Here is a 220,553-nt window from a genome sequence, read left to right as displayed (position 1 = left end):
GAATCTGCGGAAAAATTCCTGAATAAAAAAATGCAGTCGATCCCGCTTATAACATTCCAACTTACAATTTTCTACCGCTTCGTACGACTTATTTTCGTGGTATCAACATTAAGTAATTCTCGTGAAGATTTTTCCTGTTTAAAGCGTTTCTTCACTTACAACGTTTTCTCATGACAATTTTTTGAAAAACGTTATAAGCGGGATCCACTGTAAAAACAAATTCTGAATGATTTGACGACTTGCAAAATGGAGTAAAATTCAAGTTATGAGGGAAATTTCAATAGAAAAAAACAAATATGTGAGATATTGTAGGGGTGAAATGGGATATTGTGTAAAACTGTAATTTTAAAAATTGTGAGTGAAATATAAGTATAATTATGCATGAAACTTGAAGACGACAGAAATTTCAATGAAAATTATATGTGGAATTGTGACTAAAAAAATTATGAGTATGAAATTATAATACAAATTATATACATATATGCATGTGAAATTTCAATTTAAAAAAATCACGATTAAAATTTCAATTAAAAAAAAATCACGATTAAAATTTCAATTAAAAAAAAAATTACGATTAAAATTTCAATTAAAAAAAAATCACGATTAAAATTTCAATTAAAAAAAAATCACGATTAAAATTTCAATTAAAAATTATGCAAGGGCCGCTGGGTTGCACAACCGTACGACCACAGGAGGCGCCGCTCTAAGAGGACGCCAAATCAGAGGTGAGAGAGCGAAAAAATATTTATACTGATCAAGAGAAAAATTAGGGAAAACGATTTCTGTCAGCTCTCTAAGAGGGGCAATAAATCCGAGGTGAAGAGCAGGGCCGTTTTGAGAGCATCTTGGTACTCCCACCCCAATGCAGAGCAGTAACTAGATACCTTTTGAGCCGGGACAAGCTTACATTTCTGTGCCTCCGTGTAATGTGGAAGGAGCAGTTAAAAGGTGGATTCGGCTTCCCCACTAATCTAGCACCCGGGTACCGCACCCGCCTACTCCCCCTCCCCTTTGTTGCGGCCGTTCTCCATCTGACTAAAAATTTAGGCCTACCTCTTGCCTACGCCTACTATTAAAAAATGTAACATCTAATTTTCATGAGACTTCCTCTGAGGGACCTCACGAACACCCCCCCCCCCTCGGGGACGTTCCCGGGTAGGCCCGTGCGTAAGACTGCACTGGTGAATAGGCAAATAATAATAAGGAAAAAGATTTCGTGTCCCCTCCAAAAGGCGCACCATATCCAAGGTGAAAGAGGGAATATTTAAAAAAAAACAAAAAAGAAGAAAATGATCTCTGTCCACTCTAGGAGGGGCGCCGAAATCGTGAAGCAAGAGCAAAAAAAAGTTTATTGACTGCAAAAAAAATTAGGGAAAATTGTTTCTGTTCGCTTAGGAGGGGCACCAAATCCGAGGTGCAAGGGTGAAATTTTAAAGAACGACGCAAAAAATTTGGGGAAATGATTTCTGTCCGCTGTAAGGGGAGGGGGGGGGGAGACAAAACCGAGGTGGAAGAATGGAAAAAAAATTAAAGAACCACAAAAAATGAAGGAAAACGATTTCTGTCTGTTCTTAGGAAAGGCATCAAATCCGAAGTGAAAAAGTCGAAAAAAATTAGGGAAATGATTTTTTGAGGGGCGAAAAATCCGTGATGAGAGATAGAGCAAAATAAAGAAAATCTTATTATTCAAAGAAAAGTTAGAGAAAATGGATTCACTCCGCTCTAGGAGAAAGTCCACATCTCTCCGAGGTGAGAAGGCGAGAAAAAGAATTTTAAATTACCAAAGAAAGAGAAATTTAAAGAAAATTATTTCAATCCTTTCGAGGATGGGCGCCAAATCCGAGGTGGAAGAGCTAAAAAAAATTAATATCGATCAAAAGGAAGAAAAATTGAGTAAAATGATTTCTATCAGCTCAAGAAGGGTAACAAATCCGAGGTGAACAGCAGGGCCGTATTGACAGCAATCCTGGGACCCCCCCCCCCCCCAATCCAGGGACGCAATTAGAACTTTTTGAGCCGGGTCAAGCTCGCATTTCTACGCCCCCGTGTAATGTAGAAGGAGCAGTTAAAAGGGTGCATCCGACTCCCTCACTAGTCCAGCGCCCGGGCACCAGACCCACCTACTCCCCCCCCCCTCGCCTAGTTGCGGCCCGGGTCTATCGGGCTAAAAATTCCGCAAAGCTTTTGCAAATTTTATTATCTCATTCTCACGAGGCCTCTACATCTGAGATCCTCCGGGGATCGCCTCATAAGACTGCACTGGTTAGCAATTAAAATAACAATAATAATAAGGAAAATAATTCCGTCCCCTCTCCAACAGGTGCACCCAGTCCGAGGTGAAAGAGCAAAAAAAGAAAAACGTAAAAAAATAAAAATATATGTAACAAGCAAAAGGGTGGGGGAGAAAGAGTGGCCAACGCGTTCTTACTTCTTAGAGGGGACGGTGTGGGACATGGGAAGAAACCAGTTCTAACAATCACAGAAGGCCTTTTAACAAGATACAGCTCATTTGAATTTCCACGGTTCATTTGTAGCCAATAGAAGCAGGCAACACAAGTGAAAAAAGAAGCGATTCACGGCTCATTTTCGACCAATTACAGGAGGCGTTTTAACGGGCAACGGTTCACTTTCATTTCTGCGGCTCACGGCTCTTCACGGTTCATTTGTAGCTAATAGGAGCAGGCAACACAAACGAAAAAAGAAGCGATTCACGGGTCATTTCTGACCAATTACAAGAAGCGTTTCAACGGGAAACGGTTCACTTTCATTTCTGCGGCTCTCGGCTTGTCACGGTTCGTTTGTAGCCAATAGGAGTCGGCAATATGAGCCGTCTGCCGTCACGGTTCTTTTCACAACGTTTTCAAAAGCCTGCTTGTTCTTGGTAGTTTCTTGTATGCGATGGAAGTGTAAGAGCCGCGGTTCTTTTTTCAAGAACCGAGGCTCACTCACTCTTTGAAAAGAGCCGCTCTTCTAGACGGTTCATGAGCGGATCGCCCATCACTAGTCAAAGCTGTTTCAAGTTTCAGTTACGGTCAAAGCTGCATTAACTTACAAGCGGCTTTGGTTACGGTCGTTCGGATCATTACCATTATGGAGATATATAGAGCACGTGTTTGGTCTTTCATTTCTTTCGTCCTAGAGCCCTAAATAGGCATAGTGGACGTTAATCTGTATTTGCTTGGTTCTAATCCGTCATTCTGACATTTGGTATATCTCTTGCGCTATTGAACTTTGTTTATGTATTTACTGTGTGAATATATATTAAGTTTTATTTTTTTACCATGTTTATCAATATTAAAGTTTTTTTCCCACTGGGAATGAGGGTTTATCAGCTCATCGGAAATATTACTTTTGTTTGAATAATTTCACGCAAGATCCGCTAGCAGGCCTCATTATATATTTGGTGTTGGCCTTCCTAAAATCTTGCTACAGGAAAAATCTGGTGGAGTTTGAGGGATAGTTCTCATTGTTGAACTTTCATCTTAGGTACCACCGTACAAATGTTGCATGCTCATGAATGTGTACAATGACTTTCTCGTTGCTATGCGAAAGTGTAACGTGTATACTCGTGAACTTTTAAATGCAACATGCTTATAAAAATTCTTTTTTTTTACTTAACAGCTTATGTTGGGAAAAAAACAGGAATGCCTGTTTTTAATTTTTGTGTACTGCCTGCAAGATCCGCTAGCAGGCCTCAACATTCCAATAATTGTGTTGTTAGCCTTCCTGAAATCTTGCTACAGAAAAATCTGGTGGAGTTTGAGGGATAGTTCTCATTGTTGAACTTTCATCTTAGGTACCACCGTACAAATATTGCATGCTCATGAATGTGTACAATGACTTTCTCGTTGCTATGCGAAAGTGTAACATGTATACTCGTGAACTTTCAAATGCAACATGCTTATAAAAATTCTTTTTTTTGCTTAGCAGCTTATGTTGGAAAAAAACAGGAATGCCAGTTTTTAATTTTTGTGTACTGCCTGCAAGATCCGCTAGCAGGCCTCAACATTCCAATAATTGTGTTATTAGCCTTCCTGAAATCTTGCTACAGGAAAAATCTGGTGGAGTTTGAGGGATAGTTCTCATTGTTGAACTTTCATCTTAGGTACCACCGTACAAATGTTGCATGCTCATGAATGTGTACAATGACTTTCACGTTGCTATGCGAAAGTGTAACGTGTATACTCGTGAACTTTCAAATGCAACATGCTTATAAAAATTCTTTTTTTTGCTTAACAGCTTATGTTGGAAAAAAACAGGAATGCCTGTTTTTAATTTTTGTGTACTGCCTGCAAGATCCGCTAGCAGGCCTCAACATTCCAATAATTGTGTTGTTAGCCTTCCTGAAATCTTGCTACAGGAAAAATCTGGTGGAGTTTGAGGGATAGTTCTCATTGTTGAACTTTCATCTTAGGTACCACCGTACAAATGTTGCATGCTCATGAATGTGTACAATGACTTTCACGTTGCTATGCGAAAGTGTAACGTGTATACTCGTGAACTTTCAAATGCAACATGCTTATAAAAATTCTTTTTTTTGCTTAACAGCTTATGTTGGAAAAAAACAGGAATGCCAGTTTTTAATTTTTGTGTACTGCCTGCAAGATCCGCTAGCAGGCCTCAACATTCCAATAATTGTGTTGTTAGCCTTCCTGAAATCTTGCTACAGGAAAAATCTGGTGGAGTTTGAGGGATAGTTCTCATTGTTGAACTTTCATCTTAGGTACCACCGTACAAATGTTGCATGCTCATGAATGTGTACAATGACTTTCACGTTGCTATGCGAAAGTGTAACGTGTATACTCGTGAACTTTCAAATGCAACATGCTTATAAAAATTCTTTTTTTTGCTTAACAGCTTATGTTGGAAAAAAACAGGAATGCCTGTTTTTAATTTTTGTGTACTGCTTGCAAGATCCGCTAGCAGGCCTCAACATTCCAATAATTGTGTTGTTAGCCTTCCTGAAATCTTGCTACAGGAAAAATCTGGTGGAGTTTGAGGGATAGTTCTCATTGTTGAACTTTCATCTTAGGTACCACCGTACAAATGTTGCATGCTCATGAATGTGTACAATGACTTTCACGTTGCTATGCGAAAGTGTAACGTGTATACTCGTGAACTTTCAAATGCAACATGCTTATAAAAATTCTTTTTTTTGCTTAGCAGCTTATGTTGGAAAAAAACAGGAATGCCAGTTTTTAATTTTTGTGTACTGCCTGCAAGATCCGCTAGCAGGCCTCAACATTCCAATAATTGTGTTGTTAGCCTTCCTGAAATCTTGCTACAGGAAAAATCTGGTGGAGTTTGAGGGATAGTTCTCATTGTTGAACTTTCATCTTAGGTACCACCGTACAAATGTTGCATGCTCATGAATGTGTACAATGACTTTCACGTTGCTATGCGAAAGTGTAACGTGTATACTCGTGAACTTTCAAATGCAACATGCTTATAAAAATTCTTTTTTTTGCTTAGCAGCTTATGTTGGAAAAAAACAGGAATGCCAGTTTTTAATTTTTGTGTACTGCCTGCAAGATCCGCTAGCAGGCCTCAACATTCCAATAATTGTGTTGTTAGCCTTCCTGAAATCTTGCTACAGGAAAAATCTGGTGGAGTTTGAGGGATAGTTCTCATTGTTGAACTTTCATCTTAGGTACCACCGTACAAATGTTGCATGCTCATGAATGTGTACAATGACTTTCACGTTGCTATGCGAAAGTGTAACGTGTATACTCGTGAACTTTCAAATGCAACATGCTTATAAAAATTCTTTTTTTTGCTTAGCAGCTTATGTTGGAAAAAAACAGGAATGCCAGTTTTTAATTTTTGTGTACTGCCTGCAAGATCCGCTAGCAGGCCTCAACATTCCAATAATTGTGTTGTTAGCCTTCCTGAAATCTTGCTACAGGAAAAATCTGGTGGAGTTTGAGGGATAGTTCTCATTGTTGAACTTTCATCTTAGGTACCACCGTACAAATGTTGCATGCTCATGAATGTGTACAATGACTTTCACGTTGCTATGCGAAAGTGTAACGTGTATACTCGTGAACTTTCAAATGCAACATGCTTATAAAAATTCTTTTTTTTGCTTAACAGCTTATGTTGGAAAAAAACAGGAATGCCTGTTTTTAATTTTTGTGTACTGCCTGCAAGATCCGCTAGCAGGCCTCAACATTCCAATAATTGTGTTGTTAGCCTTCCTGAAATCTTGCTACAGGAAAAATCTGGTGGAGTTTGAGGGATAGTTCTCATTGTTGAACTTTCATCTTAGGTACCACCGTACAAATGTTGCATGCTCATGAATGTGTACAATGACTTTCACGTTGCTATGCGAAAGTGTAACGTGTATACTCGTGAACTTTCAAATGCAACATGCTTATAAAAATTCTTTTTTTTGCTTAGCAGCTTATGTTGGAAAAAAACAGGAATGCCAGTTTTTAATTTTTGTGTACTGCCTGCAAGATCCGCTAGCAGGCCTCAACATTCCAATAATTGTGTTGTTAGCCTTCCTGAAATCTTGCTACAGGAAAAATCTGGTGGAGTTTGAGGGATAGTTCTCATTGTTGAACTTTCATCTTAGGTACCACCGTACAAATGTTGCATGCTCATGAATGTGTACAATGACTTTCACGTTGCTATGCGAAAGTGTAACGTGTATACTCGTGAACTTTCAAATGCAACATGCTTATAAAAATTCTTTTTTTTGCTTAACAGCTTATGTTGGAAAAAAACAGGAATGCCTGTTTTTAATTTTTGTGTACTGCTTGCAAGATCCGCTAGCAGGCCTCAACATTCCAATAATTGTGTTGTTAGCCTTCCTGAAATCTTGCTACAGGAAAAATCTGGTGGAGTTTGAGGGATAGTTCTCATTGTTGAACTTTCATCTTAGGTACCACCGTACAAATGTTGCATGCTCATGAATGTGTACAATGACTTTCACGTTGCTATGCGAAAGTGTAACGTGTATACTCGTGAACTTTCAAATGCTACATGCTTATAAAAATTCATTTTATAAAAATTCAAAATATTAAATATTAAGTTTTCCATGATAACATTCTAATATGGCTAATGTGTTTATTTATGAACCTACAAACACATAATGTGTTTTATGTATTAAAAAAATACAATCTTTTACGCAACTTATTAAATGGTTTCTTAATCCGCATTATAACCACAACAGGAGGATCACCAAACGTTCTAGAAATTGCCACCTATTTTCAAGATTTTTTCAATTGTGTGAGCAGATAATTTTTTTTTTTCTCCTCAACACAAAATAATAAATAAGGAAGGGGGGGGGGAGAGGATGGAACTATAGTTTTGTTATTTTATAATCCTATACTACCATGAAGGAAAAGGAAAACCGCCCTTTTTGGTCCCTTCCATTATCAGACTTTGAACAAAAGCTGGCAGTTGTCCCAAAGCAGAATGTTTTACATTGTTCTGCAACAAGTCCTCAACTGACTGGAAATGTTCTGCGATGAAAATACCAATAATAGTGTTTTCTGTACTTTTCTTAAAATACTTCCAGAATGTTCCATAACATACGTTGCATATTTCGGCGTATTCTGCTTTGAGCGGCAGTTAATTGATAGAAGGGAGGACATGCTACTTGGCAAAAGCTAGCTCTCTGTACAGAGCTAGCTGGGCTGCTAAGGTTTTAAGAAGACAAGGTATTTTGTGATCGCTGCTGTAAGGGGTTGACAACACTTGTGTCAAATTATTTTTATGCAGCTGTCTGCAAGATCTGCTAGCGGGCTTCAATATTCCATACGTTTTATTGTTAACCTTCCTAAAATTTTGCTGCAGAAAATTTGGAGTTTGAGAGATAGCTCTCATTATTGAACTTTAATCTTAGGTGATAGGTACCAGCATACAAATGTTGCATATTCATGAATTTTCCAAAAGACTTCCACATACCATGGCCATTCAAAAATTTATTTTTTACTTTGAATTTGCAAACATAGTGTGTGTTTAAAAACTTGATTTTTTTTTTTTTTACTCAATGGCTCATAAGACAAATATAGCTCTCCAAGCATAAGATGAGACTGAACTACCTCGTGTCATTCCGGATGATTCTATATTTTTTTTAAAAGAAGCCAAACATGAAAGCTCAGTTACTGATGAGCGATTGTTGATGCGTGGTCACTTTATTTGAAAAGAATAGAATCACATCTCCAATGTGTGGCATAGCCAGGTTGTATCTCATGCTTGGAGGACTATAATATTATGTATAGTGCCTGCACGATCTGCTCACAGGCCTTCATTATATTTTATGCGGGCCTTCCTAAAATCTTGCTACAAGAAATTTGGTGGAACTTTGAAGTTATTGAACTTTTGTCTTACATTGTACCATCATACAAATGTTGAACATTCATGGATTTTTCATAATACACTTTCCCATGGCTATTCAAAATTGTGTGTGTATTCTTGAACTTGCAAACATTATGAGCCTATATGTTAAAAATTCGCATTTCTTTTACTCGACAGTGTTTGGCAAATCAATTTAATTATGTTCACTGAATGCAAGATCTGCTAGCGGGCCTCAATATTCCTTACATTTTATTGTTGGCCTTCCTAAAATCTTGCTACAAGAAATCTGGTGGAGTTTGAGAGAGTTCTTATTATTGAACTTTTGTCTTAGGTACCATTATACAAATGTTTAATATTCTATGAATTTTCCACAATGAATTTCGGGAATTTAGAAGCATAATATATATTTAAAAACTTGATTTTTTTTTACTCAATAGCTCAGGAGGCAAACAGCATATTTGAGAGGTGAAAAAAATTAGAATTTTTTGTGCGTTCATTCATAATGTAACTAAAATATCTTTGCAACTGTCTGTGGAAGATTAATGGGATGTCTGATCCCGTTAACTCCTATCCAAATGTGGCTGTAGAAAAGTCATAGTGTGATTGCATTTCACAAAATATACAGGACGTCCTGGAACTCCACATACAAACTTGGAGGGGAGGCATTACATAGGAGTCGTAGTCACACAGGCAAGCATGTTTGGAAGTGCCACCTTCAAGGAAAAGTAATAAGAGGGGCATAAAGATACACTAAGGACTATACAGAAAGCACTGTAAAGCTCTTTATTACCCAAAAGAGTACAACAATAATGACAAACATCACAGAAGGTGGCCAAAATTTTATCCATTGATGCATTTTGACATTTGTGCTGCATGGATTGCCAAACATTTTCAAATATACCAGCATTTCTTGTATCGTAGCAGCGACGATGGTGATTCATGCCACCAAGTCCCTGTCTAAATCTACTAGTGTTTTGTAAACAATGGCCTTCAAGGCACCCCAGGGGAAAAAAATCAAGGAGATAAATCGGGTAATCTGGAGGTCTTATGCAGTGCCACCTATCCATTTCTGACCATGATTTCCTTATGTGATTGCGATTCTTAAGAATGCTCTGTGCCCTCTCACTTCAAGTTTGTACATGGAATTCCGGGACACCCTGTAGAAACAGATTTTGTTATGGCATGTAATGAATATGAATAAAAATCTTAATTTTTTATGAGTTCCTTAATGGTGTTAGAATTATTTCTTTATCATTTGTACAAGTACCAAGTCTCTTTCCCCTTGAGATTTAATGAGGCTTTTTGAATAGATGTCATAATCATCATGCCCAGGATGATCCCCCACAAAAATCAATGTTGGAATGCGGAAATTTGGTGGGGTTTTCTGCCTCACATCAATAATTTTAAAAATAGAATTGAATTCTCGATTTTCAAAATATTGAGTTTTCTTACAGAAACGAAGCTCAGAAAATTAAATATAAAATAATTAACCGGACCCTACTTTTGAGTTGGATATTCATACAATAACATTTATTTGAACTTTTTATATCTTCTCAAGCACGAAAATTATAATTTTCTCTATTATCTTAATATCCAACTGCATCAATTCATATAATTTAGGATGTTCTCAAATTAATTGTGGGCCCATAAAAATTTCCCAGCTTTAATCGAGCAGTGTTTGAAGCAAAAACAGGCAGATCAATAACTTCAAAAAAAAAAAAAAAAATCATATCTAGCGCCCATCAAAAGAAAAAACTATTCATTTCTAAGTTTCTTTTATTTCAATTTGTGTCTGTCAAGAGTCACGCAGGAAGTCGCCTGTATGTCCAAAGAGGGAAATATCGTGATCCAAAAAGCTTCGCATGAAGATTTATTTTCATTTGTATATAAAATTATAGTTGAATTTTAATAAAAAAAGTTTCTTCTAAAAAATTAATTCAATCGCAAAAAAATATCTATTCAAACTACAGGTATAAGACTTGTCCTGGATGTAAAAAATTGTAAAATAATTGAGAATATTTTTCTTTTAAATAAATTACAAAATTACTAGAGTGGAAACCTCATTAAGTCATCATATTATCGAGAAATTAAGATGTCTAAGTGAAAATTATATTCAAAACAAAACTTGAATCACAATGAAATTTATGGATAAAAAAAGCTTTCGGTATATTCATCATGGCTAAATATGTTGGTACATATTAATAATATATATTAGTAATTCTTAATTTAGACTAATCTCTCTGAGGAACTGCTCGAATATAGTTAGCTTCTCTCTACAACAGAACTATTGCATCAACAAGAACCATTTTAAATCCACTGCTGGATGAAGGTCTTTAAATTTTTCCATAATGCTCTGTCTGGTTTAGCCATCCAGTTGACACTCCAGCCACTTTTCTGATCTCGTCGATCCATCTTGCGTGGTGACACCTTCTCTGACTTCAACACCACTGGGTACCAATCTAGAATACTTGTTGTCTTGTCTTCTTGCCATATATATGTCCAGCCCATATCAATTTTAGACGTTTAATTCTTTCCATGATGTCACCTTATATACCTTTGTGTGGTTCTTTATCCTAGTAATTCGTTTTGTCTCTTCCCCCCTTGTGATGTCTAGCATACATCTTTCCATGCTCCTTTGCGTTGTCTGTAGCCTTTGTGTAGTCTTACTTGTAAGTGTCCATGTTTCAGCTCCATAAGTCAGTGCTGGTAACACACACTGGTTAAACACTTTTCTTTTCAGGCATGATTCTCTTCAGAATCACAGTTTGCCGAAAGTGCTCCATCCAATCCCGATCCTTCTGTTTATTTCATTGATGATTCCGTTGTCCATGGTAATTTCTTGTCCCTGGTATAAATAGCTTTCTTCTACTTCAATGTCTGTGTTGTTGAGCAAGATTATCCTCTTCAATGCAAAGGGGTTGCACATAACTTTAGTCTTTTGCAGATTCATTTCCAAACCCGCCTGAATACTTGCCTTCGCCAGTTTCTTGTATCATTTCTTCTAGTTCGTCTGGATTACTACTGATGATAAATAACAATGTCGTCTGCAAAACGCAAATGGTTGAGAAAAATTCTCCATTTATTTTAATTCCTTTCTCATCCCAATCCAGTTTTCTGAATACTTCTAAAACAGAGTTTTGGTGAGATAGTATCACCGTGTTTGACTCCTTTTCCCAAATGAATTGTTGCAGTTGCTTTGTCATATTTTCTTGATATCGATTGATAAGTCTTCTCAAGTAGATGTGAAGACAGTCAAACGCTTTTTCAAAATCAATGGAGGCCATACGCAATGGTAATTAATATTCCTTGTATCTTTCTCTAGAGTTCCCTGATTGTTTGGATGTGAGCCATTGTACTAAATCCACTTTGAAAGCCTGCTTGTTCTTTTGATTGGCTTTCGTCTAATATAGATTCAAGCCTATATGTCAGCACTTTGGTGAAGATTTTATAAATTACTGATAAGAGACTGATTGGTCAATAATTCTTGATATTTTATTTTTCACTTTTTTTGTAAAGAACTACATTGCGTTATCTTCAGGCACACTTGATTGTCTCACAAATTCCGGTGTGCCTGAAGACAATTACATACACGTGGCATTTAATTTCAGTGCTTTGAATTCTTCATCAGTAGATTATGATACTATTTTGAGGTAATCTTGAATACAGGGCTTGTGCAGAAATCAGGTCCAGCTCGAAGTCCATAAAGTTTCAAGAATTGTGTTTCTTAGTAGGCAAATTCCTCGGAGTAACTTTTGTTACTTGAGCTGTTCCGTTTGGTACTAAAGGCTTTTTTATGGTCACTTTTAAACATATGGCAATGCTCTGTTATCAAGCTTTTTTTTTAAAGGAAGTCAGAGAAATCAATTTTCTCTCAAACTTTTCCATAGTGATGTATGAAAAGGAGGTTTTATGAAGGCTGGGAGACAAAACTGAAGAAAAATGACTAGCAGCTTATTAGGGTGACAACGAGGAATTACTGTAATTATCTTTGTTATGAAATATAATTGGCTTTTTATTGCCCGAAACATTAAAAACAGTTTTTGGCATAACCATCTCGTAATGAAAACTCAAATTGACTCCCAATGCATCAAGGAATCAAAAATTTTATGGATATTTCGCTGAGATGAACTCTGAAAGAAAAGTTATCTTGTCTCGACTGAGAATCGAACTCTGCACCTTTTGCAATCCGGGCAAGTATGATATTATACACACCTTGTGGGAACATGACTCGGCCTGCCTTATTTCACACATTATGGTGTGAGGAGCAGTCTCCCTTATAACTCTGATTGCAAGAGGTGTACCTGGGTTCGATTAACAGTGGAGACCAGGTGACTTTTCTTTAAACGCTCACCTCTGCATAATGTTCAGAAAATGTCTAATTCTGTAAACAGTTAACATCAAATTGTGGATAAATTTGCTATATAATAAATCTTTCATATAATTTAATTAACAAAAAGATGACTATTTCGAAAAGTAAAAACAAGTTTTAATGACAAATATAAATGCATTGCCACAAATGATTGTATGCTGAATCCTTTGATAAAAATTGTCAGGTTGCGGGATCATCATTTTGTTCGCTGGTCATATACTCATCTTCAAGATTTCTCACGAAGCTATCTTTCTTGTCTCTTTTCGAAGTCTTTTTTTCTGTACTTTTCCTTAGGTGTAAACAAAAATTAAATACATTGACATTCATTCACGGATAGTTTCAGAAGTAGACGAAAAGACTTACTAATAAATATGGCTGGGATTTTTATGGCCTAAAGATGACATCGTTGCTGATAGATTAAAAAAACTGGATTTCAAATTTCTTAATTAATCAGCAACAACGTTTCATGTTTAGATCACAAAAAACCGAGCCCTGCTAATAAATGACTAGGGAAGGGAGGAATAGTTATTTGGCCGAATACCAAATATGAATTATCTTAAAATTCATTGAAATTATAACTAAATTACAGTTTTTGATTGAAAATAAGATTATGGGTGATATTGAATTTTAATTGTGCCATTTATTATTTAAATAAATATAAAAGAATGTAACTGAAAGATTTTTATCGCTAATCTGACCTGACAATCAAATTTAATACAATGGCATATTGTACTTTAATATCTTGGCTAATGAAGATAATTCATTCTGTAATCAAGTTTGTATAGTTGTCCCTGTCTATTTGTGATTTGGTCAGCTTATTTGGAAGGAACATTGGAGTTCCTCATATCAGTGTGTTTCAAAGTGGGAAAAAAAATTTCCCGGAAACCTGAAAAGAACAAAAGGTTGAATTTTCCAAAACGTAGGAGGACATGTCTTCCTAAAAGAGGACGATTGGTAACCCTAGATGTACGCAGGGCCACAGGTGGGTCTCGTGCCCTGGGCGCTAGACCAGAGGGGGTACAAATTTCATTCTGAAACCTCCTTTAACATTACAAGGGGCGTCAAAATGCGAGCTTGCCCCCGGTTACAAAGCATCTAGTTGTGGCCCTGGATGTACGTGCTGCCATCTGTTTTTTGAACTATGAGTGAAGCGGAATGAATGACCCAGTTTGCTTTCCAATCAGCATTTCATTTTCACTGCATAGAAATATCTTACAAACATAGTGAATGTGGCAAACAATGATGTTACCATACGTATACATGAACAACTGCACTAGTTGTAGCAGCTAAACTATGTTACTCTCAAAGGTATGTTGGACAGTACCATTTCTCAAGCGTGTCAAATCAGGGGTGGATTATCACAGGGGTCTTCTTCCGTCTTTGTTTTTCTTACCCCTCTCTTATCTCAGGGCAGTGACTAAGATTTTTTCGAAGAGGGCAAACCATGGGTGACAGAGTTGACTAATATGAATGACATTAGTCAATTCATGCTGCATACAAAAAGTTCACTTTCACACTCTCTAAGCTAGACTTTTGGTCACTCACATGCTCGTCAATGCCCAGCACCTGGCTGTAAAGAAACACCAATCTAGACCACTCGCTAGGTCACCTATATGCTTGCACACCCCCTTGAAATAAATCACTTTGTCTCACATTGACCTAGTTCCTCAACCTATAGAAGGCTCTTTTGGTTAGTCACATCACAGTGGTGGTTGACTGAAGTCTGTTTCCTGTGGTTTCCGACTTGGAGGTATGAACATGAGCTGATCTCCCCATGTTGAAAAGACTTCATGTTAAGTTCATGACACATACATGCATAGCTTTCAGCACAGCATAAGTCTTCTTCTACCACCTGCTACAATCTTTTCATTGAGACAGAGCAGCAGGCCATTATGTGGTTAGGAGGAGGTTAGTCACATGCTTTTACTCTCTCTAAGGTGGCTAACTCACTGACCTGGTGGATTTGTGGTTTCGTCGCCCTTATTCCATTCTACTTTTCTTTACCACCCATTCCTCTAATTTTTTGCCGCCCTGGTCTATAGCTGCTAAGTCTCCCCCCCCCCCCCATCCCCCAAATATATCTCTGACTGCAAAGTAAAACTAAAAGTAAACCTGTTTTTGAACATACTTTCTTTTTATGGCCGATTTGCTTGACACTCCTATCAGTATTTCCTTGAGAAGATCTGGCCTGTCGTTTAGTTCCTCATACCCACCATTTTGTGCAAAAATCTCCGGATTCTTACATATGAATCTCACAGCTTTATGTTTCAGTTTCAAAGCTGAAAAACTGTCTGCAAGAAGCAATAAATCCATTGCATTTGATTCGTTCAATGTCGACACCAAATATGATTCGCAGTCTCCTTTAAGTGAGTCAATGCTGTACTTGAATGATAAGTGCATTAGTTCTTTGGCCGATTTCAGCCCGAGTTCCAAGCTTCCTGATCCATTCGCATATGCCAAAAATTGGCAAACAGCAACTGAGCTGAATTCAGTCATCTGAATTTGAGCCCTTTTCCTCAGTTCTGTCACACTGCTGCGTTCGAGTATATCACAGATGACTGGTGAAATTTCTGACAATTTACTTACATTAGCGATCAACTTGACATCTTTTGTCTCGAGGATGACTGAACCGTCAGTGGCGATTTGTTGATCTTCAGAGGCGAGATCTGTTTCGGAAGAAATGTTCTCAATATCACCAAAAAACATACCTGAGTCGATTGAACCCTCTGGAGTTTCCGATATTATAACAACTTCTAAAGAAGAATTCTCTGGACGAAGACGAATCTCTTGGAGACGGTGAACAAGACTTTCCTTCACGCTCGCACAATATTTTTCTCTAAATACTTTAATTCCATCTATCGTATTTACGATTAAAATCAGTTTCAGCAGCACCTTTTCCATTAGGCTCGATTTCAACTCAAATTCTAAGGATATAGAAAAAGTATCAGGATCTGCGTTCCTTTCGTTACGAACTGATGTTGTCAAATGCCATTTGTTCGAGGCATCACCAGGTTGGTAATAATGCTTCATACACCTGACACTGTGCTGTTCTTTTTCAGAGGATATGCTATAATTGTAAACACAGCTTTCCCAAGAAGAAATACAGTCTCGGTGATGAGGAGGAACCCAGCGACTGTTACCATCACAGGAACTATCTGGAAGATTCATCGTAAACTCTGTGTCTTCATTTTCTTCTTTGATGCGGATGTCTGATATTGGCATCTCATTTACAGAACTCTCTTGCGAGCAAGATGCTACAATAAGGACATCATCGTCATCCGAATTGACCAAATTAACAATCGAGTTATTGCTGGTGATACTTTGATTGTGCTCATCATTATCGAATGTGTCCGACATGATTATCACATTCAGTGAAATATTGCCGCTCTCTTTCGGGATGCTTCTCAATTGACACGTGTGCTGCTCAAGGACTCTATAACAGCGTTTGATCTCAAAGTTTTGCAAAGTCTTTCCTTGTCCCGTGCTGATGTTGAACAAAAATTTGACGAATGCCACTCTCCTCGGGCTCGAACATAACTTTGTTTCGACAGATAAGACCACGTAATCCCCACAACTCGACACTTTTCCCGTAACATCCCATTTACACAAAGCAGACAAAGTTTGTTTTCTGGGTTTGAGGCAGGGTTTCTCTTCTGTGCACGCAATGTCGTAAGCGAACGAGAACTTTTCCCAAATGTGATCGTAATTGCTGAAAGATTGAAGCATCTCTCGTCTCAAGGTATCGCACTGTTCGGTATGTGTCTGTGACTCTCCATCACAAGGATGGACTAGATTACCGTCTGCATCAATTTCTGGCTTGACATCCACATCACAACTTTGATGCAGTGGGACTCGGGAATTTGACTGAATTTCTCGTACGGTTTTCATCAGGTCAACCAGTCCTGTTCTATCAGCTGTCTCTGATACGACAGTGATGTTTAGCACCATCCTGTCGGAGGAATGGAATTGAACATTGTTGATGTGGTACTCCATTTGCCTTCCGGCGTGGACGCAGCACTTCCTCCCGCGCCTCATCACTACCTCATCCCCGTTCACAGTGCTGAGGTTGTAGAAGAATTTCACAAAGACGCATCTCCTGGGACTGGAGAAGAGTTCGGAATATATCACAAATTTCCATTTTTTTTCTTTCTTTCTCCGTTTTAAAATTGCACCTCTCACAAATATCTTCCATGTTGGATTACTCGGCTGCTCATCATCGTCTCGCACAGCAAAAACTTTCAAAAACTTACTCGATGGAATAACGTTGAAGAAAAACACATGTTTTTGCCAACCTGTGATTAAGTACCTGTCGATAGCTGGATCCGAACTCTCTTCATCCATCATTTTGAGCACCTGATGGAGGAAAAATGAAGCAAGTTGGGCACAGAGTTGAACTCGACTTTGTACCAACCTAGGGTTTTAAGGTGAGAAAAATAACACAAAGTTAGTGCATCACATTGTTTTGGGTGAGAAATAATTTGATGTAGCAAAGAAGACACAAATCAACAAAAAATATTAGATATTAACAGCATACTGCATACATGCTCAACCTGTACCCTGTGGGCCAGATGCGGCCCTCGGAGTCATCTGACGTGGCATGGGACCCAAAACTAATTTTATAAAAATGAACTAAGTGGCACATCCACAGATATAGTAACTTTAAGTGACCCACTGCACAGTTCCAGACCAATCGAGTGGCCAGCGGCACAGTTCTAAAGCACTTAAGTGACCCACATTGCAGTTACACTACACTTATGTGGCCTGCGGCACATATCAGGTAATCTTACCTCATAACCATACTACTTTGTGTTTTTTTTTGTCTTCGCGAATTTTCTTCAAGTTTATGCTTTCTCCTTAGTGTTAAATATTTTCTTAAGTTTAACTAGTCCAAAACGGCCCTAATAGGGGTATGTTTTGGATTTGTGAAAAGTGAGGAAGAAAGTGAAAGATCTCGTCTGAGGCGGGAACCTGAAAAACCATGCCTAAGTCTCATAGTAAAAAGGGTGAGGAGAAAAAGATTAGTCAAAACTTGGACAAGTCTATAGAGGGAAAAAAAATCTGTGTGAGAATCTCGTTCGATAGAAGCGAAACTTCTAGTATTGACGTAACTAAATTCCCCTCAATTGACTTTAATTTTAATTATTTAAAATTGAATTTATATAATGTAAATTCGATTGAATGCATTCAATCAACTGAATTCAATTTCATTGAATCAATTGCATTGAATAATCTCATAGTAAATCCCATGTGTGGCAGATATGGTCACTAAACATTTCTGATAGTAATCAACGTTGGCCGTAATTCAAAGGAGTGGGGACATTTTATCGGGACCGAAGTCTAGTACAAGAGTGAAGAGTAAGAAAAAAAGGTGAAAGAAAGAGAAAAAATTGCAACAGATGCGGCGAGCAGGAATCAAACCTGTGATGTCCGAATTGCGAGTTCTATGCTCTCTGGGAACCATTCAAATATTACGTCAGCAGATTTTTAACCATTTTTGACCACCTCTCCCCCTTGTCAGCAAAATTTTGTTAGCTCTGCCCTCTACCTCCTAATGCACATTGGGATTGGAGAGGACGGGCACGAGCCCTCCCCTCCCCCAGACAATCAAAAATTTATTCTTTGATGCAAAAAATAATTTTTAAAAAGTATCGGAAGAAAATATGTTATGTTATTCTAATAAATTGCAGTTAATTTCAATGCTATTTGAAGGCTAAAAACTCAAAATTTCTCTTTAAGAAATTTATTGCAACCTCCTTCTCTTTCAGCCATTGAGCTCAACCCATGGCCAGCAGAGATTGCTTAAGTAGCTTGTGGCACAATTCCAGAGCATTTAAGCCAACCGTGGAACATTTTCAGATCACTCAAGCAGACGTGCAGCACATTGACAGATCACTTGAGTGACTCGCAGCACAGTTCCGGAATACTTAAGCAGTCTACAGCACATTACACACACTGCCATGAGTCACTTTAGTGATCCAAGATATTCACAGATCACTTGTGTGAATCACGGCACATTTCCAAATCTCTTAAGTGACCTGCAGCGTTGTTCCAGATAACTTAATTGGCCCACCAGACATTTTCAAACTAGTGAAGTCGCCTACACTCTGCTAAAGGTTGAGCATCCCTGATATACCGTACGAGTTACCACCATATATACAGGTTGGACTCCACCTAATCTGAAAAATGAAAGGATGGGTGATAGACAAGCCCAAGTGGAGCGTTAAACATAGCACCCTGTCCTATTTCCCGCTGTTTTCAATTTACGGTAGATAGAAGAAAAATTTGTCGCATATGAAAAACCTGAATTCATGAAACCAACATGTAAACTAAGCACATATTTCGAAAAAACAAAAGATCCTATACAGCAGTGGTTCTCAATCTTTGGAAGACTGCGGGGCACAGTGAATCTCTTTTGTGTTAGTGAAAGGGTTGGTCATACACACAACTAACGAGAAATGATTGGGAAAAATTAAACTGTGAATCATTCACGGTGCGGCGTGACTTCTGTCAGGACCCAGTGGTTGAGAAACACTGTTATAAAATGACACTATTTCCATCAAGATATTTGGATTTAATGTGGGAAATACAAGCGCTGAATTATTGCCAAAGTGTAAAATTGAACTGTCGCCAATATCTGGAATCACAGATTCTGCACTCTAGATACTAACAATGAAATTTACTAAAAACTTTACATTTCACCAGCTTTCGAAAGAGCCTACAATAAACCACACCAGTGTTCTAGAGTTGGAATAATTGCCCTTTTGTTTGCGATACATCACTGAAATCAGCGATTACAGATTTTGCACAAAGAAATCATATAAAGTGACACCATTTCTATTAGGATAATCACACTTAATGATGAGCTACAAGCGCTGACATAGTGGCAAAGTGCAAAATCAAATTGTCAGCGAAATTCACTGTCTACTTCGAAGAATGCAGATTTCAGCGATACTTCGTAAACACAAGGCTAAATTTCTCCTGAACTAGAACACCAATATGGTTTATTGTGGGCTTCTTCAAAAGATAATGGAATAAACAAGCTATTGGTGAAGTTGACTGATTGTAGCTGCAGGGGTATTTGCAGAATCGGCAGTTATAGATTTTGATGGCAATTTGATTTTGCCCTTTGCCTATCTCTCTCAGCGCTTGTAGCTCACCATTAAATCTAGATATTCTGATGGAAATAGTAGAACAGTTATAGTATAATCCTTTTTTTTCTTTGCCGACTACCTATCTAGCCTGTTGGTGCTTATCTTCCTGGTCATGATAATGAGCCATTTTCTTCCTTTGGCGTTTATATTTTGCATTTATTATTCCTTCGGCTTCTGGGTTGCTATTTAATTTTTTGCTATTGGTTATCGTCAGAAGGTGTGACATTATCTTTACAGTTCGCTATAGGCATTTAGAGTCCATTAGTTTACAGGCACATTTTGAAGGGTTTTTTTATCATTATGCATTGTATCGTATATACCTTGGAACAGCTATAGTATAATCAAACCTGTTTCAGTCTTGCACCTTCTCGTCATGATTTTTCTCGCCATAGAAAAAATCAGCACATCGCCCAAAGTTGTTATACATGCATACACACTATAGCTGTTCTAAAATGATATAATCTTATAGGATTTTTTCTGCTCTTTCAAAATATGTGCTTCGTTTGTGCATACGTCATTCACGAACTTCGCAAATGTACATGGGTTTTTTTTTTTTTAGAATTGACGCATATCCCTTCTATCCATCATAACTCCATCACTTGAAAACTGTTAAAGATAGGAGAGAAAGTGAAGTTTATCCTGTATATATGTTACTACTACTATTTAACCGAACATGCACCTCGTACACATTCCTCTACGGAATCTCTAATGAATCGGCACATGCCGGAATGTGTGTTCTGAGTGTGTGCTTGGCCATAAGGTATTTATGTTGTTGAGTTGTGCTTGTTTAGTGTTCATGCCGCCATCTGGCTTCCATTTTCTGAAGCAAAGATGAAAATGCTTAGATTTTCATGTTTTGTCAGTATCATGTTGTAGACGTGCCCGCTCTCTGCGGAAAGACTTTTTCAAATAGGAGACTGGCTCACTATATATGTTACTGCCAAAGTTTAAAATTGGGCAATTTGCGAATCGGTCAGTTTTGTCGAAAATTAAAACCAGACCAGCATGGAATTTTTGGCCGATTCCCATCCTATATAGGGACAACTGTCGGCATACGAACTGGCCAGAAAGGCCTCTTGAAGAGTGAAGAAAGAAAGAAATGAAAGTGTAAAAAAGTGAAGTGCATGTATGTGATGGAAAAAGAAAAAAAAAGAGAAGACATATCCTGACAAATCGATTTTGTAAGTTAAGCCAAAGCACTCAATGTCGCCTCAACAATCAACATTCCTCCTTTAGAACAAAACCACAGGCACCAGTCAGCAGCCACATCTCAATCAGGTTGGAAAGAAAGAGGGGAAAAACACTACACAGGTATCGTAGTGCAAAAAACTCCTTTAGTTAGATGTTACTCAAATAAACTAGTCATACACCATAGTATGATAATCAAAAATTTACACATGAAAATTTACAAAAAATATTAAAATATACGACAAGATATGAGTTCTATTCAGTAAGTGCTCAATGAAAAATAAGAGAAAATCACTATATACAAGGGAAAAAAATCAACAACCATTCATAGGGTGTCAAATTGAGCAGAGAAATTCACCAAATCCGTTATAAACAACAGTGGAATTAGTAAGATGCAAAAATAGAAGAAAAGAAATGAAAACAGATTATGTACAAGTATTTACATCAATTCTAGAAAGATTATTGAACAATTACAATAATTACAGGAGAGTCAACCGCAGTGCCCACATTGTCAAAGTCCATTGACCATTGCTCATGCTTTTACTTGTTCGCATCATCGTCATCATTTTACGACCACTTTTGGTCAGAATCATCTCCCACTTCATGACATTTTATCTGACCATTGCGATGCATCTCGCATTTTTAAATTCATCAAGGCCACACAATTTCACAGCACTTTTTATCATGGACAGTTTTAGTTTTTTTGACATGACCAAAGAACAATTTTTATATTATCATTTGTTTTGGTGCAGTTTGACCAAATTGGTCCTTGCGCCAACGAATTTAAAATCCAATCCAAATGGAAAATTTTTTGAGGTCGAACTTCAATATTTCCACAACAGTTGAGTACCATAATCTACAACGTCTCTCAGATGTTGCAAATTAAATTGGCCAATGTCCAAAATTCCAGGCTTTTGCCAACCAGTTCACAAAGTAGCTAGAGATTCCAGGCCAATGTCCGAAAAGGCATGATTCAGGGTCATCGCCAATTGGCATACTTTTTTATGATAGTTATGTACACGTTAGCTATGGTATAACCATCACATCAAAGTTACGATATGGTAACCTTTTTTTTTCCGTTGAAAATTTCACTGGGAAAGCGTTTTGCCTATATTACTAGATAAATAATTTTTTCCTCCAAAATTTCTTTTTTTTCCCCTCTCGTTACATGGAGCTAACTTATTCCAGTTACTACATATAGCCATGTATCACACGTTGGCGATGGAAAAAATATATTTGGCACCCACTGGACCTTCTTACGACAGCCCATCGAACTTTGGCCAGGGATCTCCAGCCATTTCACGAATGGTCTTTGGCAGTACATATATACACACGTGCGTTAAATTATTTAACTAAATGTACAAAAAAATAAAATCGCAATGAAATTAAAATCACAACATAAACAAAACAAATGCGTGCAAAAATCACGTAAATACTAACCGGATCTTGTCCGGATTATACACAAATGGACACGGTGATACAAAAACGCACGTGCACGTTTGTTTATGGACGACCTTGACCACTACATTTGGTTTACAGCAGTTTCATTAAAAAAAAAAACCAAAGTTCCTTCTTTTCAGTATCAAGCAGATCATCAATTTTTGATTAGTTAGCGTCACGAATATGAGAGATTCCTTATTAACAACAAAACTGAGACAAATAGATGAAAATTCAACAAATTTCATCAATTTTCAAAAGGTATTGAAGTAAAACGTGATTTATGGTCAGGTATTTTTTTTCTTCAATCATGTTTTAGGAGAAGCTGGCAACAAAATACTTCACCAAGGAGGGATATTTAAAAACGTGACAGAAAATGTACATACGTGAATTTATTTCAGCTAGATAAAAATGTGTGTACACTCGTGGCTTTGATTCAGCATTGAAGAACTTTATTACAGGTGATCATATTCATTAATTCCAATATATCAATTTCATATGTGATAATTTTTTATGACCCCGTCCCCCCCTAAATTTTTCCGCCACGGCAAGTCCCCTTTGATTTCCCCTCCCCCTTTTTGAGTTCTGGTCCTGGTGGCGGGGGCTCAATGTTTTATAATTGGCCCCCTCAAAGCCCCTTTTCTCGTGATAGCATGAACAGGGGGCAGTTGGTGGCACTTTTCATTTATGCTACATTTTACTACAAGTGTGCTAATATGGCTGCATTTGAGGCACCAAAGCGGAGATATGAGGGGTTTTGTGCACCCCCCCCCCCATAGCATCATTGAGGGAGTCATTATGTATATGATATGCAGTAACCTCATAATGATAACCTGATGAATAATATAATATAATGATATGATGAATAATATAATGATAATATGAACCTCATAACGGACAATTAAAAAAATGGTAATAATAAAGGATACTGGTAAGTATTTTTGTTAGGATTTTGTGTAAACGTGGATGCTCTGGTAGGCCCATATGTTAAGACTGTATTTGTGGTCGGAAAAACTGCATCAGTTTATGTTAGGTCAAAATATGCAATCTAGATCCATGTCAAAGCACACCGGGATAAGGTTGGGGAGGGCTACCATTTTTTAATGCTTATAAATAATAACCCGAGAGACACTTATCATCCGTGCTGTTCAAGGAGAAAAGGAAAACTTTGGTACCAGTCCCAAAGCTTCAGTGTGCCCAACCCCTCGGGGTAATGCGCTTATATCCCCATGCGACAAAGCCTGGGTCATGTCTAGCCCTACAGTTCCAAAGCTTCAGTGTGCCCAACCCCTCGGGGTAATGCGCTTATATCCCCATGGGACAAAGCCTGGGTCATGTCTAGCCCTACAGTCCCAAAGCTTCAGTGTGCCCAACCCCTCGGGGTAATGCGCTTATATCCCCATGGGACAAAGCCTGGGTCATGTCTAGCCCTACAGTCCCAAAGCTTCAGTGTGCCCAACCCCTCGGGGTAATGCGCTTATATCCCCATGGGACAAAGCCTGGGTCATGTCTAGCCCTACAGTCCCAAAGCTTCAGTGTGCCCAACCCCTCGGGGTAATGCGCTTATATCCCCATGGGACAAAGCCTGGGTCATGTCTAGCCCTACAGTCCCAAAGCTTCAGTGTGCCCAACCCCTCGGGGTAATGCGCTTATATCCCCATGGGACAAAGCCTGGGTCATGTCTAGCCCTACAGTCCCAAAGCTTCAGTGTGCCCAACCCCTCGGGGTAATGCGCTTATATCCCCATGGGACAAAGCCTGGGTCAAGTCCCAAAACTTGATTCTTGAACAAGCATCGTTTTCTCTTCGTGTGACAAGGAGTGGGGAGAACCATTCACTGAGATTCGGGTTACAGTATTTTACACTCGCGATTGCATTGCATTTATAAAAAGTTTATTTTCCAAAAATAAATATATATAAAAAATTATCACAAAAACATAAAATACTTTCATTTTATTCCAAGAACAGTAATTTTTCTTTCGAAATAAACGGGCGATGGGTGGTTTTCGCTCCCCAAATAAGGAATTCGTTATACATTTTACGATTGATTGAACTCAATTTTAAATTTACTTATGAAAAATGTACTCTCATGAAAAAAGTTGCAAATCTCTCTCCACTGCAGATGGTCGTATTAAATATAGCTGTGGAAGAAAAACATGAACGAGATGAGGTATGAATTATTAAATTCTCGCAACTGTTGACTCTGTCATAATTGGTGCATATTTGACTACAAAGTTTACATAAAAATGAACCCCCCCCCCCTTCTTACTCATTACACGCAGAAACCTTATCCAGCTCAAGTACAGTGCGACAAATAGTAACACAAGGAAGTACATGCCGGTAATTGGTCAGATGAAAGGGAAAATATTTTTCCCTGTATTTTGATGTCACATGATCTCAAGCATAATTCTCAAAGGGGTTGTAACCAAAATTTATTGAACGATCACTGAGAACCGATCCGTATTATTTATAAGATTATTTTTTATAAGCATTAGAACAGTGGTTCTCAACTGGGGGCCATATGGCCCCAAGGGAGCCCCAGGATATTCCAGGGGGGCCATAGAGAAAAATATCACAAAAGGGGAGCCATGGCTGCTGATAATGGAGCCACAAAGAAATTTATAAAAAGAGTGCATAAAAAAATTTAATTGCATAGAAATTCAAACAAAATGCATAGAAATATTTTTTTTCACAATTTTTCTCCTATTTAAGTAACATTAACATAAAGATTTGATTGATTTTTCAACACCGCGGGATATTTCAATACCGAGCATCAGGATCCGAGTAGTTGAAAGATGAAATTTAGCACTTGAAGTATCAAAAATTTCAAGTGTTTCACGAAAACAAGCACAAGGACATTTTTGTGTGTGTTCATCCAATTTTTCATAAGTAGGGCTCTGATTTTTACGACCTAAAGATGAAACATCGTTGCTAATAAGTTATTAGCAACTACGTTTCTTCTTTAGGTCATAAAAATCAGAGCCCTTGTCATAAGCTTGTGTTATCAATAATTATAAGATTTAGAGATGAATGTATATATGCATACAGTGTTCACGTTAATGACAATGATTGATAGTGACATTTATTTGAAGACAACCACCCAAAAAACTGCGTTAAATGCGGATAAAACGGTTTTGTTGGCATCAGGAGAGACAGGACTACACTTTGTAATTTGGTTTTTGAGCACACGATGTCCGTATAAAAAGTTAACATTTTTATTTTAATAACTATACATGTACAACCCTTTGCAACATGAACGACATATCTGTGTACTACACGTTATTTGGATATTTTTTATAACTGAAAGTATTCCTGTAGGGTGAACGGTTTGCCAGTAAAATACCATACGTCTTGTTACCTACTACTAAATCAGACATGCAACTCATCCACATTCGCCTGCGAGAGAAAGGCCACATTATGAACCAAAAAAGCCACTTGGAGTTAGCTTGTCATCCAACGAGACATAAGATTTTCACGATGAATGTAAATCTCACCGTATCGAAATTATAATCAAAAAACCAATAATTTTTTTATTCGAAATCTGATCATTTATAATTTCTGATTGATTTGAAATCCGATTTATCTTCAAGCGCAAGGGGTCATTCAAGTATTAAGTCAGCAAATTTTTAGTCATTTTTGACTCTCTTGTCAGCAAAATTTCGTCAGTAGCTTAGAATATTTCACATCTTCAAAAAAGGTGGTTGGTGACGTAAGCAACCTTCAAACCCCCCCCCCTTCCCCCTTGTCATCAAAAGTTAGCAAATCAATCCCCCCCCCCCCCCCCCGCTGACACAATACTTGAATGACCCCAAAGTTGGCATTGATTGAAAATAATTTATTATATTTTTTCTGTGTTTTTTGTTATTTTCATAAATTAAAATCCAACACATATTTATACTTCAAACAATATTTGAATAATTGTGTTTTAATTAGAAAATGGGGGTAGGAAATTAATGTGTTCACAAGGGGGCCACAGGAATGAGAAATTGTTGAAAGGGGGGGCCCATGGGTAAAAAAAGTTTGAGAACCACTGCATTAGAAGATGGTAGACCCCCAGGCTTCTTGAATTGTCTCAAATCTGGCCAAAAAACAACTTTTCTTTATTTTTGAACCATAAGTCAAACTAAGTAAAATTTTTAGTAAAAATTTTTACGTAACTTTTTCTCTATCGTATTAGATTTCAATGTGTTCACTTGATTGTCTTTGGGCTCGGAACATCAAGGTTGTGAATAATGGGAATTTGAAGCTTGCTAGGCAAGAAGGAATACTGGGCAATTACAGCCAGGCTGAAGTATATTACCAAGGCGTGATCCAAGACATAAACAGACTACTACGAATTTCCAATGGATCAAGCAAAAAAGCATGGCAGGAAGTAAAATTTTAAAAATAATCACGTTTTGATAGTCACTGTACGTGTTCTTGAACTGTATCCGATTTGATCGTTGTTTTCATTCGTAGATGCAACTGAAGGTCAACGAGGAGTATAAAGCTGTTAAAGAACTGCGTAGCATCAATGCTGGTATAGAGAAAGAGTTTTACAGAGTCAACAGTGCCAAAATTCTGGATATCAGAATGGCAACTGGCACTAGAAGGAAACCTTCAAGAAGATCTGTAGACCCGGCAGTTTGGTCGCCACCACCACCGCTTGAACCATTGTGAGTTCTCGCACCTTGGCCAACTTAACATCAATGAAAAAACTAATTGGTTATCCAATCTTATTGGTTATATATCTCTTGGTTATCTAAAATTTCAAGACACACATGCTCAACCCATGGCCAAATGTGGCCCTAGGAGTCATCTGATTTAGCTCGTGACCTCAGATTCAATTTTGTAAAAATGAACTAAATTATTCCCAGATTACTGAAATGACCCACGGTGCAGTTACACATCACCGAAATGACCCGTTGCATATTAACAGATCATTTGAGTAATTAACACTATTCCTGGATAACTTGAGTGACCCACGGCTCATTCATTCAGCATTTCGGTGACTTGCGGCATATTCCCTGATCGCTTCAGCGGCACATTTTGATCACTCAAGTGACCTGCTCTTCAGTTCCAGATCTTTGTCTATGGTAATAGGAGACTAGAGTTGTGCTCGGCATAGGCGGCGATAGACTTGAAAGTCTGGGGAAGGTTGGGGGCATGATGTCAATTCATATATACGCAAATGCATTAAATCAATTGGCCTTTGACGCTGGGGGAAAGGGGCATTGCCCTATCCCCCGTATCTCCGCCCATGGTGCTCGGTTTGAAAGAGAATATCATTCGAGCGACTCGTAGCGCATTTACAGACCACCAAAGTAACCTATAGCCCTGTTCCAAGTCAATTAAGTGGCCTGTGACACGTTTTCAAATCAACGAAGTGGCCTACATCAGCGGTGCGCAAACCTTGGGTTGCGACCCCACCAGATTCTCGAAAATAAAAACTTCCAAATAAAAAATTAATTTTTATTTAAAAATGTCAGAACTAAAGAATGCCTTTATTCAGCTGAGCTAATTACCATGCATCATAAAGTGTGATTTTATCAAAATCTTCTTGTGCAATAATCAATATATCAGCTCCGCCATGCCAGAATCACGAATGTGCAATGTCCTTGCAAAAAAAGTACGAGGGAGGATCGCCCGATTTCAAAATTGTATGTTTCTTAAAAATTAAAAAAACAGAATGAAAAGTGATATGTGAATATACGGGGAGAAATGTGCCTACGTTTTATGAAAATATTTTTTTGGTGGTCGATTTCAAGTGTAGAAGAATCATTTTGCAATCGGACGATTCTTTCTTAATTACCCTGTATACGAAAATCAAGGGCCATACACTTCTATCTTGCACAAGGGACACCAAGTACATCAAAATAAAACAAAGTAAATATTTACGATATATTAAAAAAAATTGAATATCTTTGGAAGTCAGTATCGCCTAATTAAAGCCGGGTTTTCCTAAGAGTCTAATTTCTGCAGCGTGAAAACGCTGATCGGTTAAAAACCTTCAAAACAAAAAAATTCAAGTTTTCTGACCAATCAGCGTTTTTACGTTGCTCACGGCGCAGAAACTCTACTCCTAGGGAAAACCCGGCTTAAAGCCGAAAAGGGCTTTCGGGACAGCGCATTTACTAACAAAAAAAAAATCTATCCCGGAAAACCGGGACATATGGTCACTCTATGTAAAGATCGCTGATAAAAAAATTTTTTTTTTTTGGCCAAAAGGGGGGTTGCTCTTCAAAAAGTTTGCGCACCACTGTCCTACATCACTCAAGTGCGTAAGAAGAAAGGGGGAGCGCTCTAAAGCAGTGTTTTCTAAAAGTTGGACATATCTTGTGATTCCTTGTGTAAGGCCGGTATTACACTATAAAAGTTTGATAAAATCCCTTTCATTAAACAATAAAAATCCAACCAATAAAGCTGTTACATTCCAGCAAATGCAACCAATAATCTTATTGGTTGAATTTCTCAAGTTTTATAAAATAATTTTTATCGAAGTTTAAAAAGTTTTGTAAAAGTGCTTGTATAAAACTTGAAGAGTACAACAAATAAGCTGATCGGTTACATTCGAGCCAATGCAACCGATCAGTTTATTAGTTGTATTTTTCAAGTTTTATAAAAGCACTTATAAAATTACATTCCCACAAGCCAAATTATCGCTCAAAAACAAAATTATTCTGTGTAAAACAATTCTTAGACCCACCTTATTATATGCTTCTCCTGCATGGTCTCATTCATGTAAAATGAATACCATACAGACCATGCAAAACAAGATACTCAGATTTGCAAAAGCGCAACGGTTTACTAGAGGAATCAGTATTAGGAATGATTTGGGTATTCCTCATATATTTGACTATGTTAAGAACATAAAGATCAATTTGACAGAATGAAAGAATCTACATATCAACATCTAAAAGATATTTTGGACTATGATACACAAGCGTTGAGGAAATACAGGCGGCCTCAACAAATTTTTCATTTGGATTGGAATTCGTTATAAACTGCATATTTCCCTTTGTAAATAGTTTAAATATGGCATATTTTGGACTCATCTTTTTTTTTTGCATTTATTATGAAGATTGTTTTATAACTTTCTGTGGGTTTTTCATATTTACATATTCCTAACGGAACTCTATGAATATAGTTGATTTTTTCCTCTTGTAAATATTTTTGATTAAATGAGCACTTTACTGAATGGAACACATTCTAATTTTGGTTATTATTTTCATATAATTGCATATTTAACTTGGATCAACAAGTTTGAAATGAACATAGTACATTGAATTATTGTTTTCCGTGGTGAAATAGTGGCATTTTTCCATAGTGTGTGTGCTCAAATAGTTTGAATTCTGATCTGAACCGCTCATACTTAAGTGTTGAAAGGTATAGCACATATCCGGGAAATTTTTTCAACTGTTTTAATTTCGTATGTGAGGTTTTTGCTCTGCGACAATGTTTTCTGCGACAAATGCAGTGTTTTTTCACCTGTGAACTGAACTGTTTGAGTGGTGTTTTTTGGTGATTGTGGCCGTATGCTCTGATAATCTTGTATCCTGGATGTGGCTGTGTTGGTTGTGGTGGCAATAACTCCCTGGCATAATTTTGTTTAGCCTGTCTGATGTTTTTTGACCATTTTTCTTCTCTCGTTATATATTCTCATTCTTTCTCTTTCATAAGGCCTTCATGGCCAATTCGTATGCCGACAGTCGTCCTGGCTTGGATGGGAATCGACTCTACATTCTATTCTGGTCTGAATAAAAGCACTTTCACAAAAATTATATACAGTGTAATCTCGGCCTAACATGATTAAATCGTAATATGTTTGTATTGTGTTAAATCAATTTCTATAGCGATCTCGTTCAGACAAATCCAATGTAAATACGTCATCAGGTTTGTGTGAGGACAAAATCTAAATAGTTTTGATAATTAGTATGTTAAAACTTTTTTTTTTAATAGGTTCAGGACAAATTGTAGTAAGAGGTTCAAGGCAAAGTCTTCGAATGTGAAGAAAACCAAACACATCTCTAATGGTTTAGTTGGAGGGAAAAAGCGACATATCGGCCGACCTTCGTCTGACTCTAGCATTGAAGAAAGACACAGAATTATCAAAAAAGCTCTACCAAAACGAGACGTGAGTGATCTCGACAATTTGCTGTGCAGTCATGAAAATCTTATTTTCCGTATATTCATAAGTATAGCTGTATTTTAAATTAATGCATTTATTAGCATAAACCTTTCAGCAACTTTTTTCCACCGCCCCTAAAAAATTTAACTGCAATTTAATTTTTTAACACTAGTGTATATATATCGTGTGCAACGGGCATATTTATAGTGGGGGGGGGGGGTGTTGGTGGGCTTAGCGGGCTAGTTAGGAGGGGCGGCAAATTTTACGAATGATTAGGAAAAATAGAATGGGAAGGGTGGCAAAATTGTGTAGCCACAATCTGTAAAGCCAAGAATCCGCCTAGGCTATTGAGTGACCAGGACAGTGTGTATAAGCATGCGAGTGACCAGGACAGTGTGTATAAGCATGCGAGTGACCAGGACAGTGTGTATAAGCATGCGAGTGACCAGGACAGTGTGTATAAGCATGCGAGTGACCAGGACAGTGTGTATAAGCATGCGAGTGACCAGGACAGTGTGTATAAGCATGCGAGTGACCAGGACAGTGTGTATAAGCATGCGAGTGACCAGGACAGTGTGTATAAGCATGCGAGTGACCAGGACAGTGTGTATAAGCATGCGAGTGACCAGGACAGTGTGTATAAGCATGCGAGTGACCAGGACAGTGTGTATAAGCATGCGAGTGACCAGGACAGTGTGTATAAGCATGCGAGTGACCAGGACAGTGTGTATAAGCATGCGAGTGACCAGGACAGTGTGTATAAGCATGCGAGTGACCAGGACAGTGTGTATAAGCAACACCATCGACAGCTGAAGACGTCCGCGCGAAGCTCGTGACATCACTGAAGGTTATCTCACCTATAGTCGTTGGATATAGCAGGTTGACGCATGCGTCATCTTTACCCTTTTTTGTAAGGCCAGTAAATGACCTAAAGAGGAATCTAGAGCATGTGCAAGCACGAGAATGGCCGAAAGTAACCTAGAGGGAGCAAGGGAATCAGGTAAGTGAGAGACCAAAAGAGGGGAGCAGGAGCAGTGCCGTCTTAACGCATGGGCCCACTCGGGCACGGCCCGGGGGTCTCAGAAGAGGGGCCTCAGAAAAATGAGATCCGGGTGAAATTTTCTAGAATTTGCAAGGAAGGGCCTCAGAAAAACCACTTGGCCCGGGGACCCATGATGCTCTTAAGACGGCCCTGACCTAGAGAGTCAATAGGGAGAGACCTAGGGAGCGGGTCATTGAGCAACCAAAAGAGACCTAGAGAGTGAGACCATATCAGTAGTGACCATGATTGCGAAAGACAGTGCGCAAGCATGCGAGTGATCCAGAGAGCGTAGGAGCAGGTCGGTAAATGATCTAAAGAGGAATCTAGAGCATGTGCAAACATGAGAATGACAAAAAAAAAGTAACCTAAAGAGCAAAGGATAAGGCCAGTGAACGACTGAAAAAGACTTAGAGAATGTATCGGCATTGGAGTGGCCTAGAGTGTGTAAGCGGGAGTGACCGAAAGAGTGACGTAAAGAGTGTAATGGGGCAAATGTAATAACAGCATGGCCCCACATCCTGGAGCCCCTAGGCTGGGATCTTTTGCGGGCCCCTTCTGCAGTTAATTTATAGCGTGAAAAAGCAAAAAATAAGAACTGTCACGGGCCCCAGAGCTAGAGCCCCTGTCAGGCCCCTCCCCTTTGGGGGGGGCCATGGGAAGTGGGCATAAGCAACCTAGATAGCGGAGGGTTAGTGACCAAGAGAAAGCCGGTATTAAATTATAAAAGTTTGATAAATTCCCTTTTTATAAACTTAAAAAATTCAGCCAATATAAGCTTATCGGTTTGCATTTGCTCGAATGTAACCTTTGAGCTTTATTGGTTGGATTTTTAAGTTTTTATAAAAGGGATTTTTATCAAACTTTTATTGTGTAATACCGCCCTTAGAGACACAAGCGTATTTACAGGGGCTGTACCCTAGGGGCAGCAAATTCGAGGAATGAATAAGAAAATTTGACTATAGAATGGAAGGTCGCAAGGATCAGGAATATAGCCTGAGAGGAAGAGAAAAGGGAGTGTTGATTGATTGATCGATCGATCGATCATAAATCTGCCTCTTGTTCCAATGTGTCCGGTTGATGCTACACCCTAAAGAGGGTAAAAAAATGCGATCTCTTGGAAAATTCCTTTAATTCTTCATAGTAAATTGTTTTTTCTTTACTAGTTAGCGTTATAATTCCAAGCTTTCTTCCTCATGATACTGGTGTCTTCTGAAACTAACGAAGAATCCCATTTTGATTGTTAGCTTGAAGGCTTGATTTTTTCTTGGTTTATTTTCAGAAAGACTTCCTTCCAAAATTCGATCTTAAAGGTTACGACTCTTCCTTGATCGATATTATCCAACGTGACATCCTCCAGAGGAATTTGAACATCAGCTGGAGCAATATTGCTGCCCTGAGAGAAGCCAAACTTGTATTGAAAGAGGCTGTCGTCTTACCGCTGTTGATGCCGGATTTCTTCCAAGGCATACGCAGTCCATGGAAAGTGGGTTCCCCCAACTCCGCGCACTTCAAAACGCATTTTCGCAATATTTTATCATTTTCTTTAATTCTTCAGATGCTCATATCGTGCTATTGTTGATTCATGTATTTCCTGATTTAGTGTCGTCGTAATTTGCAGGGCGTATTGCTCGTAGGACCTCCGGGGACGGGGAAAACTATGTTGGCCAAGGCTGTCGCTACCGAATGCAACACTACGTTCTTCAACATTTGCTCTTCCACGTTGACCTCGAAATACAGAGGAGAATCTGAAACATTGGTTAGGTTGCTGTTTGAAATGGTAACTCGTCTGCATTCGCTAGTGTCTGCTTTATTATACGTAGGTCGTTCTGAAAGTTCCGGGACACAAAAAATTAGCGATTGATACAAACTGTTTTCCAGTTCCATCTACTCGAATTACAGTGAAACCCCTCACAACGGACAGATGCGGTCACCCTTCTTTTACGGCCAAATAATAAAACTATGCATTTCAAACCCCTGATTAACGGTCACCCCTCTGTTACGAAATTTTTTTTTTTTGTCCCACCGCTGTCCGCAAATGAGGGGTTTTATTGTACTTTTTTAGTCTGATTTTCATTACCCGTTAACTCAGAATTTTAAAGCACTAAACAAATTTTTTATAAACCTAAAGTGGAATCTGTATATGGTGGATATGGGGTCATTCAAGTATTACGTCAGCATCGATGGGGGAGGGGGTTACCGATTTGCTGACTTTTGATGACAAGAGGGGAGGGGGGTTTGGATGATGCTTGCGTCATAACCCGACACTTTATGAAATATTCTTAATGGCATCTTATTCGGCTGAATATTTGCTGACGCAATACTTGAACGACCCCCTATGATACCAGTGGCGTCGGAGTGCAGTGGTTTGTAGCATGGAGTGGAGCACTCCCAAAATTAATTTAAGAATTAAACATTTTATTTAAAAAAAAATTCTGATTTTCGAATATTATTGAACAAGGAAAAAATTGCTTCTTTCTTCCCTTAATGGGTTTTGGGGAAAACTCGGCTCCTTGTTTTGCATTGATTTCCTCAAATTCGTTTTTTCACGTCCTGTGAATTTGAGAGATCTACGAATTAAAACGGCATTTAAATTGATGCCATTAATGCATGCTCGTGTTGATGCGAACATTTTGATGTTGCAGGCTCGATTTTATGCACCAAGCACTGTCTTCATAGATGAAATCGATTCTCTTTGTTCGAAGCGAGGTCTTGAATCGGAACACGAGGCCAGTCGTAGGGTGAAATCAGAACTTCTCATTCAAATGGAAGGTAATTCATTTTATTCCATGTAGGCTACGCCAATGATTATGGTTGCTTAGAATGAACGCACACTTGAATACTCCTGTATTTTACAGGATATTACTTATTCTTTATTAATAATAGTCTCCCCCCGATCGGCCGCCGTGGTGGCCGAGTGGTTAGAGTGACGGACTCGCGTTGCAAGGACCCGGGTTCGAACCCCGAAGTGTTCGGCCAGTTTGTTTTCTATGGTTCCCAACTTCGAGGCACGAATGCGAGCCGATTTCCCCATTAGTCTCGCCACAGAGCAACAGGCCTACAACAGTACAAATATTCAAAAACATCACACTTCACTCAGAATTTGTAATATAACCCCAAAAACTTCACACACACTACGTATATAGGACTCGGACTGTTAGATACACATACTCTCACATCCGACCAAACTCAATCGGTAGTAAATTACCCATGGCGATAGACCGGACTTTTGCGCCTTTTGAAAGTCTCTTCGAATGCATCACCACCTTCTGTGACGTTGACTTGTTATTCTAGTTAAAATAGTATAATTACGCTGGGTAACCAACCTCCTGCCCTCGAAACCAGCTGAGTGCCCTGATTCTTGGATACATTTCGATATTTTGCAGTACTCTTCTCTTCTCCCGTTTTTAATTTTTTTTGTTAGGTATCGTCAGTGAGGATTTGAATCGCCAAGTAATGGTTTTGGCTGCAACAAATCATCCTTGGGACCTTGACGAATCACTAAGAAGAAGACTGGAAAAACGAATATATATCCCGTTACCAGACGGTAAGCTTCTCATCTTGTCTTTGAGGTGATTTTTTTTTTTTTTTTTTTGTCTTCGATTATAACGTGATGTGATCAATTTCCGTAAACCATAGATACCATATTTATGTCAAGTTCGCACACGCATGTGTATTGAAATGGAGATACTTGTCAGTAGCAGGTAGGACAAACGAGGTGATATAGAGCTAGCTCTACATTATATTTTGTCACCAGAGATAATGTATTCATAACATTAGACTATATTAATGTTCAACCTTTTTTACAACTGTGAACCCACAAAAAATACATGGATAACAAATAATTTACAGACTAGCAAAAGAAAATAAATCTGGGAAGTAATTAGTGAACCAGCAAAAATAAATGGGAGAAATAATTTGCGAATTGGAGAAATTACATAAACGGGAGAAAAATAATTTACGGGTTGGTAAAAATACATAAACGGGAGAGAAATAATTTGTGGGCCGGAAATAATTTCATAAAAAGGAAAACTTTCTAATCACTTGACGATCAAGGACGTAATATTGCGTCCAAACACCAGTGTAATAAATTCAAAAGGTTTTCTTTGCTTTCTCCTGATCACCGCGAAGCATTGTTGCAACCCTACGAAAAAAAATAGTTTTTACCTCCGTGATATATCCTTCTACTATATACATCTAAAAGCGAAAGAGAACTGATAGGTGAGGGTAAAAAGAGAAATCTACTTCGTACCTACTCTATTTGTATTACAGATAAGAGGGGGGGGGGGGGAGACAAGAGTGTGTATAATAGATAAGTATATATATGCAAGGATGACGTCTCTTCGCTACCATACTTATGTATTACATTGTTTTCTTTTTTTTCTTTCTTTCCTTTTTCTAACATGGTTAGGTTAAGACAAGGTTACCATATTTATCACCGACCGATTCGTTGGAGATCACATAAATGGAAGAAATAATGTGAGGACTGGCAAAAAAATGAATCTAAAATTATGTATCGGCTGCATGAACTGGGCGAAATGTTTCTCGGATCAGCAGTTGAAGAACACTGCTCTATATTACCTCCACCATGCTCTATATTATCTACCCTATATCTTGATGTACTCCACGAAGCATTACCCTGTACCAGAAGGTGGGGTTAGCGGGAACAGTATATTTTTGATCTTGTTAAATGCAGGCTTCTTGCAACTCATTGCGAGAAGATTCTAAATGTTGTAGAGCTACTCATATACCATTTGAATTTTCTCAAGTGACATCCTAAATTAACACGTACTTACCCCCCCCCCCCTCCCTCCGTTACAATCTAATAAGCTGGCTGGTTCCCTGTTACCGGAATGCGTTGCGTACCGGTTTTTCCTTGATGTTGGTTATTTCACCCATATTATATTTATGTATTTGCGGTCCGCTTTTGACACAGTAACTCGTGGAAAGCCCATAGTTCAAACGGCTTCAATGTTCTGACGGCGATTCGAATTCACAGGGATCTCGTCTCTTGCCGATTCTGCGCTCGACTATTATTCAGACCACCACCTAGTCTATAATAATTACCCTGTTGTAATAACTTTGTTTATACTGTTGACATCAAACATCACAATAAATCGCTGAAAAATATTTTTTCTTGGTTTGTGGGAATAAAGCAGAACCTCTCGATAAAGGGCACCCACATGGGACCAAAATCTTTGTCTGGTTGTAACGGGCAGTGTCCGCTATTGGTGAGGTGCAATATACAGTATAACCTCGTTTATACTGCTTACATATTTATACGATGTTTGGCTTCGGTCGCAATTGGTCCCTATGTGTTACTGTGGGTAAAAGTGATACATCGGTGGTTATGCATAATCACCAATCGTCTCGATAAAGAAAGTTTGATTAAATTTCACTTCATTTTCATCACTTTTATCGGCGGTTATGCACGATTCCCAAATAAAGTTGGAAAGTCTGATCAAAATATAGCAAAATTTATAACCGTTCTTCTCTTCATTAAAACAATTATATTTACATGTTGACTTTCTTCACACGTATCAACATGTGCAAGCAAAACCAACATTACCATTCGGACCATGGCCCCCACATCCTGGAGCAGAGCCTCCAGAGTAAGAGAGTGCCCGTTAGCGGGCAGTATCCGTTAAGACAGGTTCTCGGCTGTATCTTTATACGGGGCCGCAAGTAGGGGGAGCAGGCTGGTCTCGTGCCCCGGGCGCTGGATCAGAGGGGGCGCAAATTTTATTCTCAAACCTTTCCTTCAAAAATACAAGGGGGTGCCAAAATGCGCACTTGTCCCGGGTAACCAAACATCTAGTTGCGGTCCCGTCTATATCCAGATTTCGCCACACAGTCTGTCGCCATCCTTGTCATGGTAGATCTCTCTCTCTCAACAGCTTATGAGTGTGCAATCTTGTAATGAAAAAATTGGTTTTTTTCCTCCCTAGTGAAGGCCAGAGAGGAGATCCTGAAGTTGAACCTCAGAGAAGTTAGAGTTGCTGGAGACGTTGATTATCTCAACATTTCCATCAGCCTTCATGGCTATTCTGGAGCAGATATAAAAACTGTATGCAGGTAAGAATTTTTTTTTTCCTTTCTTGGGGCGCAGTGGACCGCGCCGGCGGGGCCTTGTCGCTAGTGACGGAGGGGGACAGGGCCGTCATTTCAACTTTTTCCAGAGGGGGGGGGGGGCAAAGCACACGTACTCTATGTATGTGTATATATATACCATTTTTAGTGCATTTTCGGATGCCGGGGGGGAGGCAACAATGACGGGCCTGGAGATGGAGTCGCACTCGCGATGTCGCCCCGACTTTGTCGAGCGGTGATGTGCCCGGGGATTGGAGGATTGCATGTGGGGGTGTGATTGTGCTGCTTGGGGGTTCACGGGTGTGCTTTCCTGGCCGGCTTGCTGGTTTGAGTTTTGTCCGCCACGATCAATGAGCTTATATCGCAAGAGCGACTGAGCCTTGTCGTGCTCGGTTCTAAACTAAACATTTTCCTTGTCTTGAGACTGGGCTCGAGAAAGGAGGAAATGCGAGCTGTGATCTTTCCTATGGAAATATGTTAATGCTATAAAAAATATAATTCATTTCACGTACTTAATTCGGTAGATATAAATAAGTATAGGATAGACCAGACATGCACCTCGTCCATGTCTGGAACTTCTAACGAATTGGTACATGTTGGAATGTGTGCGCGTGCGTAGTGAACCTCCCGTGAAGTTTGTTTCTGTGTAATGTTATGTGTAGTGCTGCCATCAATTTTTCTAACTATGCATGAAGTGTCATGATCGAATAATATACCGTTGTGGGCATGTTACTCTCTGCGGCGAGACTTTTTAACAGGGAGATCAGCTCACATTTGTGCCTCGAAGTCGGGAACCACAGAAAACCAACTTCAGCCGACCACCACTGTGGCGACGGTGGGGTTTGAACCCAGGTCATCGCGATGCGAGTCCTTCACCATGACCACTTGACCACTACAGCGGCTATGCTGATTCACTGCATCCAGTGGTGTGGTTCCCAACTTCAAGGCGCGAATGCGAGTCGATCTCCCCGTTAAAAAGTCTCACCACAGAGAGCAATAGACCTACGAAGAGCACAAATGTAATTCAATCATAACACATCACTCACTTCCCTTCTGAAATATAGATGGCAGCACTGAAAAATCAAAACACTATATGTACTCACTGTTAGGTTACACACACACAGTTACACCTCCGGCACAACTCACTGGGTAGTAAATCGCTCATAAATGGTGATAGACCTGAGTAGTGCTCGGTTTGAAAGAAATAAAGTGGTTAGTCACTTATTAACTGTGTGTTGGAAAGACTGCATAACATTCATCTTTAGAAAAATCAATGAGCTCTTTGCTGTAGCCAGAAATTTTTTTCGAAGTGGGGTAAACTGATGTTTCATGAATGGGGAGACGGGAGGGTTTGAACCCGGGTCCTCGCGACACGAGTCCGTCATTATGACCACTCCACCACAGCGGCTATAGGATAGACCATTGGTTCCCGACCTTTTTCCATCCCGCACTCCCCAGAGCAGTGTCCCTTACCTGCCCGCATCCCCCTTGGATAATGTTTTTTATCTGTTAGAAAATTATTTGCTTTTTGCTGTAATAGATTTCATAGAAATTAATTATTGGATAATTAATGTATTCTTTTACTTATTGTTTAATGTATTTTCGGCTATATATGGCTAACATTCAATTTTGGCTTCATTTTTTTAAAAAAAGAATTCGAAAACGAAACTAAAAAAATAAGTTACCATATTTAAAAGCATTTTTTGAGATTTGTAAAAAAGCTTCATTAAATAGTTCTTATTGGTTCCAGCCGCAACAACTATAAATCAATGTACCTCTGGCACTTTGGCATAATAACATATTTTGTTGTATTCTTCACAAAATTGGGGTTGGAGGTCACGGGCCAAATCAGAGGACTCGGATGACACAGAAGCAACCCGCGGCGTACCTATGGTATGCCCGCATTTAGTCGGCGTACCATGGGTTGAGCGTGTAATACACTTATCCCGGTTGAGAAACATTGAATTAGTTAAATTAGATTGTATATTGTCTCAAGTTTTCGCATCGGTTTTTCTGTACTAAAATGTAAAGAAGTTATTTAGGATTTATAAAACCCATGAATGATGAGTAAACTTATATATGTAGGGATGCGGCAATGATGGCGATGAGGCGTAAAATTTCTGGTATGAACCTCGACGTGGTCAGATGCATTCCCAGGCACGAGATCGACTTGCCAATCACTCATTCGGATCTCGCGGAAGCGGTCAGGAGAAACAGCAAGTCTGTCAGCGAAGCCGAAGTAAAAAAATATGAGAAATGGGTCGATGAATTCGGATCCAAATAAGAACCCTGATGGTAAGTAAGTAAATTTCGGGTCTCTCCCTATTGTTATCGAAACGACGCCTGTTATCACCTCTTTAGGCTCGGTAATTTTTCTTGAACCGCTAAAAGCTTTATTTTTTTTTTGACATTAGTCCGTTATTTCATTTCTGATTGTATAAAGTAGTCTATACTGTCACAGATGGGGCCGTTCAAGTATTACGTCAGAAGATTTTTAGCCATTTTTGAACCCCCCTCCCGTTGTAAGCAAAATTTCGTTAGCTCTGCCCCCTACCTTCTAACGCATATTGGGATCAGATGTACGTGCGGAGGAGGCGCATAGGGGAACTCATGCCCCCCCCCCCTTTTATGATCGAACTTTATTTTCTTTATGCAATAAATGTTTAAAAAATATGCGGGTATTTCCTTCCGAAATTTTTATTATAATCAATTTCTGTTCATTTCAATGCTATTTTGTAAAAATAAACTATACTGAAAGCATGTTTACAGATCGGTTAAGTGACCCGCGACACAGTTCCAGAACATTGGAGCTGTCCGTGGCCCATTTTAGAGACCTCTTGAGTGACATGTGGCACAGTTTCAGAGCACTTAAGTGCCCCCCCCCCCCAGTGCAGTTCTACATCACCCGAGTTACCCGCAGCATTCCCGGATTATTTAAGTGATCTGTGGCATAATTACGGATCGCTTGAGTGACGCGTGGCACAGTTTCAGAGTACTTGAGCGGCCAGCGACACATTTCCAGATCACTTGACTGATACGCGGAACATTTAGAGATCACTAAAGTGGCTCTATAGAGGAGACTTATCTATAGGGAGAATTCAGGTTAGAGTTATAGTTCAGGTGCCCAACTAGCGAAAGGTTTTTCCCGTTCCCAATAAACATGCCATCATATCTCCATAAAGGGTGGTTGATGACGTAAGCATCATCAACCCCCCTCCCCTTTTCAGCAATTTCGAAATACCCCCCCCCCCCCCATCAATGCTGACGTAATACTTAAATGACCCCATAGATATGATTTTTTTTAGAGTAGATTTTTAGTCTATCGTCTCGTAATTTTGAGCTATATGCCGTGTAAAACTTTACATTACAAGTAACTCTGTTTAAGAGCAGAGGCTAATCGATGGTTTTCAGTCAACACCACACTAAAAACATTTCTGATACATCCAGAGAAAAGGATGTTTTTGAAAATTGTATTTTTTGCATTTTGATGGGATCTTTTTTCTTTTTGCAGGTGCATCGAGATTTGATCTAGACGGCCCCATCCACATCATTACTATTCAGCTCTGAAGCTATAAAATTATAACAAAATTTACTATTTTGTAAGTTTTTCAATTTTGTAATGTATTTTAGGCATTAAATAAATTTTATACTTCCAGTTTTTTTGTCACCTTGTGAGGAATTGATAACGTTTCTTGAACGCTTAAAAAATGTGCCGTCTTGATGAATGGGCCCACCCGGCACGGCTCAGGGGGCTTAAAGAGGAGGGCTCACGAAAATGAAATCTGATAGAAATTTCCAAGAGTATAAGCACTTAAATTCGTTGCCAAGCATTTTTAGCCAGGCCAAAACTCGCTAAAAACTCACTTGGCCGGGACCCATGATTCTCATGAAGACGGCCCTGACTGTTCTGCCTTACTATTTTGAAATTCTTCCACTTTCCTTCTTTTGGGGGGGGAAAAAAGGTCTACTATATACCTAGAGCAGAGTTCAGACCCGCTGTGCTACACGCATGTCCTCCCCGCCAAATCCTAGAACAGGGCTCCTCTCTGCGTATTGCATTTCATGTCACGCATTTGTATATAGCTCACATTTATACAGGGTGCATAGCAAACGGGAGGGGCGGGGGTGGCATTTTAATGGCGAACCTTCGATCCTAGAGGTACACTTCCAATTAGAAAAAGTATCCAAAAAAAAACGTGTCGTACTCAGATATCATTCATGTTTAAAGGGGTTGTGTAGTTATTAAAATAAATGAACTTTTTATACAGTCCCCGTGCGTTGGACTCGAAATAAAGTGTTCCGGACTCTACCAAAAAGTTGTGCTGGAAGAGATCTCGGAACTGGAGAAGCCCAGTTCTGGCATTTATTCAGTCCCCGTATGCCCCAAAACCCAATTAGAAAGCTGTTGCCCTGTCTCTCCCGATACCAACAAATAAAAAATTCCATGTTTCTAAATGCAATTATTCACCGAGATATTCGAAAATTGGGATATATATATCTGCATTTAACCTGTTAACGCCGGTTGGTAAGAAAATTTGCCATTCTAAATTTCAAGATTTTTTTTGGCCAATAAATGGAAGTGGTTCCACTCATTATTTTGTTTTTAAAAAAATCGATGTCGTCGTTAGTGGGCTAACGCCGTTTTTTTCCAAATTTCCCGTTTTTCAAATTCGAATATCTCAGTGAGCATGCACTTAGAAACTTTTTTTACCTTAAAAGAACAACCCAAAAGAATATAAGAACGAGATAACACACACATGCATACGAACAGTTAATTATTACTGATGGAATTATGATTAGAAATTAAGTTGATGATGGTTAACTAGTACATTAAAAACGGGCTTTTACTGTTTCGTGATTAACTAATTATTAAATTATAATTATTTTAAATATATAACCAGTGAACGCTTAATTTGGTTGGAGTTAAATATAAATTTTAAACATCTGTTAGTTTTTTTTATAGCTTAAAGTATTCGAATTAGTGTAGTCACATAATTACCAATCATAAAAAAATGAATGACAAGCGACCGCTCGTTCAGTCACGGCCGACTCGGTTCAAGGCAAGGGACCGTTCTAGTATTACGTAACAAATTTTTCAGCCATTTTTGACCCCCAGCAAAATTTCTAGAGCATTTAAGTAACCCGCGACACATTTCCAGAGCACTCGAAGGATCCGTGAAACATTTAGAGATCACTAAAGTAGCGCTGTAGGGGACTTATCAATAGGGAGAATGTTAATTCAGGTGCCCTATAACTATCGAAAGGTTTTTTTCGTGTTTGGCTCACCGAATAAGATGCCATTAAGAATATTTCATATTTTCATAAAGGGTACAAATACAACGCCACAACAGACAAAATGCCCAACGAGGTGGCACGACGCATTTGACTCCTCCAGAAGCAGTCGGCTAGTCACGCCCGACGTAAAGCGCTGTCGAGAGGTGTATTGAGCTCTGTAGGAAAACAGTCATGCTGCTTTTCTTACTGGTGAGTGGACGGCGTGTCGCGCTGGGCGAATCACGTTGGGCGCGGCACAGGAAACCTGCTCCTAGGAAAAGCCGGGTTTTAAGCCGGTTCAAATGCGTAGTGCGCCGTGGTTTTGCCGATATTCTCTTCACTCTTGTGTGTTTTATTTCCCTTCCCTTCAAACCGGAGCATGCAGACGACAGAGTAGCTGATGCCAAAGCCATATACTATTAAGCCAATATATTATTATACTGATATAGCCGACCTGATGTGATGCGCCCCGCTAGGAAAACATTAACGAGCAGCGTGATTATGTAACACGTTTCTGCCGACGAGAAATTATACATTTCGGTTCACGCGGCGCAAAACACCTATTCCTAGGAAAACCCGGCTTAAAGCTGGGTTTTCCTAGGAGTAGAACTTTTGCGCCGTGTGCAGCGTGAAAACGCTGATTGCTTAAAAACCTGAAATTCAGGATTTTTTTATGGAATCAACGGTGAATGCGTTATGTCCTGCAATTAAATATGGTCACAGTAGTAAAAATTCGTTCTGACAATCCGAATGGCAAAATACTCGTTTTGTCGATAACTTCCTAAAATATCTCAGATCTTTGTTTGTAAACAAATAGGTTCACGCGGTTGAAAGTGAACATGATATAACAGCAGGCATAGAGGAAGTGAATCTGTGTCTGCATATCCGATATTGGTGGGAAAAAGAGATTTAGTGTATCGTCATATTAACGTGTGGGCACGATGCCTGCGATGCCGGAATTCGTGGCGTCTCTGCAAGACAACCCATACTTCGGCGCCGGTTTCGGTCTGGTGGGAGTAGGAGCCGGGCTCGCGTTCCTGAGGAAGTTCTCGCAGGTGGCCATGATCTTCTTCAGGAGGCACTACATGATGACCCTGGAGGTGCCGTGCCGCGACAAGAGCTACAACTGGCTGCTGCAGTGGATAACGCTGAACGCGAGGAACACCCAGCACATCAGCGTCGAGACGACTTTCAAACAACACGAGACCGGCAAGATATCGACCGCCTTCGACTTCGTGCCGAGCGTCGGCACCCATTTCTTCTAGTACGTAATTGGTCGCCCGTTCGTTGCGTTGTATCTATATCATTTGTTGATTTGTAAAAGCTACGGCAGTGGTTCCCAACCTGTGTCCCTCGGAGCCCTAGAGCAGTGTTTCCTCAAACTTTTGTCACCCGCGACTCCCTTGCCCAATTCATGGTTCATATGTGGCTCCCCCAGAATAGTTTGGTAGATATTTCCCCATATAAGGGAACCACTACGAAGTATAAATAAGCACGCAAATGAATATCTCCGGCTCGCCACGACGCCATGCGCTGATCCGGAGAGGGGAGGGGGCGCAATCGCTCCCTCCCAAGAACCAAAAAATGCGAGAAAAAGATTTGTGCCATAAAATGTGGGACGATTTAACTAATCGAATGGTGTCAGCCTCCACTCAGTTCGAAGCTGATGATGTCAGCCTCCACTCAGTTCGAAGCTGATGATGTCAGCCCCCACTCAATTCGAAGCTGAAGATATCTGCCTTCACTTCATTCGCAACTGACGATATCTGCCTCGACTTTATTCTATTTGCAACTGACGATATCTGCCTCGACTTTATTCTATTTGCAACTGACGATATCTGCCTCGACTTTATTCTATTTGCAACTGACGATATCTGCCTCGACCTTATTCTATTTGCAACTGACGATATCTGCCTCGACTTTATTCTATTTGCAACTGACGATATCTGCCTCGACTTTATTCTATTTGCAACTGACGATATCTGCCTCGACTTTATTCTATTTGCAACTGACGATATCTGCCTCGACTTTATTCTATTTGCAACTGACGATATCTGCCTCGACTTTATTCTATTTGCAACTGACGATATCTGCCTCGACTTTATTCTATTTGCAACTGACGATATCTGCCTCGACTTTATTCTATTTGATTTCTATTCTATTCCGATATCTGTCGCTGCTCCATTCGCAGCTGCAATGTCTTTCTTCACTTCATTCGCATCTGTAGATATCTCCCTTGGCTACGATAATCTAAATATTAAATTATAACATAGCAATGGGACTGATTTATCACATTTACGAATACAAAATGGTTATTATGCATAATATTCAGCAAACATGATGAATTTATTCCGATTTATCGTGTTTAACAATGACCCTTGGGCATTATGCATGATCGTCGGTAAAAGGGATAATTTTTTGTGCGTTTATCAAATTTACCAACGACACTGGGGTATTATGATTAATCACAGATAAAATGATAAATTTAGGGGAACTTATTAAACGATCAGTGATTATGCATAATAACCAGATTTATCTCATTTACCGTAACATACATATTGGAACATATGGATGCAAATGCCAACCAGAGACACGACACATTCCTTAAGATAGTGCATAAATACATGGATGACTGATGCTTTTTAAATTTACTGATACATTTCTTTGTATTTACAGTTACAATAAAACGTGGATCCGCGTCGAAAGGAACAGAGAGCAACATACGCTGGATCTTCACATGGGAGTCCCGTGGGAAACCGTCACTCTGACAGCTTTGGGCCGCAACAAGTCCTTGTATTTCCATATCTTAGATGAAGGTATGGGAGCGACGGTTTTTGATTTCCTGTTTAAAAACATTCAACAACTGGAATTGGTGTACATGCCAAACGGGCTATGGCCCAGGGTAGGACAATTTGTGAAGTCTTCCCCAGAGCTGTTTAACAAAGAATCTCTGCGAAAAACCTATGTCAGGGTCATTGCTCTGCTGCACCCCTCTGACAAAGGTTGGAAGCGCACAGTTTGAAAACCCCTGAGTTAATAAATTTTCTTAAAATTCTCTCGTATATTTCAACAATTCTTCGTTTCCTCTTTTTTTGTCGTTCGTTGGTTGAAAATACTTCCTCATATCTTGAGTATATGATCATTTTACACTTTTTGAAGCCTGGAGTTTCAGCCTGTAGACTACGAAAGCCACAGATATGCGCAGATGATGCCTCCCAAGTTGACCAAAAAATTTAATATTCCGGTGAAAAAATTTAAATATTGAAATAAAATACCCGTTATATGCTATATAAACCAATTTCCATTAATTTAAATGCTTTATGAAGGGTGGTAACTGAAAGTTTCTCGAGAAGAAAATTTTTGTGCCCCTTCGATTTTTTTCCGAAGCCTGAATTTCCTTCAATGTATTTATTTCTTCTTTCTCAATTAAGCTAGGAAACTAGCCTTAAGACGTGAGGAAGGGAAGACCATAATGTACACAGCTATGGGTTCCGAGTGGAGACAATTCGGTCACCCTCGTAAGAGACGGCCACTGTCATCAGTTATCCTGGACCAAGGAATTTCCAACAGAATACTTACAGATGTCAAAGAGTTCATCGACAGCCCACAATGGTATAACGACAGAGGTATATCTAAGACAATATCCCTAGCTACAGATTTATCATTTTCCATCATACATTATATGAAAAATTCACGCATATACAGTATATGTATATACTTGTATTTTTTTACTCTGCAGGCATACCGTATAGAAGAGGTTATTTATTATACGGGCCACCTGGATGCGGTAAAAGCAGCTTCATGTAAGTTATAATTATCATTTAAAACCCTGATTATATGAACAGTTTTGTGTGTGTGTTCTTGTGGCTGTTACTAGTATAAAGCATTGCCCAAACCGTAACCCGCGGGCCAAACCGTGGCCCTCTGAGTCTTCTGATGTGGTCTGTAAAATCAAAACTAATTTTGTAAAATTGAATCAAGTGGCACTTTTACTGATCACTCACGTGACACATCACTTAAATGACCGGCATCACAGTTCCATACCACTTGGTGACCTGTGGCACAGTTCCACTCATGTGACTTGCAGCATATTTACAGATCACTTAATTGGCTCACTACACGTTTACAAACCTATAACGTGGCCCGCACTCTCCTAAAGATTGAGCACCCTTGGTATAAAGAGAGTTTTTCAGAAGAGTAAAACATTCAATCAAACAGGCCTTTATCTCTCGACCAATTGTAGACCTCCATAATCACATTTATCTTAAGAGATTACCTTACAGAATCAGCGCCTGGTGATACCTTTAATGCAGTGAATGGCACTTAATGTGATCACATCTGATAGCAATAACCATTTGATAACTATATCCAAAACAAACCCTGAAGCAAATACTATGACGATACATCCAGTTTCGCGTGTAAAAACAGTACAACTCACCTTACATTTGCCTCAGCTACAGGTAGGCCATTGCAAAAGCAGTTCCATGTGTACATGGATCATAGCAGTTACTACAGCCAGACAAGGAGGGCGGAGGGAAGGTACTTATGACCTCCTACCTACAAAGTCTTTTATGACGATAACTTTCAGAGGAACAATGCGGGGAAAGTAGTAGTTCAGTAGTTTTTCCTGTTCAAGATTGTATACACATTCCACTTTAAACGGGACTGTCCTATTTCCAATTCTAAATCAGGTTCTATTTGGTCATTGCAACTTCTATTCACAAACTTCCTGACGTAGAGAGGGTGCTCAGAACAGATCCAGTTCATAGTTGAGGGAGTGACTGTATACAAAAGTTCTTAGGAGCTGATGTGAAGATGAATTCGGGAAAGAAAGTTTTCAATTTCGCTCAATCCCCCCCATCCCAATACAAGGCAGATGGATTTTCTTTCCCGAATTTATCTTTTCATCACCCAGTTGTCTGAACCTTTGTATGAATAGTGGAGTGACATCATCCTCATAGTGACTGCATAGTCTTTACATTTTTTGTACAGCAGAAATAATTACCCCAACAAGAAAAGATTATTGTCTTGGATATTTCACTCAAAACTAATTATTTTTGGTTTATTTCTTTTTCTTTAACGAAGCACGGCCCTTGCAGGGGAGTTGGAATACAGCATATGCGTTCTGAACTTGAGTGAAAGAGGTTTGTCGGACGACAGGTTGAACCATCTGATGTGTGTGGCCCCGCAACAGAGCATAATATTACTGGAAGATGTTGATGCTGCATTTGTCAGCAGGGAGGAGTCATCTGCTAGTAAGTTTGTGAACTACAGTGAAACCTCTTTTAATGGACACCCCCCTCAGATGCAGTCACACTTCTTTTACGGCCGGCCAAATAATATTTTTCCCTTGTATGATAAAAGTAAGCATTTCGAACCCGTTGGGTCAAACTGTCATCCGTCTTTTATGGAAGATTTTTTTTTTGTCTCGCCGGTATCCTCAAAAGAGGGGTTTTACTGTTTGTGTGTGTATTGTACCATGCTTATAATGTTACATTTATGCACTGCCCATATGAGATTTTAGTACATTTAAGAAATGCTCATTTACAAATGAAATATAAATAAAGCGTTATTTTTAACAGAAACACAGATTCTTCTTTTTTACGCTGTTATTTTCCATTAAAGATGCCTCATTAGCAATTTTTTTGGGAAAAACAAAAGTTGTCAAAGACATGATTTATGATGTCAATGACATGAACAATGAATAACACTTTATCGTGAAAATTCTGTATAACCATACCCTCTATAATCTCAATCTCCTATATAATAACGTTATGCTTTGGTCCTGACACATTTGATATACCTTATATGCAGCAATATGTTTTTTCCCAGTCCCTTGAGCATTATTATATCAGTTTCACTATATTTGCTTTTCATTGACATTGATATCATGTGCTGTGCTAGGCTATTCATATTCTGTGTCACTCGTATCATGCACATAGGTGGAGATAGACTTGAAAGTCTGGGGGGGGGGGTGTCATGGTCATTATTGCTGAAAGGGGGGCACGATGATGATGTCAATTCATATATATGCATATACATTAGATCAGATGACCCCCTTTGACGCTGCTGGGGGCAATGTCCCCACTCCCGTGCACCCCCGTATCTCCGCCCATGATCGTGTGTTGTGCCAGGATTTCCATATTTGGTGTATCAATATTGTGCATTGTGGTCATGATCTTCATATTTTGTGTCATTGATATCGTATCCATTTATTTTCCAATCACTAGAGAAGGACAAAGCTGCTACACATTGATACTGTACACTGTGTTGTTAATGTTTTGCATTGTGTCATTGATATCCTATTATTAGTCACTGTAACCCGTTCTTCCATAACAGCAGTAATAACACTATTCCTTTAAAGCGAAAGTAATGTATGTTTTGTGACTGCCTTTCCAGGTAAAGTAGCCTATGAAGGTCTCAATAGAGTTACTTTCAGTGGTTTATTGAACATGTTGGATGGAGTGGCCTCTGCCGAAGCTCGCATATTGTTCATGACTACAAATTTTCTCGAAAGGTGAGGATAACGTCTTAATTTAATGAAAATTCTGGACATTGACCTGCCTGATTGTACCTTTTCTGTTGTGAACTTTGTTTTTCATGCCACTATTTACATATACATTTTCATACAGGCTTGACCCTGCCCTCATACGACCAGGAAGAGTTGATGTGAAAGAATACGTTGGCCACGCATCAGACTATCAGTTGAAGCAGATGTTCCTCAGATTTTATCCAAACAGAACTCAGTCTGAGGCAGAGACTTTTGTTGAGAGCGTTCGGAAATCTCAGACAGGCGATATTAGCATGGCTGCTGTGCAAGGTTTCTTCATGTTTTATAAGAAGGATCCGCAAGGTATCTTAGAAAATGTGGGAAAAATTGGAAAGCTATGATGCACAGTACCCCAAAACTATAGAAATGGAAGAGTTATATAATAAATTATTAGTATATTTCTTATATTGCTCATGCGTTTTGTGTAATCTTTGAGATGATTCTTGGGAAATTAGTCATGTGCTTATGACCATAACAAATTCTAAAAATGATGCTGTTATTTTTAAAAGTATGTTCTGTACATACTTATTAGAAAATATCTATATATTGATAATACAAGACAGAACTTCTGCAATAAAACATGTATTGAACATGAATGTCACATTTGCCATTGAAAAAAAACTAAAGAAAAAGAACGATATATCCATGAATGAGTGTGTTTCCCAGTTTGGTTTGAAACCATCCACAAAGAATCCGCTCATTTCTTCTTTTTCTTTCCTTTCTTGCCCTTCTTCCCTTTCTTCCCAGCTTTCTTCTCTGCATACGGACCAAGTTTCTTCCTGTACATGGTTCCTCTCCACCAGGCTTGAATCTTGAATAAGAGAAGCATTAGAATAATCATCTCCATTGTAAATTATGCAGGACAATCAATATCATCACTCACTATACAGGGTGATTCCATTCCCCTCTTGCTGCACATTATTGGTGGACCGTTGATAATAGAGGCATACTTCTAAGTAAAAAAAAATATCTAAATAACGTGTGGTATTCAGATACATCATCCATGTTGCAAAAGGTTGTATAGTTATTAAAGTATAAATATTTACTTTTTTACGTGGATACCCTGTTCTCAAAAAAAACCCAGTCAGAAAGTTTTTGTCCTATCTCTTTGTTGGGCAATAACTGCATAAACTAACAGACAAGCTTATTATACTTAAAGCTTTCCCAATTTCCTTCCAATTTTTGAATTCATATATTGCACGAATATTGCATTTATAAACATGGAATATTTTTGTTGGCTTCAGGAGAGACCGGGCAACAACTTTCTAAGTTGTTGCCCGGTTTTACAAACAGATCAGGTGTCAGCATAGGCACTGAAACCTGGGAGGGGGGTGAGGCTGTTTGAGCCCAAATAAATTTTACGAGGGGGAACTGAGCTTACCCCTCCCATACTTAATGAACATACAATGCAATGAACCACTTTTTCTCCTGCATAAGAGCTTAAGCCCTGTAACGGGTTGCAACTTTTCCAGACATCCCCCTTAATGTTTTCTCCATGTCTGCGCCTTAGGGTTTCTAAATAGAAAGTTAATTTTTATAATTTAATAATTATACAATCCCTTACTTTTTCTAATTGGAAGTATGCCTCTAGGATCAATGGTTTGCCATTAAAATGCGGCAAGGGGAATAATGAAATCGCCCTGTATAGTGTCCCAAGCTGACAATGTAGACTTGAGTGTGAAGTTGTGTGAGAGGCTATGCATTCCTGGCTTATAAAACCATTCCTCATCATCCATGTTATCAATTATATATGACATTAAAATGACTTGATCATCTTAACCCTTATTTAGTGAGCTGCATGCTTTCACAACCCTAAATCACTCTTTTGGTCGCTCACCAACCTGTTCCTTCACTCTCTAGGTCACACATTATTTTAAACTCTCGGCTATAGAAATTTTGCCTTCCTTCTCCCATTTCTAGTAGTATAATTTTTTTTATTGTTCATTCTAAAAATTTGCCACCTCGAGCTATAGCTCGCTAAGACCCCCCCCCCCCCCCCCCCGTAAATACGCGTGATCCCAATCTGGGTCACTGACTCACTTTGGTCGCAGAACTGTTTTCCAACTTCTCTCGTTCCTCTTTATCTTTCTGGATCTTCTTCTCTCTGCAATCGTTGTCGAGCCAATCTGTCATTTTCTTCAGCTGAAACAAATACATGTTTGCAATAATTTCCAATAGAATCGTATTCATGGCCGCAATGTTCTGAAATCTACAGGGTTCTCACTCAAAAAATGGGAAAAGGGTGCCCCCCCCTCAGATAACAATCATAGTACAATTTAAAAAAAAACCCAAAAATTTATTTAGTTTTTTAATATTTAAAAAAAAAATTTATCACAGCACTATTTCAGTATCCTATGAGACTGATTCGAGCCAAAACAAAATGGCAGAAATTACCTGGTAACGAAAACAGTTTTGGGCCAAAACAGTACTAGCAACCACAGATAATTATTTTCTGTCTCTCCTCACAATATATATGTTATATTCTTTTTTCCAAGGAATATTCAACCAAAGTCCAGTCTATTCACAGCAAATTCTGAAGACATAGGTTCGAAGACTTAGAAGGGCTCCTTCAAGGCCACTTCCAAAAGGACAGTGCAAACTTTGTAAATTACAAGGTCCAATGTAAATAAGTCAAGGTGGACCAGATGGTTTTACTGCACTGCCCATAATTTTTTGAAGGGATTCGTTTACATTTTACTGTTCAATGCCAGTGTAATCGTTTTTGACAAATGAACTTTTCTAGCTCTTTGCTGGGCATTGTAAATATCGTTTATGCCTCCGCATGTCCTAAAAGTACAGAAGACAATTGAATGCTATTGGGTATCACCAGAGTCACAAAACCTAGAATAGGTCTTTGTACCCAAACCCAACTGCTTTGTTATGCAAACTGTTGTTTCACCCATACACAAAATGTGCACCATAATTTTGAATGATGAATGTTAATTACGGTTCAAGACTATGAAGTAGTAAATTCGAAATCATATTTTCCATCCAAACAGAAGTTTTTAATGACCACTTAAAACATTGACACAAAATAAGTTTTTGTATCACCTGCACCTCCCAAATAACCTGAAAAAACAACACAACCTCTGCTTTGGCAGAATCATTGAATGCAATCTACTGCATTTGCATTATTTGTCAATATTTTGATGATTTCCTTTTCATTAAAAAAACTAAAGTGCACAATTTTTGTCAACAAGATTTGGTAAAAAAAAGTAGGGACAAGTGGGAGCCCTGAAACTATAAAACCAAGCGCAAAGCCTCCCCCTTTCCCCATATGTCCATATTGCCTTGGACGCCATTGGTTTAGAAAAGATTAAGCGAAGATCTCTATTATCTGTCACAGTTAGTGAATATGTCGTGTAAGAATAGATGCAATTATCTCTCTCCATGTGGCCCGCGACCTCAAACCTAATTATGTGAAACATGAACTTAGCGGCGCGGTTCCAGATCACTCAAACTGATCGTGGCAATCTTCCAGATCACTCAAGTGGCCAGTGGCTCGTTTACAGATCGCTTAATTCATTAATTAAATTACTGCCATGGACGACTCAAGTGACGTGGAACTGTGCCTCAGGTCACTTAAGTGAGCTGTAAATGTATGCCGCGCGTCACTCAATACCGTGAAACGTGCCATGGGTCATTTAAGTGATCTCTGATTGTGCTGCGTTAAGTCATGTGATTTGTGAACGTGCCGCTGATCATTCGTGATCCAGGAACGTACCGCGGGTGAGTCAAGATACGTGGAACTGCATCATGAATAACTTAAGTGAGCTGGAAATGTGCCGCTTAGTAGTAATGAACTACGAAAATAGGTTATACGCGGGGCCCGGTGCTGCAATAATTACGGGCTCCTTAGCCTATCTAATATCTACTCTTCAATGAAAATCTAGAATTAATGAGACAGGAAAATAATAGAAGTAATGGAAATCCAGGATTAATGAGAGAAAAATCTCAGAATGTTATATCTAAGGGATCAGGAAAGTGTTCGTTAAAACGAGTATAACAGTAATCGCTAAAACGGGATTTGACTGTAATGATAATTCTGTGTGAGAGATTTACCTCGGCGGTCATAACACCGATCTTCTCGACGTTGAGCTTCTTATATTTCTTTAGGGACTGCAGCTGCTTCGTCTTGAGCTTCTGTTCGTCGAAGAACTTATACTTCCAGTAGGTCAGGGTCTTGCGAACTTCCTTGAGGAAAAAGTTAACATGAACACATACAATCACACAAAGCACATCTGATTTAACATATAGAAAGACCACGTAAACCTCTAGTTATGAACAGCATTTGAACCGAACTATTATTTCACGTGTTCTTCCTAGGCATAAGCTTTCATCCTCTTTCGTTGGTCTGCTTCCACGTCTACTTGCCTTTCAGTTTACGTGCACAGACTTCCACTTATTCTTTCGTATTATTGGACTTAACTTTTGCTCACGTTGCAGGACAGTCACTTTCGTTCTCTAACCTGGACCAACACCACACTGGAAATAATATATTTAATGTGATGTCGCCTAGACGCACACTGTGTTCTGATACTTGGAAAAATGGACTTCAGTCAACACCACACTAAATATATATATATTTCTAGTGCGGTGTTAATTCAGTACGCACGTTGCTAGCACAAGATCAACTGCAGCTACTAGTTTACTGTCGTATTCAGAGCCGCAACTTGTGGGAGTGAACGGATCTGGCGTAATTTCACCCTCTAAGGGGTTTGCTAAAATGAGTACTTGCCATGGCTATCCAAGCATCTGGTTGCGACCCTGGCACTTATATCGACAACTACAATTCGCCAAGCGTCACTTCATGCGCTCTTACATTCCTCTTCATTGACACTCTGCCCCCATAACTAGTTTAGAAGTTCGTATCATCATCCATTCTAATATTTCTGTCTCCTCCACCATCCGCCCGCCCGCCCGCCGAGAAGCCAACAATATTTTGATACGGATTCCGGTCGTTATGTGAGGTCTTGTTCGCATGTCCTGTTCGTGTTACAGGGTGCACGCAATTGCTGAACAAGGAAAAGGGGAAGAGTCAAACATGAATCAGCGCTTACATATTAGTTCACGTGGTCTTCCTGGATGATGATGTTTTCATAGATATTGATTCACGTGAACTTCGTAGGTATTCGTTTACGTGGTCTCTCATATGAGAAGAACACCTACAAATATCTAGGAAGACCACGTGAACTAAGATCTACAAAGAACATAAGTTTTAACATAGACCTCGTGAATCCAATTAGGAACAGAATTTAAACCAAAATATTGGTGCAAGTGTTCTTGCACCACATTAGCTTCCTACACATTAGCTTTCATCCTCTTTCGTTAGGCTGCTTCCACGTCTACTTGTCTTTCAGTTTACGTGCACAGACCTCCACTTATTCGTTCTCCTGGATTTCAACTTCTTAGACGCACACTGATACTTTGGAAAACTGGACTTCAGTACGCACATTGCTAGTGCAAGGTCCCCTAGCGGAATCATCTGGTTGTGACCCTGACAGTTATATCGACATCAATTCGCCGAGCGATATCTCATGCGCTCGCGTACACTATTCTTTATTGACACTCTGCCCCCATGGCTAGTTTCGAAGTTCGTATCATCATCCATTCTAATTTCTCTGTCTCCTCCACCCCCTACCCACCGCCGACAATCTTTATTCTGATACGGATTCCGGTCGTTATGTGAGGTTTTGTTCGCATGTCCTGTTTCTGTATTATAGGGTGCCCTTCAGTTTCCGCGATCTCACTTTACATTTCGCCTGGTGCAATTGGTGGTAACAAGGGGGAAGGGGAGACAAACATGAATCAGTAATTACATATTAGTTCACGTGATCTTCCTATATATATATATTGATTCACGTGGTCTTGCTAGATATCTACCTAGATATTGGTTCCCGTGGTCTTCCCAGGTATCGGTTCATGTGGTCTTCCTAGATATTTGTTCACGTGGTCTTGCTAGATCTTTTGTGTTCCCTATATATTGATTCACGTCACGTGTTCTTCCTAGATTGCTCTTCCCAAAAACTCGGAGTCTTTCCAGAATATAGGTTTATGTAGTCTCTAGAAATTTATTTTCGTTATCTTTTACGGTAGCCGTTTTTTTTTGCTATTGTTCTGTGTTGAAAAATAAATCCTAGGGCTATTCGCAAAAAATTTATTCAAATCATCACAGAACAAGATCACTGAACACCGAGGTCTTCCAGAAACTTCTTCAGAATATAATTCCCACAGTCTTTTCGTCGGTCTTTTTTCCACAGTCGTCCTCCCTTTATCACAGTTCTCCTCGAGCGTGATTTTCATGCTTTTTCGAGCGCAGCAGGGCCGCAATTTGAAAATAGGGGGGAGGGGGGGGGGGTTGGTTGTTGCGCCGAACCCTGATTCGTATACCTTTTTGACGACGCGTTGAACATCACGGGAGTGTCAAATACATGTAGCACCACCAAGCCAGAAAATGGCTGCCACTCTGTCCAAACATTTAACTTGCATCGGCTGACCAAGTTAGTATATCTAGTTGCGGTACTGTACTCTCGCGGCACCCGTTTCCCAAACAATCTCATGGTACCACAAACTAATGCGACAATCATGGCAATCGCATACATCAGCCGAGGTAGGCGTATATCCTTTAGAAACACCACTTGGAATGGAGATCTCTATGCTGTGAGGAAGTGGCTGGGGGGGGGGGGGGGACCGTGCTAGTATACTAAATTGCGTTGGTGACGCCAAACCTTGAAGAATTTGGCATGGCAGTTGCGAAACTGCTTCTCTCTCTATATATATATATATAGACCTCTGAATAGGCTGCCATCTAGCTTCAATGTATACAACGACGATCATAATCACATCAAAATTGAAATTTAAAAATGGCAATATATAAGCGATAATCTTGTCGATAAATTTCGTAAGTTCACATTTGATGATATAATCTTGAATCCGCCCTTCCCAGTGGTGGTCGAGTGGTTATAGTGACGGACTCGAATCGCGAGGATCCGGGTTCAAAGTTCAAACCCCACCGTCGCCGCAGTGGTGATCGGCTGAAGTTGGTTTTCTGCAATTCCCAACTTCGAGGCACGAATGCGAGCCGATCTCCCCGTCAAAAAAAATCTCGCCGCAGAGAGCAACAGGCCTACACAACTGTATCATCATTCATTCATTACACTTCAATCACTGTGAGTTGAGAAAAAACTCAAATTAAAAAAAAAATTGAGTGCAGATGGCAGAGCACTTCACATAACAATTACACAGAAACAAACTTCACGGAAGGTTACCTATACGTACACACACATTCCAACATGTGCCAATTCGTTAGAAGTTCCGCAGAGGAATATGGACGAGGTGCATGTCTCTGGTTTAGTAGGCACTAATCGAAACACCGACCCGATCGGAGGTAGTGATGACACTTGTTAGTCAAGAATAACGCGCCGATTGAGGCCCTTGTCGCGAGGCGTTCCATGTTTTCCTTGATGAGAAGCGATGTTCTCGTCCTGCGACAAATTATTCTCTCATATCCACAATAGAAGTTCTTGGGGGTGGGGATGGTCGGGGGTGTCTCCTTTCGCGGGGCGCTGTGGACCGCGCCGGCTGGGCCTTGTCGCGGGTGTCGGGAAGGAGGGGGAATCGCACTCGCGGTGCTGTCATGACTTTGTCGAGCGGTGATGTGTCCGGGGATTGGGGGTTTGGGTGTGTGGTTGTGCTGCTTGGGGGGGTTGGCGGAATGTTGGTCCGAACCAGGTGTGCTTTCGTTTTCTCCGGCACGCCCACGATCTCACGATCAATGAGTTCATATCTCAAAGCGACAGAGCCTGGCCGTGCTCGGTTCTAAACTAAACTAATGACACTTGTTGAGCGGTCCCGGATCTCTCGCCGGTAAATAGTCCGGGGCCTTGTAACGTGGATCGCGGTAAGCTTGACCGAACTTTCCGCTTATTGTGACGACGATGCAAGTTTCTTTCCACGAAATGGATAATGCGACCGAGTCGCGTATTAGTTCATTGGACTTTGTAAAAAATCCTTTTCTTCCACAACCACATGGTCTGCAATAGGCACATTTCCGAAGTGAAGTGTTGCTGTCTGTGGGCATTGGCATTTATAGTGAGTGCCATAGAGAGCCCACGGCTCCACACACGCAAATATCGCTGTCTGGTTTTTTTGAAGCGTAGAAGATAATTCGGGAATGGCCCATGTTCAGTTGTTACTATTGTTTTCAGACGAGGCCATACATGCATGCACCATTGTAGGCCTACTCGATGTTGGATTTTATATGCGTTTTGGTCTTTAGTGATTCTTTTTGCCATAATTGGAAATGCGGGCCACTTCATCGCTGCAAAAATGTGTCACCGGCCACTGAAGCAATTTCGAACAACGCCGTCGCCGGGGGGGGGGGGTCACTTAAGTGATCTGAAACAGTGCCGCCGGTCACTCAAATGATCTGTAAATATGACGTAGGCCACTCAAGTTATCAGGGAGTGATAATCCTTAAGTGATGTGAAACTTCACCCCGAGTCACTTGAGGGATCGGTAAATGTGCAGCGGATCACTTAAGTGCTCTCTGAAACTGTGTCGCGGCCACTTTTAGGTGATCTGAAAATGCGCTGTATGCCGCTTAAGTGCTCTGGAACTATGCCGCGGGTCACTCAAGTGGAACTGTAAAACGGGGTCGTGGACCACTTAAGCGATGTGGAATTGCATCGCGGATCACTTAATGTATCACTTGTTTCATTTTTACGAAATTACATATTTTTTACGAAAATAGGCCACAACAGATGACTTCAAGGGCCCCATTTGGCTCGAGGGCCATGGATTGTATGTTGTAACGTTTTTTATTCGGCTGCGGCAAATTTTTTTTATTTCTTTTCAATAGAGGAGACCGCCTTCGCATTTGCGTCTAGAAGTTCAGTCGATCACCACCACTGTGACGCCTGCAAAAATCGAACCTGGAACCTCGCGATTGGTCATTCGACTTCAACGGCAGCGACTGGCCGTCACGATGGTGCACACCGGCTTTTCCCCAAAGTGGGCAATATCGTCTCCTGGGAAGGGGGGTGAGTGAATGGTCCTGGGGGGTGGTTGAAGCTGCGAGAATACCCATAGGACCCTATGGGGTGAATTGAGTTGGGGGTGACGAGAGGAAAAAAATTCCTAAACGGGGGGAGAGGGCGATAGAACAAAAAGTTTGGGAAACTGATGTACACCATTCACTGGTTAAACAAAAAGAACCTCCTTTGCCATTGCCGTCTTAAGGTATGGGCTCACTCGGGCGCGGTCCGGGGGGTCTCAAGAGAAAAGGGGCCTCACAAAAATGAGATCAGATTGAAATTTTCGAGAATTTGCCTGGTAAGGCCTCAGAAAAATCACTTGTCCCGGGGGCCCATGATGCTCTTAAGACGGCCCTGTCCTTTGCGGCCACATTTGTCCCGCGGGAAGGAGGTTATACCACCATGGGTATCAGAACTTACCTCTTGCTTGTGCTTGTGATACTTGGACACCTCTTCGTCAGCTTCTGCCTCGTGCTTGATGCGATCTTTCAACCTCTGGTGATGGGAAGACAATATTGAGAGAGTGATAGGACATCATCTAAACACAGGTTAAATATGCAAAATGCAATCAACACAACTATACTATTTAGTCTTCCACGATCCTCAGATGATTCTGTCACCCCCCCCCCCCACCATTTCGAAACACTTACATGCGTTCAGTGGCGTAGGAATAGGAGGTATTAACGGGATGAAGCCCTGGACGGCAAGTTCGCCGGACAGGTGAAAATTTGAGGAATGAGTAGCCGACAAAATTATAGAATGGGAGAAGGAAGGCCAATCCATGAACCCACCACTGCCTAGAGAGTGAAAGATCAGGTCAGTGAATGACCAAACGAGTGACCTAGAGAGCGATCAAAAGTGTGACCTGAAGCGTGCGCAAGCATGTGAATGATCGAAAGAACGACCTAGAAGGAAAGGGACTTGGTCAGTGAGTGAACAAAAGAGTAACCTAGAGAGTGTGTAAGCACTGGAATGAGCAAAAGAATGACGCAGAGGGCGTGTTAGCACAGACAGAGATAGACTTGAAAGGATGGGACTATGTCAGTTCCTATGTGTGCATATAAAATATAAATCAGTCGGCTCCGTCACTAACGCTGGGGTAGGGGGGGTCCCACCATTCCCCTCCCCGTATCTCCACCCATGCGTGTTAGCATGGGACTGACCAAAAAAGTTACCTATAGAGTAACAGATCAGGTCTATGGACAAGCGAACGAGTGTCTTAAAGTGTATACAACTATGTGAGCATTGGCGTACGCAAAAGGGGGTTTTGTGGTTCTAAACCCTCCCCCCCCCCCTCAAGCCGAAATTGTAGTGTTTAAGATTTTGCAAGAAAAAACTTAACCCCCCCCCCCCCCCCTTCAGAAGAAACAAAATTTGAACCCCGCTCGAGAAAATTCTGCGTCAACTATGCATGGGGGTGGCCGAAACAGTGCAAGCATGTTTCTGACCACAGCAGTAGTATGTAAGCATATGAGTGACCAAAAGAATGACAGAGTTGTTCTCCTTCGAGGTGTTACCAATTTACCTACCAGTACACGCCGAAGAAAAAAATGCAAGTGTACGGCAGGCCCGTTTCGCCCGTCTTAACAACATTATGGGCGAGAACTTTTCTCCCATTATGGGAGAAAAGTGGCGTTCTAGTTGGCGTAGGGGAGATTCCTTAATTAGCTAGAAGTACCGTCTGATAGACTTGCTTGCTCTTGAAAATCAATGTACGAAACCTCACATGTCCCTCGCAGATCCCCCCCCCCCACATGTGTTAAGATGACCCTGCTCATAACATGAAGTTTAAGGCCCGTTTACACACGTTAAGTGATTTAGTAGTTGACTAAAGTTTAAGTTGTTAAGTGCTTAAAAAAGTTTCCACACGTATAAGTGATTTAGTAAATGCTCACTGGTAATACGACACCACACACACTAGCGCATTCGCATCATACTTACTTAATCGGAAAAATAGATCAGACTCTATTCTACTTGACCCCTAAATTACTGAATCAGTTAATCACTTACCAACTAAACGAGTTGTAAACGGTCCACTTAATCACTTAAAGCGTGTAAACGGACCTTATATAAGCTGCGTATTCCGCTTACTTGGACCTCGCTCCTGAGGGCTTGCTCCCGGGCCTCGCATTCGAGGAAGGCCTCTTCTACGTCGCTGGTCGTCGACTTGGCGACGTACTGCTTCTCCAGTTCCGTCCGGACCTTCAGCTTCTGCAGGTGGAACCGCTGCTTCTTGATGTAGGCGTCCATGTCCTCGGCCGCTTTCTGCTGGTCCCTCCTGCCCTCTGTAACGGCTTTGCGCAGCCTCGAGATCTCTTGACACTCCCACTCGTTGCTATGAAGTGGGGAAAAAAAAATCATTCACAAGGATACGGCCCCGTGCAGCAAACACTTCAAACCTCACCTTCAATTAATCAGCTAGATCAGTGTTTCCCAAAGTGGGCGATGGAATGGTCCAAGGGGGCGATAGAAGCTACGGATTTAGCATAGGATCCTATGGGTTTACTTGAGTTGGGGGAGGGGGGTGATGAGAGGAAAAAAATTCTGGAGAAGAGGGCGATGGAATGAAAAGTTTGGGAAACTATGAGCTAGATCTAGGGCATGCAAGTTCAACGCTCATGACCCGCGGGCCAAATGTTGCACTCGGAGTCATCTGATGTGGCCCGTGACCTCAAACTTAATTTTGTGAAAATGAACTGAGCAACACGCACACACATACATATTACAAGATTACTTAAGTGACACGCGGCACATGTACAGGTACTTTAAGTGATCCGCGACACATTTACAGGTATATTTAGTGACCCGCGGCACACTTACAGGCCACTTAACAGACCTGGGGCACTATTCCAGATCACTTAAATGGCCCGCGGCGCATTCTTACCTCATTCAAGTGACACGCGGCACCAGGGGCGTAGCCAGAAATTTCGTTCGGGGGGGGGAGACCAAAGTGACAGAATAATGGATTTGGCCATCTTTTTCCCTTTTTTCGGTCATTTTCTCACATTTCGGGGGGGGGGGGGGGGGGGACTAGACCCCCAAGTCCCCCCCCCCCCCCGCTACGCCCTTGAAAGCACGTTTCCAGGTCATCTGTGGTGATCTGATCACAGTGTATTCCACGGTGACCCGCGGCATACTTACAAGCCAACTTAAATGTTCCAGCTCCAGTGAAATCAATTAGTGAAATTATCTTCCCGACACATAATTATGTTTCGATGATTATGATTATAAATAAGAACATTCGCCACACACATAATTATTGTCATTTTAAACGTTTTCTTTCGCCGAATTCATTTTAATTCGCTGCAATTTTCAGTTGTGCTTCATTTCCCGTCATTGGCAATTTTCGCAGCAATATTAGCAATAGTTGGTAACTTTGCTCACACTTGGCATCACCATTGGCGATGCTCCGTATCTTTGTAGTACAGTATGTAATTGAATCTGGTCAGGCGATAAAATAGAAGGAAAAAAAAAGCGCCAAACTGCGATAATCCGTGTGGTGAGAATTCAATTTTCTTCGCGTACAGGCAACAAATTTGGGTGGTCTGTATTTGAAGTATTTGCGATAAATCTTAAAAGAGCTTGTTTCTTTGTTCGCATGTTATGAATAGAAGGAGGGGGGGGGGATGAGTTGAAGTAGATTTCTCTTTCGTAATTTTTGAGAGGGTAAAATTCATCAAGCGGGAAGAATAAATATTCACACATCTCCACAAAGAAAGACGATAAAAGGGAGGGGTAAAAAAAAGCAACTTCGGTTCGTAGGGTTACAACATATGTGCTCAACCCGCGGAGTCATTTTATGTGGTCTAAGCGACGCATTTACAGATCACTTAAGTGACCCACCGCACAATTCCGTGTTACTTAAGTGATCCGGGGTGCACATCACTTAAGTGGCCCGTGTCACGTTTTCAAACCAATGAAGTGACCCGCATTCTCCTCAAGGTTGAGCACCCTTGGGTTACAATGATGAAAGAAAGGGTAAAGAAAACAGGGACAACTATAATGAATTTCTTTCGTTTGCGTTAGGCGGAGGTACCTCGTACCTGATCGGGGGTGCCGTCTTAACGCATGGGCCCCACTCGAGTACAGCCTGAGGGTCTCAAGTACAGAGGGGGCGCCTTCATGATAATGGGATCTGGTTAAGATTTTGCGAGATTAAGCACGTGGATTGGTAGGCAGGCATTTCTAGTCAGATGGGGAGGGGGGAAGGACCTCAGAAAAATCAATTTGTCCGGGGGCTCATGATTCTCTTAAGACAGCACTGGGTAAATGATGTCTATTGGTACTTATTTGTAGGGGGGCTCTAATACGTGTGTGTGTGTGTGTTTTTGTCGCCAAAAGAATGTCACCGTGGATAAGCGATAAGCCGCAACATTCCCTCGCTAAAGTAGAATCGAAATAAAAAGAAGTTATACCGATCTCGGGCGCTGGCGACCATTACCCTGTCCTTGCGGTAATCGTTGACGAAACTCTTCAGCTTGTTGAAGGTCCGGTGCCCCTTCATTTCTTCGAAAGCGTCGCGTAGCGCGGTGGCGATCGCGTCGCTGGTGGGAAAGAAAGAAAAAAAAGAAAACGAAATTTTTTGGCGTAAATTTTATCCAATCACCGGCGAGAACACCGTGTAACCGCGTTAAATGTACGGTAACTATGTAAAGAGTATTATTCCCTTACCTAGCCATGACGAATTTCTCTTCCAAGCTGATCCGCTTGACGGTGTACAGAAAATCATCTTCCTCGTCTTTCTGCTTTGGCAGCTTCTCGCCATCTTCGATGCCCTATCGAGACATAAAGCAAATACCCTCAGTCAAAGCCAAATAGTCCAGGGGGGTTCTCAATCTGAGGGTCGCGACCCAAACTTAATTCGCGAGGGCTTCCAAGAAGGGCCGTACAAATCTACTTACAGCAGCAGCTAAGGATATTTCGGAGGAGCTCCGAAATGGGTCGTACACAGAAACTGATTAAGATTGGTTGAGGCCACGGGCGCTGAAGAAAATATTGGGCTCCTTAAATTATATTAAAAAAAGTGTAGGCCAAAGTTGGGGATTTTCGGGGACCTTCAGAAGTCGGGCCCCGGTGCACCCACCGTTATATCCGCCTCTCGTCGTGCAAATCCACTCACAGCTAGGGATTTTTTAGGTAGGTTTTATGATCAGGGGTCCATACCCCCTTTGGTCCTTGGAGGGAAGGGAGAGGAACCCTACTAAGACCACAGGCAGATTTATGGTTATTATTATTATGGACGCCAACGCGCTATACAAAAATTTTGTCACTCCTTACCCGTTCTGATCTAATTTTCTTGACCACTCATTCCTCAAATTTGCTGCTCTGGGCTATAGCCAGCGTAGCCCCACGCCCGTAAATATGCCTCTGTCACTAAGTCGCTCTTGTGATCGCTCACACACTTTCTCACTCTCTAGAGTCTAGACCAGTGTTTCTTAACCACCAGGCCGCCACCTGGTACCGAGCCGCGAGTGATTATGCCTTTTCATCTAACTGGTCTAGACCAGTGGTTCGCAAACCATGGGTTACTCTGTACACTATGGAAGTTATTTTACTAAAATGTTTTGCAGGGATACATACACATTCACGTTTCAGGCACAACTTAGATAAAGCAAAACAAAGTAACCTTAACAGCTGATGAAAAAAAAGGATAATTTGTACATTCGCGCTTCTGGCGCATGCCGCGGACGATCCTTTTACAGGGTGATTCATGGGCGTAGATACGGGGGGGGGGGGGGGATTGCCTTCCCCCCAGTGTCAAAGGTGGAGTCGACTGATCTAATGTATATATGTATACATGAACTGACATCATCATCATCGTGCCCCCCTACACTTCGAAGTCTATCTCCGCCTATGGGGTGATTTGGAGAGAATCACCCGATTTCTCAAAATTGTATGTTTCTTAAAAATTAAAAGCACAGAATAGAATGAAAGTAATATGTGAATATACGGGGGCAAATGAGCCTACGTTTAATGAACAATTTTTGTTAATGGTCGATTTCAAGTGTAGTATCATTTCGAAATCGGATGATTCTTAATCACCCTGTATACGAATATCTAGGACCATACACCTCGCTACACTTCCATCTTGCAAGTAAATACTGTATTTATATGGTATTAAAAAAATTTAATATCTTTGGAAGACAATTTTGCCTAATTAAAATCGAAACAAATGTTCCGAAAAGGACTTTCGGGACAGCACTTTTGATGGCAAAAAATCGGAATGTCCCGGTTTTCCGGGTCATGTGGTCACCAATAATTTTTTTTTTTTTGGTCAAAAGGGGAGTCGCGCTTCAAAAAGTTTGTGCACCTTTGGTCTAGACCACTCTTTTCGTCCCTCCCTCACTACGTCACTCTTTTGATCACTTCCCATCCTCTCAAACTCTCTTGGTCAGGGGTGTGCGGCGCACGGAGCGGTGACCCTAACAAAGGTTTTTTTCGAAAATATTCTTTGTTAAACAGCTCTGGGGAGCCGGCAGAGCTCACGGAAAAGCATTGAATAGAGGAAAAGGGGGGGGGGGTAAGTTTGAGAACCCCTGCTCTAGGTCATTCTTTTGGCCCCTCGATCTCTAGGTCACTCCTTCAAACATGCAGTGACCTATCACCTCGCTCTTTAGCTCTTTTGGTCTCTCGTCATGCTTACACACTCTCTAGGTCAATCTTTTGGTCATTCACTTTCTTTCAAACCGAGCGCAACTCAGGTCTATCACCATCTATGGGCGATTTATTGAGTTGTGTCGGAAGTGTAACTGTGTGTGTACCTAATGTCTAAGTGTGTAAGTAGTGTCGTGTACTATATTTCAGAAGCGAAGTGAGCGATGTGTTTTGATTGAATTACATTTGCACCGTTTGTAGGTCTGTTTCTCTCTGTGGCGAGACTTTTTAAAGGGGAGATCGGCTCGCATTCGCGCCTTGAAGTTGGGAACCATTTGGTCACTCACTCATATGGTTTGTTGTTCTCTATACCAGTGGTGCGCAAACTTTTTGAAGCGCGAAACCCTTTTGACCAAAAAAAATTTATCGACAAACCCTATATAGGTTGACCGTAACATATATATATATATATATATATATATACTGTGTATCCCGTGACCCCCACTTAGGCTGACCATATGTCCTTGTTTTCCGGGAATCTCTAGCGACCCTCTATTTCATTCGCACGACCCTCAGTGGGAAGGGTCGCGACCCATGGTTTGCGTACCACTCCTCTAGACCACGCCCATGCACATACATTCTTAAGGTCACCCACTGACCTGGCCCCCTCGCTGTTTAGGTCAGTCTTTTTTACATGCCTGCTCAATCTCTAGGTTCACTGACCTGCCCCTCGCTCTCTAGGCAGAGGTGGATTTATGGTTTTCAACATTCCAATGTAATTTTCTTGGCCACCCATTTCTCAAATAAGCCACTCCACTTATCTTACCACCCTGGGATGTCCGTTTAGCCCGCAGCCCCGTAAATATACTCCTGGCCTTCATTTTCTTGGCAAAGGAGGTCCGAGTAACATGAAAGGTCAAGAACCACTCACTGTGCTAGTAGGAACCTTGATTGAAATTAAGATCCGTTGCGGTAGATATGGTCATCATCATATGAGCGAATGAGCATTCCCCCCCCCCCCCCCCGCGATGGTACTGAGATGGCGCTTATCAAGAATGTGTCTATAGCCCTATCTGCACTCACCGCTTGATCCAGGGGAGGACGAGAACCTGCACCCTGTGGAAGGGCCTTCGAAGTTGCCTTGGCCGATGGTACGCCACTCTTGCCGCTGGTGTTGTTCTTCGCGGGCTCCGTTTGTTCTTGTTGTTCTTCTTCTTCGGTGGTTATCTGTGGCGGCGCCAAATTTGAGAGTATCTTCACCTTGTAGTAACACTCCTCGAGTGCACCCGAGATCAAAGATGCCTGAAGTTTAGGCAACATCACGACGTTAAACGGTTTCGTAACACTCTTGATTTCAAATCTATGGAAGAACCTTTAACTCCCAACCTCCCTCAAAACGCTACTTTTTTCCCCCCTTTCGTTTCCAGAACCGTCAGCAGATGCAGAAAACTGTTGAAGCAGAGCCTTTGAAACGGCTGAAACCGTCGCATCGTTCCCTCGGATTGTTATTATAGTTGTTGTGCTTGAAGGATGGATTTCTTTTAGGGGGTGAGGGGGACCTCTTTCGAAACGATTATAGGCCGAGTATAATACTATCTATCACAAATACGTTTTCAACCTTTAGGCCCTAACTTTGGCTTTGATTGGTTTCATTGGATAACTTGGTTTGATTTTTCAGTGCCGCTATCTATATTTCAAAAGTGAAGTGAGTGATGTGTTATGATTGAATTACATTTGTGCTGTTCATAGGTCTGTTGCTCTCTGTGGCGAGACTTCTTAAAGGGGAGATCGGCTCTCATTCGCGCCTTGAAGTTGAGAACCGCAGAAAACCAACTTCATCCTACCACCACTGTGGTGACGGTGGGGGAAAGCATGGAGGTATTGTCTTATCCCCATAACACCTCCATGGGAGAAAGACGAGAATTTCTGCTGTTTGCTTTATCACCGTTAGTGTTGCCATCCAGCGACAAAAATATGTCAATTATATATGCATTGACCATATAACCCGGATATTTTTTAGGGCTGAATTAATAATTTACTTATATGATGGAATTTTTTTAACAGTTAATGATAATAGAGATGGTTATTTGTAAAGCAAAGCTCGTATTTTGGTGAGAAGTGAATTCTTCTAGTAAAATTATTTTGCTGTGTGGGTGAAAAAAGCTTCTGGCAACACAAAAATTTGTGTCAGTAATTTCTCGTTTGGCAACGGTTGCCATGGCATGATTTTTGTTTGTGTATGTTTTGATCGGCGCCAAAAAAAACTTTTAGTCGATACATTTCTACTTTCTCTCTATCGAGGGAAAAAATAAAGAGATTTTTACGTTTAATTTCCCGAGAAATCCCGCCAAATTGAATCATGACTCGGTGAGAGACATTGCGGAAATATCCGTTCAATTATTAAGTTGATTTATGTGTTCAGTTTCGTTCATTATTTTTTTCCCCAATAAAAGTAGTTGAATGGATTAATTCAAGGTGATTTGTTAAGTGAGATAGAGGGTATATATTTCGTATAAGTAGGAAAAAATTGCAAAGCTAAACTCGCAGCACCCCAATAGAATTTTTTCATTAGCAGGGAGTTAGGGAAGTGGTGGGGGGGGGGGTTGCTTGTAGAACCACCAGCATTCTCTAACATGGGAGTGAGCACCCTCCCCAAAAAGTCAATTCCGTATTGGAAAGTTGCAGGGTAATGTTCAAGACGAGCACCTGTAGGTTTAAAGGGAGTGTTGGGTATATAAGTACAAAAATTCCAAAGCTAAACTTCCAGCAATCTCCATAGAATGGACCTATAAGCAGGAATGTTCAAGACCTTGGGTGCTCAAGAAACTACCAGTATTCTGTGGCCTGGAAATGAGTCAAGTACAGTTCCATGAAGGGGGGGGGGCATAATTGTTTCTCCCAAGAGCCGAATAGTGTAAGGAAATTTGTCTGTCCCATAAAATCTGGGATGATCCAGTAATACATTTGCATAATAAGTCACTTCTCTGGCACATCATTCTAGATCTTTCTGCTTCATTCGCAGTCGAAGATGTGTGCCTAGGCTTCATTTGCAGCTGAAGATACCTACCTAGGCTTCATTTGCTGCTGAAGATCTCTGCCTTCGCTCAGGTGTCGTTCCAGGGGGGGGGGGGGATATGAATGATTGTCATTCCCAAGAGCCAAATGATATGGGAAAATTTGTCTGTCCCATAAAATACAGGATGATTCAAAGAACTTACACAATTTGCCCCTCCATTCACACAGTGCCGTCTTAACGCATGGGGCCCCACCCGGGCCTCAAGAGAAGAGGGGCCTCACAAAAATGAGACGCAGTTGAAATTTTCTAGGATTTACCAAGTAGGATCTCCGAAAAAACCACTTGGCCCATGATACTCTTGAGGAGGCCCTGCCTTCACATCCTGTATTTGCACCTGGAGTGTGCACCCCCTCCCACAAAGTCAATTTGAAAGTCAAAAGTTCCAGCGTAACACTTACATAGCTGCCAAGTCTCCCGAATTTTAGCTTCATCGCTCGACCTCTCGAAAAGTTCTTAAATCTCCCGAATTTTTACGAAAATCACAAAAATCCCTAATTGTTCCTAAAAATTCCCTACTTCGTTAAAAAAAAAATCCCCGCTCATGGAAACAATCCCTAAGGAATTTCTTGTGGGGCATGAAACCTCTTTTTTCCCCTTTCGAAATGACGTCACACGTCGTAAATGGGGAAATTCCCTTTTTAAGGAAGTTTTACAAACCCTCTGATGGTAACAAGAAAGTTGTTTGTCTTATCGTGCAGGACAATGGCTTAGCAGCCAATAGTCCTGGATAATAATTGAAGATTGTATTGACGCGCATATGGTCAAAATTTCTTTTGTTGAAGTTACGTACGTGCGATATAACAAAACATGAATACTGATGAACAAAAACATATTTAATCAATTTTAAAGATACTTATTCCGATGAATTTCCTTTCATCAAACGTTCCAGAAGAGGGCCGACTTTTCCTTTTTGTACAAGTTGTGTTACGGACATAAACATTGGTCATGGAAAGACTGCCATCATCACTCGTGAAATGAAAAAAAAACCATCAAGCAAGTGTCACAAAAAGTCAGTGTTCTTCAAAAATTGACGGTGTTTTCCTTCATCTTCGGATGATTTTGGGGCCATTCGCGCAGAATGTTTGTTCACAGCGTTTCTGATTGAACACAATATTTATTTTTACATCATTGAAGTTTTGGCCTCCAATTTCACTTGTTTTTTGCGTAGGAATTTCAGATTCCCAAGGGTTTTACTTCCATGTGTGTAAAATCCCTATTTTAATTTGACTTCAGTTTTTAAGTAGGGATTTTATTCCCTACGCTTTAACTTTTATGTTTGAAAAATCCCTATTTTATTTGGAAAAATCCCTATTGTATTTATTAGGGAGTGGTTTTAGCATAAAATACGGGTTTGCGCGAAAATCTCCTGAATTTTCATTTTCAAAAGTTGGCAGCTATGCACTTAAAACATTTCCACAGATTTGAAAATACTTCCGATGCCTCAATTTATAAGCTAGAATCTTAAACACACAAATTGAGGCCAAGCAACCACAAGTGTGAAATTCTTCTTACACTGGTGATAACAGCGATGATTCTATAATTGAGGTTATTACCAAATATGTGGTTTTTTCTAGTTAACAAAAGTTATTGTCCCTACCAGATTTTTTATGGCCAATGAATGTTAGTCATTCTGCTTCAGTTTCTACTGCTCAATTAGTAAAACAAAATCGGAGAAAGGTGCGGACAGTTGTCTTTTCTTGTATTCTGCATTAGCTACCTGGAGACAACAATATTATTGGTACGACATTGTCAAGAACATTATCATCAGTTGGCTTTGACCGTGGTCACTTAGGCAGGATCGCCAAAGCAGAATATGCAAAAAAAACGTGCCTATAGAATATGCCAAAAATATGCCTATACAGAACAATCTTGGGGGGGGGGGGGGGGTTAAAATTTGAAGGAGAGAATCCTTCTGCATAGAAAACACTAAAGAAGTTCTTATTGCAGGACATTTTCAGTCAGCTGAGAGCTCGTTACAGATCAATGCGAAGCATTCTGCTTTTGGGAGCAGGATGGAAACTGGTTAAGCAACAATGGTGTAAAATATTCAATTTTTACATTTTACTCACAGATTGAAATTTCGATGACAGCGCTAAAAAAATAGATACACACTCGCCGTTGTAAATTGCCTATGGCGATATAATGGAGTTGTGCTCAGTCAGAGCACAATGAATGGTTTGACAATGAAACCAAATGAATTTCATTTCCAATCACTAATAGTTTACCTTGTAATGGTTTGGCCCTATCAGAATTTTTGATTGACAACTGGAATGCTTTTCAAGCCAACCACTATAATTTTCCTTTTAGTACCATTTTCAATTCTTATTGGGCCATCATGCGCCTTGCAACTCTTACGTTCATCATCATTGCAAATGTACATCCTTGGCTCGCTAATTTTTTATAAGTTATTATCTCGTTTATGGAATCTTAATCATTTCTATATATCTGGTTTCTGTGATACGGTAAAACTTCTTCTGATGGCCACCTCCAAACAATGGCTGCATTTTATTGAACAGTCTTAACAATGGCCGCAACAGGTAACCTCCGAACATGGAGTCGAAAAACAAATACACACAACACTGTGAGGAAAATAATTTTTGAACTCTATGGGAGGGGGGGGGGAATATGTATACTTTTTTTCCTGGGTGCAGAGATACTAGATGAGTATATTGAAGGAAGTGGGGAGGGAAAAGGGGGTTCAAACTTAAATGATGGAAAGTTGTGCCTTGGGCCACTTAAGTGGTTTATAGTTGTGTCACGTATCACTTAAATAATCTGTAAATGTGCTGTGTACCACTTAATTGAAGTAGTAATGTGCCACGGATCAGATTACTGATGTGATCTGAAAATGTGCTGCTTAGTTCTTACACAATTAGGTTTTAGATCATGCGAACCAAATTAGATTACTCCAAAGGCAACATTTGGGCCATGTGTCATGGGTTGAGCGTGTATAGTCATGGGTGGGAATAAATAATTGTTTGGGGGATTGTTGGTGCACTGTCTCGGCCCACATCACATTTTTTTCTCCACTAAGGTCGTTTCTGTTGTGTTCTGCCTAAGCACTGCAAGCCTAAATTTTAAGATGCCACAATGGAGCTGTAGATCGATTGACAGGGGCTTGGTCGGCAGGGGCAAGCATGCATTTTGCCCCCCCCCCCCCCAATGTTGAAGGAAAGTTTAAAGGGTGCAAGCTAGCCCTCTAGTTGCATCCCTGTCATATAATAATTATAATATTACGGTTGTTGGGAGGTTTTACTATATATATAAGTGTATCATTAATTATTCAAACTTCTTTTATATATTTTTTCTAGTTACAGTCGGATCGAACTTGGAGACATCACGCCTCATAATATTCGCCAGTTGAAAAGGCTCAACGAAGTTGTCTTCCCAGTGTGCTATAACGACAAGTTTTACAAAGACGTTTTGCAAGCTGGCGATTTGGCGAAAGTCGGTTCGTTCTTTTGAGTGTATAATTTTTCGTTAACTTTTTTTAAATATTAAAATCTTATAATCAATATTAATGTGTTGCATAGCCACAATTCACTGACAGCTGTGATTAACGAACTGCAACAGAACCCAATTTTCAAACCTGGATCCCCTATCTCTATCCAAGTTGACACAAAGCAAAAGGAACAGATAAAAGAGTCAATTTTCGTAACGAGGCATTTATTGCTCGTAATTTCCCAATCAACTTTATACAATTATTTTCCCACACATCGGCCAGGGACAAATAAAAATTTTCGTTTAGCCAAAGGACAGGAATCATCCAATCAGTCTCTGTCGTGCCCTTTTACTTGATCCAATTTCTGAGGCAAATTTATGGAGGTGGGGCTGATTGGGACCTCGCAGCAAGTTCAAATAATGGGTGTATCTCAAGAAAATTAGACTAGAATGAAAAGAGGGTGGCAAAAGTATAAATCCATCTCTGTGTGTTTTGGTTGTAAAAATCGAGGGTCTTCATTGAATGCGATCCAAGAGAGGTATTTACTGAGGTGTATTTGAGCAGGATCCAGAAATGTCGCCCCAGACATTTTGCACCTGGCACGTTTCATACTCAGTACATTTCGCCTGCCCTGATCAAGTGAGTGACGAGGTGATTGGGTGAGTGACTATATAACTGGGTGAATCACTGTATGAGTGACCATATGAGTAAGTGAGTATGAGTGACCATATGAGTAAGTGAGTATGAGTGACCATATGAGTAAGTGAGTATGAGTGACCATATGAGTAAGTGAGTATGAGTGACCATATGAGTAAGTGAGTATGAGTGACTATGAGTGAATGGCCATATGAATGATCAAGTGGGTGGCTGCATGAGTTACCAAGTGAGTGGGTGAGTGATCGTATGAGTGTGTGAATTACTGTATTGGTGGCCAAATGATTGTACGATTTCGTTACATCGTATATAATTCACCTTTTTACAGCCTATTCATTATATTCATACAAGAGGCGAAATGTTGAAGCTGAAATGACCGGGCCAAATGCCCAATCACTCATAAACTTGATCCCTCATACAGTCACTCACTTGGTCACACAGATGGTCACCAATTCGTTCACTAATATGGCCATTCACTTTGTTAATCATATGGTCACTTATAAGGGTTTAAGCTGGATAAAAAATTCCTTTCGCAAAAAAGCGAAAATGGAGGAAAAGCTTTAGCAACATGCTACAATGCTAATGTTATGATTGATGGTTGGGTGTCTACTCATTTCATGCCTCCTGTAAGTTTTTTTTGCAAAAGTGGCTACTACTTCTTTTGCATTTTTTGCACAATGCGACCGTAACTTAAACCCTGTCACTCAGTCATGCGCTTGGTAATCATATGGTCACCCATATGATCACTTATCATTCTCTCGGTGATGGGTATTGTATTGCGATATCATTTATGTGTGCTGGTACTTTCTCTTTTGACTCTCTATATGTTTGTGAGTGACTGTGTGTGTGTGTGTGTGATTTGCATTCAAATGCATTTCAATCATCCTTCCTCTTTTGAATTCCATTCCAGCCTATTACAACGACATAGTTGTAGGAGCCGTGTGTTGTCGAATCGATGTCTCGGAGCCCAACTGCAGGAGGCTTTACATCATGACTCTTGGATGTCTTGCACCATATCGTAGGCTTGGCATCGGTTAGTTTCATTTCACTTAATTTTTTTCATACATAATGCATGCAATTATTTCCTTTGCACATTAAAAATTTGAGTTCGTCCTCTTAAAATTCAGTTTGGCGATGTAACTTGTATACATACCATAGGTCTAGTTTTTTTCTACAATTTGACAGGTTTTTTTTTAATTGACAGTCCCTATGATTTTAGAACCCACAGCACACATACACATTTATATACGCTGCGATCCGGAAGACTGATGGACCTCAGACAGGCATATTATAATAGATATGCTGTATATCGCTGTAAGATACACTGTACACCAAATAATTCAGACAAAACTCACCTATTTCGGTTTAAACCACAGTAAATTGCCTCAGTGGCGATAGACCAGGGTTGTGGACAATTTGAAAGAATAGAAAAATCACAACTTCACACAGAACACTGGGTACACACTCACACTGCTGGGTACATGTGCACACCTCTGGCACAACTTATTCGGTAGTAAATTTCTCATGACGAGATAGATCAGAGTTGTGCTCTGTTTGAGAGGAAGAATGTATGCTTGTGTATCTACTGTGAAGGTGAACTCTGTATGTATATCTTAGTTATTAGTTGTATTTCAAATCAATAGACTTTTTGGATATTATGCCGAGGTGAATTTGGGGAAAAAAGTTCTGTTGTCTCTTCCTAGTAGAGACAGCGGAACTGTTTTACCAAATTCACCTCAGCATAATATCCAGAAAGTCTACTGATTTGATTAACTGTGGGCAGAGAAAAGTTCATTATTCAGTTGACATATAGTCTCTGTGCTTGGGAATAATCGATTGTTCTAAATGAATTTTATTTTTGTTCCCAGGAACCAAAATGATAGAGCACATCCTGAACTATGTGGCGAAGGACGGCAACTTCAACAGCATCTTCCTGCATGTGCAAGTGAACAACGACAGCGCCCTGGAGTTCTATAAGAAGTTCGGTTTTGAAGTCGTCGAGACGAAAGAGCACTACTACAAGCGCATAGAACCCGCTGATGCTCATGTGTTGCAGAAAACGCTCTCGACGTCTTCCTTGAAAATGGTGAATCATAACAACAATAATCATCATAACAACAACAACCACAATCAAACCAAACATAATGACAATTACAGGTTCTTCACATGAATTTCTTGTTTTTAAGAAAAAGTTTATGTAAAAATTAAGTGTGATTAAATGGGGATTTTTTTGTTTTTTTTTTTTTGTTTCATCGTTAGTAGTGTCGGGCATTTGCTTTCCTAATTGTACTTGAGAGAGAGCAGGGTAGTTTTGCCAATTTTGCTGTCACTGGCAACGGTCTGCGAAACATTTCACGAAATTCATGTAGCCATTACGTAATTTTAGATTTCATTTTATATATTATACTGCATCTATACTGGTTTCTATTTCTGTCTTAGCCGAAGAATCTGCTGGTCTGCAAATTATGTAAATATACTTTTTCAATCTGCCAATTATTCTCCCATTAACTTATTTTTTGCTGGTCTGCAAAATACTGCTGCTATTCATTTTTTAGTTCTGCAAATCATTTCTCCTATCTATTTGAAATTTATTGGTGGTCTGCAGGGTTTAAGCTATGGTCAGGGTCAAGCTTAAGGTCTGCAGGGTTAAGCTTACACATTTTTTGCAAAATGCGAAAAAAATCTTAGAATGCAAAAGAAGTGGTAGCCACTTTCGCAAAAATGCATACAGGAGGTACGGAATGAGTAGACGTCCAACCATCAATCATTACATTAGCATTGTAGCATTTTGCTAAAGCTTTTCTCCCCATTTTCGCTTTTTTGTGAAAGGAATTTTTTATCTAGCTTAAACCCTGGTGGTCTGCAAATTACTACTTTTGCATTTATTTTTTCTCCTGTTTATGTTTTGTGATGTACAAATTACTTATACTATTTTTTAAAAATTTTTTTGGGTTCTCGGAAATGCTCATCAATTTTTTTTGTGTCCTAGTTAATTTACTTTCGATTTGTAAATTTCTTCTGTTTATTTTCTGGTCCAAAAAGCATTTCTTCTACTAAAATTATTTTTTGCTGGTCTGCAAATTGCTACTACTTTTCTTTTCTCAAAGATGGATGACAAGTCGCTTTCCTTTGTAGCTGTTTTAGGGGAGTGATCATCCCAGAAAAAAAATGTGATCATAAAAGTTATCAGCTGTCTCAGTAAAGCTACCAATTAATGCAAAAATTGTTGAAATACTGATTATGGCAGAAATTAAAGAGCTGCCATGAAACACATTTAAAAGAACATTGCACTGTACATGATGCACATGATATGTATTATAAGATAATTGTGTTTCCTTTTATCCACAATTTCAGTGAGAAGTATTCTAATTCAAGAGGGCTTCATGAGGATAAAAACGGGTTATTTCGATTTTTTTTTAAATTCAGATGGCAAATATTACCCTTTGCACAGTTTCATAAATTTCAAGGATTAGCATAATATTTGGTAAAGTGGAAATAAATAATCGGTGGTGTCAGAGCTCTCTCAGTATTTTGTATCATGCGCCAGAGCACCCCCAGAATCAATTCAGAAATCCAAATTTTAGTTGAGCACTCACAGGTCTAAAACAATTCAGACGTCCATGGAAATAACCACTGTAATGCATGCTATATCTTTTTCAATCTTAACCACTTTACAATCAAAGGATATTGCATCCAAACATCAGTGGAATGAATTCAAACAAGTTTACTGTTTTCTTTCCTTCCTCCTCATCATCCCGAATCTTTTTTGCAATCTTACAAATGTTTTTAGGCCTTTTGGTTTTTTGATAGTGATATTTTTTCCTCACATATGATGTATCTTATAAGAGTGAAAAAGAACAGGTAAGGTGAAAAGAAATCTAATTTTGTACCTACATTCTTATCACCTTATCTTTTATACCGTCTTACTCTTTTATTTGTTTTCCTTCCTTTTTTTAATGTGCGGTTAGGTTCGGACACAAGGTTACTATATTTATTGTCGATTCGTCAAATAGAGAGCATCCGAATTTCTTGCACATTCGATGTGAGCAAAGGGGTTAAAAGGCAATGAGGGGACATTAACTTTCATTCTCATAATTGAGAAGATATAATTAAAAAGTTGAAATTAATGTTATTGCATGGATATCCCACTCAAAAATTAGGTCCGGCTAATTATTTTATATTTAATTTTCTAGGCTTTGTATCCCTAAGTGAACTCAATATTTTGAAAATCAAGATTTCAATTTTCAAAATTACGGTGGAGGTGCACACAAAAATATATACATTAAAATCGGCAATTTTAACATTGATCTCTATGGAGATCCTACTGTGCCTGTCCTTGGAAGTGATAATTATGACGGCTATGCAAGAGCCGGGCTTTCCCTAGAGCAGGTTTTCTTGTACAACGCGAATCGCCGTCCACTCACCAACAGGAAAAGCGATACGATTGTTTTCCCACAGAGCGCAACACGCTAGCGTTTAGGCCGCGTTTTCCTAGGAGTAGAACTTTTGCGCCGTGTACAGCGTGAAAACGCTGATTTGTTAAAAACCTGAAATTCAGGGTTTTTTTTTACCAATCAGCGTTTTTACGCTGCGCGCACTGTAGAAACCTTCTCCTAGGAAAACCCGGCTTTAACGTCGAGCGATTGGCCAACAGCATCTGGAGGCCTTAAACGCGTCGTACGCCGCGCATTTCGCCGATCTTCTGTTCACTTACGTTCTCTTTCTTGCTTTCTGACTGTGCAAAATGTTAAAAATACGTGAACATGCAAACGACAGAACAAATGATGCATCACGCTAGGAGAAAAACGTGTTGAGTGATAAACACGTTTCTGCCGACGCGAAATGGACCAGTTCGGTTCACACGGCACAGAACCTGCTCCTAGGAAAACCCGGCTTTCTAATAAGGGCGGCCGTGGTTTATGCGAAAGGCTGAAGAAAAATACGGTAATGTCCCGCAAAATGTTGTTTATATGGTCACGGAATTATGGTCCAAGAAGTGTGTTGACAGGGGACAGTTTTATTAGCCAGAGTCTCGCATAATTCAAAGTTCTGTAATAAATGGCATATTTAGTGAATACGTAAATGGCAACAGATCTTTTGTTGTTTGCATCGTTTGTTTACTGAAATTGCAAGACTTGCTGTCTGCTGGTAATGATTATAATGAGAATTAGAAAAGCCATCATGAAATTTCGCTCCTTCATTCTCGTGAAATCATGACGGGCGTTCCTTCTGCCATGCTGCTGTTACCCGACGTCTTCCATAAGAAGCACTTGGACATTTTTGAAAGGTATTGATCATTCGACTTGATATTGATATGATTAATTAAATGACGAGGTGTTAATTAATTTTTAAGGGTAAGGAGGACGCCGCCCCCCCATCCTTTTCAGTTGCCTTATTTTTATGGACTTGAAGGAGGTCACCCCCGCTGTTGTGACCAGGGTTGGTTGTTTTGAAAGTAGATCAGGTTGTTTGCCAGGAAATTATTTCATTCTGGGGAAGGGGAGTTCCTCCTAAAAGGGAACAGAAAAAAAGTGGAAAAGATGGCCAAATATATTTTCTCCAACTTTGGTCCCCCTTCCGAACGAAATTTCTGGCCATAGCAATCAGCATTGAGCGCCAAAATTGGCGATAAATGAAGGTGTACTGTGTTCCCCATTTTAATTACCAATGTAGGGAAAAAAAACACCAAAGCAAACTAGAAGATACGTAATTGAAACACAGCAATACTCTTAACCTTTTATACTCTAAACTGAGCCCAGCAGCATTCATTCGTTTCCATCCCAACTCCACTGGTCACTGTATGGCAGTATATGAACGCAGTTGGTGTGCGGTAAATTAGTAATCCCCCTGGAGTTACGTGACAAGTAGGACCAGTGACAACCGTGCAAGATGCGGTACCGTTTTTTGCATAGAAATGCAGTAAAACCTAACAACAGCCACCAGTGGGACCATTGAAATGTGGCCGCTATTGGGAATGACCATTTTATTTCTGAAATAAAAATTTGAGACCTATATGACGTATGAAATGATAATCCATTCTGTATAGTTGATTATGATAATTATATAATTTATTAAATAATATATGCTTATAGCATACTGAGATTAACTTACAGGGCCACAAAGGGATTCAGGCGGGTTTGGTGCCTGGACCAGAAAGATGGGGGGCGGTTACGAATTTTGCCCTTTAAACTCTCCTCCAATATTCTATGGGAGCATCAAAATGCATGCTTGCACCTTACAGCAGTGATTGCCACAATGAGCGTTAATATCCCCTTGGGGGTGATAGAAAGTTCCGGGGGACGGTAAAAGCTACTGATATAACATAAGATCCTATGGGTTAGATTATGTTGGGGGCGATGGGGCAAAAAAGGTTGGGACACTATGATCTACAGCATTATATGGCATCCTAAAATTTAGGCTTGCAGTGCTGAGGTAGAACACAGAAGAAATAACTTGGCGCGAAAAACTGATATGAACCAAGACAGTGCACCAGCAACCCCCAAATAGTTCTTTACTCCTACTCATCTATGCTCAAACCATGACATTGGGGTCAAATGTTGCCCACAAACTCAAACCAAATTTTGTAAGAATAGACTAAGCTGCACATTCTCAGATTACTTCAGTTACCTGCCGTACATCCCGACCTCAATAAAATGGCCTGTAGCACATTTTCAAGGGGAAGAGACACCCTTGAAAATCAGTTTGAAAATTATTTTTCTTTTAGCAACATGCATATTTTGTTTCCCGACTCTGCGTCCCAAGTGGCTGTTGTTCTGAGGTTACGGTAATGCTTAGTCTATGAGACGCATTTGGTTCCTACAAAAAAATGTGACAGTTGTTCAAAGATTACCATTGAGTTTTTACATAAAAATATCAAGACCGTATTTTAAAAGAGGAACACCTATATTTTTCTTTTGTTAGCGGGTTTATCTAGGAGCAGAATTTGTTGTGGAGCGAGAACCAAATATAGGACCACTTCGCATCGATCAACTTTATAACGCTATGCGTTTATATTCTGAGGGAAGGGAAAAAACACAACAAAAATGAAGAGAAGATCGGCTAAAGCCAAGTTATCCTAGGGCCCTTGTTTTCAGTATCATGTGCAAGTGAATCGCCCAGCGCTCCACTGTCCACTTTTTCCCTACAGAGCACAATCCCCCTCAATCTTTCTTTACATCGGATGCAATTGGCTGACTGCTTTGGAAGGAGTCAAATGCGCTGCACATTTCGATGATCTTCTCGTCATTTTTTGCTATCTTCTTCTTTCATTCAGACCGAAGCATGCAGATGATATGCCACACTAAGAAAACACAAATGTGTAAGATGATAAAGTTACATGTTTCTGTGCCGACTCGAAATATTCCTATTCTGTTCATGTCGCAGAAAAAAAAAACCTGCTCCTAGGAAAACCCGGTTTCGCTAAATGACAATAATACTATTGTTCATGGAAAAATCATGACAATGGTTCGTCACCAACAAGTGAGTGAAGTCCCCGTTTTCTCCAAAAATAAGAATTGGTCTTTTACTAATTTTTGCCCAAAAAGATACATTAAGCTTATTTTCAGGTAAGTTTTTGTAAAGACACCCTGTATAGAACATGTTGTGAGTGTCAAGCATAAATACCAAGTACTAAAGTGCCGAAATAAGTAAAATGCCGTGTCGTATTTGCCTACCTCTTAACATTGATGATGAAAAAATTCATCTAAGTTTGACAATTTTGAACGAACTTCACAGCTAACTATATTCTATTTATCGGCAGGTAGTGTCCGTAAAAATTTCTTTAGATTCTTTTATAATTTTTTTTCATATTTTGTCTGATTTCTTGAGAATGGCCTATTAATATACAAGGTGCGGTCAAAATGTTTGGTGAATGGTCCAATATTTATAAAGAGCAACGTTGGTTAGAAACGTGTTCCTATGCATGCGCTTTGAGAGGCGTGTAAAGAATTGCCTTTAGCGTCTCGAAAACATTAAGCTGAAGCAGAGAGTTGCCTGAGGCAACCGATAAAATGCAATGAGTGTAGAAGTTGATGTCACAATACAATGATCTGTGGCTGACTTTATTAATGATAGCAGCTGGATCGGGGGGATTAGCAAGCGCCCCCCCCCCCCCCCCCGCAGACTTCTTTTAGTTTTCTTTGGCTCTAGAGAGTCATGAAAGGTCTGCACTTTGTGGACGTACTGGACATCCAAGCAAGAGTGACATCATTGCTTCCGGGGATTCCAAAGAAATCTTTTGCTGAAAGTTTCCAGCAGTATTGTCAAAAGTGTGTCGTAGCTAGTGGAGTATTACTTTGGAGGCCAATAAAGATATTTCGTTTGTATCCTTCATTTTCTGAGACCATTCACCAAAATTTTTGATCGCACCTTGTATTTTACAAATGCATTTGTCGATTGTAGTAGCAATATTATGTATTATGTGTAGCTTGTTTTCTTGGTAAGTCTTATATTAGGAGCATCCTGAAAAATCATGCTAGCGTATATTTTTTCATTGCGTCTTATTGGCAGGGAAACACTGCATATTCATTATTGTCGTATAGTATTTACGCATTTTGTAATAACCAGGAATATACATTGATTTTAAGTATTAATTTTATGGTTTATTTAAAATTATTCTTTAACTTCCCTTTGATTGTTATTGAACAGCTTTAATTTAGTTTAATGATTCGTTATTAATTTTTAATAATTGGCAGCTACAATTTCAAAGCCTAGGGTCGAATTTGATATCCCTGCCCTCGAGCATAGTTTCCCAAACTTTTTGTCCCCATTCGTTGAATAATTTCTTGTATCGTCCTTCCACAACTCAATCCCAACCCATAGGATCCCATACTGAACCCAACGTTTCTACCAAGGGAGTGGTGCTTTAGGAAACCACAGCCCTAGAGGGATTGGGTATGAGGAGCAGCGAAGGAGATTGTGTAACTTCCACTTTGTGAAATGTAGATTGGGCTTCAAAAAATTCAATATTCATCCAGATATTAAGTGCAGAAAACTACTATTTTTTCTACCTTCTAAAGGACCAAGAAGGGAAATAAAATTCAACGTGAGAATCTTGAACGATAGAAGTGAAACTCCTTGGTTTCGCACGACTAGATTCACTTCAATGAAATTTAATGTTAGTAATTGTAAATTTCGAAATTTTATATAATATTAATCATGTCGACCCCTTATCTTTCTTAACTCCCCCCCCCCCAAACTAGACCCACTTGATCTAATTAACCAGAGTGACCATACGTCCCGTATTTTCAGGGACAGTCCCGATTTTTTCCGTTTTTCTGCAAGAATGTCCCGGTTTTTCACGTATTTTCTACGAAGACAACTTGGCATTTTATTTTTCAACTCAACGTTTAAAATTATCTTTGCAACTCAAAAATTACATTACGATAATTACGTCTACAAATAAGAATATTCATCTCACATATTTGTCATGTTTTTCTTAATTCACTACAATTTGAAGTGGCGTTTCATTTATCGCGATTGGCGACTTTTCTGTGATTTCAGCATGACTTGGCAATTTTGCTTACTTTTGGCGTTAATTGGCATTGACCCATATTTCGAAGCCCAATTTGTCTCTAGCAAATATGGTCAGCCTATAATTGACCCCTTACACCCCAAGACACCATCCGCCTCATAGAATTCTAACGAGTCTGGCGTCATATAAAATCATAATTTAACCCGTAAATCGCGTGTGGCAGATTGCTCACTAAAAATTCCTGCCGATAATCAGGGTTTGCTCTAAATCCGGGGAGGGGCTTTAATACAGGAGTGAAGAGCAAGAAGAAAAAAGTGAAGCGCTCTGAATGTATTCAGCGTTATGACAGAGCGAGCACAATTAGGAGGAGCTGGCACCGTGACGTCACAAAACTTGCGTTCACGTGCGAAATATACGGACCCCGTTCTCGTGCGAACAGTGGACCCCTTACCTTTCTTAAACTCCTCCCCCCCCCTAAACTAGACCCTCTTGATCTAATTAACTAGGGTGACCATAAGCGGGGTGGCCATGCGTCACGGGGGGTAAGGAAAGATAATGAACTATCTTTGTCAGACACAAACCGTTCAATCAAACCTAAGCACCCAACTTTATTTTCTTATATGGCGGAATGTCTATTGACCCCCCCCCCCCCAATTACACCCTATCTACTTCTCGAAACTTCATCACACAATCAGTTATTCTACGGGGGACAAAATTGTTTGTTTTGAGGGGAAAACAAACAACCTTTCCCTCACAAAAATTCGCTTCCCTGGATAAAGAAGTTTCACTTCAAAAAGAAGAAAAGAAAGTCTCTTAAAGTCCCTTTGGAAGATGCAGAAAAAGTTGTTAGTTCCAACTTCAAACCACTAGTCACGTGAGAAACGCAAATGAAAAGATGGTTTCTTTGTAAAAATGACTTGACTGGAAAAGCTGTATTATTAACATCATTGAAGTGTGGAACTATTTTTTCCAGTCGCAGTTTTTTACAAAATTTAATTTGTGCTTTTTGGAGAAATTTCTACACTTCATTAATTGAGCATTTTATCGTGCAGGGACCATACGAAAAGTTAATTCTTTCAATTCTTTTTTTCATTTCTACAAACCTTCGGAAAAATTAATATTTCAAGAAACTGCGTGTCATTCGAATTTTTTTTTCATAATTTTAGTATGTTTCTAAAGTCAATGGCTCCGCTTATTAAACAATTTTGGACACCCTTCATAAATGCCTCGGTTTGATTGATTTTATGTCATATTTCATATTATGTAAGACATGACTTAATTGGTTTTTTCATATCAGTTTTCTGGACATAGGTGCCATCTTCCAGAAATTTACAAAACTTCGAAGACGACGCTGCAGCCCAAACTAGTCAATCTCCATCACATGACACATTCTGGATTAAGATCCTCAAGAACTTGCCAACGCACAGCTGTCTCGCGAGAAGCAAAACTTCAAAGACCGTGCTGCTGTCCAAACCAGTGAATCTTCATCATATGACAAACCTTCTGGATCAAGATCTTCAAGAAATCAATAAGCAAATTAAGTTTTTTTTTGCAGGCCAATAATTATTAATTATATAATATTAATCTATCGAGTCCAAAATCTTGGATGTAATGACATGGAGAATTTCATGAGTCATTTGTGATCAGGGGAACTGAAAGCACCTCAGCAAATCACATGAATGATAACCACGAAAGCAGAAAAGAAACTACCTTAAGGACCCTCCCCCCATTTTCAAAATTGGTTACGTCCTATTTGAGGTGGCAGTTTAGTTTTCTTGCTGAATGAACAGCTGGAAATTCTATTTCTATTAAGAAAGGACAAAACAAAAATGACTACCAAACGTAAAAGGTTATCAGTCGCAGAGAAAGCCGGAATCATCGAAGAGTCGAGACGATTCTCGGGCTCCAAGAATCAGTTCGCGAAATCGCTAGGGTTGTCCTCATCCACGCTGAGTTCCATACTTAAACAACAGAGCGTTCTGGAAACGAAGTCGAACTTGTTGGGAAAAGTGGCTAAAGATAGGAAAACTCTGAAGAATTCGCCGTACGACGAACTGGAAAAAGTCCTCGTGGATTGGATCCATCGGGCCCGCGCCGCAAAGTTTCCCGTGAACGGGGCGATCCTTAGAAAGAAAGCTTTGGAGATCGCGTCCGATCTAGAAATGACGGGATTCACTGCCTCGAACGGATGGGTCGACAGATTCAAGAAGCGGCACAACCTGTCGTTGTTGCAGTCGGTCGATCGCGATGGTGATGAAACCGCGGGTGCCGCCACCGATCCAGTCGTCGGGACGGAATGCGTTCCGTCGGAAAAACTGCAGTTTCCCGAATCGTGGCTGCAAATGGCCAACAAACGCAAGAGGTTATCGGTCGCGGAAAAGAGGAACATCATAGAACTGTCCAGGGAGTTCCGGGGCACGAAGAATGAACTGGCGAAGTCACTCGGATTGCCCGCATCCACGCTAGGCTCCATACTGAAGCAGCAAGACGCCCTGGAAACGAAATCGCACTTGTTCGGGATTGGGGCGGAAGACAGGAAGACCCTGAAGACTTCGCCGTACGACGAACTAGAAAAAGTTCTCGTGGAGTGGATCTATCACGCTCGCGCCACAAACTTACCAATCAACGGGACGATTCTGAGAGAGAAGGCTCTGGAGATTTCGTCTCACCTGAACCTGAAAGGATTCACCGCCTCGAACGGTTGGATCGACAGGTTCAAGAAGCGGTACAGTCTAGCTTACCAGTCGATCCGCGGTGGATCTGCGAGTAGTGCCGATCGCCCAGTCGAAATCGAATGCGTGCCGGAACAGTTGCAGTACATCCATCCATCCGATGAGGATGGTGGTTTCAATGGATATCCTTCGGAGTGTGGTAATGACTCGATCATTTCAGAGGTGCAGCGGATAGCTGCTTTGAAAGAGACTCCGTACAGGAGCGACGACAAGTGCCGTGAGGAGATTGTAGAGCCCGTGCCTTCTTTCGACGAAGCCCTGAACGGTTTGGAGCTATTGAGAAAGTACTTCGAAGCTCACGGACGTCAGGAAGGAAACTTGCAGAACTTATCAGTGTTGCGAAATGCCTTATTTGATATAAAATCGAAACAAAACGAAAAAACAGACGAAAATCTAAGTTTTAAAGATGAATTCGAAAGGTGTAATTGAAAATTAGTTAATCGTTATATTGTTTGTTGTTAATTAATTTATAATTTGAAATATCTAACGCGCTTCAAGGAAATAGACCTTCTCTGGAGGGAAACAGTCATCGGGGGGTCTCCTTCGGGAATCTTGTCTACATGCTCGAAAACCGGTTGCAACTGGGCCTGCAAGAAGACCTGGGTTCGATTCCCGCCGGAGACCAGATGCAAAGTCTGGTCCTGAAAAGATTCGTCGTGTAAGAAAATACGAGGAGTCTTTTCACGACCATGCCACTTGCTTTTCAGGTTCACCTCGGCATAATATCCGGCAGAGGCGTATCATTTCCTTGATGTATTTGTTCTGAGAAAAAGCCGTCTGTCTCTCACTCTCTATAACGTCTTTATTATTATTTTTTAAATAAATATGAATTGAATGTACTGAGAAATGACATTTTTTTAGTTTATCATTTTATTTCACAAAGTGGATTTGTATATGGTAAATGTTGAAAGAGCGCCTCATAAAGGTACTTTTATTCAGGCCGACTTAGGCAGCCGGGCCGTAATTTTTCCAAAAGAAACCTTTTCCATTCTCAGCAAATTTAGGGCGAATTTGGGATTAAAATTTGATTTCCCCCCCCCCCCTATACTATCATTCAGTTTAAAATCAAAGTCCGTGACATTTCTAGTGTTAGGGGCCGTTCAAGTATTACGTAAGCAAATTTTTAGCCATTTTTGACCCCCCCCCCACTTGTCAGCAAAATTTCGTCATCAGCTCTGCCCCTCTGAATCCTAACTCATATTTTCATAAAGGGTGGTTGATGACGTAAGCATTTTTTTCCCCCCGAGCCGAGCACAACTCAGGTCTATCGCCATGGGCAATTTACTACCTAGTGAGTTGTGCCGGAAGTGTAAGTATGTGTACCTAACAGTTTGAGTGCGTATCTAGTGTTGTGTATGATTTTTTAGTGCTGCCATCTATATCTCAGAAGGGAAGCGAGTGAAGTGTAATGACTGAATATTTGTACTGTTTGTAGGACTGTTGCTCTCTGTGGCGAGACTTTTTAACGGGGAGATCGGCTCGCATTTGCGCCTTGAAGTTGGGAACCACTGTGGTGACGGTGGGGCTCGAACCCGGGTCCCCGCGATGTGAGTCCGTCATTATGACCACTCGACCACCACAGCGGCGACGTAAGCATTATCCAAACTCCCCCCCCCCCTTGTCATCAAAAGTCAGCAAATCGGAAACCCTCCCCCATCGATTATGACGTAATACTTGAACGGCCCCTTAGATATGGCAGTAGTCTATTTCAAAAAGAAAAAGGTTGTATGCAAGGTGGTCGCATTCTTTACCCCTGGAAAAAAAATTGTTGTTTCTTTCTGCCATTAAATAATAACGGCCAGATTAACCAAGGAAAAAAAACATGTTTAGGGCATCAAACGAAAAGGGGCACCGCAATAGAAATTTAGTGAAAAATATTTGCCCTTTTTGGGATTATAGATCAATTGTAGTTCGAATGGCAACAAAAAATTATATCAGTGGACATAAGTGTCTGCCGGCCAGTCACTATTATGAGCTATTGAAACAAAGAAAAAATCTGTTCAACCTAATATTTTTCCCATTCATATTTATAGCCAAACCTCTATTAGTTGCCAAATGGTAGGATGGGTGAGAACTTCGTGTGGCTTTCGACGCAGGACTATAAAATACCCCTCTCGTTGGAGATACCATCTGGTCTGGAGGTACCAATAGTGTCCACAAGGTGAATGTTCGTAGTTTTCTCCAGTGGTGCTTCAACTGTTGATGTTCACAATAAGCAGTAGCGTGAACATCTCTAGATGACGACTGCCCCAGAGCGAGACAACATCTGTCGTTCGTTGGGAGTGTTAAATTCATGTCTTCCTCGGAACCTCTGATGATTTCAATTTAAAATATGCCCAGAAGTCGTTAAAAAATTACTCTGTGCCAGTTTTGAGAGTGAAAATACAGTGTATTACAAAATAAAAAAAAAACTAAATTTTCATACAGTCGATGTTGATGAGATAAAGGTGGCATTAGCACTTAAAAGACACCCTGTAGTTACACATCAATGATTTTGTCGCTCAAATTCAGGCAGTACCAGCATGCTGCTTTATTTTTATGGTGTCCAGATGGATCAACCATAAGATAAAGAATGAAGCGTCTGGCGAGCCGACAGGTTAACGGATAATTGTTTATGGGCGAATTGAAAATCTCAAATTGCAGTAGTAACAAACGCTAGGAGCGGACAAATGGCACCCCCAAGCGATATTTGGAAAATTATCTGTGTCAACGTGTTTGATTAAATAACAAATTCAAGAAAACTTCAACTAAAAAAATGGGGAAAAGCGGGATGTATTCTCGTAACAATTTGTAAAATCATTCCTCCCAGCAGCGAGCTCTAGATCTGTCCTTGCAACCGATGGCACTATTATACTGACCAAAAACTGACCGCCACAAGTTTTTCTTAACTAAACAGAACCACTAAAAAAAAGAACAATTCGTCTCCCTTCATTTTAATGAATTGTTTCCATCGTTTAGTCAGTTTTTGTTGTTCTACCCCCTCAGACCATTGAGGAGAAGTAAAAGTTCTCTAAGCCTCAGACTGTTTTTTTTCCTTTGGGGAGCGGTTTTTTTTTGCCAGAGCCGATTTTTGAATCAAGGAATAGACATCGAGTGTTTTTCGAATCCTATTCTCTTTATTCCTGAATGGAAGAGATAATATCCCTCCCTCCCCAGTTAATAGCAGTAGATGTTCCCTAAATATTTTTCGATTCGAGTGAGTCCTCCACCATGGGGCCGTTCAAGTATTACGTAAGTAAATTTTTAGCCATTTTTGACCCCCCCTCCCCTGTCAGCCAAATTTCGTCATCAGCTCTGCCCCTCTGAATCCATCCAACTCATATTTTCATAAAGGGGGGTTGATGACGTAAGCGTTAACCTCCCCTGTCATCAAAAGTCAGCAAATCGGAAACCCCCTTCCCCCCCCCCCCCATCGATGATACCGTAATACTTGAACGGGCCCCATGATGAGAGTACAACGAAAGTGATAATCTACCTATTAATTGTAACAATATGTTGCAAATTTATTTATTTACATTTTAACATCAGAAGTCATTCCCGCGGACGTCCCTACTTCTAGGAAACCGAAAAGAAATAAGAGAAGATGTTCATCTATTCAAAAGAAAACTTATCAGGACGAATGTCTTGCATTTAAGAATAATTTAAGAATTTTTTACGTGCGCAAAGTAACGATTTATGTAGGAAAATAAATTATGTACACGCGAAAATTTTATTTTCTATAAATTACAGTCCGGGAAGGAGTAGTCTAGGTAGATACGTCCTGTATTTCCCGGGACAGTCCCGGTTTTCTTTGTTTTTCCGGCCGTCCCGACTTTTTTGGAAAAGTGTCCCGGTTTTCCCCGTTTTTTACACGACACCTACTTTGATTTTTATTTATTGAAGTCAAAGATTGAAATTATTTTTCATCGCATAAATTTTTTTTGATAATTACATCTATAAATAAGAACATTAATCTGCCACATTTGTCTTGTTCAACGTTTTATTTCGTAGAATTCATTTTAATCCACTGCAATTTGCAGTAACGCTTCGTTTCCCACCATTGCGATTTTTCCGTAATTTCAGCAATATTTGGCAACTTTGTACACCTTTGGCGTTATTCTTGGCGATGTCCTGTATTTGGAATTCCAATTTCTCGTATTTCTCTCAAGGAAATATGGTCAGCCTAGGTCTAGGAATATGAAGAAAGTTCTTCGGCCGTGGGAATGTGAGGTTTTCCACCAGGTGATCGAACCCGGCTTTAGATGGCTTCTCGAAAAAATTTTTGGCCAAAGATGTTATGTTGGCTAAACATAGAGCCTCTGAAAAAGCAGCAGACGACAAGTCAAAGTAGTAGAATTATTCGTTTTGTACGGTTCCGTGTGAGCAAAGCCGACAGACTGAACTAAATGTTGAAATAGCAAGTTCAGTTCTTTTTTCTAAGGACCCGTCCAAAACAAGGGACACCTCTGGAAAAGCAGCAGACGACAATTCAAAGAAGTACAATCATTCGTTCCTTTCGATTCCGTGTTGGCACAGCCGATAAACTGAACTGGATGTTGAAATGGCAAGTTCAGTTCTTTTTTCTAAGGACCCGTCCAAAACAAGGGACACCTCTGGAAAAGCAGCAGACGACAATTCAAAGAAGTACAATCATTCGTTCCTTTCGATTCCGTGTTGGCACAGCCGATAAACTGAACTGGATGTTGAAATGGCAAGTTCAGTTCTTTTTTCTAAGGTCCCGTCCAAAACAAGGGACCCCTCTGGAAAAGCAGCAGACGACAAGTCAAGAAAGTAGAATCATTCGTTCTTTTCGGTTCTGTGTGAGAAAAGCCGGCAAACAAAACTGGATGTTGAAATGACCAGTTCAGTTCTTTTCCCGGTACGTAAGGAGCTGCTCAAAACAAAGAATCTTTGAAAAAGTAGCAGACGACAGAGCATGGAAGTTTTATTCAGTGGAAGATGACGACGGCAAAAATCATATTATTCCAAGTTGTCTTTTTCGTAGCATTTATCGCTTTTTTCCATCCGGCACAAACAATGCGCTTACCATAATTAAACATAAATACCCATTAAACATAGATAATGCTTGTCTATGTAAATTTTCCGAAATTCGGAGGCCTATCTTAAATTCCAAGTACATTTTAACTGTTAATGATGTTGCAGAAAGTTGAACCATATCATGAAGAAGCTCTCACTTGAAAATTTAGATAATCCAATGTAATTTAACAGAAGAGAAGCTATTTCTTCATTCCCTATACAAGCGTATGTGTTGCCCATTCTACAGATATTCCACGGTTTCGAATCATTTTCGATACTTCACTGCAGGCAGATCCCTCTCAACATGATCACGTGCTCCCGGTAAAGTGTTGTTCTGGGGTCCCCCGGCACAGCTTCCGTGGTCCCCACAGTAGTGGGGGGGGGAGGGCTTTAGCCTGGAACGAATCCTACCATTTATTTGTTTATACATAGTGATTCAGAAAAGATGGGAAAAAACTTTGCGCGCTAGCACGTTTGCGTTTCATGTTAGACCATGCATTCTTTGATGACAATTGTTTGTATTGGTGTGTACCTCTTAAAGTGTGTTTTTCCATCTTTTCTGAATCACACACCCTGTGTGTATACACATATATATATATATACACCGTAAATTTACATTTTATGATTGTACATAATAATTTTTTTTTCTGTCCAATTTTTCAATTATTTAAAAATTTTACACCACCCCCTTCTCAGTTCTGGCTCTGACACCAGACATAGATCTTATAGGTGGGACTTCAAGAAACTTCAGCTCAGAAGGGGCTCCGTGAAGTTTTTGAAGGGCCTCTGACCCAATCTCAACCCCGTGAAAAATCCTTTGAAAATCTTTTTGGTCTACAAAAGATGTGTGTAAAAACAGTCTTTTTATTATTATTATTAATAATAGAGCATCATATTACCGTATTGACCCGCATTAGCGGCCATGCCAAGATACAGCGAGAGAGACCAACGTAACGAAAAATTTGTCTCATTCGAGAAAAAATTTTCAGCATCTTTATTCTAAAAATCCATTGAATTGGCTGAATACATACTGCGATCCTTTAACCTCGCACGACATGCCGGCTAATGCGGGGGAATAAGGTGCTCGTGTAGTGTCTCAATTTCGGGTCACTTTAGAAAAAAAAAAGGTTATTCAATTTCCTCTGTGAAATTTTTCGCAGCACACCTATGCTCCTCCGACGGCATACCGCACAGTGTGTTATTTTGACAATCTAGGCCCTAGATTCTAGGGGGGAAGGGGATATTTTCTCTGTTTTAAATTGATCGAGATAGATTTTTTGTGTCCTATCTCTTGTATCATATATATGCTCAGTAATATTTAGATTATCCCATAAATTACAGTGAAATTGCAATAAACGTTATAAAATGCAGTATTTTTTCTTTTACTACTTTTTTAGATATACATGTGAATTGGCTCCTTAAAATTCAACCATTACTCTGTAACATGAAGATAAACATGCAATACAAATTACATCGAGTGTTCATTCCGCCATATCTCGGGCCGAAAATTACAGATAATTGTAAGGAAAAAATACATGCAAACTAATAAACCAATAGTAAAAAAATTCTAATAAAAATGATGCCTGCTCTGTATCACTGTTCGATGAATCTGGATTTGATTGGGATTCATCTGGTTGATGAGTGGGATTTCTGTTGATATCTCTGTTATTTTGACGCCAAACATCACACTTTTGATTCCTTAATCCCGTAATACGCAGGATAGACTTAACGCTCTTAACTTAAGTCTTTTGCTCGTTGGCGTAAGAGTTTAGGCCTGCGTTACAAATGCTCCTAAATAGCATGAAAGTGCGCCACTTTCGAGCATATGCAACCAATGAGATTATTGGTAACATTCATGCAAATGTTACCAATAGTCTCATTGGTTGCATATGCTCGAAAGTGGCATGTTTTCGTTTTCGTGCTATTTAGTAGCATGTGTGTATCACGGGCCTTATACTCCTGCGTTGAAAGATTAATATCCATTACCCCAAAGCAAGCTCTTAATCTGCTGATAATGAACATGACTTTTTAAGAATTGATCGGCAGACATTCTTGATCAGAGTTCCTCTGTTTGGAGAAACATTTAGTTATTTCGCTATAGTCACCGAATCACTTTTACCCACTTTTCTCAGTGTTATTTGCTTACTTCGATAGCTACGCATAATTTTTCTGTGCTCGTGGAGTTCAGAAGAGGTTTCACTTTTCACGACTTCACTCTAGGAACGCAGTCGGTGGGCTTATTAGGTCTTTTAATGGCAAGCATTTTTTATGATGGACCTGCAGCAGCTTCAAATAAATCTTCAGCATGCAATATATTTTCATATTGCTATATATAAAAAAAAAGATATATGTATATGTTCATAAAGCTATAATGAATAATCTTTAAGAAATTGTCCCATTTATTTTCTACTTTCAGCCACCGTTTTTCAAGTGCCAGACAAAAATATTTCGAACATATACTTTAAAATTTTCCATTGATGCCACCTATATTGCCAATTTCTCGCAAAATAAAATTAAAAATAAAAATACCAAATGATCTCCATTTGACGAATCAGCGATAAATATGGTAACCGTATCTTAACCTGACCGCACGTTAGAAAAGGAAAAGGAAAAGGAGGAAAAGAAAGGAAACCAGTGTAACAGATAAGAGAGTAAGTATGCAGTAGATTTCTATTTCCACCCTTACCCTACGTGCTCTCTTTCGCTTTTATATGTCCTTTCATAGGGTTACTACAACGCTTCATGATGATGCGGAAAGAGGGAAGAAAACAAAGATAACTTGCTTCAATTTATTCCACTGACATTTGGACGCAGTATTCCGTCCTTGATCGTAAAGTAGTTAGTAAAGATGATGAAACGCTAAAAATATACGAGAAATGTATATCAGTTCAATATGATTCGAGCCAGGACGAAGTGTAAGCAGGTGGATCACGCTAATTATTATTAACTATTTATTAATTTTGTCAAATTAATTAAAATTAGTCTCTCTCAATGGATCGTGTTTGATTACGATCCAAACTATCAACGTATTCCTGAAATAACGAAAAAATGAATGTAATAAAATGCGTTCTTTCTGAACAATTTTTTTCCCTTCGAGATTTATGTTCGTAACTCGAAAGGTTTGCAAGTAGGGGAGCGACTACATAAATTTTTTTTTTTTGCACCAGGCAGCGAAATTCTTATGCATGGCCCTGCTTTTATTAGATCTATTGACATTAATTTAACGCTCATTTCTGAAATTGCTTACTAGTCATCCAAAACCATACATTCTCAGTCTCGCGGACCAAACGTGGCCCTCGGAGTCATTTGATGTGACCCGCGATTTTCGAACCTAATTTTGTAAAAATTTACTAAGCGGCACATTAACACAAGCCCACGCACAGTCTTACGTCACTCAAGCGGCTCTACACACATTCCTAGATCACTTAAGTTACACGTGGGACAGTTTTAGATCACTCGAGCTGCCTATGGCACATTTCCACACGACTTTTGTCATAATGCTATCCTAATTAACTACAGTTATATGAAAAAGTTCATCTCACATGTATGTTTCGTTTTTTTTTTTGGTTTTTTTTGGCGAATTACATTTTTACCCTTTGCCTTATATTAGCCTTCTACTTCCCTACATTAGCCTTCTACTTCCCTACATTAGCCTTCTACTTCCCTACATTAGCCTTCTACTTCCCTACATTAGCCTTCTACTTCCCTACATTAGCCTTCTACTTCCCTACATTAGCCTTCTACTTCCCTACATTAGCGATTTTCTAGCAATTTTAGCGATTCTTGGCAACTCGACTTGCCTTTAACAGTTTTTTTGGCTTTAAGTGGCAGTCTTTGACAATTTTTTTTTTTTGGCACCTTTACTTGAATTTGACATTTTTTTTGGTGATATCCTTCATGGATCCCGATTTCCCGGATTTCGATGACAAAAATATGGTCACAGGCTAGGGTATTTATTATAAGCCGAGGTCAGGTCAGCTGCGTGTATTGATACTGTTATACCGGAACACATTTCGCGGGTTCCGACAAAGTGGGATGATCTGAGCGTATAGTTTATATATTGATGGAGGATTTACAACCTATCCACACGCATAATTTACGTTGGTCATTTCCATATCGGCATCGCTTGAAATCCACGACTATTTCTGCTCTTCATCTCCGAAAGAAAGAAAGAATAATGGTCTATTTACATTGTTGTGTCCTCGTTTCTTTTTCTTTTCGAATCGGCCAAATAATAATGATAAAAAAATAAGGCTATTTCGAATTCAGTGCGCAGGTGGCGGCCGGTACAGAAGTACAGAATCCGGGTTAAATAAATAAATATGGTGGGGAAAGGACATCTGGTGCGTTTCCGGCAAATACAATGGCGTCGTCGGAATGCGTTCTCTTCTGATTGTGGGAATCCTATTGTCCTTTGTGAAGGATAAAGCGACAATTGTCTTGTTTTCAAGTGAATCGTCGTCGTCGTCGTCACAGCCATCGCCGTTGAAAGACCCTCAGTCACAATAAATCTAGTCTGCCTTGAATAGTCGAGTTCCCTCGTGTTGTCTTGTGTGGTGAGTATAATCTCTGTACCGTGTTTTCCGCATGTATATATTGTATTGGATTTAAACACTTGTAACCCCTAGTGAGTAAGTGAGATTTTACGTCTTCCTGCGATTAGCGACTGGATCGCGAATGAATAGTTTGAACCTGGATCCACTGTAATGACACGTTCACTGGTTCGAACCCCCATTAGCAGACCATTTATGGTTGGCTAAAGTTGGTTTTCTACGAACTTCAAAGCCCGAATGCGACATGGTTTCCCATTCAAAAAAATCTCTCCGCAGAGAGCTGGTAGACTTTCAACACGACAATTAGAATGAAAATTCAGGCATTTTTCAATGTTTACTTCAAAATATAGAAGACAGGTGGCAGCACCATCCACAACATGAAACAAGCTCAACTCTGACAATATGAATACGTGAAGGCTACGCATACACAAACTCGCACTCTACAGGTTCCGGTATGTACCGATTCGTTGGAAATTCTGCAGAGTAATGTTCACGATGAGGTGCACGTGCGTTAAGTAGACAGTTTCCCATTGGGGACTGAATCTTGACTGGATAGTTGGAATCCCGTTGTTGGTCCAGTAGTGGTGGGCTGAAATGAGTTTCCTGCGGTTTCCCAACTTCGAAGCTCGAATACGAGCCGGTTTCCCATTTGGGAAAAAAATATTGTCTGTCTTCTCCCAGAGAGACAGCAGGTAAATCTTCAACACGATACTCACTTACAGGGCCGTAACTAGGATTTTTGCCACCCCACATCTTTAAAATTCGATAATTTCATAATGGTGTCGGCAAAATTTAGAGCCCCCCCCCCCACCCCTCTAGTTACGGCTCTGCTCGCATAACTTGGGAAATTTAAGCATTTGCTAAATTCACTCCATAATGGCAGCATGAGCAGAACACGAAACAAGCGAGACTCTGGTAACATAAATACGTTAAAATCATGCATGTAACAAATTTCTTAGAAATTTTCGAAAGACATGTTTAAGAGTATAGCACGTAACGGTTAAGCAGTGGTCGCCAATTTGGCGAGGATCTCAATTAAAGAACCATATCCCATCATAGGCAGAGATAGACGTGAAGGTCTGGGGGTGTCACGATGATGACAATTCATATATACGCATACACATTAGATCAGTCGGCTTCACCTTTGACGCTAGGGGCCCAGGATCGACGTTTGGAAGGGGGCACAAAATTTAGTGAATGGGGGGAAGCATATTAATTTTTTCCTGAGAAATTTTGAGTTTCCAATCTTCAAAAAGTATTTAAATTACAAATACAAATACAACGCCACAACAGGCAAATTGCCCAACGAGGTGGCCGACTCAAGAACATCATGGATCCCCGAGCCATTTTTTGGAGGCCCTACCTACTAATGCTACACCACACATGAACCCCGCCCACATAGCCCCCCCCCCGCGGAACCCCCCCAACGAGTCGGTACATGCGGGAATGTGCGTGTACGTGTAATTAAACCTGACGTGAAGTTTTTTTGTTTCCCTGTAATGCTTGTTATGTGTAGTGTTGCCATCTGCCACCAGTTTTTCTAACTATGAGTGAAGTGTTATGATTGAATGATTTATCGTTGTAGGACTGTTGCTCTCTGTGGCGAGACTTTTTAACGGGAGATCGGCTCGCATTTTCGCCTTGAAGTTGGGAACCACAGAAAACCAACTTCAGCCGACCACACCAACTTCAGCCGACCACTGAATTAACAGAAATTGATTTGAATAGCATATAATGTTTTTCTCTCTCTCGGCGTATATTTTATTTTTCAAATATATTTGAAAATAATTTAAAATTTTAATGGTCTTGGGGAAATTGGGGTGGCATGAGCCCTCTATGTCTCCCCTCCCATGTGTCTATTTTTACATGGAATAACATGGAAGTCCGTTGTTGTATCACTTTTGGTTTTCTCTCCCACCCGAAATAGTAGTGGTTTCTCTCTGAAAGAAATTTCTGGTTTCAGTCCTGGGTTTAAGCGCTTTTGATTGGACAATTCTCAAACTGTTCGATAGCTGTCGGCTGGATCAAGAATTGTCGAGGCCAAAGCTCGGTTGTATAGGATAGTCATAAATTCTAGAGCATTTTGTGTGTTCCTCAGAAGAATAAAGTCTTACAAAAAGGTTTATTCTATCATGTTTTTCCCTTACTAGATTCCAAAGTCAACATGTTCAAAGCGATCCTAGTGACTTTACTGGTTGCCAACTGCGCTGCTTTCTTCTTCCCTTCGGTAAAAACTCATTTGCATATTATTTCATTTTATTTGCATTTTCAGAATGTCATGTTAATTCCACCACGGCTGACTTAACCATTACTTCCTAAGCCCCGATTAGGGAATTCTCATTGACGAATGGCTTAAATTTTCTGAACATTGTTCCGCGCTGGTCAAAAAAGCAAATAGGGGCGGGTGGTTCTCGGTTTCATTCTTAAAAAGATCTTTTCGCGTTCTTCTAAAACAGTGTTTCTCTTAACCTTTTCTCCGTTGCGCAATACGAATTACCTCCCGCATCCTCTGGATCGATGCGTTTACTACTATTTGTCCCAAAACGTAGATTTTTGTAATTAATTCTCCATTAATCAAATTTTACAAATTCTTTTACATACAATTAAATTCCATTTTTTGATTATTTTTCATAATTAGTTTCGGTTTCACTTTTTGAAAATTAATTCAAAAACTTGTGGTGTATCTAGCGCGGCCCAGAAACACCCAAAGCAGACAGATCCAGTGGTGCCAGGAAGAAGCAGAAAAACAGATATGGATCTGGCAACACTAGGAGTTAACTTAAAATACTTGGCCAGACCATGCGGATCTGAAAAAAAGGACGCTCTTCCGTCTCTCTACTTGAAAATATCTAATCGTTCTAATATTCAGAACCGCATGGTTTGGCCAAGTATTTTAACTCCTAGTGTTGCCAGATTCATATCTTTTTTTCTGCTTCTTCCTGGCATCACTGGATCTGTCTGTATTGAGTGTTTCTGAAACGCACTAGATACACCACAAACTAAACTAAAACGAGGTACAAATGTAATAGAAGGCACTGAGCTATAAGTAAAGTTTCCTCATAGCTCAGTGATAGAAGGAGAAATATTTTAGGTATTTATAGTATTTTTCTTCAATCAAAATAAAAAAAGCAAGTAGATCTCTAATCGAAAAAGAAACTTTTGCAGTGAATTTCGCGATACATTTGAAAGTGAAAAAATGTTAGTATGCTTCACATTTTTTAAAAGAATCGAAAAATCCAATTTTTCTCATCATTTCAATTGTCAACATGTTATGTTTTTCCTTCCATATCGCACCCCCAAAAATGCTTTGAAGCACCCCCGGTTGAGAACCACTGTTCTAAAGTGATTCTTCCACTTTTCCGGGGCTTTGTTCGTCCTGTGGAGAGGGGTACGCCGTAAAGTTTTGTGGACCCATACCTACAGAGGAATATAGATTTGGTTGAGGAGATGTAGAGAAGAGCTACGCTGCATAGGTGCCGAAACCTGGAAGGAATGGGGCTGAAATAGTCTCAGCCAATAATTAATGATATACAATGCACATCCCATCCCCTTCTTCTACATACTGGCTTGAGTCCCGTATATACGAGACGACTGGCAACTTTTCGATATTTTTTTCATTTCGGCGCCTCTGTACGCACACTCTTGTTGGCACAAAGAGCTTGAAGTATGAATAGCGACTTCATTTTTTATTTATGCTTACACTGGAAGAATGCAGTTGGTTTAGGGGGAGGGGTAATATTATATAAGATATAAGTGTTTAAAATTTTCAACGGAATTGATAGGGTGGACCATGAGTTGTTAATACACCACAAATCGAGTGCTCCGACAACGGAACACTGGTATCGTGTAAGGGTCAACTGTTAGATTGTGGTGACGCAGGGAGTTTTTCTTTAAAAAGGTTGTGAATAAATGGAATAACTTACCTCCGGGGGTCGTGAATTCCAACACAATTGGTTCGTTTGAAAAGAAATACGATGCTTATAATGGGAGGAATCGAGAAGTTACCCATCTTTAAGAAAACCATAATCTTTTAATGGACCGTACGTATATCTTATAGGCAGTGTAATGTTGTCATATAATAATATTTTTTTTCGTAATAATTGCTTTTATTTTTAGTAGCTGTATTTTAGCAAAAGTTGACGTCCATATATTTCTGAAGGGCAGCGACCTCGTTGTAGCCTCCCTCTGTACTCCCCCGTTTAAGGAACCTCGTTGAGTATTTTGCCTGTGATGGTTTTTGTATTCGTATAATGGTCTTTGAAACGTCCGGTAAGGAATAGAATCGTAATCGTCCAATGTCACGTGACGTATTGTTCTGATATCGTTTCTCGCAAGCACTCGACCTGACAAACTACGAAGAAATTCGAAACACAAATTTATTTTACAGAACAGGTATACACACGTATCCACAGGCAACGGGTCTCTAGTGTTGGCATGCACACTTAGGGTGAACATGCGCTCTACAAATAGAGCGCAACCTACAGCTGCTGAGCTGAGCTGAATTAAGCTTGTTTCGCCAGTTCCATGCCACTATTTTTTATGGACATTCTACTGGCCTTAGCTGCGGACCACTAAGGGGGTGGCCTGTATTGTGAAGTGTACGTGTGTGTGGTGCAAGGTGTATGTAAGTGTTGTGTAAAAAGAATGTCAAAATCGGGTAATTTAAGCTCACTGCTCCATAACACATTTTTGCAGTAAAATGCCATTGCCACTTGCTGAAAAGGAAACATCTGAGTCAAATACACTATGCATTCAATGTATGGTCAGGTTTTTTGGGGTGTCTGAAGGAACTCTGGTGGAAAATCGGTTAGAGGAAAAATTCACACGATCTTGTTGTGTGACAAAAAACCTCTAGTGGTCTTAAAATATTTTGAATCAAAAAGATAGTCTCTTTAGTTAGGTTAAGTCTCATTTCCCGAATAGGCTCGAAGAGGCCTGGGATCTTGAAGTCAAGACTCGTTATTTGCTCGTATAGCAATATACTTTAGGAAGAGCGCCATCTGTTGGCCACCTCTGCTACTATATACCTTAAATTCGCTTTGCGATCACCAGAAGATCTCTCTAGCTAGGTTTTACATGAGTAATAGTTGCAATATTAAAACAAGATACTAAACGAGAATGAAAGGCAAAAATATTTACAAAATTACAATATTTACATTATTTACACTGTACATCTACCATGGCCTTGAGAGAATATTCTGTGGTCGCCCATACCGAACTATAACCTCAGGGTTATAATTCACTAGCTCCGAGAGGTGGTTGATTTCGGAGTTCCGTAGCGTCTCATACTGATTCTCAGCGAGATCTCTGACATGTTCTAAGAACGTATTGATCTTTAGGTCACGTCTTATGTCTATATTCCTACAATACCAGCCTGCTCTGGCAAATTTCCTGAAATTTTTATTCTCAAAAATTTGGAGGGTGTTGACATTTTTCCTTGTAGCAAAAGCCCAAACTGGGGCAGCATATGTGATAATAGGCCTTATAACAGAAGAGTATAGTGTCATTTTGTTTTTTAATGAAAGCCCACTGTTTGGGAAAAAGATCTTATTCAGCATACCCAACTGCTTGGTAGCTTTCATGCGTACATACTCAGTGTGAGCCTTGAAATTTATTTTTCTGTCAAAGAAGACACCAAGATATTTTATCTGTTGTTTAGGCGGGAGTCTAGTTCGACCAAGTTCTATATAATGATTTTGTCCCATAGGAGGGTTTTTCCTTTTATGGAACCAGATGAAATTACATTTCTCGTGGTTCAGGGCAATGTCGGATTCAAGGCAATAATCTTCAATCTCATCGACAGTCTCCTGCAGGTTCTCGAAGGCTTTTTGAGGATCCCTGCAATTTGTAGAGACTAACACATCATCAGCATATTGGCTAATTAGTCCCCTTTGTGGGGCCGGGAAATCGTTAACATAGAGTGAGAATAATAACGGGCCCAGGACACTTCCCTGGGGGACCGAGGCCCCCACGGGCCTAATCGAGGAGATCGAGTCGCTGACTTTGACCATGAAATTTCGCTCTTGCAGATAATTTTTAATGAAATAGATAAATTTAGGGGGGAAATTCAAGTTGATCAATTTATACAATAATGTGGGGTGGTCAGTCCTGTCAAATGCTCGGGAAAAGTCAAGTGAGAGGGAGCAAACATACTCTTTGTAGTTAATGGCGTCCATCAGAAATTCTGTGGTCCTGAGCAACTGCGTGACGCACGAGTGATGCCTCCTGAAGCCATGTTGCTCTGTCCTGATTATTGCATTATTTTCACAATAATTGTTTAGCCTTTTTATGTAGATTCTCTCAAAGAGTTTGCTCATGTTCGAAAGAAGGCTTATTGGACGAAAATTTTGAGGGAAAAGCGGATCGGAGTTAGGCTTATGTATCGCTTTAATAACCGCCGTTTTCCATTCTGTGGGGAAGTAATTAATTTTCAGCATTGCATTAAAAATATTAACAAGGCTTGACTTTGTAGACGTGGGCAGAGCCTTAATTGCCTGGTTCGAGATATTGTCCCGCCCTGGAGCTTTCCTTGTCTTGAGGTGTTTAATTATCTCGTCAAGCTCATGGGAGTCCGTGAGTGGAACCACATCGTCCTCGAAAAGGGGTGGGGGAACTATTCTAAAAAATCTACTGATAGTATCCCTAATGTTTCTTTTCGTAGCATTGTCTTGTAGGCCGTTTGGCTTAAATTGTTCCTCGAATGTTTCGGAGAAGACTTCCGCAATTTCGGCAGGGGTAAAAACAACTCCGGATTGCCCATGTATTCTATTAATAAGCTGCTGTTTGGGCTTGCAGATTTTTAATGCCTTCCAAATTGATCCGTCAGCTATGTTTACTTCACTCATGAAATGATTGAATCGTTCATGTGTGTACGCTCTTATTTCGGCTCTAATTTCTCTCTCGAGATTAGATAATAGAAGCCTATCATTGCGGCGCCTGAATTTCTGCCACTTTTTCCTTACTTTGTTCTTTTCCCGAATTTTCTTTAGGAGCTCTTTCGAGAGCCCGAACTGATGCTCATTAATTTTTATTTTTGTCGTGCACCGAGAGATGGCGCTGGAAATAACGTTTGTGATTTGCACTACCGTTTCATCAATAATCGATTGTGTTGGGCTTTCAATCGATATTTCGGGCAGCTCTGCTAGTTCCTGAGTGAACCTCTCCCAGTCCGTTTTCTGTAGAAACGGAATTTTATTGGATATCAGGAAATCCATCTTGAGGAGTATGGGATTATGTGTAGAATCAACAAGCTCAGGCGATGTAATGGATATGGCGTGATCAAAGTTCTTGGCTAGGGCGAAATCGATAGTAGAGGGGAGCTGAAGAGAGCAAGAAGGATGGTGTGTGGGTTTTCTAGTGGCAATAATGTCAACAACGTTATTTTGACAGAAATGATAAAGGGCAGTGCCTTTGGATTGATTGTATCTACAGAACCACGCTTCATGATGCAAATTCCAATCGCCGGCGACCAGAGTGGGTATGCTAGTATTAAAGAGCATAGCTAGCAGATTTAAATCGAGGTTTTTGTTAGGAGGCTTGTAGACAGAGACAATATTAATGTTGGTGTTGTTTACTTTTACTGTAGCTGCGATAGCCTCCATAGAGGAGTCAGGAAGATCAAGAGGAGAAAAAGGAATGTTATTGCGGATAAAAAGGGCTACTCCTCCGCCCTTATTATGCAATCGATCTCGCCGCAGGCATTGATACCTGGGAATTTTGACTTGTACACTGGGGACCAGCCAGGTTTCTTGGCACAGAAAAATGTCGACGTCAAAATCAACAAGTGCTTCAGTGAGTTCACGGATGCTTGGTTTTAGGCTGGTAGCGTTCCAAGACATCACTGTCAGAGGCCTTGGTAGGCTATAATTACTATTAATTGCGTGTGCACTAATTGTTGGTCTTGTTTGCTAGGAGGTTAAGGACCTCAGTTAAACTATGTAAAATTTCCGAGAGTTTATTCTCCACCTCTCTGGGGGGTTTAACCATAGTAGTAATTCTTTGCGTCGAGAGTATGATGGATTTTATCTCGTAATTGATATCCGTCTCTTGAGGAGAGAATTCTATCGACGGGATAGGCTTGTTGTTTACCAACAAACATTCAGTGGGCGGGGTTTCAGCTTCTTCTATTTGGGGTGCGTGGTTCTGTTTGTTTATCTTATTCTCTACATGGGTTAGTACATCTTTTAGTGTCTCACTAACGTCAACCTTGGCTTGGTTCTCTATTGCCTTTTCTAATTCTATTGCAAATTGATTTTGTTGAAGGGAGTAACCCTTGAAGAGCGGGTGTTTCCCTTTTTTGTTATAATAATGGGATACCTTGGTGAAAGCCAGCGAGTTAGGCCGATTTGTTAGAGGTGTAAAAGAATTACGCCTGGCAAGTGGGGGTGGATCCACAATTTCCATGGGAGCATTCTCCTCACTATGCTCTTCAGTTGGCTCCATAGTCGCGCCTCTGGTTATCTCAGCAAAAGTTCTCCCGGGGGTAACTTTCGCAATTACTGGGTCGTGCCTTATTATTGCTGGGAGGGACGGGATCACCAGCCTACCCGATTCCTGTGCTTGTCTTTTCAACTTAACAGGGCAGCCCGCATAAGTGGAGCAATGCTGCCCATTGCACAGATAACATTTTTTGAACGCTATATTGCCCTTATGTGGGCAGTCTCGCCCTCTATGTGCTTTCGAGCAAAATGCACACCTCGGCCTTTCTTTACACGTTACAGATGTGTGCCCGAGGATCAAGCAGTTCCTGCATTGCAGTGTATTCCGGTTTCCCTTGTACCTTTCTATTTGGACTGGGATGCTAGCAATTTCAACAATGTTAAAGATGCCCTTATCCTTTAGGGCGAACTCAACTAGGTATAGTGGGTAATCGAACCCTGTACGGTAATTTTTCATCTTTGATACTTTGATGACTTCGTGCCCTTGGGACAGTATGTCCTCAGCAATTTCATCTGGGGATACGTTGACGGGCAGACCCCTAATGACCACCTTCAAATTCCGATCATTTTCAAGTTGAAAAGTGTGGAACTTGAAGCCCTTCTCCGTGCAGAATTTGGTAGTTTTTCTGTAATCATTTTCAGAGTAAACTTTAATGGATACTGTGGTGGGGGTGGATTTAGAGTCTGGGGGAAATTCACAAAACTTCCGGATGTCCGCGTAGTCCCTTAGCCATCTGGGGCCCCATTCAGACAGAATTATTGGCGGGATGTTTGTTTTCTTTCTCTTGTATGTGACGTGAGAGAAACCGTCGTCATCTTCATTTTCGCCCTGAGAGGGTATGTCAGCAAAGTTTACCTCTGTCTCTCTGTTTACAAATGAGGCTCGGGGGATTGTGGGTACCTCCCTCGCATCTGATTGAAAGCCTTGTATCGTTGATGACGATAGCGAATCCAGCGAGGAGAAAGTCTCGCTTATTAAGGGAAGTTCTGAAACATCAGCGTGAGGGCCATTATCTCTGGGGACGCTACCGTCACCATCTTGTTCCGAGTATGTAATTATCGGTTCTTTGGAATCGTCATCAGTGTCGATGGCAAAAGCAATGGTTTTTTTGTCCGGGGACGGGCTCATTTCATGAGGTCTTTTCCTCTTTCTTACTGTGGCGGATTTTTCCCGGATATTTTCCGGGGACTTGTCTAATAACATATAATCCTTTCGGAAGCTGAGGGCCAAAACATGGCAACAAGGGTTCTTATTCACAAGATCAAAAAATTCACAAAGCTCAGTCATGAGGACGGCTGCTGGGTCATTCCTGAATTCATCATCACTATTGTTATAGTCGTGGTAGCAATCTAAGAGGGAGTTAAATTTCTCTGCCGTAGCGCATACTTCCTCTTCGAGAGGGGCTAGACTATTCTGCTTGTCTATATAGTATCCCAACCAGGGCTCTACTACCTCGAGTAAAGCGTTTGGGTCTCCGTTAAACAAGTCAACAAAATTTACACGAATAAAATCGAAATTCGCAACAATATCAGTGCCGTCGTCGGGACGGATAGCAGGACAAAACCTGGCCATAATCAAAAGCGCATAGTATAATTTGACTTACCCAAGATGTTCATTCGCATCAGCCAGGTGAGGTATCAACAGGAAGCACGAAGACGCTCCACCATCCAAGGAAGGAAGGAAATACGTTATGATAACGGACGTTATAATACTGACGTCAAGAGCTCTGTGAAGTGCGACTGTTCAATTCAAAATCCTGGAAGGGAATTGCGCAACCTACAAATAAGACTACACTAAAATTCTACTAAAGCCGGGTTTTCCTAGCAGCAGGCTTTCTGCTGCGCGTCCAGCGTGAAAACTGTGATTGGTCAAAAAACCTGAATTTCAGGTTTTTAACCAATCAGCGTTTTCACGCTGCACACAACGCAGAAATTCTACTCCTAGGAAAACTCGGCTTAACTGTTCTTAGCGCGGAAGCGGCGCTACTATACCTTACGTTAACGAAACCTTCTACGTAGAAGAATCTCGTCGGTTCTCGCGTGATCTTTATAATTCTTTTGGTGCCATGACATCGACGATTCGCCGGACTTGCCAAGTTCGTTGTCAATTTGGTGAGATTTACAGAGAAATGGATTAATGATTATTTACAGACGAAAAATTACATAATAGGGCACATGTTAAGTAATGAATATAGAATATTTACGTAATTATCGTAACAGTATTCTCTTTCTTAGATAGCAATACTGTATTTATATGCTGAGAAAGGCTATTTTTTCCTCATTGAAGAGAATGGATAGCGATATCATGGCACACCGGCACAGACAGAAATCAACTAAAGTAATATAAAGTCAACACTGCGCACTGCTACACCTCTTCAATTTTTCGCTGCCAGAGCAAATTACAGGGGCTGGACCGGGATCTACAGTTTAGGGCCGATTCTGACTTTATGAACTGGGACAAAACAATTACGCCCTGTTGGAATTTCGAACAAAGACCTGCGCACTCAAAGGGCAGTGTAATAATCAGGCCGCAACTAGATGCTTGATCACCTGGGGCAAGCGCACATTTTTACGCCCCTTGTAATGTTGAAGAAGAGGTTTCAGAATGAAATTGCCCCCTCGGGTCTAGCGCCCGGGGCACGAGGCCCGCCTGCTCCCCCCTAGGTACGGCCCTGGTAATAATCACTCAGTTGCGGCAAATAACACGAAGTTGCAGACGTTCAGGTCAACAGTGTTACAACTACGGAGACTCACAACACTGCTTATAGATATTGCTTTCACTCGTTGCTTATATGTGTAACAGATGGTAGTACTCTCTTGACGACATTCCCCTCAATCCGATACTACTCACCTCTTGGTTTTAACGTACACTGAAGCATGTTTTCTTATTTGCAGTTCAACTTCCCTTCAAGGCGACGAACGTTCACCAACATATGCGTCTATTCAACAGAGCCCGTGAACTATACTGTAAGCATGCGATAACACTTAACTCTCTACGAACAGGGTGTCTCATAACGATTGCGTTAATAAATTCTGTATGACAAGAATACAAGCTGTTCAAAAGTGTCCAAAGAACGATGCATCTACGACCCATAGTTTCCAAATGAAACGGGGAAACAGAATCCATCACTCGCATCCATTCAACCAACACCATCTTATGTCCCAGGATGATATCTTTGGCGGGCCTTGAAGCTAGGATATTTCATGGTCTCCCTCTATAGTGGCTTTATAGAGTGGGAAAAAAAATAATAAGAAGATTTGTCTCGGGCTGGAGCCCTGCCAACCCTACCCTTGGGAGGCCACGGGCTCCAGTTTCTTTAGCGTTTTATTATAAATGGTCGTGGAGGCTCTTTGAACACTTTTCTATCTGCCTTGAGAGGATTCTTGTTCACGTGATGTTTACGGGACACCCGTGTAAACACGTTGCTTTTTTTAAGAAAATTTTCCTCTAATTATGAACTAATTCATTAAATTACAGAGCATTCTTGTCTTTTTTCTGCTCTAGCCCAAATGCTTCTACTGCCCCAACACGGCCTACGAAGGCGCGGTAAGTAGACCCATCATTTTTCATATGGTCTTAAACCTGGGCACAGATTCATTTCATTTGAAATTGTTTTAGGTTTTAAATCCTCCATGTAGTAAATCAGCTGAAACAAATACGGTTTCCGTGTTGTTAATACATGATGGTCTAAGAAACTAAATTCCTGACGTTTCGCCCACATCTGCAGGGCCATCTTAAAGGTATCATGGGCCCCCGAGCCAAGTGATTTTTCGGAGGCCCTACTAGGCAAATTCTCGAAAATTTCAAACAGATCTCATTTTTGTGAGGCCCCCGGGCCGTGATGCCCGGGTGGGTTTATGCCTCGAAATGGCACTGCACATCTGTGGCAACATCTCCAGAGATTCAAAATGTGTGTTTAACCTCTGAAGATGTTTGTCTCAGATGTGAGCGAAACGTCAGGAATTTGATTTCTTAGACCATAGCCTAAAAACCCGAGAACCGTTATCTTCTTCATTGAACGCCGACCGTGAAAGCCTCAGACAGTGAATCAGCTATCTGGACCTCAGAGAAGTAAATGAGCTTTTACGGACTATCAAGTAAATAGTTATGCGGCCCTCCAAGTACTGTAGATATTCATCATTTTATACAGCTCTTCCCGCCTCCGAGTGGTTATTCAGCTTTTATTCGACCCGCCAAGTAGTAACTCATGTTTCATACGACCCTATAAGTAATTTTTCAATTTTTATAAGGCCTGCCAAGAAGTTAATTTCCTTTCTAACGGTTTTCGAAAATGGAAACTGGCATATAGTACAGTCAAATCCCGTTATAACGAACTCCAAGAGACCGGAGAAATCGCTTCGTTATAACGAAATTTCGTTATAAATAAATTGTAGATTTTTGAATTGTTCCTACGTAAACTTATCTGGGGGGGGGGTTAGAAAAGTGTTCGTTAAAACGAGATTTTCGCTATATCGGTATCCGTTAAAACGGGATTCGACTGTATGAAGGAGCTCTTATTTTCAAACCGGGAACATTTCCACTTTATTTTCGAAATGCACTTTTCAACGGTTTCCGAATCTAAGCTCTGGCGAATTATGCAACAGGGTTTATTATTTATTCGGGAATATTTTTGGTAGGAATTACAATGTAAAGTGGTCATTTCTACAAAAAGGGAGCATGTCCACCCTGTCCATTTACTTCGTTATTTTTCATTCAAAAGGGAACGTAACAAAGCGGTTGTCCTAGCGGTTTAAGGAATTTTTTTTTGTTCTCAAAACGGCACATTTTTCAGAAGCGCTTTCAAAGCAGCACCTCCTAGAGATAGAAGGCCTCCGCACTCAGCTTGTGACGTCAGTAAGTAGTCCATTTTCCCTCACAATATTCAGGGGAAAAAAAATTCCCTGCTCGTGCCAGTATCATCGTTGTGAGGGAAAAAAAATGATCGGGCTCAGAATTGGCGATTCTTATTCCCCACATCCAATCACTATGCGGTATTTGTGAACCAATCATGAAGATTCTACGCCAAAATAAGAAGAAACGAAATAGGATGCTGTGCTTAAAAATATGGCAAACTTGCTAGGTAGTCTGAATGACGTTTGTGGCAAACAGTGCAGAGGCCTTCTATCTCTAGGAGGTGCTGTTTCAAAGTCATTTTACAGTAGAGACTCTCGATAATAGACACCCATGGGGACCGAAAATTTTCTTCGCAAACTCTCCGTTAACAGATAGTAAAATGCAGTCCCGACGATGTAGTTCAAATAAAGTATCCGTTGATGGAGGTGTCCGCTGACGGGAGTGTTCGTTATGGGAGGTTCCACTGCAGAATGATCATGTTACTTATGTTACGAGAGAGTATAGTGTGAACACGGAAAGATGGCCTATGCCCTTCATCGTGAAAAGAGCTGGTTCATTCTTCAGTAGGGAGGGGTGAAGAGATCTCTGGCAGCAACCGTGGAGGATGTTTATTTTGTTTCCCCGTTTCTCCCCACTGAAAAATGAGTCCTCTCTTTTCGGACATACAAGGCCATCTTTCCATGGCCACTAGTAATGGTTCCTTCCTTTGCTAGATGAAACCTTGTAGAATCAACAGGTGGCGTAGAAATTTCCAATTTTTCAGACTCAAAAACCAGCTCCAATTTTAATCACAAGGTAACATTTCCACTAATTTTCTTTCAAAGCGGAACATTTTCAAAATTTAAACGTAATCCCTTGAATGTTGATCAAGAGAAACATAATATTTAAATATTCCTACGCAACTTCCGTATGCTACCTGTTGGGGCTATTTTCCATTTTTGCACAAAGCAGTACATTCCGGAGGAAAAAGGGGTTTTTTTTACTTTTACAGTAAATTTAGCAAAACTGGAAATGTTGTTCCCTTTTGAAAATAAGCTCCTCATATGAGGCCCTTTGAGGAGTAACTCTTGGCTTTTCCACACCACAGTCTTTGAAGGGATTCAGCATTTATACCAACCCTCCCCGCAGACCGAAACGTTTGTGCACCCAATGATCCAAGAGTTAACCAATCTTATTTCCATACCAAATTTCTGCGTACGCATGAAACCGATGTTTAGAATGGTTGATGAATGCTGGATGCTAGAGAAAAACTGCAAATTTGTAATTTGTTTTGTTCTCTTTTTTTTTAGGCAAGAGCTTGTACCAATACGGTGAGTCTTATGTTATCATCATCATCATCATTATTATTATACAGTCACCCCCGCTTATAGCGAGAGCCTGGATTTAACGAGCAAATTAATGCATTTTGTTTAGTACGATGTAAACTGCATAGCAATTCAGAGAGTAGTTTTTTTTTTTAATGTAGCTCGAATTTAACGAGCGATTTTTTTTTTAGTTAGAAAAACGTTAATACAAAAATCAAGTATTAAAGTTAGTCAAGTATTAAATTACTTAATTCTAGAATTGAAATTCTCAGCAAAATTAGTACCCATTTTTCCTTGAAAAAGTGCAAATTATCAAGATTTTGCGATAAATTGGTAAAACATTTTTTTGCATTTATTCATGGAAAATGACGAATTTCACATTCGCCGCGTCTCTATTTCATAAAAGTACAAAAATTACGTATCCCAAGTAATAATTCACTTTGACAAGGACAATGCACTTCATGAGGGTATGAACGTCAATCACAAGTGGCTCGACAAAAGGTTCGCCACCACCTTTGTCAATGTGCAGGAACAGCAACACAGAAACAACTCTTCTTATGACAAAGGTAGTAACGTCATGAGCGGAGTGATAACACAACTTTATTCTTTATTTCTGTTACGTTTTGACGAATTTTTGCTCTAATTATACTTGTTCTAAGGCCGGGATTACACAGCTCTTTTATAAAACTTAAAAAAATCCTACCCATAAGCATATTGGTTACATTCGAGCAAATGCAACCGATGATCTTATTGGTTGCATTTTTCAAGTTTTATAAAACTTTCATAGTGTAATGCCGGCCTAAATCAAATACGGCCAGCAATGTGAAAGTCTGGTAACACTAACTCTTATACAAGATTCATCGAAAGACTGGTTATTTCTGGAGATGAAGATCACAAGGAAGAAAATTCATCACTGCCCCCACGGGTACTCGAACCCCGGTCTCTCCTCTTGCCCTACCATCTAAGCTATGGAAGCAGATAGAATATTTCAACCTTGGAGCGTATATATACGTTGAAAGGCACCGTACATGGACGGCATCAACAATCAACTAACAGCTCGTACAGCTAGTTAGATGGTAGGGCACTCGTCCGGCAAGCGAGAGACCGGGGTTCGAGTTCCCGGGGGGAAATGATGAATTTTCTTCCTTGTAATCTTCATCTCCACAAAAACCAGTCTTCCGATGAATCTTGTATTGACAAGTGGAGAGGACATTTCTATATACCAGCTCTTATTCTGTTCTTACAGACTAGCGTACCGAGGAACATAACGTACAGCCAAGCGGAATGTCTAGAAAGGAATTGTGGAGTGAGTAAAAAATGCTTTTTCCTTTCTAGTTCTTCTCGCGACTAGAAATGCGCATGTATTTCGCAGACGACAGAAGTTCATTTGGGCAAACGCATTTCTTATAAACTGGGATGCACGCCCTTTTCAGTCCACGGCCAGCTATGCGTTATTTCCGCTGCTCGCGGGCCAGAAAGTCGTATATATAGAGTGTGACCATATGATGACCTGTATTTTACGGGACATCCTCGTAATTTTGGCCGTCACAATATTTTTTTTAATGGCCCTGTTTTCAACGAGACAGATGAATTTTTGAAATCAAAAATTAAAGTTATTATCATCTCTCGCTCTCTCTCTGTCATACCTATCCAAGCACAAAACTTTTTTTCTTGTTGAATTGCATTTTGACTTACGCTTACGGTACCCATCATTTTCAGCAACTAGCAATTTTTCAGCAAGTTTACTTTCCGCTGACAAATTTTTCTGTATTGACAACTTTACCTGCCTCTAACAATTTTTTATTACTGTAACTGGCAACTTTTTACTTGCTTTTTACGAATTTTTCGGCTGTAACTTGTCACTTTACTAACCTTCGACAATTTTTTCTGCTGTAAATTGAAACTTCACTTGCCTTAACAAATATTTTGGCGATATTCCATAATTTTATGAAAGAATGGTGGGGAAAAATAAAGTCTCTAGGTATTTATCGAGCTGTGTGCATTGATATTTCTCTATTGGAACACCTTTCGTGGGCCGGATGAAACCCTTCAGCATTTGGCCTGCAGGCCGGAAGTTGTGCACTCCTGTCCTAAAACAGACCTTTTGTCAATACACGCCCAGTGCCGCAACTAGAAAAACGAACATTTTTATTCTATCGCTCGGGAGATGTGTCCATTTTGGCGCCCCCCCCCCTCCCTGTAATATCGAACGGAAAAACCAGTAAACTCAACGCCCTTCCAGATCCAGTGCCCCCCAGTTGCAGCCATGTGCCAAAACCAGCTAGAACAGATACAATCTATCTTAGATGGCGTTGCCTGCGCATACCCCCCATTCTGACGATATTTGGGCGCGGGATGTCCCCCCCCCCCCTTGGCAACCATAGAAGGCATTGCTTATTACCTGAACAAATCAAGAAAAGTTGACTATTGATACGATATGAGTGTCGGTTTTAGGAGCCGTAAATTGATTCTGGGTTGCCATTCGAATGCCAAGTGGCAAGAGTTTGTTCGCAGTACCAAGTTCTCAGGCCTGATCTTTGAGATTTCTCAACTTCTAGGTGTGAATGTGAGCCAGCTTCCCTGCAGAGGCGGATTTATGGTTTCCCGCCTATAGGATATTTAGCTTCTCTTCTCCCAGTCTATTTGCTTGACCATTCCTTCCCGAAATTCGCCGTTCTGCGGTGTAGATGAGATACTATCTATCTAGAGAAGGGCCACTTCGCGCCCACATTCATGCTTTGACACTTTCTTGGTCTTTCGCTTCCTAGCAGCGGTGTCGGAGCCGGGGATTTCTGTGGGTACTCGAGCACCTACGGAAAATTGTGATACGGGTCCAAGCACTTACAGAATTGATTCAGATATCAAAGTTTCTTACATGATGCTCGAGACGAGAACACACAGATTCGAAACACTAACAACGTCCCCCCACTCCCCGCTCTCTCGGTCACTCAATAGTTTTGGTCATTCACATTCTTGAGCACACTCTGCGTCACTCTTTCCGGGTTATTCACATGCTTGAGCACTGTTTTAATCACTCACATACTTGAGTATGCTATCGGTCACTCTTTCAGTCGCTCACGGACCTTGTCTCTCGCTCCCTAGGTCACTTTTTTTTGTCAATCCCATGCTCCAAAATCTCTAGGACTGACAGTTTTGAACACTCACTAACCTAGTCTCCCGCTAGTTTGATCGCGTTCGCGCACTGATCTGATACCTTGCTCTGTATGTCACATCACCATAAACAGAAATTTATCTCCGTGATGGGGGGGGGGGGATCAAAGTGATAAAACGATAAATATAAGCATATCAGCCCTATTCCAACATTTCGGAGGGGAGAGGGGCTCAAGCACGGATCCAGAGCGTGGCGATTGCCCCTCGCAAAACCAGTATTTATATGGGGCAGATAAAATACCTGCCTTGATATATCTGCATCGCTGTTGATCACCTTGATATATCCACATCAGCTGAAGATATCTGCATCAGCTTCATTCGCAGCTGGAGATGCTGCCTGTACTCCACTCATGGCTGAAGTCAGGGGCGTAGCCAGAAATTTCGTTCGGGGGGGGGGGGAACCAAAGTGACAGAACAATGGATTTGGCCATCTTTTTCCTGTCATTTTCTCACATTTCGGGGGGAGGGGGTCCCCCCCCTCGTTACGCCCTTGGCTGAAGTTTGTAAATCTGAAGTTGTCTGCCTTCTCTCAATGCAAACGCCCCTTCCAAGAACTGAATATGGAAAAATTTGTGTCCCGTAAAATACAGGATGACCAAAGAAACGTATACAATTCGTATACGTTTCTTTGGCTCCTCCGTTACATTATCCTGGATCCGTGCCTCGGGGGTGGGGGGGGGGGGGAACGAACCTTCTGGTATCTCCCTCTCGTTACGACCTCGCGAGAGGTCACTCACTGAACTGCTCTCTAAGCAACTATATTTCTATCAATCTCACGCTCACAAAATCTCTAGGTTTTGGCCGCTCACCAACCCGGTCCTATACTCACTCACATGCTTGCGAACTTTCTAGGTCATTAGTTTGATCATTCACTGATCTAGTCCCTCGTCTAATCTAGACTGAGGTGGATTAGGTTTTACCGCTTGTGGTTTGTACAAATTTGGCCACCTTTCCCCATGGCCCCCACAAGGGGTGGGCTGACAAGGCTCGTCCTGCGGCCCGGGATGATTTTCACAATTTTTTTACTTTTTCAGGCTATAAATTCATCATGAAGTGACCCGTGAAAGTGTGGTCGGGGAGGCCCCGCAAAAGATCCCAGCCTAGGGGCCCCGCTCTAGGATGTGGGGGCCATGCCTTTCTCTCATTCCAATGATTTTCTTAACCAATCGTTCTTGAAATTTGACACTTCCCCACCCCCAATGTAAACATGTCTTTGCTTCTCTGTCAAAAAAGGATCACAGTACAGTTCGACGGTTTCACAGCATCTCCAAAAAATATATGTATATATATTCTCTTCATCAATACACACAGTTGCTCACGGCAGATCTGAAAGACTGACGGCAGCATTTACTCATAGAAACTTTAATATTGACGCATGTCTTGCGTGTGACTGCTTTCCTCAAATTCTAACAGAACAACTCCTTACAACACTCTAAAAAAACCATTCATTTGAACTCTACCAACACTCAGAAAGGTAGATGGCAGTGCCTACCCAAACAGAAATTGGTTAAAAAATTTATTTAACTTTCATTTATTTTTCCCTCAGATTCGTTATACGAGGAATAAGAGATCATTACCATTTTTAGAACTCAATACAGTGATGACAGATGTCAATAGAGATCGGTCGAGATGCTCAACTGGAAGCTGCTTGGAAAGGAACGAAGAAGAAAATGGAAATGAACTTGTGCATAATGACCCGATTCAACTAGAGAGAGAGATAGAAGCTTATGCTGGACCAGATACAGAGGATGTTGTGGCGGATACTTGAAATACGATTCATTTTACAGATCTGCACTAATTGGAATGTATATTGTATTACAAAACGGAATCTGTAACATGTTGTCATATATTCTTTCTTTTAGCGTCATCTTTATTTAAATAAAAGGTATTTGACGATTATGTGGCCTTGATTGTTTGAAACTAAAATGATGTTGTGGGTTGCGCAATATATGCTGAACAATTTGTAGAAAATTCACCAACATAAAATTTTACCAAGGTAAAAAATCATCACTAGGTCAGCAGTGAGTGACCAAATGAATTGGTGAATGAACTAGCGAATAATAGAATGAGTAACTCCCTCACCTGTTTACTCACTTGTTCAGTCAAACTCGCTAATTTGCTCACTGACTCACTTGATCATATACCTGTTCATCCACTCACTCCCTGCACCACTTTGTCTATGAATTGCTGTCAGTGAACTTTCTGGCAGACCTTCAACACGATGCTAATACACAAAAATTCAAGCATTTAACATCTTCATTTCAAAATAAGGAAGATTAGCACCAGGTAGAACACAAAACAAGCACAACTCTGACAACATAAATACGTTAGTTAAGGCCCACATATAGGTCCTACATACGTTTCGTCATGATTCGATTCATTAGAAATTCAGTGTTGAACATTCTTGATCTAAATGGTAGAACCAGCCCTGCAAAGCAACCAATCAGAGACGGCTCTTGGGCCGTATGAACACATGGAGAGTACCGAATCCCTATTGAAAGGGTGGAAAAAAACTCTGATGACCAAAAAACGTAAGCTGGGTTGCCGAAAAATACGTCCTGCTCAGGTACCGATTTTTCTCTCGAGCCACCTCTGCTATCAACATTCATCATATAATATATGCTGTAGTGTAGTTTATGTAAAATTCTTCAGAATATGGACTGGATCACTATTTCGGTCAGTAAGTAAGTAGTGGATGTAACGTTCAACGAGTGACTTATAACAGTACATTCACCTCAAATTTCTGGAATGCAGTTCCGCTAAGAAAAGTCAGTTTTTACAATATGTGCATTACAACTATTTTGTGACTTTTTCTAACTGCCGACTTGCTTTTGGGGGGTATTTACTGGTATACCAGCTGGACCACATGGAAAAACACTGCAATCCAATATACAGTCAGACTGTAGCTCATAGACGAGGAGCTCATTGAATAAAAACCATTCTTTGTGTCGATCGCTATTTGAAACCATTTTAGCGTCACATTCTGGCCATAGGGGGAGAGAGAAAACTAGGTTCTCCTTCGCTGGTACAAACCTGACGTAATAAGTTAAAAAATGAAGTGTTTTCTCACTATCAAATCAGAGAATATTCATCTGTGACAAAAAAAACAGGGAAAATAACAAACCAAGGATGCAAATTTAAATATAGAGAATGATAAGGCAACAGAGCCAATGGCAATAAAAAATTTAAAATAGCATTAAAACAATAAGGATAGTATGCTGGATTGTGAAAAACATTCCGGTAGCCAGAGTTTGACAAATCAAAAATGAAGTGAGACGCTAGCCTCCTTAAGGCTCAATTACATTGGGAAAGTTTACTACCTACACGTTATCTAGTAAAGTCACCACTTATTCTACTAGTGCCAGTAAAGTTGAAGGGCGTGGCTAAAATTCTTTCAACTCACAACAAAAGAAAAAATGATGTCATAATAAAAAAAAAAGGGGGAAATAACTTGCTCATTTAATGAGCGACTTTACAAGTCACGTGTAATCGAAGCTCGTTAGACTAGGTGGAATCCGTTCACTTGCCAGCTACTTTACTCGCAGGAGAATAGCTAGTAAACTTTTGCCCTATATAATTCAGTCTTTTAAGAATATAATTTAACAACCACACACGTAGAAATACTAGGTGCTAATACAAATTTTCTAGCCATGGCAACCTTGGATATACCAGGCCCTGCTGGTCAGCAATGAAAATTTTCAAAAATGCCAAACTATTGGTAATGAGAAACAGCCAATTTGACTGCAGCTTCGTTTATGAAACCATAATCAGGTCTCTTTGTCTTGGGGGGGGGGGGGGGAAGAACCATGCTTGGCACCAAAGAAATTTGGAGGGGTTATATTTCATTTGTCAAGGTCCTGCTGCAATGCCCAGTTTCTCATAGTACACAGCAGATTCAATACTCCCTGAATCCTCCAGAGTGCTCGATCGTGCTTGTGAGCACTTGATCAACGTTCCAATAAAACTTTGTGAAAAATTACATTCAAGGATTGACATCTTAATTTCATGCAATATCCTCATATGTTAAACCTGCCGTGAGAGTGCTCTTCTGTCATGTGTCGCAGACCACTTCATCAAGTGATCGGGAAAAGTGCTACAGGTCACTTGGTTGTTCTGAAAATATCTGCTTAGTTAATGTTTACCAAATTAGGTTTGAGATCATGGGCCACATTTGGCCAGCGGGTTATGGATTGCGTGAACATGTATAGCATACACTCTCATAACCGATAATTGGAAATAGAACATTTGATACAAACACCAATCACTGCTTGATTATCTCTTAAAAATTTTATTTCCCCAAATCAAATGAAGAAGGGGGGTGGAAGAACAAAAACCTTTGTTAAACTTATATATTTAGAATTCAAAATAAAAATCTCAGTAACAGTCAAACTCCCACCAGGTGCTAATTAATATATATCGATTATTGCCTCAAAGAAACTCATTTCTTCTCATATGGTAGAATGAGATTCTCCGAAAACTCCCTGACGAACTTGATTCCTCGAACTTCATGCTCAAGGAGCGGGAGCCTAGTAATGTGGAAGTCTTCATAGAGATCCAATATCTGATCTAGATACTTCGCTTGTAGCTTTGACCTAGCCTTACAAAGCTTGCACGATTCGTTACCGGACAGGAACAGCAGCTGGTTAACGACAATGTTACGAGTGTCTATGCCGCACTTGGTCAGCTCCTGGACGAGCCGCTCTGTCTCGTACAGGGACAGGAACTCGGCTATGCACACACAGACGAAAGTGGTCTGATCCGGGTCCCTGAACTGCTCGTTGACCTGGCGTATGACGGGCAGGATCTCCTCTATCTTGGAGGACATGAGATCGGCCGTGAAGTCCTGCATCCCGAGGAAACCGGCGACCTGGGTGATGAACGGGTTGAGCTGCGACTTGAGCCTCAGCAGCTTCCCGAGTCCCTTCTCGACGACCTGCGGGAAGGACAGCAGCCGCAGGGTGTGTCCCGTGGGCGCCGTGTCGAACACGACGATCGAGAAGTTCATGCTCTTGACGAGCTTCATGACCTCGGCGTAGCTCATGGCCTCGTCTATACCGGGGAAGGCACCGAGGATCTCCTGCATCATGCTCTTGCTGGACCTGAGGGGATCCCTCTCGTCGAAGTACTCCTCCGGGAGCTCGTTGACGCCGAGGTTCGGGTCGATCTCCATCGCGTAGAGGTTCGTGAAGCCGTTCACCGGCGTCGGCACCTTCGAGAACTTCTGGTCGAAGGCGTCCGATATGTTGTGGGCCGGGTCCGTGGATATGATGAGGACGCTCTCGCGGACCTTCGACAGCTGCACTGCCAGGCCGCAGCTGCACGTCGTCTTGCCGACACCGCCTTTGCCGCCGACGAAGACCCACTTCAGAGACTGCTGCTCGAGGATGTTCTTGAGGCAGGCCTCCGGCAGAGGAGAATTGTCGTCTGCTATTTCCATTGTTATCTTATTCAAAAATGTCCTTACGATATTGAAATGCGACCTACCAAACACGAGAAAACTTTTGTTGTGAAATTATTTTCTTTGTAACTAACTTTTATGATGAGGAATGTGCTTCTTTTCCTTATTCGTAAATCTAACAATGTTTGCAAGTTTTTATTTACATAATTACCATACATACAGTTTTTTTTTGATAGAATTATTTGATTCATAGCGTTCAGATAACTAATTATTTAAGTAAGAACGATGATTTTATTAAATATTTTTAGAAAGATCACTTCTAAATTCTTCCAATCGTGAACAGTAACACGAATTGAACATCAACGTAATGTCCCATATTTTTTAAATATGGTTACGCATTGTGAGACTTGAAGAGTTCAAAATTATCAAACTCTGGGTATCAAGAAAGTGACAGCCAAAATACTTGAATTTGATTTTAACGCGAAAAAAGAATTAGTTAAAGACACATTTAGCACAAAAAAATATTTACATAACATTCTTATCAACTTCGATCTGAAACTTTGTAGCAATGAAAAGGCACACATTTTTAGCTATATTTATGATCAAAATACGTAAGTTTTTAATAATTTCAAAGACGGCAGATAAAACATTTTTTTAAAAAATTCTCCTTATCAAATTTCTTGAGTTTCTTCACACTCGCGAAATCACAAAAACTACCTATCTAAAGACTACACTGCTGTTATGGCGGTTTGTTGAGTTTTCTTGTTGAAAGGCTGAACTAATGTTTACGTCTGATAGTTTCGTCGTTGGATTTTGCCTAAATCTCAAAAGTTGGGATCTCTGATGAGTTGTCGTGATCGTTAGCTGTTGATTTGCTAGGGATAGTCGAGTTTGTTTAGGTTATCGCAAGTTAATCCATGGTAAGATCAGTTAATTAACTTAATGAACGCACAATGACAATCAGCCTTGGTTATTTTGCATGTGGAGGCATGGTCATTTTGTTTTCTTCAATTCATAAACCTGGCGAGCATGGGTTGAGATGTGTCCTCTATAATAGCCTCTAAATACCCAATATACCGTTGTTTGGCGACTATTTTTTTTTTTACCGCCAAACCCGATTTGGTGCTAGGGTTATAGGTGGGACCATAGGAACACTCAATAACATTTAATTAAAAATGGGCAGGATAGAGTGGTGTTGGCGACACATCTGTGTTTGGGCGTACTTTAAAACTTGGCGACGAAAAGGTTTTCCGCATATTTAGAATTGACCACTCACTACCTCCTATATACTTATTCTCAAAAATCATAAGTAGTGTATATAGTATAGTAATGTAATAAAACAATGATAATATAGTAACATTATATCTGGGAGCTCTCTACTACATGATCATGGTGCCATATCCCATTATTGAATTACTTGTAACGAGGTTTAACATATTTACTCGAGACAAATACGTGAAATTCGGCTTCAGAATATGAGACAATACCAGTTATCACCAAAAATGATGCCAAAAGTAAGCAAAGTTGCTAACTTGTGGTAAAATCATACAGAAGTTGCAAATCGAGGGAAATGAAAACGCCACTTCAAATTGCAGTGAATTAAAAAGAAAAATATGTGAAATAAATATTCTTATTTGTAGTTGTAATTAGTGTAATGTAATTACTTATTTGGGAAGATAATTTTAATCTTTGATTTGAAGAATAAAAAATTTTTGATCCAGTTTTTTATCAATTCTGTGGTGTTTGGTCAGAACACGATATCTCCAAAAAATGGCTTTTTGATCTAAAAGTAAGTCTTGCTAATTATAACTAATTAAAAGTAAGATAAATTCACCACAGAATTCTCCTGATGATGCCAACCACTTGTGTTGGGGAAACGTTGAGAACTAACTCAAACGGACGACAGTCTTTGAACCCGAACAAACAATTTTCATCAATAAAAATCAAGTTGGCTTCGTTGAAAATACGTGAAAACTGGGACATTTTCGCATAAAAATCGGAACAGTCAGTAAAACACAAAAAACCAGGACTGTCCCGGTAAATAAGGATAGTATGGTCGCCCTAGTTATAATAGATTTTTCATTTTGTAATATCGGAATTTGCAATTCATTGTTATGTAAATTTATTTAACAATTAATTATCATTACAATGAGATTTTCATTATAACTGTATTCGTTACTATGAGATTTTTTCTATAACAGTATTCGTTGAAATGAAATTTGACTTTGGTTTGATTTTTGCACGTCAGGAATGGAATGCATTCCTCTAATGTATTGAGATATTCGGTGCAATATGTTGTATGCTTGGATATACATTTCTGTTTGTGGAAATTTTGATTGTATATATATATATATATATGCATGGAGTTCTTTTTTATTTTCAGGACATCAGAAGGTGGTTGACAACGAAGGCTGCTGCGACAGCTGCCTCTGCTCCACCCAAGAGCAACAGAGAGAGCAAGAAGTCATCGTCTAAGGTAAATTCATCAACTGACAAGAACAACCATATATTTCTCTGTATAAGTATTTTTTAAATCCACTACTCTGTGACATGATTTGGGACGATGTCTTGTTAAAGGCATTGTGATTTCTGATTTGTGGAAATTCCGTGGTGTGGGTTCTACGTCGAGAAATTCATCATATCAATGACGTTACGTGAGACCACCTCACATCAGGAGTAGTCTGTAGCTGCCTTGAAATGACATAAAAATGGCAAAACATAGACATTTAGTAATAAACACGATGGATAACATGATGATAAAAACTGACCACATCAGTCAGACAAAAAACTTGAGAACTCTTTATTTCATCCCTTTCAGGCAGAATTCCTTTGCTTCCTCCACAGTGCCATCTGCCTTGTTAAAAACGTTATCACACATTTGAACTCTCTCAAAATAATGACATCGCTTCCCCATTTAGCAATGCAACCAACACCATTCTTGCACACCTTATTTCTGTGATATACTGTGGCGATCATAATTTGTTATTGCATCATTAACATAAAATGTGCTCACAATCCGAAACAGTCATGCAGTAAGACTGCAAGATGAATTTTTTTTTTAAATAAATACAGAGAGAAATTTTTCTCAGCCAGAGTATTTACAAGGCTTGACAGGCTATAGCCTGGGGTTAGTATAAGTTCGGAGGGGTCTGCTAATTTGAAAAGAGTGGTCAAGAAAATAAGACTAGAATACGAGAAGGGCAGAAAAACTACAAATGCACCTAGAGATCAAAGGGCCGGTGGAGTGACAAAAAGGGTTACCTAGAAAGTGTGCAGGCATCGAGTAATGACCAAAACAGTGTGAAAGTATGTGAATGTCCTAGAGCAGGGGTAATCTACCTTTAGGATAGTTGTGGGCCACTTCATTGACTAAAAAACTCGCCACGGGCCATTTAAGTGCTCTGGAACTATGTCACAGGTCACTCAAGTGATCTAGAGTTGTATCGCGGGTCACTTAAATGACCTATAAATGACTTAGATATTGTGTAAGCATGGAAGTGACTAAAGGAATGACCAAGAGAGTGAGGAACTACATTGGGGAGTGACCTAAAGAGGGTGTAAGCGAGGGACAAAAAGAGAGATATCTGGAGGATTTATAATTGTGAGGAACCAAAAGAAAGACCCTGCGAACGAGGGACTAGGTCAGTATATGACCACAAGAGTGTGAAAGCATGTGTATGACCAAAACTGTGATATAGGGGAAGAGAAGTCAGTGTGTGTGGCTAAGAGATTTCCCTAGAAATTGCATAAGCATGGGAGTGGCCAAGTGAGCAGGGGTAGCCAACTTCTTTCTGTTCGAAGACTGACAGTGGCCCACAGCTTTTGGCATATAAGCTATACCAGTAAAATCACCCAGAGAACTCAGATTTATATACGTCATAAGCAGGGTTGTTAAATTTGCTCCTTGGGTAGATATCCATTTCCCCCCAGGCTGGGCTTTTTTGAAAGAAAATTGTTTGTTTTCGAAGAAAATGTGTTTAAAAAATAGAAGCATGTGACTTCTGCATTTCTGTTTGAAAAATAGAAGCATGTGACTTCTGCATTTCCCCCTCTCTAAGGGAATTTATTTTGAAGGTAGTTGTGCAGCTGTATTATAGACAATTCCACATAAAGAATTCTATGCTAAGTCCTTAGAATTTTGGATTCTTCTTCGGGTAACCACACATGAAGCATCGAAATGTGATGAAAATTGTTTTGTATAATCATGATTTACTTAAATTCATATTTTTCTAGAAAGAAGAAAAGCCATTTAAACGGAGGAAAATCGAGTCAGGTATAATATTTCTCTCTCTCTCTCTCTCTAACAATTTTATTGAACTTCTCGAGTAATCACACACTTGTTTTTATTGTCTTTGCTTGCTCGATTTATATTCTGTGCAAAAATGAAATCTTAATCCAGAGCCGTAGCTGGGGGGGGGGGGACGCCAGACCTAAGGAAAGGACGGGGGGGGGGGATTTTCGTCATTTTACTCAGTCTCTTTGCTACATCATTAATTGAAAAATATCTTTCCAGTCTTATATAATGTGTATTTTATTTCCTCCAGATTCTGATGAGGACGAATCACCGAAAAATAAAAAAAATCAAGTATCTCCAAAGAAACCAGAAAAGAGCTCGCTGAAGACGAAGGATTCACAGAGTACTGATTTGCCTCCCAAGACGACAAAACAGAAGTCTAAGAGGAAGATTTCGTCTTCGGATGAAGACTTCACATTTGATTCAGGTTAGTGCAGCGATGCAGCAAGTCTTTAGGCTATTCACCGAGGTCAGGGGGAAGGGGCTACATCACTCTAAATCGGGGGTGTACAACCTTTGCAATCTGGGAGTGGGATATGTTCCCTTTTTGACACTCACAGGCCAGAAACTCTCATATATATAGTGACAACATGACCTGTATTTTATGAACTATTTCCGTTATTTTGGCGTCCTAACTTTTTTAATGTACCAGTTTTTCCAGAGGCTTAGTTGAATTTTTGAAATCAAGAGTTGAGATTATTTTCGTGACTCATAAATTATATTATAATTGCTGTGATTCCATTATAATTACCATATTTCCCTGCGTATAATCCATGTGCGAAATTTCAAGAAAGAAAGAAAAACAACAATGTATAATCCGTGGTGGCATATTATCCGCATTATTTAAAAAAATAATAATAGAAACTTACCTCATGTTTCAATAATCAATTCATTGGTTCGCTAACTAATGAAATTTATTCACGAAACAATAGAATTTTTTGTACAAAACAAAATTTACAGTTTGATCAAAAACCTTCACATTCTGACAGAATACTCATCAGTCTGATAACATCATTTTCTGTAGATTGTCTGCAGCGGTAGATAATCTGCCTTTTTCAATGTTTAACCACTTTTTTAACAGATAATCCACGGATTATACAGAAAAAAATATTGTAATTATACAATAAAACCTGTACACAAAACAGAACGTCAAGAGACAAATACATAATATGCCATTTTAGCCAGATTTCTGTTTTATAAAGGTGCAAATCAAAGCACTAATAGAACAAGACTATATTTTGATTCCATTTTAAACAGGTTTCCAGCTCATACAGTTTCCAACTTAGGCCGGTGTTACACTATGAATGTTTTATAAAAGTTCTCTTTTGTAAAATTTTGAAAATGTAATCAGTCAGCTTATCGGGGTTACATCTGAGCAAATGCAGCTGATGAGCTTATTGGTTGCACATGACCTCCCCTTCTTGAATCCATTCTAGTTTTCTGACAATACATTACTCTCGTCTATCCACTTCGCCTTTTGCTAATAATTTCCAAAATTTTTGAGTGGGTGCACGTCAAGCTCAGTGTATGATAATTCTGGAAAGGTATGGTGCTTATATGTTATGCTAACAAACATATTTTAATGTTTGAGACACACTGCGATGCCTATTCAGAGAAATGTTTGAATTTTTTTTAAATTGGCAATATTCTTTTACTTAAAAAACCCCCTTTACTCTATTTGCAGAAGAAACATATAAAAAGTCTCGAAAATCTCCGCAAAAGAAAGCTAAGGTGGAAAAAACAAATGGGAAATTGGAGCAACATCAGAAACAACTGAATCCAAAATCTGCTATGGACTTTTTCGGAAGTTCGCCAGTGCAGCGACAGTCTAAATCCAAGACTTCACCGAAAGAGCAAAAAGTATGTGTGTAGAAACTCATTTGATGTTATGCAATGCTTATTGTACTCGACGCAATCCTCAGCCTATCACTATTAGTTAACCCAATACCGTTTTACTTCAGAAGAGGTGACTGTGTCGCTATCGATTATTGTGGAACCTAATTGTGCATTTAATGTTAAGCATGTGTTTTGTACAAAGTGTTTGTAATTAAACTAGCACTACTTGGAGTCATCTGTAGCTGATCTAATGTGGAATGACGCTGAACTTGGTGGAGGGGACTAAAATTCCCCTCTAGTCAAAAGATTTGTTAGTTCTAAACTTTGTTGATAAGTGAAAATGTGAGGCTGTGTTTGAGTCTACGCCATTTAAAAGTCTAGCCACAGAGCGCAACAGACCTATAGCGGTACAAATATTCAATCATAACACTTCGCTCATGGTTTGAAATGTAGGTGACAGCACTGAAATTTATACACAAATTCATGTACATTAGATACACACTCAGAGTCTTAAGTACACATACACACTTCCGGCACAAATTGATTCTGTAATAAATTTCTCATGTCTATAGACCAGAGTTGTGCTCGGTTAAAAAAAAAAAGTCTACATAGCTGCGAGTTTTTATAAAGTGCAAGTAAGAATTCAAAATGCAAGTTCATGCCTATGCGAGTGACAACATCAGTAACTCTGGCTCTAAAGACATGGGTAAAACTATGAAAGACATTCTGCAGACAGGTCAGCTCAACGTGTGTCTTTGACAACGCGTTGTTCGTGAACTTATGTTATCTTCAATAGGGTAACGTAGCGGCAGCTCTTTGTGAGTTTAGAAAATGGCACAACCTATATGAAGGCCCTCTATCAATTTATGCTTTGAAAGGTTGATTGAAATTAAAGCTTTGTGTAATTAAGTTAGAAGTTTGAAGAAACCAGACTCGCTTTCTATTTGGCCTGGCAGAGGACGGAAACCAGAGTAGATAATTTTAATGATCCCATTGGAATCTGTATTAAATAAATCGGTCTCAGGTACTGTAATACGGTGGCGAACAACACAAGTTGTTACGCATATTTTTTTAAAAAATTTTTCCTTGCATTTATGTTTTTATTTTGTATCTTTTTTATTTCCAGGGTAAAATCGAATCAAATCACGAAGATGATGACTTCCACAAGACCCTCATGCAATTAGAAGAAGAATCTCATTCAAAGGTTTTGAAATAATGCTCATTTAGTCTAAATCATACATGCTCAATTTGTGGCCCTCCGAATCATCTGATGTAGTCAGCAATCTTAAAAATAGTCATGTCTTAAACCTAGTAATGAACTGAGCAGCACATTTCCGGAACACTTAAGTGATCTCTGGTGCAGTTCTTTGAGTGGCTCAAGACATATTTACAGATCACTTAAGTGACCTGCAGCACAACTCCAGATCATTTTAGCGTCCCATGCCACAGTTCTAAATCACTTATGTTGCCCGGGGCATGTTTTCAGATCCTCCTTAAGTGACCTGCAGCATATTTTTAGATCACTTAAGCAACCTGTGCCTTTGTTCCAGATCATTTAAGCAGGCCCGTCATTTGGTGGGGGGGGGGGGTCAGGGGAGCCCTGGCTTTTTAAAATAAACTAAAAATGGTGTATATATATATATATATATACACACACACAAATATATATATATACATACATTGAGTACATGTTCTTTGTTCCACCCCCCTGGAAAAAGTTGAAATGACAGCCCTATGTTTAAGTTATCTGCAACATGTTTTCAAATCAACGAAGTGGCCTGCACTCTCCTAAAGGTTGAACATCCTTTGTTTAGATATAGTGAAATCTTGATACAACAATACTCTGCAGACCAAGAAAAAATATAGTTGTAAAAGGATTATTGCGTTGTATCGGGGGGCAGCAGCTCAACATTAGAGAATGGGAATTTTCAAACAAGATTTGAAAAAATAGAGGGATTTATCGCAATATAGAGTATTGTTATAGTGAGGTTTCACTGTAGTGTGTCATGAAATAAATTCTAGATCTGCTAATGCATAAATGCAAAGCATGATGATGATAATGCATAAATTTCAGTTTCCTGTTGATGTTCACGGCAGTCTATGAAAGTTCTGAATTGGATTAAATATTTTTGTTCCAGGTTTTAACAGATGAAAAGACCAGTTCCGAGAAATCCAAGAAACAGAAATCAGTTGAAAAAAAAAGTAAGCAGGATTCGTATTGGGATTTGTTTTGCTTGGAAAACATGTTTCCAACGTTCATGGATGTTACAAAGTGCCTGCAAAGTTGTTATAATTTATATCGCTACATTCAACTATTTTTATCTCTCTCTCGCACCTGTAGCATCATAAATGCCAGAAAATCATTATTCAATGGTAATTTATTTAATCACTATTACATGCCTTCATAAATATGTCATTTAAATGAATAATGCATGTATTTGTTTGGTTAACTTTTTTTTTGCAGGAGGCGCAAAACATCATCCAAACCTTGAAATCACGCCTTCCCAGAAAGAAAAGAAAAAGGTAATTTTCTGATGTATTCCATGTTCTCTTTTCCTTTCTCAAAGACAGGGTTGGGTTTTTGCCGAGACAGCAGGAAAAAGTGGAACAAACCAGAGGTGGTGAAAGTGGCAAAAATTAGAAGAAAAACAGAAAATAGAATATATATATACCTCTTCACTAAAATAAATAGAATTATGAAAAGAAAAAAAGAGTGAAAACTATATCCATCAATATTGTTGTTCAATTGTTCTAACAATTGATAATTCCATATCATTCATAATGTAATATTTACTATGATATATATCAACCATAGAGCCTGGTCATCTTTTTTGGCACCTTGATGAGGGTCGCCTGCCAGTTGTTAGATTGAACCGCTGTGGTGGTCGAGTGGTCATAGTGACAGACTCACATCGCGAGGATTTGGGTTCAAACCTCACCATCGCCGCAGTGGTGGTCGGCTGAAGTTGGTTTCCCAACTTCGAGGCACAAATGCAAGCTGATCTCCCCATTAAAAAGTCTCGCCGCAGAGAGCAACAGTCCTACAACGGTACAATTATTCATTCATTACACTTCACTCACTATGAATTGAGGAAAAAACTCAGTTTGAAAAAAATCATTGCAGATGGCAGCACTAGACATATAACAAGCATTACACAGAAACAAACTTCATGGAGGGTTCACTAAACGTACACACACATTCCAACATGTAGCAATTCGTTAGGAGTTCTTCAGAGGAATGTGGACGTCTGGTTTAGTAGTAGTTGTTAGATTGAGCTAAAATTTTGTACAGATAGTTTTTCTTTTTGATTGAGATAAGATAAGAAGTGGGAGCTAAACTTGTAGAAAGTTGAAAATAAGAGCAATCGTATATATATATATACAGAATGACCAGTAAGCAGCAACCCTTAGACACCCCCCCCCCCAATGTTTTCTTCGTCAGCTCCTTTAGCTGCATGTATCATGCCATGTGATGGGGAGCAATTATATTCTTCTGCTTTAGATAACATTTTAAATAAATAAATCTGTTTTTGGTTGAGTCAAATTCTCTTTTAATGATAAAATAGGTGTGTAAAAAGCTTTTTTGTATCTTTTTTATAAGAGAATTTTAAATTTTTGAGTCTCTAGCTTTCTTCAGAAACGACACCCTCACTGTGCTGATCATTAATGGACAACTGCTTGATAGATATTATTATCGTAGGTGCTCTGTAAACAGCATTGCCGTCAAAACCCAGGGTGCCTGGAGGTGCTCGAGAACTCCCCCTCTTGGTTTTTGCCAAGTGTTTAAAAACAAATAACTAAAATTTCTTACATCAAGCTCGAGCAGAGCACCTACATGTCTAAAATGCTTTAGATGCCCCCAGTAAATCAATATTTGTCACATGCTTCCCATATGCTCACTCGTAGTGTATTAATGACACATACCTTTGACGTTTTTTCAGTACATATCTCTGCTGTCATATTTCTTACCACTCAGTGTGTCTTAGACACACCTCTCCTCCACTGGCGTTTTTTGTGTATGTTCTACTTCTGATTCTCATATCATTCGTTTGGGACAGCAGACCCATCATTTAAATTTCTTCCTGGGGGAAGTATAAATATATTCCCCACATTGTGTGTGTCCATTTCTGTTGTATTTTTTTAATTTTTGGAGCAAGCAATTGCCCCCCTCCCCAAATGACAGGCCTATGGGACAGCCTGAAAATGTGTAACTTTATTCTAGACCCATTAACATGAACATTACATTTTCAGCTACTTTTTCACAAAACTTACTTTTGGAGCATCCCTCATATGTTTTGATAATACTTATGTCACATTCTCCCACTAGGTGATTGTGGATGAGCCACCTCCAGTGAAACCTCCACCAAAAAAGAAAGGGAACAGCAGTTTTATGAGTTACATGGTGAGAGAAGGACCCAGAGCTCTCGGCACCAAAGAAATTCCTGAGGTACATATGATTTACTCAGAGTTTTGAAATCGTATTTCAAACTTTTAATTTTGTATTGAAGTGGCTATCATTTTGCAACCAGGTCTGCAGTGACGTCACTCTATTCTATCTTGCCTGGGTCCCTGAAAACATGAGGTTTTTTCCCCAAGTAAAAGTATACTGCAAGATGTACAAATTAAATTTTTACATATCATTTTCAAAAATCATTTGAGTATTTCATGTTCCATAGTGCTTGACTTCAACAGGGATAACACAAAATTTCCTGAATAAAAATTACAGAGTTTTAACGAGTCATGGCAAACTTCAGACCTCAAGAGTTTTACTTATTTAAGTACTTATTTCAAGTACTTTTATGTACAATAGTTGATGCTACCTGTCTTCCAAATCATGATGAGTAGATATGTAACTGGGTGTATGTTTTTGTTGTAGGTTTGTTGATTGCCATGGCAACATTTTTTTTTCAAAGGAATAGTGGACTTGAAATTAAAACCACAAAAATTATATTTAGAGGAAATTGAAAGAAGAGAGAAAATTTCGGGAGAATGAACACAATGTTTGATGATTTAGCTCTCATTATTTGGCTATATTGGTGATTTAACACTCGTTATTTAGCGATGTTGACAAATTAGCATTCATAATTTGGCAACTAGCCCTTTTACTTGCGGAATGTGAAATTTTTTCAGTAAACATCAGATTTGATGCAATGGCAATCGACCATAGTAATTTCTGCAGCTTGCTGACTCGCATTTACACTTTAAAGTTGAAAGATCATTTTAAACCATTTAAAAACATTCATTTCAAACCATCTATCAAGGATATTATCTGGGTTTTGTGATCAAAAGTGAGATGAGGGCCTGATAATTTAAATAAGGGGCCGTGATTATCCCAATCCAATTTCCAGGGAACAAAATCGTGCATAGGAACTTGCCAGAAAAATCTGAAAATCAATTAAAAAAATATATAGATATATATATGTGTGTGTGTGACCTTCTCTCCAATTTCGTAAATTTTTCTGGACTTCCGGCAACTCCTTCAAAGAAAGACTGGGTGGATTATCCATTTGACATGCTAGCATTTCCGAAAAAGCTTGTCATGGGGTAAAGTTGTGAGGGATTAATAAAAACTAAATATTTTCATATTGAAAATTTTTGCTCGTATGAAAAAATATCTTTGTAGCGCTTGTGTGCATAACATGGAAAAGTGCATGGTTAGCCCATGAGTTTTTTTCCCAATACAACAGTGTACTTTGCAGTAGTCAAACTACTTTGCAACAGAGATTTCTACTTTCCAAGGTCACGTATAGCACGACTATGGGAGATAGGGAAGTGGTGCCGAAGTACAGAGGAGTAAAACACACTCTCTCGGAAAGAATAGTTTTGCGACACACAGGAGCGAAATTTTTCTTTGTCCTTTTCTGAAATTCCATAAATATGCTGTGCTGAGCTCATCATCATTGGTGAAACAGCTGGGAGAATTTTAAGTACTTTTTTAGGATCCTTAAAAACGGAAATGACTTTTTAAGGTTTTTTTTAGCTTTGTACGAACCCTGTTCAAATACAAAGGCTGCAACAGACAAAATGCCCAATGAGGTGACCGATAAAAAAGTCATAAAAATCTGTATGGCAAATAAAAAATTTGTTCATTGGTCTTTTATAAAAGAATATTTGTTGTCTGACATGACACGTGTTTGAATGACTGGTGACTGTAGATGTGAATTCACCATTAGTCACATGAAAAGTGGTCACTCCACTGAGGTCTATGTGTTTGTTTTTTCAGGGTGAATTGGATTGTTTGCGCGGCATGACTTTTATCATCACTGGTATCCTCGAGTCCATAGAGCGAGACGAGGCAAAAGAGCTTATCGAAAGACATGGCGGTAAATTAATGACAACGCTGTCAAAAAATACAAAGTACATTGTCATTGGTAGAGATGCTGGGGCCAGTAAACTAGAAAAGGTAATATAAGTAGTAATATAAAAAGTAAATATTTATAGACATTACAGTATCGTATGTTACAATAAAATGTTATAAATTGGTGATTATGCTTAATTGCCAATTGTCTCTGTAAATTTGTAAATTTCACTATATTCATCACTTTTTACTGGCTATTGTGTACCAAGTGTTGTTGATAAATTTGTTAAATATTTAAAAATTCTCACTTTTTACCAGTGATCATACATAATACCCAAGTGTAGGAAAGCCCTGTTGAATTTGATTAAAAAAGTACAAATAAATAAACAAAATAAAGTCTACCACTTTTACCAGTGATTATGCATAATACCTGATTGTAATATGAGGGCATAATCTAAGTATCCTGTCAAATTAGTTAAATGAGAGTTTGTTATATCAAAGTACGATTATAAAATTTTTAAAATTGGAGTTTGTTATACTGAGGTACGATTACAAAAATGTTGAAATTGGAGTTCTTTATATAGAGGTTGATTGGCAGATTCGTCAAATAGTAGTTATTTTTGGGGTTGCAAAACCCTGATCATATTAGCCGCTGTGGTGGTCGAGTTACACTCAGACTGTTAGGTGCACTCACTTTGTTCCAGACTCTGTCACGAAGCTGGGCTGGAAGAGATCTCGGCAACAGGATAAGTCCAGTGGCAGAGCCCCTGGCGTTCATTCCTTCATGATCATATTTACCAATATTATGCGTAGTCACTGACAAATGTGATGAATATGATATGAGAGATTCATCATGTTTATACCAAGGATGTTTGGGTCTTAGGCATAATTGCCGGTAAAAGTGATGAAATGTAGTGAAATTTATCAAACCTACCAAAATGGAGGTTATTAGCATAATCACCAGATTTATCACACATGTGTGAATATGAGCCATTTGATTTGGTGCCGTTTCACTGTAAGAGAGTTTTGAAGAATACTCATGAAAATCTCTGCATTGAATCATATTAAATAGCGATTTTGTGGAATTCTTTCATTTGTCATTTTTATGATACCATTAGGCAGAGAAGCTTGGAACCATTCAGTTAGATGAGGATGGACTTTTTGATTTGATAAAAAACTCGCCTGGTTCCGGCCCACCCAGAAAACCACCAGTGAAAACGGAAATCCCAGAAAATAAATCTCCAAAAATGAAGTCTGATGAAAAAACCGTTTCTGAGATAAAGTCTGTTCCAAGTACAAGCGGCGACAAATATCTTCCTACGGCTACCACATTGAAATCACAGAAGAAGATTAATATAGAAAAATCAGAAGATGCTAGCCCCGTGAAGAAAATTGGAAAAGTAAGTCTGATCTCAAAATTCTATTTCAAAATACATTAATTTCTCCCAACAGCAACTAATGGGCCCATAAAAATGTGGCTGCTTTTGGGAATGGTCATTTTATAACTAAAATTTAACCAACTAAAATTTTTGATCTATGCAAAATTTAAAATAATAATCTGTTCTGTAATTGGTTATATTGACTTTAATATTATCATAATTGATTAATCAACAGGGCTGTAACTAGAGGGGATCTGGCTATCTGATGCCCCGGGCGGCAGTCAAGACGACGATCAAATTTCTCTTTAAATTTTCTTCTAACATTACAAAGGAGTGCCAGAATGTGTGCTTGCCCTGGCTGACTGAGCATCTAGTTGCAGCCTTGTAAATGAATCTACATTGCTATTTTGGCATCGTAAAATTTAGGCTTGCAGTGCTGAAATAAAACAGAACAGAAACACGAATTGGCGAGGGAAACTGACATACATGGACCAAGACAGTGTACTAGCAACCCCCAAATAGTTATTTATTTCCACCCATGATCAACTAGACCACACATGCTCAACCCATGGGGGCACATACTAAATCTGACCCTCGGAGTCATCTGATGTTGATCATTTTGATCTTTTTTTTTTTTGATCATTTTTGTCGCACCACGGTCATTTTCTGCACACGAGGGCTAATTAGACCGGGACCTACAATTTATTGCCGATTCCGAACGGCAGGCTTGTTTTTTATACTCGTCGAGAGGTTGGTGCGCTAACCCCTCGATGGGGGACTCCCTGCGGTAGCAATTTTTTGCTGCGGTCAAGTCGCCGTTTTTTTGTTGTACCCCTGTGTCAGGAAAGTTTTCTGACAAGGACGAACCGGGTATCGAACTCGCGACACCTCTAAACATCCTTTGGTACTTCAGGCGAATATCTTATCGACCGGGCTACCGCGCCCCGTCATCTGATGTGACCCACGATCTCAAACCTAATTTTGTAGGAGTGAACTAATCAGCATGTCTCAGATCACATCAGTGACCTGCGGCACATTTGCAGTTCACTTAAGTGACCAACGGTGGATTTAAAGATCACTTTTGTGGCCTGTGGCATAACTATAGATCACTTAAGTGACCCTTTTTCCCTCTTCACTGCTTTCAATGTACATATAGCAATATGTGTGTTTTTTTCCGACTCCCAAGTCCAAAGTGGTTGTTGTTCAGAGGTTACCCGTAATGTTCAAATCCATGGAAAGCGTTCAGTTCCAACAAAATTTGGTCATTGTTCAGAGATTACAGTTGCTCTGAGGTGACCGTTAGAGGAGGTTTTACTGTAGTTGCATTACTTTTGTTTTTTTTTTTGTCTTTTTATTTAATGGTTTCTGCGATTTATCATTAGGATGTTCACTTGAAGTAATGCTTCTTAATCTCATTTCTATCTTTTGTTAACTTTGAAAAAAAGAATATATTGATTGCTCCTTTCTTGCATTGCTTTGGAAAGTTTACTTAATTTTGCTGATAAAGGGGTGGGGGGGGGGGTCAAAATATCCAAAATTCTGCTTATGTAACATTTGGATGGCCCCTTAGTGTGCATTTTTTTTTAGATGATTTTTTTTTTTTTTGAAAAAATTAAGTAAGATTCACATCAGTGTAAGTCCAGCAAAGTCCCATTTCATGTTTCATACTCGCTGAAACATTCGTCCGAGTGGAAGATGATAGAAGACGAAGTGAAGTCTTTGAATTATTACATTTAATATACATACACACGTGATAAAGGAAGAAGCATGAAAGAAATAGATGTTAGCGCGTTGGCTACATGATTGCGAATGCTCGAGAGAGCGAGAGACATAGAAGTAGAACAGACAGCAATCTTAAATCACTTGAACATTATAAACAAAGCACAGAATAAGGTCTATTAGATGCTGCCATCTATATTAATGAAATAGATCACATCATCCCATGTATTATATTTCTAAAACTTGAGTGTTGTAGCAGGTAGGTGAAAACAAAATGCTGTAATTTTTCTGTCGCTCATGTTTCGATTGATTATTTATTTTGACATCATTCTTTCCTTGCAGGCTGACATTAATAAACAAAAGTCAGTTGCTGGAACATGTGAGATGTGGGTTGATAAATACAAGCCTACTTCGTCAAAGCAGATAATCGGTCAACAGGGAGATCGGAGCAATGCTAAGAAGTTGCAAACATGGCTAGTCAATTGGAGTAAGCACACAAAAAACAAGAAACCTGCAGTCGCTGGTAAGTAGGCTATGATTTTTTTTTTTTTTTTTGCATGTGTTTTTGTATTAATATATATATTTCTTGAATAAGATAGTCTCGACCCAATCATTACAGCCAAAAAAAAATTCCTCTTTAATGATATTTCATTGTTGGGTGTGGTTTTAACGTTGATGTTATTGTTTAGTGGTTTGTGTAGACTTTGAAAATAGTTCTTTGTAAATACACTAGAGCAGGGCTTGTAACAAATCACAGGTGGCAGGTCGCCTTGGTGAAATTTCTAAATTTGAGAATGAGAACAAAACATTCCGTCATTTATATGTGTGTGTGTCGGCCAAAATTAAAAGGGGATTAACAACTCCTGGGGAATAGTCGAAAATTAAAAATCATTTTGGACTGTTTTTTCTTGAAAAAAGAATATGTGGCTCCTTAGAAATTTCGCTGGAATTTGAAATTTATAACCATTAGACATTAATACTGGCATTTTTGAAACATGCAGAGAAGCAATGTCTTTCTCTGCTGTTCATACAAGTATGAAAGACTGGATACCAAGCAGACATGGAGATTAAGTTCTGAAAGAAAATTCACATGCTTCCACGGGAAATTGAACCACCGAACTTTTGTAGTTCGTACAAGTGCTTTACCATTAAACTACAAAGGACTGGCATTTTCTTGCACCATGATGGTGAGGTACCACCATAAACATAATTTGTTTAATGGTAGAGCACTCGTCCAGAGTGTAAGAGTTTGGTAGTTCAAATTCTTCGCAGAGGCATGTGAATTTTTGTTCCGAACTTCATCTTCATCTCTGCCAGTCTTTCATACTTTGTAAGTCGGAAACAGCTTGTCACTCTGAAATTGGTTGATAGCTTTCTTCAACATAACCGAAAATGTAACTATTTTTTTTCCTCCATACTTTAATAGGTCGTTGGAACACTAATGATGATGGGTCAGGATTCCGAGCGGCACTGCTGTCTGGTCCTCCCGGCATTGGGAAAACTACAACTGCTCATTTGGTTTGCAAGGTAATCAATCAAATTGGAAATAGAAGTATTCATACAGTGTAATAGAACCTGTGTATACTGTCACCCCCCCCCCCCCCGTTTAAAGTATTTTAGCGATAAAGTTTTTATTGATGTCGTTAATTAGGACAGTTATTGTTAACCACTATGTCACAGCACTTCTGGGTACTTTCCAACTGCCTCAAGATTGAGTAGGGGTGTTACAAAGCTAAAACGTTTTGGGAATCACAGCTTAATTACATGTGATTTTATGAATGTATGAAAGAGTGTAATGTCAATTTGATTATTACGATAAGTGCGATCAATAGCTGATTTGATGGAACCTTCTTCAGATGAAAGCGATGCAGTTTGGGCAGGAATTTCATCAACTGCTTTGTCTCACGAAGCTCTTAATGCTGTAGTTCTCCATTTTTGCCACCCGCTGCTCCTTAGTCATAGTTTATTGACTGCTCTCCCAGAATACTCAAAACAACGGCTCCTATTGCAATGAAATGCTTTGAATTAATTTTTTCTTTTTTGTATTTTTCACAGGAAGCAGGCTTTGACTATGTTGAGCTCAATGCCTCTGATACGAGGTCGAAGAAAAGCCTTCAGACTATAGTTGCTGAACAGATTCAAAATCAGTCGCTCAGCAGTTGTTTTGCTGGTAATGTTCTCTATCTGTTATAGTTGAAAATAGTTTTTTTTATTATCTAGTGATTTGATGTGTGCGTTTCCTTAACCCTCTCAGCGGCAATTACAATGTATCTCGGCTAACTTGATGCTTCATATTTTGGCACTTGCATTAGGAGCCCTTATAGCAGGATACATAAAGATGGTTATATACACAACCAAAATAATTAAAATTTGAACGAAAATTGTTCGCAACACAATCAGTACAAGACATACAGATGTGCATGTAAAATTTACACATATTATACATACATATATACGTTCAAAACTCACAAAATCAAGTAAACTAGAGTTGGAAGGGAAAAAGAAAATAAATAATTCAAACAAGAGCAACAAGATCCCCTAGAACAATCACAGCCCTACATGTCTGAGGAGTGTAAACAAACTTTCATACTGGCGCTTCTGACTGCATGGAGTTGCATTGGTTGGTTGTATTTTTCCTTTATTTGCAAATGTACCCCGTTTTCTTTCAATTTAGTGTAAATATGCACCGCCGCAAGGCTAAAAGCAATTAAAGTCAATGTGTTATTCTGCATTTTCAGGATCTAGTGGTAAAATGATTTCTTCGAGACATGCCATAGTGATGGATGAAGTTGATGGAATGGCTGGGAATGAAGATCGAGGTGGCATTCAGGTATTCTCTAAATATGTGTTTTCAACACATGCACCATATTCTACATAATATCCAGATAATTGATGAGAATTCACAGACAAAAATTCTTATTAAGAAATAGGATTTTCTGGATTTTATGCCAAAATAAGTCTCTGGAAAGAAAATTTTTTTTGCCTCCTCCAGGAATTAAACCAGGTCCTCTTGCATACTGGATAAGTATGTTAATCGAACATCAAAGACACAACCAGTGGGTTCAATTCCCGACAGAGACAACTTTTCTTTCCAATGATTTGCTTCTGTATAACATCTCCAGAAAATCCTTTTTCTCAATATATTTTGGGCCAAAAAATATCATCTCTCTATACCAGTCTGGACTCTTTAACACATGGCCTGGAAGTCTCATTTGGCCATCATACTTTTTTGTTGTGGCCTGCCAATCATTTTCAATAAATGGTTGAAAAAATTGAAAAGCGATCAATTCTACAGTTAATGAAAGAAATAACTTTCAAATTGTTGAAATAATTAATTTTGGAATTGATGAAAGAAATAATTTCAGAATTAGTGATAAAAATAGTTTTCAAATCAGTCAGAGAAATAATTTTAAAATTTCTGATAGATATTATTTCATAATCAATAAAGGAATAATTGCATGATTATCAAAAGAAATAATTTTGGAATTAATGAAAGAAATAATTTTGGAATTAATGAAAGAAATAATTCCAGAATTATCAAACTAAATAATTAAAAAAATCATTTAAAGTGATTTCAAATCAAAATTAAGATCAGAATTAATCAATTCAATCAGTAGTAATCAAAAAGTAGTAGATACATAGTATAATTCAATAGTGGTTAATCAAAAACTTATTAGAATTAGTGAAAAAAATTCTCAGAACCAATCAAAATTGACAATTTATAAATTAATTTTTTTTTAAAATTTCAGAATAAAGTCTTCAATTATTTTCTTTCCCTGTTTAATTCAATGCCCCATTGGCCCCCTTAAGTTAAGATGCTGTTAAATTATATGAGTTGGTGGCCCACAGGCTTTGTGGGAAGTTTCAATTCGGTCCACTGTGTCTGTGAGGTTGAAGACTCCCTGCTCTGTACTATCGCCACTTGGGGTGGCCATTACTGTAGTTAAGGGAGGCTGCAATGTCACTACTCAGCGTTTTGTGCCAATAAAATGCATGTTATAAGGAAGTGAAGGTTGTGTATCTGGTATATTGATTGCACTTGCCCGGTATACAAAAAGGCCCAGGTGCTATTCCCAAAAGAGACAAACAACTTTTCTTTCTGAAGATTTGTTTCGGCATAAATCCAGAGAAAATACTATTTCTTAGTATATTTTGGGCAAAAAAAAAATGTGTCTATAAAAAATTCTTATGCCTTATTGCATTTCAGGAACTCATAGGATTCATCAAATCATCAAAGATTCCCATTATCTGCATATGTAACGACAGGAACCACCCTAAGATAAGGTCGCTGAGCAACTACTGTTTTGACTTGAGATTCCAGAAACCGAGGGTTGAACAGATCAAAGTTAGTGCAGATAAATTGATCCTTTTTTTATGATCATTACTGATGATAATGTCTATCTGGTGCAATAATTTTTTGTCATGAATATGCCTTTTAATAAATCATCAGACGGTATTGGATACATCCTCAAAAAGTTGCGCAACTAAATTCTTTAAAAGCTTAAATATCTCTTTCTCAGAAAGTATATATCCGTGTTTTGATGGCTATGGGTAAATCTTGTTAAAACAAATACAATTGTACCACTCAAGTTTTAATACCTTTTCCAGTCTGCATATGAGCCCGCGGCCTGCATTTGTAAAAAAAAAATGTTTCATGCTACATCTCTGGGAGTTTGCAATGTAAATAGACATAGCTGAAACAAATCCAATGACACAACTCTGGGTTTGATACCTCTTCTGATCTGGATACCAGGCTCATGGCTCCCATTCATAACAAAATTGTTTTATGCTATGTCTCTGGAAGTTCACAATGCAAATAAAAGCCTATTATCTGATAGATATCCCTAAGACAAATCTGTGGTGCTACTCTGTTTTTGATACGTGGGTACTAGGCTGATGACTTGCATTTGTAATGAAATTGTTTTACTCTATATCTTCAGAGGTTCGCAAGGCAACTAGTCAACAATGGTATTGTCTTAGAGACAGTCCAGAGACAAATCTGACGTTACCTATTTCATCAAGTCAGTACCTACCATGCAATTCAAGGTACAAAAAATGTATTCATGTCAAAGCTTGCAGCCGTGTCTGATACAGTCCATCCAATCCATCCAATTTTTTTTCTTTTTGGATAGCTTTTTGATGTTTGACGTCTCTGTCTTACTTTGTTCTTTCCTAGAACATGATTTACTATGAATTCTCAGATTCCTTTTTTCTTTCTTTCAATCGAGCAAAACTCAGGTCTATTGCCATGGGCAATTTACTATCTATTAAGTTGTGCCAGAAGTGTAAGTGTGTGTACCTAACAGGCTGAATGTTTAATATTGATGGCAGCACTGAAAAATCAGAATTCAGATGCTGAATAATAATATAGTGATAACTAAAATAATATGGTAACTAAAAATGGGGAGTTGGGGGGGTCAAAATTTACTATATTGTTTATTATGAAAGTGGCATGTGAATATACTTCAATGCATCGTTCCATGTCTGCACACTCTAGCCGTTTGGAGGTTACATGTTTGATTTTTTTTTTTGGCAAATTTTGTCTTTCCAGTGCCAGTGAATGTATTAAAAAGTTGTCTTAAGTGAGATGATGATAACAAAATTTGCTAATTTTTTTTACCTTAATTACTTCTTGTGTGGCATGTTAGTGAGGCTTAGCGCTTCAGATTGCCACGATGCTGCGGTGTCCTCTCCAGGATTTTTCCCACAGCCAGGTTGGAGCTTGTGCGGGGTGCATGCATTGTATTGCAGAAATTTTAGCTGCTGTTATAAAGTCATGGGGGTGACTTAAATTGCCAGTTGTTTTGAACACACAAAGTGATGATGATGCACAATAATGACACCTGTTATGTCTTTTTACTTGCACGGTAGGCTGCCATGATGTCTGTGGCTTTCAAAGAAGGTTTGACCATCACCCAAAATGTACTTCAAGATGTAATAGTTGCATCTAATCAAGACATTAGGCAGGTAATAGCCTCATTTGTTTCTTTAATTAGAAAAATGTCTCAAACTTTTTCTTTTGTTGTTGTTTACAAGGAAATAACGCCAGAGGGTTTTCATGTTACTCCAATGATGTAGGTCTTGCATAACCTGTCTGTATGGTGCGCCAAAGAGAAAGGCTTATCTCAGGAACAAGTCAAGCAAGACATCGGTTTTGGCGTGAAGAGTGTAAAAATGGTGAGTTTTTTTCCTACTCAAAATTTTTTTCCTGCCTTCAGAAGATGCACCTGTGTTTAAAAATGTGCTGAATTCTGCTCCGATATTGCTTGCCTTATAACTTTGTAAATTTTTTTTTTTTTTTAATTTGATATGTCTCTGCATTCACAGGGTCCATTTGATGTTCTCAGGGAGGTTTTTTCGATCGGTAACAATAAGAAAGCAACGATTAATGACAAGGCTGCTCTGTTCTTCCACGATTACAGCATAGCGCCTTTATTTGTTCAAGAAAATTATGTTCACGTGATGCCAACTGCTGCTGGGTAAAGTTTTCTTTCTCTTTGTGTGATCATGTAAAAACATTTGAATTTCATTTTTCACACACATTTGAGTCTCGAACGCTTGAGGTTCTTTATAATATGAGACACTGAAATACACCCCCCTCCCTCCCAAGAACGCATTTGGTTTCATTTTTCTGATGAATGCATGCAAATAAATTCAAAAAAATGTTGTTTTTTTTAAATTAGCATGAGACACTGACCTTCAGTTTCATTAAGAAATGATAAGATTAAGAAAAGATAAAAAATTATCTCTAAATGTGCCACGAGTGGCATTGCAGGTCACTTAAGTAATCTGGAAATGTGCTGCTTAGTTTGGTTTTACAAAATTTCGTTTGAGGTCACAGGCCACATCAGATAACCACATTTTGCCCGTGGGTCATAGATTGATCATGTACCCTCTACATTGTTTTCTTGGACCCTTATATGTGTGTTCCCTTGATCTTATTTATTTTATTGTGCTCTGAGCCAATCAATGAACTGCCCAATATTTTTCTGGAGATACTTCAAAATGTGGTAACATTGAATGGTCAATACATATAACAATTGGTATTGTTGTTTTTTTACTTGTCTGGCTTCAGCGGCGATCCTAAAAAGCATCTGAAACTGCTGAGCGAGGCTGCTGACAGCTTATGCATTGGTGATCTGGTAGACAAGGAAATTCGCAGCAACAGTAGCTGGGGCCTCCTTCCAACGCAGGTAATCTATATGGTTCCATATTTTATTGAACAATAGTGTCTGATGCCGCTATGTACATATGGGTTATCTAATGGAACCTGTTTATGTTGTATCAGGTTTTCGCCTTTCAAAAGGTGATAGTATTGGTATCGCATCTTTGCCAGATTAGAGTAAACGAGTACAGGATCATTTAACATTTGAATTAAATATGACAATTTTTTATTCAGAACCTGTACTTTCGTCATTAAAAGAGATGCGATTTTAATCCTAATAACGGAAGGATGTCTGCCATTTGATATTAGTATTGCTACTACTTAACCGTGCATGCACCTGGCACACATTCCTCTGTGGCATTTCTAACCAATTGGTACATGTCGGAATGTGTGTTCTGAGTGTGTGTTCTGAGTGTGTGGATCTAACGTCTTTCTGTTGTCAGAATCATTCTTGTTTTGTGTTCGTGTCAGTGTTGCCATCTGTCTCCCATACTTTGAAGTAAATATGAAGAAATGCTTCAGTTTCCAATTATATTAATATTGCAGAAGGCATTTGTTGTATGGCGCTGAAGACGACAATAGCATGAAGTGCGTGATTAAACTGAAAATTTGTCGTAGATAATTTCATATCAAAAGTTATTGTGTTTTCAAGACAAAAGACAAATATTTTGTATTATTATATTCTGCTCATAGCTGTACACAAGACATGCTTGGGAGAAAGACGACTTTTCTTCAATTAATTGATTTTTTATATTTTTTTCATAAAAATATATAAAAAATTTTATTAAGTCATCGGGGATATGGCAAGGGGGGGGGAACCTTACCCCCCTGTAATGGGAGAATCTCCAGATTTCTGTAGGCCTACTATTTCCAAATGCTTATGAAGAGACAAAGATAATCCACGCTGTTCAAGGAAAAAAAGAGAAATTTTTAAATACGAGCTTGAACACGCATCATTTTAACGAGTGGGGAGAACCACTTACTGAGATTCTGATTATGGTATTTTGCGCTTGTGATTGCATTGCGCTTAGAAAATGATTATTTTTTAATATTTTTGAAAAATAATCGCAATACAATCACAAAAACATGACTTTCATATTTTATTATCCGAAAAGTAATTTTTCTTGTGAAATAAACGGCCGAATGGTGTTTTTGCTCACGAATTGAATGTCCCTAGCGACCTCTTCTGTAAAAGCAACAGTGTATTAGTTTCTTTATAGATTGCTTCAATTTTCCCAACGTCATTGGATATACTTTTTTATTATTTGCTAAACTGGTTTCATTTTATTATCACCCCCACCCACCCATAGTTTATATAAATGATTTTTATTGATAACCCTGCATGGTTGTTTCGTATTTTATCCCCCTTAGGCCATATTTTCAAGCTTGATTCCTGGAGAACTCCTCACGGGTTACATGAAGCAGATGATCAGTTTCCCGTCTTGGCTTGGTAAAAACTCCAACAAGAACCACATGGACCGCGTCCTTCAAGAATTGCAGATTCATATGAGGATGCGGTAAGTTAAGATGGCAAGGGTTTGTGTTTGTTTTTTTTATCATTTGTGGAATGAATTTAAGATACTTGACAGTGTCTTTTTTCAGTTTTTTTTAAAATTCTGATACCCTTCTTTAACACAAGGAGTTGATTTCACTTTCACCTTTTTGTCCCTGTCACCAGAACGACTGGAAACAAAACAAATATCTGTATGGAGTATTTGCCGCTCCTTAAACGTGCTCTCACTAAACCTTTGCTGGGCGACGATGCAGACGCTAGCAACATTAAGCAGGCCGTCGATGTGATGAAGTACTACTGCCTTCTCAGAGAAGACTTTGATTCGGCTATCGAACTGTCTCTGTGGTCGAACCAAACTGATCCACGCTCAAAGATTGCGACGAAAGTGAGTATCCAGTTGGCTTTGACTGTTTATTGTTGCGGGTGTTTATTCATCACACATGGTTATTTGCATGCAGAGTTCGTAAATATTATATTTTTCAAAAATATCAGATGTTTTAATATGTATCTGATATTTTCGATACAATAGTCCACATATTGTTGATTATGGATATTTTCAGGCTTGATGTAAAGTAATAGTTAAAACATGTTCCTTAACCTAAAAACATTCATGTGATATTTTTCAATAATATTATAATCTTTTTAACAGGACTTTTCACATTCAACGTCAAACTTGTGAGCCTATATTTTTATACAATAGTCAAGCTATTGCATATTATAAATGTTGTATACTATAAAATTTAGAACATTTCCAACTTGACATCGAGAGATTTGCATTTGATAGTTGTTAGTAAGATATATTTTAAATCCTTTTTCACATTTAACTGGAGAAGAGGGTTTTGTAAATATATTTTTGAAAATATCTATACTTTTTTCGACTGAAAATATCAGTTCGTTTGTAGTTAGGGACTGTTCAAGTATTACGTAAGCAAATTTTTAGCCATTTTTGACCCACACTCCCCCTTGTCAGCAAAATTTCGTCATCAGCTCTGCCCCTCTGAATCCAACTCATATTTTCATAAAGGGTGGTTGATGGTGTAAGCATTATCTAAACCCCCCTCCCCCCTTGTCATCAAAAGTCAGCGAATCGGAAACCCCCTCCCCCCCATCGATGATGACATAATACTTGAACGGCCCCTTAAAATTATCCTGGACTGGAAATAGCAAACCATTCTCAATTGAAAGTATTAGCATTCGTTAACGAAAGAAATAATTCTGGAATACAAGAAAGAAATAATTTTTTGGGTGGCACAAATGATTTAATAGGCACACACTGCCAGCCGTCTGTAATTCAATTGCTCTTCAGTGTTACACTCTGAATGTATTTTCACCTTGAATGCAATGGCAAGACATAAATCAGGTTCTTTGTTCTTTTCGGACTGTTTTCAGGTCAAAACTGCATTCACGAGAATGTATAACAAGGAATGCGTGCAGAACCCATATGCTGCAACGAGCATCTCCAAAAAGAAAAAGAAATCTGCAGCAGACGAGGATCCTTTGGCCGAAAATGAAGAGCCATTGTCTGGAGACGAGGAGGAAGAGGATGATGACAAACTCGAAAACGATGCCATGATCAAAGTAAGTTGGAAACTTGTACACTATTAAAGAAATATCAAGATTTTTCGGGTGTGTATTTGAAATGGGCGTTTGTAGCAAGCATTACAAACATCACGTTAGGTTCACAACACACAGTCCAACATGTACCAGTTCATTAGAAGTTCCGCAGAGGAATATAGACAGGATGCATATGTGGTTTAGTAGTAGTAGTGGTGGTGTTGCTGTGGACTCATTGCATTAGTAGTTGACTACCATATATAATCGTATAACCCAAGTTTTTTTGTTCCTCAGTTTGGGGGTACACGGGTCAGTTTTTGAGAAGAAAATATCGACCCCCCCCCCCCCCGGTTCCTCCACTTCACCGAATCATATAGCTACATGGCCTCTGAACGGCTAGCTTGAAGATGTGTGACTTCATTGGACTATTACTATTTAGATCCTTTGGCTTCATTTTGCAATTTTGGGTCAACTAACGTCGGTCATTCAATTGTATTAATTTAGATAGCGTTACCAATCAATAGTGTGATTTTTGTAGCTATGTTCATACCCCCACAGAACCGATAATATTAAACCCAAAGGAAAAAAAAAGGAAAACGTTGTTGGCTCTGATACACCTGGTGCACCTACATGGATTTTAAAGCCATCAACAAGCCTTGCAAGGAATTTATGGACCAAATGAATGTGTTCCAAAGATAAAGAAACCTGACATGTTGGCCCAGTGTGTGCGTCAAATTTTGCACTCTTAGATTCATTTTTAGTTATCCCAAAAGAAATCTTTAGCAGATGACAATAAGGAATGACACAAATGCGATATTTTCTACCTGAGAATTTATTATAATTGATTTACTTTAGCTACAACAACAATTAATTAATCGTTAAATTTCAGTTCCAACAATCTAATAATCTCAATGCTTAGGGGAAATTCTTAGGGAAATTTTACGTCAATAAAAAAATAATTAAAATGTATATCACAGTCTAGAAACATAATCGATCTCACAAAACAGATGATCTGAAAAAGCCATTTCAATCCATGTGACTACAAGAAAATGTGTTGTTATCACATGAATGGAGCACTCAAAGTCCTCACCGCTTCCTGTACCTTCAGGAAACATTGCAATCGTGGTGAAGAGAGTTCATGTAGATTCACATCAGAGGCTATTTGTGGCGAAAATTGGTTCCAGTGGTTATACCCATCCGATCGTGGGTCCAACAACTACTAGTCTCCACGAAGCCGGGAAAACCATAATCGAGTTCGGCATCATCCCCTCAAAGACAGTGAGACGATATCCAGTTAGTTCACTAGACACCATTACTGTGAATGCCGAAGTGCACCAAGCACTTTATAGTTACTGAAATATTGCTGTAAGGGAAAAAAGGGGGAAGTGAAAATGTGCTGCTGCCCAATCATAATACATAACCAGTATATAAAGGAATTTTCCCAGTCTCGTGCAGGTCTCATCCAATCAGCATAGAGATTACAACAGCATAATATCGTAACACTTTAAGAAAGTTCAGTGTTCGTTTACATTCACATTATTTTATACTGCTGAACATTCTTATCTGCAACCTGGCAGCAGGTGAATCAACTGCGATTGCTGTGACTAATTGCCAGGTGAACAAAGGTAAACATGTTTTAACAACAATTAAGGAATAGGCTCGGGATTCTGTTTCCTCAGAGATCATTATCCAATCCTTTAAAAAGTGTTTTATTGGTATCGCAATGGATGAAACTAAAGGCAATATTGTCTTTGAAATTGAAAACGGCAGTTGAAGAAGCCACACTGTATTGGCTTTTAATGTAAAGCTCAGAGGCTCAGAAGAAATGGATGAGAAAGTTTGAATCATTTTTCATTGTAACTTTTGCATGAAAATACATCCACTTCCCCCCCCCCCCTGCAAAATGAGCTGATTTTCAAGGGTTTGCTTATACACAGGTTTTCAGTTTATTGCGGTTATGGTGGTCCTGAAGTGGGTGTGGTGGGATAGGCTTTATACACAAGTCGGCTTTTAAACAAGTATATATGGTATGTTTGTTAAGTTTTTTTAAACACAGTTTACATTTGTTACAGGTAAAGAAGCCAAGCAAGAAAGATGTAAAGACTTCTGATGCAGAGCCATCATCATCGAAGAAGACATCAAAATCAACTAAAGCACCTGCCAAAAAAGCACGACCCAAAAAATGATTATTTTGGAACTGTAATTGCATAAAAAAAAGACTCTTCCCTCCTCAAATCTTGTATTTAGATTCCTAAAGTGTTGTTTCGTTCAATATTTTGAAAGAATAAAATATATTTTTAATGATATAATGATTTCTCATAATTTTGAACTATATAACATACTCCCGTAACATGTGAGGGTTGTGGCCAAAGTAACTCATTCATATGGGAGAGGGAAAAAAGACCTAAATAAAAGAAACAATTTTATTGCATGCATAAAAAACAACCTTGTTTGTCGACAGTTCGAACATAACTAGCATAGAAAAACACACAAACAAAAAGTAGAGATGCTGACAAGTCCTGCTATCTGGGGGTGACCAGAGGTCTTACATACTTGTATTCCCAACATTCCCCTCAACCTCCACAGGAATTGCCAACTGAATTGGTCATCAAATTTCAGTACCACTGGCTGTACTAAGAATGCCTGAATGGACATTTCCATTGTCTGAAGGATAATTTGCATGCTCTTGTCCACATATGTTGATGTCTGGTATCTTGCTTCTCCTTCTCGTAGTTGAAGACCTTGATATTAATTTTTCACTTGGTTTAAAGTCTTTAGCTCTAGTAGAGCCGCTGTGGTGGTCATAGTGATGGACTCACGTCGTAAGGTCCTGGGCTTGAACCCCACCATTGCCACAGTGGTGGTCAGTTGAAGTTGATTTTCTGTAGTTCCCAACTTCAAGGCGCAAATGCGAGCCAATCTCCCCATTAAAAAGTCTTGCCACAGACAACAACAGGCCTACAAACAGTACACATATTCAATCATCACACTTCACTTCTGAAATATAAATAGCAGCACTGAAAAATCGGACACAACAAGAGATATGCACTCACACTGTTCGGAACACATACATTTCCAGCACAACTCATTAGGTAGTGAGTTGTGCATTTCGGTTTAAAAAAAAAATCTGTAGTAGATATTTCTTTACATGATTCCAACAGCGCCATTCAGGGAATCTTGTTGCAATGACCACAATTCCTTAAGATCTGTAGCAGCAGAAACCTTTTCCTGGAAAGGAAGAGTTGTCAGCCGTTGTCCAATCAGGAAGTGGGCCAGCGAGAGATTCCCCAAATGTGTCATCTGATCCAGTATCAGCTGTCTGTGGTTGGTTGTTGACTGCAGCTTCAATCCCAGGGGATAGGGTAAAGTAGCCAGAATTGGACCACTTCCTATGTTTTGCTTCATATAATTACTATCATACTATTCGTCAAAAAATCACCAAACTGAGTAGGATGTTAGGTACCGTATTTATGCCTAAAAATATGGTTACTAAAACTTTATATCATTTCATATTTGAATGGCATCATCGAAACCAAAAGTGAAATTGATCCAAATTAGGAAACTAGTTTCTACTTTTTCTTCACCCCAGTTTCTCAAGTTGATTTTTCTAAAAGTTTTGTTACAAAAAAATAGAACTTTTCCACATTTATGAGGAAAAAGATTGTCGTCACTTTTTGTCTGCCCTTGCTTTTGGTGGTTCATCAATTTCATCTATATGTCATCTACTGCCGAAATATCAGGCACAGCAGGGAAAACGAATGAGTTCATCACTTTATTCGATTTTCTCGTGTAGGAAAATTCTATATTCCCACCCAAACTCTTACTTTTGATGACTTTTGTCCAACAGAAAATATTTTCCCCATCTTTCATGACTAGGATATAGTCATTTACTGTTAATTTTCTCTTATTGTCTTTCAAGTCCAAAGCAATCTTCGTCTCTTGAAGATGAACCATTAGCTTCAAACTCTTCTGAACAAGAACGATCGTGATCAATAATATTACTTTTTATTTTTCCTCACATTAATGTTCCCGTTGTTTTTAAGAATCAGCTTCTTACATTTATTTCTTTTGAATTTATTTAGCTGCAGCTGTTCATTGTATGGAGTGCTTGTTAGCCCCATAGCATCTTGTTACTTTTTGGGGCTTCGAAGAGGAGCCAGAGGCAGCTGTTGAACAGTTTGAAGTGATTTCACAAAAGTTTCCTGGGCTTATCCTATTATAAATTGTGGTATTCACACCCCATACTTAACTGGTGGCTGAGCCACTCTGGCGCTTCCCGTTTGCGCCCATTATCCTCTGACATTCCTTTTGGACTGTGATGTAGCCACTCCCATATTCTCATCAACGTTAAATACTCGTGAATCGTTTAGTGTGTGTTTGTTCACTAATTTTTCTAAAAGGTCGAATTAGGCCACCCTTTCTTCACTGAAACCTCTCATTCGCATTAGAATATGATTATTATAGTATGTATTAAAATCAGATGAAACACTGCTTTGTTTAGATCCCTAAATTTGACCAGTCCAAATAGGGAAACATCGCCATTTCGCTAATAGCAGCTCATTAAAAATAACCATAAAGATACATTTTAGTTGCTTATTACTAAAAATACAATCAAAGGGTTAGGAAATATACAGTTAATAACAAAACAGTGTTGTCCTCTGAATCACATTTTTTTAAACCTCAAGAAAAGGTGATGAAAAATATTAACAAATAGCTGTAATAAAGACAATGTGCAATTATACCAAGACAAAACGCAATTTGAGATATCAAAAATGTGCTATGCACACTTCTTCAGTTGCCTTGCCCTCTGGTATCAAGCAAATATACTAATCAATTCCTATTTCTAAGAACAGAGGTGGTCCAAATTTGGCTACTTTCCCCTAATCAGTATAAAGATAGTCACTATAGTGAGAGCTGTGGATATATGCTCCCTACAGTGCTCCCCCATACCCCGTCTTGCCACCTTCGCGGTTGGGGGATGACCCTGAAAACCCCTCAGACTTGTAGTGTGATAGTGAAGAACGGCACAAAAGAACATATTAAAACATGATAATATATGATCAGTTAATTATTCTTGAATTATGATTATTAATAAGTATCAAGAACACTGATAAGTTCGTATGTTGGTTAGTTCATTTATTTAAAAACTGGCTTTTACTGTTTGGAGTAAATCAATTAATAAACTTAGTTAATTAATTCATTACTCAGTAGTTAAATTGTAGTTATTGATAATTATAACTAGTGAACTATTAATTAGGTTGTAGTTAACAGAACATAATTTATTTGTCCCCAGTCAATTACAATAAAAACTATACAAATTAGAGTTTGCAATTAAATGGCATATTTTACAATATTGGAAAGAAAATACAGAGAGAAAGAAAAAATTATATTTGAATTGGACACTGTAGAACAGTTAATTCATATTGCGATGAAGAAAGCTGGGACAGGGAAGAAATCAGTAGCTAGTAAAATGCTCTCGACCTATAACGACATCTCTATAGGTGACACATATATCTTCTATATCATAGTTTCCCAACCTTTTTTGTCCTATCGCCCCCTTCTTCAGAAATTTTTTTCTCCCATCACCCCCCAACGCAATCTAACCCATAGGATCCTATGTTATACCTGTAGCTTCTACCACCCCCCCCCGGAACTTTCCATCGCCCACGTTGGGAATCACTGCTCTATATATATATATATATATATAGTGACTCATATTTATTAATTAAATAAAAAAGTGGCAACCAAAAGTTGATAAAGTGGAATTTTATGCTAACACATTTATTTTTTACGTTAATTCAATGACAAATTGTTAATAATATAGAAGAGAGGAGGGCAAAACTAAAAATTAAGATAAATAGAATCTACACTTGATATTAACTATCTACGTGACCAAATCGAGTTACTGTTTCCATTTAAATTTACCTGTCGATTTATTTATTAATTGATATGGCAATCTGATATCAGGTCAAATTAATTTTTCATTTCATAATATTTGTTTAAATTTATTTATTGTCTCTTTCCATTCATTAATTTGTTATTGCGACACCGCTATTGCAGTACCTTACTAACTGCAGTTAGCGAAACAGAAGGAACGTTGCTTTCACAACCACAGGAGAATTTTTATCTGGGTTTCTGTAAAGTTGTTCATAATTTATTGTATAATTATTTCAGAAGAGCGAGAGTCAGTGAAAAGAATATTTTGTTAAGAATGGCCGAGGGAGTCACTTAACAAGGCGTGTTGAGGTGGGGGAAAGATATAAAGGCATGGAAAATATACGAATAATAAAGAGAAGGGATTAACTGCACTCTAGTACGGATGATATCCACTATAAAACAGATTGCACTTTTAATATATAAGTTCAAATTATCCGTTTTAATAAAAGATGCTGTTGCCCAGTTTCATGAGATACTCACTTAAAGTACCAAAGGATGTTTAAAGGTGTCACGAGTTTGATACTCAGTTTGTCCTTGTCAGAATCTTTCCCGACACGGGTGCAACAGAAACTGCAACATGACCACAGAAAGATTGCTACGGCATGGAATCCCAACATCAAGGAGTTAGCGCACCAACCTCTTATTGAGTAAAAAAAATAAAATAAAGGATGCCGTTTGGAATTAGCAGTATGTAAAAATTTTGTATGTTCTTTTTCCTTTTGTTTTTTTTTGACACAAAATAAAGCATTCCAATTGTAGGTCCCGGTCTAATTAGCCCTCATGTGCCAAAAATGACTAGTGCGATGAAAATGATCAAATCATCAGATTCGTTTTAAAGTGCAAAATATGTGCTTGAAAGCAAAGTATTGGGTTTAAGTGCAAGAGTATCAGTTTCAAAGTGCAAAGTATTCGAACTATAGTTCCATGTACCAAGTGCAAAGTATTTGAATTCAAGTGCACTTAAAGGTGCGTATACGTTAGCATGAGGATCATGCAATGGAAGCATTTGCAACTGGTTGTTCAGCGATTTGTACGGTGTTGTGAACAATTCTTCGCTGTTTGAACTGGACCTGCCTGGAATCAGTTTCTTCAACGAACACAAAGGAAGTTTGTGTACCCAAGGACGGATTAGAACTGCTGCAGAGAGTCGTACAGTGCGAGATCGGCGTGCTAATGTATATACGCTTTTATATCACTGTTTGGTGAAATGTTCCATATCAAAGTGCAACGAGTAATCAACAAAAAAAAATACAATAGGATTCATTAAAAAAGCCATTTTTTATTTGCACACGTTTAAAAAAAAACCTTGTTACAAGAGAAAAAATCTAACATTATAAATAAATCTCGAACTCATTCGATCTCTACTCCTGACCGAATTTCCAAAACACTGTACAAAGTCTCAAAAAAGTTCTACACGTGCAAAATGGGAATCTTCGTTATAACGTACGTAAAAACAAAGTCACTTTCTTTTTTCACATTCACTCAACGACAACAAATTTCATCCAAAAAACTTAAAAATACATATTGCATAGATTTATGTAATGTAAAATGTACTCTTAAAAATGCACATGCAACGTTGAATGACAGTTTTTTTTCTCTCTTTATCTCATGCAAAAATGAGATTTTCACCAACAAACATTAAGCAAAAATGAAGAGAGTAACAAAAAAAGACAATCGAACCCCCCAATATAGCGCCCCCTCCAAAAACTTTTCAATCAACAAATCTTCCACGGATTACAGCCATGATTCAATACAATGCCAAACTCGTTATAGCGCCATAATACTGTAAAAACCGATGGTGGTGTTAAATATGGTTTTAAGAGCGAGCAAATAAAATTTTTTAACTGTATACATGTGTATAAATTTTAAAAAAGGAACATCAACGAGGTAATTTTTTTTTCTTTTTTAGAAAAATGGTGGCGGTAAAAAAATAAAGGCACTTTAGATTAAAAGTCAGGATAGAATATAACGAAGAAAAAATTCGAGATGAGATTATTGCACGTCACAAAATACTCTCCATGCAATTTACTAAAAACAAACAGTCATATCATTATTCTTTCGGAACAGTGTTCTTCAACGGCTGGTCTGTGGTATATTTTTTGCCGGTCAGCAAATCATTTTTTCCTTTTTGTCCGTTCAGAGAAATTATTTTTCTCATTTTTATATACTTTTTTGTCTGCCCGTAAATTATTTCTATATTTTTCCCCTTTTTGTCCCAAAACTAACTATTTCACCGGTCAGTAGTTATAATAAGGTTGAAAAACACTGTTTTAGAATAAACATTTTATGTATGAAAGGCTAAAAAACCATCGTTTTCGACAACACTCTAATCTAGCATATCAACCAAAAACTTATGTGTATAACAATATTCAACTAGAACATAGTGATAATCTATCGGTAATGTACATACCATACTGATTTTTTTCAATAATTATTTTACATTCCATATTAAAAAAACTATCGCTGTCCTCTCTCCACCGTCGTTGGAACTCTACGTGCCACACCCCAATTTTTTTCACAATTATCACTTTTACTCAATTTTTCTAACATGGCCGTTGCTTTCAAATTGTTTTCTTATCATAGTGCAAACAAAGTTCATTGCTTCAGTTGCAGACACGCAGTATTTGTCTGCAGTATTTTTCAGTATTTATTTTGCAACACGAACTTTAATAGCTGTGAACAAGAAAACGCTGCTGCATGAGCTCTTCTATTGGGTGCATAGTCTAGAGATAACCGCAGTGAAGGTTGCAACATGAATGAGACAAGATATACAGAAGACTGGATGTTGTGAAGATATTTATTATTTGAGATGTTAATTTTTTAAGGAAGGAAAAAACTCATCTCTGCCTCTACCGGGAGTCGAACCCGGGTCCCTCGACTCCCGGTAGAGGCAGAGATGAGTTTTTTCCTTCCTTAAAAAATTAACATCTCAAATAATAAATATCTTCACAACATCCAGTCTTCTGTATATCTTGTACTAACAAGTGGAGAGCGACATTGATGTCATATGAATGAGACAGTTTAGTAATGACTACTATGAATGCCCAGATTTGACCCCCCCCCCCTCGTCCACTGCTTCTGCAACATTTTACAGAAAGAGAGAGAGTCATTTCTATAAGACCTCATAGGAGATCAGATCTCTATCAGCCATTTTTTTGCCGTTTCTTGAGGGGCACTTTTTTTATTCAAGAAGCACTGCCGTCAATTGAAGAGCTGACTTTTTTTCCCATTTTTTGTTAGCAAAATAAATGAAGCATTCACAGCCACAAAGAAATACTGACCAACCAGCATGCATTTTGGCACCCCCCACTATAAATGGGTTTACGGAAATTTTGCCCACCAGAAATTTCGTCCCAGACATTTTGCCTGCCCTGACCATGTGAGTGTGCAAGTGACCATATGAGTTAACAAGTGAGTGACTGCATTAGTGACCAAGTTAATGATTGAATGAATGACTAAGTGAGTGACAGTCATTTACTTAGTGGCATAATGGCTACTAAGTCACAAGGGCCATATGAGTGACCATCACTCATATAGCCATTCACTTCACCAGTAATAGTCACCCACTTGGTCACTTGCATGCTCACTTGATCATTTATACGGTCATTCACTTAAACATAGTCACTCACACTTACATGGTTTCACCCAATCACTCACTCAACTAGTCATTCACACAGTCAAGGCAGGTGAAATGTCAGGGACAAAACATCAAGGCTGAAATGTCAGAGGCGAGATTTCCGGATTCCCTATGAACGAGTGGGACGAAAAGAACTTTCATAATTTAAAAACATTTTATCACAATTCTTGCAAATATGAACACAGATATGATACAGATATCTCTTTCCTATACATATGGCCGCTGCAATTGCACAAAATATGAGGTCGAACTACTCCAACAAAAAAGTTCCGACATCTCAAAAGATTACATAACGAGACTTCATTACAATCACTTTTTTAGTGGAGAGAGTACCTTTTATATATGTCTCAACATCTGAAGAGGTGCGTGATGTCACTCTCTGCTATTCATACATCTGGCTGATGTGAAGATGAATTCAGGAAAGAAAATCCAACTGCCTCTATGGGTAAATTGAACCCATGTCATCTTGCATGTCGGACAAACGCGCTAGACCACTACACTATAGAAGAAACGAGCGTCTTTCTTTAGAGCCTGTATGCACTGAACAGGACTGTACACATGGACTTAACTCAGCCAACATCTAACATACACTGTTTAGATAAGTTGCCATCTGATGGCAAAACGTCAGCGTAACTGTTCAGATAAGCTGCCATCTGGTGGTGTACGTGAGCTGTTGGCTGATTCACTGTCTGATTGTCCATGTACAGTCCTGATCAGCACAGACAAACTCTAAAGAAAGAAGTTAATTTCTTCTATAGTGTAGTGGTCTAACATGCTCGCCCAGCATGCGAGATGACATGGGTTTGATTTCCCCACAGAGGCAGTTGAATTTTATTTTTCCTCAATTCATCCTCACATCAGTCAGCTTTCAAAACCCTCGTAGGCGTCGACATGTCACATAGAGATGAACACACTACAAGCATTAGTTTATACGCTGCCACCAAGAGTATCAGCTGCTATTCCAAAATAGTACAAATCTAAAAATTAGAGCTTATAACAATGACTGAAAAAAAAGACCAGTTGCATCTGAAAAACCGACAGTTCTGCCGTCAATATAAAATCCAGAAGAAAATTTCACGAAATTGCACTTCGCCACTTGAAAATAAATGCACACAATTCTCAAAGTACAGATTATCGAGGCAAGAAAGGAACATGGTTTATATCCAATTATAAAACAAATTCTCTTTTTTTCCAATTTTCAAACAACACTAACCCGAATTTTGCCATCAAATACTGAGTAAAATGTTACAAATTTCCCTTTTTTTGAGCATTCCAGATCCGTCTGCATCGATATAACTACTTCTCTCAACCTATCGAAACCTCAACAGCTATCCATAAAGCAACACACATTTGACGAACTTAACCAGCGATATTATAGCTATACATATTAACCGAGGAGTACGTCTCCTCAAGATTTCTTATATAAAATACTCGTAACATCAGTTTAAAAGCTTAAATTAAAAAAAACCCCACGCACACAAAAAGATCACCACCTACTTCGATAACGCATTCACAGGAAAGAGCTTCCAGACAACAACGGTGATTGGCAGTGACAAAAAGGGTAATCAAATAACTGTAAACGGAGTCTGGCAATTTTGACCCTGGCATGTTTCGTTTCCGGTACATTTGGATCCTAACATTTCACCTGCCCTGACCGTACGAGTGATCAAGTCAATGGATGAATGAGCATATGAGTAGTCAAGTCAATGGGTGAACGAGCATATGAGTAGTCAAGTGAATTTGTGATTGACCATATGTCAAGTGAATGGCCACATGAGTGACCAATGAGTGCGTGAGTGACGAGGAGAGTGGGTGAGTAATTGCATGATTTTTTTTATATCATGTATAATCTATAAGTTATTGTTGTATCGTGATTTCACAGTATTAAAAAAAATTATAGGCATTATTTACATTTTTTGCAGCCTATATTTATACAAGGAGCAAAATGTCGAAGCTGAAATGACCGAAACAAAATGTCCCAATCACTCGTAGTCATGCACTTGGTTGTCCATATGGTTACTCACTCACTTTGTCACTCAAACTGTCAGGGCGAACAAAATGTACCGGGGACAAAACTTGCCAGGGACGACATATTGGATACAAAACATCCGTAAATCCTGCATACAGGAGGAATCTCAACTAAACTGCAAAAACCAAAAGTGGGTGTCATACGAGCCCAAGTGAAGAATAAAACACCATAGCAACTCTGTCCTTTCTGTCCTTCTTAGTTTAGCTTTCAGAGTATGTGCTCTGCACGTTAATGTGTTCCATTCTATTAACCACAAGTCCAAAACGGTTAAATGTAAGACACAGTTGCTTATGCTCTCCTTGGGCACAGTTTTATGCTCTACTTTAGCTTGTCTATCACTAACTTTCGTTTGACAGATCATTTGCAGTTTTTTTTCAACCTGTATAACTTCCAAATCAGAACAAAAGACTCTCCCTTCTTACTTACTTATTACGTATTTACTACTAAAAAACCACTCCCAACATACAATTTACAGGTATAACATACTGTATACAATGGTAGAAATACAACATTTTCTTAAATGTAACAGAGAAAAACAAAATTAATGCGAGAGATATTTTGCCGCTAAACACACTGTTGGATATTATATTTTTCAAAAAGTCTCGCTTGTTATTTCACACGTGCTTGATCTACCTTGAATTACGTGAGTAGAGTGCCATTTGATTGGATAAAAGCAGTTTAGAAAATTGAGCCGCTTGTGAGATAGGGTTTATTTTTACTGACAACAAGAAATGTGTATGCGGGCAGAGATTCCTCGCCAAATTTTCAAAATGTATGTGATCTGAATGGTAAGATTCATTAATGGCCGTTTGGCTTCCATATCACAAGTAGAAACGGCAGATGCCTAAATTTTCATGCTTTTGTAAACATTGTGTTGGAGGGTTAGTCTGCTTTCTGCAGAGATTTTTTTGAATCAAAGACCATCTGGTACTCACGCCTCAATGTTTAAAAACTACAGAAAACCAACTTCACCTGATAGCCACTTTGCTACCGGTGGGTAGGTGTTGTTTGGTAACTTTATGTCTAATCCTCACACAAGATTTTCAAAGAATTATAGGCAGCCATAACTTTTTTCTAAACAGCATGGTTCATCATTCATGTTCCTCAGTCTTATTAATTTACAAACCTCTGCATCACTCTCACGGTTTTTCAACCGAACCATAAACACAGAACTCGGCCCTGGCTTCCCGCTGGATACCAGGTTACTGCCGTTGAGTGAATAACGTATATGGTATGGGTACACAATCTCTATCCTGCGGGCAAAATGCAGCCCGCCAAGATGTTACAACCAGCCTGTGAAAGGTGTTCTAGAAGAAAAGTATCAATACACTCTAAGGTACCCCAACACAGACCACAAAATATCTACGCTGACCACATATTTCCTTTAGGGGCCGTTCAAGTATTACGTAAGCAAATTTTTAGTCAAAAATTTGAAATATAGCCAATAATAGGAAATAGAGGGCTACTTGCAAGTCCCCATGTCACGAAATGTATAAGAATCAAAATGAATAATTATCAAAAAGAATGTATATACTTGACAAATGTGTGTGGCATGAATATATTTTTATGACTATAATTAATTATGACAGTCATAATTATTATAACATAATTTATAAGTCGTGAACATAATCTTATTTCAGCAAAGAATAAAAATTCAAGCAAGCCTTGTTGAAAAAAAACCGGGTTGCAAAAATTATGGGTCTTAATTATGCAATAAATTTATGCATAAAATACAGGTCATATGGTCATCCAATATGTACCTGTTTCTCGTCCATGAGTGGCAGAAATACAACATACATTTTCCGTGGACTGAAAAAGGTTGTGCAACCCCAGTCTATGGTGTTTTAGACCATATATGTCATAGGCCGTGTTCAATTTATTCACACAGGAAGTAAATAATGGATCTTTATTGCACAGTTGGCCGGTAGCTTGATTTTCCAAGACACAAAACGCTCATGCTTCTAATGTGATTCAAACTGTTAATTAGCAACATATTGCAAGATATACCAAGCATGTACAAAACCACAAACATGAGTTTTTTAAAAACAGATGTTGCTTAGCGATTCTCACTTGTAGAAATACTCCCTCGTTTGTGTGTACCATTCTAATTCTATTTCCTTATTCACATATCTACAATATTGCATAGATAGTTTTCTTCCGTTTAATATGTAGATTATGTACAAATGGTTCGAAAGATGATTAATCCTTCGACATGCCATAAAAAGGTGTAATTTTTACATGCAATCAATCACCAAATAACCAGCATAAAGAAAAAATGAATTTCAATTTACACCCCTCAAAATGGCTTTTATATCTGGAAATCGCAGCAATCTAATCCAAAATCTTGATGCTGCTCTTTTAAAACCAAAGTTTTGCAGTACCCAATTATTATTATGAGTATTACAAATATCCCACATCAACATATTCCACCACATGCACAATTACGATAATAGAAAGCTCAATTTTTAGACAAGATTTTCCTTGTAGACATGACGCAAACATTCACCACTGGAGTCGCTCAGACAATTCTATGAGAGAGATTCTTGTGTAAGCTGCTAAATAATTCTCTCACCCCTCAAAGTTGAGAACAGGACCAAAGCTGCAGAAAAAATCTTCGGCAGGTAGTAATAATCATAAATCTTAACAGTACTTCGGACTATAGTGGTCATTTTCAAGTACATATAATTCCTGTTATAGAGAGAAATGATATCACACTCCAGCTATCCATACAAAGTACGAAAGACTATACCAAGCAGAGGTGAAGTTTGAAAAAGAAAATTCGCATGCGCCTCTGAGGGAAATCGGGCCACCAGCTTCCTGCAGTACGCAGGCAAGTGTTCCATCATTAGGCTACATAGGATTAACATTTTCTTCCTGTAGAAGCAGGAATGCCAACTTCTTTCTGTTTGAGGACCAACATAAGGGTCAGCTGTAGAACCGAGGGCATCGCACAGAGCATATAGTTTCCAAAACTTTTTGTTCCAATTTTTTCCCCCGATCGCCCCCCAACACAAGCCAAAACCTATAGAATCCTATACTAAACTGAGGAAATCTGCGCCTCCTAGACAGCAATATTGCCAACTTCGGAAGACACTGACTAGGCTACATCCTGGAAATGAGACCCAGAAATTTTGCAGATTTCTATACTCAATAAGTAATATGGTGAACGTGGGCAATTTAGTCATCAAACTTATCGTGAGCCCCTATACTAATACTCACAATTTCCAGTGAAAATTTAATCACGAGTTCATTTTGGGTGCCGACAAGAAATTAAATAAGAAAAAAAAAATGTTTTTGATCAACCCGTGTATTTCCGTGATAGCCCGTATATTCACGAAAATATAAATGTTTTCTATAAAAATGTCAATTTTTATCGCATGTTTTTTACTCATAACGGGTGGAGTATTCAACCAATTTTTATGAAATTTACAGAAAAATTGGCACTACACACGAGACACCCTGTGCAGGAATTTATTACTCAATGAGATATGAACATTTTTAGTAAATGAGTTTTAATTGTGAATCCGATTCCCTCCGAAGAAGCGTGTGAACTTTCTTTCCAAACTTCACATCTTTGCTTGGTATCCAGTCTTCTACACTTTAATAATACCAGTGTGTTATAAGCGAAAGAATATATTCTAAAAAAATGAGCACACTCTATCATTTGTATTAGATGCATGCATAAAGCTTGTTAAAGCTTACGATAGCTCTGGGGGGCTTGGAACAAGTCAGAGTTGACAGTTTAATTAAACTGGCAGAATCTAATTGGTCAGATCACACTTTCACAGGAAAGATCCATTAAAATCAATTTCTTAGACACTACGACTCTTTAAAAGCAACATATAATTTCAGTTGCTTTCAACCATAAAGATATCTGCAGGTCCTGCTTTGATTTTGATGAGAAAGCCTCGGGCCAAAAAATTGTGGCATCTCGTGTTGAGTAAGGTCAGACAGGGAAGTTGAAAGATGCTGCCTGAAAGACTTCAAAGTTATTATTACGTTAGTTATCAATCCAAAGATGACTGCCACAGCTGCAGACGGAATCAATTGTCATCTGGTTCGGTTCTTGGTTTCGAACAGCTGCTTAACAGTTCAGAAGACTCGTAGAATTGTCATAGAAGTTTATTTCGTGTCTAAAATATTTTTACCTTTCATCAAATTCAACGGCCATTACAAAAAACACACTAATCATTATTTACATAAGCATGTCTACATGTCACGTTAATCAGCCGCCAACAATGTCATAGCTGCCAACTTTTCAGAATAAGAATTAGCAGGGATTTTCGTACTGACCCATATATTCCATACAAAAATAATTACAAAAGGGATTTTGGAAAAACAATAAAGGTAATAAATAAAAGTAAAAGGTGATCAATAAAAGTAAAAGGTGATCAATAAAAGTAAAATTGTAGGGATTTTTCTCCTTTGCAAAAACTGATTCAGACTGCCACGAATCTGGGCTAGAAGAGATCTAGGCAACGAGAAATGTCATGCAGCCGAATTCTGGCATTCATCCTTCACGTCATTAATCACTCTTCAATCACACCAACAAAAAAATTGCCATCTGGCCCGAATTGGGGCATACAATTTTAACAGTATGCATGGTCAAAGTAGATACAAGTCATCCCATCCCAATTTTGGATGCCGAAAGGCCAAATTGAGACTTGTTTAGTGAATGTAGTCTTCCCCCCCCCCCCCCCAAGGAAATGAAATATATTTTTTTTATTTGGCGAAATGAAAACAATTTACATTAAGTTTGTGACATCATTTTGGGGATTGAAATGAAAACAGCAGTCTTTTTTTCAGGGTTAATTTTTTGTTCGGGAATAATTCTGCCCCCCCCCCCAAGTAGGGATTTCTTTCAACAATCAGGATTGAAATTCATGATAAGAATTTTTCAGGAGTTCAGGAGACGAAGCGAAAGCCTCCTGGGAAATCTGAGAGACTTGGCAGCTATGCAATACGCATTGTTCTGCTGATAACGGGAAACATTATTTTCAAGCCGATTTTTATATTTAATAGACATTACAACAATTTTCGCGAATCTAAAATCGAGTATCTGCTGCATCATCATCTGTCAAATACCAGTAACATTAGCTGCTGAAACATTTTTTGTTTTAAAAATTTGGTATAAATGAGTAAAAATCCATAAAAGATTGCGATTAATCACGAAAAGATCAACTCATATCCTTCATAACACTCGCTAACAATGTTCTGAAATTGGTGAAGCAGCAAAGGTTTCTTTTTTTCTTTCCTCATGTGATAATTCCATTAAAATACTTGGCTAAAAGAATAAAAAGAGGAGGACAATGTCTTTGGTACCTTTAGCGTTTCTCTCCTTTTTTTGAGTCTTTCTTTCTTTGCGGGTAAATTTTCCGAGAGTAACGTATACATATATAAAAAAACAACAAAGGCAGCTTGTGTGAAAAAAAGTGTTTCATTGCGATGATATGTCGATCTCTCACTGCTGGCCCTTCAGTGTTTCTCTGGTAGAGATTATCAGCATCTGCAAACTCGCCAGTGGGCTTGCGATCTTCAGGAAGGGATGCTGCAAAATAACAAACAAAATATGAAGTACATCGTGCACTTCATAGTATAGTACAGTATACTAAGCCAAATATGCTCAACCCATAGGCGTACACAGAATTTTCTCACACACACACAAGGGGGAGTTCTCCTGAGAAGGCCAAAACAAAACATGTTTTTAAGTTCAATATCCACTGAGATACAGGATGATTATAATTAAAGTTTCTATTCAGCCAAATTTTCAGGATATCTTAACGAGAGCATGGGAGAGAGATTTGTGCAATAAAAAAAGTTCCATTTTTGACCACCAGGTGAATAAGTGGTGCTGTTTTATTAAACTTTTCTTGTCTAGATGGAATACCCCCATCAGAACGGATGCTTCATCATAGGTCTGAGCAGTGTCAGTATACTGAAACTGCACTAGTTCTGATGGAGGTATTTCATCGACACAGTATATATGCCATCTAGATCATGGGGAAAAAAAAGTTCAATAAAAAAGTGCCACTTATTTACCTGGTGGTCAAAAATTTAACTATTTTTGTTTTTATTGCACAAATTTCTCTCCCATGCCCTCACTAAGACATCCTGGAAATTTGGCTCTACTCGGATGAGTATGGGAACTTTAATTACAATCACCCTGCATCTCAGTGAATATTGCACTTAAAAATATGGATATTTTTTTTGAAGCTATGCACCCTGTATAATATCAGTGTTGCCAAAAACATAAGCAACACTCTCATAGAACTCTCAAAAAACTGACTTTTAACAACATTGATGCTGAATATCGCTTCTCCACATCCACCTCGAGGCACTTGTCTAAAAAGTCTTGAAAGACTGGTGAAAGCTTCTCTTTGTCTTTTATCTCTGGCTTTCCAAAGGTGGCGATAAGATACAAAGCCTGAAAGAGAAAGAAAATTATCAACACGCATATATCTGAAAGTTGTTAAAAGGCACCGACTAACGCAAAGACATTAAAAAAAAAAAACTGTTATTGCACTGTGGTTTTTGCTCAATCTCAAGAAACTTTAGCACAGGGGTGCACTATCTTTTCAGTCCATGAGCCATAAGCTTGTATGTATAGGGTGACCATATGACCAGTATTTTACGGAAGCTTATTTGAATTTTTGGAATTAAGATTATTTTCATGACTTATAAATTGTATCACGATAATTATGTGACTCTAACTATCATAACTATCACACTGTTACGATAGCGCGATCGGTTAAGGCATGGCGTGAGATGTGTAGGGACAATCGGGAGAAAAACCAGGATCGACTCCGGCCAGCGCCAGAAAATGATAATTTTTGCCGCTGTGGTGGTCGAGTGGTTATAGTGCGGACTCGTGATGCGAGGATCCGGGTTCGAACCCCACAGTGGTGGTCGGCTGAAGTTGGTTTTCTGTGGTTCCCAACTTCAAGGCGCAAATGCGAGCCGATCCCCCCGTTAAAAAGTCTCGCCACAGAGAGCAACAGTCCTACAACGGTAAATCATTCAACCATAACACTTCACTCATAGTTAGAAAAACTGGGGACAGCACCACACATAACAAGCATTACACAGAAACAAATACTTTACGTCAGGTTGCACTTTACGTACACGCACATTCCCGCATGTACCGATTCGTTAGGGGTTCGTTGTGGGGGTTCCGCGGGGGGGGTGGGTGCATTTGGGGTGTAGCAGTAGTAGGTAGGGCCTCCAAAAAAAAAAAAAAAAATGGCTCGGGTATCCATGATGTTCTTAAGTCAGCCACCTCGTTGGGCAATTTGCCTGTTGTGGCGTCGTATTTGTATTTGTATAATTAATTGTAGTGTATAGTTATATTCATCTCGCATATTTGTCGAAAATATAAGTTTTTCGATGAATTACATTTTTATTTATAGTGAAGTGCAGTAGATGTCTGATTCTTGCTATTGACGGTTTCTCAGAAATTTTAGCATTAGGCAACTTTACTTGCCTTTGACAAATTTTTTTGTCTGTAACTGGCCACTTGTATGTGACAAATCTTTTGGTAGTAATTAACAATAATGTGGCATTTATTAATTTATGATGATATTGATATTAGCATTTTAATCTTTCTGTAATTGAGAATTTCACTTGCATTTGACGACTCTTTTTGGCTGTAATAAGCAATTTTTTTGTACTGTAATTAAGTTTACGTGTATTCAAAAATTTTTTTAGCTGTAATTGGCAACTCTACTTGCCTTTTAACATATTTTTGACTGTAATCTACAACTTTACTTGCTTTTTATAATTTTTTGGACAGTAACAATCTGCAACTTTAGGACTTTTTGAAAAAAAACATACTTAGGGCATCAAATAAAAAGGGAAACCGCAAAAGAAATCTACTAATTTTTTATCCTTGAAAACCTCTCCTATCGTTGGAGTTACCATCTGATTTGTAGCAGGGAAATCACTAGATGATGACTGCCTCGGAGTGAGGCAACTTCAACTGTCCTCTGTAGTGTTAATTGCATGCCTTCCTGGGAACTGACATGTTTTCCCAGGGAGGCTTGAGTACTTTTCATTCATAAACACCGCCATTTGAATCATTCTCTCATCTATTCCAGAAGACAGTATAAATTCTAAATTTTGGCAATTTTTACTACTGAACTTGAATCGAGTAACATAAGGTGTGTGTATGTCTCTATTAAAAAACTTTTAAACTTACTCGTAGTGGATTCTCATGAAGGTAAGGAGGTTCCCCTTCAATCATTTCAATGGCCATAATGCCCAGCGACCAGATGTCCACTTTAGGGCCATAATGCTTTTTCGTGACGACTTCTGGGGCCATCCAGTACGGCGTTCCCACCAGAGTTGTTCTCTTGCTCTGTTCTGGAGATATCTGTGCACAGAACCCAAAATCGGCTGGCAGGATGAAACAATAAATCCATCAAATAAAAGAAATCTGAAAACACTTTGAACTAGATGACTTGAGAAACCAATGTTTCGATTAAATACTGAATAACAAACAATAAAATAGACAAAAAATCAAATCAGAAGTGATGCCATACATGTAGGCCACAATAAATTTCATGATTTTGGAGTTTAACAAAACTGACCTATAGGCGAAACACGGGAAATTATATTTGGGAATCAGAAAGTAGTTTTTTTAAGATAAACAAAACGTACTCAATTTGACACTTCCGTCCAGTCCAAGAAGAATGTTATCGCTTTTTATGTCCCTGTGTATGACATGGTTGTAATGTAGAAACTCCAGAGCTTGAAGTACCTGCACAAGATACATAGAAACAACAATTTCAATAAAAAATGTCAATGATATTTTTAAAAAGTATAAGTTCTGAATTTGCCACTAGATGTTGCCACTATAGGTATTCAAAGTTTTTCATCAGATGTAACAGGAGTATAGTCCTCCAAGTACGAGATGGGACTTGGCCACGTTACATTGGGCGACTATTCTTTTCTTCTAGGTAAAGAGATTTGACATCAAGAATGGCTTGTCAGTGATTGAGGTTTTATGTTTGGCTTCTTCTAGAAAATTTTAAAAAATCATCCGACATGATGCAGCCAAGTCTCATCTCATGCTTGGAGGACTATACCTCATGGAAGGAATTTTCAAATACCTAAGGAGGGACAGTGCAGCGGCTTATCAAAAAGCAGCCATGATAAGCCACTGCATTGTCCCTCCCGATATGTTTGAAAATTGCTTCCATGGGGTATAGTCCTCCAAGCATGAGATGAGACTTGGCTACATCATGTCGAACAATTTTTTAAAAAATTTTTAGAAGGAGAAGCCAAATGTGAAAGCTCGGTTCATCAGTGCAGTGGCTTATCATGGCTGCTTTTTGACTTCCGGCACAACTCAATAGGTGGCAAATAGACCCAAGTTGTGCACGATTTGAAAGAAAAAGAAAGAAAGGCTGTTTTTATTTTTATCATGATACATGACTGGAATTGTCCTTGATAACTGCACAAAAGAATAACACCCCTTCAAATGCAAGAAGTGTTGTATATCAATATGTTCTGCTGCCCCGCCTTTACAGGCACACTGCAGGGTGGGGTCTACACAGCAATTACAATTTCACAGCAATAAAAGCAAACAACTCTCTCAACAATATACTGAGCTTAAAGGAAGTTAACAACAAAAACATATAAAACTTCAAAGTAAACATATAAAAAGTACTTACGTGAGAAACCTAGTGCCATAAACATATCTGTGAGAACAGTGCTGTGTGAGTACAGTGGAAGTTACACTACAGTGTTGTACATAAGTAATGTCACTGGATGCAAATGAACTATGCAGTAAACAATTGGAGAAAAATTGTTCGATTTGACGAGTGGTGATTCCAATTGTTTTAGGCCAGTCCTCCACTGGAAGCTGCTACAAGCAAAAACAAGTCTTGTATATGTGCAAGACTACTTTTGCAGTCTTGCCCACACACACAATTTTTTTTTGCTCATAGTAGCTTCCAGTGGATGACCAGCCTTTAGCTCTAATACAATATGATTTGAATGTAATGCCATGCTCCATGGCGGCTATAGATCAAGGCACTGTGGTGGTAGCTCCATAATCATGTAGAACAAACCAGCATAAAGTCTATCAACTGATAATGTGTCCAGCCTAAACCTGACATTCTTTGACAATCATCATGAGCAGTATATACTGGAAATTTTCAGCTGTTTATAGTCTTGGCATATTCTAAAAAAACAACTGTTGCAGAAATATGGGGGTACATATTGTACATGCACCTATCAATGAAGCTATGGGGTATCTCAATGGATACCAGGAAGTTCACCAGAACAAAAATCCTGAGATAGTGATAGGTACTACCATGACTTCTTTGTTCCACAAAGGGAAAAAAAATTTCATTGACATAAAATGAATAAAAATGAACTTTTACCTCTCTGCATACTGCAGCGATTTGATCTTCATCCATGCAAGCTTCTGTAACTACATCAGTAAGTGATCCTCCGGCCAAATATTCCATCACAACCTTTAAAGAGCGGAAAAAACAAGCATATTCATACATACTCTTGTTACACATTCCAGTTATATCTTAAACAGTACAAATAATAAAAGAGATTTGCCTTTTCCCCCCTGCACGGAAGAAAAAACATTGCCGATTTAACACTCATTATTATTACTATTAACACTCATTATTTGGCAACGTTGGCAAATTAACACTGGTTATTCGGCAAAGTAGCTTTTTACTCACAAAAACATGGAACATTTCATCAAGATTTGATGCAATGACAACTGACAATCCCCAGTTGTTCCTGCTGGTCACTGTAGTGATCTTTTTTTTTTTTTGAAACAGGAATCAACTCTCATTCGCACTTTAAATACGGAAAACCAGGAAAAAACTATCTTCAGCTGACCACAATAATGGATATCTATAGGGCTTTAACAACTGAAACCCAATAGGGGGGGGGGGGGCTATGATTATATGCAATAAAATCAAATACAAATCTGGTGCAGGAACTTGCCAAGAGAAATTTAAAAAAATAGATTCGTAAAAAAACTGGCTTTTCTATATAATTTGAAGACTTTTCTGGGACTTCATTCCATGATGGCAGACACCCCTGGTGGTAAACAAGGTGTCAAATTTATTAATTAAAAATCACTGCCTGAAAGGAATTTTGAACAATGCAGAAATGAGAAACCTATTATGATCAGTTAAAGTGAGTGTGTGTAAATGCAGATAACCCTCTTCTATAGAACTTTAGCGCTTCACGATAAAACAAAATCATGCAATTGTCCCAAGATCAATCTTCTCATATCAATACCATGATTAGACATAAATCATAGACTCAATAATAATTTTTTTAAAAGGCCAAATTACCCATAATTCATCACCAACGATGTAGCTGTCAAGATAGTTCACAACGTTCGGATGCTTATTTTCACGCATCACAAGAATCTCGTTGATTATCAGTTCCTTCTTTTGTTGCTGAGGAAGGTTCATCTGTTTTATTGCGACCTCCATACCAGTGGACATCTCAATGGCGGTATACACAGTACCAGATGCACTGAGTGGGGGGAGGAGAAGAACTAAAATTATTACCATGTCATGCAAATCAAGTCATAAGTAATGATGTCAGTTGGAATATCAACCAGATTTTTTAATAATCTATATTACTCACCCCTGACCGATTTTTTCCATTTTAGTATAGCGACGGTTGGGGTCCCCGATGGAAACTATCGACCTCAGTTTGTCCAGCACTTCTTCATCAGAGAGCTTTTTCTTCCTTTGTTTTGATACTGTGTTGTTATTGTTGTTGTTATTAGTATAGTCGCCCCTGACATAGTTATTACCACCCCCATACCTTGTGTCATCTTCAACTGGTTTTGTGTACTAGAAGAAAAACAAGTTCTTTTTATATATAATGAATGAAACTTCAAAATTACAAATGTTAAAAAAATTTCTTTTATGGAATCAACTTTTAGCCTAAAGTCACACCTGAAAGTTTTAGGATTAAAAAAAACCCAGCATTTTAGATTTCTTGTAGGTTTTATACGAACAATAGGGTTACCAGATTCAAAAACTGAGGAAAGAGGACACCTGCGTGCACACCCTTGCTAATGTCACTTTTCCCAACTTTCACAACAGATGCCGCCACTACACACTAACAAAAAAAAACTCACCAGTACAATAATTTTTCCCAACTAAAACAGAAGCTAAAAAAAGCAAAAGCAAAAGAAAAAGATAAAAAAAGAAAGAGTTAATTTCGATATGCCTCCCTTTGCTTTTTAAGAATTGTTCCCATCGTCTGGTCATTTGTCTGAGGCAAGGCAGGGGGTTTTCTTTGGTAAAGAACCTTGTTTTTTGTTACGTTTATCAGCATTTCTGAAAGCTTCTATAGCCTTCTTAAGCTCTACCCTGAACAACCCCCCCCCCCACTTCAGTACAGGGCATTAGATGTTGGTGAAACAATGGCATTCTTGAAATGGGTGCAGTGTTTTTTTTTCTTCCAGAGCTGTTTTTCAGACTGTCTTTTTTATATTAACCAGAAGCAAGCTGCGTCGTGGTGAGGATAGCATCTGCCCTGCTTTGAGGCAGCTTGAGTTCTTGTATTCTACGAATTTTGACAACGATTAGTCAAACTGTGTAAACATGTGTAAAAAAAACACACACACACTAAGTTTCAGAGTAAAAAAAAACCAGAAAAAGAGGAAAGTAGTTTCGGAAACCTGAAAAGGACAACAGGGTGAATTTTCTAAAATGAGGGAGAACACTTAAATTAATATGAAAAAGGTAGACGTCTGGTAACCTTAGTAAATAAGCAATGACAGATGGAAATGAATTCTTTCATTACTGATTTTTATGTATAAGTAGCTACATAAGCCATTTTGTATTCACGATATTCAACAAAATTTTAAAATCCAAACATCATATATATATATATGTAAGAACACACATTCAAAGAATTCTCACCATGGATTTTGTTCTTTCTGGTCTCGCAGCAATAGGTGGAGGAGGGCCTATGTCGTCCGAATCTTCATCTTCTGGTGTAGTCGGTGGGGTTGGCTCTACTTTAGGCTTCAGTGGAAATAAATTTGAAATGATTAACAACTAATTACCAAAATATCATCTCTAACAACATTTCAAAATTTATGAAAGCAGAGGCATGTTTTTCATGCAAGGGTGATGTTCTTCCCCCCCCCCCAAAGCCAGATTAACCATTAAGCAAAATAAGCATGTGCTCAGGGCATCAAAAAAGGGGGCGGCACAAAAATTTATCAAAATCTTTTTTTCCCCCGCATCAAGCATGATTTGTCAGCATGAACGAAATAGTTACAGAATTGATGAAAATTCAGAATTTATAAAAGAAATAATTCCAGCACTATTTCTTTCTGAATGAAAATGAAGATTTCCAGAATTGATGAAAATTCAAAATTAATGAAATAAATAATTGTGAAAGAGTAAATGCGGGGTCCAGTGCAAACCACACCTGTCATACACCTCTAAGGCGACTCTGGATCAGTTGGGATTTTTCAAGCCCTGTCAAACTGCACACTCAAAACAAATCGATTAACCCATTTTTCGCACCCAAATTGCACATTTTTTCATATATGATGACTGGCTGTTTAAATGACACAATTTCAAAGTTTCAAAAAATTGGACATCAATTTAACATTTTTTCTTTGTAATTAATGTAAATTTCCAATTAATAAATTTTCTAATTAATGTTAATCAATTATCAAAAAGTTTAATCAAAGTAATTAAGAATTATAATTTTGGGAAACCTCTCATGTACCATGTGACAAAAAAAATTTGGGGGGGGGGGGGGAAAATTATTTTTTCTTCCATATTTAAAAAATTTATTTCTGTTCATGTTCAGGAAAAAAAATTCCGGTAGAAAATCAGAATAAAATTTCTAAAAACTTCATCTTCTAAAAATCATAAAAAATCAAATTTCATTGTAAACAAATTTTTAAAAAAATACTATGACACTCGTTAGATTTTTTAGTTCCTGAAAATATTGATTTCATACAAAAATTTGAATGAAAAGTATTTGAATTTTTTTTTTAACAAAGTGTTGCGCAAATACGACATCAGTCTAAAACGAGTTAAGACAACAAAAACCAATTCAAACATACCAGTAGTGGTGGAGGAATCAATAAATTTGTAGGATATTTATCATCTGCATAACTCGGCCTGGGTGAAGGATCTGCAATGGAAATTCTATTGTCAGTTTTAGAAGTCAATCGAAAGTTTTGCCTGAATGAGTGACAGGAACCTCAACAAGCGCAGGAATTGGTTATGACCTTTCCCCCCCCCCCCCCCACGATTCCTACCCGAAGATTCCTATCACTCACTTGGCAAAAACTATTTTTTTTATCACAATGATAACCAAACTTATGTCAGTAATTTTTTCCAGGGCTGATGACTTAAGTTGAAAAAAATGAATTGAGGTAAACTTTTTTAATAGAAATGTGCCTCCCTCCCTCCTCAGATGGGAGGTAAGTTTGCAGGTTTTCTTAGTTTCATCCAATCTATTCATCTTTTTTAATGTGACTATCCCTGAGAAACATTTCTCTCACAAGAGCACGACATCAAAAGCTTTCGAGCTTTGCTCAAAACTCATTTAATTAAAAAATGAAATTATTTTTAGGATGAGAGGACATAAATGCAGGGCGAAGTAAGTCAGGGTATTACTGTACTGCACATAATTTGGTTCACAGACACTTTGCCCCCGATGTTTCGCCCCACCACGTTTAGTGTCCAAGTGAGTTACCGTATGAGTGTCCAGGTGAGTTACTTTATGAGTGTCCAAGTTAGTGACTGGATGAGTGTCTAAGTAAGTGACAGAATAATTAACCAAGTAAGTGATAGAATAATTAACCAAGTAAGTGATAGAGCAGGGCTGGACAAATCACAAAATAATCTAGGCAACAGAATAATTTTTCAGGCACCAAAAAAAATTTTTACCTGAAGACAAAGGTTTAAAATATCGCTTCTTTTGATTTTTTCAGGGAATAGTGACCCCCTTCCACATTGACAAATATGCTACTATAAATTCCAGACATTTTGTGCTGCTCTCAGCTTGCAGTTTAGTAACTACACAAAGAAAATTTTAGCCACCAAAACCACTTTTTTAGTCGCCATGGCGCTTGGGATCTGTCCAGCCCTGTGGTAGAGTGACCATATGAGTGACTATTTATGTGACCAAGTGAGTGGATGAGTGGTAGTATGAATAACTAAGTGAGTGACCATATGAATTACCAAGTGGGTGATCATATGAGTGAATCCCTAGTGAGTAACCGTATGAGTGATCAATGCGTTGGACATTTCATCCCTAATATTTCACCTGCACTGGCTGTATGAGTGACTCTGTGACCAAGTTGGTGACGGTCATTCACTTGGTCACTTCGATTGTCAGGGCAGGCAAAATGTCAGGGCAAAACTTCGAGCGCGAAATGTCAGACGCAAATCTGCATTAAGAGTAAGCGTAAACAGTCCTATCGATGAACTGGCATCCAAACAGCATTAGCACCCTCTTTCTTTTCCCCACCACGGCACCATTTTGTTTACTTATGTGAAGACTCTTGGTTAGGTTGGTTAGGTATTGCTCGTGGTTATTTTGGCAAATTGTTCATCTTTAAAATGATAAAAACGGTCATTCTGAGGGCCAACTAAAATTCTCTACATACCTTGTTATATTTATATTTGAACTGACAATAACATTGTTATGTGTACTGAGTGATCTACATTTTTATGCACAAGTACATCTCCTATAACGAAGTAAAAATTGTATCGTGGGAATTAAGATTTTTTGGTTTTGTAGCAATAGACTTTGAAAAATAAGTCAAGGAAGTCATCGGAAAAACGCAATCAAGCGAAGGAGAAGGGGAGAGAAGCGTGGGAGCCACGCCCATCAATCAGGGCAAGTTTCACACATCAAACTTTAGATGCCGCTGCTATCAATTCCGCTGTCTTTCTTTAACATTGAGTGGATATGCTTAACTTTCAAGCGGCTTCGGTCAGAGGGGAAATTTCCACATCCCATACAACTTCTGGCCAGCAATCCTAACTCAAATACTAATTGACAACTATTTCTAGCTAAAAAAGCAGTTAACTGATGAGACTTTGCACTGTCCATGTGACTCGGGAAACTGTATATGAAGCTCTTTGATTTATCAAAAACAGATGGATAGTTAGCCAGAGACTCGTTTGAAGTGCAATGTTTATCTAAAGTAACTCGTTATTCAACATTCCTGTTAAACTCAACATATCACTTGAGTACAAGTGGTGTGGTGACTCCCTTTCATAATCATGCAAGGTGTTAAAAATAAAGACTACTGTGACATACAAGGTGATTGTTGGAAAAACTTCAAGGAATGATAGAACACATCTAAACATGCAAAAGAAATTTTTTGGGCTCCCACTCAAAAAGTTAGAAAAAGTAGGAGGGGGGGGGGGCTACGACAACATAATCATAGCCTTATGAAAAAACATCCCTAAAAATTTACATTTTTATTTTAAAAAATTTTGTTTTTTACGCCTATGCACTAAAATTGCACCATGATATCGAATGATGAATGCTAGTTGCCTTTTAATGAATAGTCCAAGACCATGAAGTAGTAAACACAAAATTATTTTTTCCCTCCAGACAAAAGTTTTTAATGACTACTCAAAACATTGACACAAAATGAGTTTTCAACCACCAAACTAAGCAAAAGAAGCATCAATAAATCAAATAGTCCGCATGCACCCAAAACAACCTGAAAAAATAAGCAATTTCTGCTTCGGCATAATCATTAACTGCAATCAATACATTTGCTTTACTTGGCAATATTTAGATGATTCCCTCTTCATTTAAAAAAAGTTTCACAAACTTTGTTCACATGATTTGGTGGAAAAGTAGGACATTTTACCAAAAAGTAGGAAAAGTAGGAGCCCTGAACTTTTGCTTTAAAAAAATATCCAGAAAAAGAATAAATTGACACCCGACGTAAGTGAAATATACTCACTTGGGCACCATAGACTCACAAGCTCAGCTGCATGAAACAGAAATAAAAGAAAGAAAAAATTGCAGAAAATACAGTATAGTTATAAGAGGCGATGTTCTGACACATTCATTCAGGATCATCGTCATGAAAAATCAATCACGAATTACTCAACTGAATTTTAATTCAAACCACTAGCTGGGTGGTAAACTCGATCAGGGTATCAATATAACTTGTTCACAAGTTCAGAAGCGAAGCATAATGGTTGAATATTTGTACAGTTTGTAGGTGTTTTTGCTCTCTGTGGTGAGACTTTTTAATGGAAAGATCGGCTCACACTCGTGCCTTAAGTAGGGAATCACAGAAAACCAATTTCAGCTGGCCACCACTGAGGTGCTGATGGGATTCGAACCCAGGACCTCATGATGCGAGTCTGTCACTATGACCACTCAACCACCACAGTGGCAAACAATTCTAACTAAAAACATAAACAAATTTTGTCAACGCTTCTTATAATGTCCCCCCCCCCCCATCACTTTATCTAAAACAGACATTATATCAGGTGGTCTTATGCTGAAAGGAAAACATAGAATTGTGATTATGTGGAAACATTTCAAACTTATTGTACCAGTTTTTATAACAAAACGATTACTGTAATGAATGGGTGTTGTGATAAGCGTCAACTGTATTGGATTTATAGTCGTATCAAATTTATATTGTTGCAATCTCAAAACTCATTTGATTGTCTTTAATTAAGAACAAATTTCATAGAATTTTATGTTTCCATAACTGAATTGATCAACACGAACCTAAAGTCCTGTTCATTGTCATGTACTTGGATTCCGGTTTCTCTTTGCTGGAAGCATCGTACCAATTTAAAACGTCCAGTACAGCTTGGGGATTCTTTTTCTGCTCGGACTTTGTTATGTTTGAGCTCTGCAGCAGCCGAGCCCATGATTCTGGCATTCCCTGTTTGGAGGCAAAACATTGAACACATATAAGCCGTGAAAAATGAGCACACATACATAAATGAAATATAGAAAGATTCACATCTCAATGACTGGGTAAAGTAAAATCTTATTGTACCATGGGTTTGAAGAGAAATGGTTTATTCCCCCCCCCCATCTTTATTACAGTCATAACAGAGTATATTCAAAGAGGATTTGTAGATTTCCATTATCAACGGTGCCCACAATATATATATGATAAAAAAAAAAGTTTTCCCCATCCTTGACGTAAAAGAAAAATAATGGCGGAAACCTAAAAACGAGGACAAAGGGATGAATTTTCTAAAACGTAGGAGAATACTTGAAATGACACCAAAAAATAAGAACACCATAGAATAATTGAGGTTTTGCATCGAATAAATGAATTAGTTCAACATTAAAACGTACAGGAACAAATTGTGACTAAAGTTAAATGTCCCATAACTGAGCGACGTATGAATGAGTTTCACTGTACCTAGCAGAAGCTACAAAAACTAGTTCCGAAAATAAATGTTTTTCTACAGTAATATATTGAGTATATTTTATTATTTTATCATTTTGAGATAATAAAGGACCCTCTGGTCAAAGTAGCCAGTGTTTACGGTACATAAAACCATCAGCATAGAAATGTGAGGAAACTTGTTATGGTCTACTCATATCCATAACATTAACAGAACAGAATTTCTTTTTTGAATCATGAAATTTCATTTATTTACATACAGTGCGTAAAAGAAAGAAGAAAATCTCTACTAAAAAATGAGCTAAAGCAATTGAAACTCACAGTGAACTCTCCCGTATCAGCGTCAAAGCCAACATGTACAGTGTGTTCAAAATTCAATGGCCCGGATATTACTGGTTTCTCCGCTTCTTTCTTTTTCTCTTTTATAGCTGAAACAAATAAAAGAAGAAAATGTGTATTGCAGTTTTTGAACATGTTATTCAAGATAGTTGATGTGAAATCATTTGCGTAGCCAATATTTGCATTTCTCTCTGGCAAAAACTATGCTGCTCTCTCTCTCTCTCTCTCTCTCTCGCGTTCGATTGTTCCAAACTACTGTTGTGTTTGACTTGGTTTCTGAGTTGTCTGTTTTCTGATGCAGTCGAGGCATGATTTTTATTTTTTAATGGTGAGGGAATCCTCATATAATTTATTTTCTGCAGTTCTTGTTTAATGATTCTAGCAATAATAGTATTCACGCATTTTGATGGTTTCCCTGAAATTTATTGAGTACAAACTGTCATTTTTTACAAGGATTTCAGTGTTGCTAAACAGAAGTTGATGGTCTTTTTTGAGATAACACTCTTCCATATCTCAGAAAACAATTGTGTATGTACACTACAATGGTTTACAGAAACTTGGCCCCCTAACATTTTGTCCTTGGTACATTTTGCCTCGGTTAGGGCCAAGTGACTGACAAGCAAGTGGGTGAGTGTCTGAGAGGATGAATGATATATGAGTGACCAAGTGAGTGGATGAGTTACCAACTGAGTGAGTGCCCTTATGATAGACGCCCTCACTCACTTATTTGCTCATACAATCACTCACCCACTTACTTGCTCCCCCCCCCCCCCCATCTGAAGCAAAATGTCAGAGCTGAATGTCGCCCTACTCTCACGTTTTAATCGAGCACTCAAAAAACCTCCCATCTCTACAGAAAAAGTGAGCCTCTTCACAATTTAAAATACCTGCCCTAAGATTCCTAGGAAAGCCATTAAAATGCACAAGCATGATAACTGATATGATTAAAAAGAACAAATGAAAATTAAAAACATGCAAATATGACCTGGGTTCCATATGGCCAGCGAAAGATGTTTCTATAGAAAAGTATCAATACACGATACCAAGGCTGTCCATATTTCCTTCATAAACATATGGGATATTGCCAAAAAAGTTACAAGGAAAGTAAGTTGCCAATTACGACCAAAAAAATTGTTAAAGGCAAGTGAAGTGGCCATTTACAGCCAAAAAAAAAAATTGTAAAAGGAATATAAAGTTGCCAAATATTGTTAAAATTGCCAATTGTGAAAAGTGATGGGTACTGCAAGTCAAAATTTCATTTACCAAAAATAATTTAAAAATTGTATGTATTTGACAAAATATATGAGATGAATACATTTATTTGATTATAACTAATTATGGTAATTATAGTCGCATAATTACCATAATGTAATTTACATATCATGAAAATAATCTTAATTCTTGATTTCAAAAATTCAACCAAGTCTTGTTGAAAATAAGGAAAGTAGGGGAAAAAGGATATTTTGTAAAAGAGTTGTGACAGCCAAAATAACTTGAATATCCCGTAAAATACCGGTCATGTGGCAAGCAGCAGAAATACTGTATGCATCGCGAACTGAAGAGATTGGGTTGCTCATGGTCGGGGTTGCGCAGTCACCCAGGAAAACTCAGAAATTTAGACTGATCGTTTAACTAGTTTTAGATTCCATCAATGTTTCCACTTCACTCTGAGACAGACTTTAATGTTACAAAATATAAAATATATAATATAATGTTAAAAATACAATATTCCACTGGAAAGACGATAACCAAAAAAAATCACTTCTCATAGTTTTAGCTTTCATTCGTTTTCTGTCTTCACTATCTGGCTCCTTTGGAAGAGGCCTCATATCTACTGGAACTGCGGCTTCCCTGAAAGTACCGCACAAAAGATTGAAAAAACTTCACAGAACAATAAAAAGCTTACTTTCAAAATAAAATAAGAAATTTATTTAATTGAAAAGAGTTGATGGTCGATATAGTGTTTCATTCACAACAATCGTCTGTAATTTAATCATTAACCAGCAACTGGTGAAGTCGATGGAGAATAATGCATTGGCGGGGGAAAATCTGCATGGGTTCATGTGTAACCAACATCCTTAGCTGTGATCATGGCTTTGGGCAAAGGCAAAAAATATCTATGTCATCTGTCTTGAAAAGTCATAGTCTCCAAAAGTCATAGGACCAGGTCCAACATGGTAAACTCTTGAAGCGTTAACATGAGATTGGGATGAGAGGCAACTTGTTGAATTGGATAGAATCATGGTAGCAAGAGATAAGTCACAGTGGGTTATGGTGGACAGAGATCACAAGTGGGGCGCCTCAAGGAAGTGTCCCCCATCTGTATTTTTATTGCTCAACTTGATCAGGGATTGTTATTAAATTTCCAGATGAAATAAAACTCATGATTTTGGCATTCGTGTATAAGCAAGCCCCCATCCCCTATAAAAAAGTTGTGCTAACAGACAGACAGACATGACAGATGACTGCCCAGAGACCATCTTGTAGTTGTGCTAACAGGGCTCCAGCCCTAAGGCCCAGCACAATCCTCAAAATTTTTTTTCTTCTTGTGTTTTGGTTTTGGAGCTTGTTCAGAGAGAACGTTTCTTGCAGGGCTGTAGACAGAAACTTATTTTGGAGGGGGACAACTGACATTTTGGGAGGAATCAAAGTGATAAAGTAATAGACTTATGCATGTTATCACATATATATCAGCCATTTTCTAACAATTCAGGAGGGGGGGACAGGACACCCTGGTTCCCCATCTCTCTCTCTACAGGCTTGGTTTTTTTCTAGGTACAGTAAAAGCTCTGATACGAAGAAAGCATTGAGGAGGAGCACCAATTCTGAATGTGTACAGAATCTTAGCCTCAGAGAGGTATGCAAGGAGGGATTACATAGAGTGATTGTAAATTACTGAGGGACTCTGCAACCTTCCAAAATTTCTTGGAGGAAATTGGGGGAAGGGAGGAGAGGGGATTTTGTGCCCCGAGCTCCAATATTGTAATGCCTATGGGATGCTATATTTAAATAAGCTTTCAATCAAATAAAAATTTTCAAATTAAAAAATTATAATTAAATTTACTCCGATTTTTTGGGGAAGGGTAAAGCTTAACATTCATTACTACTGAGAAGCCACACATCAATGTTGGCATGTGTGTACTACAGTGTTCCATTTAGATATTTATATTGCTTACCGAGTGCTTGTGAGTCTCACTGGTGGAGCGGGAGGCTTTTCATCCAGCTCAGACACATTCATCTCTCAAGAACTAGACATTATAAGATTAAAAAATAGAGTTAATTGAACAGAAAAATCTTATTAATATATACAAAGTACAGTAGACAACACTTATTAGAATCATGGGTGAAGATACAGTGGGTGATATATCTAATGTATAGCATATCTAATGTGTATGCATATATATATATTAATTGACATCATCATCCCACTCCCCAAACTTTCAAGTCTACCTCTGCTTATGATTAGAATCATGGATAATATTATCATTTTGGTATTGTTATCACTTTTCGCAAAGTACAGAGACAACCAATATTGAAACATGGGGAAATTTTTTTATAGTTATCAGGACTTTGGTTGTTATGAATTTTATTTTGTTTAAAGTTTTTTTTTCCTTTTCACATATTTTGAAACTATGTAGTATAACAAAAAGAGTGAGCTAGAGCATGTGCAAGAATGTGAATAATCAAAAGCGCATCTACAGCACATGCAAGTATGTGAATAATGAAAAAAGTGGCTTAAAGAATGAGTGACAAAAAATTACCTAGAAATTGTTTGAGCATGAGAGAGACCATAACAGTGAGCTAGAACGTGTATGCATTTGTGAGCGACCAAAAAAGTAACTTAGAGACAATGACCAGGAGATCGACAATAAGAGTGACCAGTATATGAGCAACAAAAACAGTATTCCAGCATGTGAATGACCAAAGCAGTGAACTTTAGCATGTGCAAGGGCGTGAATAATCAAAAGAGTGACTTAAAGAGCGAGTGACCCAAAATGACCTAGAAATTGTTTGAGCATGGGAGAGACGAAACCAGTAACATAGAAAACGTATAAGCATGGGAGTGACCAAAAAGAGTTACCTAGAGCGTGTTCAAACATATGAGCCACCAAAACAGTATGCTCGCATGTCAATAACTAAAAGAGTGACTTGGAGTATGAGGGAACAGATCAGTGAGTGACTTAAAGAATGTGTGTAAGCATGGGAGTGACCAAGAGAGCGAGGAACTAGGTCAGTGAACGATCAGAGTGCCAAGAACGTGTGTAAGCATTTTAGTGACGAAAGGCATGACTTAGAGATGGAGGAGTATTTACAGAATGCAAGAGCTGAGCAGGCTACAGCCCAGGGCGAGAAATTATAAGCAATGAGTGGTCTAAAATTTGATGAGAATGGGAAAAAAGCGGCAAAAAAACCAATCCTATTTTAATCATTGGTAACTACAATTTCAATACTCTTATATTACACTGTATTTCTTTTTTTTTAAACTTCTCAATCCTTTTTTACATATGTATTGATAATACTAGGCTGTATGTAAAACGAAACAGGTATTGCACGTCCCACCTAAACTTAATTCAGCAACACCCATTTAGAAACACTCCCAAAACCACATTTTGTTGGAGGCCATCCACACCCTTAAATGGTAAACAAATGCAACCATCAAAAGAAATTATACATGAAATTACATTAAACTGAAACTTACTGTGGATATGTGGAGGTTGGGATATCAATAGTCCACACCAAGAACAAACACTTCAAGTGTCTAATAATAAATCCCTACTTCAAAAAACCTCACTCCATCACCTAAACAACAAAAAAAGATAAACAACAACAATAAAAATTATTTTATGACAGCCCCTTTGCCGATTCCGATTGAATTATCCAGAGCTGTCGGCTGCAAAGACTATTTCCTGTCCGAGAAAATAGAAATAGCCTCGTCAACAATGCGTTTATCAATCTTAGAGGAGAAATAAAGTTTATATTTCTTTTCTCTGGTCTCAATCCTGGCTTTCTCGTGCAGCTCTTTGGAGATGAATTTTGGCGAGAAAGGGAATTTCGACCTTCACAGAGAAAGATCTCCCTGCAAAGCGAATTAAAGCCGGGTTTTCCTAGGAGACCACGCGCAACGTGATTCACTCAGCGCGACACGCCGTCCACTCACCACTAAGAAAAGCAGCATATGACTGTTTTCCTACAGAGCGCAATACGCCTGACGACAGCGCTTTACGTCGGGCGTGATTAGCCGACTGCTTCTGGAGGAGTCAAATGCGTTGTGCGTCGTGGTTTTGCCGATGTCCTCTTCACTCTTCTGTGTTTTCTTTTAATCCCCTTCAAACCGGAGCATGCAGACGACAGAGTAGCTGATGCCAAAGTCATATACTTTATATAGCGCCTCGCTAGGAAAACACAAACGCGTAGCGTGATTATGTAACACGTTTCTGTCGGCGCGAAATAGTCTAATTCGGTTCACGCTGCGCAACAAACCTATTCCTAGGAAAACCCGGCTTTAGCTCGATGCAAGCAAGCCTCAGAATCTCTGTCGTCTGCTTCTCTCCAGATTACTTGTTTTGGATTTCTCCTTGTGTCCTGAAAAAATTACTGAACTGGCAGTTTGAACTTCCAGTTCTGTTTGTGAGCTTAGCTTGTAGGGAACCGAACAAAAACCGACTTCTTGTCTGTCGTCTGCTAATTAAGAGATTCTTTGTTTTGGACGTCTCCTTATGCTAAAAAAAAATAACCGAACTTTCAGTTTAAATTTTCAGTTCAGTTGATGAGCTTTATTAATAAGGAACTGAATGGAATAAAGAATAGTTTTCCACTTTAAACTTCATCATCACCACATGAGTCACTTTCAAATTTGGGATTAGATGGCAGCACATTACTATAAAATGGAGTATGAAAAAATTCACTTTTAACGATCTTATCTGCTTAGAGGAGAAATATACTAAACTTATATTTCTTCTTGATGCTTACCTGTCGTCTGCTTGTGTGGAGGTCCTTTGTTTTGGATATCTTCTTGGGTGTTGAAAAAATTACTGAACTGGAAGTTTGATCTTTCAGGTCAGTTTATAATCTTTGTTTATCAGGGCTAGGTACCGTTTCGTCCTTCCCCGATTCATCCTTAAAGCCGGGTTTTCCTAGGAATAGGTTTGTTGCGCAGCGTGAACCGAATCAGACTATTTCGCGCCGACAGAAACGTGTTACATAATCACGCTACGCGTTTGTGTTTTCCTAGCGAGGCCCATCAGATCAGGGCGGTTATATAAAGTATATGGCTTTGGCATCAGCTACTCTGTCATCTGCATGCTCCGGTTGGAAGGGAAGAAAAAGAAAACACACAAGAGTGAAGAGAACATCGGCAAAACCGCGGCGCACAGACGCATTTGACTCCTCCAGAAGTAGTCGGCCAATCACGCCCGAAGTAAAGCGCTGTCGTGAGCCGTATTGCGCACTGTAGGAAAACAGTCGTACTGCTTTTCTTATTGGTGATGGACGGCGTGTCGCGTTGGGTGAATCACGTTGCGCGCGGCATAGGAAACCTGCTCTTAGAAAAACCCTGCTTAAAGCCGCAAAAAACCTAGGAATAGGTTTTTGCGCCACGTGAACCGAATTAGACCATTTCGCGCCAGCAGAAACGTGTTACATAATTACGCAACGCGTTTGTGTTTTCCTAGCGTGTCGAATCAGATCAGGGCGGCTATATTATACACTGGTGAAATAAATTAAGAAAATTTGCATATTTTATCGAATTTCATGAAAAGAACTGAACTGAATGTAAAACCACTGCTTCTAGACAAAAATGCAAATCTTGTACGTCAAATACGTAAGCGTACACGTGTGTGTAGGCGGAGCCAGTAGAGAAACAGGCTTTATAACCGCGCGTAAGTTAAGACGCATTTCGTTCGCTAGCACACCTCGGCGAATTTCTTGGTGTTATTTTGCAGCAATCGGTTAATTTCAAATTATAATAGTAAAAATGAGAAACCACCAACGTTTAGATGATGGAATGAGGTGGCGAATAGTGGGGGAGGCTAGAAGCAGGCCAATCTCAAGTCCAGATTTGTAGAGAGTTCAATTTAACGCCCAGCGTCGTCCAAGAGCCACGACGGCCAGAGAAGATCGCCATTTGTCGATTATAGCGAGGCGTAACAGGAGTGCTACAGCTTCTCAGCTCTCTCGTGACTTGTATGCAGCCACAGGAATCCGTGTATCAAGGGTGACTGTTTCCAAAAGACTTCATGAGAGAGGGTTGTTTGCAAGAAGACCTGCTGTTTGCGTCCCACTCACTTCTACGGACAGGAGAATCCGTTTATCATGGTGCAGAGAGCATAGAGATTGGAGTATGGATCAATGTGGGCAACCGTTCTCTTCACTAATGAGTCCCGGTTCAGCCAAAGCACCGATTCTCGCTGTACGTTCATATGTAGATAACCAGGGACCCGCTCGCTACCTACCCTCCAATGTCCGCGAAATCGACCATTATGGCGGAGGAGGTTAAATGGTCTGGGCAGGCATCATGTTGGATGGCCGCACACCTCTCCATATCTTTGAAAGAGGCACTGTGACTGGTGTGAGGTCTTGAAGCCCTATGTTCGCCTTTTCAGGGGTGCAGTTGGCCCTGAGTTCATTTTAATGGACGATAACGCGAGGCCACATGGAGCTCTTCTGCTCGAAGATTTTCTAGAGAGTGAGGATATTCGCCGGATGGATTGGCCAGCTAGATCTCCAGACCTTACCCCCTATAGAGCATGTCTGGGGAGGGCAATTGCAACTCGCAACCCCCCTCCGGGAACCATCCAGGGAATGAATACAGCGTTGCTGAACGAGTGGGACCAATTGCCACAGGAAATGATAAACTGCCTTATTTCAAGTATGAAATCACGCTGCGAGACCTGTATATCTGTAACAAGCTACAACTAACTGTAACAAACATTATAACTAATAACCCATCTATTAACCCATTGTTTTGTTTATTCTGCAACCGCTGTTTCATACCTTCCGACTCCAACGAGTGTTATGCACGATCATGCTTGTGTATTACAATTATTAAATGGTTATTTGTTTTGTATTGCATCAATGTATGTGCATATCAAATTTCATTAAAATCGGTACAGTAGTTCTAGAGATAATCGACCAAGTCTGCAAATTCTCTTAATTTCTTACACCAGTGTATTGTAGAGTATTAAATTAATTTTAATTCCCTCAAAATTGTTAGTGCCATTGTGAATTCGCTGCAAATGCTACAAGGCAAAAAAAAAATGCTATTGGCGGACGGCGTAAGGTTTCGAGTCAACCGGCATATACGGGACTCATTACATCCTAGATACAATATCTATAGGACGTACTGGCCTAGCGGGAAGACCGGATGTATTTATCGCACCCACGTCCTGCAGCAGGGGACACTGGGCTGATCTGGCCCCATCTTTGTTGGGGCCTAAGAGGCCAGATTTTTCACTGGTCCCTCGGTAAAGAATTTGTAGTATGAAAAAAACAAAAATTATAAGAAACTAGGCTGAAGCCTTTCAGCCCCCCACAGAGGCCGTGCGATCTGTGCAGCCACATGGGGCACCTCTCTAGGAAAGGGGGCCAAATCCGAGTTGGAAGATAAAAAAAGATTGTTGAGTTGAGAAACGTCATCGGTGGCCCCAAAAATAGATCCCGCACGGGCAGAGATTCCTTTCTCTTTTCTGCCCATACTCATTTGTACATCAAGGCCACCTTAAGACCATTGTATACCCGGGGACACAACTAGAGGTTTAGTCAGCTGTCAAGCAAGCATTTTGACACCCTCTTGTAATGTTGAAGCAGAGTTGGAAACAATTCAGAAAAGAAAGCATAATCGGTATTCTTAACTAGGAACGGTTCTTTGGCCGTACGACCTGCGCGGCTTTATGGGGCACCTCCAGGTGCGGATCCAGGTCGATGTGTCGGGAGAAGCGAATCGTGTAAGTTCGTTGGATCGTCCCGTATTTTACGGGACAGGAAAATTTTCCAATATTATTCGTTCCTGAGTAAAGGACATCTTCAGCTACTGCCAATGGAGCAGAGGTGAATATCTTCAGCCGCGAATGGAGCAGAGGTGAATATCTTCAGCCGCGAATGGAGCAGAGGCAGAATTATTCAGCTGGGAAAGAAGCTGAGACAGACATCTTAAACTGTGAAATGAGTGGAGGCAGAAATATTCGGCTCCGAATGGAGCGGAGGTACAGGCATCTTCAGCTGCGAATAAAGCCGATGCAGAGATCTTCAGCGGTGAATAGAGCCTAAGCAGAGATTTTCAGCTGCGAATGTAACGAAAGCTTATACACGAGTATATACGGTATATATATCTATACAGTATATATATCATTCAAACATATTGCAACCTATTATGTAAAAGATACAACAGATTTAAAAGGTAGAACATAAATAGCAGCATCAGTACCCTGGGTGTAGTTTTCAGTGCGGCTTAAACGGCGCACGATGGAATATCCGTGCTTTCTCCCTTCTCTCGTATTTCTACTACGTAAGCCGAGTTTTCCTAGGAATAGATGTTTTGCGCCGCGTGAACCGAACAGTATAATTTCGCGTCGGCAGCAACAGTTATATAATCACGCTACGGGTTTGTGTTTTCCTAGCGGGGCACATCAGATCAGAAGGTGGTTATATTATATATAGTATATGGCCCTGGCATCAGCTACTCTGTCGCCTGCATGGTCCGGTTTGAAATGAAGGGAAAGAAAACGCAACAAAAATGAAGAGAAGATCGGTGAAACGCGCAGCGAAGACGCGTTTCACCGATCCAGGAGCCGTCCTCCAGGAGCAGTCCACCATTCACGCCTGACGTAAAGCCGTATTGCGCTCTGTAGGAGAACAGTCATGCGCTTTTTCTTATTGGTGAATGGACGACGTGTCGCGCTGGGCGATTCACGTTGCACGCGGCACAGAAAACCTGCTCCTAGGAAAACCCGACTTAAAGGGTATCTCATATCGGCGCACGACGGAAAGCGCACAAAGGAAAGAAGAATACAGATCTCTCTCCATGGAAAGCGTCACCGAACCTTGACCATGTGCCCCGTATTTTACGCGAAACTTTTTTTTTATCAGTGCATCCGAAAATATTTCTTTCATAATTCATCAAACCAGGGGCGTCGGAAGTGTTTCGAGCCTGCGGGTGCCCGTCTGGAGATTTATTAAGGAAATTTCGATTTTTGAATCAATTCTGTGGGTGCTCGGACCCGTTCTACAAACTTCCGTGGGGGCTCGAGCACCCACAGCACCCCCGGCTCCGACGCCACTGCATCAAACTCATTAAAAAACAAGAAAAGAACTTCAATGGTGTTAAATCCATTTGAAGAATTAATGTCTTGAAAGTTTCAAGGGCACGCGCGTGGCTGCGCGCACTCTCCCCTTCACGAACAGCCAATGCAATCACGATGTTTGCGCAAAATGTCACCTTCACACGCTCAAGCATGTTTGCACATCATGCTTGTCAAGCTTGCTGTTACGTGTGTAGGCACCTTTAAGAGCATTATTGCCACCCTCTTCCGGGCAAAGGGATTTTGCTGAGGCCCTCCACTACCACCTACCTCCTCCTAACCAGAATATGGCCCGCCGCTCTGTCTCAACGAAGAGACATAAGCTGGTGATCAAAAACCTGGACCATATTGAAAAAAAAGAAAATACCCACCTACCAATTTACATGTTTGTAACTTGTAACCAGAACTCATCAAGACGAGCCCCCCCCCCCCCCCCACTCCATGTGCTGAGACGGCACTGACGGAAATCGGGTCCAAAAAGCAGGGCCGTCTTAAAAGCATTTTTCTGAGGCCCTACCTGGAAAATTCTCGAAAAATTCAACTACTTCTCGTTTTTCTGAGGGCCCCTCTTCTCTTGAGGCCTACGGGCCGTGCCCGGGTGGGCCCATGCGTTAAGACGGAACTGCTGGAACGGGGGAGACAATTGTAGTCCATCCTTCAGGAATGCTTCGTTCCTATTATTTCAAAAGAGGTGTGAGAAGCGCGATATGTTTGGTCCTTCATTGTACATTTGTACGAAAATTCATTTTACACAAGAACATAAAATTTAGTTCCAAGAAAAGACACCGAAATACGCCAAAATATGTTTTATTGGCGACATCGTACATTATCGGGTGACGCTCCCGCAATTGGATTGCTTGACGGTAATGAGGTCCTTGCAATACTTCTCCGGTATGACCTCGGTCAGTCGGAAATTTCGACTCAGCTCGTGCATGCTGCCACTAGCATGTGGATCTCTGACGAGGACAAACACGTCCTCTATTTTCAGCAGTTCATGTAAAAGAAATTAGGAAGTACGAGAACATGGAAAATCGTACACAAAGAACATACAGTGTATGATTATGATAAACTACCACATATATAATAACCTAGCCATCACACTCACCAGTGGCGAAACGAACTCCAGGCAGGCATGTATACTGTACAGTCACGTTGGCATAATCCGTGTACAGGACGTACTGGTTCCTCTTTAGGACAGCTGCAATTCACGACATAAATGTAGGAGGTTGTCTAAAAATGAGCTGCTGACGGTTTATTAGAAAAAAATGGCATAGCTAAGAAATGGTGGAAATCCGACGAATACCGTGGCCAATTTATACCCCCAACTCCTCGCCATACATGCAGCGCCATCTGTCGGGGACATCGTAGAATGACGTCAGGAAGTGTGTGTGGGTGCTAACAGAAAAGTTACAGACCCCACACACTAATCTCTTCCAATAATGACTTCGATAACACCGCCACCGTTTGCTAGCTATTCCATTTTAAAAAACCAACAGTTTATTTCAGAGCAACCTGTTTATAATACAGATCGAAACCCCGATATAACGATACTCTGCGGAACGAGGAAAAATATCGTTGCAGTGTGGAGGGATTATCTAGAGGCAGCAGTTTAACATTAGGGTTTACATTTCCAAACAAGACTTGAAAAAATATCGCTGTAGAGGGATTTATCGTTATATCGAGTGTTGTTGTAGCGGGGTTTCACTGTACTAATATCACCAAATTTACAACGCCAAAACTATCAAGCGTATATCTTTGAGCACCCTTATACAAATTCCGGGGGCCCTAATTGGCTCACCGGCCAGAGTTTGCGCTACTATGATATATGTATATGCGTATGCATAGAAACGCTTCCCGAGTTTTTCCAAGAAATACGCAAGGCGCACTTACTGAGTTTTCTAGGAGATAAGCAATCTTCTCCTGCGCATTTCAGGATCGGAGTTTTTTCTAGGGATACGTAAGACTCTTGCGCATTCCTAGCGCGTATTTCCCGGAGATGAGCATTTTCACAAATAAGCACGCTTCTTGAATTCTTTCATGGATACGCAAGCCTTTGATACAAGCTTCTGGCGCATTTCTAGAGATACGCAAGCATCCTCCGCATTTCAAGAAATAGATACCCTTTATCAGTCTTGCTAGGAATAGTCACGCTTCTCAAGTAGGCCTGTTTATATGGATACGCATTTCTTTCTGCGCATTTCTTTCATACGCAGTCCTCCTGCGCATTTCTTTGCTCTCGAGATCACGTTATGTGAAAAGTATGGAAAAACTTCTAAGAGAGTAGTTTCACATCAGACCATTGCCCATCAACGTTACGTTGAAGGTACAAAACAGGGGCGTAGCCAAAAATTTCGTTCGGGGGGGGACCACTTTCATTTTGGGGGGGGGGGGGGACCAAAGTGACAGAACAATGGATTTGGCCATCTTTTTCCCTTTTTTCGGTCATTTTCTCACATTTCGGGGGGGGGGGGGGACCAGACCCCCAAGTCCCTCCCCACTCGCTACGCCCTTGGTACAAAACGATTGCTTTACATTTTAAATTTGTGTATCATTCTATGGCCAAATCTCGGGACCCTGAATGAATGAACACCCAGAACTCTGGGTGACCCAGACATCGACGAAATCTCTTCCAGCCCAACTTAGTGGCAGCGTCTAGAACAGTGCGTGTACCCAACAGCCTGGATGCGTACCTAGTGTTATGTCTCACTGCTGTCATCTGTATTTCGAATTGTTATTGAAGTGTAATGATTGAATATATTGATTGATTTATACCGTTGTGTAAACCTGTTTCTCTCTGCAGACTCTCTGCAGATTCTCTCTTATTCGACTTGACAGCCACAAAAACCAACTTCAGCCTATCACCACTGTGGCGCCGGTGGGGTTCGGAACCGTGTCCTCACGAGGCTGTGTGCAGCTTCTCACAGACAATGAAGTTGCTTGATTCGCTTTGCTGTCAACAAACAATGTCGTCTCTCTTGTGTATATATATGTCTATAGTTATTCGTTGTCTCCTCCCCCCCCCTTCGAGGCCCGCTAGTAACGTGCGTATCTTTGTAAGCATCTGCCCAATGTAACCTCAATTTTGTGTCTTCTTGCTCGCTGGTGGTCTTTCGGTGCTTAGTGCACCGGGCGTCGCATCTCTCTTCCACCACGTCGAAACCCTCTGGGTGACCAGCTTCAGGTTATATCCCCTATGGGGACACGGCGAGGTTATGGTCGGTTTCGGGTCCTCACGAGGCAAGTCCGTCACTATGCCCACTCGACCACAACAGCGTCACATTCCGGGATCTTTGGGGCCTTAAGTGTTCTAGGGTCCCCACCAAAGTACGCTTGTAGTGTAAAATTAGTAAGAATGGAAATAATATAACGGGCTGGAACCCTATCATATACAGTATAGCTGTATTGTACATACGTACAGTCGTCAAAGTATAGCGAGAATCCACCGGACTTTTTGGGCACGAGCCGTCCTTTCTTTCCCATATAACTGCAAGTAAAAGTTATGAGATCTTTTAAAAACTGTTTGATGGTACGCTTTTTTCACAAAGTGAGATGCGTTTGAGAACAAAAAACAAAACTCACTGCATAGGTTTCGAATAGTCCACTACCAGCTCGTTCTTTTCGACGTCGTGAAGGTAGTCCACTGTTGCGCAGTCCAATTCGACGGCGTCCCGTAGTGTCGCAGCCAAATGCCATCGGCCCGAATACTGTTGGGGGGGGGGGGGGAATAAGAAAATCATGAATAATTCTGGAGGTGGGGATTGCATTCACATCATGATTCCATAACATATTCATTTAATCCAAGCAACATTACATTTCGATAGACTGAATTCAGACATCAAGCAGAGAAGTATTTAGGGAAGGGGCAGAGGGAGGTGGACTTAGTGGGCTAAACATAGTCCAGGGCGGCAAATTCGAGGAATCAGTGCTCAAGAAGATTAATTTAATGGGAGAAGAACGACATAATCCGTATAGGCCACAGGCGGTGAAGCCAACCTCCTGTGCCTGGAGACCAACCTTAGTCAGTGATCAGGAGAAAGTGTGACCTAGAGAGCGAGTCACAAGGTCGGCGATCGAACAGAAGAGTGACCAAAACAATGTGCAAGCATGTGAATGACCAAAAGAATGACCATGGGCAGGATCAAGCGCTGCGGTCGACGTAAATTAGCGACGTGCTAATTTACGTCGTCCTCAGTACGTGATCCTACCTCAATACGACACTGCTTACATCAGATATGGTGAGCGAACCCACAAACCCATTCAGCGATCAATAGGCATCCACCTTTCGTCTTCTATGGACAGGCAGAGTCTGCATGCGTTTTTCACCCTCTCAACGTGGTTTGCGACACCATGTTCCATTGCAATTTTTGTTCCCCTTGATGCCTACTAACAACCCTCTGAGTTTGTCGGTCCATTAACAACAGAACACCCTGTATTTACAGGAGAAACTAAGGTCATCGTATGCCAAGTTCGGAGAGAATTTGAGTAATGAGTGGTCATGAAAATTATGCTAGAATTGGACAAGAGTAGGGTGATCATACGTCCCGTATTTCCTGGGACAGTCCCGGTATTTTCTGTTTTTTTGACCGTCCCGACTTTTTGGCAAAAGTGTCCCGGTTTTTACCGTATTTTACGCGAAGCCTACTTGAATTTTTATTCTTTATTGAAGTCAAAGATTGACATTATTTTTCAACTCATAAATTATATTACGATAATTACAACTATATATGGGAATATTAATCTCCCACATTTGCCTTGAACGTTTGTTTTTCGTGGAATACATTTTAATCCACTGCAATTTGCAGCGATGCATCATTTCCAGCCACTGTGATTTTTCCGTAATTTCAACAATATTTGGCAACTTTGTTTGGTTTTGGCGATAATTGGCGGTCCCGTATTTGGAATCCCAATGCCCCGTATTTCTCTCGAGGGAATATGGTCAGCCTAGACAAGAGCGGCCAAACCATAACTCCACATAACATGTTACACTGATAAACATATGCATTTAATTATTTTACCTTTGCGAGTACCACGTTATATGCAAGTACGTACTTCGGAGGATTTGGACACAGGCCAAGGAACAGTTGGACCAACGCCGTTTCACCTGTCACAAAGCAAACACCTGTGCTAACACCAAACGGGCTGCACTGACAGTGACGTCTTATTACTTTATTCTTTCGAACGTTTGCAGAAATGAATGTTGTCGGCTTTAAATGACTGTAAAATAATTTTTTTTTCTATCGTTATATCCGACTAGGATATGAGGAACCAAGTAAGTGAGTGACCAAAAACTTGACCTAGGGAGTTTGTGACTATGGGAGTGTTGAAAAGACTATGAAAAGAGAAACAAAAAGCATGACCTAGAGCAGGGTTTCTCAAATTGTGTACCGCAAACATTTGTCAGGGACACCGCGGAGCTGCGGCGTGACAACGGTTTTCAGACGAGATTCATTGTTAAACTGGTCTGGGGAGCCGCGGATAAACGTCGATTAGGGAAAGGGGTGCCGCGAGTGGGAAACGTTGAGAACCTATAACCTGGAGAGTGCGTAAGTACGGAAGTGACCTAAGAGTGTGTGTAAGTACGGAAGTGACCTAAGAGTGTGTGTAAGTACGGAAGTGACCTAAGAGTGTGTGTAAGTACGGAAGTGACCTAAGAGTGTGTGTAAGTACGGAAGTGACCCAGAGTATGCAAGTACGAAAATGACCTAGAGAGTATGTTAAGTACGGAAGTGACCTAGAGAGTGACTTATGGAGACGGAGGCATATTCACAGGAGGAGCCAAGGTCAAGGGCGTCGGAAGTGTTTTAGATCTGTGGGTGCATGTCTTGAACTTCATGTAATGAATTTTAATTTCTGAATTGATTACGGGGTATTCGAACCCATGCTAAAAATACCGTCAACCCCCGGCTCCACTGCCTGAGGTCACTGTTGCTCATCACGCCAAGTTCGGAGAGGCAGCAAACTTGAGGAATCCGTCAGGGCTATAAAATAAGGGCTGTTTCAGTCGGTACTAGCCAAAGCCGCTTGAAAGTTAATGCAGCTTTGGTACCAGCTGACGTCAACGCCCTGACAGAACCGGTTTATAACTATATTGACTAACCTGATGTATTTCAATGTTGTTTTAGTGAAAAAGTATTAGAGCAGTGACGTCACGCACTTGATCCGCGACCACGCCCACTGAGCCAAGACCACGAGAGCAACTTTGAAGGGATGAGACAGCCCTCACTTTCATAGCCCTGGAATCAGTGGTCATGAAAATGAAGCAAAAATTGGGAAAGAGCTGCAAAACTATTTAAATCGCGTAACATTTACCTTTGCGAGATCGACATCAGGCAAATACTTCGGAGGATTTGGACACGGGCCAAGAAACAGTTGGCCCAACGTCGTCTCACCTGTCCACAGAACAAACACCAGCGCTAACAACAAACGGGGAGCGACGGCCATCTTGCTTCTTTATCCTTTCGGGCGTTCCGGGGGAAGGAATTGCTGTCGCTTGTAAACGATGTGTGTTCCTTTTCCTATCGTTATATTCGACAGCTACAGAGGACTGCACAAATTCACACGCGCGGCGATAACTTCAGCGATTGTGCAATTTCAAGGACAACTGCGATGAATCGATTTGTAGAATTTCTTTTCATACGACGATTATGACGCGTGTTTTACGACCTTTTCGAAACGTTATAAAAATGAACAGATTAACGAGAAATTGATACGTAATATTTTATTTTGGCTTTAATCTTCTTCAGGGCTACTAGATGCTTGGTCAGCCGGGGCAAGCACGCATTTTGGCGCAACACTAATTATTAGAGGTGAGGTTGAAGGGTGAAATTTGCACCCCCTTTAGTCTAGCGAGCTGGGCATCAGACTCGCCTGCTACCCCTCTAGTTGCGGCCCTGATCACGACCACCTAGGAGGTCGTGTCCTGATGCTTATGATACATGTATTGATGAGTGACAGGGCCGTAGCATGCCTTCTCGGGACAGACTTTTCCTTAGGGCTCTCTTGAAAGCGTCATGCTCATAAAAAAGAGGGTTTGGGCCCCCCCCCCCCCTTCATTCAGCTCGGATACCGGCTCGGTTGCACCAGCCTAATTACGGGCCTGATGAGTAACCAAAAGTGCATATATGGTTTTTTCCGCCCTTCTCCCATTCTAGTCCTGAATTTCTAATTTTGTTGACTTCACTTTCACCGAATTCGCCTCCCGCTACACTCCTGTACACCTGTCTTTGTTTTAATCATTCACAAACTTGCACACGCTCTAGGTCACACTTTCGGTTGCTCACTGACGTGGTTCCTTGCTTTATGTCACTCTTTTTATCATTTACACGTTAAATCAGTAACTTTGATGAGTAATGAAAAAATTAGCCTATATACGGGCTCCACCATAGAATTTTTTTTACTGAAAAGGGCTCCGCGAGTCAAAAAAAAGGTTGAGAACCACTGCTCTACGTTATTCTTTTGGTCATTCACATATAATTGAAGGTGCTCTAGGTCATTGTTTTGGCCATTCACAAGCTCTTGATCACTCTTTTTGTCACTTGCATGTTTGTGTATGTTCTAGGTTACTCACTAACCTGGTTCGGCTCTGTAGGTCGCTCTTTTGCTCATTCGTGTGTAAACACGAAAACTGACAAACTCTACAGGTCACCCACTGGCCTACTCCCTTGCTGTCTGGACGAGGTGTATACAAATTTTGCAACCTTTCCCCAAACTTACCGCTGCCTGGCTAGCCCCCCCCCCCAACCCCGTAAATACGCCACTGCACATGACAATGATCTGTATTTGCCCCGTCTGATTCAGACGGGGCTCGCGCAGGAACACCGAACTTGTCTGAATGCGTATTTGTGTTGTTATAAAGTAAAAAAAAAAGGGTTGCTACTGATGGTTTTTGGCGCCAAAATTTTTTACGGTGACTGTTCGAGCCACCATGACAAAAAAATAAAAGCAGAATCTTCAACTAGTCGTTAATCAACCCTGGCGTTTGGCGATGTCAGCATATCCCCCACCTAGAGAAATTACCTCGCACATACGCATTTGGACACGTTCGGTGTTACTGCGAGTCTCTCGTCGAATGGACTTGTGAATTACAGTACATTATGATGTAGATCACAGTTTCTCAAACATTTTTTTGTTCATCGCCCCTTGCCCAGAAAATATTTTCTGCTCATCGCCCCCTTTCCTGAACTATGCCATATTGTATCTGTCACTATTATCGCTCCCCCACCCCGAGAGGGAGATATTGTCCACTTTGGGAAACGCTGAAGTAGATCAAGGATATTCAACCTTTAGAAGAGTGGGGACCACTTAATTAGGTGATATGGGAGAGCACTGCAGGTCACTCAAGTGATCTGTAGATATGCCGAGGACAACTTCAGTGATCTACGAATGTACCGCATGCCACTTAAGTGATATGGAATTACACAGCGGTCACTATCTCAGGGGGGGGGGGGGGTGAAGTGACAAAAGTTCATTTCGGAGCAGCAAATTCACGATCCGGAGCAGCAAAATATAGGATTCGGAGCAGATATTTATAAATTGGAGCAGAGAAATTAACAAGAATATTTTCGTTAACCCTCACCCCTTTTCAAAATAAAACAACTACACTGTCTTTTGTTATCAAACATCTTTTCATCAGCTTGTTTTTTGTTGTTTCAGGCTTTTGACACCTTGTTTGAAAGAGTGGCTGTCATAAAATTTTTCGCACCGGTCTAAGATGATTTTTGCCTACTGAGACACTATTGGCTGTCTGGAACCGCAGCACTTCAAATGCGCTAAAAATTTTCTATAGGTTTTCTATACTTCAATTTTTTTCATACTCGGAAAGAAATTGTTGCAAAATGGGAGAGAATTTCGAAAGAATCAATACGACGTTAGCGAAATTGGCGGTTTAACGCTCGTTATTCGCCAAAGTTTCTAAATTAGCATTCGTAATTCGGGGGAAATGCACTTTTTACTCCCGGAATGAATTTTTTTTTTCACGAAACATCGGGATTTGACGCAATGACGATCGACTACAATAATTTCTACTGCTTCCAGTGGCGACTTTTTTTTAAACGGCAATAGTGTGTGCGTGACTCGCATTTGCGCTTTAAAACTGAAAGACCATTGCAAACTGAAATGTCTCTCACTAGACATTTATAAGAGTCAGACTGAAGGAGCATTCAGAATTACACAATAGCATAAATACGCTTTATTCCAACATTAGTACAATAGCTACGGAGAAACACAACCGACCGCCATGGCCGCTAGAACTCGAATCCCACAGCAATCGAACGGCGCGCGCTCATTGAAGCTCGCGCTGTGCGCTGTTGCCAAGTCATACATATAAATATAACACATATATAACACCTTCCCTTCTAAAAGAAAGTCTGCACTACAATGCACGAGTTCAGTTACGTAACTCACTACACACCTAGTCTTTCAGGTGGTCGCCTGCGACGTTGAGATCGCCTCAGATGAAGAGGTGATGAATCAACAGCTTGAGGATTCCTTGAATTCGTCGGTTCATTTCTGATGGACTCGGTATTCTCCGTCTGATCGGGCCCCTCTGATTTATTGGGCTGCTGGAACATCTCGGAACCAGCTGAACGCGAAGGTCACACCGAACGCCGTTGACGCAATTGGTCGCGATGCCGAACCACGTGACCCGAAGGAGTACTCACTTCCGACATGACCCTACCCCTTGAAGCGGAGACCGTTCCTGGGATCCACCTTGGGCCACTTGCGTAGTTTCTGCACCATACCTTATCCTCAGGTGCAAACTTGGGTTTGAGATCGGGATCCGTCGCCAGATGTTGACCCGGTTTCAACAGGTCCAACCTACTTCTCATGACTCTGTTGAACATCGTCGTACCAGGAGCTTGACCAGTTGATGAGACAGGTGTCCTTCGATAGTGAAACAGAAATCTGTCAAGCCTTTCTTGGAAGGAACCGCCCTTAATTTTCCTCAAAGCATCCAACTTCGTTTGCACTGGATGTAATCCTTCTGCATCGATTCTATGTCCCAGATATTCTACTGACGTCTGCATGAACGAGCACTTCGAGGGATGTAGCTTGATACCAGCTTCCTGCAAAGTACACAACACTTTCCTCAGATTCCTTAAATGATCCGAAACAGAGCTGCCTGTTATCAGCAAGTCGTCTAGGTAGCACAACGCATTTTCATGCCCTTGCAAGAGCTTGTCCATTTCTCTCTGAAAAATTGATGGAGCTGACGCTACCCCAAAAGGCAGTCTCGTGTACCTGAACAACCCTTTATGAGTGTTAATTACCAATAAGTCCCTGGAAGCTTCATCCAATTCCAATTGACAGTACGCATCCGATAAGTCGATCTTTGAAAAAGTCACTCCTCCTGAAAGGCGAGCGAACAAATCCTCGACTTTGGGTAACGGATACCTCTCGAGATCTGTAGCAACGTTGACGGTGAGCTTAAAGTCACCACACAGGCGAATCCTACCGTTCGCCTTTAGGACTGGTACTACAGGTGTCGCCCATTCCGATGACGACACTCGTTCCAAAACTCCTAAATCCAAAAGTCTACTTATTTCTTCTTCTACCTTCTTCTTATAAGCGTAAGGCACGGGACGAGCTTTGAAGAATTTCGGTGAAGCACAGTCTTTCCTTTTCAGACGAACCTTCACTTTTTTCAACTTCCCGAGGCCCCCCGAAAACAGTTCTTGATGTTCATACAAGACGGCCTGCAAGTACCGTGACGAAGATTTCACGTCAACCTGGATCGCGTTTGTAGAGATAGCCGGATCAATAGTGCACAATACCCCTAGTTCGCGGATCCAGTTTCGCCCCATCAAGATCACGGAACACTGATCCACCACCAGGATCGGAAGCATTTCACATTTGGATTCGTACTTCACAGAAACATCCATCGCGCCCACTATCTTCAGACTATGCCTTGTAAAAGATCTAAGCTTTATACGAGTGTCTTTCAAAGGTGGAAATCGACATCGGTGCTTCTTGAACATCGAATAAGGCATCACCGAAAAAGGTGCTCCCGTGTCCACCTGCATTACCATAGGTAGCCCTTCAATCACGACTTGCACGGTACAAGGTGGTGGGAAATCAGACATCGAGTTCAACGTCAACACATCGAACGCCGGAGACGAGTTATCCAGCTGGTCGACTTGATTCACTCTGTTCGCACAACGTCCTTGGCCTTTGACTCCAACACTCCATTTGTTCTTCACTGACTTGCATACTCTGGCTAAGTGTCCCGTCTTCCCGCATGAATGGCACGTACTCTTGGCAAACTTGCAAGTTACGGACTTGTGTCCACTTGCACCACAAGCATAGCAGGAAATCATAACCTTGGCTTGCAACGGGTGATGACCTATGGAACTCTTCCGTGGCTGCTTCGCTTGCCTTTGCTTTACAAACAGCACTTCCGCTGGAGACGCGTTGTCACCACGCAGGTTAGAGGCGTTTTTCGAGGCCGCTTCCATCGACATTGCGATCTCTGACGCCCGATCGAAAGACAGATCTCTTTCCGCCAACAGCCTTCTCTGAATAGCGTCATCATTTATCCCACATACGAGCCGATCTCGTAGCATTTCCGCTAAAGTACGCCCATAACTGCAAAACCTGGCGAGAGTTCGAAGTTCGGCTATGAAGGTTGGCACAGACTCTCCCGGCTTCCTACAGCGACAGTTGAATTTGAACCGCTCTACGATCTCCGACGGAGCCGGTTCAAAATGATTCCTGAGAACGTCTATCAGTTCTGCTAGCGTTCGATCCGTGGGTAAGGCTGGGGACACCAGACTCCTTATCAAGCCATACGTCGGCGCACCCACCAGCGATAGGAATATCGCACGTCTGCGGACATCATCCGTAACTTCATTCGCAACAAAATATTGATACAATCGCTCGGCATACTCCGAAAACGGTTCTTTCGCGCGGTCGAATTCGCCGATTATACCGAAACCTGCCATCCGGAGCGTATGAGGAAATCGCTTGAAGAAACTAAGCCTACTCACTAGAGTTTGCTTCTATCCTGTTCTGTTGAAAGTGAAGAGATACATAGCACAAGGCTGGCCCAGGCGTGTAACGGCTGAAATTCGTCCTTTCTGGCTCTGCCGAACTGACTTGTCAGTGGAAAACGGTATTATTATTCGTGCGAATAGAATATATGTGCCACCAAAGTACAGGAAGTATGTGCTGTCGGAGCTTCATGGGGGTCACCAAGGTATGGGTGCTCTCAAAGCCTTGGCTAGACAGTCTGTGTGGTGGCCGAATATTGATAAGGACATTGAGGACTTGGTACGTTCGTGCATCGATTGTCAAGTCGAAGCTTCCGTTGCTCCATCAAACTTGGCACCATGGCCTTCCACAACGGAGCCTTGGAGCAGAATTCATATCGACCATGCAGGCCCGTTTGATAACCACATCGTTTTGTTAGTAGTGGATGCTGCCACTAAGTGGTTGGAAGCAATTCCGGTGTCTTCGACATCGTCAGCTGCTACGGTCGCTGCATTACGATCCCTCTTTGCGAGATTCGGACTGCCCAGGACAATCGTCAGTGATAACGCAACATCGTTCACTAGTCAGGAGTTCTCGGATTTCCTTCGTAGGAACGGAGTCATCCATGTCCGAGCTGCGCCGTATCACCCGCAGTCAAATGGGTTGGCTGAAAGAGCGGTGCGCTCCATGAAGGATGCGTTGAGGAAATCGCTTGAAGAAACTAAGCCTACTCACTAGAGTTTGCTTCTATCTTGTTCCGGGAAGGTGTTATATATGTGTTATATTTATATGTATGACTTGGCAACAGCGCGAGCTTCAATTAGCGCGCGCCGTTCGATTGCTGTGGGATTCGAGTTCTAGGAAATCGCTTGAAGAAACTAAGCCTACTCACTAGAGTTTGCTTCTATCTTGTTCCCGTCCTGCCGAGACGATGATTTTCAACTCCTGCAGACTGACGTTAGATCCCATCTTCGTCGCCACTGAAATGTCTCTCACTAGACATTTATAAGAGTCAGACTGAAGGAGCATTCAGAATTACACAATAGCATAAATACGCTTTATTCCAACATTAGTACACAAACCATCTTCAGTTGCACGATCACGGATATTATCGGGGTTTCGCGATGGAAAGGCCGATAGTTTAAATAAGGCGTACAGTGGAATAAAACACGCTCTTACAATCGTTTCGCGGCAAGCAGGAACAAAATTTTTTTGGCGTCCTTTCCGAAATTCCGGGCATACTGAAGCAAAATTCGCTATTTGGCGCAGAAAAATACGAAAATACACTATTGGCGCAGGATGGCGCAAGATGTTAATTGTGGCGCAGAGTTCCCACCCCTGCTATCTGTGGTAATGTACTCCTTAGTTTATTTTCACAAAATTAGGTTTGAGGTCACCACATCTGGCCTGCGACAAGCAGGAAAGAATGCAACTTTCACTGCCACGCACATTTCTGATTCGTACAAAAACCTTATAAATATTAAACAGACGTCCAAAGTTAAAAAAAAAAGAAAGAAAACATTAAATAAAAAAGACAAATCACTGAAATTTTAATAATCTTATTGATATTCAATCACAAAATGGTGGTGAAAAAAGAAAATGAAACAGTTCAAGAAAGACCGATTCCCATTCAACTTGTCGCAGACAGTGAAGGAAAAGCATTCTGTTTGCTCAGAACCAATTTTTGATGTTGATATGAAATGTAACCCTTGATTTTACCCTAAAAAAGAAATTAAAGAAACACAATGCAAGGTAAGGCAAAAAAGTTACATCGGATGGCATCAGAAACATATTTAGAATGTCTTGACTATCAATATAGATAAGCTGGTGTTTCGTCTTACCTCGAAAATCAGGTTGCTGAGAATACAGAGAACCTCTTCTTTGTCCATGTTCTCTGCCTAGAACAAAAAAAGAAACGGAAAAAACCTATATGATGTCATTGTACTATGGAACATGGCTAATTGAGAATCTGTAGCGTATTGTAAAAAGGGTTTCAATATATTGATTAAACATATATTGCTGAACAGTTTCATCAATATCTCAATTTTGTCTGTAAGCATGATGGGTGAACAAAACATGGCCCAGTTGAAGTTTTTACATGGCCTGCACAGCTAGTTGAGATAAAAAAAAAACACATTTAAATTGATTCTATGTCTTTTATATCTCTACTTGTGGTCCACAAATAGGTTACTGAGCCCTTGAAGAATCAGGCGCAGATCCAGAGCAATATGTTGGGAGGAACAACTTATTGTTGGATCATTCTGTCTGGCAAATGATTAATTTTTCCTATATTACTCGGCTCTTGGGAAGGGGCAATCTCCTTCTGAAAAAGTATTTCTGCTTTTATATGGTCCTGTGGGAAAATATTTACATCCAGTTCCGAAAACAATCACCAATGCGCCCTTTTACTTCTTCCAATTATTAAGATGGATGGCGCACCTGAAAGAGCTTACATAAAATGTGGAGTAAAGTTTTACAATAATTGATTGCCACAGAATTCATCTCTGAGATGAAACAATCACAAACTGCCTTAATGAGAACACACAGGGGTGGGGTTGTGAATGTGCAATGAGCTGCTATCAAAACTACTCATCGCTAGGTATGTATCACTCAGTTTGGTGCCGCCCCACTGTTGCCTTAGTGGTGGTCAACTGAAGTTGGTTATCTGTGGTTCTCAACTATGAGAAGCGAATGTGTGCCGATCTCACCCTTAAAAGGTCTCACTACAGAGAGCAACAGACCTACAATGGTACAATTATTTAGTCATTGCACTTCACTCATACAGTCAAATCTTGATAAATCGAATGTGCAGCGGATGACAAAAAACTTTGAGTTATCGTTAGTTCGACTTATCGGAAATTCCCATTTCAGAACGAGAAGAAAAATATTTATTAATATAACGGTGCTATTCACAAATATCTTATGAGTAAAACATATCAAACTACTGGAGATTAAAAATTTCGAAAAAATAAGTTATTCTAACCTTAATCATATTTTATTATTGAATGATAAAATATTTGGAAATAAACTATAGAAGTTTTTACTCACTTATGGAAACGGACGCATGCATAATACTCATATAAATGAAAGAACTATAAATAATTATTTCATTCTTCTATGCTGTAAGATTTTGGAGACCACACAAACAGCGGCACATAGACATGGTTGAAGGGGGGCAAAGAAGAGCTACGCGTGTCCTTATTGACACACAGGGATTGAGTTATGAAGAGAGACTTCATGTTTTGAATACGTTTACATTGGATGAACGCAGGTGTCAGGGAGATATGATCGAAGTGTTCGAAATTTTCAACGGGATGGATAGAATGGACCAGGATTTATTAATTCGCCATCAATCGACTGCTTTAAAAGGGGACACCAGTATCAATTGGTAAGGGACAATGAAAGGTTATGGAATAGCTTATACCCCTGGAGATAGTAAATTGTAACACAATTGACACGTTTAAAAAGCAATACAATAAACATGTTGAGGTAAATTGAGAAGTTATACATACTTGGAATAACAAAACCATAAGTATTCTCTATGGGCATTGTATAATATTTTATCATTTATATGTTGTATTTCTACGTATACAGAAACGTTCCCTGATGTACCCCTCATGTTTTTGGATTCTTGGAATGTGCTTAAGAATGGTAGTGTAAATATAGGTCATGCTGTCTGGGGGTCACGCTGTCTGTACGTGGGAGTGTATACAAGAAACCCATATACTTGCACCAGTTGAGGTTTGTCTTTTACAAAGGATGGCAGCAGCTCTTATCTGCTCTCACCAATTTAAATAAATTCTCATTTTTCTTAATGTTACAATATTGCTGCTGAGTCTACGTGCCATTATCTTAATTTAAATACCACAAATATATATTGTTTGTAATTGCTTTTTCAATTGGGTTGCTGTATTTTAGTCCATACTTGTTATGGGCATCTTTTTCTCAGCCACCTCATTGGGCATTTTGCCTGTTGTGGCCTTGTATTTGTAAAGTCTATACAAGAGTCTTTAAAAAGCTAAATTCTAGACTCTATTGCTAAATGCTGAATTATGTTGCTAAGTGATAATTAAATTGATAAATGCAAAATTCCATGTTTTAAATTTCTCTCAATCCCAAAAACTTCAACTTAAAGGAAGAAAACTTCGAGTTAAGGGAAAAATTTTAATGCTAAAATACAGAAAATGCTCTGGGGCTGAGTGAAAACGTCGACTAAAACAGATGCTCGAGTTATCAGAGTTGGCCTTATCAAGAACTGACTGTTGTTAGAAAAACTGATGGCAGCACTACATATAACAAGCATTACGCAGAAACAAATTTCACTGTTAGGTTAACAGCATGTACACGCACATCCAACATGTTCTGATTTGATAGAAATTCTGTAGAGGAATGTGGACGAGGTGCATGTGTGGTTCAATAGTAGTAGTAATGTATGTATAGGGTGTATAGTATCATAAAATAACTTTGCACATACATGAGCTCCTAGCAGCTGCCAAAAATGAACAAATGTGAATAAAATTTGAGATAAAGGTGTTTTAGAGTATACACTTGAGAATGAAGAGGGGAAAAAACTCTAGCTCTCATGGTTACAGTTACAGTAACAAAATTTCGAAGAAATAAAATAGTAACGCTCACTTTTATGCATTGCCAAGTGATCGGTGCACTAAAAAAACCTCAAATGTCACTGGAACTGTACCTGTAGCACCATAAATGCCGGTGCAAAATGCAGACCAAGAAAGAAGATCTCACTAATGGGTTGGTGCACTATACTTTCTGAGGGGAACTTTAAGCGGCAGAAATGCGATTTGCATTGGTTGTTTCTACATGTTAACGTCATTTAAGGTTTTTTTTTACTGCATCGATCATTTCGCAATGCATAAAAGTGAGTGTTGCTATTTGAATATTTAGAAATTTTTGTTGCTTTAACTGTACTGCAAGAGCTAGGTTTTTGTTTCTCTACTCTCATTCTCGGGAATATATATACCCTGAAACCCCTACATCTCGAATTTCATTCATATTCATTGATGTTCTGCTGCCACTAGGGGCCCATATATTGGGCAAAGTTATTTTATGGACACCCTGCACATACCCAGAGTACTTACTTTTACAGCTTGAAGTGCATCAACAAATGCATCGATGGCTATCACATGGTTGTTATGCATCAGGTACCTATGAAATATGAAAATATACACGATTAATGCTCAAATTTGAATGCAAGAGGTGGCATTCATATTTTCAAGATGATACTCATAATAAGGCAACACAAAGTTACATGTTTGACAGTAACAAAAAGAACCACTATCATTTGTGCACAAATTTTCAAGTTTAAGGTAGTGAACTGGCTGTGAATACATACACAATATGGACCTTTGCACCTTGTGCAACTTCCACCAAGTTTGCTATAACCTATACCAAGGGCGGCCAACTTATTCCTGTTCATGTAATGGTTAGCTGCAGAGTTGCGGGCCACACTACGGCATATGAGCCGCACCATCAAAATGACCCAAAAAACTCAGATTATTAAGCTAAACAAGTACTATGGTTAAACACAAACAAATTTAGTCTTAGAACTTTTACCCAGGGCATTCTATTTCTCCTCTTCTTCATTAAACTGACACATATTCTTTGTTTATGCGGAGAAGAAGGGCCTCATGTTATTGGTCATATTTGTCGCACACATCATTGTAATTTTCTGCACGAGGGCTAATTAGATCAAGACCTACAATTCCACAAATGACAGCCTCTTTTATACACACTGAGAGGTTGGTGCGCTAAACCTCTCAGTGTGGGACTCCCTGTGGTAGCAATCTTTTTCTGTGGTCATGTCACCGTTTCTGTTGCACCCCTGTGTCAGGAAAGTTTCTGACAAGTACAAACCAGGTATTTAACTTGTGACACCTCCAAACATCCTTTGGTATTTTAGGTATCTTATCGACATGGGCTACCACGTCCTTCTTGTTGAGATCTGAACACAATTTTTGAGAGAAAGTACATAAACTGTTGGGCAGAGGTATTTAGGTTGGTGGGAGCATCAGAAAAATCACTTTTGCCCGGGATGGGGGGGGGGGGGGGGCATGATGCTCTTAAAACGGAATGGTCCCATTTCAAGCATCAAAAATTAGTTTCTTCTGCAAATTATTCCATCCAAAATATTCATAGTTTGAATTTTTTGCAGACAAAGCATTTTTTTTTAATTTTTTAATTTTTTTTCTTTATCCTTGATATCCAACGCTCCCCCCCTCTTCTTGTGGCACCCTGTACAGCCATAAATGGCTCATTTTAAAAGTTTCATTGTCGGGATAAAAGGAATGTCAAAAGCCATTCACGTGAATTGCTTTGACCATCCGCTCCGAGGGTGTCCAGAATAAGCAAACCCATGATGGTACCAAAATAAGATGGACCAAGCAGACTACCTGTAGATGTGAAACGATGCACACATCATTATCTGGAGCTCAACTTGTCTCAATGATAAACTAGACAAGCAAACGTAATACATACACTTTCTTGAAGAGATTCCTGTAGACGATTATCTTGAGTCTCTCCAGAATGAGGAATATGCCGCATTTGATGAAGAAATTTTCGTTCACCTTCAGGGCTTGATTCAATCTGTCAAGGTTGCCCTGACTTGAATATAAATACAGAAGAAAAAAAAACAATTCAGAAGATAATAACACAAAAAATAATGTTACATCATAGCGATACATTGGATTGGGGGGTCTTGTTAATTAGATCCCATTTTTTTTAGGTTATGCCTGCATATCACATCATTAGTTAGACAGCTCATGATTTTTATGTGCCGTTACTATTCTCCATGATTTATATGGAGGTGAGTCAAAACATTGAAACCCTCGTTTGCGATGGGGGGGGGGGAATTCCCTCCTCAATCTGTATTATTAGCATAGGTTGGAGGTGGACAATCCCCCCCATCCTCACTCAAAGAATCTGCATCCATTTATGAGGTGAATATGCTATAGAGCTAGGCTGCTATACTTCAATGCAAAATTAGTTTAGTCTAGCGCAGCGGTTCTGAACCTGTGCTCTGTGTGTGCACTTCCCAGGGGCTCCGCCATAGAAATAATATATTGAAAAGGGCTTGGCGAGTCAAAAAAAGGTTGAGAACCGCTGGTCTAGAGCTTTGTGAATTTAATTTTTTCAGAATCAAATATGAATGTAAAAGAAAGATATTGAACAAAAAAAGTTGAGAACCCTGAATACAGGGCGTTCACAAAATAACTTCACTGCAGGGGCGTAGCCAGAAATTTTGTTCGGGGGGGGGGGGGGAAACCAAAGTGATAGAACAAGATAGAAAAAGATAGTCCCCCCCACTGTGCCCTTGCTTCACTGATATACAAGTCTCTAGTGGCTGCGAAAATCAATGTGTACAAATGAAACTGGAGATATTTAGAGTATCAAGGTATGTGCTCGAGAATGAAGAGAAAAACAAAACCCTAGCAATCATAGTCACAGTAACCAAATTTTAAAGAATTCAAATGGCACCATTCATTTTTATGTCAAAATAATCGGTGCAGTGAAAAACCAGGAATGGTGTTGGAATTGTACCTATGGCATCATAAATGCTGGAGACAGAGAAACCTTTGTGAAAACAGTCAATGCATATCGCACTACTAGCACCAGGAAGTGTCCCTCCCCCCCCCCCCCCCCAAGATGGGTTAGCACAACAACACTTCGTGAGATTTTTCTTTTTCTTTGTTCCTCCCCCCCATTAGTATTTATGATGCTGCAAGTACCATTCCATCGCCATTCATGGTTTTTCGCTATGTCGATCACTTAGCAATGAATGAAAATGGGTGTTACTATTTGAATCCTTCGAAATTCTGTTGCTGTGATTATAACCATGAAAGATACTGTTGTGTTTTTCTCTACATTTTTGAGTACATACTCAGAAACACCTAATACCTCAAATTTAATTTACATTACATTAAATTTTCACTATAGTTTAGTCAAGATATTCAAGTTGCACACCATTAATAATTATCATTTTAAGTGATAACTCACATTAAACCTTGAGCAACTTCATAGAACTGCATGAGATCGTATTTCTTGAGCACGGCTAATGTCGGAATCTTTCCCTACAAAACAAATTATTGAGAATCGGAGAACATAGAATGTGCAACAACAAAAGATTTGTAAGTTTATCACTTCTGAAATGTTGCTCGATGGTAAAAGCGCCCCCCTTTTTTGTTTGAATGCTGATGTAGATTCTTTATGAGAAGAGTAACTCACCAGCAACATTTTAACGGGTGTCAAATAGATCAGTATGAGACGCTTGTTCTTCTTGCAATGCTTGTGGCAGTGAACGAAAGCAAAGGACAAATGCTCCTCAGCTGTAATAAGAGAAGATAATTAAATTTCATTAGTGAAAAATTTGGCGAGTTTGGTTCATAAAGAAAGATGAAGTATAATAACGAAAGTATAGAAATATGGAAATAAGAATAAACGGTGTCGTTAGATGAGCAATTATGTAAGTTAATTCATGATCCAATTCATATTGCTAATCATTGCTAGACATTATTAGGAAAATGAAGCTATAGATTTCATCGGGAATTTGAAAAAAAAGGGTGCATGGCTCTAACATAAAGTAGAATAATGCAAAGATAAATCCAAGAAAGAAAATTCAACTTCCTTTATGGAGAATCGAACCCATGTCCTCTTACTTACCAGGTGAGTGCCCTGGAGCTAGACCACTAGACTACAAAGGCACTGATCCTCTCCCCTTAGACCTCATGTACCCTGAATGGGGCCGTACATGGAGGACAGCCAGACCTAACTCCGGCCAAAGCTCACATTACTGACATCATTGCCATCAGATGGCGATTTATCCAAAGATGATATCACATATTCAAGTGAGAGGACGTGGAATTCTATTCCAAGCAAAGGCAGTTGAATTTTCTTCCCTGGATTTACCTTTTCATCAGCCAGCTCTGTCGAAACCTCGGACCATCAGAAAATGACATCATTTTCAGATAATTTGGAATCTTAAAAGAAATCGCTCACCTGTCCTGAAATCACTTTCAAACATTGCTTTCTGACCAACGTAAAACCTAGAAGAAACACGTGATTATGATCACTTCAATCAACAAGGTATATAAATTTTTTTTTTCTAAATGCAGCACTTACACTTATGCGCTAGATAGAGACAGAAATACAGTATAATTTTCCCCCAAACATTTCGTCGCACATTACAACAATGCCTTGCTATCCTATAGGATGTGAGACAGAACATGTGTCTGGTCTTTTCTGTACATTACGACAAAACTTTCAAATCCAGGATTATTATCAGTAATATCTCTCTCATTTCTAATGATTCTCATCATAATGAGAGGCCAGAGAAGCTTACTTGTATGTTACACGCTGTGATATCGGGAACTGGTCTTTCAAATTTGAGCTTTCTATGGCTCGAAGGAGAGGCTTCACCAAATGTACTTTATTGACCTAAGGCAAAAAACAAGAATAAATCCTTCATTACAGCTCGTGGCAATGGAAATACAAAAACACCACTCTTAAAAAAACACCATATTGAAAGAACCACATTAAAACATGTGGTACCATCTAAAATCAAGACAGATAGCTAGTATGGTGATAGTATAGCTATTTTGACTTAGTATTGTGAAAAGACCAATTTCAACCAGCGAGTAGAGCCAGGCACTGATCTAGGATGATGTGATGGGAGGAGTGAATTGTGTAAGTTTGTTTGATCGTCCTGTATTTTACAGGACAGATAAATTTTGCTCATATTATTTGGCTCTTGGGAGCGGTGGTCGTTCCCGTTATTTAATTCCCCTGTATCTGCGTTTGAGCAAAGGCAGAAATCTTAAGCTGTGAATGGAGCTGAAGCAGATATCTTCAGCTGTGAATGAACACAGGCAGGAGAATCCAAGACGATGTGTGGGATAAGAGACTTATTGTGTAGATGCATCGGATCATCACATATTTTATGGGATAGAAAAATTTTCTCCATATTATTGGGCTCTTGGGAGAGGCAAGTGTCTCCCCCATCGCCACACTCAGAATACGCACTTAAGTACAGCCATCAACAAACAATGTCAGAAGTACATTTCTTACCATTGGAAGTAGTTTCTGTGTCCACTAAGCAAGTGAAAGACGTCTGCACTTGATAACGTAGCAAGGTAGAATTAAGACAACATTTAAACCTGAGTGTTCATATCATTTCAACCACCCTTTGCATTTTCAAATCAATATGAGTGGTAGTAAAAATACTTGGCCGCATTTTACTTTTGAACCGTTGATCCCAGAGACATACTTTCAATTGGAAAAAGTATTGAAATAATGTGTAGATCTCAGATACGTCATACATATTGAAAGGAGGTTGTATAGTTACTAAAATATAAAAACAAGTCTTTTCTGTACCCTATCCTCAAACACTCAATAAGAAAATTGTTGCTGTGTCTCTCTCCCCTGAGGCCAAGAAAAAAATTTCCATGTTTCTATGTGCAATATATTCACCGATATACTTGAATAAAAAAATTGGAATAAAGTTGGGAAAGAACAGCAAAATGTGAGCTTGCATGTGCCCCTTAGTTTATGCTGTTCTTTCTCAACTTTTGACAATTTTTGAATTCAAATATATTGGCAAATTTTTCACTTAGAAACAAGGATTTTTTTTCATTGGCCTCACTAGAGACTGGGCAGCAACTTTCTATTTGGGTTTTTGAGGGCACGGTGTGCATGTAAAAAGTTTTTTTCTTCTAATTTTAATTACTATAGTAGAACCCCCTCTATTATCTGGGGATGGATTTCACGTTAAGCTCTTCCCTATCTGTGTTGTTATTAACGGTTTTTTTTTTTTTTTCATTGGCATAGCTGCTAACTTTGGAGAGTGAGAATTTGGGAGGTTTTCGAGTGGATCCAAATCAGGGGCAGATCTAGAGCTCGCTGTTCGGAGGGGTAAATTTTACACTGAATAAGGTCATCATACATCCTGCATTGTCCCGTACTTTCCGGGACTATCACGGATATTTTTTGTAAAAAAATACCCCAGTTTTTTCTATATTTTGGTCAAAGTTTTCTTGAATTTGTTATTTGATCAAAAACATTGATACAAATAATTTTGAACGAATTTGTTGAATGTAATATTATCATATTCGCATATCTCTTGGGGAAGGGGGTGATCAAGCCCCTCCCATAGATCTATGTCTGATCTGAATTCTGTACAAAAATAAATGTAAAAGGGGTCTTTTAAAAAATGTTATGAATTTTTCATTAGTAAAAGGACAATTTTAGGGATATTTTACCATTGCAAAAAACCATGACACCTTGCAAGCCATCGCTAATCATGGCCAACCAGTAGGTTAAAGTCCTTGGGTTGAATTATCTCTCAAAAAATCAAATTTCACAAAACCAAAAAATCTCTGTGGGGCCCGAAATGGGACATATGGATAAAGCAGATACAGCGATCGTGCCACTTTTGGATTTTGAAACTTTTGGTTGGATTAACACTTGCTGATTGGCAAATTTTGTGTTTTCTCCCTAAAAATGAGATTTGATTTGATGAAATGGCGACAATTTACATAACACTTATGAAGCAGCAGTTTTTGATTTTTTTTGGGTAAATTCTGGGGGAATAATTTTTTCCCTAAATGTAGGGATTTTTTTTACAATCACTGGCAAAATTTGGAAGATAAATGAATTTGTGATCCTTATCAAATCCTCCTGACATGTCAGGAACGGACCCGACTCCAACATTCGAAAAACTGGTGTCTTCAGAGTTTTATAGCATGGTGGCAATATGGTATTATTTGGCTGTAAAAGAGGAGTGGCTGCATCTGTGAGTTGACCGTTAAGAGGGCATTCACTGAATTGAGAAGTGTCAGTCTGAAACTTTTAGGATAGTAATGCACACAATGGTATCCATTCATGTTAAATTATAAATGTTCAAAATAATACCTTGAAATAAATTTTGAAAAGCTGATTCGTTAGGAATAGCGTTCCCCATCGCTTTGAGTCTTCTTGAACTGAACGCCTGTAAACAATAAACAACAACAATAACCAACTGCATAAGAAATATATCCATGAAATACATAAGGGTGGATCAAATGAAAACAAAGCAGTTGTAATTTGGTTTATTTTTCTGATTCAGGTGAAACTTTTGTAAAGGTAGAGCGGTAGGTAAGAAAGGCAACAACTACTTACAGATAAAACTTGTCCCCTTGGTAGTCACACAGAATCATGTGATACATGCTGGCGGTCGGCTGACAGTATCATCCAACAGGGAATCAGCAGCAAAGTGTTTGCAAGTAAAGAAGAGTAACAGTGTTATTTGTTTTTAGTGGCAGAAGGAGTTCGCAAAGTGCATTGGTCAATGAAAGCAGCGTATGGAGAACATGCAATGTCATTGGCTCGTGTGCAGGACTGGCACAAGCATTTTAACTTTGCACTCACTTTCCTGCAGTGGAGTTTCTCTGTAATGATGATATGAATAGAACGGAAAAAACACTCCCACCTTCTTGCTGATACCCTTTATTCTACGTCTTCTGTTTGTCTTGATTATCTGGTCAACTTCTTTCACCAAAGCATCTGTGTTTCTGAGGTGACTTTGGCCAGGTTATGTATCATCTTCCACAGATTCCCATCCCTCGTGGAAATGCTTGTGCCAGTCCTGCACATAATTCAATGGCAGTGCATGTTCCCCAAACACTGCCGTTGGTTGCTGATTAACTTCACAATTAACTAACTCCTTCTGCCACTAAAAACAAATAACACAGCATTTTGCTCGTCTTTACTTACAAACGTTCCCCAGATGCAAATGAAAAACAAATTTGCCTGTTGAATGATACTCGTGGTCAGCCGATAGCACATATCGCATGATTTTGCATGACTACCCATATTGCAGAAGTCCATTCCGCAATATGGGTTGCCTTCCTTACTTCCAAGTTGAATATTTTACCCAGACATTTTGCCTGCCCTGACACACGAGTGGCCAAGTGAGTGACTGTGTCTCATTTAATTATTTATATGGTTATTTTCTCAACTATACAATCACTCATATGATCACTCACCCCTTATATGGTCACTCATGGTCAGAGCAGACGAAATGTCATGGGTGAAATATCCGAGGACAAAATGTACCAGGGACGAAACGTCAAAGGCGAAATTTCCAGATCCTCCAGAAAACAGACCCTAATTCTGGTTCAACAGATCATTGAAAAATTGGATCAAAGTAATAGATCTCTCAATTTTGAACACCAAGTGTAGTTTCTCTTTTTGACTGAAATTCGAACCATCATGCCTGATGTTTGACAAAGCTAGTGTTATTATGCAACAATAATATAAAAATATAGTGGCAATCCTATATAATTGATATGCAGGGCATTAATGATTTTGCTCTCTGGTCCTGATGCAAATTTTAATAGTGTTAACACTAAAACGACGGGAATTTCAAACTACCTAGAAGAACGTTTAGTGGTCATTTTAACTGCAAGAGAGAAAAAATCTGCATAAATTATTTTTTGTTACTGAAACTTCTTAAAACAGTATCGCTATTGTTGAGCCGAAATGCGTAAACCAGTAAAAATTAAAAATTCATTTGTCTTAAAATTTTCTGTGAACAATCAAATGACTCAAATATCTCTAGAGCCGTCAAAACAACAGCTACCGTCATTCTGGGTAGAACATAATTTCACCACTAAACTAAGAAATCTATAGTCCGTTTCAGGTTAACTTTGCAGTGAAGAGGAAGCTACGTGGGAACCGCATCACTCGTTGCTATGACAACGAAAGCCTCTTAACCTATGTATCGATGCACGGCCTCGGCAAGGTATGGCTGATTCTCGCCAATCTCGCAGAAAAAATATTTTTTACGTATAACGTAATGTGCTTGTAGAAAAAATTGCAGACAGTTAGTAACAATTAGCTAATGAAAAAAACCATCATCAATACTTTCAGAAATTAAAGTGCGGTTTTTGAAAAAAAAAATCTTTTTTTTTTTATTGAAAAATATCTAGGTAACTCCTATTAACCCGGTTTTGACGTTTGAATTTGGGAATAGCTCCAAATAATAATAATAATAATGATAAGGAAAAATTTAGAATTCTTTTACTCACTTTTCTTGCCGAAATTTCCGTCGCTCACCCACCCGAACGCATATACGTCAATGCCACTTGTTATTACAGTTTGTAATTTTTTACGGATTCCCATTCTATGGACTCCTCACTTGAAGTTGTAGAATTATCGGATTCTCCATTACTTATTAATTGTTGTTGCTCCAACATGTGTTCCATCAGGTCATCTGCAATCCAAAATTCCTCTTCTTTTCAATAACGTGCTTTATGCATTATTGCCAAAAAGAACGGAGAACATTTTAGCGTGTCTATCTCTGGTGAAAAGAAAGATACAACTGTCACAGAAAAAAAAACTACACTGCAAGCCTAAACCATTGTGGGTCTCTCTCTCTTGCTCATTTATATATTTATCTGGAGAGACACTGAAGGGGGCATCTGGAACAACAGCCTCTGCTGTGGCGGAAAAGATGGCGTTGGTGTGGGTGCAAAAGAAACATTACTTATGTCAACACCCTCCGCTATCGGCTATTGGAATTCAGAAACCACCCCTATCCTACGAACACGGCAAGAAATATATAATTTAAAAAAAGGTGGGGGGGGGGCGCCTGGAACCGTAACCTACACCCATAAAGAGAGCCTCTCACAACAGTATCGGCGCTGTTGTGAAAGAGGAACACTTCCTGTAATCTATGAGTGATATCTGAATTCGTTGGAGGCTATTTTCGGGAGAATAAAAAAACATGATTGAATATTCGTCTGGGTGTGTAGGCCTATAACTACATGAAAAACTGAATGAAAAATTGTATCTATTGGAAAATTCAACAAAATGACGATATAATATATGTATATAATATAATTGTGCAACCAAAAAAAAAGCACGACAGTGATATTGGCTGGGAAAATTTCTTGGAAATCACGCCAAAACATTCTTGAGCTCGCCATGGATTTTTGATAATGGTAGCCAATATTTTTTCTAATTTAAAAATTTTAAACGAATATACATTGGATCAAAACGGTATTTTTTCAGTATCTTTTTTGAAATCATAAAAAAATTTGAAATATTCTATATAAATGATCATCAGAAACCTCCGATGTATGGGAACTATATTTTGCAGCGAAGGAATACACTCTCTACCTTTCTCTTCACTGCAAAGTTAACATGAAACAAACTATAGAACATTTATATTTTAGGAATTCAAGAGCCTTAACACGATGAAAAAAAAAGTCATGAAATTTCAACAACTTGAAATAAATCATTTGAGAGTAATCACGTGTCAAAGTAGCTTTGAGGTCAAAAATGACTGCTTCCGTCGTTCTGGTGTTAACAAGGGAGAACTTGCTCTGTGAGATTTTCTCTCATGCCATGAAATATTCCGCTCCCTGCTCAAAACGAAGAAAGGTGTCAGAGTTTCCGCTCTTGTCTAGCTGGTAGTGGTGAGGGTTAGGTAATAATTTAATACTTTAATATTGGCAAAAGTTACAAATGCGAGAGAAAATCTCACATGCGAGTTCGCATGCACTAGTAAACCCAGTGAGTTCTCCAGGTTAATATATTGCATCTATAATATCGTATCCATGTTTCTTGAGTATCGTGTACATGGATATTTCACTATAAGTAAAACATGAAATACGAATAAAGAACATTAACCTCTTTGAGTACAAGCTATTGGTGATAAATTTTAATGACCTGTATATTAGACTTATAGACGATAAATAGCGAAGCCTTATTCCATGCTAAAAAAAAAGGGAAAGAAAGAAAAGAAATAAGGGCGGAGAGAAACAGTTCAGAGATAATTGGATAAAAGGGTATTAAATATAGTACAGTGCCTGGCTTTTTTTCACCCTCACCTACAAACTTGTTTTTTTACTTGTTCTCTTTCTCAGTTCTATGAGCAGTACATGTTAGAAGGATTACTTCTGAGAAAAATATATTAAATGTGTGTATGTATGTGTGGGAGGAAATACTGTAGAGAGCGAGAGGGGATAAAGCTGAGAAGAACCGCCACAATCGTTATCAGTTGATTGCTGTCTCATTGAGATATCACGGTGGTGCTCAGAGAAGAGAGAAGGGGGAAAACACATGCACTTTTTCCGTACTGTTACAATAAACCTTTGTGATCAGGAAAAAATAGGTTGAGGAAAGAGTCAGTTCGATTAAATTTATTTCACTGGCATTTGGACACAATATTATGTCTCTGATCGTAAAAGGGTTAAAGAACTATGAATGTATGAAAATGTAAGAATGTATTTAACTCACGTGTCGCCCACACATACTCTGAAACAGCCCATAAGTAATTCTGCTGCTTTTTCGAGCATATCCTCTGTTTTGGACATCCCTTTCTTTGCAAGTTGAAAGTCTGCCTGCAATAACGTTGGAAGAATAATAGTTATATACACAACAGCAACACGGAAACAATCTAGTAACCCACCCGAATTCAAGAATTGATATCACATTTCAATCTTTTTCTCAAGGACAACTGGAGTATGCAAATAAAATTGGCCAATGCTTCCTTTCATCCAGCTTTTCGATAATTTAAAATTTCAATACTTGCTTGCGACTGCAAATAGTTGAGTGATACGAGGTTTGTTTAAAAAATATCTGACCTTCATTCATGAAAAATTCTCCTATGGGGCCATTCAAGTCTTACGTAAGCAGATTTTTAGCCATTTTTGATCCTCCCCCTTGTCAGCAAAATTTCGTCAGCAGCTTAGAATATGCCATATCTTCAAAAAGGGTGGTTGATGACATAACAAACCTTCGGTGAAAAAGCAGTATAAGCACCCTTCTTGGCACTGCTTTGGCGCCATGCAGTGCCAAGTCTAATGTACACCCAAGAAAGGGAGATAAAAAAAGGTTTTTTTTACCGCTCACCTGTCTTTTTTCCCATCCTAAACGGCACAGCAATAATCCATTAGAAACTGAAATAATCCTTGGGGCACATGCACATGAAACTATCCTTAGGACACAAACACGTGAATAATCCAAAATGCGCTGTGGTTGAAGTTACTAGGCCTCGGCCCAACAGAAGCCATTTAACACCATCAAGAATTAAAAAAATCGGTGCTGAAACGTGACTGCGAGCAGAACATCCTGCAACAACGAGTGATGGAAGTGAAATGACATGTAGTTCAGCAATGCATTAGCGCAGAAAACGTTTTGTCCAATCGCTAACAAGTGCATGCAAATATGCAAATCAGTGGCTGCACCTGTAGGCCAAACTTTGTTCCTAGGCTTACTTTCTAGGCTGAAAACCGCGTTGCTCCTCCAGTCATTAAAGGGGACCCCTGTCCCCGGCCAGTAATTATCAACTCTGTTTGCACCACAACCAGAAACATGGCAATATTATTTCATTAAGCAGGATGCATGGCAAGAATATTTCACTAAGCAGGAATAAGGCCCTAGCAGACCGAGAAAGACAGTATAATCCAGTTGAGGGTGAAGGTAAACAAACGTTTCCGAGGTGCCACAGTTGGCGACTTTCTGAAGGGGTCTAAACTGCGTCCCACCAGTTTGGAGAAAAGCCAGAGGCCACACGGAACCATGTCGGGAGATTAGAGAGTCTGAAAATATAGCCGTGTTGTGTTTGGCTAGGGAACTCTGCATCAAATGCGAAGAATAGAAGGGTACGTTATTGTGATAGAGCTGCCAATTTCCCGCTGCCCACAGGTTCAGTCGTTCACATCTCAAGTAATCATGAAAAATATTTGCTCGTTTGATGTCACTCTTATTACATGCACAGTTAACACATCAAAGTGGTTCATTAAAAAAATAAATAAAATCAACTGAAACTTACGCTGATAGCTAAGTTCCGAAGGTCCAGACAACTTGTGTACATGATGGGTAACGCCCAATTCTCTTCTTTTTGGCTCGAAAAGATTTTGGTGAAAGTTCTGGAACGCAATTAAGATATTCTTTTCTTTCTCTCTAATATATATACTAAATGAATATTCATATTTCCAAAATACGGCTATTTCCGACATATAATCTGTACAGAATTTGTAATTTCCTGTTATGCCATATGCAGGAGTGAAAAAAGGAAATTTGATTTTTGTAGCACTTTAAAATTTTGGCAGTAAATGAAATACACAGTTTTTATATACATATATGCAGTAGCGTACACAGGATTGCTATTTACTTCAGAAAACAGTGTTATCTCAGCTCAGAAGTAGGGGTGATCCCCCCCACATAAAGATTTCCTCTAGAACAGGGGTTCTCAACCGGTGCTCCATGGGCACCTCCCAGGGGCTCTGCTGCGACTCGAGGAAAATAATATAAATCAGTAAATTTGATAGATAAATAAATAAAAGGGGCCTACAGGTTCTACAATAAAAATTAGGTACAAAAAAGGGCTTCTCGAGTCAAACAGGGCTCCGCCATAAAAATTATATACTGGATAGGGCTCAGTGAGTCAAAAAAGGTTGAGAACCGCTGCTCTAGAAGAAATATTTTTTTTTAGTTTTCAAATTGTTCAAAAAATTTTACGCCACTTCTTGATATTTATATTTTTACATTCTCTATAATGTCAAAAAATGAGAGGCTTTTAACATGGAGACATTTCAACATACGGTATTTCAGCTTTTTTTGCAAAATTTACCTAATTTTTAGTTATAATGCGAAAAATGTGCCAGTATAATAATAAAAGAAAGGATACTGGACAAGACAATACTGATGTTTGTAGGCCTCGATGAAATCATGGTTATTGATGTAGTATATACACCTAGGGAGAAAGACAAAAAAGAGAAACTATAAATCCCTAATAAATTTGAGGAAATGTTCAACCAGAATTGCAAATAATCGCAACAATAAAGCCAAAGAAATTAATTTACTTAAGATGTTCTGTAACGACTTCATCCCATGGAGGGTCAATGATTTTTATGACATCTGGTTCGGGATCTTCCACATTGAGCTTCGGACTGGCGACGTGAGGATGACGACAGGAGAGATATTCCTCGAATAATGAAATGAAATAAAATAGTCATTTTACTGCAAATAATATTTTCAAAATGATACACATGTTTCTTTTCAGCTTCGTGGAGGGCATTTTGAATTCTGAATCAATTACGGGGGTGCTAGGGAAACCATGCTAAAAATACTATGCATGTTTGAGCACACACGGCTCAGACATCACTGCCTCACGGTACTAGGAAAGAGTGGAGGGAGAATGAGAAAACTAAATTTTGTTCTACAAGCTAAGGTGGTATGCTCCTAGCAGCCAATAAAAATTGTTTCATCATCAGATGGTCATACCATTCAATGAATTAGACTCTTTTCTTGCACTACAATTCAGCAGTACAAACCACTGTGCTGAGCATTCGCATAATTTTTCTCGTAGACTCTTCTCATCACCTTTACCAATTTGATGCCACCATACATAATAACTAAATTTGATAGCTTGGTTAAAGGGGTTTCCAAGTGTCGTCTTAAATGATTCTTGTTTACCCATCAGAAACGGAAAGGAATCTCAAAAAGATGTGCTCTATAAGTAGCGAATAGTGAGAAAAATGATTCTACACATACAAAATCTCTAAATAACATCACCAGTGTATAGCAGGGCTCGACAAATTCCAGGCACCACTTCATTGCCGCGACTAAAATTGGAATCAGTGACTCAAATTCTAAAATGTGTAACTTGAATGTGTAAATTAAACTAGAAAAAAACATTTTTTTTTTAAATGGCATCAGCATTTCAAACAAACCTCGAAAAGGGTAACCAATTCTGGAAAAGACTGGGGGAGGGATATTATTTTTAACTGTTTTTCTAGAATGAAAATATGCTTGGATCTGTTTGGCTGGTGCCTCAATTATTTTTCATTTTTTCTCAAGCCCTGATGCCTATGCATCAGGGCTTGAGAAAAAATTTCAAAGAAAGCATTGCTCCCACAAATTAAATGCAAGAAAAATCACATTTTTGCAACTTGAGATTTGTTTATTTGATATTTTCTCCAGTTGTGTAAGTAAAATTGGCATTGACATTTGTAATGGGTGCGGACCACTCTAATGGGAAAGTGACCACTCCATCAATAATAACCGCTTATAATCTATGTATATAAAATTGATTTTTTTTTCTGTGTGTGTATGTATGTTCTCTATACGAATCTATAATTTTAGATTGATCAGCACCAAATTTTGCATATACACCAAATGGGACCCGACTTGAACGATAGGCTACTTTAAAAATTCGTCAGAGCAGGACAAATGCTTGAAATGGGCAAAAAAAAATAATAAACTGTCAGGCAATGGTTTTTGGGTCTCAACAATCACTTTCGGAATGTTTACTTTGTTTACCGTGGTTCCTTAGCAATGCGTTTCATACGTGTATATGCCTTTACAATGGTTTGTCACTTCTTTAACGTTGCCAGTATATGTATAATAGTTTATGCCTTTATAATGGTTTGCCACTTTTTCAATCCTCCCAGTAATAAGACTTTTTGAATAGACGTCATCATCAACGTCATCTGAGGGACAAACACGGGATGATTCCTATAGAGATTAATGTTAAAATTACCAATTTTAGCGTAGAAATGCAGAAATTTAAGGGGGGGGCAGTTTCCCAGCCACATCAATAATTTAGAAAATTATGATGGAGTCCACTCAGAGATACGAAGCGCAGAAAATTAAATATGAAGCAATTAGCTGCATCCACTTTTGAGGTGGATATGCATGCAATGATATTGATTGCAATTTTTTATTTATACCTTCTCAAGCATGAAAAACAATGTCTCTCGTATTGTCTTTTAATTGCATAAATTCATATAGTTTTAAATTTAATTATGGACCCATAAAGTACATCAAAGAAATTCCACAGCTTTAATTAATCGTTTTTTGAAGCAGAAACGGGCAGATGCATAACTTGAAGTTCAGGGGGAATCAAAATACTTGATGCCCCTTAAAAAAAAGGAAAAAAATATTTTAATTTCTACATTTCTCTAAATCTAGATTTGCTTATTTCATGTGCAGGACGTCGCCATATTGGTTAACTTACACACAGTTTGTATGTCTCTCAAAGAAACAGGGAGATATCACAGGATCCAAAAAGCCTCATTGAAGAAAACCCGGGCAACGTCGGATATTACAGCTAGTTCAAAATATTTACAACAATTTGCTTTTCTCACCATTATATCACAGATCATCCAGCATCAGCAAAAGATCATGGATTGCTGTGCTGTATCCAGAGACGTCCACCTGGTTGTTTACATTGGATCGACATGACATCACAGTTGCTGTTGCCGCATCTCAAATCCGAAAGAAAATAATCCAGAGGATACGCAAATTCCGCGCGTGATTGACGATGATTGGCAACCTCTTCGGCAATCTCTGATAAATGAAGTAGCAATGAAATCATCACATTGCTTGTTTGCATTCTCTCTCAACTTTACTGCCTAACCGTCTGTCTGGTCAAATTTCGACTGGAGAGTTAGTGTCTTCAAGCTGTGGGTTAACTTTCCCTTCATTGTTTTTCCAGAGTCCACACAGACACTATGCACCATTTTTATACATAATGCCAAAGGATGGGAAGGAACTGTCATCCTGTTTCTGAAGAGCTTGGATAAACTACTCTTCATAGACTGGATGTCTCGTAAAATAATGTGATGTGCAGTGAAATATTTTATTGTCGAAATTTTTAATTTGTAAATTTAAATCTGTAAATTCTGGTAAATTGAGATCAAATGCTTTTGAGTTCATATTCTCGACCTTTGTTGTGTTGGCTTATGATACTCCCATTTGATCCCAGGGATGTGACACATGGTTGATTTATGTGGCGAACCATGTGTCACATCCCATCAATGGAGAGTAGTTTATCCAAGCCATGGTCTGGAAATCCACAGAGCTCTTCAGAACCAGACTGACTGTTCCTTTCCATTCTTTGACCTTATGTATAGAAGCGCCACATGTAGAATTGGGAACACCAGTAAAGGGGCAGCTATCCTATAGATCGAAGAAGCTAACCCCCAGGCAGAGTTTGGCTCGACAAGTGGTTAGGTGGCGAAATTGAGAGAGAATGCAAACAAGCGATATGACAATCTTGTGACTACTTTATATACCAGTGATTGCTGAGGAGGGGGCCAACCATCGCTGATCACACACTGAATTTGCATATCGTCTGAATTCTTTTATTTTGGATTTGAGCTGCAACAGCAACCGTGCTGATCCAATGTAAACAACCAGGTTGACATCTTTAGATAAGGCACAACAATCCACGATCTTGAGATGGCGCTGGATGATCGACGATTATTGATGGAGGTGGTCCTGTTCCAACCAGTCATGGGTCTGCATCCGGTACACATTGAAACTTTAAAGATTCTTATGATAGAAATAAAATTTTAAAAACTCACTGCGACAACGTTTCCATCGCCCATTCTTAGAGCTTCATAAATCTTGAAAGAAAAACCAATATAAATTTAGATAAATTAAAACAATTCAGGCATGTAACTTAGTAGGCCTATAACAGATACCTGAATCAATATTTTACATACCCGAAAAATACAGTGGATCTCACTCATAACGTTTTATTCATAAAACTGTTATTTGATTGGAGGAGGACGGCAAAATTTGAATAACCCACCATAAGTCTGCCTATGCCCGCAGCGCAAGGAAAAAGGACAGTAAGTGACCTAGGGAGTTTGCAAAGCATGTGAATGATCAACAAAAAAAGAGTGACCTAGAAGGTGCGTGAGCATGGGACTCATCAAAAGAGTGATCCAGAACATGTGCAAGCATATTGACTAAAACTCTGTTTACCATGCACAATATTGCGGTAGCATCGCCAGCTTGATGACTTTTATCTATCACAGAGAAAGAGGTGGAAATATTTACACCTTCTATGAGGATTTTTGCGGTGCATACCCCCTTCCCATAATCCTTCACAATTTTTCTCTATTGCGGAGTGAAGGAAACAAGATTTTTAATTTTTAATTTTCTATGTTAATGGGTTAGAAGAGTGAACAAGCATGTGAATGATCAAAAGAGTGATGCAGTAAGCAAGGAAACAACTCACTGAGCAACAAAAAGAGTGACCTAGAGAGTGTGGGAGCACGAGGTCAACCAAAAGCGTGACCATAGACCATGTGCAAGCATGTGAATAATCAAAAAAGTGACCTCGAAAACGAGGAACCAGGTCAGTGAGTGACACAAAGAGTGACTTAGTGATCAAAAGAGTGACTTAATGATCAAAAGAGTGACTTAAAAACAAAGACGTATTATACACGAATGTCAGGCCAAGCAGGTTTTTTGCACAGGGCGGCGAGTTTGAGGAAAGAGTTGAACTGGAATGAGAGAAGGACAGTAAAACTATAAACCTGCCTCTCGTTGCGGGATGTGTGAAGGCCATGGCCTCAAGGGCTATCAAGTACAGGCAGGGCCGTCTTAATGCATGGGCCCACCCGAGGACTCAAGATAATGAGATCTTATTAGGATTTTCTATAGTAAGCATGCTAATTGGTACGCAAGCATTTTTAGTCAGGTTGGGGGGGCTGCAAAAATCCGGTTTGCCCAAGAACCCATGATGCTTTTGAGTACTGGGGCCGAAAAATTAACCAAATCATTACGTTGGCTACATATCGTGATTAATAGTGTCTTAAATGGTGGGTCGGCAACACTAGCCCACATGTTAATACGGCGCTGCACGTACGTACAAGAAATAAGCTTTCAACTCTTGGTATATTTCGTGTTTACTCAATGCTATGCCCATCGTCTATGAGACTATGCAAATCAATATTACAGTCTTATCATGAAAATTAAAAAATATATATTATCCATTACTTGTCCAAGATATGGTCGCAATGCCATGTAAGCCATGAGGAAAAGAGATGTGCAATCTTGGGCTTATTATAAACAGTAATATTTCAGCCGCACAACACAATGTAATCAAGACGGTTGTGACCAAAGCTGCATTAAGACTTAGCCTTTTAAGCGGCTTTAGTTGTGACTTATCTGAGATACAACACACTTATTGTGACCATATTGCACGTATTTTAAGGGATATTTATTTATTGTCACCATAGTTCCCCCCCCCCCCCCCGAATATGAATTTTTTTTCTGTTATAGAATAAATATATTTCGTATGTGAAGACAGCTCTTCTCATTGGGGCATTTTTATAAAAACAATTTTTGAGTTAGAGATGACTCTGCGTGACTCTGAATGCAAAGTTTCGGGTCAAAGGGAACAGAATTTTTCACTTGGTCCAGTTCCTTATAGCCGGGTTTTCCTAGGAGCAGGTTTTCTGTGCCCGCGCAGCGTAAATTACCCCGCGTGACACCCCGTCCACTCACCAATAAAGCCGGGTTTTCCTAGGAATATGTTTTTTGTGCCGCGTGAACCAAATTGGGCCATTTCGCTCCGGCAGAAAAGTGTTATTACTGTACGCGTTTGTGTTTTCTTAGCGTGGCGCATCAGATTAGGACGGCTATATGAAGTATATGGCTTTGGCATCAGGTACTCTGTCGTCTGCATGCTCCGGTTTGAAGGGAAGGGAAAGAAAACACGAGAACATCCGCAAAACGCGCGGCGTAGGACGCATTTGACTCCTTTAGAAGCAATCGGCCAATTACGCCCGACGTAAAACGCTATCGTGAAGCGTATTGCGCTCTGTAGGAAAACACTCGTGCTGCTTTTCTTATTGGGGAGAGTTAACGGTGTGTCGCGTTAGGCGAATCACGTTGCGCGCGACACAGGAAACCTGGTCTTAGGAAAACCCGGCTTTTCTTCTGGAGGCCGACTGCTTCTGGAGGAGTCCAATGCGTCGTGCGCCGCATCATATCAGGGCGGCTATATTATATAATATAGCCGCCCTGATATGATGCGCCACGCTAGGAAAACACAAACGCGTAGCGTAATTATCTAACACATTTTTGCCGGCGCGAAATCGTCTGATTCGGTTCACGCGGCGCAAAAAACCCATTCCTAGGAGCAGGTTTTCTG

The 220,553-nt window shown here is 39.4% G+C and overlaps 12 protein-coding genes across 16 annotated transcripts; 6 read left to right on the top strand and 6 right to left on the bottom strand.

The window, feature by feature from the left end:
• Positions 1 to 12,771: 12,771 nt before the first annotated feature.
• LOC149070919 (uncharacterized) lies at positions 12,772 to 22,507 on the bottom strand. Its single transcript, XM_089248677.1, has 3 exons — positions 22,456 to 22,507; positions 14,805 to 17,087; positions 12,772 to 12,965 (listed from the first exon to the last, which is right to left on the bottom strand). Exons 2-3 carry the CDS (start codon positions 17,018 to 17,020, stop codon positions 12,857 to 12,859), a joined length of 2,325 nt encoding a protein of 774 aa, XP_089104803.1. The 5' UTR covers positions 17,021 to 17,087; positions 22,456 to 22,507; the 3' UTR covers positions 12,772 to 12,856.
• Positions 22,508 to 22,803: 296 nt separating this feature from the next.
• LOC149070918 (katanin p60 ATPase-containing subunit A-like 1) lies at positions 22,804 to 41,342 on the top strand. Of its 2 annotated transcripts, none has more exons than XM_089248665.1 (11): positions 22,804 to 22,913; positions 26,629 to 26,823; positions 26,910 to 27,106; positions 30,390 to 30,564; positions 32,880 to 33,083; positions 33,219 to 33,377; positions 34,243 to 34,369; positions 35,022 to 35,144; positions 37,546 to 37,672; positions 39,773 to 39,982; positions 41,199 to 41,342. In XM_089248665.1, the coding sequence occupies exons 2-10, from the start codon at positions 26,635 to 26,637 to the stop codon at positions 39,969 to 39,971; spliced, it is 1,500 nt and encodes a 499-aa protein (XP_089104791.1). In that variant the 5' UTR covers positions 22,804 to 22,913; positions 26,629 to 26,634; the 3' UTR covers positions 39,972 to 39,982; positions 41,199 to 41,342. The 2 variants fall into 2 exon arrangements, with proteins under 2 accessions (XP_089104791.1, XP_089104790.1); XM_089248664.1 differs by having other exon boundaries at positions 39,773 to 39,986; positions 41,199 to 41,326.
• A 2,410-nt stretch (positions 41,343 to 43,752) lies between these two features.
• On the top strand, positions 43,753 to 49,921 carry Bcs1 (mitochondrial chaperone BCS1). Its single transcript, XM_089248647.1, has 7 exons — positions 43,753 to 44,225; positions 45,638 to 45,777; positions 46,393 to 46,587; positions 46,701 to 46,764; positions 48,047 to 48,216; positions 49,361 to 49,478; positions 49,594 to 49,921. Exons 1-7 carry the CDS (start codon positions 43,903 to 43,905, stop codon positions 49,850 to 49,852), a joined length of 1,269 nt encoding a protein of 422 aa, XP_089104773.1. The 5' UTR covers positions 43,753 to 43,902; the 3' UTR covers positions 49,853 to 49,921.
• A 158-nt stretch (positions 49,922 to 50,079) lies between these two features.
• On the bottom strand, positions 50,080 to 66,460 carry LOC149070916 (dynein regulatory complex protein 9-like). The gene is made up of 8 exons (XM_089248818.1): positions 66,224 to 66,460; positions 63,218 to 63,321; positions 62,962 to 63,090; positions 60,638 to 60,881; positions 58,967 to 59,041; positions 53,574 to 53,705; positions 51,552 to 51,653; positions 50,080 to 50,322 (listed from the first exon to the last, which is right to left on the bottom strand). Exons 1-8 carry the CDS (start codon positions 66,458 to 66,460, stop codon positions 50,209 to 50,211), a joined length of 1,137 nt encoding a protein of 378 aa, XP_089104944.1. The 3' UTR covers positions 50,080 to 50,208.
• An 884-nt stretch (positions 66,461 to 67,344) lies between these two features.
• Positions 67,345 to 74,550, top strand: LOC149070915 (N-alpha-acetyltransferase 50-like). Its single transcript, XM_089248707.1, has 4 exons — positions 67,345 to 67,507; positions 71,528 to 71,667; positions 73,223 to 73,345; positions 74,181 to 74,550. Exons 1-4 carry the CDS (start codon positions 67,500 to 67,502, stop codon positions 74,480 to 74,482), a joined length of 573 nt encoding a protein of 190 aa, XP_089104833.1. The 5' UTR covers positions 67,345 to 67,499; the 3' UTR covers positions 74,483 to 74,550.
• Positions 74,551 to 77,330: 2,780 nt separating this feature from the next.
• LOC149070914 (uncharacterized) lies at positions 77,331 to 85,355 on the top strand. The gene is made up of 2 exons (XM_089248635.1): positions 77,331 to 77,599; positions 83,082 to 85,355. The coding sequence occupies exon 2, from the start codon at positions 83,614 to 83,616 to the stop codon at positions 84,943 to 84,945; it is 1,332 nt and encodes a 443-aa protein (XP_089104761.1). The 5' UTR covers positions 77,331 to 77,599; positions 83,082 to 83,613; the 3' UTR covers positions 84,946 to 85,355.
• Positions 85,356 to 93,905: 8,550 nt separating this feature from the next.
• Positions 93,906 to 113,739, top strand: LOC149070913 (uncharacterized). Of its 3 annotated transcripts, none has more exons than XM_089248639.1 (7): positions 93,906 to 94,088; positions 96,236 to 96,312; positions 105,419 to 105,490; positions 106,029 to 106,070; positions 108,668 to 108,688; positions 109,929 to 109,988; positions 113,440 to 113,536. In XM_089248639.1, exons 2-7 carry the CDS (start codon positions 96,250 to 96,252, stop codon positions 113,452 to 113,454), a joined length of 273 nt encoding a protein of 90 aa, XP_089104765.1. In that variant the 5' UTR covers positions 93,906 to 94,088; positions 96,236 to 96,249; the 3' UTR covers positions 113,455 to 113,536. The 3 variants fall into 3 exon arrangements, with proteins under 3 accessions (XP_089104765.1, XP_089104764.1, XP_089104762.1); XM_089248636.1 differs by having other exon boundaries at positions 93,915 to 94,088; positions 113,400 to 113,739; XM_089248638.1 differs by lacking the exon at positions 108,668 to 108,688 and having other exon boundaries at positions 93,912 to 94,088; positions 113,400 to 113,739.
• A 2,386-nt stretch (positions 113,740 to 116,125) lies between these two features.
• On the bottom strand, positions 116,126 to 117,376 carry LOC149070912 (ATPase ASNA1 homolog). The gene has a single exon (XM_089248659.1). It carries the CDS (start codon positions 117,288 to 117,290, stop codon positions 116,292 to 116,294), a length of 999 nt encoding a protein of 332 aa, XP_089104785.1. The 5' UTR covers positions 117,291 to 117,376; the 3' UTR covers positions 116,126 to 116,291.
• Positions 117,377 to 117,974: 598 nt separating this feature from the next.
• Positions 117,975 to 145,316, top strand: Gnf1 (germ line transcription factor 1). The gene is made up of 24 exons (XM_089248479.1): positions 117,975 to 118,171; positions 119,635 to 119,727; positions 121,485 to 121,524; positions 121,796 to 121,972; positions 123,230 to 123,405; positions 124,508 to 124,585; positions 125,520 to 125,583; positions 125,846 to 125,904; positions 127,709 to 127,828; positions 129,605 to 129,784; positions 130,798 to 131,079; positions 133,120 to 133,300; positions 134,204 to 134,304; positions 134,833 to 134,947; positions 135,516 to 135,607; positions 136,985 to 137,122; positions 138,649 to 138,744; positions 138,856 to 138,954; positions 139,105 to 139,256; positions 139,853 to 139,970; positions 141,314 to 141,459; positions 141,621 to 141,840; positions 142,845 to 143,033; positions 145,082 to 145,316. The coding sequence occupies exons 1-24, from the start codon at positions 118,169 to 118,171 to the stop codon at positions 145,193 to 145,195; spliced, it is 3,033 nt and encodes a 1,010-aa protein (XP_089104605.1). The 5' UTR covers positions 117,975 to 118,168; the 3' UTR covers positions 145,196 to 145,316.
• Positions 145,317 to 159,340: 14,024 nt separating this feature from the next.
• Positions 159,341 to 178,206, bottom strand: LOC149070910 (serine/threonine-protein kinase PAK 2-like). Of its 2 annotated transcripts, XM_089248839.1 has the most exons (15): positions 178,033 to 178,149; positions 176,510 to 176,581; positions 175,096 to 175,184; positions 173,316 to 173,422; positions 172,358 to 172,517; positions 171,573 to 171,599; positions 168,699 to 168,769; positions 167,533 to 167,637; positions 166,241 to 166,452; positions 165,940 to 166,126; positions 164,998 to 165,090; positions 163,268 to 163,367; positions 162,807 to 163,003; positions 160,899 to 161,036; positions 159,948 to 160,160 (listed from the first exon to the last, which is right to left on the bottom strand). In XM_089248839.1, the coding sequence occupies exons 2-15, from the start codon at positions 176,569 to 176,571 to the stop codon at positions 160,074 to 160,076; spliced, it is 1,635 nt and encodes a 544-aa protein (XP_089104965.1). In that variant the 5' UTR covers positions 176,572 to 176,581; positions 178,033 to 178,149; the 3' UTR covers positions 159,948 to 160,073. The 2 variants fall into 2 exon arrangements, with proteins under 2 accessions (XP_089104966.1, XP_089104965.1); XM_089248840.1 differs by lacking the exon at positions 171,573 to 171,599 and having other exon boundaries at positions 159,341 to 160,160; positions 178,033 to 178,206.
• Positions 178,207 to 184,419: 6,213 nt separating this feature from the next.
• On the bottom strand, positions 184,420 to 190,137 carry LOC149070909 (uncharacterized). Its single transcript, XM_089248711.1, has 5 exons — positions 189,938 to 190,137; positions 187,208 to 187,332; positions 187,045 to 187,112; positions 184,734 to 184,826; positions 184,420 to 184,606 (listed from the first exon to the last, which is right to left on the bottom strand). Exons 1-5 carry the CDS (start codon positions 190,067 to 190,069, stop codon positions 184,455 to 184,457), a joined length of 570 nt encoding a protein of 189 aa, XP_089104837.1. The 5' UTR covers positions 190,070 to 190,137; the 3' UTR covers positions 184,420 to 184,454.
• Positions 190,138 to 197,121: 6,984 nt separating this feature from the next.
• Positions 197,122 to 219,512, bottom strand: PCID2 (PCI domain-containing protein 2). Its single transcript, XM_089248481.1, has 15 exons — positions 219,395 to 219,512; positions 217,969 to 218,010; positions 214,462 to 214,583; positions 214,287 to 214,352; positions 213,429 to 213,525; positions 211,892 to 211,995; positions 207,521 to 207,596; positions 204,954 to 205,048; positions 204,611 to 204,657; positions 203,840 to 203,940; positions 203,612 to 203,685; positions 202,094 to 202,219; positions 200,698 to 200,764; positions 197,437 to 197,493; positions 197,122 to 197,315 (listed from the first exon to the last, which is right to left on the bottom strand). Exons 1-15 carry the CDS (start codon positions 219,428 to 219,430, stop codon positions 197,226 to 197,228), a joined length of 1,200 nt encoding a protein of 399 aa, XP_089104607.1. The 5' UTR covers positions 219,431 to 219,512; the 3' UTR covers positions 197,122 to 197,225.
• Between the last annotated feature and the right edge of the window lie 1,041 nt (positions 219,513 to 220,553).

Source organism: Pholcus phalangioides, unplaced genomic scaffold (assembly GCF_987345545.1).
Source record: "Pholcus phalangioides strain wild (caught in Gottingen) unplaced genomic scaffold, Ppha-v1.0 ptg000020l_1, whole genome shotgun sequence".
Classification (NCBI taxonomy): domain Eukaryota; kingdom Metazoa; phylum Arthropoda; class Arachnida; order Araneae; family Pholcidae; genus Pholcus; species Pholcus phalangioides.
This window is presented reverse-complemented; position numbering and strand designations above follow the sequence as displayed.

What these genes read in the sequence shown, in the direction of transcription:
- LOC149070919 (XM_089248677.1), bottom strand. Translation starts at nt 17,020, where the DNA reads ATGATGGATGAAGAGAGTTCGGATCCAGCTATCGACAGGTACTTAATC. An exon ending in AAATCGGCCATAAAAAGAAA is followed by an intron (nt 12,966 to 14,804) that starts GTATGTTCAAAA and finishes TTTACACCTAAG; the next exon opens with GAAAAGTACAGAAAAAAAGA.
- LOC149070918 (XM_089248665.1), top strand. Translation starts at nt 26,635, where the DNA reads ATGTGTTCACTTGATTGTCTTTGGGCTCGGAACATCAAGGTTGTGAAT. An exon ending in CCACCACCGCTTGAACCATT is followed by an intron (nt 27,107 to 30,389) that starts GTGAGTTCTCGC and finishes TTTTTTTAATAG; the next exon opens with GTTCAGGACAAATTGTAGTA. An exon ending in GCATACGCAGTCCATGGAAA is followed by an intron (nt 33,084 to 33,218) that starts GTGGGTTCCCCC and finishes CGTAATTTGCAG; the next exon opens with GGCGTATTGCTCGTAGGACC.
- Bcs1 (XM_089248647.1), top strand. Translation starts at nt 43,903, where the DNA reads ATGCCTGCGATGCCGGAATTCGTGGCGTCTCTGCAAGACAACCCATAC. An exon ending in GTCGGCACCCATTTCTTCTA is followed by an intron (nt 44,226 to 45,637) that starts GTACGTAATTGG and finishes TTGTATTTACAG; the next exon opens with TTACAATAAAACGTGGATCC. An exon ending in ACAATGGTATAACGACAGAG is followed by an intron (nt 46,588 to 46,700) that starts GTATATCTAAGA and finishes TTTACTCTGCAG; the next exon opens with GCATACCGTATAGAAGAGGT.
- LOC149070916 (XM_089248818.1), bottom strand. Translation starts at nt 66,460, where the DNA reads ATGTTGCCTAAACTTCAGGCATCTTTGATCTCGGGTGCACTCGAGGAG. An exon ending in ATCACAAGCACAAGCAAGAG is followed by an intron (nt 53,706 to 58,966) that starts GTAAGTTCTGAT and finishes TTTTTCCTCAAG; the next exon opens with GAAGTTCGCAAGACCCTGAC. An exon ending in AAAACAGTTCTGCGACCAAA is followed by an intron (nt 50,323 to 51,551) that starts GTGAGTCAGTGA and finishes CTCTTATTCAAG; the next exon opens with ATTCAAGCCTGGTGGAGAGG.
- LOC149070915 (XM_089248707.1), top strand. An exon ending in TGGCGATTTGGCGAAAGTCG is followed by an intron (nt 71,668 to 73,222) that starts GTTCGTTCTTTT and finishes ATTCCATTCCAG; the next exon opens with CCTATTACAACGACATAGTT. An exon ending in ATATCGTAGGCTTGGCATCG is followed by an intron (nt 73,346 to 74,180) that starts GTTAGTTTCATT and finishes TTTTGTTCCCAG; the next exon opens with GAACCAAAATGATAGAGCAC.
- LOC149070914 (XM_089248635.1), top strand. Translation starts at nt 83,614, where the DNA reads ATGACTACCAAACGTAAAAGGTTATCAGTCGCAGAGAAAGCCGGAATC.
- LOC149070913 (XM_089248636.1), top strand. Translation starts at nt 96,250, where the DNA reads ATGTTCAAAGCGATCCTAGTGACTTTACTGGTTGCCAACTGCGCTGCT. An exon ending in CAGAGCCCGTGAACTATACT is followed by an intron (nt 105,491 to 106,028) that starts GTAAGCATGCGA and finishes TTTCTGCTCTAG; the next exon opens with CCCAAATGCTTCTACTGCCC. An exon ending in CAAGAGCTTGTACCAATACG is followed by an intron (nt 108,689 to 109,928) that starts GTGAGTCTTATG and finishes CTGTTCTTACAG; the next exon opens with ACTAGCGTACCGAGGAACAT.
- LOC149070912 (XM_089248659.1), bottom strand. Translation starts at nt 117,290, where the DNA reads ATGGAAATAGCAGACGACAATTCTCCTCTGCCGGAGGCCTGCCTCAAG.
- Gnf1 (XM_089248479.1), top strand. An exon ending in GGGCCAGTAAACTAGAAAAG is followed by an intron (nt 129,785 to 130,797) that starts GTAATATAAGTA and finishes TGATACCATTAG; the next exon opens with GCAGAGAAGCTTGGAACCAT. An exon ending in CCGTGAAGAAAATTGGAAAA is followed by an intron (nt 131,080 to 133,119) that starts GTAAGTCTGATC and finishes CTTTCCTTGCAG; the next exon opens with GCTGACATTAATAAACAAAA.
- LOC149070910 (XM_089248839.1), bottom strand. Translation starts at nt 176,571, where the DNA reads ATGAATGTGTCTGAGCTGGATGAAAAGCCTCCCGCTCCACCAGTGAGA. An exon ending in TGATTCCTCCACCACTACTG is followed by an intron (nt 167,638 to 168,698) that starts GTATGTTTGAAT and finishes TTTCCACTGAAG; the next exon opens with CCTAAAGTAGAGCCAACCCC. An exon ending in TTCATGAGAATCCACTACGA is followed by an intron (nt 161,037 to 162,806) that starts GTAAGTTTAAAA and finishes TTTCTCTTTCAG; the next exon opens with GCTTTGTATCTTATCGCCAC.
- LOC149070909 (XM_089248711.1), bottom strand. Translation starts at nt 190,069, where the DNA reads ATGGCCGTCGCTCCCCGTTTGTTGTTAGCGCTGGTGTTTGTTCTGTGG. An exon ending in GACTATTCGAAACCTATGCA is followed by an intron (nt 187,113 to 187,207) that starts GTGAGTTTTGTT and finishes TTTTACTTGCAG; the next exon opens with TTATATGGGAAAGAAAGGAC. An exon ending in CTCGCTATACTTTGACGACT is followed by an intron (nt 184,827 to 187,044) that starts GTACGTATGTAC and finishes CGTGAATTGCAG; the next exon opens with CTGTCCTAAAGAGGAACCAG.
- PCID2 (XM_089248481.1), bottom strand. Translation starts at nt 219,430, where the DNA reads ATGGCTTACATGGCATTGCGACCATATCTTGGACAA. An exon ending in GAAGTTGCTCAAGGTTTAAT is followed by an intron (nt 202,220 to 203,611) that starts GTGAGTTATCAC and finishes TTTATATTCAAG; the next exon opens with TCAGGGCAACCTTGACAGAT. An exon ending in ATGCACTTCAAGCTGTAAAA is followed by an intron (nt 197,494 to 200,697) that starts GTAAGTACTCTG and finishes TTTTTGTTCTAG; the next exon opens with GCAGAGAACATGGACAAAGA.